Source organism: Oncorhynchus mykiss, chromosome 4 (genome assembly GCF_057628025.1).
Source record: "Oncorhynchus mykiss isolate SJ-2025 chromosome 4, ASM5762802v1, whole genome shotgun sequence".
Taxonomy (NCBI): domain Eukaryota; kingdom Metazoa; phylum Chordata; class Actinopteri; order Salmoniformes; family Salmonidae; genus Oncorhynchus; species Oncorhynchus mykiss.
Window position 1 is genome coordinate 64,559,863 of NC_143025.1, and position 288,358 is coordinate 64,848,220.

Here is a 288,358-nt window from a genome sequence, read left to right on the forward strand (position 1 = left end):
GTTCAATTCAGCATACCTTACCTCTCAGCCATGCAGATGGTGATGTATCACATGTAAACCCTTTTTCTCTGGTCGCAAAGTGATGCAAATGTGAACTTGACTCTTGTGCTTTTGTACCTGTAGTCTATTACCATAATGATGATCACAATATAACGTTGACCAATCAGACATTACTACATTCCACTCTACATACAAAATCTGTAGCAGAGCACTAAAGTTAATGATGTCAGAGTTGTAACCACTCCCTTCAAGAGGATATGATAGTCTCTTTCATCAGCCACAAGGCCATCCAATCAGTTAGTTCGTTACACATTTGACTGTTTATGCCAATTTGCTACAATAATTTGATTTAAGGGTCTGGATTCAATCCGTATTGCCGAAGTTCTGCATTGTAGCCCAATTGACATTTAAAAGCAGTGGTCTATTCACAGCATTATCAGGAATTACCTTTACATTTTAAGCGCACTACAGTGCAGAATTTCAGAGATAAGGCTTGAATCCAGCACTTACCCCACAAGACCAGACTTGTGAGAGAGTAAGAGAAATGACTGATAGGGTTATAATACCTACAGTAACCTCCTCATTCCAAATATTGGTGTTCCAAATGCACCTGGATCCTGAATGATTTGTTTGCTGATATGGTAGTAGGTTACACAGAATACACAGAACACAGAGCCATTTTAATGTGACATCATTGCTCAGCTCTTTCGAGTTACTAGGTACTCATCATGTTCAGGCAAGTGCACAGATAGGGCTCAACCAGCGCCCGAGCAACTGCTCTTTAAAAAAAAAAAAATTCTACCCAATTTCGTTGTTTACTAGCTACTATCTTGTCTCATCGCTACAACTCCCGTACGGGCTCGGGAGAGACAAAGGTTGAAAGTCATGCGTCCTCCGATACACAACCCAACCAAGCCGCACTGCTTCTTAACACAGTGTGCATCCAACCCGGAAGCCAGCCGCACCAATGTGTCGGAGGAAACACCGTGCACCTGGCAACCTTGATTAGCGCGCACTGTGCCCGGCGCACAAACCCTCCCTAACCCGGATGACGCTAGGCCAATTGTGCGTCGCCCCACGGATCTCCCGGTCGCGAACCCAGTGTCGCAGGTGGCACAGCTGGCGCCCTTAACCACTGCGCCACCCGGGAGGCCTGAGCAGCTGCTCTTTTGCCGCTTATGAAAATGTGTCCTTGCAGCTTGGTGGATTTTTTACAATTGTATGAATAATGCAAACATAATAAATTGTCTCTTTTCATTTTTAATGTAATAGATTGCACATCAAACTAGCTAATTTCATGAGCTCCCAAATCTCAGAAAATGTCCCCTTCACCTGCCCTAAGAGTGCACTTGTCTGACTTGCATGTAGTGGCCACTGGTTGAACCTGCCGGGTGGGGAGACTTGAATGCTGGAAGGAGGCTATTATCGAGTTGAATCTGTCATATGTGTCTCTCGCTGTTATGGACATAGAGTGAGCTATTTCTACTACTTGTTAGTAAGAGGCAGATGTCAGAAGCAGAACAAACTCAAATCAAGTACAGCGAGTTTGTTTCAACAGCATAGCTAACAGAAGTGTAAAGTAACTATACTGAACAAAAATATAAACGCAACGTGAAGTGTTGGTCCCATGTTTGATGAACTGAAATATAACATCCCAGAAATGTTCCATACGCACAAAAAGCTTATTTCTCTCAAATGTTGTGCACAAATTTGTTAACATCCCTGTTAGTGAGCATTTCTCAATTTCCAAGATTATCCATCCACCTGACAGGTGTGGCATATCAAGAAGCTGACAAGACAAAACAACATGATCATTTCCTGCCCTCCAGGACACCTACACCACCCGATGTCACAGGAAGGCCATAAAGATCATCAAGGACAACAACCACCCGAGCCACTGGCTGTTCACCCCGCTATAATCCAGAAGGCGAGGTCAGTACAGGTGCATCAAAGCTGGGACCAAGAGACTGAAAAACAGCTTCTATCTCAAGGCCATCAGACTGTTAAACAGCCACCACTAACATTGAGTGGCTGCTGCAAACACACTGACTCAACTCCAGCCACTTTAATAATGGGAATTGATGTAAAATAGATCAGTAGCCACTTTAAACAATGCTACTTAATATAATGTTTACATACCCTACATTATTCATCTCATATGTATACGTATATACTGTACTCTATATCATCTACTGCATCTTTATGTAATACATGTATCACTAGCCACTTTAAACTATGCCACTTTGTTTACATACCCTACATTACTCATCTCATATGTATATACTGTACTCGATACCATCTCCTGCATCTTGCCTATGCCGCTCTGTACCATCACTAATTCATATATCTTTATGTACATATTCTTTATCCCTTTATACTTGTGTGTATAAGGTAGTAGTTTTGGAATTGTTAGCAAGATTACTCGTTGGTTATTACTGCATTGTCAGAACTAGAAGCACAACCATTTCGCTACACTCGCATTAACATCTGCTAACCATGTGTATGTGACAAATACATTTGATTTGATTTGCTGGGGACAATAAAATGCCTCTCTAAAATGTGCATTTATGTCACACAACACAATGCCACAGATGTCTCAAGTTTAGAGGGAGGGTGAAATTTGAATTCTGACTGCAGGAATCTACACCAGAGCTGTTGCCAAAGAATGTAATGTTCATTACTCTACCATAAGCCACCTCCAACGTCGTTTGAAAGAATTTGGCGGTACGTCCAACTTCAGACCACGTGTAACTTGCCTGCCCAATACCTCCACATCTGGCATCTTCAGCTGCAGGATTGTCTGAGACCAGCCACCCAGACAGCTGATAAAACTGTGGGTTTGCACAAGCAAAGAATTTCTGCAGAAAACCGTCTCATGGAAGCTCATCTTCGTGCTCTTCACCAGGGTCTTGACCTGACTGCAGTTCGGCATCGTAACCAACTTCAGTGGACAAATGCTCACCTTTGATGGCCACTGGCACGCTGGAGAAGTGTGCTCTTCACCCATGAATCCCAGTTTCAACTGTACCTGGGTAGATGGCAGACAGTGTGCATGGCGTTGTGTGGGTGAGAGGTTTGCTGATATCAACATTGTGAACACAGTGCCCCATGGTGGCGGTGGGGTTATGGTATGGGCAGACATAAGCTACGGACAACAAACACAATTGCATTTTATCAATGGCAATTTTAATGCACAGAGCTATCGTGACGAGACCCATTGTCGTGCCATTAATCCACCGCCATCCCCTCATGTTTCAACATGGTAATGCAAGGATCTGTCGCAATGATCTGTACACAAATCCTGTAAGTTTAAAACGTCCCAGTTCTGTCATTGCCTGCATATTCACCAGACATGTCACCTATTGGATCATGTTTCAGGTGCTCTAGATTGACGTGTACGACAGAGTGTTCCAGTTCCCGCCAATGTCCAGCAACTTGCACAGCCATTGAAGAGGAGTAGGACAAAATTCCACAGGCCACAATCAACAGCCTGATCAACTTTATGTGATGGAGATGTGTCTCGCTGCATGAGGCAATATGGTGGTCACACCAGATACTGACTGGTTTTCTGATCCACTCCCCTACCTTTTTCTTTAAGGTATTGTGACCAACAGATGAATATCTTTATTTCCAGTAATTTCCTTGTGAGCTGTTACGCTGTAAAAAATATTTGAAATTGTTTCATTTTACATGTATATTTTTGTTCAGTGGAATTACAACTACTCTCGCTACTGTAATTGAGTAGGTTTTCTGAGTACTTGTGCATTTTTTTTTGTATTTTTAAAAGTCAGTCATTTTTCTCTTACTTGAGTAAAACTGTATTAAAGTAACAATATTTCTACTTGAGTAGGATATTTCAATACTCTTTCCACACATGGTGAGTGAAAGAGGTGGTTTGTGAGTAAGGGAGTGAGTGAATGAGGGAGTGAGTGAAAGAGTGTGAATGGGTGAGCGAATGTCAGTCGGTCCCATGGACAAGTAACTTTTGGTTAAGGTATGTAACCCCGGTTCTCTGTAGCAGATGGGACATGCCCTCTCTAGCGTGTCATAAGTTGAATCCTTATTCAATCATGGCTAACAGACCAATCATAGCTTTGTGGATGTACCCCACGTGTCTATATAGAACCACGCAATGCTCTGATCACCTCATTCTAAGAAATTCCTCTTACAAGAGTCTTGCAAGAGGGGCAATCTAGTGAGATGTCTCCCTCCTCTCCTTCAGAGAACCGGGGTTACATTCCGTTAACCAAAGTTCTCTTCTAGTTGACCCGGTTCGACATCTCACTACGGCACGCCCCGATTGCCAATAGCCCATTTCTTGAGAAGTCTGTTGTGGTACATGGTAATATGCCCAATCCATCATACACAGCTCTAGTGCCGAGGACTGTGTGCGCCACAGAATGCAAAGTGACACCCAAACGATAGAACCTCACAAAGGTGTGAGGGGAAACCCAACTAGCTGCCGCACAAATCTCCAAGATGGAGATGGCCCTGAACAGTGAGATGTCGAACCGGGTCAACTAGAAGAGAACTTTGGTTATATCCTTCCCGTTTGGCCCTGTCCGGGGGTATCGTCGGATGGGGCCACAGTGTCTCCTGACCCCTCCTGTCTCAGCCTCCAGTATTTATGCTGCAGTAGTTTATGTGTCGGGGGGCTAGGGTCAGTTTGTTATATCTGGAGTACTTCTCCTGTCCTATCCGGTGTCCTGTGTGAATTTAAGTATGCTCTCTGTAATTCTCTCTTTCTCTCTTTCTTTCTCTCTCTCAGAGGACCTGAGCCCTAGGACCATGCCTCAGGACTACCTGGCATGATGATTCCTTGCTGTCCCCAGTCCACGTGGCGGCGCTGCTGCTCCAGTTTCAACTATTCTGCCTGTGATTATTATTATTTGACCATGCTGGTCATTTATGAACATTTTAACATCTTGGCCATGTTCTGTTATAATTTACACCCAGCACAGCCAGAAGAGGACTGGCCACCCCACATAGCCTGGTTCCTCTATAGATTTCTTCCTAGGTTTTGGCCTTTCTATGGAGTTTTTTCCTAGCCACCGTGCTTCTACACTTGCATTGCTTGCTGTTTGGGGTTTTAGGCTGGGTTTCTGTACAGCACTTTGAGATATCAGCTGATGTACGAAGGGCTATAAAAATAAATTTGATTTGATTTGAACAGTGACCATGACGTAGCAATTCCTCTAGTGGAATGCGTCCGGACACCCAGGGGAGACTGCAACCTCCTAAAACTGTATGCCTTGACAAATCCCTACCCCGAGCAGGGTTGGAAAAGCAAACAGTTGGTCACACCCCCGGAAAGGCCTAGTCCTGTCCATGTAGATGTGCAGGGCGCATACTAGTCACAACGTGTTCAGGCGCAGCTTCTCTGGGGAAGAGAACTGCAGAGGGTGGAAATGGAAGAGGTCAGTAGCTAGACCACTAAGTCTTAGGAAGGACTTTAGGAACTAGCGCTGGGTCAGGACATATCATAACCTTGGAGTAGTTGGGGGCAAACTGAGTACATGAAGGATGAACTGAGAGTTCATAAAGGTCACCAATGCAGTTGACCTTGGCAACAAGGCCGTCTTATAAGACAGAATCTTAAGCTCCACCTTCTCCAGGGGTTCAAAGCAAGGCTATTATAGTTTTGGGATTTCATTTTTTTCAGCATAACCTTTCAAAAAACATTTTACACACATCATATGTGTCCATTACAATCTATGGAAGAACTTTTACATGTGAATAAAACAGTAAATACAATATGCTCCAAACATACATACGAAATGCTACAGTAGAAACAACAACATGATAAACAGAAAATAAGGCACGTACTTTGATAGGAACACACACACGTCCAAAGTTATTATTTGTAAGGAAAACAACAATGAAGGCAATGCGGGCGCCAGCCAGAAAATGTGCCAGGGGGAATAAGTTTATGCAAGGCCTGTTCTGACTAGAGATGCGCTATTGTCTTCAAACTTGATCTGGGGAAACACTGGGGAAGTGCTTAGGCTCCCGTCGAAGAGAGAAGTTTGTCAGGCTCAGTAAAGCCTCAAAGATAAACTGTTTGCAAAAGTTAAATGGGCTACTTCTTATGTGAATTAATGAGGAGGCGGAACACATCTCAATTCAAACAGTTGTTAGAAAATTAAACTTGTTAGAAAATAATTTGAAATTTAGTTGAATAAGTTGAAATATAGCCTATAGATCATTTGCAGCCAGCGTACCTTGGTTTGAGTACAGAGCGGGTTAACTGTCCTGTTGCATAACAATCACATGCAACTCACATGTGAAAAGGTTCATTCAGTTTCGGTTTGTTTTCAGATTTAACGACCTCTGCCTGCCCTTGACCTGTCGTTTGCCTGCCCCCTGTTTTATTAATAAATATATATTTTTCGAACTGTCTGCATCTCGGTCCTATCCTAGTCGTGATATGTAAACTCAGCAAGAAAAGAAACGTCTCTTTTTCAGGACACTGTCTTTCAAAGATATTTTGTAAAAATCCAAATAACTCCACAAATCTTCATTGTAAAGGGATTAAATACTCTTTTCCTGGCTTGTTCAATGAACCATAAACAATTAATGAACATGGAACTGTCATTAAGACACTAACTGCTTACAGACGGTAGGCAATTAAGTTCAGAGTTATGAAAACTTAGGACACTAAAGAGGCCTTTCTACTGACTCTGAAAAACACCAAAAGAAAGGTGCCCAGGGTCCCTGCTCATCTGCGTGAATGTGCCATAGGCATGCTGCAAGGAGGAATGAGGACTGCAGATGTGGCCAGGGCAGTAAATTGCATTTTCCGTACTGTGAGACGCCTAAGACAGTGCTACAGGGAGACAGGATGGACAGCTAATCATCCTTGCAGTGACAGACCACGTTTAACAACATCTGCACAGGATCGGTACATCTGAGCATCACACCTGCAGGACAGGTACAGGATGGCAACAACAACTGCCCCAGTTACACCAGGAACGCACAATCCCTCCATCAGTGCTCAGACTGTCCGCAATAGGCTGAGAGAGGCCGCAATAGGCTGAGAGAGGCTGGACTGAGGGCTTGTAGGCCTGTTGTAAGGCAGGTCCTCACCAGACATCACCGGCAACAACATCGCCTATAGGCACAAAGCCACCGTTGCTGGGCCAGACAGGACTGGCAAAAAGTGCTCTTCACTGACGAGTCGCGGTTTTGTCTCACTAGGGGTGATGGTCGGATTCGCGTTTATCGTCGAAGGAATGAGCATTACACCGAGGCCTGTACTCTGGAGCGGGATCGATTTGGTGGTGGAGGGTCCGTCATGGTCTGGGGCGGTGTGTCACAGCATCATCGGACTGAGCTTGTTGTCAATGCAGGCAATCTCAACGCTGTGCTGTACAGGGAAGACATCATCCTCCCTCATGTGATACCCTTCCTGCAGGCTCATCCTCACATGACCCTCCAGCATGACAATGTCACCAGCTATACTGCTCATTCTGTGCATGATTTCCTGCAAGACAGGAATGTCAATGTTCTGCCATGGCCAGCGAAGTGCCCGGATCTCAATCCCATTGAGCACGTCTGGGACCTGTTGGATCGGAGGGTGAGGGCTAGGGCCATTCCTCCCCGAAATGTCCGTGAACTTGCAGGTGCCTTGGTGGAAGAGTGGAGTAACATCTCACAAATCAAATCAAATCAAATTGTATTTGTCACATACACATGGTTAGCAGATGTTAATGTGAGTGTAGCGAAATGCTTGTGCTTCTAGTTCCGACAATGCAGTAATAACCAACGAGTAATCTAACTAACAATTCCAAAACTACTACCTTATACACACAAGTGTAAAGGGATAAAGAATATGTACATAAAGATATGTGAATGAGTGATGGTACAGAACGGCATAGGCAAGATGCAGTAGATGGTATCGAGTACAGTATATACATATGAGATGAGTAATGTAGGGTATGTAAACAAAGTGGCATAGTTTAAAGTGGCTAGTGATACATGTATTACATAAAGATGCAGTAGATGGTATCAAGTACAGTATATACATATGAGATGAGTATGTAAACAAAGTGGCATAGTTTAAAGTGGCTAGTGATACATGTATTACATAAAGATGCAGTAGATGATATAGAGTACAGTATATACGTAGACATATGAAATGAATAATGTAGGGTATGTAAACATTATATTAAGTAGCAAGAGAACTGGCAAAGCTGGCGCAGTCCATGAGGAGAAGATGCACTTCAGTACTTAACGCAGCTGTGGGCCACACCACATACTGACGGTTACATTTGATTTTGACCCCCCCCCCCCCCCTTTGTTCAGGGACACATTATTCCATTTCTGTTCGTCACTTGTCTGTGGAACTTTTATGTCTCAGTTTATGTCTCAGTTGTTGAATCTTGTTAAGTTGGGGCGGCAGGGTAGCCTAGTGGTTAGAGTGTTGGACTAGTAACCGGAAGGTTGCGAGTTCAAACCCCCGAGCTGACAAGGTACAAATCTGTCGTTCTGCCCCTGAACAGGCAGTTAACCCACTGTTCCCAGGCCGTCATTGAAAATAGGAATTTGTTCTTAACTGACTTGCCTGGTTAAATAAAAAAATAAAAAAAAGTTCATACAACTATTTACACATGTTAGGTTTGCTGAAAATAAACACAGTTGACAGTGAGAGGACGTTTATTTTTTTTGCCAAGTTTATATATTTTTGGGGGATGTCACTTCTTGCCACTGGGGGGAAGTAATACATAAGGTGATAGATAGGCCAGGATCATAGACTTGGATATGCATAACACCTCTGTAGCTGTGTCATAGTGACGTCTGTGAGAGCATGGGCAGCGCCATTGACGCCATCTCATCTCATGGGGATCCGTTTCAGGAAGCTAGGTGTACGTCAGTGCCAATTGTGGAGGTATGGCTGTTTATATTCAGAACCACATTCCTGTAAAGCTTAGAGAGGATCTCATGTTAAATACTGTTGAAGTAATATGGCTACAGGTTCATCTGCCTCACCTGAAGCCCATTCTTGTGGGAAGCTGCTATAGACCAACAAGTGCTAACAGTCATTATCTGAATAAAATGTGTGAAATGATTGATAATGTATTTAATATCAACAGAGAGGTATATTTTCTGGGTGATTTAAATATTGACTGGCTTCCATCAAGCTGCCCACTCAAGAAAAAGGTTCAAACTGTAACCAATACCTGCAACCTGGTTCAGGTTATCTGTCAACCTACCAGGGTAGTTACAACAGCATGTATTGTGCTTTAAAACCTCTTAGGGCTATTGCGTGGCTATTGCAATCCATGTTTATTTAATAATAAAGAAACACAAACTTTACAAAAAAACAATAAACGTAATGTGAAAACCGAAACAGCCTAAACTGGTGCAAACTGACACTAAGGACAATCACCCACGAAACACTCAAAGAATATGGCTGCCTAAATATGGTTCCCAATCAGAGACAACGATAAACACCTGCCTCTGATTGAGAACCACTCCAGACAGCCATAGACCTTGCTAGATCACCCCACTAGCTACAATCCCAATACATACACACCAAAACCCCAAGACAAAACACACCACAATACAAAAACCCCATGCCACACCCTGGCCTGACCCAATACATGAAGATAAACACAAAATACTTTGACCAGGGCGTGACAGGGACCCATGGGATCTTCAAAGGTAAGGTATTTATTTTATCGCTATTTCTGATTTTTGTGACGCCTCTGCCGGTTTGGAAAATGTTTTTAATACTGGTGTATGCGGGGCGCTGTCCTCAGATATTCGCATGATATGCTTTCGCCTTTTTGAAATCTGACAACGAATTTTGAGTGCTCCAGCTTCACCGGATGTTGTCTATTTTGATCCCGGTAACGGGATCTGTGACTATTAAGTATGCACCCATTAAGAAAATGACTGTAAAAATGTTTATATCCCTGTGGCTTGATGAGGAATTTAAACATTGTATGGTTGAGAGGAATTAGGCAAAAGGAATGGCAAATAAGTCCGGCTGCACAACCGATTGGCAAACATACTGCAAATTAAGAAATCAATTGACTAAACGGAATAAAAAGAACAAGAAACTATACTATGAAACAAAGATAAATTATATAAAAACTGATAGTGAAAAGCTTTGGAGCACCTTAAATAAAAAATTTGGGCAAAAAGGCAAACTCAGCTTCATTCATTCATCCAATCAGATGGCTTACTCATCACAAAACACACTGATATTGCCATTTACTTTAAGGATTTTCGTGGGCAAGATTAGCAAAGTTAGGAATGACATGCCAGCAACAAACGCTGATGCTACACATCCAAGTATAACTGATCGAATTCTGATAGACAAGCATTATAATTTCGAATTACGAAAAGTGAGTGTGGAAGAGGTGAAAAAATCTCTTCGCCATATCTTCAATCTAAGCCTACTAGAAAGTGTGTGCCCTCAGGCCTGGAGGGAAGAAAAAGTAATTCCACTACCCAAGAATAGGAAAGCCTCTTTTACTGGCTCAAATAGCCAACCAATCAGGCTGTTACCAACCCTTAGTAAACTTTTGGAAAAAATTGTCAGATACAATGCTATTTTACTGAAAAGAAATTGACAACAGACCTTTAGCACGCTTATAGAGGACTTTCAACAAGCATGTCACTTACACAAATGACTGATGATTGGCTGAGAGAAATTTATGATAAAAATATTGTGGGCACTGTCTTCTGATGGTGGTGATGGGGAAGAAACGGCGATCAACAGTGTTATTGTCAAGGAAGACGTTGACCACGTTTTGAAGTCTGTGGAATGCCCGGTGGAAGCAGAGTATGATTGCAAATGTGGATTAAGTCGAAAAGAGAACACAGGAGCCTGTTGTATAAAACACATGTCTATGAATTATTCAAAATAAGGGCAACCAAGGTATTTTTCATTGCAAGTGAAAGCTTACGGTTAGCTAGCTAACTAACATTAGCTGGCTGCTCGCTATGATCTGTGCATGACCTGTGTAGTAATATTATTTGTATCTCAGAAAGCCATTTGCATTGCTAGTTACAATACACAATTTAGCTAGTTAAAAACATGCTAGTTAAAAACACAATTTCAAATTTTGCCACATAAGACCGAATCGAGGCAGTCAGTAAAACATGCGATAAACAATGTTAGTTTCAGTTTTCATTTACTATAATATACTTTGTTCAAAGTGATGGCCTATGAGCGTGCCAAATCAAAACCAGTGCCAAATCCCATGATGGGGCAAGTGACTTGGAGATCGGACTGAGACAGTGCGGTGCGCTGCCTTCATCAGACCCCGAAAGGGAATGCGTACAGAAGCACGTCTGGCCATGCCCACTGGTGATGCACGGGTTGACTCATAACCTGCAGTTGAGCAGGTTTATGGTCATTAAAAATTGTGAACATCTTTGCTGCATGAGAGAAGCAGAGATAAAAGCAGAGATTTTTGCTGGTGAGTAAGGGTTTATTCAGTCTTGTAGGCAACAAGTAATGACAGAAGAGAAGCTGCATGCATCTAATTATAGAGAAGTTGACTAACAAATATCCTACCAAAATGGCGGAAATTATAAGCAGAAACATAGGCCTATCTAAATTAGGCTTTAAAAAAGCCTAGAGGGTTGTTGTGATCTCTCATCACGATGAACAGGCGACACTATGCATTGTCCTTGGATGTACAGTACCAGTCCAAAGTTTGGACACACCTACTCATTCCAGGGTTTTCATTATTTTTACTATTTTCTACATTGTAGAATAATAGTGAAGATATCAATAGTGAAGCCGTTCAGATGTTCTAAAAGAGCTGCAAAACCTGGACCCATACAAATCAGCTGGGCTTGACAATCTGCTGGGCTTGACAATCTGGACCCTCTATTTCTGAACAGCCTGTTCAACCCCTCCTTCGTATCATCTGAGATCCCCAAGGATTGGAAAGCTGCCGCGGTCATCCCCCTCTTCAAAGGGGGAGACACACTGGGCCCAAACTGTTACAGACCTATATCCATCCTGCCCTGCCTATCTAAGGTCTTCGAAAGCCAAGTCAACAAACAGATCACTGACCCTCTCATACCTACTGTACCTTCTCCGCTGTGCAATCCGGTTTCCGAGCCGGTCACGGGTGCACCTCAGCCACACTCAAGGTACTAAACGATATCATAACCGCCATCGATAAAAGACAGTACTGTGCAGCTGTCTTCATCGACCTGGCCAAGGCTTTCGACTCTGTCAATCACCATATTCTTATCGGCAGACTCAGTAGCCTCGGTTTTTCTAATGACTGCCTTGCCTGGTTCACCAACTACTTTGCAGACAGAGTTCAGTGTGTCAAATCGGAGGGCATGTTGTCCGGTCCTCTGGCAGTCTATGGGGGTACCACAAGGTTCAATTCTCGGGCTGACTCTTTTCTCTGTATATATCAATGATGTTGCTCTTGCTGCGGGCGATTCCCTGATCCACCTCTACGCAGACGACACCATTCTGTATACTTCTGGCCCTTCCTTGGACACTGTGCTATCTAACTTGCCAACAAGCTTCAATGCCATACAACACTCCTTCCGTGGCCTCCAACTGCTCTTAAATGCTAGTAAAACCAACGGATGCCGAAAGGAAGACAGAGAGATCCGCTGCCTTTCATCTTTCAACATGTCCCATTCATTTGTCCCATTCAAAGTAATGGGATAGACAAAGTAATGGGATAGGCAGAGCGATAGAGTTTGCTTCTGAGATTGAACATCCGCATGTACAATGCCAAGGTAAAGAGAACTGTGAGATTTTGAAAGACCTAGCTAATAAATGCTACATCATGCTACCTAGGTTAACAAGAGTTGACATTTCGTGGCAATGATGAGAGTGCTAGCTCATCAAAGTCCCAGGGGAAAATATGTGGAACTATTACATGCCTTTGCTAAAATAAATGAACAGTTATCAACCCATTTAGAGACTGTCGCTGTGTTTGCTCTTTGCTCATGGCCTATGATGGAATTTTCAATGAAACTTTCAAGCTTTTTCATGTTCTGCTGAACAAAGTGATGGATATGGGTTTCTGCCATATCTGTATCAGCGACACAATGAAAGCACTGGAAGTTTCGACAAGTTTCTATGAGTGATTGGAGCAGAAATGCAATGAACTGGGCCTGGCAGAAAGCGAAACTCGTTTTAAACAGCTGATCAGAGTAGAGAGGGGGTGAATCTACTACAACATACGGGACAATATCAATGTTCAGATGACAGCCAGCTTTGACCGTTGTGGTGAACTTCATTTCCTTGGCTTAGTGGACTGCAAACAATTTGAAACAATGTCACAAAAGTTCAACACCAGCAAATGAGAGGCTGTCAAAATATGCCAAGTACTTCAATTTTGTTAGACTTAAGGCTGATCTTGTCGGATTGTACAGTTCAGAAATGGTACGAGACAATGTACGAGTGCTGATAGACACTTCAACAACAGAAGCACGCTTCTGTGCCGGTGGAGGGATGGGCCCAAGCGGAGTGAGGCCACCCAATGCTGGAAGTCCCTTATGAGGAGAAGTACAAGCGGAACTACCCCTATCATGGAGGCCATGAGCCCAAGAAGCCTCAGACACATTCAGTACGTGATTGATGTTGCCGGGCAAAACACTGAGAGGCAGTGACAAAAAGCCGTCATTCTTTCCACGATGAGGGCTACTCGACAGACCCAGAGGCAAACCCAAACATATGTTCTGTTGGGTCAGCAAGAATTAGTTTTTGGCACAATTTATCCTGAAGCTAGAGTGAGCAGGTGCGACAACAGCTGGGCTGTGTGCTCCGCTGCCAACCAGGTAGCCTACTGGGTAAGAGCATTAGGCCAGTAACCGAAAGGTCGCTGGTTCGTATTCCCGAGAGGACTGTATGTCGCTTTGGATAAATGAAACATTTTTGATTTTATATTATATTGATCTAAAACATTTCTAAGATGGCCCAACCTCTTTCCATCTTAGGTGCATAGTTAATCATTGACCTGACCTCAACTTTCCCCAAAACGGCTGTGCTGCAGGATGACACATGCTCTAAACTGCAGTCATGAACAGCAAAAAAAACATTGGTAGGGCCTTTTAAAAATCAGTTTATATTTTTTGCCTGAATCATTTCCCCCCCCAAATTTCATTTTAAAAAAATGTAGTTGCCCTTTTATTCAGTACGCATGACCTGCACTGTTGTTTGATTAGCAGTATTTCTATAGCACCGGTCCCAGTTTTGGGACTGGTGCAGCAGATAATAGTTCCTGTAACACAGGACAAATTATGAAACAGGAGAACGTGGCTTCTCTTTGAAAGGTTCTCTCAATTATTTTATTCAACATTCTCTCAAGTCCAAATCGTCTTTTTCTGTCTTCTCATTGTATTTCAATGTTTTCTTTAAAGTGTATATGTCTCATAAATCCCTGACTGTAACGGTTCTCTTGTTGTGGAGTAGAGGCGGACCAAAGCGCAGCGTGGTGGTTGTTCATTGTACTTTATTTACGACACTATACAAGAACAAACTAACGAAAAAACAAGAAACGTGAGAACTCAAAACAGTCCTATCCTGTGACACCAAACACAGTGACAGGAACAATCACCCACAAACACACAGTGAAACCCAGGCTACCTAAATATGGTTCCCAATCAGAGACAATGACGAACACCTGCCTCTGATTGAGAACCATATCAGGCCGAACATAGAACTAGACCAAAACATAGAAAAACAAACATAGACTGCCCACCCAACTCACGCCCTGACCATACTAAATAAATACAAAAACAAAGGAAATAGAGGTCAGAACGTGACAGTACCCCCCCCCAAAGGTGCGGACTCCGGCCGCAAAACCTTGACCTATAGGGGAGGGTCTGGGTGGGCGTCTGTCCGCGGTGGCGGCTCTGGCGCGGGACGCGGACCCCACTTCGCCATTGTCTCAGTCCGCCTTATTGTCCGCCTCCGTGGCTTACTCACCATGCCCACCCCTCTCAATGACCCCACTGGACAGAGGGGCTGCTTGGGACAGAGGGGCAGCTTCTCGGGACAGAGGGACAGCTGCTCGGGACAGAGGGACAGCTGCTCGGGACAGAGGGACAGCTGCTCGGGACAGAGGGACAGCTGCTCGGGACAGAGGGACAGCTGCTCGGGACAGAGGGACAGCTGCTCGGGACAGAGGGACAGCTGCTCCGGGCGGAGGGGCTCTAGCGGCCCCTGGCTGACTGGCGGCACTGGCGGCCCCTGGCTGACTGGCGGCCCCTGGCTGACTGGCGGCACTGGCGGCCCCTGGCTGACTGGCGGCGCTGGCGCTGGGCTGACTGGCGGCACTGGCGGCCCCTGGTTGACTGGCGGCACTGGCGGCCCCTGGCTGACTGGCGGCACTGGCGGCCCCTGGCTGACTGGCGGCACTGGCGGCCCCTGGCTGACTGGCGGCACTGGCGGCCCCTGGCTGACTGGCGGCACTGGCGGCCCCTGGCTGACTGGCGGCACTGGCGGCCCCTGGCTGACGGGCGGCATTGGCGGCTCCTGGCAGACGGGCGGCACTGGCGGCGCTGGGCAGACGGGCGGCACTGGCGGCGCTGGGCAGACGGGCGGCACTGGCGGCGCTGGGCAGACGGGCGGCACTGGCGGCGCTGGGCAGACGGGCGGCGCTGGGCAGACGGGCGGCGCTGGCGGCGCTGGGCAGACGGGAAGCTCCGATGGCGCCGGGCAGACGCGAAGCTCTGGCAGAGGCGCCGGGCAGACGGGAAGCTCCGGCAGAGGCGCCGGACAGGCGGGAGGCTCCGGCAGAGGCGCCGGACAGGCGGGAGGCTCCGGCAGAGGCGCCGGACAGGCGGGAGGCTCCGGCAGAGGCGCCGGACAGGCGGGAGGCTCCGGCAGAGGCGCCGGACAGGCGGGAGGCTCCGGCAGAGGCGCCGGACAGGCGGGAGGCTCCGGCAGAGGCGCCGGACAGGCGGGAGGCTCCGGCAGAGCTGGAGAGGAGGAAGGCTCTGGACGGATGGGCCGGAGAGACAGCCTGGTACGGGGAGCTGCCACCGGAGGGCTGGGGTGTGGAGGTGGTGACGGATAGACCGGGCCGTGCAGGCGCACTGGAGCTCTTGAGCACCGAGCCTGCCCAACCTTACCCGGTTGAATGGTCCCGGTCGCCCTGCCAGTGCGGCGAGGTGGAATAGCCCGCACTGGGCTATGCAGGCGAACCGGGGACACCGTGCGCAAGGCTGGTGCCATGTAAGCCGGCCCAAGGAGACGCACTGGAGACCAGATGCGTAGAGCCGGCTTCATGGCACTTGGCTCGATGCCCACTCTAGCCCGGCCGATACGCGGAGCTGGAATGTACCGCACCGGGCTGTGCACCCGCACTGGGGACACCGTGCGCTCCACAGCATAACACGGTGCCTGCCCGGTCTCTCCAGCCCCCCGGTAACCACAGGAAGTTGGCTCAGGTCTCCTACCTGGCGTAGCCATACTCCCTGTTAGCCCCCCCCCAAGAAATTTTTGGGGCTGACTCCCGGGCCTCCATCCACGACGCCGCGCTGCCTCCTCATACCAGCGCCTCTCCGCTTTCGCCGCCTCCAGTTCTTCTTTGGGACGGCGATATTCTCCTGGCTGAGCCCAGGGTCCTCTTCCGTCTAATTCCTCCTCCCATGTCCATACCTCCTCGCGCTGCTCCTGCTGCTGCTTTTTCCGTTGCCCATTACCACACCGCTTGGTCCTGTTGTGGTGGGTGATTCTGTAACGGTTCTCTTGTTGTGGAGTAGAGGCGGACCAAAGCGCAGCGTGGTGGTTGTTCATTGTACTTTATTTACGACACTATACAAGAACAAACTAACGAAAAAACAAGAAACGTGAGAACTCAAAACAGTCCTATCCTGTGACACCAAACACAGTGACAGGAACAATCACCCACAAACACACAGTGAAACCCAGGCTACCTAAATATGGTTCCCAATCAGAGACAATGACGAACACCTGCCTCTGATTGAGAACCATATCAGGCCGAACATAGAACTAGACCAAAACATAGAAAAACAAACATAGACTGCCCACCCAACTCACGCCCTGACCATACTAAATAAATACAAAAACAAAGGAAATAGAGGTCAGAACGTGACACTGACATATTAGTTCATACACATATCAAACAATCATCAATTTACACATCAAAAACATTAAATTCCAATCCAATTTAATCTTAACTTGAATTCACCTGTTTAGGTTATAATTATGTAGTTGACTGTTGCCCGCTATAGCCCCACAGGAGACTCTAAAACATCAAAGCCTTTAAAGACTGTTATCTCATTAGTTATTTTATACACATGCTCAAAATACATCCGGCCAGTATAAGAAGGGCTAATAGAAAGATAAGACTATTGCAAATGACGTTAATGCTAATTATTGGGAAACGACTGAACAAGCTAGCATATTGCTAACCGAAGCTAGCAACCAACTGACCGGAGCAAGCAAACAGCTAACCTGAGCTAGCCAAAAGCTAACCGCTTTTCTGACATTTACAGTACAACAATTACAAAGTTCTTAAACATCACAGGTACAACATTCAATTCTCTTAACCCTTAGGATGTTGTCAGGGGTGTCTTTTTCAAAAATAAAAATGTTAACAATTCGTTTTTTTCTAGATCAAAGAAATGCATCACCATTTATTTTAACACTCAACATGCGTTTTCCGTCTAGTACGAAGTTACGCAATTACTATGTCGTTCAAAACCATTACATTCACCTCAACAGGCAAGATATAAAACTATATTGTGGTATTCAGTGTATTTTTGCACTTTACTGACCTGTAACACGGGATAAATGATGAAACGGGAGAACGTGGCTTCTCTTATAAAAGCTTCTCTCAATTATGAGAACCCATACAGTGGGGCAAAAAAGTATTTAGTCAGCCACCAATTGTGCAATTTCTCCCACTTAAAAAGATGAGAGAGGCCTGTAATTTTCATCATAGGTACACTTCAACTATCACAGACAAAATGAGAAAAAAAATCCAGAACATCACATTGTAGGATTTTTAATGAATTTATTTGCAAATTATGGTGGAAAATAAGTATTTGGTCACCTACAAACAAGCAAGATTTCTGGCTCTAGGCAGGATACAGTAGATGGTATCGAGTACAGTATATACATGAGGTGAGTATGTAAACAAAGTGGCATAGTTAAAGTGGCTAGTGATACATGTATTACATAAGGATGCAGTCGATGATATAGAGTACAGTATATACGTATACATATGAGATGAATAATGTAGGTTAAGTAACATTATATAAGGTAGCATTGTTTAAAGTGGCTAGTGATATATTTACATCATTTCCCATCAATTCCCATTATTAAAGTGGCTGGAGTTGAGTCAGTGTCAGTGTCAGTGTGTTGGCAGCAGCCACTCAATGTTAGTGGTGGCTGTTTAACAGTCTGATGGCCTTGAGATAGAAGCTGTTTTTCAGTCTCTCGGTCCCAGCTTTGATGCACCTGTACTGACCTCGCCTTCTGGATGATAGCAGCCTTACGAGGGTTAACACGTTTAAATGTCTTACTCACCTTGGCTGCAGTGAAGGAGAGTCCGCATGTTTTCGTTGCAGGCCGTGTCAGTGGAACTGTATTGTCCTCAAAGCAGGCAAAAAAGTTATTTAGTCTGCCTGGGAGCAGGACATCCTGGTCCGTGACTGGGCTGGATTTCTTCTTGTAGTCCGTGATTGACTGTAGACCCTGCCACATGCCTCTTGTGTCTGAGCCGTTGAATAGAGATTCTACTTTGTCTCTGTACTGACGCTTAGCTTGTTTGATAGCCTTGCGGAGGGAATAGCTGCACTGTTTGTATTCGGTCATGTTACCAGTCACCTTGCCCTGATTAAAAGCAGTGGTTCGCGCTTTCAGTTTCACGCGAATGCTGCCATCAATCCACGGTTTCTGGTTAGGGAATGTTTTAATCGTTGCCATGGGAACGACATCTTCAACGCACGTTCTAATGAACTCGTACACCAAATCAGCGTATTCGTCAATATTGTTATCTGACGCAATACGAAACATGTCCCAGTCCACGTGATGGAAGCAGTCTTGGAGTGTGGAGTCAGCTTGGTCGGACCAGCGTTGGACAGACCTCAGCGTGGGAGCCTCTTGTTTTAGTTTCTGTCTGTAGGCAGGGATCAACAAAATGGAGTCGTGGTCAGCTTTTCCGAAAGGAGGGCGGGGCAGGGCCTTATATGCGTCGCGGAAGTTAGAGTAACAATGATCCAAGGTTTTTCCACCCCCGGTTACTGGTTTCGAATTCAGTGTACCAGCCACAATAATATACCGACCATTAGGATCTGAAATCGAGGATGAGCAAACAAAATGAATGTTTTTCCTTATCAGGATTGCTACCCCTCTCGCTTTTGCATCAAAGTTAGATATCTAACTGGTATATCTGACCGATCCAGCCGACTCGTAGCTTGGCCTGAGCGGAGCATTTAATATGAGTTTCTTGAAGAAGCACTATGTCAGCACCCAGTGATTTAAGATTAGAAAAAACCTTAGCTCGTTTCACCACATGCCCTAAGCCATTATAGTTCCACTTCACTATCTTTGTTCCACCTGGTCTACTCTGTGCTCTGTCACTGTGGCATTTCTTATTTTAGAGCAAATTGTTGCTGTCATACAAAACTCAGAAGAAAAACGTCCCGCCGTGCGGGAGCTTGTCATGCCAACTGTACTAATAATAAACGTGAACATAAAACACAGACCCCATCCCCCCTCCCGTTCCTTTACTGAGTGACTTCCCCAAACAAAGCACTCCTTGGCTAACACACAAACCTTAGGGTGTCTAGACATACAGCTTGAACTAACTCGTCGTCTACAGATTGTCAGGTGCGTGAATGAGGACCCAAAAGCGAATTAACAAAACAGAGTTTCTTTAATGACGAAACACACGTAGGCTCAGATGGACAGGCAGATTCCGACAGGACAGGACAAGGTTAGATGAACATGCAGATTCCGACAGGACAGGACAAGGTTGCAGCAAACACGACGATAGTCTGGTTCAGGCATGAGTAACACAAACGAGAATCCGACAAAGACAGAAGCAGAAACAGAGAGAGATATAGAGACCTAATCAGAGGGAAAAAGGGAACAGGTGGGAAAAGGGGTGAACGAGGTAGTCAGAGAAGACAAGGAACAGCTGGGGGAAAGAGGGGAAGAAAAGGTAACCTAGTACGACCAGCAGAGGGAGACAGGGTGAAGAGAAAGGACAGAAACAAGACACAACATGACAATACATGACAGTACCCCCCCACTCACCGAGCGCCTCCTGGCGCACTCGAGGAGGAAACCTGGCGGCAACGGAGGAAATCATCGATCAGCGAACGGTCCAGCACGTCCCGAGAGGGAACCCAACTCCTCTCCTCAGGACCGTACCCCTCCCAATCCACTAGGTACTGATGACCACGGCCCCGAGGACGCATGTCCAAAATCTTACGGACCCTGTAGATAGGTGCGCCCTCGATAAGGATGGGGGGGGGGGGGGGGAGACGAGCGGGGGCGCGAAGAACGGGCTTAACACAGGAGACATGGAAGACCGGGTGGACGCGACGAAGATATCGCGGAAGAAGAAGTCGCACTGCGACAGGATTAATGATCTGAGAAATACGGAACGGACCAATGAACCGCGGGGTCAACTTGCGAGAAGCTGTCTTAAGGGGAAGGTTCTGAGTGGAGAGCCAAACTCTCTGACCGCGACAATATCTAGGACTCTTAGTTCTACGCTTATTAGCAGCTCTCACAGTCTGCGCCCTATAACGGCAAAGTGCAGACCTGACCCTCTTCCAGGTGCGCTCGCAACGTTGGACAAAAGCCTGAGCGGAGGGGACGCTGGACTCGGCGAACTGAGATGAGAACAGCGGAGGCTGGTACCCGAGGCTACTCTGAAAAGGAGATAGCCCGGTCGCAGACGAAGGAAGCGAGTTGTGGGCGTATTCTGCCCAGGGGAGCTGTTCTGACCAAGACGCAGGGTTGCGAAAAGAAAGACTGCGTAAGATGCGACCAATAGTCTGATTGGCCCGTTCTGCTTGACCGTTAGACTGGGGGTGAAAGCCGGAAGAGAGACTGACGGAAGCCCCAATCAAACGGCAAAACTCCCTCCAAAATTGAGACGTGAATTGCGGACCTCTGTCCGAAACGACGTCTGACGGAAGGCCATGAATTCTGAAAACATTCTCGATGATGATTTGTGCCGTCTCTTTAGCAGAAGGAAGCTTAGCAAGGGGAATAAAATGAGCCGCCTTAGAGAACCTATCGACAACCGTAAGAATAACAGTCTTCCCCGCTGACGAAGGCAGTCCGGTGACAAAATCTAAGGCGATGTGAGACCACGGTCGAGAGGGAATGGGAAGCGGCCTGAGACGGCCGGCAGGAGGGGAGATACCGGACTTAGTCTGCGCGCAGACCGAACAAGCAGCCACGAAACGACGCGTGTCATGCTCCCGGGTGGGCCACCAAAAACGCTGGCGAATGGAAGCAAGCGTACCCCGAACGCCAGGGTGGCCGGCTAACTTGGCAGAGTGAGCCCACTGAAGAACGGCCAGACGAGTAGGAACGGGAACGAAAAGAAGGTTCCTAGGACAAGCGCGCGGTGACGGAGTGTGAGTGAGTGCTTGCTTTACCTGCCTCTCAATTCCCCAGACAGTCAACCCGACAACACGCCCCTCAGGGAGAATCCCCTCGGGGTCAGTGGAGGCTACTGAAGAACTGAAGAGACGAGATAAAGCATCAGGCTTGGTGTTCTTAGAGCCCGGACGATAAGAAATCACGAACTCGAAACGAGCGAAAAACAGCGCCCAGCGCGCCTGACGCGCATTAAGTCGTTTGGCAGAACGGATGTACTCAAGGTTCCTATGGTCGGTCCAAACGACAAAAGGAACGGTCGCCCCCTCCAACCACTGTCGCCATTCGCCTAGGGCTAAGCGGATGGCGAGCAGTTCGCGGTTTCCCACATCATAGTTACGTTCCGACGGCGACAGGCGATGAGAAAAATACGCGCAAGGGTGGACCTTGTCGTCAGAGAGGGAGCGCTGAGAAAGAATGGCTCCCACGCCCACCTCTGACGCGTCAACCTCGACAACGAACTGTCTAGAGACGTCAGGTGTAACAAGGATAGGTGCGGATGTAAAACGATTCTTGAGGAGATCAAAAGCTCCCTGGGCGGAAACGGACCACTTAAAGCACGTCTTGACAGAAGTAAGGGCTGTGAGAGGAGCTGCCACCTGACCGAAATTACGGATGAAACGACGATAGAAGTTCGCGAAGCCGAGAAAGCGCTGCAGCTCGACGCGTGACTTAGGGACGGGCCAATCAATGACAGCTTGGACCTTAGCGGGATCCATCTTAATGCCTTCAGCGGAAATAACAGAACCGAGAAATGTGACGGAGGAGGCATGAAAAGTGCACTTCTCAGCCTTCACAAAAAGACAATTCTCTAAAAGGCGCTGGAGGACACGTCGAACGTGCTGAACATGAATCTGGAGTGACGGTGAAAAAATCAGGATATCGTCAAGGTAAACGAAAACAAAGATGTTCAGCATGTCTCTCAGGACATCATTGACTAATGCCTGAAAGACAGCTGGAGCGTTAGCGAGGCCGAAAGGAAGAACCCGGTATTCAAAGTGCCCTAACGGAGTGTTAAACGCCGTCTTCCACTCGTCCCCCTCCCTGATGCGCACGAGATGGTAAGCGTTACGAAGGTCCAACTTAGTGAAAAACCTGGCTCCCTGCAGGATCTCGAAGGCTGAAGACATAAGAGGAAGCGGATAACGATTCTTCACTGTTATGTCATTCAGCCCTCGATAATCTATGCAGGGGCGCAGGGACCCGTCCTTCTTCTTAACAAAAAAACCCCCCGCTCCGGCGGGAGAGGAGGAGGGGACTATGGTACCGGCGGCAAGAGCTACAGACAAATAATCTTCGAGAGCCTTACGTTCGGGAGCCGACAGAGAGTATAGTCTACCCCGGGGGGGAGTGGTTCCCGGAAGGAGATCAATACTACAATCATACGACCGGTGTGGAGGAAGAGAATTCCTCCGGCACCCCTGTCAAATCACCAGGCTCCTCCTGTGAAGAAGAGACAGAGGAAACAGGAGGGATAGCAGACATTAAACATTTCACATGACAAGAGACGTTCCAGGAGAGGATAGAATTACTAGACCAATTAATAGAAGGATTATGACAAACTAGCCAGGGATGGCCCAAAACAACAGGTGTAAAAGGTGAACGAAAAATTAAAAAAGAAATGGTTTCGCTATGATTACCAGAGACAGTGAGGGTTAAAGGTAGCGTCTCACGCTGAATCCTGGGGAGAGGACTACCATCCAAGGCGAACAAGGCCGTGGACTCCCTTAACTGTCTGAGAGGAATGTCATGTTCCCGAGCCCAGGTCTCGTCCATAAAACAGCCCTCCGCCCCAGAGTCTATCAAGGCACTGCAGGAAGCTGACGAACCGGTCCAGCGTAGATGGACCGACAAGGTAGTGCAGGATCTTGAAGGAGAGACAGGAGTAGTAGCGCTCACCAGTAGCCCTCCGCTTACTGATGAGCTCTGGCTTTTACTGGACATGAAGTGACAAAATGACCAGCGGAACCGCAATAGAGACAGAGGCGGTTGGTGATTCTCCGTTCCCTCTCTTTAGTCGAGATGCGGATACCTCCCAGCTGCATAGGCTCAGCACCCGAGCCGGCAGAGGAAGATGGTAGTGATGCGGAGAGGGGGGCAACGGAGAACGCGAGCTCCTTTCAACGAGCTCGGTGACGAAGATCAACCCGTCGCTCAATGCGAATAGCGAGTTCAATCAAGGAATCCACGCTGGAAGGAACCTCCCGGGAGAGAATCTCATCCTTTACCTCTGCGCGGAGACCCTCCAGAAAACGAGCGAGCAAAGCCGGCTCGTTCCAGCCACTGGAGGCAGCAAGAGTGCGAAACTCAATAGAGTAGTCGGTTATGGATCGATTACCTTGACATAGGGAAGACAGGACCCTGGAAGCCTCCTCCCCAAAAACAGATCGATCAAAAACCCGTATCATCTCCTCCTTAAAGTCCTGATACTGGTTAGTACACTCAGCCCTTGCCTCCCAGATTGCCGTGCCCCACTCACGAGCCCGTCCAGTAAGGAGAGATATGACGTAGGCGATACGAGCAGTGCTCCTGGAGTAAGTGTTGGGCTGGAGAGAAAACACAATATCACACTGGGTGAGGAACGAGCGGCATTCAGTGGGCTCCCCAGAGTAACACGGCGGGTTATTGATTCTGGGCTCCGGAGATTCGAAAGCCCTGGAAGTGGCCGGTGGATCGAGGCGGAGATGGTGAACCTGTTCTGTGAGGTTGGAGACTTGGGTGGCCAGGGTCTCAACGGCATGTCGAGCAGCAGACAATTCCTGCTCGTGTCTGCCTAGCATCGCTCCCCGGATCTCGACGGCTGAGTGGAGAGGATCCGAAGTCGCTGGGTCCATTCTTGGTCGGATTCTTCTGTCAGGTGCGTGAATGAGGACCCAAAAGCGAATTAACAAAACAGAGTTTCTTTAATGACGAAACACACGTAGGCTCAGATGGACAGGCAGATTCCGACAGGACAAGGTTAGATGAACATGCAGATTCCGACAGGACAGGACAAGGTTGCAGCAAACACGACGATAGTCTGGTTCAGGCATGAGTAACACAAACGAGAATCCGACAAAGACAGAAGCAGAAACAGAGAGAGATATAGAGACCTAATCAGAGGGAAAAAGGGAACAGGTGGGAAAAGGGGTGAACGAGGTAGTCAGAGAAGACAAGGAACAGCTGGGGGAAAGAGGGGAAGAAAAGGCAACCTAGTACGACCAGCAGAGGGAGACAGGGTGAAGAGAAAGGACAGAAACAAGACACAACATGACAATACATGACACAGATGCTCCGCATATACGCTAATATTAAATAACACTTAACACTTAGCTCTCACGTTAGGGGGTGAGTGGCGCTAAAACATGACATGCCAAACAATGCTATATTAGCCACAACATCTCACCTATCATATAAGTCCCAATTTCTGATCTTCTAATCGAAAAGACATAGGCCGGAAATCCAAACACATTCCTGGCCTGCATTTGGTCATTTAGCCGGCTGACACAGCCGTTCTGTATCCTCAGCCAGGGAGCTTGCTTGTCAAGAACAGTTCAGCCTCTTTTGGGTTGTCAAACGTACGTGTTGATCCTTCGACTGTCACCTTAAACCGGGCTGGGAAGAGGAATCCATATCGGATGTTGGCCGCCCTGCATTTGTTGCGTACCTCATCAAACTCTTTCCGTTGGTTCCTCACTTCCAAGGTAAGATCTGGGTAGAAAGCCACCCTGGCTCCGTTGAAGTTAAGGGGGAACTTTTGACTAGCCAGCTTGAGGATGAGGTCCCTGGTCTGGGGATAGTGCAGACGTACAATGAATGGCCTTGGTGGCCCGCCCTTGGCCGGCTCCGTTGCCTGAGATCTGTGTGTGCGGTCGATCAGGATGGCCGTTTTGAAGTGTTCACTCCCCAGCAATGCCTATATCAGCCCGAGACAAATTCAGTGGGTTTCCCTTTCTCAGTGTCCTCCTGGATCCCACATATTCGGATGTTCTGGCGTCTTGAATGCGACTCGAGCATTTCCAGTCGGGCTTTCAGGGTTTTGTTGTCATTTTTGAACGTTGCGCACTGTTTCTCTATGTCCTGTAGCCTGGCCTCGTGATCGACTGTCGTCTGCTCAACCTCATGCACCCTTCTCTGAGTTGCCTTCACAGTTTCGGCCAAAGTCCCAATACTCTTTGAGATATCAGCCAGCCTTGTGTCCACCTTCTTGCTTAGCGAGTTTATGGCAGCCAGTATGTCACTTTACGTAGGCTCTGTGGGGATCTCTTGGAAGCTAGCCTCTTCAGCTAACTCCTCGTGGGTCGGCGACGTTGAAATTGGTTCGTTGTCTATCTCATTCAAATTATCTTGTTTAGCGCTCCCTTTTTTGGTGCCTTTTCCCTTTGTCATATTTGTTTGAAGTTATATGTCGTGAGAGGTTAAGATAAATACTAATTTGTAGTAGCCACCAAGGGAATCTGTCAGGTCTTGGATTCTGGGTAATGGGTTCCTGTCAGGTACCGTCTTCTGGTTTAACAGATGGTAGTCAATACAGAGGCACAACATACCATCCTTTTTACGGACGCACACAACAGGAGCGGAGTAAGGATACTTAGATTTCACGATTCACCCCTTCATCAGAAGATCTTGAATATATCCCTTAACTTCTTGGAACAATGGCTTCGGGACTGACGACTACGCTCTCCGCACAGGAATGTCATCTTTGAGGTTGAGTGACATTTGCAGGCTTGGAATACACCCAAGGCCATCGCTGTCTTGTGCAAGCGCTGCTGATTCTTCATATAACATCTCCTTGGCTGTTTCTTGCTGCTTCTCGTCTAGGTGACTGATGCTAACTGGCAGGTGCGACAGTGACGGGTTTCCATCAGCTGGCGGGGGTGTTAACACTGTTGACCTTCACATTGAACTCTGATTTGCTTGATAAGTCTGTTTCAAGCACCTTCTGAACGGGCTGAATATTGCCCAGAGCTGTCTTTCGTGGCAGGATGATGTGTATTGTGTTGTTGCACTGCTAAATATGGCCTCCTTGGGTCCTGGATTTCTAGCAAGCCTGCACCCATATCCAGTTGCTGTAGCAGCGTCCTTTTTTATCTGGCTCAAACACCGGGGCATCGGATTGGTCCATAGTGAGCGGAACTGTTCACTTAACCCATGCTACCTGGCCAGCAGTAATGACAATGCCCTGATGGCCAACTCTCAGGCGTCCTTGCTGCACATTGGGTGTTATGGTCTGCATACAGCTCACAATGGTATTTGCTTTGTCAATCAGGACAGAGATGACCCCACAGAGTAGGGTCATGAGGGTAGGTCTGAGTCTCTGGTGTTCCTTGGACCAGTTCTTGAAGTACGTTGAACCCAAGCAATGGCCTCTCCAGTCGTAGACTACTCACTAGGAAAGTGACATTGATTAACAGGCTGGGGTCCTCATTCTCAGGTAAGTTTACTGTTATGGCAAACCCAACCGTCGAAAGGGATAAGGTCTCCATTTACTGCATACACCTCCAACTCGTTTCAATGAGCGGTCTGATATCCAGATCAGGTAGGTATTTGTCTTTCCAAATATGATCTATCATGCTGTCTTGAGCTCCCTTGTCAAGCAAAGCACTCACTGCTAAGCCATTCAAGTTACACTGGGTCAGGGCTCTTCTCCCTATGAGTCTTGCAACATGTTCATTTTCAGCAGCTGGTGGGTCTGGTGAGGGTAAAGTAGAGGTCTTTCTCAGTCTTTGTTGTATGCTGACTTCTTCTGGCGTGATACAGGGAGGAGTATTGGTATTACTACATGACTCTGTATTAAGTTCAGTTCTTTGGACGCTGGTTAGCCTGGGATGGTTGTCGAGGACCCCAGTGACTGGCTCCAGCTTCCCTGGCACTGCAGAAGAAGCAATGGCTACAATTAGATAGACCCTGTTCGACACATTTTGAACAGCCATAAGGTTTCTCTCATCTAGGCTGCGTTGTTTTACTCGGCACATATGATCTGATTGCCGTTGCGGTATTGACTGTTTCATTGAATCAATTATGCTGATGAGTGTATCTATTTTGGCTGAAAGATGTTGTATGGTCGCAATCTTGGTTTTACACCCAGATGCCTCTGGATTGGCACTGGAGTCTGGTACAACTCCTAAGTGCGCGCATATGACGTGTGTTGACAAGGCATGGGGCCTAGCCTTCATTGTCTCTCACTTTCCTCACTCGTTATTCTCATCACACGTCTCAATATTGTCTCGTCACTGACATCATTACCTGAGGGTAGGGGTTTTAGTTCTCGGCGAATGTCGGTGTATTTACGCCGAAGCCCCTGGTGCACAGTGTGTAGGAAAACATCTTGAACAGTGACACTGTATTTTATGCCTGCATCAGGTAATTTAGATGAGAACAGGACTCGTTGTTTTAGAGCTATCACACTGTAGAGTAACTGTTGTGGTGTCTCTTGCTCATCTTGTCTAGTGCACATTAGCTCCTGGAATAGTTCAGTACTGTTATTTTCTCGAGCCAGCAAAAATCTGTTATAAGTCCCAGTTTTGGGACTGGTGCAGCAGATAATAGTTCCTGTAACACAGGATAAATGATGAAACAGGAGAACAATACTAAATGTAGTATTTCTGTTTTTGCAAAAATGTCTAAAAAACTAATTTTGCTTTGGCATTAGGGGGTGTTGTGTGCAGATTGATGAGGCAACGTAACGTAACAAAATATGAAAAAATGTCAAGGGGTCTGAATAGTTTCTGAATGCACTGTATATGATTGATATGTACAGTATACTCCTTCATGTGATATTTTGAAATAAACATGTCATGTATTCTTTCTTGTCTATCCATGTAGTCTTAATATGTCTTTGTTATTCAGAGACTAATGTAATGGTCTGATGCAGAGGAAAGTGTCAAATTAGACAGACTGTAACTTGAGCCCACTCATTATCACTGCTTTTTCTGTCAGTCCCTGTGTGCAGTTCCTCCAATGGTAAACTCTACCTCTGGCCCTTGCCAGTCATGCTGTTCACACCTTCCCAACCAGGGGACTCATTAGCTCCTAACACAGCCTGATGTCTACCTGGCTGTTTTGACAACCTGGTGCATTAGCCATGTTTTATACAACACAATTAAATGCGTTCTGTGCACTACGGAAGCTTAATGAACAAACATCTAGTCTCGCTCCTGAGGCTGATGCTTCCCACAGGCTTTTTGAAAGTTGTTTGGACAACTTTGTGTTTGTTGCATCACTGAATAAATAAAGTGATATGTGTTCTATGGTTAATCAAAAACTTTATCTACCCTCGATTCCTCTTATACAACAGTGATTTTCCCTGTTAAATAAGTGTTCAAGGGTTAAGCAGCACATCATGCATGATTAAATAAACTAAGTTTATGCTGCACACACATATAACAGCAGAACCGTCAGTAAACTCTGGGAACCCCGAGCCCACATGCAGGACAGAGTTTGATTCAGGAAAACATTGTAAAGTAAACATAGATATCAAATCAAATTGTATTTGTCACATGCGCCGAATACAACAGGTGAAATATAAAGAGCAGCAGTAAATGACAATAGCGGGGCTATGTACAGGGGGCACCGGTATTGAAGTAATTGAGGTAATTATGTACATGTAGGTAGAGTTATTAAAGTGGCTTTGCATAGATAACAGAGAATAGCAGCAGCGTGGGGGTAGCCATTTGATTAGTTGTTCAGGAGTCCTGGCTTGGGGGTAGAAGCTGTATAGAAGCCTCTTGGACCTAGACTTGGTGCTCCGGTACCACTTGCCGTGCTGTAGCAGAGAGAACAGTCTATGACTAGGGTGGCTGGAGTCTAAGACAATTTTTAGGGCCTTCCTCTGATACGTCCTGATATAGAGGTCCTGAATGGCAGGGAGCTTGGCCCAGGTGGTGTACTGGGCTGTACGCACTACCTGTAGTAGTAGTGCCTTGCGGTCGGAGGCCGAGCAGTTGCCATACCAGGCAGTGATGCAACCCATCAGAATGCTCTCGATGCTGCAGCTGTAAAACCTTCTGAGGACCCATGTCAAATCTTTTTAAACTCCTGAGGGGGAGTAGGTTTTGTCGTGCCCTCTTCACAATTGTCTTGGTGTGCTTGGACCATGTTAGCTTGTTGGTGATGTGGACGCCAAGGAACTTGGAGCTCTCAATCTGCTCCACTACAGCCCCGTTGATGAGAATGGGGGCATGCTCGGTCCTCCTTTTCCTGTAGTCCACAATAATCTAATTTGTCTTGATCACATTGAGGGAGAGGTTGTTGTCCTTGCACCACATGCTCAGGTCTCTGAGCTCCTCCCTATAGGCTGTCTCATCGTTGTCAGTGATCAGGCCTACCACTGTTGTGTCATCAGCAAACTTGATGTTGTTGGAGTTGTGCCTGGCCGTGCAGTCATGAGTGAACTGGGAGTACAGGAGGGGACTGAGCACACACCACTGAGGTACCCCAGTGTTGAGGATCAGTGTGGCGGATGTGTTGTTACCTATCCTTACCACCTGGGAGCGACCCGTCAGAAAGTCCAGGATCTATGAGGGCACTATGGTGTTGAACGCTGAACTGTAGTCAATGAATAGCATTCTCACATAGGTGTTCCTTTTTTCCAGGTGGGGAAAGGGCAGTGTGGAGTGCAATAGAGATTGCATCATCTGTGGATCTGTTGGTGCAATATGCAAATTGGAGTGGGTCTAGGGTTTCTGGGATAATGGTGTTGATGTGAGCCATGACCAGCCTTTCAAAGCATTTCATAGCTACAGACGTGAGTGCTACGGGTCGGTAGTCATTTAGGCAGGTTACCTTAGTGTTCTTGGGCACAGGGACTATGGTGGTCTGCTTGAAACATGTTGGTTTTACTGACTCAGACAGGGAGAGGTTGAACATGTCAGTGTAGATACTTGCCAGTTGGTCAGCACATCCTCGCAGTACATGTCCTGGTAATCCGTCTGGCCCAGAGGCCTTGTGACTGTTGACCTGTTTAAAGGTCTTACTCACATTGGTTGCGGAGAGGGTGATCACACAGTCGTCCGGAACAGCTGATGCTCTCATGCATGTTTGTTACTTTCCTCAAAGTTATTTAGTTTACAAGGCCTGCCACAGCCAATGAGCGTCGGAAACGGTATAGTACGATTCGATCTTAGTCCTGTGTTGACTCTTTTTCTGTTTGATGGTTCGTCGGAGGACATGGCGGGATTTCTTATAAGCGTCCGGGTTCTTATAAGAGTCCCGCTCCTTGAAAGTGGCAGCTCTACCCTTTAGCTCAGTGCAAATGTTGCCTGTAATCCATGGCTTCTGGTTGGGCTATGTACAGTGCCTTGCGAAAGTATTCGGCCCCCTTGAACTTTGCGACATTTTGCCACATTTCAGGCTTCAAACATAAAGATATAAAACTGTATTTTATTGTGAAGAATCAACAACAAGTGGGACACAATCATGAAGTGGAACGACATTTATTGGATATTTCAAACTTTTTTAACAAATCAAAAACTGAAAAATTGGGCGTGCAAAATTATTCAGCCCCTTTACTTTCAGTGCAGCAAACTCTCTCCAGAAGTTCAGTGAGGATCTCTGAATGATCCAATGTTGACCTAAATGACTAATGATGATAAATACAATCCACCTGTGTGTAATCAAGACTCCGTATAAATGTACCTGCACTGTGATAGTCTCAGAGGTCCGTTAAAAGCGCAGAGAGCATCATGAAGCACAAGGAACACACCAGACAGGTCCAAGATACTGTTGTGAAGAAGTTTAAAGCCGGATTTGGATACAAAAAGATTTCCCAAGCTTTAAACATCCCAAGGAGCACTGTGCAAGCGATAATATTGAAATGGAAGGAGTATCAGACCACTGCAAATCTACCAAGACCTGGCCGTCCCTCTAAACTTTCAGCTCATACAAGGAGAAGACTGATCAGAGATGGAGCCAAGAGGCCCATGATCACTCTGGATGAACTGCAGAGATCTACAGCTGAGGTGGGAGACTCTGTCCATAGGACAACAATCAGTCGTATATTGCACAAATCTGGCCTTTATGGAAGAGTGGAAAGAAAGCCATTTCTTAAAGATATCCATAAAAAGTGTCGTTTAAAGTTTGCCACAAGCCACCTGGGAGACACACCAAACATGTGTAAGAAGGTGCACTGGTCAGATGAAACCAAAATTGAACTTTTTGGCAACAATGCAAAACGTTATGTTTGGCGTAAAAGCAACACAGCTGAACACACCATCCCCACTGTCAAACATGGTGGTGGCAGCATCATGGTTTGGGCCTGCTTTTCTTCAGCAGGGACAGGGAAGATGGTTAAAATTGATGGGAAGATGGATGGAGCCAAATACAGGACCATTCTGGAAGAAAACCTGATGGAGTCTGCAAAAGACCTGAGACTGGGACGGAGATTTGTCTTCCAACAAGACAATGATCCAAAACATAAAGCAAAATCTACAATGGAATGGTTCAATAATAAACATATCCAGGTGTTAGAATGGCCAAGTCAAAGTCCAGACCTGAATCCAATCGAGAATCTGTGGAAAGAACTGAAAACTGCTGTTTACAAACGCTCTCCATCCAACCTCACTGAGCTCGAGCTGTTTTGCAAGGAGGAATGGGAAAAAATGTCAGTCTCTCGATGTGCAAAACTGATAGAGACATACCCCAAGCGATTTACAGCTGTAATCGCAGGAAAAGGTGGTGCTACAAAGTATTAACTTAAGGGGGCTGAATAATTTTGCACGCCCAATTTTTCAGTTTTTGATTTGTTAAAAAAGTTTGAAATATCCAATAAATGTCGTTCCACTTCATGATTGTGTCCCACTTGTTGTTGATTCTTCACAATAAAATACAGTTTTATATCTTTATGTTTGAAGCCTGAAATGTGGCAAAAGGTCGCAAAGTTCAAGGGGGCCGAATACTTTCGCAAGGCACTGTACTTACAGTCACTGTGGGGACGGCGTCCTCAATGCACTTATTGATGAAGCCAATGACTGATGTGGTGTACTCCTCAATGCCATCTGTGCTGGCAAAACAGTCCTGTAGCTTCGTCTGACCAATTTTTAATAGACCGAGTCACTGGTTCTTCCTGCTTAAATCTTTGCTTTTAAGCGGGAATCAGGAGGATAGAATTATGGTCAGATTTACCAAATGGAGGGCGAGGGCGAGCTTTGTACGCGTCTCTGTGTGTGGAGTAAAGGTGGTCTAGAATGTTTTTCCCTCTGGTCGCACATTTAACATGCTGATAGAAATTTGGTAAAACTGATTTAAGTTTCCCTGCATTAAAGTCCCTGGCCAGTAGGAGCGCCGCCTCTGGACGAGCGTTTTCCTGTTTGCTTATGGTCAGAATACAGCTCATTGAGTGCAATTTTAGTACCAGCCTCGGTCTGTTGTGGTATGTAGACAGCTACGAAAAATACAGATGAAAACTCTCTAGGTAAATAGTGTTGTCTACAGCTTATCATGAGATACTCTACCTCAGGTGAGAAAAACCTTGAGACTTCCTTAGATATCGTACACCAGCTATTGTTTACAAATATGCATAGGCCCCCGCCCCGTGTCTTACCAGAGGCTGCTGTTCTGTCCTGCCTATAGAGTTTGTAACCCGCCAGCTGAACTGTATGTTCTTAATGTCGTCGTTCAGCCACGACTCGGTGAAACATAAGATATTACAGTTTTTAATGTCCCGTTGGTAGGCTATACATGCTTTCAGTTCGTCCCATTCTTAACCCTTGTGTGGTGTTCCGGTCTGTGCAACCCATTTTCAGTGTTTACTAAAATAAAAATGATACAATGAATTATTCTTTCAACCTGAGACTCATTGGCCTTGGCTCATTTTCTGTGATGAACATGTAAAAGAACACATTTTCATTGAGTGCACACTGTGCACCCCCTACACATTTATATTACATCTGGTGTTTGGGTCCACTGGACCCGTGGGTAAAAGTGTGGGAAAGTGTGTGTGTAGGTGAAAACAAATAAAACTGAAAGAAAAAGATTTTGTGTGTTCCTTCACTCTGTCTTCTTCTGCCCTGCGCCTACTGCTTCAACATAGCACCAAGAACCTGTCTGTCTCCCTGCCTGGCTCCCACTTTTCTAGCGCTCTTTGCCCTTTTTAGTGTGTGAAACTACACACATACATACATGTGTGTAGTTTACATACATGTTTTGCCGGAACCTGCACAATGTTATAACAATACATCATTTCTATACATTATTTCGATATATTGTAAAAAAAGAAAATGCAGTATTTTCCCACACTCTACCTCGGCCAGGTGCTAATTGGAGGAAAGACACAACAAATAAATAGCTTTGCATGTGTGGCTACTTATCACAATTAACCAGTATGACAAAAATAATCTCTGCTCAGGGGGCCTTAGAAATCATTTTTGCAGAGAGAGAAGCTAGTGTGGAAGGAGCGTCTTCCACTTTGGAAGATGAAGAATTTTCCAAATATGAGGATCATGTGTCTGTCAATTCGGAGTCTGACAGTGAGTTGGAAGAAGAGGATGAGATTGACCCTCAGCCAGCCCGAGATTAGCCAGCCCCAGGACCAGCCCATCAGCAACCAGCTCATCAGTAGTTTGCAGGAGGAAGAATATGGATGTCAAAAAATTGTGAAATTGAATGGTCTTCTTGCTCAAAGAATGAGCCACCCCGCACGGCTGCCAATGTAATAAGGATGCAAACAGGCCTGACTCGGATGGCGGTTACTCATTGTCACAGATCCCTCTGGAACTTTCATTGCGCACACCTGGACCCTATTCGCACTGATTGTATTTGTATATATGTGCCCTTTGTTCACCATGATGCTGTCGAGTCTTGTTACAATGTCCGTTGGTGCGTGTGAGTACCTGTGCTGTGTGTTTTGGGCTTTCGTGCCCTTGTGGATTGCACAGATGATTACGGGACTCGTCCCGTGTGTAAATCATTGTGCGCTTGTGTTATTTATGCAAGGTACTCCTCGCACTTTTGTTTGGGTTTCAACCCTGTGTTTTGTTACGTGTTTGTTTGGTCTTCATCCACGTGCCTTTACACGGCACGCCTTAATTTGGGTTGAGTAAAAAAAACTTTTACGCATTCCTGTGCCTGTCTCCCGAATCAATCATACCAATGTGACACTCATATGCAGGACATAAAGTCTTATTTTGAACTGTTCATCCCAGACACCATCCAGAAAATCATTCTGGACTGAAGTACTGTGGAGGAAAGGTGTGTTTTTGGAGAGAGATGGAAGGAGATGGACCAAACTCATTTTTGTGTAACTATGTCTCTGGAAAACGTTCACATTATTTCCAGGGTTATCCGCTTCGATAACCGAGACACCAGACCAGCTCGGCGGCAGAGAGACAAGCTAGCTGCAAATCAAATTTTATTTGTCACATACACATGGTTAGCAGATGTTAATGCGAGTGTAGCGATATGCTTGTGCTTCTAGTTCCGACAATGCAGTAATAACCAACAAGTAATCTAGCTAACAATTCCAAAACTACTACCTTATAGACACAAGTGTAAGGGGATAAAGAATATGTACATAAAGATATATGAATGAGTGATGGTACAGAGCGGCATAGGCAAGATACAGTAGATGGTATTGAGTGCAGTATATACATATGAGATGAGTATGTAAACAAAGTGGCATTGTTAAAGTGGCTAGTGATACATGTATTACATAAAGATGCAGTAGATGATATAGAGTACAGTATATACATATACATATGAGATGAATAATGTAGGGTATGTAAACATTATATTAGGTAGCATTGTTTAAAGTGGCTAGATGAGTATGAGTATGTAAACAAAGTGGCATTGTTAAAGTGGCTAGTGATACATGTATTACATAAAGATGCAGTAGATGATATAGAGTACAGTATATACATATACATATGAGATGAATAATGTAGGGTATGTAAACATTATATTAGGTAGCATTGTTTAAAGTGGCTAGTGATATATTTTACATAATTTCCCATCAATTCCCATTATTAAAGTGGCTGGAGTTGAGTCAGTGTGTTGGCAGCAGCCACTCAATGTTAGTGGTGGCTGTTTAACAGTCTGATGGCCTTGAGATAGAAGCTGTTTTTCAGTCTCTCGGTCCCAGCTTTGATGCACCTGTACTGACCTCGCCTTCTGGATGATAGCGGGGTGAACAGGCAGTGGCTCGGGTGGTTGTTGTCCTTGATGATCTTTATGGCCTTCCTGTGACATCGGGTGGTGTAGGTGTCCTGGAGGGCAGGTAGTTTGCCCCCGGTGATGCGTTGTGCAGAACTCACTACCCTCTGGAGAGCCTTACGGTTGTGGGCGGAGCAGTTGCCGTACCAGGCGGTGATACAGCCCGACAGGATGCTCTCGATTGTGCATCTGTAGAAGTTTGTGAGTGCTTTTGGTGACAAGCCGAATTTCTTCAACCTCCTGAGGTTGAAGAGGCGCTGCTGCGCCTTCTTCGCGATGCTGTCTGTGTGGGTGGACCAATTCAGTTTGTCTGTGATGTGTACGCCGAGGAACTTAAAACTTACTACCCTCTCCACTACTGTTCCATCGATGTGGATAGGGGGGTGTTCCCTCTGCTGTTTCCTGAAGTCCACAATCATCTCCTTAGTTTTGTTGACGTTGAGTGTGAGGTTATTTTCCTGACACCACACTCCGAGGGCCCTCACCTCCTCCCTGTAGGCCGTCTCGTTGTTGTTGGTAATCAAGCCTACCACTGTTGTGTCGTCCGCAAACTTGATGATTGAGTTGGCCACGCAGTCGTGGGTGAACAGGGAGTACAGGAGAGGGCTCAGAATGCACCCTTGTGGGGCCCCAGTGTTGAGGATCAGCGGGGTGGAAATGTTGTTGCCTACCCTCACCACCTGGGGGCGGCCCGTCAGGAAGTCCAGTACCCAGTTGCACAGGGCGGGGTCGAGACCCAGGGTCTCGAGCTTGATGACGAGCTTGGAGGGCACTATGGTGTTAAATGCCGAGCTGTAGTCGATGAACAGCATTCTCACATAGGTATTACTCTTGTCCAGATGGGTTAGGGCAGTGTGCAGTGTGGTTGAGATTGCATCGTCTGTGGACCTATTTGGGCGGTAAGCAAATTGGAGTAGGTCTAGGGTGTCAGGTAGGGTGGAGGTGATATGGTCCTTGACTAGTCTCTCAAAGCACTTCATGATGACGGAAGTGAGTGCTACGGGGCGGTAGTCGTTTAGCTCAGTTACCTTAGCTTTCTTGGGAACAGGAACAATGGTGGCCCTCTTGAAGCATGTGGGAACAACAGACTGGGATAGGGATTGATTGAATATGTCCGTAAACACACCAGCCAGCTGGTCTGTGCATGCTCTGAGGGCGCGGCTGGGGATGCCGTCTGGGCCTGCAGCCTTGCGAGGGTTGACACGTTTAAATGTTTTCCTCACGTCGGCTGCAGTGAAGGAGAGTCTGCATGTTTTAGTTGCGGGCCGTGTCAGTGGCACTGTATTGTCCTCAAAGCGGGCAAAAAAAGTTATTTAGTCTGCCTGGGAGCAAGACATCCTGGTCCGTCAGGGACAAGTGGGTGGACCGCCTTCCCCTGTTTTACAACGTTACTGTTGATGACCAGCTTATGCCATGTAGGGGCCGCTGCCCCTTCAGGCAGTACATACGGTCTAAACTCGCAAAATATGGAATCAAGATCTGCGCTGCCTGTGAAGCTGCTTCATCATATGCATGGAACTTGCAATTGTATACGGGGAAGCCAGATGAAGGAGCCTCTGAGAAGAACCAAGAGATGTGGGTTGTCCTGGACGTGTCACAGCATCTCATGCGATAACTTTTTTACATCACACAAGCTTGGACAGGAGCTCCTCAAGAGGAAGCTGACGATGGTAGGAACAGTATGAAAAAACAAGCCAGAGCTCCCACCTCAGCTGTTGAATACAGGGAGCAGGCCTATCAATTCCTCTAAGTTTGTGTTCACGGCAGACACGTCCCTAGTGTCCTACGTGCCAACGACAGGTCAAAATCTGGTACTCATGAGTACGTTGCATAGGGATGGGAGAATCTGTGGCCAGGAACATCAAAAAACAGAAATCATAATGGATTTCAATGTCACAAAAGGAGGAGTGGACAATTTAGACAAGCTGGTGACTGGCTACAGCTGCAGAAGAAGAACCCTTCGCTGGCCACTTGTGATATTCTTCCATATCTTGGACATCTCAGTGTAAAACGCGTTTGCCATCTGGATGGTGTTAAATCCAGATTGGAACAGAGGGAAGCTCCAGAAGAGAGAGTTCTTTCTCGGCATTGGTAAGACCTCAAATCCAGAGGAAGACGCATATCCCAAGGACCCCAGCTTCTGCAGCCATCGTGAGGAAGATTCAGGAGGAGGATGCTGGTGCCCCATCCACCTGACCCACAGAACCAATAACCCCAATACCGGAAGTAAGTGTGAGTGATGTTGTTGCATGTGTGTGTGTCTGACTCACCTACTTTTTGGCCTGCTGTAACTATACATGTGAGTGAGATTTTGGTCAAATTCCTGAACTAAGTGTTTTCATCATTCTAGATTGCAGCTGGTAGCTACAAGAAAAAGTGCCGCAATGTGTGTGGACCCATGAAGGACAGGAACACAGTGCACATGCATCATGTGCAAGAAATACATTTGCAACACACACACACACAGTAAAACTACCTCTAAACACCATCCATATTGGATTTCTATTTGCCATACATTTTTGAACTGTGCTGTAATGTTTCACACAAGTTCTGAACCTATCAATTCTCATTGTTTCTACAGATTGAAAATACAATTTTTGCTAAAAGTAATATTATACTATTGATCAATTGACTATGACTTACGTGTCAGTTCATAAACCATGTGCCATGGAATCGGTACATCAAAAATCTCTTCCCAACTATTTTGCACAGCTGTCAATTTTTTGGTCCTTAAATGAAACTGGTATACTTTTTTATTTATCACAATGTTCTTTAACCAATTATGGTCTTTAATGCAGGGCCGACAGACAAGTTCCTCACTTTCTCCCCCTTCCACTTTCCTCTTCCATTTTTGCGGTAACACTGTGATTAGTTGGTTGTAATTTTGAGTAGAGCAGACACTTCCATATGTTTTTGTTAGCTGCATGTGTGACATAACAACACAAGTTCAAAAAAAGAAATCTCCAAAAATATGTTTTCAATTCATATTAGTTATCAATTAGTATATTTGAGTTCAACAACAATATTTGTTGTATTGTTACCCATGTCTTGATTATAATAGATTTTTGTTAACAAAAATAACATTTTATCAAAAAAATGAATACAGCTTTTATTGACAAATAGGATCTTGCAGGGGTAAAAAGCAAATATTAACCATGTATGATGTCTATGTTGCTTGTAATTTATTTCAGTCAACATCTAAGTATTAAGTATTTTCAAGTAAATTGTTATGGCTGTATTGTTTTAAAAACCCAACAATGTTGTGGGTCCATCAGACCCGCATACATTGGGTGAATAACAAAAACATGAACACCACACAAGGGTTAAATGGAAGAAGTTTGGAACCGCCAAGATGCTTCGTAGAGCTGGCCACCCGGCCAAACTGAGCAATCGGTGGAGAAGGGTCTTGGTCAGTGAGGTGAGGTGACCAAGAAACCGATGGGCACTCTGACAGAGCTCCAGAGTTCTCTTGTGGAGAGTATAGACATGCTATTCTAGAATGATGACATCACTGATCAATGCCTGAAGCCATCTCTATAGACCATGTTTGCTGATGGCTGATGTAACTGTCCGTCTATGAGTATTGGTTATTTCCCTCTATTCTGTCCAATGGCTCTTCAAAAGTGTTGAATGGACAAAAAAACTGCATTGTAAGAGGTAATTTTTACAGTGGATTTACCACCACCCCCCCTGATACCCCTTCTCTATCACATGACATTGTGATGCCAGTGCACTGGCCACTCCAGTATGAAAAGGGGGAACTGTTACTTATCCAGGTGTGGTCAGCATGCAGTGTGTCTGGACCCTCTCCCTGCTACAGCTAGTTGCCCTGTGGGCCAATGCAGCAGTGCTCACTGAAAATGGCCTCCCCAACATCTGGGAGCAGGCACCCAGCCAGCTGCCAGACCTGCCTCAGTTGGACAACAATTTGGTTTATTGCGTCACTGAATAAATAAAGTTATACAGTGGGGCAAAAAAGTATTTAGTCAGTCAGTATTTAGTGGAAAATAAGTATTTGGTCAATAACAAAAGTTTATCTCAATACTTTATTATATACCCTTTGTTGGCAATGACAGAGGTCAAACGTTTTCTGTAAGTCTTCACAAGATTTTCACACACTGTTGCTGGTATTTTGGCTCATTCCTCCATGCAGATCTCCTCTAGAGCAGTGATGTTTTGGGGCTGTTGCTGGGCAACACAGACGTTCAACTCCCTCCAAAGATTTTCTATGGGGTTGAGATCTGGAGACTGGCTAGGCCACTCCAGGACCTTGAAATGCTTCTTACGAAGCCACTCCTTCGTTGCCTGGGCGGTGTGTTTGGGATCATTGTCATGCTGAAAGACCCAGCCACATTTCATCTTCAATGCCCTTGCTGATGGAAGGAGGTTTTCACTCAAAATCTCACGATACATGGCCCCCATTCATTCTTTCCTTTACACGGATCAGTCGTCAAAGCATGCCCCAAAGCATGATGTTTCCAACCCCATGCTTCACAGTAGGTATGGTGTTCTTTGGATGCAACTCAGCATCCTCCAAACACGACGAGTTGAGTTTTTACCAAAAAGTTATATTTTGGTTTCATCTGACCATATGACATTATCCCAATCTTCTTCTGGATCATCCAAATGCTCTCTTGCAAACTTCAGACGGGCCTGGACATGTACTGGCTTAAGCAGGGGGACACGTCTGGCACTGCAGGATTTGAGTCCCTGGCGGCGTAGTGTGTTACTGATGGTAGGCTTTGTTACTTTGGTCCCAGCTCTCTGCAGGTCATTCACTAGGTCCCCCTGTGTGGTTCTAGGATTTTTGCTCACCGTTCTTGTGATCATTTTGACCCCACGGGATGAGATCTTGCGTGGAGCCCCAGATCGAGGGAGATTATCAGTGGTCTTGTATGTCTTCCCTTTCCTAATAATTGCTCCTACAGTTGATTTCTTCAAACCAAGCTGCTTACCTATTGCAGATTCAGTCTTCCCAGCCTGGTGCAGGTCTACAATTTTGTTTCTGGTGTCCTTTGACAGCTCTTTGGTCTTGGCCATAGTGGAGTTTGGAGTGTGACTGTTTGAGGTTGTGGACAGGTGACTTTTATACTGATAACAAGTTCAAACAGGTGCCATTAATACAGGTAACGAGTGGAGGACAGAGGAGCCTCTTAAAGAAGAAGTTACAGGTCTGTGAGAGCCAGAAATCTTGCTTGTTTGTAGGTGACCAAATACTTATTTTCCACCATAATTTGCAAATAAATTCATTAAAATTCCTACAATGTGATTTTCTGGATTTTTTTTTCTAATTTTGTCTATCATAGTTGAAGTGTACCGGCCTCTCTACAGGCCTCTCTCATCTTTTTAATTTGGAGAACTTGCACAATTGGTGGCTGACTAAATACTTTTTTGCCCCACTGTATGTGTTCGATGGTTAATCCAAAACTTGATCAATCTACACCGATTTGCTTTATATAACCGTTAGTTTCCCTTTTAAGTTAAGTTTTCTCTGCCAATGTTTAAGGGTCATGCAAGTAAGTTTATGCTGCACACACATATAACAGCAGCAAACTCTGGGAACCCCGAGCCCACATGCAGGACAGAGTTTGACTCAGGAAAACATTGTAAAGTAAACATAGACAATCATCAACAAACAGGAATGACGGGAGAGTAGACATGCTCTTTTCGATGCTGAAATCACTGATCAATGTCTGAAGCCTTTGCCTTCCCTATGGATCATGTTTGCTGAGGGCTGACATAACTGTTTTGGTTGTTTCTATGACCCTTGTCCAATGGCTCTTCAAAAGTGCTGAGTGGACAAAAAACGGGATGATAAGTACTGTTCACAGTGGATTTACCCCCGATACCCCCTCTCTATCATGCGATGTTGTGAGGCCAAAGTGCACTGACCACTCCAGTACAAAAAGGGGGAACTGTTACTTACCCAGGTGTAGTCAGCATGCAGTGTGTCTGGACCCTCTCCCTGCTTCAGCTAGTAGCCCTGTGGGCCAACGCAGCAGTGCTCACTGAAAATGGCCTCCCCATCCTCTGGGACCAGGCACCCAGCCAGCTGTCGGACCTGCCTCAGGCGGACAACGTGGTCACGATCAACCCCTGGAACTCCCTGCAGAGGATGAGTCTGTATAGGATACTGGTTGGCTCCACTGACAAGTATATGGCCTCCATGGGAACCAATGACAGTGCCAGCCCGTTGTGGGGCCTGCCTCTGCAGCTGGCCTGGAAAGTCAGATCAGGTATGTCGGGCCTTCATTAGGTAGGTTTGGGGAGTCTAATATATGCACATTGTTTTTGCGATAACTGTAATACACAATAATGTTGACTACGTTTCTCAGTTGTCTCGATCAGATGGTTTATCAAAGGCTGTCATGGGGGAAGAGATGTGACTGAATGCGCTTCTGTTCCCTTAGGGCGTTTGGTTGACCCCACTGGTGCTACAACATGTGGACAGGAAGGAGATCCCATGTGCATTTCCACTAATAGCTGGTGGGCATGTAAGCACTGTGACACATATTCAACCATGCAGGCCATGTGTGTAGCCCAACACTTCAATAACAGACCATTAGTAAACTCGCTCTCTCGCTCCTTCTCTCCCTCCCCAGGTGTGAACTACTACCTCTCAGTGATCCCGTTCCTGGCTGCTGTGCAGAAAGGCCTGATTGGAGATGGTCTCATTCAGGTCCAGGTACAGGCACCAGCTGAGGCAGCTGAAGACTCCTGCACCTCTTACACAGACTGCTCTGCTAAGTACCCAGACCTCATGGCCAAATGGGAAGAATTCTTCCAGGTAAGCTATTCAATGAACCTCCTTCCCCATGGGAAGCATTTTCCTTCTTGCCCTAGGAGATAAAACCGGCTTGTTAATTTAGTTGAGTGAGGCCTAGACTCAATCAGATCAATAGCAGACACCCGTATAGTGGATGTTATGGCAGTTGTCAGAAGTGGAAATATGTTGGAGCCGTCAGATTGGTGAGCAGCTGCTCTTGTGATCGTGAAGCCACACCCGTCCAACTGGCTTTCAGAACGCCAAGGTGTAGGCCGTATAGAAACAATTACGCTTAAATTGAACAATCATTCAACGAAATAATGACTTCGATCACTCTAATCAAGGTGTAGATTAGGTCTCACATTCCAGTGTTCAAACTAGTTATACTTAAGGAGGACATTGCTATTTACAAGGCGCCACTTGGGGATCTGACAGCTGCACCGCAGTTCCATCACTGGTGAATGCATAGAATTATTTGTTGTTCTTGGTTTATAATATGCTACCTTTCCATTCTAGACCCTGAAAGATGTTAGCGCATCTGAGATTTCTGACTTTGAGAAAAGGGACCAGATTCTAGGTGCCTTTTGGGCAGGTGAAACGCTCTCTTTGAATACTGCCTCATCCAGCTGCAAGGCAAAGTGAGTAGAAACATTAAGTGATACAGGTCATCACCATTTGACTTCATTTTTGGTACTCTGGTACTCTTGACACAATGTTGAGTTTCAATTAAATATAGGACTCTGTCCTTCAATCAGCTTTTACCTTGATTATTGATTATTGTTTACGAAAACAATTATTAATTCAGTCTTTTGAGTCCCAATTTAGTCCTTGTAATCACACCTTTGACCTTTGTTACAGGATGAGCTACTATTCCAGCCCAGAGGTTGCATTCGCCAAAAGCTGGATGAACGCTGCAGATTACGTGGCAGCCGCATACTTCCAGTCCAGCCTGAATAACTCTGTGCTTTTCATGGGACCTCTGCCCAGCAGAGTGCTTCAGGAGGGGGATAGTGCTCCTAACATAGCTGACCTAAGCACAGAGGAGAACCACACCCTCTATATCTTTGGTTGGATGAACAGGATGAACACGATTCTCTGTGAGTACTTTTACTTTTAGTCCCCCGAGATGGATGTTAAAAAAATATATTTGATCATTCTTTGTATGAAAAGTAAGAGGAACATTTCAGAGTGAAATTGAGATGACAGACACCAGTCAGTGAGAAAATGAAGTCTATAGTCTCCCTCTAGTGGTGACATGCATGAAGTGTATTGAAATTGAGAGATCTACAGTACCAATTCGGTTGCATCAGGTTACTTGATCACATTTTCTTAACCAGTTGTTGTTCACCTTGTGACAGTGGGCTCTCCGGTTAAGATGTGGCGCTCAGCCATGTGCTCTGACAAGGCTCGGGAGAAGGGCCGAGAGCTCCTACAGAACCTGATCCTGGACCCTAAATTCGCTGTTTCCACCTTCGTCTCCATTCTGACAGAGATGACCCGCAGCTGCACGGGCCTCAGCACATAAGTCCAATGAATAAAACTCACACAGTGCTATTTACACTTCCTGTGTTTGCCATCATTCCTTTTCCACAGTAGACAAAGTCCTTGTTGATTAATGCACAAACAATGTATTTATTGTATGACTATAATAATACATTTACATGGAAGAGTGGCTCAGTGCAAAGTGCATAATAACAAAGATAAATAAATGTTGCTTGAAATTTGAACATTATATCTCACATGCCAAAATGTTCATTGATCTTCACACTCAAACTTTAAGCTTGGATATGTATCAGATATTCATCACATCCATTGATTCTATTCCATCCTAAAGATATCCATTGATTCTCTTATTTCCTAAACCTGTTTCGCAGTCTGCATGGCATATGTGTTTATTGTTTTTCTCTTGCCGTGAATACTTTGGTCATTCAATTTTCTCCTGATGCTGGCAAGTTCATCCTCGTCAATGTGTTCATTATCTTTAGTGTCATCATCATCCTGTTTAATTGTCTTGTGCCGAGGACTGTTTTCTTCACCGGTGGCTGAGGAGTGGACACAAACACAACAAGGCAATGAGAATCAAAGTCAAGCTTTAGACATAGAGATTGATTAAGCAATAAGGTCAGAGGAGGTGTGGTATATGGCTAATATACCATGGATGAGGGCTGTTTCTTAGGCACGACGTGCCGTACTGCTATTACAAACTGGTTACCAATGTAATTAGACCAGTCAAAATGATTTTTTTGGTCATACCTACAGTATATGGTCTGATATGCCATGGCTGTTAGCCAATCAGCATTCAGGGCTCGAACCACCCAGTTTATAATATTAGTTATCGGTTGCTTTCCAAAATCTAGAATGTATTTATATTGTCAGCTGACAATTAAGTTAAGTAGCAAAATGAGTCTGCTGCAATTTTGCTCACAACTATCCTTCAAGCATGTTGAATATTCAACAAAAGTATTCTGATAGAATATAGAAACAGACAAACCTTTTTGTGGGCCTGAATCAGTCACTGTGGCCAGACTTGTTTTGGAAGTTTCATTTCTTGGTGGAGGGGTGTTCTGTTCTGCACAGCTTGATGTTCTAGAGGTAGGCACTGCTTGTTCGGCTTTATTGGCTGCATTTGGGCTCTTCAATATGATAACACAGACCACACAAAGAATTAGTACTGTAATCGATTGAATATAACTTTTCGCTAAAATACATCTGATAGCTATTGTTGTTGTTATTGTTTATTAAGGTATAAAATACAACGGATGATCGACTCACCTTTGGAGAGGGGGGATCTGGCTTCTTCGGCCTGGGAGGCGGCAGTTTCACTGTATCTTCCGAGTGCTTTTGGTGTCTCTTGGGTGGTCGAGGGGGAGGCAGCACGCTGGCATTGACATACCTCCTCAGGGTGAAGTAGCAGTCCTCTCCTATCTCCTCTACAGCTGAGCGGACGGCCTCGCCCTGGGTCAGCTTTGGGCCATTCCACGGCTCCAGAAGCTGCAGGGCCATGTTGGTGCGGTTGACAGGCACCTCCCAGCACTGGGCCAGGTCCAGGGTGGAGACAATAAGGTAGGGGTCAGTGATCTCCTCCTCCAGCTGCAGCCCCGCGGCCCCAGCCAAGAGGTCCTCCTTCACTGAGAGGTCCCTCATGGACACCTTGGCGTTGAAGGGCAGGGCGAACCTGTGGCAGAGGTCTGAGAGCATGTACTGCTTCTTGTCGTGGACCACCTCCACAAAACCCCCGTCCAGACACATGGGGATCAGCACGGCCTCGTACTTCTTCCCCACCATCTTCTCACAGGCCAGGGCCTCCACCGTCTTCCTCTCGTCTCCGTAGATCACCTCGCTTGTCTCCATCTTGTGTACCAGGTACTGGTCTCCCACCAGCACCGAGGACAGCCCCTCGTAGTGGGTCTCAAAGGCCCTGGTGGCCACTACGTGCAGCTGCTCCATGTTACTCTTGGCCACCTCCAGATCATACGCTGTGGGAAATGTCCGGGGCCTGCGCTTGAATCTGCCATTGTAAGACACTGGGATGAGGAAGCGTCTCTGGGCCTCGCTGCGAATCTCAGATGTTAGGATTCTCTTCGCCTGGTAGGCACTGTGGACAATGACCTGCTTAGAGGATTTCAGGAAACCCAATTCCTCCTGAACTTGTGATGGTGGCTCGATGACTTCTGCTTTGAAGGGGAAGAACTCGCTGGGCTTGGCAAAGACATCACGGAAGGACAGAGGCTGCATGAAACAGGCAACGTCACACTCCTCTGTAACGTCCAAAACCTCAACATCCAGGGTGGATGGCATGAAAACAACATTCTTCCCAACTGTGAACAAAAATATGTATTATTTTTGTTTAGTATGCAAGCACAAGCTATGATAGGCAGGCTACTTTTCTGTAAGAAATGTTTCAACAAGATTCCTGATTCAAATGTTTTTCCAACAATATATACAGTGGGGCAAAAAAAGTATTTAGTCAGCCACCAATTGTGCAAGTTCTCCCACTTAAAAAGATGAGAGAGGCCTGTCATTTTCATCATAGGTACACTTCAACTATGATAGACAAAATGAAAGAAAAAAAATCCAGAAAATCACATTGTAGGATTTTTAATGAATTTATTTGCAAATTATGGTGGAAAATAAGTATTTGGTCACCTACAAACAAGCAAGATTTCTGGCTCTCACAGACCTGTAACTTCTTCTTTAAAAGGCTCCTCTGTCCTCCACTCGTTACCTGTATTAATGGCACCTGTTTGAACTTGTTATCAGTATAAAATACACCTGTCCACAACCTCAAACAGTCACACTCCAAACTCCACTATGGCCAAGACCAAAGAGCTGTCAAAGGACACCAGAAACAAAATTGTAGACCTGCACCAGGCTGGGAAGACTGAATCTGCAATAGGTAAGCAGCTTGGTTTGAAGAAATCAACTGTGGGAGCAATTATTAGGAAATGGAAGACATACAAGACCACTGATAATCTCCCTCGATGTGGGGCTCCACGCAAGATCTCACCCCGTGGGGTCAAAATGATCACAAGAACGGTGAGCAAAAATCCCCAAAATCCCAGAACCACACGGGGGGACCTAGTGAATGACCTGCAGAGAGCTGGGACCAAAGTAACAAAGCCTACCATCAGTAACACACTACGCCGCCAGGGACTCAAATCCTGCAGTGACAGACGTGTCCCCCTGCTTAAGCCAGTACATGTCCAGGCCCGTCTGAAGTTTGCTAGAGAGCATTTGGTTGATCCAGAAGAAGATTGGGAGAATGTCATATGGTCAGATGAAACCAAAATATAAGTTTTTGGTAAAAACTCAACTCGTCGTGTTTGGAGGACATAGAATGCTGAATTGCATCCAAAGAACACCATACCTACTGTGAAGCATGGGGGTTGAAACATCATGCTTTGGGGCTGTTTTTCTGCAAAGGGACCAGGACGACTGATCCGTGTAAAGGAAATAATTAATGGGGCCATGTATCGTGAGATTTTGAGTGAAAACCTCCTTCCATCAGCAAGGGCATTGAAGATGAAATGTGGCTGGGTCTTTCAGCATGACAATGATCCCAAACACACCGCCTGGGCAACGAAGGAGTGGCTTCGTATGAAGCATTTCAAGGTCCTGGAGTGGCTTAGCCAGTCTCCAGATCTCAACCCCATAGAAAATATTTGGAGGGAGTTGAAAGTCCGTGTTGTCCAGCAACAGCCCCAAAACATCACTGCTCTAGAGGAGATATGCATGGAGGAATGAGCCAAAATACCAGCAACAGTGTGTGAAAATCTTGTGAAGACTTACAGAAAACGTTTGACCTCTGTCATTGCCAACAAAGGGTATATAACAAAGTATTGAGATAAACTTTTGTTATTGACCAAATACTTATTTTCCACCATAATTTGCAAATAAATTCATTAAAAATCCTACAATGTGATTTTCTGGATTTATTTTCTCATTTTGCCTGTCATAGTTGAAGTGTACCTATGATGAAAATTACAGGCCTCTCATATTTTTAAGTGGGAGAACTTGCACAATTGGTGGCTGACTCAATACTTTTTTTGCCCCACTGTACATAATGCAGCATATATACATATTTTGCAAGTCATTGAATTGATCGCCAAAGGTTTGACATTAGTAAATCCGTTTAACTGCAGCTTTGAATAAAGTTTTCTGTTGTGTTTTTTCTAAAAAAGTAGAAATGCATCGTGATTGCCTGAACAGCATGATGACTACACATCAAAACATTGGCGACTTTTGTGTCTGTGCTTCTGAAAAAACCTAAGACCAGTGTAGCTTTCATGAACGTTAGTTGTCAAGATTGCAGTGTGTCCCCTTTAACTTGAAAACCAACATTGAGATGAGAAAAACGCAATTAAAACATGAAAAACATTTTGCGATTTGTTATTTATTTTTTAAATCAGGAGATTAAAGACTTTTTCATTCAACATAACTTTGATGTAAAGTGAAAATATTATTGGTACGTTTGAGACTCACACTTGGATACCGTCTGAAGCTCGTAGACAGGTGTGAGAACCAACTCTCCACTGTAGTCCTCTGGCAACTCAGACACGCACTTCTCTTTTGACGGCAAAGACTTGGCCCAAGTCACTGTCCTTTTCCTTCCTTTGCGCATTTTCCATTCCACCAGCTCCCCGAGGGTGTAGAACTGGTCGTCGGCACACTCATAGAACTCCCCAGTGTGCGAGAGCTTCACAGTGAAGATGTGCTTGGAGTCTTTCCGCGTGACCTCACAGTCAACATGGCTGTCTCCGTGCTCTGTCCTAATAGCAGTGAGTCTGAAGCTCTCCTCTGCCTGGATGGTCCCCTCAGGAAGCTGTAGCTTCTCAGGGCAGTAGAACTCTGGTTGGCCCAGGCACTCAGGGCTGATACGCACCGAGTCAACAATCTCCTGTATACTGATGTATGGCCTCTTGTCGGCCACGATCCTGAAAAGGCCTGACAGTACAGGCAAGCAAAGCAATATATGAAATTATATTTATTGGTACAATGCACAAAACCACATGTTGGTAAGGTCCCTTTCTTACCTGAGAGAGGGGTTTGGACATTGACATACTGTAAAGTGCAATACATGGTAAAGGCCAATAAAAAGCCATTTATTAAGAAATTTAAATCAGAATATATTAATCTATATTACAATGCTTTATAAAGGTACACATTTGATGACAAAACAATTAGATTTCATATTCAAGGTACAGTTTGGATGTTTCGGGCCCACCTGGGTAGTCAAGCGATAGATCGACTGTTATGGATTTGGATCCCTCAGACTGAAGCTCCACGATGAGTCTGGTGACACTGATCCCAATGATCTTCAGGAGCTCTCCGCAGGAGAAACTCCCCTCTCTTCCATACAGCTCATACACAGAACCTGGTAGAAAGTCATTTCAATGGATCTAGTGTAGTGGCACTGGTTGGCTCTAAGAACAGTCGATTGTCTATTCTCCTTGTGGTGTAATGGATCCAAGTAAGTCAGAAAATAAGTAAAGAGCAGTAACATTTAATAACGATCATAAATAAGCATTAATAATTCATGCATACACATTTATAAAGGCTTATTCATGAAAGTTAGCACAAAGTGTTACCACACAATTTGCCCAATAATCTCGTCAACAGTTTTATGTTGAATTTTGTAACGTGAAATACCTTTTGTTTATATCATTTGCATGTTAAAATACTTCATACACTGTGAGCCGTTAATCTTAACTTCACACGACATAATTTGTTATTCCAAAATGCCAGTCCAGTGAGTAAAGTTGGGGCTAATATGATGTCTTCAGTCTTACCTTGGAAATAATATCCAGATTGCATCTGCAGTACTCTAGGGAGAGACTTGGCATCCACCGAGCGGGTGAACTCATCCAGTGTCATAGCCATCCTTTTCATTTGATCTCTGGGTGACCCGGACAAGTGTACCGAAGGAAACCTAGAGAGGAGACGCCACCTTCAACATGGGTCAGTCAACAAGTTGACCAGCGGTGTATTAATACCAAGTAACCCGTGTGCCAGGGCTCATTCTTGAGTATTAAGGCTCTCTTTCTGTGGCATAGTCAGGCACAGTGAACAACGCGAATCAGTGACACAGAAAGAAAAAGCATCCACGTATGAGTCACTCGTGCAACAGCAGAGGTTACAGGAGCCCTCACTCTGCCTCCGGAAACCAGAGGCAGCTAACTAACCACAACTCACTAAGTAGCTAGGTTGTATCACTGGGAATCCAGCCGGAGACCAATGCCACAGAACAACAATATGTTAGTCACAATAACGATGATTAACATAAAATCAGAAAAAGGCCACTTGTAAGTCTGTAGTGACTTGCACTTCTGCAGGCACTGGATTAAAGGGGAACTGACCCAAACAACAACAAAAAAAACAGCACGTCTCCAGACAAAAACATCTGTTTTTATCTAATATTTAGTGACCAGATTAAAATAATCATTAGGTGCGTAGTTTCTGAACAGTTGTGGGCCAATGTATGATACATATGACTAAACCAAACATACTCCCCTGTGATGACACTAATGATGTCTTACACAATGACATTTTATTCAAATATTTAAATGTTTTATTACAGCCAATAAGCCAACAGTTACAGACAAAAATAATAATAATAATATATGAAACATGACTAAACTCCACACGATAATGACTTGTTTCCTTTTCTCCAGGAGGTCCACTCATGTCCCAAATCAGTATGGCTGCCCCAACACATGCCTCTGCTGTGTTGGCTTACATCTTAGCAAGCTGTATATAATACTGATTTATAATTCATTTTATTTCTCTTTTGTTTTTCCAAAATACCAATACAGGTTAGGAGATCAGGAAAAAAATAGAGCTCTTTCGTAGGTTGTCACTTGCCCTTCTGATATTCTATCTGCATGGGTAGAATTCACAAGCATGTTTTACACAAATTAACCCACTGTAACATCACACAGAAGATAAGAAAACATTGAAAATAAGATACTACTACTGAAATTTACCTTAATACTTTTAAAAAAAACGACATTAAATGTTTACAGTTTAAAGGCATAGGTAAACATGGAATGAAGATGATTGTTTTGAGCCTTCAAAAAGGAATGTAAAGTAAACGATCGATACAAACAATGTGCTTTATCCATATAGACATATTTACATAAGTCTTTGGCTTATGATTTAAGATTTGCTACAAAATAAAAACAAGATGAGTCAGCCATCAGTCCACGATACAAACATTACCAAGCCAATGTCACGCGTCAGCACTTATAGAGCGCTGTATTTTCTCCTTTCACATTTGTGATCGACTTCTATATATAGATATCTATTGTTCGTTGACAATAACGCTGCTAATATAAAAAAATGAAAATAAAAAGAACGTTTTTTGCATGCAACACCATGGCATTAGTGTTACCCTTTTTGTTTCTTTTTTTTTTTTTACAATGGCTGCACGTAAAAAATAACTAAATCTGCAAAAGACATTGTAGCAAATGTGGCCTAGTGGCCGACACGTGTCTCTCTGGCACTGAACACGGCGAAGTACAATGGAGACATTTACAAACCACTCACATCATACTCCCAGTACAATTAGAAACATTAAAGAGTTTTCAACAACGACAACAAAAAAATAAATCAAAAAAACCATCAACAGCAGTCTGTATAGGCTTAGTCAACGATGCCCACCTCCAAAGGATCTGTAGCGTTGGAATGGTTACCAAGTTCCGGATGTTCTGTTTCGTCCCGTCTTCTTGGCTAAGATGTCTCGATGAACTCCAGAGCCAGGTCGTAGCAGAAACGATACTGCTCCTGTTCAGATGAAAACACATCCTGTGTGAACCGTTGTGGTGCTAAAACACGATAAACACAATGCTATAGTACAACCGTATACGATGAACAATACACTAATAACATGGTGATAACAAGATGAATGACTACTGAATGAAGTATTCAATTCTTAACATAAAAATATGTTATTTCTAACTATTCTCTGGCAGTGAATTGAGGAGCTAACAGGTAACTTTGACACAGGGCTGCAGACATATGCATAGGCATCCTTTACATCTTCCTGTAAAGGATGTGGCGAGGTTTCTCTCATGTTTACCCACAACAGTTTATTTCATCATCTCGACAGACTCTTTTGTTCATTTGTCCATGGTCCATAACATGATCATTGTTTTATATTTTTGTCAATATCACCTGGTTATAATTTGTTCCCAAACCATCTGCAAAACAAATCTAACATGAGGTGTTCCTATCTGTTCTCTAATACCTTCCTATTATTGGCCGGCTTCGTTCCAAATTTCTCCAGAAAATATCAGAAGTGAATATCACCAGAAATGAGAGGTGGCGTAGGCCTACGCTAATATACTGGCACTATATGAGTCAGAGATGCGTCTGTTGGGGAAACTCAGATTGACTGAACTGGAGTCAGCTGCTGGCCTGTCTTACCGGGCTGTCCACCATGTTGGGCTTGCTGTTCCTCAGGCTCTTGACGGCGTGGAACACGTCCACCACATTCTGCCTCTTGATCATCTCACACACGATGCTGATAGCACAGAACATGCCGCTGCGGCCGCCTCCGTTCCTACAGCACAGGAACACAAAGGTGGTAACGGGAGGTTGGTTGGGTGACTAATGCTATTCTACACAACTGCTAAAGTTGGCAAATACAAGAGGTGGGTGCAGATAGGAGAGAGATGATGGGATTTTTATTTGTATACATGTCGGAGGTGTGAGTGTGTGGGTGGTAGTGGCGGTAGTGGAGGGTGTGTGTGTTTGTGTATACACTCACAGGCAGTGGATGATGGTGCGTCCCTCTCCCTCCTCACACTCCTCCTGCCACTTGTCCACCTGCAGTATGAGCTTAAGGAAGGAGCGCTTGGACGCTGGCACTTCTCTGTGGGCGGCCCAGCCCAGGTACTGGAACTGCCTCACCATCAGGTAGCCCTCTTGAGGCTGTGCGGAACACAGAAACATACATAATCAACGGCAGCCATTTTGCCTCTGACTCTGAACGTCATAACATTATAAGAATCAAACCATCAACCTCGATGGCAGCGACTAAAAAAACAAGACAGTGGAGCACTTACTCTGGTGAGGTTACATATTCTGAAGAGACGGCTGATGACGTCACAATCCATGGAGCAGGACATACATTCAACTTGGACAGGACCGTAGCGAAGCATCCCCTCTTCAGGCCAGTACTGAGGACAGCCCTGATTGACAACAACAACAACCTTAGCAATGACGTGTAACCTACCTTCGCTCAATGCACAATAATGCGATTTGAAACCAGGGTCCACGGCAGTGAACGCAGGAGGGGGAAGTGGTCAGGTATTACCTGCGCTAGGTCAATCTCATTGAGCATGACCAGGGACGTGCAGCCGTAGTCGTACACCAGCCTCCAGAAGTCTTTGACCGTGTTGGGCAGAGGGTGCTGGGTCACGATGAAGGCTGCTGGCTGTCTGTAGCTCTGCGGTGGAGGAAGTCAACAAGGAACCATGTAACATCTCACAGCACTGAGTCTGCAGACATTTACAGAGAACACATACTGAAGATATGATCCCTGTCAGAGTGAACAATGTGTGCATATATGAACATGCAAGGAATGTGGAGACATTTCTGATGTTTGAATGACAAGTGTTTGTTTTTTTTTCAAACCAGGGCAATCCATGTGGTGGGCATGCTTCTAGCAATAGTAACATTAAATGAAGTTCTGCTGACATACGCCTTAATTAAGCCATGAAACAAATCCAGTATAGTTAGAAGCATTTGAATTATTCAGAAGTGAAAAGTTCAAAAATTACCTGGTATTCTTCTGACGGCTTGGTTAGAAAAAGTCCAGAAGTTTGTGAAGCGTACGAGGAAGTGATTTAACATTACCCTCCAAATGAAAAAGATCATAATCTAGCAAAGTTCTGCTTCTCTGTGCACATGAAATACCATCTCCCAGGATCTATGTCAATACTCCCAGGATCTAGGTCATCTCCCAGGATCTATGTCAATACTCCCAGGATCTATGTCATCTCCCAGGATCTATGTGTCAAATACATAGTTTTATTATTTATTCACCCCGGTTTCTCTCATTCAGAGTATTTAGCGAGAGTCTCTTTTGAGAGTTCTGTTTCAGGGTCTATTGGAATTCTAGCAAGGACTGAGAAGAGGATTTGAATTCAACCTCTTTGTATAAAATACACTGTATTGTATACAAAGAGCAGGGTCATGTTTAGTACGGTCACCAACCACATTCTCTTTGCTATATGCAATTTATTGCCCCCCAAAAAAGGCTACAGCTACGCGTTGGCTTCTGACCCTTTTCTCAATTACGCAGCTATGACAAGATGACTCCCAGGAGATGGATTCACTTTCGGGCACAGATCCTGAGATCAACCTTAGAGAATCCTGATCCAAGAGGTCAAATAGTGAGGCAGTCTGTTGTATTATGTGGATACTGTAGTAGTAGTAGTTACCAACTGGATTATTGGTAGAACTAATAATAAAATAACGTGGTTATTATACACTGCACCTGTTTCTCTTACCTCGCCCTTTTATCAAACGGGTCAAACTTTTTGGGGGGCTTTTTTGGGGGGGGGACCCAAAATGTTTAAAAGCTCAAGTGTAATTTAGGACCACTTCAATAGCCATCTTGAAGAATAACGTCAACAAATGACATTGTTGAAAAGATAGATGACCAAAACTTTCTACCCAAAAAATGCAATTAATTTGAGCAATTTTTTTCATTTTCGTCGACATCACTACTTGCTCTATGAGAAAATAAATGAAGGATTGCCCAAAAAGAACAGAAACTGTTGAGCACACGTTAAAAATACAATGAATATCAGTCCTCTACATTTTCCAAAAGAGTACACAAAACAGAAGTATACACCTGGATTTGTCTCTAGCTTTCTGTCTCTACTACACATTCAGATAACGTCCAGTGCACTTAGTAAAGCCGAGGGAGTGTGTATGTGTGCGTGTCTGTGTATTTGTGCGTGCTTGCATATGTGTTTGCGTGCGTACGTGCATGTGTGTACTGTTTGTATTGTGTGTGTGTGTGTGTGTTTACGTGTGCACGAGGGGAGAGGACACTTACATCCATGAGGGCAGCGTTGATGTAGTTGCTGCTCTCCCCGTCGATGGTGATCAGGAAGGGCAGACAGCGGTCTGGAGGCAGCATGTCCATGAAGCGGTTCTTCTCGTGGTTCCTGGGCAGCAGGGCGATGCTGCAGTCCTCTGGCTGTGGCTGAGGGGTCACCGAGTTCAGGGTCTGCAAACAACACAAATAACATGAAAGCCCAAAAATGACAGGGAACATCGTTTGTTAGAAGACGTGGGATGTATCTCAAATGGCACCCTATTCCAAGTAGTGCATTCAAAGGGAATAGAGTGCCGTTTGAGATGCACCCATGATCTATTTCCATATTTTTATTGTTGTCTTTTAGTGTTGTACGACACACGATTAACGTCAGGCTATAAAAGACTGAGGATTGAAACACGGATCGTGCCACCATAAATATGAAAGGGCTCCAGAAGGGCTTCCAGTACCTGGAATTCGTCTTTGAGGTGTGAGGAGTTGCTCTGTGAGTCTATCCTGATCATGTCATAGTGAGCTGCTTTGTACTCGCAGGCGGGGATGGCCGTCTCGCCACACAGACAGGCCTCTAGGATGGCGTCATGGATAAAGATGTACTGCTCCTGTGGCCGGACCACAGACACACACTCAGCAAAGGGAAGGCACTGCGTCTCCAGACAGTCCATGCATACAGTAGCATGAAATGAACAGACGGACAGAAATGGCGAATGGTGTTAATGTTAATTGGCGAGGTGTGTGGCGGTGGGGGTGGATCTAGTAGTCACCTCAGTCTGTACCATGTTGATGCGTCTGGAGCGCAGGGCCTTCACGCAGTTGTAGATGTCCACCACGCCCTCCCTCTCCGCCATGTCCAGCATGATGTCGATGACGATGTAGCAGCCTGTGCGTCCGGCTCCGGCGCTGACCAAGGTGAGAGGGCAGCGAGAGGACAGGGAGGTGAGCACGGGGCTGCGTAGCACCGCTCTGCAACGGCCTACATATCCAGCCGTTGTGCAGTATACACAACAATGTGATACCTTGTGCATGAGATTACATTTACAAGTGTGTGCATCAAAATCCACAACAACCACATCCTGCCAAGGGTATATCTTAGCTAGCTTAGCAGTGGCTGACATTGAAGCGTGCTAGATAGTTCAGGTGCACTCATTTCGTAGTCACATGACAGTGTCGCATGAGAGATCAAAGAAAAGTCAATCGAATGCACCTGTTTTCTCAGGCGGTCTGGCATAGAGGAAGTGTCGTGTTAGGGGCTTACCTGCAGTGCACCACGATGGGCCCAGCGCTGGGGGGGTTTGACATTTTGACCCGGCGGATGAAGGAGAGGAGGCCTGTAGCGTGGTAGGGCACTCCGTGGTCAGGCCAGCCGGTGAAATGAAACTGCTTCACCTCCCGCAGCTCGTTAAAGCCTCTCTGATGACAGAGAGCATACGGGTTATTAGGTAACAACTGGTCTGGGTTCAGTCTGACTTCCACATTTGCAACGTGTGTTGATTTTAAGGGGCAATCTTGGATTCAAGCAATAACAAAGCGGTGAATCCCAGATTGCCCCTTTAGCTGTTAACAACCAAACTGTTGAATACGGAATTGAGGGGTGGATAAAGGACTGACTCACCCTCTCCAAGGTGAACGTTCTGACCACATATTCAGCAAGGGGCTCCACCTCCACAAATGTCACTTTGAAATCACCATAGACCTCAGCATCATCGGGCCAGTACTTGTAACACTTAACCTACAAGAACATAGGCATTTCATTCATTTAAAGAAACAGACAGTCTTTAAAGTACTACACATACTTGCACACAATAGGTGCCCAGGTATACAGTATGCCAGATCAATATCTGAAGACTGATCCGACGACTACATCGTCTGACAGCAATATGATATTATGGGGGTCTGGCAGCAATATGACCTACCCGTCCAACTTCCACTAGGTTGGTGACCATGACGATACAGGCAGACTGCTCTTGCCAGACCATCCTCCAGAAATCATAGACTGTCTCATGGACAGGCCCTGTAGAGGACAACACATATCAATCAATCTCTGAACTGAATACAACACAATCTGATCATCCTTTATAAGATCAATTGCTCAATGCTGAAATAACAACATGAGCATCAGACCTTCTCTAGAGGTTAAGGCAGAACTTTGTCTTACCTTGGGTTGCAATGTAGTGACTTGGCCTCTGGTAACCCTGAAAATTGCAACAAACACAATATGTTAAGATCATTCGGTTAAGACTTTCATTTTGGTGTTGCAACAACAGCAGACTACTACACAGCACACCGTGCCTCGACCCCAGCTTGGTGTGCATGTGATATATCTTCACGGGAGTCAATGGCTTTATGCACTAATATGCACAGAGCTGTTCTCGTGCATTAATTCATTCACTGAAATACACTTTCAATAAGAGCACGTTTCCTACTTGTGCTTTGAGTATCTGCCAACTAAACGGACATTCATTCTCTGTGAAGCTCAACTCGTGTGTTTCAATTGCCAAGAATTTCACATTAGTGATTACTTCGTAGGAATAATCAATTATTGTAGTTGGCTACTTATTAGCAAGTTGCTTCATAGAGTCAGCAGGTTTAACACCTTAAAGGATCCCCATCAGATTGGATCTGGCTGGGCACAGGCACAGGTGGGGAGGCAACAAAGGAAAACAAATGGTGGCCACCATCTTGTAAATATTCCTATCGAGAACAGTCGCACACGGATCAGGGATGTACACGTCGGGCATGAGGACATGTGAAATGGGAGAAGCGGATGAACAACAGCATGGTAGGATCAAATCAAAAAGGAGGGGGGGGGGGGGACAAAAGGAGGTCTAACATCTCGTACAGCTGCCATGCAGATGTTATTAGAGGTAACCAGAGGTGAACAAGGGAGGAGGGAGAGTGGGAAACATGAGGTGTGGTGAGGTCCCCTACAGTGATACTTACATCCCTGTACAGCCATATCTACAGCCCAAAATCATAGGCAAGAGTGAAAGAAAGCACAACAATGTCAGTGAGTACAAGCACTTTGACTGAAGGAGGGAAATAAGAGCTGTATTCATATTGTTGACAAAGACATGCATAGAAGGCCTCACATACGAGAGAAGGACGGTCGTGTCGCACACGGTCGCCAATGGAGGAGGCTGCGCCACTTACGTCAATGTAGTTGGCGTTGATGTAGTCAGAGGAAGGGTCGTCTTCCATTGGTTGCAGGATCACTCTAGAATGATCGTCTGCAACACACCATGGGTTTGTAGGCTGACTAGTTGCATTTCATTAACAGGAAGTCAAATCAAAACGATTCTTCTATGTTTCCTGGGATTAAAAGACCGCTAGGTACATGATAACCGATGTTGCGGTTAGCCATATCTAAAACGAGCTCATTCCTAAAAACACGCTAGGCAAAAGGAGGCGTCAACATCTAGCAACTTTATTAGAAGTTCAATACAAGACTTACATGCAATGATGTTTCCATAGCGGTTCTTGGTTCTGTTAGTGTCTTTCTTTGCCACGTCCCAGGAAGCGGACTGGCCTTCAAAAAAACTCTGCATACCAAACAGAATGAAACAGAGTGAGTGAGGCTGAAAATAAAAACACATTTCGCCACATTACTGTCTAGACTGTGGTTTCTATGGACTTTTCGATTGTACTGTATGTCAAGGACCATCACTTCAAAGCTTCAATGTCTGGCCTGGTGCATCGCAGAGAACAATTGAGATACAGGGTAACCATATTTCCTGACGTGGCCAATTTAAAACGTGAAATTACTTCAATTGTCCATTGAAGAGGCATTGCAGCATGTGTTTCGATGCTTAAAACCTTAAAGTTTGGTCTTCACCACAGAGATCATTGTTACAATATTACAATAGGAACTGGACATCACTGAAACTGAAACTTCCTAGAGCTGCATATACGTACATTCAGTCGAATGAACAACAGCATAGTTGTGAAATAATCTATGGGGAGATGACTGTCGGAGCTGAGCCATACTCACACAAGACAATTTTACTTTGCCTGTAGCATTTGCCTGTTTCATTGAACTTTCAAAGGCTGCAGAGCAAGTAACTGAACGTCTCTAAACCCCTGCAGCAGTGCAAACCTCTAACCTGACAGGCAAACTCCTCGCTGACAGGAAACTCTCTTTCTGCAGGGCTGTGGTTGCCTCATCAAGTCAACACAGTGAGCAACACAGAACCTCAACAGGATGTGACATTTAGTGGGTATTCTGCTTGTTCTTCACTGTTGGGGTATTCTCTCTTTGAAGAACCTCCCAAAAAAATGGAGTTAAATGCTTGATTTGAAGCAGATTGTATTTGAATGAACTTGAAGTTGGGTTGACTGTTTGAACAGTGAGAGCTGACGACCTCATAAACTTAGCTAATATGCGTGTGAGCTGTCGCTTCATTTTAAAAGCTACTTGCCCCATTAGGGCCATCGTAAATACGCTATTTTATACATATAGACCAGAGTCTTAGGGCCTGTGTTATCTGTGTTATGCTACCATGGCCTATGTATTGCCTTACCTCCCTTATCTTACCTAATTTGCACACACTGTATATAGATATATATAGATTTAGATTTTTTCAACTGTATTATTGACTGTATGTTTGTTTATTCCATGTGTAACTCAGCGTTGTTGTATGTGTCGAACTGCTTTGCTTTATCTTGGCCAGGTCGCAGTTGTAAATGAGAACTTGCTCTCAACTAGTATACCTGGTTAAATAAAGGTGAATTTCTTAAAATGTTTTATTTAAATTTAAAAATGTTATGAGTGTACTGTCAACTAGAGTCTTAGGGCCTGTGTTACGGATGTACTGTAGACTAGAGTCTTTTGGTTCTGACCTCATATTCCTCCTTGAAGCCGTAGCTGTCGGAGGTCTTCATCAGGTTTATGTGTTGGAGCAGGTCAGCCACCCTGATGGCTGGGTGCAGCTGACCGGTCTGGTAGGGCGACTCTGTCCCCTCACAGTGGTACCGAGGCACGTCCAGCAGCCGGCTGGACTCTGCAGCAGCAGCCGCAGTGTGGTTCTCATCTGTCCAAGGAAATCACATGCTGGTGAGGATTACACAGGCTTGTGAAGGATCATCATCACCATCACTCACAGAATACATAGCTGGCCTTAGCCAAGTTAAACTAAACTCCACGGTGTACTTCACATCAATGGCACATTGTCTCATGTAATTGCGTGCTGAAATCCGTCATTTTTTTTTTTTTTTTACAAATAAAAACGTAATTTTATGTAACGTTGGAGTTCCAGTCCGTCCACTCTCATCTCCACTCAACTCTGTGAAGAACATGGTGGAGCGGCGTTGTCCTTGGCTAATCTGGCCTGGGGTCAAATCACGATTAATTACCCTATTATAACCAAACTGGGTTACTTTCTCTTACAGAATTACGTTTACAAAACTTTGTTTTTCTTGCAAAAAAAAGAACATGGCTCCTGCCTTCACAAAGCAGCTAAGCTCTGAGGAGGATGTAAGTCACAAGGCACCTGGCAGTAACTGACATGTTGTGTCAGCTTGGTGAGTGGGCAAGACAGGGCTTGATAAAGCTGAGGAGTGGTGCCTGTCTTTCCCAGCAGACGGACAGGCAAACGCAGGGGCCTCTCAGTTACGACAGTGTGAGGGCAGGAGCCTCTCAGGGGAGAGACACTGGGCTCACAGGACTGACAGGCACCATATGCTCCGTTTAATGTCTTATCTGAGCCGTGTCAACCCCTGAGAAACATAGCCATTTCGCCTGTGGAGATGTGTGCGTGTGTAAGTGTGTGTGTCTGCGTGTGTGAGTGTGGTTGTGTGTGTGTGTGTGTGTGTGTGGGGGGGGGGGGGATGGGGGGTGGCTGCTGAGACCTAGGTTATCTGCAGCCAGGATTTTCACCCCTCTAAAGCCCAGACTGACCTGCTGGCAATCACATTACCTACTGAGCCGTGAGCTCTATATCTTTTCTGCTTGGCTAGCCCCTGAGCTACTGCTAGCCTCTATATCAGGTTACGAGAATGTTAAGTTACAGTTTTAAGAACCCTGCACAATTTACTGTCAGCGGAGGGGAAGCCGGCTACTGTTACTGACACCCACACTCTGCACACACTTTTAATGGCTCAATCAACGACACGACTGCATTGAGATCCAGTATTTGCGATCTGGTATTCAATTTCTTTTCATTAACCACTTTGGGACACTTTGGAATTTCCACACACACTTACCGGTAATTGGCACTTCACAATTAGGGCAGCAAGAAAGGAAAACAACATGAGCTTTTCACTAGATCAACAGTAAGCACACAGAGGTTGTAGTACATATATAATATGATGAAGTGACATGACTTCAAGCACACTACTGGAAGATGAGGGTGATGGAGGTGATCACCTAACAAGGACGAGGGATTCACAGTTGACTGACAACTGACCCAAGGACCTACTTTACCACACGTACACAACACTGACTTTCTTACACATCTGAACACGGCTTTCTAGAAAGCTATGGGGAGACTGACAGACACACTAATGCAGTGGGTGGGATCTAAGAGGAGTGACACTAAGCTGGCGAGAGAACTGCTGCACTCTAGTGTAGAGACTATCTAAGCTGACATTTCTACTCATTTGCAAATTTGTACTACTTAATTCGGCCCTAACATACTAGACTGAGTCATGGCTTGAACTGCACCCTTCACTTCCTATTACCAAGCCCAGCGAGAACACAGAGCTAAAATAACACATTTTCACAGCAAATACTGTGGCCTGAGGGGGCATTTTAATTCCCTATCAAACTTAGGTTTTCAGTGAGCCGTAAAGACCCTCCGCGGTGGCTTGCTTGTTCTGTCAGTGTGGACTACACTGCTCGTGTCGAGTGTCTAACACTCTCCATCCTGATGTCACGAGTGAACGTTGAACTCCATTACATAGAAACTGTCAGATGTCTTTTTTTAAAACTCTACACAGACAAGTCCCAGAGGGGCTGAGGGTGATTTAAAATGGCACCCGCACACAAAGCCTGTACGACTTACACACAGTGACAGGATGGCTGGTGTCATTCTATAAAAGTGTCATGTCATGCAGGAAGTTGATCTTCAGGTAAGGACTCAGGTGAATGTAGCCATCGTGTATCTTCACTTGTGTTTGAATTAGTTTTCCCTCCTCAACTCCTAAACCAACGTCCTGAGCAGGATTTGGAGCGTGCAGACAGTTGTAATGCATACAGAAGTGAGTGTGAGTCTCTGAATGTGGTTTGGACCTTTAGCTCCATTCTAACGGCTCATAGGTGGGTCCTAAACGCTGGAGGATTGTTCATCGGTTCACTGGAGGACTGCCATGTCTCCACTCTACCATGGCTAAGGGCCAAGTTTGTTTTACAGCAGCCAGGGGAAATCCAAAATCTGGAAACAATTCCTATTTTATTCCCCTTACTGGATAAGTGAATGTGGAGGCTAGTCATTCTGACTGTGGTACTGTATATTTTCAGGGCTAGAGTGAGTTGTACGTGGATAAACAGACTCAACACAGAGACAATCAATGGACGGCTACAGGTTTACAATGGACGACTACGGGACTGTGACAACGACATGCATGAGGAACACAACAAGCCATGGCAAGGCAGATGATATAGCACCGGGGCCTCACCTAACACTGCCGTTGGCACAAGTGGATCATTAGGCACTGTAGGGAAAAAAGTGTATGAAATACATTCCAGAAGCTGCATCACACAACTGAATTATACAATTCCAGGGGCAAGATGAACAGAGCATAAGATTAGAAGAAATTCTACCAAAATATCCTGTGCCAACAGTTCAAATCATTAAAGGCATTCATTCATATCTTGGGATGTTCCTATTATGCATTTTAACTTAACACCTCTCTTCAGAGCCCGTCTCATGGACCCTTCTTGGTGTTAGGGTCTTTCCCATCGTAAGGCATTAGATTATCTAACTGTCAGGAGCCTTTCTCACATGTACCATGTATCTGTGGAGGGTGGTGTTCCCCAGGGAACTGTCTTAGGACCATTATGCTTACATCTGTTGCTGAAGTTGTGGGAGTCCATAAAGGTGACGGCCATGGGATCCTCAGCATGGAGCGTGCTCTGATCAGCATAACTGCGGTCCATGGCGTTCACCATGTGGGTCATCTCCTGCCGAGTGTTCCCGATGGCGTCTTTGCGCTTCTTGGCCAGTTTCCTGAAGGATCGGACGAGCAGGTTAAAATATCACAAAAACACATTGCCATTGATTATTCATTCACAACAGGAAAGACTAAAGGGACAGAGATGAAAGAGAAAAGCTCATCTCCATGACAACAGACCATTGGTTTGGCTTCCACATACGGCCTTTAAAAAAAATATTTTTCATCCAATAATAGGTGCAAACCTCACAAATACTCTATTATTACGGTCAAGTATCATTCAGTACACTGTAGGAAACAAATAGGGGAAACCCAAAAGGAATCAAAATCATGCAGGAGTAACTTCTGCTTCGAGGGGGACAAGTAGATGCTTCATGCTAAGGTGAGAGGTTGCTGCATGTCATCCCCAGTCTGGGCTCTGACATACACATTCTGAGAAATGGGGACTCCCTGATTGGTTGATGATCTATTGATCATTTCACCTGGACAGGAGTTGATTGGGTTAATACAGTATATTAGCAAGATTAATATGCCAAATCGGTTGATATATGCCAAATCGATTGTGTACGGACTTACTCATTGGCCCCTAACTGAGAAAAGCCGATTGAACGCCTACAAGACTGGGAGGTTTCCATTTTAAGGGCAATTACGAGTTTCACTACGTTTGAATTGTAAAAAGGAGCACTGCGATGAAAACACAGACCCACTCTGTTCTAATCCTAGTTCCTTATTCCACTTTGCGAGCACCCTGAAAAAGGTGTTGCAGTATAAACTGTCCTCTGATTGGAGTTTTCAGATTGCAGTTAGATGAAAGCACTGAGACAGGGTTTTAAGGAGCCACTCTAGTGAAATTGAAGGGAGGACTCTTTGTACTAGAGAAGAGACAGATGGGACAGCAGGAGAAAGAGACCAAATACTATAATTTCATACTGTTCTAGTAAAATGACAATTACAGACAGAATATACTAATTTCTGCCCATCATAAATTGGAAGTGAATTGAAAATAGGCAAGCACAGCATGGGGTCAATTATATCAAGAGCCATGAGAAAATTATCCGGCTTCCATTTTGAGCCTTTTAATTACCTTTGATAGAGGCAAACTGTAGGATACCTCACTTTCCCGTCGGGAAAAACTGATTTAACATTTGAGGTAATTATTGGTAACTTTCTGTTTTTCAATTATTCCAAACTTAACAGGATATAATTGTCAAAATGTCTCCCAGCGCTAACAAATTTGGTGTCCTAAAATCGCTTGAAGGGACTATCCGAAGCCAGCAAAAATATGTTCTCTGTGAAAATCTCTTTCATTTTCATGGAGAGAAAAAAAAAATCATTAATAAAAACATAATTTTTTTTAATCCTGTGTCGGGGGGAATCATCTCTGAAATGCTGAAAAGGCTCATTCACCTGAATTCACTTGAGGTTGGGTGTCACTTCTTGGCGTGAAATGAAAAATGATTGTGAGAAATACAAAAATGAGAGGAGTTGGAAGGTAAATGCAAGGCCTGTGTAGCTTAAACACACTCTCACAGAGGTGAGGATAAAATGGCAAGCATGTCGAATGGTAGACCATGTGAGTGCATTGGGCAGATCAGGACGACAGATCGGGGAGTTTCTCGCTCTCTCGTTGCAGCCCTTGTGGAAAGCACCGCAGCATGGAGATGGCCGTCTACGGTCTACTGTACAACAGGAGAAGAACCTACACCAACCCAAAGAGGAAACCCTCTGCACCAACAATCAGAGCAACCAATTGGAAAGGGCTTATGACATATAGATGACATTCAACACAAGCAGTGTGCATGTGTAGAGGCACACAGATTACCCCATATATCCTTTCAATGGACAAAGGAGGTCCAGGAGATGAAGAAGATGAATGAAATACATGAGTTATTGACATACAACCACATGCACTCAGATTGAACACAGGACACAGAGTGCAGCATTCTTTTTTCAAATAACACCGCTTTTGGGTCATGACGACTTTGGTTTGGAGAGCGTTTCGAAAGCATGTTGGAGCTGGTCAATGGCAATGGGAATTGGATCTGAGCGATATGCGTTTTCACTTGAAAAAAGGATACTGCATCTTTAAAACACTACATAACTAACCAAGGACATGTGCAGTCATTGTATTTTTGGGGGGTTTGATTGTTTCTGTTTTGTTGTTGCTTGTCTGTTTACTTACAGGTAATATGAGTAAGAATAGTAGCTCCTCCTGGCACGCAAATCAGAGACAGCAGGATAAAGAGATATTGGTGAATGCAAAGTGGGAATCAGTCGGATCAACAAAAGCAGAAAAAAAAAGTACAAAACAACATTTTATCTCTAAGAATTAACTTCCTTGATGTTAGAATTTCATTTTGTACATGCATTCCTTCAAATTGAGCTTCATGCAGTTTTATGTTCCAGTGTAATTGAAGATAGGGTGCAAGAAAATGATTTTCGTTACAAACATGTTAACAGTTCATCTTTTTGGTTCTGGTTGAATTTTGGGTGTAGTCATTATTGTCGTGCATTAAAATACGGTCTCATTCACTTGGACAGTCAGACCGTCTTAAGACTGACTGTTGGTGTTATGGACTCGTTGTTAGATTTAGGCTACAGTGTTACATATGAAAAGGTAATGTCTTGATCACCGTAATGGAGATACACAGCGGGGAAAACAAAAATTGCAGCAAACTAAAGAACAAGCTGCTTGCTACCTGGAAAACAAGCAACGTTCTGGACCACCATTTTAAAGATGCAGTATCTTCTTTAAGTTGATTTCAGTAAGGGAACCCCATTTTCATTATTGTATTAGATCAATGAATTGTGTCTTGCCCATAAGTGTTCATCTCCCCAGCAACTAGTGTTTGTAATGGAATCATCAAATATCAATTCACAACTTCCCTTCACACATAGCATGACCATTCAAGAAATACAACATGAAAACAAAAGCATACAAATCTTGCCACAGCCTTTACGTTTTGGCTCTAACCTTGATTGTTTCTGCGCAAAGCAATTACAAGATTCCAATATCCACTTCATTAACTTCTATTGCTTTGTATATCATTGAGTTCTACTCTACTGGTCACCTGATTTTGGAAGAAAAAAAAAAATCAAGCCATTGCAACTGACAAGAGGAAGAGAGATTCAGACATACAGGCTCACTGGGTGTGTGAAAAAGACACCTATCTTATATCTGACAGACTGAGAGGATGTCAGCACCAACCATCAACTACACTGAACAAAAATATAAACGCATCAAGCAACAATTTCAAATATTTGACTGAGTTAGTTCAGAAAAAGAAATCAGCCAATTGATTGAAATTAACTTGGCCCTAATCTATGATTTTGTATCTGTTGGTCACACATACCTTTATTTGATTTTTTTTTAAAGTAGGGAGGTAGATCAGAAAACCAGTCAGTATCTGGTGACCACAATTTGCCTCATGCAGCGTGACACATCACCTTCGTATAGAGTTGATCATGCTGTTGATTGTGGCCTGTGGAATATTGCCCCATTCTTCAATCGCTGTTCGAAGTTGCTGGATATTGGCAGGAACTGGAACAACGCTGTCGCACACGTCGATTCGGAGCATCCCAAACATGCTCGATGGGTGACATATCTGGTGAGTATGCAGGCCATGGAAAAACTGGGACATTTTCAACTTCCAGGAATTGTGTTCAGATCCTTGCAACATGGGGCCATGCATTTTCATGCTGAAGGCACTGTGTTCCCAACATTGACGTCAGCAAACGGTTCGCCCACACGACGCCATACATATGGGTCTGCGTTTGTGAGGCCGCTTGGACATACTGACAAATTCTCTAAAACAACGTTGGAGGCGGCTTCTGGCACCAGCTCTGGTGGACATTTCTGCAGTCAGTATGCCAATTGCACGCTCCTTCAAAACTTGCAACGTCTGTGTAATTGTGTTGTGACAAAACTGCACATTTTATTAGTGGCCTTTTGTCCCCAGCACAAGGTGCACCTGTGTAATGATCATGCTGTTTAATCAGCTTCTTGATATGCCGCACCTGTCAGGTGGATGGATTATCTTGGCAAAGGAGGGATGTAAACAAATTTGTGCACACAATTTGAGAGAAATAAGCTATTTGTGCGTATGGAAACCTTCTGGAATTCATCTCATGAAACAAACACTTTACATGTTGCTTTTTATTTTTGCTCAGTGTACATTCAAGACATCCACAACAGGTTAAGCTAACTAGTTCCAAAACAAATGCATTTCTCTCTTTATATGGATTTTCACAGGAGTTCTTTACTTTGGGGACAAAGGGACATTAGTCATACTTCAGAATTCAATTACCATCAGTACTTTTAATCCATTCCAATGGGATTAGGAGCTTATGGCTCATTAGCACTCAATGTACCCCCGTTGCTCTTAACACCAGTCCTTTAAGGCTGAAATTACAAACCAGGAAGCCGTCCAAAAACTGAAAAGCAGGCGCTGCAATTAATGCCAATGACTTATATGAAAACTATTCAATGAAATGAACCCCTTCCCATCGCTCTGAAAAAGATTCTAAACCACAGGGAATAGATTAGCTAGATCTATTACAAAACATTGAACTACTATGCAACCACAACAAAAGTACACCAACATCAAACCAACACAATCCAATTGTTTGTAATACAGAACAAAGACGTGTGTATATGCCAGACTTACTGTAGCATAATTCAAAAGTCACTCTTGACCCAGAAGAGCAATGACGAAGTCACTTTCTTTTAATATCAAAGAAAAGGAAATGTTATTGTCACTCAACCCACGTCTGTCACTCACGACCAAGGAGGGGGAAAAAAAAGACACTGGTCGTGACCTTCTCTTATCTCCACAAAGTAAGCCTGGACCAGCTTCACTAAATCTTAAACACCCAGTGAAGAAAATGGAGGAGAAAAAGAGTGAGGGGAGAAGGAAGGGAAAGGGGGGAATAAATAATGAAGCTAAAGGAACGACCTGTGGTGCAGGAGGGTGTGGCAGAATGAGATTTCTCTGAAGTTGAAAGGTTATAGAGGGGGGTGGCAGGGGAAATTAGGAGGGAGACAGCTGTAAATGAGCATAGGTCGTTAGGAACGAGGCCCTAATTGGCAGAACATCTAGAGAGACGCAGAGGCTGCTCTGCCAATTACGATTCATTTGGAAGGCTCACTCATCAGTAGTCACAGGCACTGCTTGACTGTCCAACACTTTAAACAAAGATACACTGTACACTCAGTGTTCAAAACATTATGAACACCTGCTCGTTCCATGACAGACTGAACAGGTGAATCCAGTTGAAAGCTATGGTCCCTTATTGATTGTCACCTGTTAAATCCACGTCAAATCAGTGTAGATGAAGGGGAGGAGACAGGTTAAATAAGGATTTTTAAGCCTTGAGACAATTGAGACATGGATTGTGTATGTGTGCCAATTTAAGTGCCTTTGAACGGGGTATGGTAGTTGGTGCCAGGTGCACAGATTTGTGTCTAGAACTGCAAAGCTGCTGGGTTTTTCACGCTCAACAGTTTCCCGTGTGTATCAAGAATGGTCCACCACCCAAAGGACATTGAGCCAACTTGACACAACTGTTGGAAGCATTGGAGTCAACATGGGCCAGCATCCCTGTGGCACGCGTTCGACACCTTGTAGAGTCCATCGAACAGCCTCAATTCGTTGGGGTGAGGGGAAAATCGGGGGGCAAAACATGTTCTTAATGTTTTGTACACTCAGTGTATCAACCTCATTTGCTTTCTCCAGTACCCTCTGGATTATCGGCACTAAAATCATTCCAGTTCATTGTGATGTTCATGTGTTTGTTAAACTGGATGATTAGATACTGTGTCGGTCAACCTGGAAAAAAACACGAGTTGAAAAATCATTCATCAACCACCCAGGAACTATACGGGTGTCATCCTCTGTGTTAATTATGTGAGATATCAATATGTATACTCTTACATGGCAATTGACTTCTAAGAGGAGAGTGGGAAAAACTGTCCTTCTGTTAAATGTCCACATGATGGTGCCATATGTCATGGAAAAAGAGAGAAAGAGAGAGACAGGGTGTGCAGGGTAACAGCACCTCTGCGCATATCGTTCCTGCTAAACCTGTTCAGCATGTAGAGATGTGCTCCGACTTGGGAATCGGCGCGTGTAATCGATATTTTCCCTTTTAAAACAATCTAAATTTCTTTGGAGAATAATAGAACATGTGGGCTTTCCAAAAGCATTCATCACAGGTGCTGGGGACAGTTCAGTTTGCCAGTGTTCATTACAAAACCTTTTCTGGAAAAACTGAACGAAATCAATAGGATGTTCACAAAGTAATTACAGCACAACATCATTTACTCTCTCAAGGCCCCAGATCCTTCCTGATCTCTGCAACCTGCCTCCTCCAACATGACCCCAACTGTGTGTGTGTGCGTGTGTGTATGTGTGTACATATATGTATCAACAAATAAAAACACACACCTGACTGACCAATTCTTCGTAGTAAAGCCTCCATGACTAAAAAGAAAAGTAGCATTTAGACAACAACAGAAGTTTTGGCTTGTATATCAGCCCATGACCTTTCAAAATACGGTCTATTCCTCCATAACTTGTCTAAGTAGGAAAATACTAACACAAAAGTATAGTAAAAGCATGTTGAGTTTGGACTTAAATCAATTCCACTAACAGTCAATACTAGATTGCACAGGAGTTCATATAGGCTCAACCCACTCTCTGCATCAGTGGCTGTCTATTGGTGATGACTGGGGGCTGTTAGTTTGCCAATTAATGACATTAACACAGTTAGATGGTCAACATAGTCAAACACCACAGAATAAAGGCCAGGAAATGTAAATAAATCTAGTGTGATAACCATGCAATAAACAGTGTTCTGAATTAGTTGAATGAAGCAGCGCCAGAATTACTGAGTGGGATGAGGAGGTAAAGCAGGTGACAAAATGATTGACCTTGAGGCTAGTAGAAACTGAGCACAGCTCAATATCGTTGTTACAGTATGCATCCTGAATGCAACCCTCAACAAAAAGCTGTCCACCTTATTGTAAATGACAGCAAAAAAGCAGAAACCCTTGAACAACCTGCAGTGGAGTGCTAACGACCCACAGTAAATCACATCTGAATACTACCTCTTCATTGGAAGTGTTGTCTGTTCGCATTGTACACCACTGGTATGCACTTGTGTGAGTACACATCCACTTCAAAACTCATGGCTTTTCAGACCAGCCACTTCAGATATAAAATCTCAGAAGATGTTAAGAGAACCTGGGGAAATCTATATGCTCATAAATTCACTGTGCTGCTCTGAGCCTTATGGGTCCTCGTCTAAATCAGCTGCATGTACAGTACTCTGCCTGCTACCCCTTGAAACTCAATCCAACTCTCTACCAAACCCTGGTAAAACAGTATTACACCTAGTCTTGGCACTACAAAAACAATAACATACAGTACTGTACGTGTCTTCCCCCCCTCTCCTCCCTCCTAGTGTACTGTAGGCTTACTGATAGTCATGACCCAGCCTCACGGTTATGCTGATGGCATGGGATGGAGTAGAGGATGAGCTCATGGTGTCGCATAGAGCCAAGTAACACAGCGTTTCCTGTGTACGATGCTCCACTCACCTCTTCTTGACCAGAAGGATGGCTACCAGCACCAGCAGGATGAACACCAGCACCCCAGCACTGATGCCAGCGATCTTCACCACCCTGTCTGTCTGCTTAGCCGGGTCCGGGATCACCTCTGGTTCCTCTGTAGCTCCTAGGTAACAGGAGAAACAAAGAGAAATGAACAACAAACAACAAAAAAAAAGGGAGATTGTTGTAGTTTTGACCAGGAAACACACGACTTGAAACGGCGTAGTGAGTCTCTCCCAGCGGAACCATGCTTTCTACGACCACTTTAGTTGACCAGATGGTGGTCCACTCCGCGCCACACACATTCTGTTCCATCACACGCGAAGGCATACACTTCAAGATTTACTGTGGACGTCTTCCAGATTGAGCCACGTCACAGCAATGATTAGAGCACAAACACATTCAAAGAGACATCTGAAGACACAGCTACTCGTATTTCAATTCACCGATATTCCAATTACTGTATAACATCTATGTGCACTGGTTCTACACACACTGATATCATGATTAGGTTGGGTTTTCTACTAAATGCCATCAGAATTGAATTTCTAATTATGTTCCATACCCCCTATGGTCCCACGAGATTTTCCAAGCGCAAATTCATCTGCGGTCTTTCAATACTTTCGAAATCTTCAGAGCCATTAACTTCTGTAAAGCATTGGGTGTGGATCCTCATTATAAAACAAAGAAACAACTATTATATCTCAGTACCCAACGGGTTATTTGCTAAACAAATGACAAAATAGGGACATACGCAAATACTGTCGAATGTGAACAGCAAACTCTTTTTTTAAATTTTTTTACGATGTACCAAACAATAAAAAGTGAAAACAATCTAAATATCTACACTGATACGGTTCCCTCTTTGATATATTGTAATATTTTGCTATTGATAAATACAAATGCAATAATCGTCTTTCTAATGCAAAACACACACAAAAATCAAAGCCTAATACTTCCCTCTACTTCTCTGGTCTCCCAGTACTTAGTAAAATGTGTTTCCTACAGTAGTGGTACACTGTAATGCTATTGTACAATTTCAACAACATAATTATTCTCTTGCCCCAAGTCCTACATCTCCTATAACCTTCAGGGCAAATATGAGGTACAAAGGATATTTATCTCCCGACGCAACACTGAACCTAGTACATTCATTCATACAATAACATAGCCCTTTTATGTCAACAGCTGAAAGATAACCAACCGTTTCCTATCAGCGAAAGGAATGACAAATGCGACAGCTCCCATCTTATACCCATCCTCAGATTCAAACGGAAGGTGTTTACGGAGAATGATACAATGGGCCGACTGGCACAGACCTGAAAACATGGGCAAAGGCCAGCTTCAACCAGCACTCAAGCCATTATTCCTCGGGATCAATTCATTGGCCTAGTTTCTGCCATGGGAGAGAAGACCAACACGCTGGCATCTGTGTCACTAGAGGGGCCACTCTTGTGTATTTCACTAACTCACCACCCTGAGGCAAGAGGACAACTAAAATCTTCCAAAGACAGACCACCCCCCCCCCCCCCCCCCCCCGCCTCCTCCTTTAGAAAGCTTTCAGGAGCACAGCAGGTTTTAAATAAGTGCTGATTTCTATGACCCTCAAATCCTTTTTTTATATCAAGGAAGGGAAATCAATGGTCAGTGTATTTCAGAGAGCAGGTTGTCATAATCATAGATATTTAGATATTTTCACTGAAAATTGTACGTAGAACATCATCTGTGATCGGAGAGATCGCTAACAAGTTGTGGATGGATGACACTACCCTAGAGATCATGTCCAACAGCCACTAAAACACATCTAGGAACAGAAAGCTGGATGTATGTAGCAGGAAGGAAGTGGTCTCTGGGGCTAAAACTAATCTCTGTCAGTGTAGGGGGTGCTTTAGGGGCATACCCTTTGGGACTGCCTGTTGTACTTGACAGTGGGCCCCCTACCTCACACACCCCTCCCCATGTGCCTCTGCAAATCTCTCCCTTTTTCTATCAGGTTGGAGGGAAACGGAACGTCTACAGAAAGTGTCCCAGCGGAGCAGGACAAACTGTCCTTGTCTCTCACGTTGTCACCCACTGGCCATGCCGCCGGCTTTAACACTTCAAACACTCCTACAGCTCCCCTCTCTCTGTTTGACAGCTCTTTCACCCTCACTTTAGCCATGCTATCGTACCCAGGAAAATTACTGTACAGAAACAATTTTCTGGTATTTAAGTCCGGTTCAAACGCATTTAGAAATCAAATCTGCTAAATTAACTGAAGCAGAATAGTTTGGTTCTGCTGGGAGTATTCCTAAACTTAGCCACACGGTGATAAACAAGGCTGGACATTACTAGGATAGAACTGTGAGTTGTTCTGTCAAAGGTTGCTTATCATTCATTGCGGCAAATATTATGGAACAAAGGAATGGAAGAGTCAGTCACAGAAAAATGTCACCTTTTCACCAGTTGTTTTCGTCTTCCATATGGTAAAACAGCAGCCATCTAGCAGCCATCAACAGCCATCTTGCCTCAAGAATACTTACGTTTCTGTTCGAGCTTATGAGATACGTTCATGAAAAAAAAGTACAGGAGGAAATTCAAATGGAATTGGATTACAACTATTTTGCAGATAAAATTCCCGGTTTAAAATGAAAATCAATTTTCATTCCTGACGGTGGGCCACATGGCAGAGCCCTTATCAAATTCTATCTGGATTCGTTTGACAACCTTCAGGCCAATGCGCTTCGGAGACATTTGTACACGGAAAACAATTAATGACAACAGTTATTTTTTTATTTTTTTTAAAGTTAAAAAACAAAGCTTTCATATCCAATTAAGTTAGGGCAATTAAGGTGGTTCTCAATTCAGAGAATGAGAGCACTTCTAGCATTTAATCTATCACAAATGGAAAGCGTGAGTGATTGAGTGTGACAGGCACAAGTGGCCAAAGCCTACACATACTCCAAGTGGATACTGCATGGACACACACATAGCTACTTGAAATTCTGAGCAGGACACAGTTCTGGGAAACGGATCGTTTATTGTTCAGACTAAACAACATTGTTAAGGGAGGATGTAACACTTACATTTGTTGTATCTTACTCTCCTATAGGCTTATTTCGTTATTATGACTGGATTCATAAATCAATAAACTACGTCTGGTATTCTCCTTTTGCAGTCATGAAACCACCCACCCCTAATTGAAGTGACACTGACGACACGGGCACACATAATTGTGACACTAATAAAAATCATCCACAGTTCAGTCACTTCATAAGAGTGTGTTGATGTGGCCAATGGATTCTCTCTACCAAAGCCATGATGAAAGATGCTACACTATTTTTTCCCCCCTGTCCGATCTTTGAAATGAACAACAAGTCCAACCCCTGTTGTGTCAATGCATAGACAGCTGTTTACGGATTATAGATACAGCGCTTTCCACGTCTGATAATCTAATAGCATTTGTGGGCTGATTTCTAAGCTTGGCCTTATAAATACACAGCACTTACTATATAAATCTGCATCTTAACTGATTAATAAGAACTGCATTACGGGGATACTCGTCCGAATCAAGGAGAAAAACACACAAACACTCAAACACATAAATATGAGTCCAATTGATAAGCATAGAGATAAAGCTGAATGAATCTACGTTAATAATACACCACTGTGGGCGACAACATAATCACTGACGATGAGTTCCATGTTGGAACTTATCCTATTCTATCCGTGACGTAATGTAAGGCGAAGCAAGCTTGTCATTCCTAGCAAGAACGGCGTCAGTGATGTCAACCTTCGCTGAGAGCTGATGCAGCTACACTGATGAGTTTTAGCTGCCACCTTAGGCCGATATCAGGGATCAGATGTTTTGATCAGGAATATGTTTTGCCTGTAGCAATATCATCATATAGCTCTCTACTGAAGGACATTCGGGTTTTACTAGTTTCATACCTCCTAGTTTTCATACCTCCTAGTGGAATTAAAGTTGCTGCTGGGGTACATTCATCTGTTTTTACACTCGAGTCATTTAGCAGATGCTCTTATCCAGACCGACTTACAGTTGGTGCATTCGTGTTAAGATAGCTAGGTGCGCCGTATGCAAGTACCATGGTCTTGTAGTGGATGCAAGCTTTGACTGGAAGCCAGTGGAGTGTGCGGAGGAGCGGGATGAAATGAGAGAACTTGGGAAGGTTGAAAACCAGGCGGACTGCTGGATAAGTTGCAGGGGTTTGATGGCACAAGCGGGGAGCCCAGCCAACAGCGAGTTGCAGTAGTCCGGACAGGACAAGTGCCTGATTGGGACCTGCGCAGCTTCCTCTGTGAGGAAGTGTCATACTCTACGGATGCTTTGATGTTTGCAGAGAACGACAGGTTGTTGTCCAGGGTCACGCCAAGGTTCTTTGCACTCTGGGAGGGCAACACTGTGGAGTTGTCAACCGTGATGGAGAGGTCTTTGAGCGGGCAGAAAGAGCAGTTCCGTCTTGTCGAGGTTGCGCTTGAGGTGGTGGGCCGACATCCAAGTTGAGATATCTGCCAGACACACAGACATGCATGTCGCCACCTGGGTGTCAGAAGGGGAGAAGGAGAAAAGTAGTTGAGTGTTATCCGCATAGCAATGATAGAAGAGACCACGTGAGGATATGATAGAGCTGAGTGACTTGGTGTATAGAGAGAAGAGGAGAGGGCCTAGAATCGAGCCCTGGGGGACACTTGGTGTATAGAGAGAAGAGGAGAGGGCCTAGAATCGAGCCCTGGAGGACACCAGTAGTGAGAGTATGTGGTGCAGACACAAATCCTCTCCACGTCCCTGGTAGGAGCGGCCTGCCAGGTAGGATACAATCCAAGAGTGTGAATAGCTTGCGACGCCCAGCCCTGAGAGGGTGGAGAGGAGGATCTGATGGTTCACGGTGTTGAAGGCAGAGGATAGATCTAAGAGGATGAGAACAGAGGAGAGAGAGTAGCTTTGGTGGTGTGGAGAGCCTCCGTGACACAGAGAGCAGTCTTGGTTGAGTGACCCGTCTTGAAGCCTGACTGGTAAGGGTCAAGAAGATAATTCTGAGAAAGATAGCGAGAAAGTTGATCAGAGACAGCACGCTCAAGTGTTTTGGAAAGAATAGCAAGAAGGGATACAGGTCTATAGTTTTTGACGTCAGATGAGTCGAGTTCTGGTTTCTTGAGGAGGGGAGCAACTCGGGACATTTTGAAGTCAGAGCAGACACAGCCAGTGTTCAGGGATGAGTTCATGAGGGAAGTGAGGAATGGGAGAAGGTCTCCAGAGATGGTCTGGAGAAGGTAGGAGGGGATGGGTTTGAGCAGGCAGGTTGTCGGGGGGCCAGACCTCACTAGTTGCAGGATGTAATCTGGCGAGAGAGGGGAAATAGAGGTCAAGGCGTAGGGTAGTTCTGTGTGATTGAGACCAGTCAATAGGCTGAGTCAATGAGTAGTGGATGTCGTCACCCTTTTTTTCAAAGTGGTTGACAAAGTCGTCCGCAGAGAGGGAGGAGTGGGGGGGGGGGGGGGGGGGGGGGGGGGGGGGGTGGAGGATTAAGGATGCAGGAGACGGTGGAAAATAGTTTCCTAGGGTTAGAGGCAGAAGCTTGAAATTTAGAGTGGTAGAAAGTGGCTTTAGCAGCGGATACAGAGGAAGAGAAGGTAGAGAGGAGGGAAAGGATGTCCTCCGAAAATGTTGTTTTCCTCAATTTTTTTTACTCAGCTGCCCGCAGCCCTGTTCTGTAAGCTCGCAATGAGTCACTCCGCCATGGAGCAGGAGGGGAGGGCCATGCCGGCCGGGAGGAAAGGCGACCATGCGAGTCATGGGATGCGGAAAGGGAGGAGAGTAGGGTCGAAGAGACAGAATCAGGAGACAGGAGGGAAAAGGATTTAGCAGAAGGGAGAGATGATAGGCTAGAAGAGGAGAGTAGTGGGAGAGAGAGAAGTAGGGTGGAACTCAATTACCTGTCGACTTGATGGGACTATTGCTTCTATGTCGCCTAGCCTAGTGCCTTTTGAATGCGATGCTGAAGCTAAACTGACTGGCCCTTTAATTGTAGTAAGAGACATAGTCATAAGTACTTGAAATACTTGGCCAGTTAAATCCAATGCACTTGCAAAAATGCATATTCAGCATAAATGTTGTCCATAATCTATAGTGCAGATCATTTCAATAGTGCAAGAGGACAGAGTCCATAAATCGGCAACCTATTTCCCTTTGATTTACATCACGGATGAGCTGGCACTGTATGAATTGTAACAATTGAATGACCACTCCCTCTTAATCACCAAAAACCAACAGCATGGCTTTATTATGAAAACCAGTGAGCTTTCTCTCTCTCTATCTGTGAAATCCAAAGGGTTGGCACTGCTAGCCCCCACAGAAACAAGCTGTTCACCAGAGAAGGTGCTTTACAAGCGCGAATGTTACAAATAAATAAGCTTTCCTTAATTCTGCTTCAATCCAGATCCTCGCTGCACGACAATTCTCTTGGAAGAGTGACAGAAAATAAAGTGGCACACACATTATTACGTAACAGTTCTTCGTCGGAGCACGAGAGAGGGCATTCATTGGCTACTGGGAAAAGTGAAATCCAACTGTACTGTACGGTCAATGCATTAATATTGGGCAAGAAGGACTTTTATTGTTGTACAAATAAGCAAAAATGTAAGTCTTACCTTTCGTTGCAAGTCTCAGACATTGTGTTTTTGTTTCCTGTGGAAAAATATAAAAATACAAATAAAATACAATACAACATAAGGATTTTAATTCATTCAAAAAGGGTGGGGTGGCAAACAATGCTCCTCGATGTAAAACTCAGTTTTAAGACAGACTTAAAACCCCAATAACCCAATGGGGTAACATTAGAGAATCCTATTGGCTGATAGAGCGTGGTGCATATTCACCTTCTCCACGCTGCTGACGGCCTGGAAGTAGATGTTATAGTTCTTCCTGGGAGCGAGCGGAGGGTTCCAGAAGCCGTGGTATGTCTTGTTGTCGCCCACCGTGAACGGAGAAGGCTCCGGAAGGTTCCCAGGCGGGAGTTCTGCCGCAAAGTAATACGGTGAACCGCCACTGGAGGCGTGGAAGGAGACTGGGACCTGGTAGCAGTCCACGGAGCTGGCCTCCCTGCGTGTGCGATGAGGATTCAGCTCCTCCACTACGATCTGATAAGCACTGCGGAGAGGAACAGGACATCACAGGCAATCAGTCCTCACAAAACAGCACAAGCAAACAAAGTCAGCTAGCCAAACAAAAGCAGGCTAATCTTAAAGCAATCTCTCACTTCACGGAGCACAGAGAGGGCATGCCAAATGAGTTGAACTGCTGGAATTAGCCCTGGCTTGGTAACATCGTACACGCTGCAGGCCATGATATCTCTACCTGAGCCCATTTATCTGCACATAGCCTTTAACTAATAACAGTCCATTCTCTCAGACTGGGAGGCTGTAGACTAAAGAGAAAGGGCTCATGAAACTCCGGTGGGAGTAAACAGGTCGTGTCTCTCATTAGTATTACAAAGTCACACTGACGTGCTTCGTCTCTCCCCCTAAGGGTCTTAACGTGGCAAAACACGCACTAACCACAGTGCCAGGGCAACTTATAAACACAGTGCAGAGCGAGGAGAGGAGGAGCGCCCCTCGCACACCCATGGAGCTGTAAACCTAGCAGAACCTCCTTCCTTCCACCCTTGGTAATGACTGCCCGGGGGGCGCATCTCTCTCTCCCCCCCGTCTGCCCTTCCCTCACCATTAGCGCCCAGCGGCATGACAGCCTTCGCCACCTCCCTGACCTTCCATAGCTCCTATTTTAGCTCAAAGCGCCGCAGATCTAAAATGCAAGTGACACTCCATAATGCCGGGCGCAGATGGACACAAAATGTGCCCCCTTCCACCGAAATAGAGTGAGTGCTCTGGCTCGTTTCCTCTTCCTTGTATCGCTTGTCAAACTGTTACAAATTACCTGAGCAGATGGCCTGAAGGCTCATTATAGCTCAATCCCTAATACACACCTTAACCAAACCTCTCTAAATTACCCCTGCACAGAGTTGCTGCGTGATTAGCCAATCAGCTTTCATCAGAGCTTGGCCAGTTTTACGGTGCACAGCCAAAACTGGTCAAATTAAACTATCCTTTTGATAATGCACTCAGGCCACAATCTGTCCAATTCCGAATCACTGTCTATTTTAAAAACACACATCTTTGTTTCATTGGTACTCCAAAATCCTTTAAAGGCCCATGCCTTTACCACGTCATGTAACTATGACATGTAACGCCCTGAAAAATGTCATATTGCATATAATTGTTTTGCATTTCGTAGGATATGTTACGAGTCCATTTCGTACAATGTGTTACGAATTTGTTACGCTTAAGATCCTGGACTATATCTTTAATTGCTACACAGAAATGATTTGATATTGAGATAAAAATGGCTGCATTGGACCTTTAAGCGGGTGAAAACGTGACATAATCCTAGTGGCAGTGTATTTCCCAATCCTAATACCCACCCTCCATTGCATATTTGGTATCTGATTATGCGATTCATCTTTATGATATTTGTAACAATACTCTACACAACGTCTGTATCCCAGACAAAAAACAGCCACATTTAGAGGGGTGTGTGACATATTAGCAACAACTGCCACATCTACTGAGTGAGTGCCTGTGAGGAAGAAATGTGGTCAGCTGGTTTTGTATTCAGGGCTGTTGTCCTTCCCCTCCCCATCTGCGGCCCCTCCAATTTCACAATCGAAGCCCAGGCCTGGCCGCATAATAGCTGATTTACTGAATCTGAGAGCAAAGAGTTATCTTCAAATTCCCTTTATGACAAGTACCTTCAAACTCCATATCCCTGCCGATTGTGATAGGGGAGGGGAAATGAAAAGGCACAGGCCAACAATGGCCAAATCAAATAGAGATCGGCGGGGCCATGGACCTGAATATCTAAATTCCCTGCAGAGTCTCTGCAAACATTACCCAGCACTGCTCTCTCTATTTGTGGGCTGTGCTGCATTAAGGGACAGGGAGGGACCGGGAACAACACGACACAAACGTCCTGACAGAGAGGTCAGGCAAGCGGACGGAGGAGCTTCATTAAAATTATTGGATGGAACCTTTGGACTAGAACAAAGCCAGGCATTAGTTATCTTACCTGATAGGGGCACCTTTGGCCTGAGCTGGCTTCAGTAGGACCGTGATGGTGGTGGCCGTCTCATTCAGAAACGCCTCGGATCCATCATACTCCTCCAGAGTTGGGGCTAGGGGGGGGGGGGGGGGGACAAGAATTAAATGCAAAATCACAGATGGGGGAAAAATGCAAGAGTGGGGGGTAATCGACGCCAATGGGGTGTACTATGTTGAAGGCTTGGGGAAAGCATGCTCCGCCAAGACACATTATGTTTCATTTTGAACTTGGCTGAACTTGGTTTATTATAGTACTGCAAAGTGCATAGTAAACAGCCCCTCTCCTGCTTGGAACATGTTTTCTAATGCATTTCTGAGAATTGCAACCCAACAGTTTTGCCAAAAAAAGCATGAAATGATGTTTCCTGTGTGATTACAACTAAATTGTGTACATTACATCTCTTAAAGATTGAACTAGGTGTTTAGTGCAAAAAGCACAAGTCCTCTCTTACTTAAGAAAGGCTACTGGCCTTATTTGCCAATATATCAAGAAGCTTTTAGCTTCCATTCACCTGCTTAATTTGATTGCTTTAAATTCTGTCTGTGGTTCGCATTATTATCTAATGAGGTCCTAGGCTGTCACTTCAACAGATTTAAAATACATCCCTGTCTAGTGCATGTTGAGTGCTGCCAAGATTAGAGTTGGGAAAATAGTGTGCTGAAGAAAATGACTCCAACAGGTATGGAGAATCCATATATTCCATTAAGCAACCTAGTCTGACACAGTAACCATTACAGACAGATATCTCAGCGCTGTGCTTAGTATTATGGGAGAAATTGCTCTGAAAATCAAAACCCATAACCCAACCACATTATGCATTAAAATGCACTATTTTCACCCCATTTTGGTTACTTTGCTTCCTAGATGCTACTTGCAGCTGAGGTGCTAACAGACCCTTTTTAACGTAACAACAACAACGATAACAGTTACATTATACATCAATTTAACACAACTACGATAGCTACTTATTATATACAATAAACCATATTTCCTCTGGTAGCACTCCTTATAGCCTAGCAGCTGCAACACCACTGCCATTGTATATGTAATCTACCATACTAGGGAGGATCCTCTCGGTCAGGTTTCCCTTGTAAAAGAGGTCTTCTGACCTCAATGGGACTTCCTGGATAAATAAAGGTTAAAGGTCCAATGCAGTTGTCTCAATATTACATCCTTTCCGGGTAACAATTAAATGTACCTTACGGTGATTGTTTTCAATCCAAATGGTCCAAAATAGACAAAAATAGCTTCTTAGCAAAGAGCTATTTTTCAAGCAATAATTTTTCTAGGACTCTCTGAGTGGGGAAGGGAGAACTGACAACTAGCAGTTATTAGCAGGGAGGTTTGGAACTCTCTTATTAGTCTATTAACTTGTTTACCGCCTGGTGTTGTCACCGGGCAGGCCAAAACTCCATCCTACCAAAACAGGCTGAAATTTCAGGGGGTCTTTTCAAACAGCTCTTACACTAAAAGGGCATTATCATAGTATTCACAATTTCACAGTATTATTCCAACCTCATTTGAAAATATATACAGAATGTACAAAACATTAAGAACCATGACATAGACTGATCGGGTGAAAGCTATGGCACCTTATTGATGTCACCACTTCAATCAGTGTAGATAAAGGGGAGGAGACAGGTTAGAGAAGGATTTTTAAGCCTTGAGATAATTGAGACATAGATTGTGTATGTGTGCCATTCAGAGGGTGAACAGGCAAGACAAAAGATTTAAGTGCCATTGAACGGGGTATGGTAGTAGGTGCCAGGTGCACCAGTTTGTGCCAAGAACAGCAAAGCTGCTGGGTTTTTCATGCTCAACTGTTTCTGTATCTGTAACTGTGTGTATCAAGAATGGTCCACCACCAAAAGGACATCCAGTCAACTCGACACAACTGTGGGAAGCATTGGAGTCAACATGGGCCAGCATCCCTGTCGAACGCATTCGACACCTGGCAGAGTCCATGACCCCGACAAATTGAGGCTGTTCTGAGGGGAAAAAGGGCGGGGGGGGGGGGGGGGGGGGGGGGGAATAAACGTACCAGAGATGTTGGTGGTGATGTTGAGTGTGGTTGGGGGCCCGAAGCCCTTGACGGTGCTGGCTCGTATGATGAACTGGTAGGTGGTGCCAGGGTGCAGCTGGTTGAAGACGTGGTGAGAAGTGTTCCAGGGCAGAGACACGATCAGAGGAGGCCGCAGTAACGGCACCGAGGGGTCAAAGGACCGAATACCATTGTAGCTGATCTGTCAGGGGAGGGAGAGGTGAGGGAAATATAATATTTACCTAATGAGCTGTCGAAAAAGTGTTCAAGCAAATGGTAATGAGGTTTCTGTTACATTATGCCGTGATGGAAACTTTTTTATTCGTCTTTAAGTAAGCGGAATGCACATACATAGCAAAGTACATAGTAAAGTTTAAAAAAATGAAATTCGTTTTTCAGTGATTTTTCTGCATTGTGTTTACAGCATGCATACAATCTCATAAACCTGGACTAAAATGTGTGATAAAGATTTTGATCATGTGACTTCCCATGTCATTATGTCGTAAGTGTCATGTGACTTCCCATGTCATTATGTAGTAAGTGTCATGTTACATTCCCATGTATTATGTGGGCCAGTGTTCTCATACTCTCACAGCTTGATGACGTTTGAGAATGAGGAAATGTTTCTTCCATACACCCCATTGCACACAAGCTATGAAACACTGTTGTTTTTACCTTAAATAATACAATACAGTTAATTATGGATCAGAACACCTTCTTTTCATGCTGTATCTAAGCAGTACTCAAAAAAGTATTTTCAACAGTAACATACAATGAGATCCCCTTCGAACCCACTGTCCACTGTTTGAGTTACAGTTTTTGCACCATAGTCCTGTATGAAAAAGGAGCAGGATGTTTCCAGAGGGACAGTAAAGGTTCATAAAACCTGTGAAACATGGTTTAGATATACAAACCACATGTGGATCCTGGACAGACCTGTCTACCCTCACACCTCCACTCCCAATCCCCCCCACTCTCTCACTCCCTTCCCCACCTCTCTCCATACTCCCACCTCTCCCTCCCCTCTCCCCCCTCCTTCCCTCCCTCCCACATGTGGATCCTGGACAGACCTGTCTACCCTCACACCACCCCCAATCCCCCCCACTCTCTCCCTCCCTTCCCCACCTCTCTCCATACTCCCACCTCTCCCTCCCCTCCCTCCCTCCCTCCCTTGCCCACCCCCGTCACTCCCTTCCCCACCTCTCTCCATATCTCTCCTCTCCTCCCCTCTCCTCCCTCGCCCACCCCCGTCACTCCCTTCCCCACCCCCACCTCTCTCCATACCCCTACCTCTCCCGCCCCTGCCCTCCCTCCCCCCACATCCTTCTGACCATAATGCTTCATTACCTCATACTGGGTGATGATCCCATTGGGCTCCAGTGGTTCCTTCCAGTAGAGGAAGATCCGATCCTCAAACGGTGTGGCTTTCATGGACTGGCTGGGAACGGGGCCAGGCACTGCATTAGGACAGAAGACAGGAGGAGTAGGTCCTAGTGCAATCAAAGGAAGGCCACTGTGCTGTAATGAATTCTATTCTCACAGAGAGAGCCACTCCTGAGCCTCTGCGCCCGTAACAAGACCACTGATTGGATTTACTTACCGTAAAGCAACATGTTGAAAATGGCATAATAATGTAGAGCTCTGTGCTAGCACTGAATGGCAGACACTCGAATCCCTGGTGTTTTTTTTTTTTTATTGAATTTTGATAATGTATTTACACGAGATGAGATCAAGGTGCAATGTCTTTTCAAGAGCATCCTCTCTCTCTGTCTGCATGTTTTATGATCAAATTAGTCTCCTTTAATTTGTAACTTTCACTATTAGAGTACATCCATCAGCAAGAGAAACCAGCATGCCAGACCACTGTGACATGAGTACTGATCAGTGGAAAACTAAATGTATTGACTAGAATCTCCAATCCAAAATGTTAATGTATTGGAACTCTCTACGAAGATACTTCCTAGTGTTTCGTCTAACATTTTAGCAGTACAATAGCTGAGATAGCAGGGCTGTCAATGGGTAACAGTAGTAGCCTAATATTCTGAGGACCTTCGTAATACATCCTGGATTGGTGAACACTACTGACTGACAGCCTCATCACTACTGATGAAACCTGGCAGTCCCATGGGTCTCTATGGCTGCCACAGGACTGGTCTGCCATGGGGCTGTGTCTGCCTGCATGCCTGTCTCCCTGGGCTGTGTTCTAGTCTAGTCAGGCTGGGTCGGGGATGTCCAAAGCCCTCTCCTTCACAGCAGACAGACAGAGAGCAGTAGCGTGACCAGGTCACATGGTTGGGTGCTTGTCAGGCCTGTCTGTCCGAAGAGAGGAGCAGGGCCCGGGGGCGGCGCGCACGTGCATGTCTGCTGTCTCCAGATCAGTGTTAGAGGAACTGTTTACGTGGGCCTCTCTTCTCCTCTCCCCCAAGTCAGACAAACTTAAATTTATCAAATCTGCTGGATGGATGTCACTGAGACATCAGCTTTTTACACGCAAAAAAAACAAAATGCATGCATTCCTTTTTCCTGACTGATGCTACTGAAAATGGGCTTGGTTTGACATGTTAAAAACAATCAGACAGATTTCTCTTCTGCTGTTGGAATACCACTGAAAAGTTATACACCCCAATCTATTCAAAAACGAAACAAATTGTAGAAATAGGTAATAACATGTTTTTATTTATTTAGAATTTTTTATTTAACCTTTATTTAACTGGGCACGTCAGTTAAGAAGAAAAATCTTATTTAAATGACGGCCTAACCCGGCCAAACCCAGACGACGCTGGGCCAATTGTGCGCCACCCTATGGGACTCCCAATCCCGGCCGGATGTGATACAGCCCGGATTTGAACCGGGGACTGTAGTGATGCCTCTTGCACAGAGATGCAGTGCCTTAGACTGCTGCGCCACTCGGGAGCCTCGCAGGACCGGAATATAACCCCAAAAACAAATCTCTAGCTACATGCAGAATCAGGGAAAAGTTCAAATAAGTTCTGGTGGAACAATTACAGAGGGCTCAGTCATTTCTCTAACATTATCTCCTGGGCTTGTGCGAACGTGAAGTGAGATTTAAACAGGTTCTCTTCAAGGGACAACATGTCTGCCGGTAGCCACAGGATAGAGCTGGTCACCTGGCTGCATGATTATAATACTGAAGCGTTTAATGTGAGTTACAAATTCCGGGCTGCCGCCAGTGCTGTTATCTCAGCCCTTGGTTAGCTACCCAGCTAGTGTCTATTCAGAGAGCAACAGTGAGAAAACGTGCCCTGCTTTGAAATGAGTAACTCAGCCCAGAGGTAGGAATCACAGGGGGGCAGCAAAGAGCATGAGTCAATTTCAACTGGTTACAAACAGAGCTAGATACATCTACCTTTTCAAAATAAATGAGAATTATAGAGATAGAAAAACACACGCAATGTATGTGGGTGAGCTTGATTCGTTAACACTGACGAATAAGTGTGAATTCTACATCTGAAATCTGAGCATTAAAAAAAGCCTCCCTGTCCCCTGACACCTATCTGTTATGTAGAGTGCACATACCATCTTCATCTGTCTGGATGATGGTCTCGTCGCTCTCCTTGCGTCCCTCGGGGTTGGTGAGGATCATCTTGAGGCTGACGTTGGTGTTGGGGGGCAGGTTGCCCACCACGTGGCGTGGGGCCTTGGGGTCCATGTCCAGACAGTCGGCCTTGGTCTGATTGTTGGCGTTGTAGTAATGGTAGCAGATGGTGACGTTGAAGGTGTGGCAGCGGGTGATGTTGTAGCCCAGAGACTCCCAGTCCACAGCGATGAACCTGGCCTGGGTCTCGGCAATCTTCAGCTTCTTCGGGGTCCGCATCGGCTCTGGAGGAGAAAAAGAAACCCATGACTACAACTATGGCCAACATAAAATCACTGGAGAGACCCGTTTGTGTACAGTGTCATCTGATGTGGGGACAACATATACTGCCACTAACATGTCTGTCACAGAAGAATGTGCACGGTTAGCCAGTATTAACACATCAGTTCCACATGGATGCTCTGTGAAAGCGCGGTGTTGATGATGGTGCCTGACAATTGTCCTTCATCAGCACGGCGGCCAGTCTACACAAAGCTCCACTTTTCTTTTCCTCATCCCCGGATCAGAACATATCCACAGACAAATAATGAGGCCGTTATGAGGATTAAATGTCCATGTGAGAGAAGGGGAGGGGGGGGGGGGGCCTAATGAGCAACGTAAACTGTGTGGATTGTGTTGAGCCAGCGCTGGTGACCAGGAGGACACTCACACAGCCTCTTAAGGGCTTCTGAATTAGCCAATATATCACCCTGGGAGAAAGTCAATATAATCCAGCCCGCAATCCATCAAGCAATCGCGCCATGCTGGATACTAATGACTCTAATAGTCCAATTTACCTGCGCGATTAAGGCAATGATGCAAGTAGCGCCTTTTGTCTCACCGTGACTGTTTGCTATGTGGAGATGCAGCCAACACTGCAGCAACCAGCAAGGGTAGGACTTCAATAGGAGAATGACTTTAAACACTTTTAACACTGTATTTGTGTACTGTGCTGATTTCCTCATTTACAATGCAGTGGTTTGGACTTTCTGCACATTCATATTTGGATTATCACATAAGAGTATTAACATGTTAGGCTTTATATTCAAAACACTACGCATTTCCTGTCCGTGCATAAACATGAGTTAGGGGCCAGGTTTGAGGGTTAAGGGGCTTTCAATTTGTCCTTTATTGATGCTTTTCAGACACCGGCCTAGTCGTGGCTAAAGTGCAGGACCTGACATGTAGAGGTCGTGGGGGTTCAGTCTCAGCTAAGTCTTTCACTGCAGTGAGCACTGGTGCCCCTTCCCACTCTGCAACACTCATTCATTGAGTAATGGGGTAAGGATTCTGCCATGGCCGGCCTGGGGGGGGGGTGTACGTGTGCACCGTGCAGGCTCTTGGCGTGGCAGGCCATCCTCACACAAAAGCCTCTCTCTCTCTCAAATGTCCTCTGTGGAAACAGACCTGCCCTTATTCTGTGCAGTCTCATCTCTACGACCACTGCTCTGAGCCACAGAAAGAGAGATTGACAAAAAGGTCAGACGTTCTATGTATGTTAATTATGTATGTTAATAATATGTTCTTTTTAGGCCAAACTGACAAGAAGAGAAGAGGAGAAAGGTTAACTCGTGGTGCTAAATCACAGATTGTCCATTTTTAAAGGCAGGGCCCTCAGCTGGGTGTAATCACCTGCTCTTTGATGAGCGTCGCCCAGGAGAGTCCTTCCTTTCTAGCCTAATTAAAATGAAAAGCTCTGAATAAAGACTGGGGACTTGTTAACATGAATCTTAGATCGACTGTTGGCTCTGGGGGTTATTATGGATAAAGCTCTCTACAACTCCATACACTGTTAGAGAGATAGTGGGCCATCTCCAACATTCATCTACACCACTTGTCATTACTCGCACTCATTTGTTTGAGCCATTTATATTGATGTGGCGTATTGTCTCAAATCAATGGCATGGATGTTGGCGCTAACTTGGGAAAAACATGTCAATAGATACCAAAATGTAATTAAATCCCTCTTTTCCTCGGCGAAGAGTGGGGGGGGGTGGGGGACAAATGTTCACACTCCTCTACCACCGTTCACCGCTGCCCTGCAGTGTTTCATTTGAAGTGGCGCCACCGGTGATGATAAAATGTTTGTCGTGACTTATTCAGTGGCCAGTGTTCCTGAGGGTGAGCAGTGCTCAGAGGGGAATTGGTCCAGGAGTGGCCACAGGTTGTCTGTAATAGAGCGGAAGCCGTCGGGAGCAACCTGTTGACCTTCTCTCTCTTCTCTTCACAGTACAAGCATTTATTAAATACCCAGAGAACCGGGAAACTAAAATTCAATTTCTCCCCTTTTTTGCTTCCTGAGCCGGCGACATGATAGTTCAATACGAGACCATTTCTGTGTAGAGCCAATGTACACTTAGTCAGAGATAATTGTGGAAATAAAAGCAAGGGAGAGAAAAGAATGAAGAGGAAAAAGAACACGAGGGTAGAGACACACATCTCCCATAGGTCCGTTTTACCTATAACAAGTCATTATCTGGTTGTCACTCACTGGGAAACGCACACAAAATTCAGTTGAGCCAGTGACAGCATGCAATTTCTGCACATTTTCACATGGCACATTTTTTTTTCTTTCTTAAATCTGGACAGGTTCTTTGGAGGCACGTCATAAATGAATGGAACGAATAAGTCAGTGCATTTTCCCCCACATAATAATACTCTTTGTAAGTTTGGTCAAGGGCAAAATCATTTCAAAAGCTGATTTCCCTGACAATAGAGAGTGAGGTCAACAGTGACAAATAGCGAAAGAAAGAGCGAGAGAAGGCCATTCTAACAGAAGAATCTGAGAATTCAGTCATAATGACATGTTATGATCAGGGACACGTTTCATCTGCCAAGTGGAACACATGAAAAAGCCAGGGTAAAACTATTCCTATAATCTTTACCACACTTGATCCACTCCACAACGTGAACTCAGTAACGGCCAAATGATTTAGGATCAGCCTGAAATGGGCCTTGACTGGGAGATAGAGGCAAAGCCAAAGCTTTACATTATCAACCTATTAGTAAGTGCCCAACCCATATGATGACCCGAAATTCAGCTATTCAGTTTGGGGGTGAAAAGATAAAAGAGTAGACAAAATAAATGAAAGTACCAGGGACGAATAGATTCCTGACATCCTCCATCATTTAAATGTCAACCAGGCAATAATAAGTTGGGGTTAGAAATGAATTGCTTACGACTTCCAATGCCCCATCAACTTTCACCACATGCGTACACACAAAGAAGCAATAACATTTGCATAGCAGACAATTACCTGTCCCCCTCTCTCTCTTGCCCCCCCCCCCCCCCATTCCCTCTTCTTTATTCTGTGTATTCTATCACCCAGGGCCATGATTAACAACGCGTGTACCCTTCAGAGCTGATCAATAGCCGTGAAGTCCTGCATTAACTTTACAGATTAGGCAAGCCCCCTATAATAAATTCCATCGATTCCGGCAGCCTCAGATGCTAAAATCCCAGAGTATTTTTCAAGCCTTAAATTAAAAGGAGATATACGGTCCTGGGAGAGGCAAGGTGCCAGAGCGATTAGGAAAGCGTGCCCACTTTCCTAACTCCCCTTTTTCAGGATGGATGCAGGCTGCAGCCCGGTGGCTCACCATACTAAACAGGACAGGGCCCTCCTTTGGCCCCTCAATTCAAACACACATTTCCCCTCTGACCCTCCTTGCACTAGGCTTCCTTTATCTACAGTGCAGTGGGTGGGTGAGGAGGGGTGAGGGAAAGAGGGGTCGGGGGGGGAAGTCTGGAACGTGGCCATTTGGGATGAGGACACCGTGGCGTCGTCCCTGGATCTTTAATTAACCATTGATGTCGAAAACAAAACCCATTGTTCGTACCGCCCACTCTTCGTGGCGAGCGACAATGTATTCTTTGTCTCCACGGCGTTCAGCAGAGAGAAAAAGTAACATTTGCATATATGGAGGTAAATATATACGGAGGTAAATATATACGGAGGTAAATATATACGGAGGTAAATATATACGGAGGTAAATATATACGGAGGTAAATATTTCTCTACAGAGTGCTTACATGATTTAAAGGCATGTCTGAAGCACCTGATTAAGTGCACAAGCAATCAATCATAATCAAATAAGCAGTCACCAGACTCCTTAATGGCAAAGAAACCACATTGAATATCCTGTATTGATTTCAGATCTTCCCTCCTTATTTTGCAGCTTGATTCCATTATTTGTTTGCTAATCCGATTAGCAAGGCCCATGATTGCATTATAAGAGAGTTTAAGAATCTGTCACCCGTTGGGCTAAATGACCAATGAGGATGCGTCATGGCATTGCTGACGTGCTGCTGGTCCAAACAAATTACACACAGGGGGCTGGGAATGTGACAGGACGGTCACTGTCCTTCCTGCTGGATGGCAATCAGCGACGCTGCCAACCAGGCTCCACGGACCATGATTGATGTTGATTGGATGGAAAGGCCTGAAGTAATGCACCAACGTTCGCTAGCTTGGCATAGCCGGACTAAGAGAATTTAAGACACTTTATATTGTTGCTATGTGCATTTCTGCATGTAGTTGGTGTATACACGTCCAAGAAAGGTGATAAGTGCTGTCAATCAAATCTCTAATTGTCGCACAACAGACACCAGGTGCAGGGAGAAAAAAACCTTTTAAATTATCGGATGCAAATTTATTTGAGTTGTTCAAAAATGCAAATATTGTTGTGAGTCTAGGAATGCACACCAAAGACGCTTCGCCTCCACGTGGATCCCACAACAGGTGCTGTCATTGTCACACAGGAAAACAAAGCCCCAATTTCTCCTGTTTGTGGGCAGAACAGGGGGATTAGATCTTTAATTGCACCAGGAGTCTCCTGTTTGCTCACAGATTGCTTCTTCTCTGCTTCCCAACTTTCTTAACGTCAATCACAGTCGCCCGGTCTTCCACACTGCTCCACCACTATCTCTCCCAGGCTCCACCGGCTTTCATATGAAATCGACAGCTAAACCTTTTGGAGCAGAACAGCTCCTTTATCTCCTAGAATGGCAATAATGTCAGCCAGGAAGGCGGCTGCGGCTTGCACTGAGTTGCTCTGCAACATGTCTTGTCTGTCACTCTTTTATCATGACAAGAAAGGGAAAAAGTTAATGAAACACCCCAAAAAGAATGTAATTGAGGATTAAGGCAGACAAATTGTAGCTTGTGTAAATCAAATGGAGTTGCTAAACTTTGTAGAAGGTTCTGCTCTTTGACCACCCTGGCAGAGACAGGGATCGCGGATGACCAGGCATAATGGGTGTTTTCCAGAAATGGTGTGATTTGATGGTGATGGTGACAGCATACGGAGATAGGGTCACTATGGGAAGGGGAAACAGCACAACAGGGTCTGGAGCAAACACACTTCAATTCCCCATAGGCCTTGCTGCCTGAGATTGCATGGTCAACAACAGGCCACTGTGACAAGCAGTGGGCCGTCAAGAATTGCACGAAGGACAGTATTTGTATTCCGACCTGACCCGCAAAAAACGCCTGCATAGGATAAAGGGGCCCATTTCGAAGGACACAAGATTTCAATAGAGATTTTACACAGAATAAGACCTTCAGACTACATGAGCTATATGATTCCATAGTCAAGCAGGCTGACGCACTCTCCCCACCGTCACATGTGCAGCTATCGCCCCTTCTCAAGGAGACATGGGAGAACAAAGCCTAAGGACGGCCAGCAGAGGGAACAGAGCATTTGCAAGGAGACTTCCTCAACAAAGCAATCTGAGAGTCACTGTAATTGTGTTCACCCTATTGTGGTTGATCTTTTGCGCCTCCATTGTGATTTGTTTTCTATCTCTCAGACCGCAGACGCCTGCCTAGCAGAGTGTTTTCCACTTCTTAAACCTGAGAGACGTTTTAAAAGGAAGCGCAGTCATTTCTTTTTTTAAATGAAGATCTGACAGCCACCATCAGGCACACACTATGTCTCTGGCCAGTCGGGAGGACGGCGAGACGTTTCTATATGAATAAAATCCAGTGGAAACGCTCCATTACTAGTCTGTCCATCTCTCTGCTCTTGTGAGTCAATACAAAACAAGTGGGGTGAGTAATAGGAGGCATTTCACCTAATTGATTAGAATTGTCAGGTCAGAAAGCTAAATGCAATTTTGAAGTGGCACTCGCCACTTGTCGGTGCAGCAGTTTCTTCACTCGTGGCGAGAGAGTGAGAGGGGGAGAGAGAGAGGTCTTACTGAGGAGCACTCCCTCTCTCTCGCTTTCTCTCCCTCTTTCTGGTCTTCTTGACATAACTGTGATAAGTGGAGGGATTGAAAATGGATGGCTAGTGGTGAAATCAACTTGGGTCTAAGCTGGCCTTTGCAATAGAGGTATTAATAAGGGTGGCTGTTTTCTCCATTTACCTCTCCATTAGCCTGGGAACCATTTGGGTGGTCTCTGGGGGTGACCCAATTGATGTAGACCTTCCAATGACGAGGCGGCGGCGAAATCAACAGCCAGCTGCCCACACATTTCCCATTATTCCACTTCCCATCGAACCACCACAGAACATCCACTCTGCAATAAAGCTTGGCCAACATAGCTTTCCTACCACACATCACTTACATGGTTATGGGGAGAATGTAAATCCAATATCATTTATTTTTAATTGTGTTTTTAGCTGCTCCTGTAGGTCCCTGTGGACCAGTGAATGTTGAGGCGAACACTGGGATGCACTAGACGCTAGGGCTGTCTAATGTGCTTTGCTCCATTAACCTCTGCTGGCTAAGACATTGTATCTAGCTAATGGCGTGTACATTACTTAACGGGTAGAAATATACAGACCCCCCAAAAAACATCAATATCAACCCGGGGGAGAGGAGAAAGGGAAACTGCAAACTCTTTAGAGGATACAGGTTTATCACACTTTTCTCGCTGGCTGAAGAACGAACATTTAAAAGAGATAGCGGCAGCTTGCCACGCAGAGCCAGTGTGTGTGTGTGTGTGTGTGTGCGTGCGTGCGTGCATGTGCAGTGCCTTCAGAAACTATTCATAGCCCCTGACTTATTCCATATTTGGTTGTTTTACAGCCTGAATTCAAAATGGATTAAATACATTTTTCCAAAATCACACCCATCTACACACAATACCCCATAATGGACAAAGTGAAAATAATGTTTTTAGACATTTTTACAAATACAGAAATCTCTCATTTACATAAGCTATGAGTCTTTCTGGGTAAGTATCTAAGAGCTTTACACGCCTGGATTGTACAATATTATTCTTTAAAACATTCTTCAAGTACTGTGAAGTTGGTGTTGATCATTGGGGGCGGCAGCGTAGCCTAGTGGTTAGAGCGTTGGACTAGTAACTGGAAGGTTGCGAGTTCAAACCCCCGAGCTGACAAGGTACAAATCTGTCGTTCTGCCCCTGAACAGGCAGTTAGCCCACTGTTCCCAGGCCGTCATTGAAAATAAGAATGTGTTCTTAACTAACTTGCCTGGTTAAAAAAAAAATAATAATAATAATTGCTAGAAAGCCATTTTCAAGTCTTGCTGTAGATTTTCAAGCCGATTTAAGGCAAAACAGTAAAAAGGCCACTCAGGAACATTCAATGCCAACTTGGTAAGCAACTCCAGTGTATATTTGGACTTGTGTTTAAGGTTAGTGTTCTGCTGAAAGGTGAATTTGTCTCCCAGTGTCTGTCGGAAAGCAGACTGAACCAGGTTTTCCTCTAGGATTTTACCTGTGCTCACCGCTATTCTGTTTCTTTTTATCGTAAAAAACTCCCTAGTCCTTGCCGATGACAAGAATACTCATAACATGATGTAGCCACCATGCCTGTAAATATGAAGATTGGTACTCAGTTGGATTTACCCTCAAAGATAACATTTTGTATTCAGGACATGCTCAAAGGAATATTCAGTGTCTTTTTTTTGTTTTACCCATCTACCAATAGGTGCCCTTCTTTGTGAGGCATTGGAAAACCTTCCTGGTCTTTGTGGTTGAGTCTGTGTTTGAAATTCACTGCTCGACTGAGAGACTTTACAGATCATTTTATGTGTGCGGTACAGAGGCGAGGTAGTCTTTCAAAAATCATGTTAAACACTATTATTGCACACATTGCGTCCATCCAACTTTTTATGTGATTTGTTCTTGCCACAACAAAGGGACTGAATACTTATTGACTGAAGACATTTCAGCTTTTCAGATTTAATTCTTTTAAAAAAAATGGTTTTATCTAAAAACATAATTCCATTTTGACATTATGGGGTATTGTGTGTAGGCCAGTGACGTGTTAAATCCATTTTAAATTCAGGCTGTAACACAACAAAATGTGGAAAAAGTCAAGGGGTGTGAATACTTTCTGAAGGCACTGTATGCCTGCGTGTGTATGTTAACCAGTATTGGGGGCAAAGTGTTACAAAGTAACGTGTTCGTACCCAGACTACTATTTTGTGATAACGAGTAACCTAACGCGTTACTTTTTACTTTACTTTTACAATATTATTTCATATTTTACTTTGTTGGTGCAAACAAACAACGAAAATCCCTCCCCCTAAGCTACGTTCACCGTGGTTCCTGTTTCTGCATGAATGTTGTGGCGGGTAGCTGGCATGGTAGCTGTTAGCTTGATAGCTAGCGAGATGGCAGAAATAGCGTAGCTAGGTGATCAAGTTAGGCTCAGTTGATAAGAATGGACATTTCTCCAGCTCCATCTTCTCCATAAACATAAATGAAAGGACACTACAATTACACATTGTGATCATATGATTTTACATAGAATATCTCTGCCCAGTTCGTATCTGTGGGTTAAATATATTGGCTGCCAATTGTCCATGTTGGTTTTTATAGATGTAATAGCTTATGTGTAAATACAGTAATTCAACAAAATATTTTATTTTGAGTATTGTAAAGGAGATATTGCGTCTGTCATTATTCCTTGAGTTGGTATAGCCCAGAGTTATAGATTAGGCTATGGATGGTAGGCTTATTCAAGCCATTCAAAGATTGTGTGCGCCCTGTACTGGGCATAAGAAGGAATTTACATTTTAGTAATTTAGCAGACACTCTAATCCAGAGCGATTTATAGGAGCAATTATAGTTAAGTGCCTTGCTCAAGATGTTTTACCTACTGGGTTCTGGGATTCAAACCAGCAACCTTTTGGCTACAGGCCCAACGCTGTTAACCGCTAGGCTAATATCTCACATAGCAAAGACAGTTTTGTTTACAAAGCTAGGTATGCTCAGGTTTGAACTCCTCCAAGGTGCTCAGTCTGTCTGTACGTACCTGAGGCTAAATATAAACTCTTGAGTTCTCGTTCCTCCTCAACCTGAAACAACTGTCATCCACTCCGCTTTGTACACAAATACTGCTCCAAGATGTCTGATGTCATAGCAGGTACACCGTAAACACCTGAAAACCAGTTACAGCTGCCAAATGAGCTTGGCTTCACTGATGAATTCATAATGGGAGCTGCCATCTGTTAATTACCCAACTGAAATTAGCCAATCATTTAGACCCCTCTTTCCCAGACATAATAGGAAATGTATTCATTTGCATGAGTTTAAAACACCCTATCAAAGCAGTGCTGTTTGTTTTCACAGTCTCTTTAGAAGTCGGAGGCATTGAAACTCAAACCATCATTTACACTCTTGGTTCTTTGCTCTCAAATGTATTTGCTCTTATTTACTCTCTATAGTGCCTAGCGGTGCACTACAGGAAGTCGGAGCAGTTGGAAAATATTTAACCATCTTCAGATTACTGCCTGGCATCTCTATCTGAATATATCCATTAAAATATTAACCACAGAAAAAAATGAAAATAAATGAAGGCTGAGAGTGTGAAGGGGTGTGTGTGCGTGTGGGTGGCTAGGGCCATCTACTTTAAGTGGTGTCTGTCTTCCCGGTAGCGTACTCGGTGTGTGAACTGCCGACAACTTGCAGCTGATTGTTGACACATCATCCAGGATTAAGGGGCAGGACAATTTGTGACTGTTGTTGTTTTGGTAATCAGTGGCTGTATTGGAGGGGGAGTGGTTTCTCCTCTCCTAGGCAATCAGCAATTAGTACCGGGAGGTGTGCTCTTCACCTCTGCTAGGCAATTAGCAATTAGTGATAGTACTTCAGTCTCCCCTGTTTTCTCAGCGGCAGCTGTAAGCTGTGGTCGTATCAGCGGCGGTGTCGTCGCCAAAACGAACTTCTGCCGAGCTGTTCAATGAAGGAAAGAGAGGAAGGCTCCACACCACTCTCTCTCTTGAGTTTTTTACCCAGTTATTTTCAGATTCTCATTTTGCTCTTTTGTAGCTTTGTCAACTATGTGTGTTTCTATACCTGTTCGCTTCTCTCCCTGTGGGCCTCTCCCTTCTAATTTAGTGTACCCTCAGCGCATAACCCATGCAGAATTCCTGGTCTATGGCAGCGTTCAGAACTGCCAATCTGAGGTCAAGAATGCAGAGTTAATCCCAGCCTATGCTGCCCTTCAGTCCCTAGGGTTTTTGGCCCTGACGGAGACATGAATCACCCCAGAGAACACTGCTCCCCCAGCTGCGCTCTCTTCATCTGACTACGTTTTCACTCATAGTTGGGGCACTGGGCTAACAATTTCTCCCTCGCTCACCTGTCCATCTCATTTGAATTTGATGCTGTCACTTTTCCGCTCAAGGTTAACATTGTTGTCATCTATCACCCACCAGGTGCCCTTAGATAGTATCTCAATGAGCTTGACACCTTGATAAGCTAATTTCCTGAAGATGGCTCTTGGCTCATCGCACTGGGCGACTTCAACCTCCTGACGTCTGCCTTTGATTCATTTATTTTCACCTTTCTTCCCCTCCTTACCTCATCCTTTCCCAGTCCACTCCTACTTACAACGCAGGCAATACGCTTGACCTCATTACTAGAGGCTACTAATCTCTCTGCAACCCCCCTCCAGGTCTCTGATCACTACTTTGTTCCTCTTCATCTCCTTCAACCCTAACCAGATGGTCATGGCCCGTTGCAATCTTTGCTCTTTCTCTCCCACTACTCTCTCCTATCCTAACATCGCTCCCTTCTGTTAAATCATTTTCCTTCCTGCCTCTTCGGCCCTACTCTCCTCCCTTTCCGCATCCTATGACACACTGTCCCCGGCTGGCTCGGCCCTCCCTTCCTGCTGAGTGACTCACAGCAAACTAACAGAACAGGACTGCGTTCTGCTGAGAAAAAATGGAAGCACTCATCATTTCACTCCCTCTACCTTCCCTTCCTCTGTATTAACTGCTTAACGTCTTGTACCTAGGGGGCAGTATTTTCATTTTTGGAAAAATAACATTCCCAAAGTAAACGGGCTATTTTGTCAGGACAAGATGCTAGAATATGCATATAATTGACAGCTTAGGATAGAAAACACTAAAGTTTCCAAAACTGTAAAAATATTGTCTGAGTATAACAGAACTGATATTGCAGGCGAAAGCCTGAGAAAAATCCAATACGGATTCTCCCTCTCTGCGGACGACTTTGTCAACCTCTTTGAAAAGAAGGTTGACATCTGCTCCTCATTCACTCAGCCTTTTCATCTTTCTCCCCTCTCTCTCCAGATGAAATCCTGCGACTAGTGAGGTCCGGCCGCCCAACAACCTGCTCACTATACCCCATCCCCTCCTCCCTTCTCTAGACCATCTCTGGAGACCTTCTCCCACTCCTCACTTCCCTTGTCAACTCATTCCTGACCACTGGCTGTGTCCCCTCTGACTTCAAAATAATCAGTCGCTACCTTGCTCAAGATACCAATACTCAACCCCTCTGATGTAAAACTACAGACGGATATCCTTTTCTTTCCAAAAGACTAATCTGATGTCAAACTATAGACCTGTGTCCCTTGCTGTTCTTTCCAAAACATTTGAGCGTGCTGTCTCTGACCAACTCTCTCGCTATCTCAGAACGATCTTGACCATAACCAGTCAGGCTTCAAGACGGGTCATTCAACCGAGTAGTCTCCTGGTTGAGGCTTTCCGCACTGCTAAAGCTGACTCTCTCTCCTCTCTTCACATCCTCCTTGATCTATCCGCTGCCTTGGACACCGTGAACCATCAGATCATCCTTTCTACTCTCTCGGGGCTGGGTGTCTCAGGTTCTGCACATCCTTGATTGCATCCTACCTGGCAGACAGCTCCTACCAATTCACATGGAGAGGATCTGTCTGCACCACATACTTTGACTACTGGGGAACCCCAGGGCTCGGTTCTAGGCCCTCTACACACCAAGTCACTCAGCTCCATCATATCCTCACATGGTCTCTCCTATCATTGCTTTTCTCCTTCTACCCCCTCTTCTGACACCCAGGTGGCGACACAGATCTCTGCATGCCTGGCAGATACTGTATCTCAGCCTACCACCTCAAGCTCAACCTCAACAAGATGGAGCTGCTCTTCCTCCCGGGGAAGGCCTGACCGCTCAATCACAGTTGACAACTCCATGGTGTCCCCTTCCCAGAGTGGAAAGACCCTTGGTGTGACCCTGGACAACACCATGTCATTCTCTGTAAACATCAAAGCAGTGACTCGCTTCTGCAGGTTAATGCACTACAACATCCATAGAGGTAAACGTTACCTCACACAGGAAGCAGCGCAGGTCCAAATCCATGCACTTATTTCCCATCTGGACTACTGTAACTCGCTGTTGGCTGGGCTCCCCGCTTGTGCCATCAAAAGCCTGCAACCTATCCATAACGCTGTAGCTTGCCTGGTGTTCAACCTTCCCATGCCACCCTGCTACTCTGCACACTCCACTAGCTTCCAGTCGAAGCTCATATCCACTACAAGGCCACTCAACTTTTTAGTGATGGGGCAGTACTTGGAAATTCGGATGAATGACGTGCCCAAAGTCTGTTACTCAGGCCCAGAAGCTAGGATATGCATACAGTGCCTTGCGAAAGTATTCGGCCCCCTTGAACTTTGCGACCTTTGCCACATTTCAGGCTTCAAACATAAAGATATAAAACTATTTTTTTGTGAAAAATCAACAAGTGGGACACAATCATGAAGTGGTACGACATTTATTGGGCGTGCAAAATTATTCAGCCCCTTTACTTTCAGTGCAGCAAACTCTCTCCAGAAGTTCAGTGAGGATCTCTGAATGATCCAATGTTGACCTAAACGACTAATGATAAATACAATCCACCTGTGTGTAATCAAGTCTCCGTATAAATGCACCTGCACTGTGATAGTCTCAGAGGTCCTTCAAAAGCGCAGAGAGCATCATGAAGAACAAGGAACACACCAGGCAGGTCCGAGATACTGCTGTGAAGAAGTTTAAAGCCGGATTTGGATACAAAAAGATTTCCCAAGCTTTAAACATCCCAAGGAGCACTGTGCAAGCGATAATATTGAAATGGAAGGAGTATCAGACCACTGCAAATCTACCAAGACCTGGCCGTCCCTCTAAACTTTCAGCTCATACAAGGAGAAGACTGATCAGAGATTCAGCCAAGAGGCCCATGATCACTCTGGATGAACTGCAGAGATCTACAGCTGAGGTGGGAGACTCTGTCCATAGGACAACAATCAGTCGTATATTGCACAAATCTGGCCTTTATGGAAGAGTGGCAAGAAGAAAGCCATTTCTTAAATATATCCATAAAAAGTGTCGTTTAAAGTTTGCCACAAGCCACCTGGGAGACACACCAAACATGTGGAAGAAGGTGCTCTGGTCAGATGAAACCAAAATTGAACTTTTTGGCAACAATGCAAAACGTTATGTTTGGCGTAAAAGCAACACAGCTCATCACACTGAACACACTGTCCCCACTGTCAAACATGGTGGTGGCAGCATCATGGTTTGGACCTGCTTTTCTTCAGCAGGGACAGGGAAGATGGTTAAAATTGATGGAAAGATGGATGTAGCCAAATACAGGACCATTCTGGAAGAAAACCTGATGGAGTCTGCAAAAGACCTGAGACTGGGACGGAGATTTGTCTTCCAACAAGACAATGATCCAAAACATAAAGCAAAATCTACAATGGAATGGTTCAAAAATAAACATATCCAGGTGTTAGAATGGCCAAGTCAAAGTCCAGACCTGAATCCAATCGAGAATCTGTGGAAAGAACTGAAAACTGCTGTTCACAAATGCTCTCCATCCAACCTCACTGAGCTCGAGCTGTTTTGCAAGGAGGAATGGGAAAAAAATTCAGTCTCTCGATGTGCAAAACTGATAGAGACATACCCCAAGCGACTTACAGCTGTAATCGCAGCAAAAGGTGGCGCTACAAAGTATTAACTTAAGGGGGCTGAATAATTTTGCACGCCCAATTTTTCAGTTTTTGATTTGTTAAAAAAGTTTGAAATATCCAATAAATGTCGTTCCACTTCATGATTGTGTCCCACTTGTTGTTGATTCTTCACAAAAAAATAGTTTTATATCTTTATGTTTGAAGCCTGAAATGTGGCAAAAGGTCGCAAAGTTCAAGGGAGCCGAATACTTTCGCAAGGCACTGTATGTCCGAGAAGACACTCTAAAGTTTCCAAAACTGTTCAAATAATGTCTGAGTATAACAGAACTGATATGGCAGGCGAAAACCAGAGGAAAATCCATTCAGGAAGTGGGATTTTTTGGGGGGTGAGTTTTCCATTGAATACATATTGACTATGTAATGGGTTAGGGTCCAGATTGCAGTTCCTATGGCTTCCACTAGATATCAACAGTCTTTAGACATTGTCAGGCTTGTTTTCTGAAAAATGAAGAAGAATTAGACCTTTCTGTCAGGGGACTTATTATTACTATTATTACTATTTCTGCAATTTGAATTTGGCGCTCTGCAATTTCACCGGATGTTGCCGAGGTGGGTCGCTAGCGGCACGCCTGCGCCAAAGAGGTTATTAACTACGGAGCAGCGAGAGGAACTGCCCCTCCCTACCTTCAGGCTATGCTTACACCATGACCAAAGTACTCCGTTCTGCCACCTCAGGTCTCTTGGCCCCTGAAACTAGGACCGCAGAGTGCCTTGACCATCTACCGAAAACATCTGAAACCCAACCTCTTCAAAGTATTTTTATATAATACCACCGCACTAACTTGCTCTGGATAAGAGTGTCTGCTAAATGACTCAAATGTAAATGTAACAGAAATTGATGCAATGCTGAGGCATTGAATAGAGTGAATAGCATTGTGCCTTTTTTCAACCCAGTTGGATCACATTCACAGGTTTGGAAGAGCTAGCCTGCCCTGCCTAAGTCTGTCAATTTACCGGATTATGGTAAGCCGTCGCCATCTTCATATGTTTTCTGCTGTTAGGCCTCAAATCTTCCCTTCGTTGACAGGAAGTTCTTAATAATGGGTTTCCAAGAAACTGAGGGAACAGCCAAAAAATCTTTGGTTTCCACAAATAAACCCCATACAGTCAGTGAGAATATAATGCACCGGATTTAAGGCGGCTCGGGGTAAGAGCTGAAATGTGAAGTTCTTTGTGTAACACCTCACCTGCTGTAACTAGCTACTGTGCTATGCTGTTGTGACTATTTGTGTAAAGGTTGAACTACCGCAGCTCGTCTGTGCAAATATCAACTAGTTTCTATAATCGATAATGTCCACTAACACAGGCTGGCATTCTCTGAATCACTTGTCAGCCCCTCTGTGTGAAGTCCACCTCGAACATAGTCAATGACGATCCGTCAGCCATATCCCACTTCGATGGAGAATGTCTGTTCCTGACCTCCACAAGCCTTTCTCCATTCCACTCCTCTCTGTCCATAAGCCTGTTGACTGACAGTATCGCTGCTGAAATATGGCCCGATGGCTGTTTCTCATAATCAACCACACAGCCTATACTGGGTGTTAAATATCCCACCCTTCACTAACCATTAACTATTTCACCCACAAGATGCGATCATGGTTTCAGATTTTAGTCTGCATGGTGTTTAAGATGTGGACTGCTTTTAAAACAGACGTGTTTATCCCAAACTTGAGAAGTAGAGGAGACTAATAATTTTGTTGCCGCTCTGAGTGATCAATATTTTTTCCTTTTCCTGCAATCAACCAATTTGCGATCCATTTCCTGTGTCAGTCATTTCCAGCCCGGGCTTGCCACCATTCAGACTAACCTCCCAGTCCTTCCCAAACTTGATTATATTTCACCTTTTATTCTCCTCAGACAAGTACCAATAAATCACTACTTCAGGAGGAGGAGAGAAACTCCTCATAGAAAATATAACAAAGGAATGGCGAGCATTGCCTGCGTCTGCCTCCCCCTGAGACAGCTGGGAAAAACTAATTCTCACTATTCCCAACGGGGAAATGAAACGCTGTGTGTCACTCCAGTATCATATCAATTACCCACACAGTTACCACTAGCACTAGAGAAATTGTATTCGGGGAGAGGGACGGATGTGATTTTCCTCCTTGTGATGTACCGAACAACGATTTTCAATTAAGAGTCAGCAGGGTTGACTCTGGATGGAGCTGGCAATAAGAGCACTATCTGCTGCTACACTTTCCAACATGGAAACTATTATGAGAGATCTAATGGCGTACATGCCACAAGCGAGGCTTGTAGTAGCTTGATACACTAGAGGAAAAAGTGCTACTTAATTTTAGCATTTAAAAAATTATTTTAAATTTCACAATACTATGTAGATTTCCAGCAGTGAGGAATTAACTGTTTTTGAAATCACAAAAATACACTGAAACATTCAGCAAGATTGCACAACTTTCACATTCTGAATTGCCACACATCGAAAAGCTGAGATTTCAGTGAACTACGGCTGTTGTGTGTGTGTATGTTTGGAGGGGGTATTCGGCGTGCCACTGTGAAGTCATGGCCACATGTGTTTTGAATACACGCACATCCCTTTTAGCTTGCGTCAGGCACACGACCTGACAAACTACACTACTGTGGATGTGAAATGTTTGTACATATCAAGTCACAGTGCCCAGCCATTCAGAACACAGCAGTCGCTAGACTCTCTACTTCCTAGTCACTGACAATTAATCTGACGGCTTCTGAGGAGGTTTACAGCCCCGGGACGAGCAGGAAGCTGCTCCACTGCTGCTGTCACTTTCCATACACATTCCTCCTTCCACCCATTACGGAGAACAGGTTCCTCTTTGACCGTCGCTGATAATGGGTGTAGTAGAACAATAGCAGGTACAGTATGATCGTTAGCGGTGAAATATGAGGTCTATTCCTGAGCGAGGCCATGCCATTTCCACGGGAGGCTGCGTGATCCATACATCCCTATATAAAAGAGTAGCACCACAAATCACAGGGAGGAAGGAGCCAGATAAATCTGTAAAACAAGCCCGGGCACAGATTACTTAACTTTGGCACGAGCAAAATGTCAAGGAGGCATCTTTTTCTTCTTCTCTTTTGCCATCTTTTATTCATCTCAGCCCTGATAGCAATCCATCACATTTAAGTACTACTGTACAAGGTGCAGGGAGAAGTAGTGTCGACTCACACTGTGCACTGTTGGGACTTCCACTTAGCAATCTTACCTCAGGACAACCAAGTTCCAAGCAAGTAGTTAGTGCCTTATCTTACAGAGCTTATTGATGTGGTAGGATATTGACCACTGCAGAATAGTAGATGTGAAGAGGATCATACACACTAGAATGGAAAGTCTCTTCCTGTGATCTTTAATTGTATTGAAATTGCAGCCGGTGCAGTCTGAGGAACACCGATTGGGAGTGAGAAATGGCCAGGTAGTAGAGTTAAAAAAAAGCCACATTTGTCCAATTGCCTCGTTTTGAAATTTAAATTGCAGAGCCTGTAAGGAAGCTGATAAGCAGTCTAAAGGAGTAGTCGACACACACCCTAAGATATAGTACAGGTGGAGTACATGTAATGATGGAAAGGGGAAAAATATATATCATTAAGGATTAATGCAGAGTAATGGTTTATTAGGAAGGTCTAGGTAGTAAGGTTTTAGCATACATGGGTTCTAAACACCAGTAGGAGAAGATGTTCAACTGGTTCAGTAAAAAGGCTAGTAAAATGGGAGAATCCATTGTGAGAATTGACTATATAAAATGTAAAGTATGGCTGAGAACTCATTCAGTAATACACTATTCTGGCACCTGGTGTATGACGCACATGTTTGCACAACATCATGGAGGTATTTTTCCTTTTCCATGTGATTTATTGCTTTATGGTTCAAATGGAAAGCGACATTGTTCATCACATCCAGAGTAATGCGAAGGATCATGTTTTTTGCCTCGACATAATGAGCAAAAGATGGGTGGATGGACTACAAAAAAAATCTACCAGAACCGAGCAAAAAAATAAATAAAAATGAATTTACATTTAAATAACATTTCCCCTCACATACAGATAATGTGAGCAACTTCATGTTTGTTGAAAGGATCTGTGGTCCCACTGACGCTTCGTTGTGCATTCTGCAGAAGAAGCCCGGGCTAACTGTTGAACAAACATTAATCACCATCTCTTTTATCTGCTCTGCCTGGCCCAGCCTCCACAACACCGCCAAGCGTTCTGCTGTTAGGGAGGCCTCGGCACGCCGCGGGGTGCGCCACAGAGCCAAAGCCATCCCTTGCATTTCATTACTACCGCCTCTTTAAAAGGCTTTAGCCTGGGAAGATGAGATAGTCGGGAAGGCTGCCGCAGGGCATTCCGGAAAATTGCTCAGAGTTTTATATATTTGTGGACGGCCACTCGTTGGTGGAATGACTTATTTCACAAGAATGAGTGATAACTCGCAGACATGCTATGTCAGGGAGAAAGAATAGCGCTGCCTTGTAGTTTAACTATTCAAAAAGAGGCTTTCTGAGGATAATGGCCTGTTATAATGGGCTTCCAAGGAAGAGTCTGTATAACCTATAATACAATTATTATATTGGCTGAGATATGAAAATATGTACGTGGTGAAAGTATAAGTAATAAAACCACAGTTTCTTATTGTTGGAAAAGACACATTTTCAATGAAATGTTAAATGTTTTTCTCTGGCAACCTGATCAATACCAAACAATTGTCTCATGAGAACTGCTATTCACTAGCTCCTTTTGTGTGAATTGTTTGGTACAGCATGTGAATAACATGGCATAGTAGGCGTTCAACAAAATAACTAAAGCCTTTAATAGTATACTGTTACTTTAAGGCAAAGCAGACCCTGTTTCAGCACAAAGACAAACCCCATTTTCAATTAATTGCTTTCATTTAACTTACTCCTCAGAATTGATTTCAGTTATCCAAGTGCGTGTGTGTGTGCGCACTCTTACTGATCTATGTTTTAAATGAATGCTGGGACCATACCGAGGCCACGGTTTATTTTACAGATGAGCCCTGAATAACACAGTAAAACTGCGGGAGATTTGACCGTTATTCTGTTTCCAAACTTTGCATCTGTACAGTTTTGCCAGTAAATGCGTTTGAACAATTTCCACTGAAAATTAGACAAAGTAGTTATTGTCCATAGAGTTGTATGGTTTGATAACCACTTACACTCATGGAAATTGGTCTATATGGATAGAAACATTTAAAATGTGGGCCTAACAGAAGAACTATAAAAAGCATGTGGTAGAGCTAAGCGATTAGTTCTTTTTGAGGTCGGTTTGGTCATTAAAAAGGTAATCACGGTTTTCGGTTTTGATTTATATAAATGCTGTAACACAGAATAAAACAAAATCCCGTGATGGTAGTGACTGCTCATTACTGCATTCTTTGCCTCTTCCGTAGTGGGCACAAGAGAGACCAGACAAGTAGATGCGCAATGGATTATGGTCATTGTAGTTAATTACCACATTTTATGCGCTAAACTAAGAATATTGGCCTGTATGAAACTACAACGCACAGTTCAAACTGGATCAGATTTATCTCTGGAAAAACTGTGCAGCGTGTGCATTGAGCTCCCAGAAAAAAACTAACTAAATGGAATTCAAATAATTGAACCGACGTGGGTGAAAATATATACAGTGCCTTGCGAAAGTATTCGGCCCCCTTGAACTTTGCGACCTTTTGCCACATTTCAGGCTTCAAACATAAAGATATAAAACTGTATTTTTTTGTGAAGAATCAACAACAAGTGGGACACAATGATGAAGTGGAACGACATTTATTGGATATTTCAAACTTTTTTAACAAATCAAAAACTGAAAAATTGGGTGTGCAAAATTATTCAGCCCCTTTACTTTCAGTGCAGCAAACTCTCTCCAGAAGTTCAGTGAGGATCTCTGAATGATCCAATGTTGACCTAAATGACTAATGATGATAAATACAATCCACCTGTGTGTAATCAAGTCTCCGTATAAATGCACCTGCACTGTGATAGTCTCAGAGGTCCGTCAAAAGCGCAGAGAGCATCATGAAGAACAAGGAACACACCAGGCAGGTCCGAGATACTGTTGTGAAGAAGTTTAAAGCCGGATTTGGATACAAAAAGATTTCCCATGCTTTAAAACATCCCAAGGAGCACTGTGCAAGCGATAATATTGAAATGGAAGGAGTATCAGACCACTGCAAATCTACCAAGACCTGGCCGTCCCTCTAAACTTTCAGCTCATACAAGGAGAAGACTGATCAGAGATGCAGCCAAGAGGCCCATGATCACTCTGGATGAACTGCAGAGATCTACAGCTGAGGTGGGAGACTCTGTCCATAGGACAACAATCAGTCGTATATTGCACAAATCTGGCCTTTATGGAAGAGTGGCAAGAAGAAAGCCATTTCTTAAATATATCCATAAAAAGTGTAGTTTAAAGTTTGCCACAAGCCACCTGGGAGACACACCAAACATGTGGAAGAAGGTGCTCTGGTCAGATGAAACAAAAATTGAACTTTTTGGCAACAATGCAAAACGTTATGTTTGGCGTAAAAGCAACACAGCTCATCACACTGAATACACCATCCCCACTGTCAAACATGGTAGCATCATGGTTTGGGCCTGCTTTTCTTCAGCAGGGACAGGGAAGATGGTTAAAATTGATGGGAAGATGGATGGAGCCAAATACAGGACCATTCTGGAAGAAAACCTGATGGAGTCTGCAAAAGACCTGAGACTGGGACGGAGATTTGTCTTCCAACAAGACAATGATCCAAAACATAAAGCAAAATCTACAATGGAATGGTTCAAAAATAAACATATCCAGGTGTTAGAATGGCCAAGTCAAAGTCCAGACCTGAATCCAATCGAGAATCTGTGGAAAGAACTGAAAACTGCTGTTCACAAATGCTCTCCATCCAACCTCACTGAGCTCGAGCTGTTTTGCAAGGAGGAATGGGAAAAAATTTCAGTCTCTCGATGTGCAAAACTGATAGAGACATACCCCAAGCGACTTACAGCTGTAATCGCAGCAAAAGGTGGCGCTACAAAGTATTAACTTAAGGGGGCTGAATAATTTTGCACGCCCAATTTTTCAGTTTTTGATTTGTTAAAAAAGTTTGAAATATCCAATAAATGTCGTTCCACTTCATGATTGTGTCCCACTTGTTGTTGATTCTTCACAAAAAAACACAGTTTTATATCTTTATGTTTGAAGCCTGAAATGTGGCAAAAGGTCGCAAAGTTCAAGGGAGCCGAATACTTTCGCAGGGCACTGTATTTTAAATCGCTCAGCACTATGCATGAACATGGTAGCAATTTAAAGACAACACTGGAGATTCAGGCCAAAGGTGAGGACAAAAACAAGACTGAATCCAAACATTACAGATTTTTCTGTGCATTTTCCATTTACTGTACTTTTTAAAGGATTTGTAAATAATCTGAAAATACTCTGGATACATTCAGTAACATAATATGAATTAACATTTTGGAGTAGGTGCAAGATGAGAAAAAACAAGCTATTACAAGGGTTTGAGTGAGAGGTCTAACTGGTGTCTCCAAGTGGCCACAACCTCTCTAAACAGTGTACAGTTCCTAAGTAAAATCAATGCACTTTTATGCATAAAGGAAAGAGCATTGTGGTTTTTCTGGGGGGGTTTTTTGCCATTGAGGATTTTTATTTTTTTTCACCCATGTAACTGTGGCTCAAACATAGCGATCCGTAAACGTTGATAGTGTAAATTACATTTAGTTTTCAATTATGGAAATGTGAAGTGCACATTTGGACTCACGGGTGTGGGGTTAGCTTGCATGAGTTCAAAGCAATACTTATTATAATCCTCAACCTTTCATCTGTCAGAATACATCGACTCCTCTCGATTTACAGCGTTTCCCTCCACTCGGACAACAAATGTGCAAACGTTGCCCAATTAGCAGGAGGATTGGGAGGATCTTATTGTCGTGCGCGGTGCTCAAGTTTATAACGGCTGTCAGTCAAAACCCATACTGCGCTGTGAATTGGAGAACCTGAGCTCTGATATGTATAGCATGTTACTCTACAGCCACTGCGTTGCAATTTAGGCAAGTATCAATGGCAATCTGCCATTTAACCCATAATAATAACAACAACATATTGAGCAGGTGCTAATCCAAAGTGACTTAGTCATGTGCATATACTTTAAGTACGGGTAGTCCCAGGAATCGAACCCACTATCTATTCGTAGCGAGCACTATGCTCTACCAACTGAGCTACAGAGGACTGGACAGTATAGAGGGGCAGTGAGTGGAAAGAGCTACACTTTGAAAGCAATGGTTTTTGTTTGACATGTTTAAAATGGGCAATTCCGTTACCATGGAATTGCCCATTAGCTTCCTTTCGGAACAGGGAAGGTCAAGTGTGGGTCAAGTGTTGACCGTGGCCTGCAGTCGAGGAGGCCTCTTCTCTGGACAGAAATCATTGAGAGGGCACACACTTTAATCTAAAGAGGGCTACAGGTAAGGCCTTTGTGGGAATTAATGAATTGAATGTAGCCCTGCTCTCCGGGTAAAAACAAACAATCATTGGGAGGGAGAGTCAAGGCAGGTCAAAAGACGGAGAGCAAAACAGACATCCTGTCAAATAGACATATATCCCACTGGGCTTCTAGCCTGACTAACTCAATACTATATAGACTTTTTTTTTTGTTCAGCTCAGTCCCCGTGTTCTTGCAGCTGTTGCATTATTTACCATTATCAATATGCACTATAATGGAGTTAGTCCTTCAATGTCGTCTAAAAGGCTGCTGGCCAGCTCTCAAAGACAGAGCAAAGTGTCTCCCTTACTCCCCTGTGTTTTTCTCCCTGCACTTTGTTTATAATGAGAGTTCTCTGATTTACTGAAGCATTACACACCATCGGGCTCAGCCCACATTCTGGCCAAATGGACGTGCTGCCCCTACTGGTGCTTAGGAGGACACCTTCCACTGGCTCCTACACTCATTAGTTCCATTTTCAAAAGACCCATCGCCCTCAGTGTCCCACTCTTCTGCTGTGGCACGGAATCATATAGGGCCAACTACGGAAAGACGCAGCTTTAGATTCACGTAGTAGCATGCACTATCGTCAATGGATGGGAAAGAGGGTAAAAGATCCCAGAGGTTGAGTGAGGAGTTGAAGAAAAGAGAATGAAATGGATAAAAAGTTTGCTTGGGGTTCTCTGCAAAAAGAGTTTAATAAAAGTGACACATTCAATTACTGGGCTGTGGGACTGGAGGGTAAATAACACGTGACCCACAGATTTGAACAATCTCACTCACTTATAGAGGCAAAAGGACACAAAAGAAATTAACTAGATTTTTATTCATTCAGAACATTACCCCTAAGATAGAGCGTGGTCAAGTCAAATAATGTTTTTTAATGCCCTGCACTATTACAGTTAATTATTTCTCGAGTCGGCAGAAATTGTGTCATGACACATTAAATCGATCTTAATTGATATGAATTGTTCCCCCTCCTAATCCCTTTTGCAATGCACATTGTGGAATGAGACAGGACAAATTGCTTTGCTTTGTAAATATCCTCATTTATCATGATGAAATAAAAGCCGGCCTCCTTCCTATTGTAGAGTAAGCCTTCCTGTGTTTGCATCATTACTGAGAAGCACTGAGCAGCCACACAATTAATAATAATCCACATAAAGTCAAAATGGTTTGTGAGGCAGTGGTAAAAAACACAAATACCAAACAATCCCTTCCAGTCACAAGGCAGGATTTCTCAGAGGCGCTCGTGATTAAAAATGGAGCAGACAAACAAACGAGAGGATTTATAGAGAGAAGATTCCCCAGCAGTGTAGCCTTAATTGAGAACACTGGCCAGGGGACTTGGTAGAGAAAGGCTTGAGAGGAAGAGCGGTGCCTGGGAGCAAAAAACATTACCATCCACCGCCTCTGCTCTGACAGTGAGTTCTACTGACAAAAAGCTGGACTTGTTTTTGTGCCAAGCCTAGGTATGAAATATTAGCTGTAACACGAGAGGAACAACACAGAAGGTAAACTCGATTTACCACCCATGCCAAACAGGGTGCATTTAAATAATACATCAGAGTCCATGCTTCAGCAGTCCTGTGTGGATTGTCAGTGTCTGGAACACCATTCCTTATGATTCATCTTCATCCCGCGCAGCTTCCCATTTCTCTGACTCCCACGAAAGAGTAATGCCAGGCCTAGCGCGGGAGACTCTTGAAGCGCCTGAGGTAACGAAAGTAATATACCAACTCCATGTCCCCTGCCATTCACTGCTTGACAGTCATTTATGTTATCAACCATTCAAACTCATTTGGCAGTGGAATGCATTTCTGCTCCCCCTTGAATCCATCAAAATATGATATTCCAGTAGGGAGTCATACAAATAGATGCTGTGCTCCAACACGTCTTTCAGAGCAGGGGTTCCCAAACTTTTTCACTCAAGCACCCCCGTGCCACATCTATTTCTATGGGCACAAGCACTGTTGATGACACAAACTGTTCACACCCCTCTTATTGGCTGAGAGAATGTTTTGCAGGTTTAAAGCTTATTTCCTGAAATTCTACAGATTTTGTCATTGGGTACAGAGAAAGTTTTGCCGTTTTTAAAGCACATTTTCTCGCAATTCTAGACATTTTACCATGTTTATTGTGTATTCATGTGATATTTGAGTGACTCGGAAATTGCTACAAAAACTATGGACTAAAAAAAATCTAGCTAGAAAACATTAGCTGACATGGGCTAGTTGATCGGGACATTTTTGACCAGTTATAAATGGCTCTCGAAGTTATGCAACGACTGACATCACAAGAGGAAAACTGATACCACTACCCAATTTCGAAATTGCACCTTGTGCATTCTACTACTACGTCTTTCAAGAGTAAGTTGACGCCGGACTGCGTTCCCTACGGGGCCCGCCCCACAGTTTGGGAACCACTGCTCTAGAGGACGATCACAACTGTGGCTGCTACCAGCACTACTAATATAACGACTACTGCTACTATTACTAGTGTAGTACAACAGCTAACGTTTTTTGTTCATTCCACACACAATGGGTCTCACTCTTTCTCTCCCTCACATTCTGATAGTGTGCATGTATTATCAAAATCTCAGCTTTTCATGTCTTTCAGTACTTATGGGGTATTTTTGGAGGATAATACTGTTTGAAAGTTCTCCCTGACCCATGGACAACCCCACCACAACTGGTGTCAGTCTCACTACAGGCAAAGTCATGGGCAACAGATTAGCAAATGTCACAGGAATTCATCCTTGAAGAAACACTAGTCCCTCTGAGGTAGGTCAGTAGTAGCATATACAGTTGGGTGTGTGTGTGTGTGTGTGTGTGTGTGTGGTTATTTTCAAATGTGTCAAGTGGAGAGTACAGACTGAGTACCCAAATCAATAATATTAATCCCAGTGTACTAGGATGTTAATAACATCAATGGGGGCCATAATCACCATGATCGTTTACCACTTTCCTACGCAGGAGGAAGAAACAATCATCCGTACAGGGGGGAAAAACAAATCTCTAGTGCTTTAAGGGTCTTTGAAATGAATGCAGAACTCAAAGAATTAGACCCCTAAATAGTATTTCTGGCTGCAGGGCCCAATCAAAATCAATATGTAAGACTGAGCATTGATCATGTGTGGAAAGTCAATGTGCATATGAGAGTGGTGGGGTGGAGACCTGTGTGTTTTGCACCTGAGAGGAAATAGTCCTCACCGCATCACTAAACACGCCCGTTGTGTTCGGAAGGTTTGTCTTGAGACTCCTAATCGCCGGTCCCTTCGGCGTTCAGCAAATAGATGGCGACAATTAGTGATCGCATACACCAAATCAAACACCTTGGCAACACATTAGTGAAAGGTGGAAAAAATCCTGACCGAATGCATTCCTTTCAGTACCACAGGACAGGTTGAACTGTTGACCTTGGCTCTACTTAGGCTGTTATTGGATCGACTGTTCATCTGAAGGGCCGCCGGTGATTTCATTGAAATTGCCTCCTATAAAAAGGCCTGCCACTGCAAATGTCAGCCCAGAGAGGTCATTCAGTAGTAATCAGTATACCCTTTTTCTGTGTAATCAGCAATGTGATGGTCAGCCGCTCGTGGTTCTCTATTACCTTTACTAATTGGAATGGTGTCTTGTCACGAGTACGACGTCCCGACTCTCACACCGACTGAGGTCCTTGGAGAAAACACTGACAGAGTGGTCCTGAAACATCGCCCTGATAGATTAGGCCTCTGTTGTGTTTGTCAGTCAAAGGAAACCTGACACTCCATCACTGGACAGTGGATACATCAGCCTCAACACAACCTAGACATGGGATTCTTCCCAAATGACACCCTATTCCCTTTTTTTTTTTTTTGTGCAATTACCTTTGAACAGGGCCCACAGAACCGTAATAGGTTGCCATTTGGCACACATATGGCTACTTTTGCTCCATCCCAATGCTCTTCAACATTTTAAGGGGGATATTACTAAAGCCCATGCAGGACTACTCTGTCTGGAGGAGCGAGGATAAAGTATACGGCTGAGGACCAAGTGCAGTGCTAGCTAGTTCGGCAGAGTTAATTGCTTTTTCAACTGGCTTCAAGAGCTTATCCTAGCCTGTGACGCTCTGAACGCACAACATGCTCAGACATGTAGAACTATTAAAACCAATCAGGTTGGTTACAGATGGCAAAAGGCGTTTTTAGCGTGACTTGAGGTGCTCGTAGAAATGCATGAGTACAGGCGAATCAAAGCCGTACGGTGCACTAAGAGCATTAATTTCCCCTGCCTGTCTGTCAGGCAGGAAACTGTTCTAGTGCAAGTGTCAGCTTAACAACTCTACTATTTCCTCTCCAGTCAATACGGTGTTTCCTGTTTGAATTTAAAAGGCGACAACATTTCAACACTCTCCGGTAAAACCCCTACTGGGCATTAGGAACCGAGTGGTCTGTTCATTTCATTATACCCAATCTAATTTCCAGCCGAGGAGTTTTGAGCAGGCAGTGGTATGGAAAACACTTTAGGTTCTTGGAGCATAGAGTGCAGAGGACTGCTGAATCTATACTTTCAATAAGAAACCGGTCCAAATGAAGCCTCTGCTCGTTCTACCAGACATGGGACACTTATTGAGTAATGATGATGATGAAGCTACATCTTTAATATTTGAAATCTCCAGTTGAATGTAGCCGTTTAATGATGTTTTACTCATCGATTCTGCTTGCAGGAGGTGTTGCTTGGCTAGCTGAAGAGAGAGGTCTTGATGAGACCAACAGTCCTCCATGTTGTCTCACTATTGTGTGGGTGAGTGGTTTGTCTCGACGGTGATGAAAGAAAACCCTTCCCGTGGGAAAGCAGACCTGCTCCGTCTCTCGTTCACTATATTTTCCCTCCTTTCTAACCCTCAGTCCCAGTCTGCTGTCTGCTGGTAGGTAACCAGTCCAATAGGGCTCAGGTGGCTATTCCAGCAGCACCGTGTCATGTGCTTCCCTCAGGAAATCTGAGACACTTACACAATAGTACAGTTCTTCCACAATCGTGCCACACCTATTCACACACACATACATACATCCAACTTAAAGGCAACAGCAAAGAAGATCGTTTCTTATGCTTTCTTTTCTCTTCTTGGCAGTGTTTATGGCAGGAAATGGGGGACTTACGGCGGAGTCTACGTGGTCTGAAGCAGTCGGGGGAAATGAAGCACAGCCGGGAACCATGGTGGTGCATGATATCTGTTTAATGTGCTGGGACAGACGACAAAGTGACAACGTGGTAGGAATGCCACCACCGTAATATAAACCAGACACTAATGGACCCACCCATTTTCCCAGTACAACAATACTATTACACAAAATGGTGGGGAAAGAGAAATATATGGAACGTGAATTCTATGCAGCAATAAATGGTGGCAGTAACATGCACCGGCAATTATTAGATTTCATTCCCCGGCCTTCGAAATCGTTTTTTTCTTTGTTATTTAACAGTGAGGCATGGGGAAATGATCAATACGTTATTTTGCTGAAATGGCATGACATTTGTAAGAAGTAAATTACATAGGGAGCATGCAAAAAATATATATAAATACAAATACAAACTCTCTGGAGAGAGGCGCCCTGAGGATTTTCATAATGTGTTCGCTCACCCTGCAAATCAGGAAACGTGACATTGACTAGTCTGTCGAGCCACCCCGCCTCTCTGCTACCCAGGAGCCCTTGTCCTAATAGTAATGTACTGCTAGTGAAAATAACCTGAAGTTCACAGGAAAAAGGTTAAACAATGCGAGAGGAAGTTGATTTTGTTTGTGTAGGAGAACACGTACATAAGAAATCTCTGAGCACTGTTTGCCATTCTTGGCCTGCACTTGCTCATGGCACCCGTTCCGGGATGGGGAGGAAGATGCTCAGATGCTTAATATTTGCATTTTAGATACAAAGCAAGGATATCCCGCTTCTTCTGTCCCCTGTCACGTAAGACACACACTATCTGATTGTGACCCGTGATGCTACTGTGGGAGAACATCCCTAATGACTTCTTGCAATTATTTGATGTTGTCATTCAACTTGATTCCAGGTATAGAAGCTGGGAAACCCATTAGTGGAAATGATCCATGCTACGATGCCATAAAATTCTTACTACCGATAAACTAATAATCTCAAAAGGAATCTAGGGGAAGTGTAGTCTAGTATAAAAGCGTCTGTCATACATACAGGATATACTTAAACAAACTAATATCAAAGATTTGAATTTAGGCTGCCTCTTTAAGCCCAGTTATCAAAAATGTGTCTGCTGAGACCATAGCCATATCACAACTTCTATTTACACAGATGCCTGGTGCCTACATCTCTCAAATAGACTTCCTAATCACCAAGGATTCCTTTTGCTGTGGATGTGTCAGGGTCTGAACACCAAAATATGAAACTAGAAAAAAATCCTCATGCATTCTGCTAGGTGGGAGCGTGCAGTGAGATGTAGGACAAACTAAGGAAGAGGAAGATATTGGCAGCACATAATTCAATGATATGATTGGCTGTGATGGACGAAAGCAGTGACATGGAGTAGGCATCTCCTCCCGAGCAGACTACAGGGCTGTACCTGGACTATGTCCCCTGGGAAACCTCACTCCACAACCGGACAGTAGCCAAGAGGAAACACAAAACGACAGAGAGTCCCCACTCTGAATGTCAATCTGGGAATACAGCTGGTCTATTCACATCTGAGGGTGAGGCATGGGAATAGATGGATAGTGTCTCAGGCTGATGGAAAGGCAATGCCCAGAGTAATGAAACACTGCATACATTCCGCATTATTCTTAATAACCACTTTCCATCTTCAGATTCCTTCTCCGTACACAAACGCTCCACTACGTGCTCCCCCATATAACGTCTGTATATAGTCTCCGCCTTGTTGATGTGCTGTTTAAATGCAGATGCCATGGCAACCCGGGACTGTGTATCACGCCGCCCGACAGAAATGAATGAGAATTCCTGCCTCAGGTTTGTCATCCATGGACCTCGGGGTAAATACTGGCAAGGTTCGTTCTGAAAAGCATGCTAGTTTATTTCCTTAGAAACACCCCCACCCCCGACATCTGAAAGGAACTCTTAGTGAGTGACGGCCATGACACTACCTCTACCAGGAACCTTGTTTATTTTCCCTGGCTTTTCCAATTATGTTTTCTAAAAGCACCCAAGGCAATTATCTGTATGCAAATATCAGAGCAGTGGATTGCAGAGAGAGGCAACAGGGAGCAAAAAAGAGAAAATTAAAAACAACGGAGAGAAAGGAATGAAGGATGAAGATGGAGACTTACCGGCACACTTGGTCCTGGTGATGAGAGGTGGTCCAGACTGGCCGGTGCCACCCTCCCCTGGTCTGGTGAGCAGGACACGGATCTCGTACTCTGTGTCTGGGTCCAGGTGCCACAGCTTGTAGTTAGGGGAGTTGACAGCATGGGTCTCTATCCAGCTCCCTGAAGTCATACGATACTCCACCTCCTTCAGAATGATAGGGCCGTCCCCGAATATAGAGTTGGCATTGAGCTGGATCAGAAGGTAGGTGGGACCAACACCCAGCAGCTGAGGGGGTGCGATAGGCCGCGGGGGTTCTGGGGGAGACAGGAGGGAAACAGAGAATATGGTTTAGCACAGCTAAACTACATACTGCAAGGCATTTCAATTGGGGACATTATCCATTTTTGGCAAAAGCTTTCCATGTCTGTATTTTATTGCAGACGACATAGTATCTATTCAAATCAGAAGTATCCAACTAAAAAGGTCTGGATAACTCTTTTTTTTGAATGACCCATTTGGACTCTCCTTTCAAAATCGATAATCAATCTAATGAGATTTGTGTCATACACCCAATGAATTCAACAGCAAGAAGTTCAAGTTAGAATGGGGTCCGGGGGCACCAAACTATCAAACAATCTCAGACCAACCAGATGGTTCCACTTCCAGTCATCTCTGCTTCTAGCTCCTAAGCAACTTTGCAGTATTTTTTTTTTTTGTGTGTGTTATTTCTTACAAGCATTTTGCTACACCAACAATAACATCTGCTAAATATGTGTATGTGACCAATAAGATTTGATAAGGAGACATAAGGGCAGAGCGTTGTTTAACGTACTCGGATTAAGCTGGTCTCCGGCTCTGCACATCATGCAGGCCTCTTCTTTTCCCTCTTCTCTTCTCCCAGGCCAGATGGCTGTCGGCCGACTCATTTGTTGAAGCTAATTCAACAGCAGTGGCAATACTCAGAGATCACATTAAGTCCAATCTGATAGTCACTGTACTGGTGCTAGCCCATCCTGCCCATATCATCTTCGTGAACACACATTACCATCACAACGTCTGCCATTCCACATTCTGCTTGCAGTACATTTTATTCATGTCCACCTGTTTACCTTCCACTTAATCATATGTTTATCAAAAACTGTGGTACATGTACACTGAGTATACCAAACATTAGGAACACCTTTTTAATGTTGAGTTGCACTCCCCACAGCATGACGCTGCCACCACCATGCTTCAATGTAGGGATGGTGGCAGGTTTCCTCCAGACATGTAAGCTTGTCATTCAGGCCAAAGAGTTCAATCTTGGTTTCATCAGACCAGAGAATCTTGTTTCTCATGTCCTGAGAGTCCTTAGGTTCCTTTTGGCAAACTCCAAGCTGTCTGTCATGTGCCTTTTTACTGAAGAGTGGCTTCTGTCTGGCCACTCTACCATAAAGGCCTGATTGGTGGAGTGCTGCAGAGATGGTTGTCCTTCTGAAAGTTTCTCCCATCTCTACAGTGGAACTCTGTCCAGTACAGCCAGCTCTAGGAAGAGTCAGGGTGGTTCCAGACGTCTTCCATTTAAGAATGATGGAGACCACTGTGTTCTTGGGGACCTTCAATGATGCAGACATTTTTGGTAACCTTCCCCAGATCTGTGCCTTGACACAATCCTGTCTCAGAGCTCTACGGACAATTCCTTCAACCTCATGGCTTGGTTTTTGCTCTGACATGCACTGTCAACTGTGGGACCTTATATAATATAGACAGGTGTGTGCCTTTCCAAATCATGTCCAATCAATTGAATTTATCACAGGTGGACTCCAATCAAGTTATAGAAACATCAAGGATGATCAATGGAAACAGGATGCACCTGAGCTCAATTTCAAGTCTCATTGCAAAGGGTCTGAATACTTATTTACATAAGGTATGTTTTTTATTTTTAATACATTTGCAAACACTTTGTAAAATTATAGTTTTCCCTTTGTCATTATGGGGTATTGTGTGTAGATTGATGAGGGAAAAAAATCACCTAACAAAAATGTGGGAAAAGTCAAGGGGTTTGAATACTTTCCGAATGCACTGTATATTAATCTGTCTGTCTGCATATTTCAATACATGGCATATGAGGGTGAAGTGAGATGCTTTTCACATCAATCATCTTGAAAAACTGTAGACTTAAAAACTGGAAATCAACCAATCCTCCATCGATAACACAATGGAAAGGTAAAATGTTGAAAGTGTGTGGGCGACGGAGAGAAACAAAATGGTGCAGTTTGAGGCCATGTGGCAGAGAGTGATGTGCGCGCTGGAGATGGGGGTGTGAGCAGGTGTGATGTTGATGTTTGTGTGCATTTGTATGCTGTCATTTGCATGTGTATGTTTTGTATTGTTTAAAAAATATATATACAGTACCAGTCAAAAGGTTGGACACCTACTCATTCAAGGTTTTTATTAAAAAACTAAAATTATTATTTTCTACATTGTAGAATAACAGTGAAGTCATCAAAACTAGGAAATAACACATATGGAATCATGTAGTAACCAAAAAAGTGCTAAACAAATCAAATATATTTTAGATTCTTCAAAGTAGCCAACCTTTGTGTTGATGACAGCTTTGCACACTCTTGTCATTCTCTCAACCAGCTTCACCTGGAATGCTTTTCCAACAATCTTGAAGGAGTTCCCACATATGTTGAGCACTTGTTGGCTGCTTTTCCTTCACTCTGCGGTCCAACTCATCCCAAACCATCTCAATTGGGTTGAGGTCGGGTGATTGTGGAGGTGGAGTGGGATGGAGTATTGCTGCAGAATGCTGTGGTAGCCATACTGGTTAAGTGTGCCTTGAATTATAAATAAATCATTGACAGTGTCAGCAGCAAAACACCCCCACACCATCACTCCTCCTTCTCCATGCTTCAGGGTGGGAACCACACATGCAAAGATAATCTGTTCACCTACTCTGCGTCTCACAAATACATGGAACCAAAAACCTCAAATTTGGACTCATCAGACCAAAGGACAGATTTCCACTGGTCTAACGTCCATTTCTCGTGTTTCTTAGCCCAAGCAAGTCTCTTCTTATTATTGGTGTCCTTTTGTAGTAGTTTCTTTGCAGAAATTTGACCATGAATGCCTGATTCACACAGTCTCCTCTGAATAGTTGATGTTGAGATGTGACTGTTACTTGAACTCTGAAGCATTTACAGTGGGGCAAAAAAGTATTTAGTCAGCCACCAATTGTGCAAGTTCTCCCACTTAAAGATGAGGCCTGTAATTTTCATCATAGGTACACTTCAACTATGACAGACAAAATGAGAGAAAAAAATCCAGAAAATCACATTGTAGAATTTTTAATGAATTTATTTGCAAATTATGGTGGAAAATAAGTATTTGGTCAACTAACAAAAGTGTATCTCAATACTTTGTTATATACCCTTTGTTGGCAATGAGAGGTCAAACGTTTTCTGTAAGTCTTCACAAGGTTTTCACACACTGTTGCTGGTATTTTGGCCCATTCCTCCATACAGATCTCCTCTAGAGCAGTGATTTTTACAATGTGATTTTCTGGATTTTTTATTTTTAAGTTGGAGAACTTGCACAATTGGTGGCTGATTAAATACTTTTTTTGCCCCACTGTATTTGGTTTGCAATCTGAGGTGCAGTTAACTAATGAATTTATCCTGTGCAGCAGAGGTACCTCTGGGTCTTCCTTTCCTGTGGAGGTCCTCATGAGAGCCAGTTTCATCATAGCGCTTGATGGTTTTTGCGACTGCACATGAAGAAACTTTCAAAGTTCTTTAAATGTTCCGCATTGACTGACCTTCATGTCTTAAAGTAATGATGGACTGTCATTTCTCTTACCTTATTTGAGCTGTTCTTGCCATTATATGGACTTGGTCTTTTACCAAATCGGGCCATCTTCTGTATACCACCCCTACCTTAACAACACAACTGATTGACTCAAAAGCATTAAGAAAGAAAGAAATTAACTTTTAACAAGGCACACCTGTTAATTTAAATGCATTCCAGGTGACTACCTCATGAAGCTGATTGAGAGAATGCAATGTAAAAAAATAGTAAAAATAAAGTATAACCCTGGAATGAGTAGGTGTCCAAACTTTTGAATGGTACTGTATATAGAATATATATATTTTAATATATTTTCCTTTATTATTTTCCTCTAACCCTACCACCCCTCCCCTAGTTGGAGTAAACTAATGAACAATAACACTTAGGCTTTTACATACTATATACAATTTACGGACACAGCATATTTTACAATAGTTATCTTTTGTTCGTTTTTAGTCCAAGCCTTCAGCTACCCTCAACCCCTCCCATTGACCTCTGACCCGAAGACCATCCAGATTTCTATTTGCCATCTTTTTCAACTGTGCTGTGAAGTTTCACAAAGGTTCTGAACCTTTCTATTATCATAGTTTCAACAGATTGTAAATTAAAGAAACATTTTTGCTAAGTGCATTATTATGTTATTAATCGATTGACTGACTTTCTAAAGCACACAGCAGAGCTATTTGCAGAGTTAGCTCCAGTTAAATCTTGCAATTCTTCAGCCATTCCTGAACTTGTGACCAAAAACAAGCTACATATGGACAGTAACATAACAGATGATCGAATGTTGGCCCATGTTGACTCCAACGCTTCCCACAGTTGTGTCAAATTGTTTGGCTGTCCTTTGCGTTGTGGACCATTCTTGAATCACACAGGAAACTGTTTAGCACGAAAAACCAAGCAGCGTTGCAGTTCTGGACCCAAGCCTCTGAATGGCACGCGTACACATTCCATGTCTTAAAAATCCTTCTTTAACCCGTCTCCTCCCCTTCATCTACACTGATTGAAGTGGATTTAACAAGTGACATCAAGGGATCATATCTTTCACCTGGAATCACCTGGTCAGTCTATGTAATGGAAAGTGTTTGTGTACCCAGTGTATAAATAGCGCTTACACTGAGTCATAAACATGGAATCCAGTCCTTAATTCAGCCTGAAATGTGGATCAAATTTGGCTCATAGGGCCCCCATCTGACGTGACCCATGCTTTTGTCTGTTGGACCTAACAATTATCTACAAAAAAGGACCTGTTTAGTGTTTAGCCCTGCAGGGCATACAAATATACATTGTGTTCTTGAGACAAATTGTTATTTGCTTGAATTAAGCCCCAACAGAAGACCATAAATTAGAAAGTCATTGTTTAGCTCTTTTGCATTGGACGTAGCTCTATAATAAGCTAGTGAATCGTGTATGGTGGTGATGGTGGATAGCGTCCCAGAAGTGCTCTCTTTGTGGAACACACAATACCTGAACCCAGGACACTCCCCTGTAGAGAGTTCCCAGGAGTTTTTAATTGTGTTTGCTTCCTGGTTTTCTACGCCAATTCATCTCTCTCTGTCTCATTAGTTGTGCATGAGACGTGTGCTGTAAAAATGATTGGGCTGCTCTGACAAATCTAATTTCTCATAATTCAATAAGATAAGAGCATTTGAAACGGACACAACTACTGTGGACCTACCGTACTAGAGCCAGAAATCATATACGAAAAAGCAGAAAGAATATATGAAAATGCATGTTACATGTATATTTTTACTTTTCCCTTAAAAAGGGCACCAGAAATGTGTCTGTGTATTTTCTTTATTTTTGAGTTCCTGAAATCCTTTTTTTCCCGGGTAAATACATTGGGTCAAAATACTGGATTGCTTATAGACTCCAACTAAAACAAACCAGAAGCATCTTCACAATTGATTTAATCAAAACAATTCATTATTGAAACCGCTGATCGTGTATGGTGGTGATGGTGGATAACGTCCCAGAAGTGCTCTCTTTGTGGAACACAAAGTAGTTTTCCTGGAAAACGAACCAACGCCATCAACGGAAAAAAAATAGAACGAGGAAAAAAAGCCATTTAAATGCAGAGGCAATTGCCAACCTAATTTGTACTTGTACCTGTAGGCGAGGACCGTTCTCATTTCATTAAGACGTTTGGAGGAAACGGCATAAACATAACAGAGAAGGTCTGGAGTAAATGACACCCAAAATGGCTTCTTTCAACTGAAAAACTATAAATGCGCTTGCAATAAAATGCACAGTAGCATGCATGCAGAAGGCTTTAGCAAGCAGGCGTTTTAACAGCCTTCCATGACAGGTACTAGGCAGGCAGGCTGACTGACTCTCCCCATTTAGGGCTTCATAACAGTGGCAGGATGATAGTAACAGTAGGACTGAGCAGGTAGATAGTGGCGGGCGGGCAGAGGGGGGAGGGGAGGGAGATGATGATGAATCTTTCATCATCTAATATTGCTTCTTCCCCAGCAGCCCATCCATCACATGTGGGGTGACAGTGTGGAATGATATCGCAGAGCCCTCGCATTACTGCTCCTTGAACCTTGTCTCATCCATCTCTCATCCTTCAGCAGGCCGCGCCGCTAAACATCAGCCGTGCCGTCGCACAACTTAGGCTACTGACTGGCCAGCCTGCAGCTCTGCTCTGACTGCTCTGACCCAGCCCCAAGCATCCATAGCCCCGGAGCCATTCTAATAGTAATTGATTTTCATTTATTGCCGATGCAGTCGACAATCTCCAAGGCAGTAGCTTGATCAAAAAAAAATGGGGTGGCCGGGGGGGGGAGAAGGAGGAGCGGGTTAGGGGGAGGAAGGGGAGTGAGAAAAGAAATGAGAGATGTATAGAGAGAGAAAAAAAGAGTGTGCTGCAGCAACTTCATTTTGTGCAGGAGGAAACGTTCAGGTCCGCTCTGGTTTATTTTGAAGTTAATGATAAGCTCCGAGGCAAAAGATGACAGCGACTAGGCAGGCCTTGAAACAGCAAAGTGCACGCAGCAATCTACAGCTGACTGATGGCATTACAAGACGCAGCGGAGTGATCCCTTCCTCCACCTGTCTCCCCCACTTTACTTCCTGCATGTAGACACTGTTTGGGCTGATGGTATTAGACTATCATCTACAAGGTGACACAATCATTCTGCCTCTTAAAACCCTGTGGTTAAGAAGCAAACAGTCCACAGACTGCTTGGAGTTCATTTCAGGTTAAATTTGCACACCACAAAAATACATTCTAAACCAATATTTTTTACATTTGTTCCCCCGTGCATTGGAATCAACCCAGTTCCATATTCATATCATTAGAATATTTTCCTTTGTTGACGAGTTTCTCTTTTCTTGTGTGCCTTCCAAGTTCTTCCTTTGGCATCATTATGAGGCTTCATCAGAGTTTAACAATCTCTCTTTGAGCCGGGGATTGTCAAGCAGGAGCCTTTCTTCAGTGGGGAAAGAGCTGGCAGGTACTGAGTTTGAATCTACTTTTAAGCAGAAAATATCTCCCAGCCTGCTCCTCAGCTGACAGTCGTGTCTGCCACCAATCAGCCAGTTTGTTTACGGCAGGGTGGCACACTGGCCCCCACACGCACACCCCGGTGGGAGATGACAGCACACACCATCTACACAACAGTCAGTGTACACACACAATTGTGCATACATTCACATGCACAAGACAACATACTAGAACCTTTAAGATGAAGCACATTTTTTCCCATGGATTCCTAATCATAAAGCCTTGGATAAGAAATACAATTGAAATACCATGTTGAGAATTGCACCTAAGGTCAACCACGAAGCCTTTCAATAAGCCGTAAGAAACATCTCACCGTTAACGGGCTGCTTTTCCTTTGATTTGTTAAAGTGGAGCGCGCCAGGCATGTTTGTTGTAGGCCCTGTTCCAATGAGCAGTATTGTCAATAAAGTTTTGTTTCTACTAGCAAGGGGGCAACATCATTACTCAAAGAACTCTGGGAGCTGCGCGAACCTCATGACAAAGTGAATTGTGTTCCGCTTGGTGTTGTTTCCCTCACCGCTGGGGGACACATAGATCAATAGTTCTTCGGTGAAAGGAATTTGCCACTTAAATTTTCATTTGTTACAAAGCGGACCAAAATTGCCGGCAGCATCCTCTGTCACTTCGGTTTTGGCAGAGGACCCACTAATAAACTGTTACCCTTAGGCCATAATCGACAACGGGCAACTCCTTGCCAGCTCTCATTATGGGCTGCCTGTATCAATGGCCCCAAAATTTCCTTTAAAATTACCATCTTTCGGATTGCTGTAGCAGGATGTCAGTTTTCTAGCGCCAGTGAGATATCGGACCTGTCAGTGCAGTTAATGTTCAACTCTCTTCTAACACCAGGGTTCTGGGGCCCTCTGGCCTGCGCTAACAATAGGATTTGCTTTACTGATGCAAGAACACTTTCCCTCCCTTCCTCTGGGTTGGGAGCGGAGGTAGGAGCTGGGAAGATGCTACGATTGTCTGTATTAATTCTCTGTGTGGCTGGAGATATGCAGAGCAGCTCAGAGAGAGAAGTCTGCTGATTTGCGAGGTGTCTGTTGAAGCAGGGCCCGTCGCCAAGCCTCTCTGCGCTCTCCACTGACCCCATCTGAGAAGCATTCCCACAAGCAGACTTCACACATCATGACATGAGAACTTGTGTATTTATTTTCCCTTTGGTGATTCTCATTTGAATATCCTAATAATATTCAAACTCCTCCATCTGAATAAACATATGCTAGTTGTGTTTTCCCTCACATATTTATCTTTGATTCATGCATAATGTTTACGAAGAAATTTGGGGAATTTTTGCAACTGAGTCCAAAACCACAATTAACAGCTCTTAGACTTGAATAAGAGCTGCTACCAATCATTTATAAGGTAGTAAACAGATGTGCATGGATGTTCATCTGAAGAGGGCACATACCTCTGACGATGAGCCCGGCAAAATTGGACACACCAGATCCTCTCTCTGATTGGGTGACACATCGATAAAGGTCTTGGTCCAGATTAGTCACTTCCTTCAGTCTGAACGAGGCAGCGAACCGCCTGTGGTTGATGTTCTTAGTCGACGCCACGGGAATGTCCTCCCCATTTCGCCTCTGCGCGATAAAAACAAGGAAAAAAACATATCCGTTTGCACTCATTGGAAGGTCGTTACACTATCAGGAAGATGATGGCAGACATATCAAATCTGGAGTAATTTCTCAAAAACAAACATGGCATCAAGGACACATCAAGCTAGTAACACATACTGTAAAAGTGTATCTCAGAGGGATAAATGGGTTTGTTAAGCTGCCACTTCCTCTAAGGGCTTATCGCGGCGAACGTTATCAGACAAGTTTGGTGTCGACAGCACTGTCTCTTTTACAGTTTCACCTCCACGACCGCCGGCACCGAAATGGTCACATCGCCTCTCACACTTTCCCACCCAGTCATCCATGAGAGGAGTTATCCCTTATTCCCTCCCTACCTCCTCCTCCTCCTCTCCCTCCATCCATCCCACTCTCCCTTCAACTCTGTGGGCCTTATCAGTTCACCCTAGGCATGGGGGGGGGGGGGGGCTTCGACAATGCAGTCACCTGAACAGTGATTTTCCTGCAGCCCTAGCTGACAAAATAGATTTTCCATTCTTTCATAATAGACATTTCCCCAAAGAGATGTGGCATTGCCTTGAGTAGCGTATCATATCTGAGATGGTGTAGAGAGGTGTTTGAGTTTTGAGGACACAATGCCAAGTGATATACCAAGTGATAGATTATAATTTGGTTGAATTTTGAACTCAGTTTTTGTCTTTTGGTATGATACATGAACAACAGTATGACCCCACCATTTAATAACGAGTCCTGGTGTTCAGTGGTTATCCTGCCCTGCCCGCTCCCAGTCCCTACCTGCAGCCACAGTTTGTTGTTGTTGGCATCCCGGCCAGTAGCGATGCACTGGAAGGTAGCGTTCTGCCCCGCGTTGACCTCCACATCTCCCAGGCGCAGGAAGTGAGGCGATTTATCTACGGGGGGAAGAAAACAATTACAGCAGTCATAAATGCAACGTACACAACATGATCAATGCAGCACCTCCCTCTCCTCGCCATGTCAGACAGCCAAGTCCTAATTACTAGTTTCTACCTCATCTGTCACACGGACACAGCCAGAGCTGAGAGGGTGAAATGGTACAGGTAAACACACACCACTGCTACGAACAGCCTGGATTATGACAATACGCACACTAGCACCTCTGATCAAAAGATACTAGTGTCCCAAGAGGGCAGAGACATATCAAAGAAAAGGAAACCTAGGTGCACCGACATGAGGAGAAGGATGGAAGGAAGAAGAGACATTTGGAAGGAAGAATATTAACGAGAAAAGTTTTGATCTGGACAGCTAAATTATTCATGGTGATTTGGCTGGTTGGCAGTCCAGATGCCGTGTGGTAGTCTGGAGCACTGCCGGAGGTAACTGAGCACACATGACTAGGAGGAACGTTTTACGAAAAGGAGCTAAACTCTATCTGAACGCAACAGGACCACATGGTCAAAACGGTTGTCTGGCTCCCCACTGTTGTTAACATCCAGGGATCCTCATTACATATTATCTAACGAGGCAAACGATGGCTTGGCTGTTCATACTTTCGAATACATTAACTATGTCAATGTACAGAGGCACCAAGTGTTCTCTCGGTAAGTTTAAAGATGCTGCATTTAACATTCCTTCAATTATCTTTCTTCAATTTGACTTTGAGGACAAAAACTCACTGCCTGTAGATGTTTTCTTTTAATTAATGTTTTGGAGTGATTGTGAATTTAATTGTGTTCTATAATCCAGCTGCGAATTCAAAAACACAGCCTAAGGGTACTCCCCCAAATTAGCCTGTATACTACAGCGGGAAAACGGATTAGGCATATTTTATGCACAACCCATACATACAAAGAGACAGAATCTTAGACTGAGAGAGCACTACCAAGTGTGAGATCTAGAGGCGGCCGAGAAGTGAGGAAGAGGAGATCGAACAGTGAGATGATCCAATGAGCTAGTGCCATTCAAAATAAAGTCCCAACCATAGTGATTTAACTAGCTATGAGACGACGGCGAAAATAGAGACTGAGAATCCCAGTGTCAGCTAGGGCGTGTGCTTAGTTGGTTCATTATGATCAGTGCAATGGGTGGTTAAGGAGGTGGGTGGTTCAGCACACCCTCGTTTCACACAGAGCTTAGTCGGGGATCCATTCTAGCCTCTCGGCCGCTGAAGAGCTACAAGCTCCTCGAGACAGGGATCAGAGCCAGTGGCCACTGATAACCAGGAGGATATGGTCACGTCAGACGCTTTGAACCAAGTGGTTTCATCGAAAGTGCAAAAGAAAACGACACTTGCTGATTAACCGGTTGGTCCAAATCGGCAGCATTTGTTATTGAAGAGCGATCACGCACTTACTAGGAATATGATTGTTTTCCTATAGTGCTCACTAAATACTTAACACTCCTTAAAAAAACTAAAATGTGTTTCTCCAAAGTAATAAATGGGTAAATGTTTGAGACTGAGGGATAATTATTATTGTTAAATCCAACTGAAATTACCCTCTGGAGCGACAGCATTAGCAGATTAGCTCCAAATTAGCCTGGGATGTATCGGTCCCCTGAATCAATCCACTTACCACGCTGCCAAATGAGGGGTGGCTAGTGCTCAGTACTGAGCATTTCTCTGGATGCAGCTGTCAATTTAAATGAATGCTGCTACTGTGGAGGCTAGGGCTGTATCTCAAATGGCACCCTATTCGCTACATTGGGCCCTGGTCAAAAGTAGTGCACTACGTCGGGGATAGGGTGCCGTTTGGGATGCAACCTAGGAGGAGGTAGCCGGAGAAGACGCATGGCTGGACACACTGGACTGCACCAGTCTAGTCCTCAAAGGGTCCAGTGTCCCTAAACCAGCCATTTTACCCACCCTTTATAATTAACTGTCACAAAAGGTTGACTACACTGTTCAAAAGGATTACATTCCTAGTTAGTAGACCTCATCAGTGAAGGTGAAATCACTACCCCCTGTGGTTGCTGGTGCTCCTAATTGGGATGCCTTTCCATTATTTAATCTAATCCTTTATCATCCTGGATAGACTAATCCAAATGATTCTAGACAAAACGGAAGTGAGGGAAAAAATCAAAATATTACAATTTTCCGTTTGGGCCCTTTTGATGTGTACGAGTGAGTACAGCGCAAACAACTGTGGACACACTCACAACATTTTCTTAATAACACTTCAATTAATGAAACGTCGATTTCCAATGACGTCTCAGAATGTTGGCGTCTGTGGGAGCTGTCGGAAACATGCTTTCACTGTGTCTTTGTGAAATGGTCTCTGGGTAAAAACATACCATTTTTTTTAACACTACTACGGTATATTTAATAGTCAGGTCATCGGGAAGCCAGGGATTTTTGAAAGTTAAAGTACTTCATTGTGCTGAAGTGGGTGGAAGTCAGCTATTACAACCCAGAAAGCCATGCTGAGAGCGCACAATTATCCTTTATCACACGGCTGATTCATCTATTAATGTATTTATTTATTCCATCCTCTGCCGACAGTCACTGATGTTTTCAAATGCAGGTCAGCCCACTCTATTGTCTTCCAGCAGCAAAACTTACTCACTTCACCTTTCCCCTCAACCACAGTGTCACCTTACGTATCTTCATTTGCAGAGCAACAAAAAAAAATCCATCAGCAGCAATGCAGGAGTGTCTGGTAATTACTGCCTGTGTAATGACTTACCACATGGATAGCTCAGAACCTGGATGTCATCAATCGCAATGAAGCCTGTCTTCCCGTCAGAGACCTCCGCCTCAAATATGACCTGCCAGAGAGAGAGGGGGGGCGGGGGGGCAGGATGTTTACAACACTCATTTCCATCAAATGTTCACAGATCGATCCCTAATGCGCCATCATTCTGCCCAAGACACTTGCAGGTTCCGACAGGCAGCCGTTTGGTATATCCGCTGCGGGCACTTTTTGGTGCCATGGGATGTGATCGTAAACTGGGACAGAAATCATATTCTCCAGATAAAAAGTTGAAGGGGAATGTAAATAAATCAACAGTCGATATAATTCTGTAACAAATCAAAATGGGTGGCTTGTGATTGCCACAGCAGCGTGATGTCAATGTGAGGTGGAATATTTCTTCCCCCTTTTCACTTCTTTTAAAAGTAGGTCAAGTCACTTATTTTGTGCCGCGAGGCAAACAATGTTGAGGTTGAATTCTAACACAAAGCTAAATGCAAGTGAAAGCTTTTAGAAGAAAAGTACTTATATAAACATTGATGTCATTAAGTAAAAAAAAAAAAATTGGACTGAACCGTGTAACACTGAGAAAGAAATCACACTCTTCACAAAAATGTGAAATTTCCTCCGGGCTGTTATTGAATTAGCACATAGCATACTGTACCCACGGAAAACGTTTCAACTAAAATTCCACACGGTGGGAAATAATGACCATCTAAAAATACTTTCCTGTTAAGTGTTTGTCCTTAACCTCAGTCAGAGTCTTGCACACAAAGAGGGGGGAAAAAAACGAACCAATTGTGTGGGCAGAACATACGGTTCAGCCTTAATAGGTTGACATACAATGTCAACCCCAGTCTAACGTTTATACCTTTGTGTGGGGATAGCAGGCTATATGGTTACATGGCTACAGTACATTGCAGTTGTCCATAGCTGCCCCCACATCCGGCTGTCAGAGAGGTGATTACAGTACTGAGGATGTCATGCTAATCAGAGTACTTACAGGGCCTGCTGTGGAGACTGGGGCTCAATGGCCCTCTGCTTTCATCCATCAATACAACATTGATGGTTGGGCCTCTGGCAAATTATGGACAGTTGCCCACTCACAGAAAATCGGGGTACTTTTTGGAACATACCCAGCTTCTTACTAAAAAATGTTGTCCATCGACCGCACTATACATCCAACTGCACTATACATCCAACTGCACTATACATCCAACTGCACTATACATCCAACTGCACTATACATCCAACTGGCTTACATGGTTTTTACTACTCTGGGCACATTCAACCTTCATTGAACTAGGCAAGTCAGTTAAGAACACGTTCTTATTTACAACGACAGCCTACCAGGGAACAGTGGATTAACTGCCTTGTTCAGGGGCAGAATGACAGATTTGTACCTTGTCCGGTCGGGGTTTTGATCCAGCAACCTTTCGGTTACTGGCTTGACGCTCTAACCACTAGGCAACCTGCAGCCCTTAAACTGCAATGCACTCTAGCCATGTAACCACATACAGTGCCTTCAGAAAGTATTCACACCTTTTGGAATTTTCAATTCACACCTGAATTGAACATGGATTACATTTAGATTTAGTACACACAATACCCCATAATGTCAAAGTGAAATGATGTTCTTAGAATTCTTTTGAAATTAATACAAGATGAAAAGCTGAAATGTCTTGAGTCAATAAGTATTCAACCCCATTCTTATGGCAAACCAAAATAAATTCAGGAGTAAAGATTTGCTTAACAAGTCACATAGTAAGTTGCATTGACTCACTCTGTGTACAATAATTGTGTTTAACATGATTTTTAAATGACAACCTCATCTCTGTACCCCACACATACGATTGATTATCTGTAAGGTCCCTCAGTCGATCAGTGAACTTCAAACACAGATTCAACCACAAAGGCCAGGGATATTTCACAATGCCCTGCAAAGAAAAGGCACTGATTGGTAGATGGGTGGAAAAAAAACAAAAGCAGACATTGAATATCACTTTGAGCATGGTGAAGTTATTAACTACACTTTGGATGATGTATCAATGCACCCAGTCACTAAAAATACTTCCTAACTCAGTTGCCAGAGAGGAAGGAAACCACTCAGGGATTTCACCATGAGGACAATGGTGACTTTAAAACAGTTACAGAGTTGAATGGCTGTGATAGGAGACTACAACAACATTGTAGTTACTCCACAATACTAACGTAAATGACAGAGTGAAAAGAAGAAAGCCTTACAAAATATATATATATATTTTTTAAATGCATTCTGTTTGCAATAAGGCATTAAAGTAAAACTGCAAATAATTTGCTAAATAAATGTAATTTATGTCCTGAATACAAAGTGTTATGTTTGGGGCAAATCCAACACAACACTGAATACCACTCTTCATATTTTCAACCATGGTGGTAGCTGCTTGTCATCGGGTATGGTTGTCATTGGCAATGACTAGGGAGTTAAAAAAAATATAAATACATGGAATAGAGCTAAGCACAGGCAAAATACTAGAGGAAAACCTGCTTTCCAACAGACACTGGGAGACCTTTCAGCAGGACAATACCCTAAAACACAGTAGCCTAATTACAGTTGACTTAAAATCATCTTGAAAATCTATGTCAAGACTTGAAAATGGCTGTCTAGCAATGATCAACAACCAACTTGACAGAGCTTGAAGAATTTAAAAAAAATTTGCAAATATTATTCAATCCAGGTGTGCAAAGCTCTTAGAGACTTATCCAGAAAAACTAACAGATAGAATCACCTTTGGCAGCGATTACAACATGTATTGACTGATGGGCGTTAATACTTATGTACATTTGATATTTATGGGGTATTGTGTGTAGATGAGAGAGAAAGAAAAAGCTATTTAATACATTTTGAATTCAGGTCGTAACAACAAAATGTGGAATAAATCAAGGGGTATGAATTCTTTCTGAAGGCACTGTAAGTGTGTCACAGTGTTGGAAGGGCAACGGGAGAACAGATTTACATGTAAGTGGTCAATTTAAAAGGATGTGCCTCCCCTTGAAGCTGATTATAGAAAATAACCCTCAAACCTCATGCACTTTGTTTTCCACTGAACACAACCTTTAATTCACCTTTCACAGACTTCACAATTTGCTAAATCTACTGTGGGATCTAAGGACATTTTACGGCTGAATCCTGATCCCCAGAATTGCATTCTAAACATGCCTTTCAGCGGGAAAAGAGAGAGACCGAATAAACATTTACAATAATAGTTTGTTCCAGCTGCTGCCGAGCTCTAGCTTAATGATGGTATTTTGCTTTTAGCTGAGATTCATATCCTTTTAAGTGATCTCTCTCTTAATGCATACGACATTTGCTAAACAAATCTTAAGCCAGCACTTGCGATAACTCCAATGAGAGGATTATGGTATAAATCTTTAAGCGAGCAGCGCATTCAGGGCAGTCACAGGAATCCTGCCATGCTCTCAACCCCCCCCCCCCCCCCCCATTCTATATCGCTTTTCCACAACGAGTGAAAATGGACAGATGTACTGTATTCGATTACCAGCTTTTCCCCGCAATAACGTAATAACATGATCTTATTAGAGCCTGGTCGTACAACATAGATGAACAACTCATAATACTCTTGGAGGGGAAAGGTGAGAGAGTGGCCCTTCCGGAACTACCAATTGCAATTTTCAGTAGTGACAGTAAAGAGGTCGGCTATCATTGGAAATTGAACAAACAAGTTGAGATAAAAGAAAAAACTCAGCTGTGACACCCTGTGCTGGTGCAATTATCTTAACCGAGCTAGCTGCGACAGACTAGCCCTGATGTCACCAAGCCACAAGCCAGTCGGCTCACAGAGTGAACACAGCATCAGCCCCCTGACAGCTCTTTAAAAATAATACACTGCTCTCCTCCGGGTGAGGAGAAAATACTGACATGTTCACAGCACAGGCTGAGGATGACAGCCAATGGAATAAAAAACACTCACAGCGGATATATCCAAATTGTTGGTTCATCTTTGTTTACTCCATTTTGATTTGAGGAACTGAGGAGCTTCATCAGAAATCCAAGTCATACTGAGATAAAGTTAACTGGAAGTTAATTTATCCAAAATGTCTCCATAAACAGTACATAGAGTACTAAATGTCTCTGAAATCTGAAATACAACGAACCCAACTCAATGACTAGAGCACTGAGGTTACCTTTCAGAGGCTGAATGCTGGGTAGCGCTTTGGACCAGCAGGTCTTGGCTAGAGGAGGAGAGGGAAGGAGAGGAGCTCTGTGGTCTAGGAGGGGGTGGCAGATGGACCTAGAGAAGGGTTTCCTGTCTGCTGGAGCCTCACATGGAGACATGCAGGGACAGAATCAGGGACGGACGGCCAGGCAGAGACTGCAGCTGGGCTGGAGCCTGCATTAAGCCTGCATGAGCTGCTCAAATGACCATGATGTCAGCAACTCCTGCCCTACCAGCTGGTATAGGTTGTGTGTGTGTGTGTGTGAGTGAGGAATCATAAAGCATTTGTTCTACCCCTTCCTCTAAAAAACAGAAAAATACAATCCATTGATTGTAATTTCAACATACACGCAACCAATGCAGATATGTCTCAGGAACATCAAAACACGCGGCCCAATCATCGACCGTGACTTGGAAATATACAGAAAACACTGTCAGAGATGCAAACATTCCTCTCTCTCTCTCTCTCATCACATCACCCACCATATGGGGGGGGGGGGGGGGGGGGTGTATTTGCTGTTCTCTTATCACTTCACCTGTCACAGAGAGGCCTGGCTAGGAGAGGAGGAGAGGCATTCTGCAGAGGATCTACACCCCCCTCCCATCTCCCATCTGCATTTATTCCGCTGATCATTACTACAGCAGTCACAGAGTAAACACTGTCAGAAAAAAATACCACAATTGATACAAATGTGACGAGAGAAAAGCCTTTTATTTCCTTGGGAGCAGCCCGGGAGACGTCGTTCATCATGTCTATGGGGGGAGATGTGTGCCGAAATGTTTGCCTTTAAAGAAAGATGCAGTAACCTGTTTTCATGGGCTCCGATGTGATGTGCAGTGCTGCGAAGGCTCTCGCTCTCTTCCAGGATGGCCCATTAGAAGCAATATATTCTGGCTTCAGACTCCCTCCCATGATTCCTCACAGGGCGGTTCATAGGAGGTGCATCCCTCTCAGTTGAAGAGTAATCTCTCAGCTTTGAGCGATCAATTTCAATCTATCATTTCACCCGCTGCATGCCGGCAGAGGAGCAATCTCCATAAACGGCCATTACGCCATACTTTACTTTAATACGGCAGAGAGCCCCGACAATACTGAGGTAAGGGGCTTCGGGAAAATGGAAACGTGTTTTGAGGTAGATACTGACACTCTCCCTTATTAACGCTGATTGTTTCCGTATTCAGATCAATGGCCGGGGCCAAATCAGAGCAATTGCACTTGGAGAGGTCGAGCCTGAAGCATGATGAGAGGGAGGGTAGATGTTCACCCTGGTAGGAACGGGAAGAAAATTCCTGACCGAGTCATCAAACCGCCAAACCAGGGGTAGAATATCACCCCGGATAAGGCACCAACACCGACCACAACGGAAGAGCAAACAAGTCTTTCAAAAAGGGCCCAGGCTCAATTTTACTTCAATAACAATTAGACTCTAAAATCCATTGCGAGTGTGGCTCTAATCACGTTAATCATCTTAAGACTGTGTCATTAACACTGATTAAATGACTCTAATGGATGTATTGCATAGCTCCGCTACGGCTGGAAAAGCCCTCTGTGCAAGAATTCAATTTAACTCAACGTAGCATAGTCAGCACCTTCCAACAGGTCAAATACGGACCATTAATGATAATACCTGTTATTTCTACTCGACAGGAGGGCTGTATTCACGCACAAACACAGTCAAAGCTCTGAACAAAGGAGAGACATTCTAGCTCTTTGTCAGGCTGTGCCTTAGAAGAGCCTCCCTGTCATTTGTTTCCTTCATTGCAGAGAAGTGCTGAGAGCCGCGCCGGGGTCATTCCTCTGGATCGCACACGCAGGGGTCATAATCACCACACCTCATGACGCAGATGGAAGTATTCAGGGCTAAACAAAGACCCCGGTGCTTGATTTGCCCCCCATTCCGATCTTCTGCAGGCCATCTATAGGTTCAGAAGTAGTCAGAGCGTCAGGAATGGGTCTGCGTTGGGCCAAAATATGTGCGGGGGGGGGGGGGGGGGCAGTGTTGACGAGAGGAAATGGAACGACCTTGACAAGAAATGCCAGCCCTCAGCCTTCAGACCTCCACCCTCCCCCACAACTCCTCCCTTCCCTATATACACACACACACACATTTGAACAAACCAACCCCCACCCACACCAAGTGTACACAACAAGGAGTGCGACAGGAACTGGCTTGCCCTCTCTCACACTCCGAGTGACTTTATTCCTTTAAGTCCTCAGTTGTCACTCCATTAATTAAACGAGGCTCACACACAGACACACATCTCTAGCGTGGAAAAGCCTACCAGTCTGAGCCCTAATTGTTTCAACAGTCTTGATTGGTTAAATCCACACACACCAATTCGGTCTTGAGCTAAAGAGTAAACACCTGGCTTGTGAATAAATCACTTGGGTCCCTACAGGCCCCTCAGTTCCATTCCAGCCCAGACCCCCTCCATGACACCATAGTTCCTCTAAGATCCCCCTTAAAGACAAGTAGAGTTGACGGCTGAGGGTTCTGGACAGCAGCTAAGACCATGTCGATCAGTGCCCTTACCCCAGGACAAAGAGGAGCCCGCATGTTGACTTTCAAATTGTCAGCTGCAGCAATACAAAACAGTGTCTACGGGAGTAAAACGTTGTATATCCATGGCAACTCGTCTGAACTGTCTGAAGAGACACACAAATAAATAGTCTATTGACACATGTAAATAATGCATGTATGACTGCTTCACCAATGTGTGCTCAGCTGCTACATTCTGTTCAACGTTTAACAATCCCCAGAGAGTATGTCATCTCATCTCTAACATTTCATTAAACATTCATTCTGACACGTTTAATCAGTCCTAATTCATTTATTTCAATGCACATGCCAGAAGTGAAGAACTATCATAAATGCGAAATCACATGATTCAAATATAGTAAGACACCAATATTTACACACCATGACCAGGTGTCTGGGGTCATCCCTCCAATCAAAGGTGACAAATACACCAATCCTGGGCTTCACGGTGATGTGGGTTTGTAGAAATGCGGACAAAGGTCAAATGAGCAGCAGCCTCAGAGAGAGAGAGAGGATAGAGAAACAGGCAGAGAGAAAGAGACAGAGAGAGAGAGAGAGAGAGAGAGGGGGGGGGGATAGAGAAACAGACAGAGAAAAACAGACAGAGAGAGAAAGAGACAGAGAGAGCGAGAGAGAGAGAGAGCACGAGAGAGAGAGAGCGCGAGAGAGAGAGCGAAGGACGAAGAGACATGCCGGCACTGGTCCTAGCGCTTCATTAGCTTCTCCCCTCTGATATCAGAGGCTATTAATTATAACGCTCTGCTCTCTCAAATGATGCCTAATCCCCTGCGTGTACAGACTTATTTACAGGCTAAGATGTCTAAGCTTGCTCCGGCCTCTGCAGGGGATCGGGGATGGGGCTGCCAGGTCTCTATGAAGGGATCTATTCAGACAAGGCCTTTCCCAGCACACCTTTTGGGAGACAACAGCTCAGTGGGAGACCCAAAATGTCGTTCAGCAGGGGAGGAACAATGGGATGATGATCTCTGGCCTACGATTAAACATTTGTTTTACCTGAATGTGGTCAACTTTGAGTAGGCTGGCATTGCAAATATTGGCAATAAGAGTTATGACTCATCACTGAAACATATACACAACTGATGGGCGAATGAGTTGATGATGAATGCATTCTGATGCCTTTTACTAAACCGTATTGATGGAATAAATGGAAAATCTACATGTTTGCAGTTCTGTAACTACAGTTTGAAGAGACTACACGTGTAATGACTACTCGTGACCAGCAGAGGCAGCCCACTATAATGAAACAAAGAAAAGCGCACACCTGTGGCCAAACCTTTTTCATCTCACTCATTCGTCATGAGCTAGCGTCATTCACTCACGTCAGTCACGTCACCGATAGCTCACGCCAGTGTAAGTACACCTACTTCACAACAACAAAAATACTTTTGCAAAAATAAAACCATTTCATAAACGTTACACAGTGATGCTTATGTTTCTATTTCATCTCTCACTAATACTACCGTTCTGGTATTACAGCGAAGTGTCCTCGCCGAGGCATGCGGAAACACAGGTGTCCAATTACACTAGCCACCGTCAGCGTGACAGCGTGTCAGAAGGCCTTGACGACTCTAGCTCTGGCACCACTGGCAAAGGAGACTACGAAACCAAATTATCGGATTAGAATAATAAGCATCGCCCACTTAAAAATTCCCTATCACTCCAAGAGGACACGTGTTGACAAGAGTACTGAATCATTCATTCCTTCCAATTAGTGACATGACGGGCCACGGGTTTCATTAGCCATACAGAGAGAAAAGGAGGCGGCAAGAAAGAAATGCAAACGAAATACTTACAAATACGGCATTGGCAGGGAAAGAAAGGGAGGCGAGCTTATTGAATCAAATCCCATTGCAAAAAGGCAGATAAATAAAGTATCTGAAGAGCGAAAGGAAGGAGAGAGAGGGAGAGAGGCGGCGAGGGGAGAGAGAGTACACAGAGGCAACACTAGCTACTACATGGCAATTTGATATCCACAAAGTATCTGGCACAGATTCTAGTCCGGCGTCTTTAGCTTTCAAAGTCTCCGCTCTCATCAATCAACATGCATTCGGAATATTTCACATCCGTTTTCAGTCATTTACAGCCAATGTAGCCATCTCGCATGGTGGACCTGGCGTGCCTCCAGGGTTGTGAAAAAAACAACAACTCTGAACATTGCTGGGGAAATAAAAACCTGCCTCCACTTATGTTACAGGCTGCAGCAACGACAGCAGCAGCTATTAGCAGGACTCTGAGGATAAAGAACCAGGCGATCACCCTTGTTCCTGTGTTTCAGCCTTTCAGAGGTATAGCTCGGGGCAGTTTGGGTTGTCACCCAGAAATTCCCTCACCGAGAACCCATACTTAGGGGTGGGAGGATTGGGTTGTCAGGCCAGCTTTAGATGGCGCAGAGTGATATGCTGCTATCCTACTGGGCCCCTCTGGCGTACACAGCCACACACATTGCATTTGTGCCCCAGTCTCCACTCCTGAGTCCCGGTCAAGACCGATAAATCAGTGGCCTAGCCTAGCCGCCTTCCCCAAAGTCTTAGACAAAGATCCACGGTCCAGCTCCACTCGACCCCATTGCTAAGACAAGGCCTCATTACCAGTGCACAAACGACCACTGTCTCGCGTGTGTATGTGCGTAAGTGTGTGCGTGCGTGCGTGCCAGCATGTGTGAGTTTTAAGACCCCATCCCAGGTTGGGGGAACACAAGGGCAGAGCGGGGCTGTAGGTCTTCCTGCCCATCTCCTCCTTAACCATCCGTTCTCATTACAGAACTGGCTACTTGAGAGCCTTTCTTATCAGCTGTAAATCTGACTGTGAGGAAGGTGTAATGATCTTTAGTGACTTGCTATCACTCCATAATTTACACTGGGGGAAAAAAAGTATTGACCTGTGAAATGAACCACCATTTTCTCGTCATGTTGCATGACCATGCATGATGACATTATACAATACAATTAGCTTAGCAGTTTTATTGTCCAAAACGGAGCAAAATGAATTGGCCGTAAAGAAGGAAAACATAATAAACAAGAAATAAATTCAATGATCCAGCTGACATTTGGAGAACTATGCATTTGCCTACTTTCACAATTGGACGCATCACAATCAACATGGCATTTGAAAAATGTGAATATGCACAAATTAATCCCTATTTATATGGAATCAGTTCATTGCCCATGCCCTCTCAATAATAATTATTTTAATAATTAAACTTCTATAATTTATAGTCTTTAATATCCTTTTCTGGACCCTGACTAATTTGAGAATCTAATTGCAAGCGGGGAAGAAAATTACAATTCCTTCTTGGCTTAAAGACCATCAAGCCCCAACAGTCCAGTGAACAAGAGACATACAGCCAATAGGTCCATCTCCATATCAGTGCTACAGAGGCCTTGGTCCATATGTATCAAATGTAGGAGAGCTGATCTAGGATCAACCCCCCCACTCTCCATGTAATCTTTTTTATTGTGATCTAAAAGTCCAAACTGATCCTAAATCAGCACCCCTACTCTGAGACGGTTCATACAAACGGACCCAGATGGATAGGTAATGGAGCGATGTAGTGGCTCTGTGTACCTGATACTCATTGGGCCAGAAGGTACTGACGGCCAGCTCAGCGCGGAGCCATTCCTTCCCGGTGTAGCTGGTCACATTCCAGATGGGATTAGCCATGGGACCTTTGTTGACCTTCACCAGGATGTTCAGCGTCCCGGGGCTGGAGCCATCTTGGGTGTACAATAAGTAGTTGAAGTCAATACAGTGGGTGTCGTTTTCCTTCATTACTGGCAGCTGAATGCGGGCCTTCTCTCCGGCGTCGTGCTGGGAGGAGTCCACCATCATGTAGGAACCTGAGCAGGGATAGAAGAGAAGGAGAAGAGAATAGAAGAGGAGAGGAGAAGAAGAGAGGAGAAGAGGAGCATTAGAGGACATGGAGATAAGAGGGGCCTAGAGTCAGACTCTCGGCAGCTAAGGTTCTCCACTCCACTGTAAGTGCTCCAATGTTTCTTAGCAACACATTTTTGGGTAAAGACCAAACAAATAGAAATGCTTCAATTAAAGGACATGTTAATTGATTAACTACAGTTAGATCCAATAAATGAAAAATAATATGATCATTTTGGGGAAATTGCCATGTAGAGTTCAGTGCAGGTCATTTAGTATTGGTTTAACAAACAAATATCAAATTAATTTCCTATTTGAATCTTTATTATGCATGATTTAAATCCATTTTGCTCATGTGTTATTCCCTTAAGCAAGACATCAGGCCTAGCCAAAGCCTCACTTCACAACCATTTGTCACAAAATCAGTACATCTGTTCACCATTTTCAGGCCTGCCAAAACAATGACTCAAATTTAACTAGAGTTCTGATGATTCATATTGTACAAGAACTCTGAACCATCGTTGTGTACTCAGCTCCAAGCAAAGAAGAAGTTCTAAGAAATCTTTTAGGAACCCATCTGGCCGTGTTTATGTGTGCTGGGTTTTTAATGGAGAGGATTCGCTGTGAAGTGGGGGATATTTTCAAGGTGGTCAAATTCAAAGAAACCTTTGGAGTGCAACAGTATACATTTTCTTGACTTGTGGTACAACAGCTTTTTGGAAAATTGCATTTACGAATAGCTAATTGTTGAAATGTATATATTTCCAGACCTTTGAAATGGCCTGTGTTCAAAGGCGAGTCTTTGTCCTTGGGAACAAAGGGAGTTTGTCTGTTGGAGGTTTGTTTCAGGGAAAAAGGTACAAAAAAAAGCCTTCCTCCCCAAAACTAGGCAGTTCACCCTTCCCAATGTCCTGCTCCCTCCCCCACCTGACAGACCGTTCCAGCAGGGCCAGGCAGTGTATTTTTCACCCTCCCCCGCTAACCCCTCCTCCCACCTCCCTGACGAACCCTTCCAAGCCAGGCAGTGTGTTTCTCATCAAGGTACAAAATAAACATGAGGCCTCAAAAAAAAAAAAAACGTGTCTGTTTCCCTCTCATGCATTACTTCTTTACGAGAGCAAGATCATCAAGCTTTCACACAAAAAACTAGAGAAACGGAAAAAGAGCTAGAGCCAAAAGCTGTTGGCAGTTCTATTACACACATCTATGATTTTATTTATTTATTTCACTTCCCCACTAAAGCTCAAACAAAGGACGTCCAAAGATGAACAAAATCCAGACTTATTTTTTCCCTATTAAAAATCCTTTGACTTTTTTTCCAGAGAGGGAAATAATCGTACAGCAACAATAAAAATGGGAGAGATGGGAATTGTTTGCTTAACAGTACTGGAAATCAGCCTTGATTCATGTGGACTGAAAACAAACAAATTCACCACCTTTCTTCTGTTTATGCCTCCAAATTCCAACGTTACCATGATAGCCTCTCTCTCTGAATCACACAGCCAGCCTCAAAGCATGATCCTCCTTTCAGACAAGGACAGGTTTGAAAACTGCCCATCATATTAACAACATACTGTATGTACATGTGCACTCCTTACATTCTGCATGTGCTCAATTACGTGCATTTAATATATGAACTCAGTTAGCCTGCAAGTATTTATTTCACAACCCCGCACTCTCAATTAGGTGTGTTTAGAGCAACAGTGTTGAAAACCATTTCTGAGGTAGGCCTCGAAGCTATTTTAAAAAACAATACTAATTTAACTAGGCAAGTTAGTTAAGAACATACTCGTATTTCTAATGACAGCCTTCCCCGGCCAAACTCCCCCTAAACCGGACGACACTGTGCCAATTGTGCTCCGCCTTATGGGACTCCCGATCACAGCTGGTTGTGATACGGCCCAGGATCGAACCAGGGTCTGTAGTGACGCCTCTAGCACTGAGATGCAGTGTCTTAGACCCCTGCGCCACTTGAGAATCACCTCAGGAAAAACCTCAGGGAACTAATTTCTGCCCATTTCATAGCCACTGGTCTCCAATCTGCATCACAAAGACTATTTCCCAGAGAATGTGAGCAGCTTTTTACCCCTATGGCCCTTCCTCGTTGTGATAATTGTTGGTTAAACACCTGTTTATCAAACCAGGTCCTAAACGACCTGGCGATCGGGGTCAGGGATAATGAGGCTATGTGAAATGACCAGATGGGGATTCACTGTATCATATTACTCATGAATGGCCTCGTGTCTAGGTCTTGTAAATATGTTGTCTGTTTTATAGTTGATTCCATATTCGATGTCGGGAGAACCATGATATCCATGACAAACCAAGATCAAGCAAGGGTTAGTTTTTCTCCAATGTGTCTCAAAGGCTAAATCTGTTAAATCCATCAATGACATCAAGGCCAGAACCCTTCTCAGATTCATAAGCAGTGTTTTAGGATGCAGCTGGGTCCACTCTTAAACCACAGCTGAAAACACCAGAAACCAGGCCTCGCCTCAACTACCGCTTTACGACAGATTACAAATTTCTCCCCAAAAACAACAACCTGCAATTAAGGTCGGGCCAAACCCTGGTGTTAAGTTGAGTACAGTGGTGCACTGCCACAAAACACTGGCTTCTCTACAGTGTTTGGGGAGCAAGTGCCACAGACTAGTGCTGTGGTGGTATTCCTCTGCATAGCTCCAGAACATTGGATCTGATAAAGCCCTTGGCCTGGGGAACAGGGGAAGGCCTAAGCCTGTTATCTCACTCAGAGCTCCAATCCTTAGGGCTCTCCCTTTCTCTCACGAACCCAGCCTGCTATCAGTCTACATCAACATGGGCCAAATAAACTAGGCTGAAATATGAGATTCTCAAAAGGCAGGGGGGGGGGGCATTGACAGCTGTGATGATTTCCCTCTCTGGACCAGTGGCTGATTACATTCTTGATCATAATTCAACATTACACAAATAATTAATTTATGTAAATTCAATTTACTTTGAAAGTATTTTAAGAAGTGTGAGCCAACGGGTTTATAAAATTGTGTTTTAATGCATCACATTAAGACTTAAGCAAACAAGCACATCATCACTCGTATCCGACCCGACACAGACTTTTCAGAATTGAGCTGCAGATCAAAAGCAGATGCCTGGTGATGTTTGTAGTGAAACCCGATAGCCATGCAAAAGCAGAGCCACTTTGTTCGAGCGAAACGAACACAATCTCCTCTCCTCTTTCTATCAATGTATACAGTTGATCACGAGTCGTAGAAGCAGTGCGAGAGGGGAGATAAAAAAAAAAAAGACATGTTTGTCTGGAACAAAGGGAAAGCAAGCTAGAAGTCTCTCTGTTAATGCCAGAGCGATCAGATTGCAAGGAAGACCCAACTAAGCTCCTAATAGGCCATATCGCCTGATTCAGACAGGCTTTTTAACACCAGGGAGAGGGAGCTGTGTTTATTTTATGCATCTGGGTTATTCTAATATGGTGATTGGCAGTGTTTGGGAAGCTGCTCTGAAAATGTAGTTTATAGTTACCAACTACTTCACACTGGAAGAAGTTAATCTACCCTTAAGAAAAATACAGCTTACTTAATAGAAATGACGATTATCATATCTTAATCTGAAATGTCAGACTACAAATTGCTCTGGAGTCAGATGTTAACAGAATGTGTCATTTATCCTATTCAACACAAAAGGAGAGAACTAGGCACACAAGTGAAAATTAGGCAGGTCTGATGTCGAAAAAGAAAGGCCTACTTCACCCATAGCAACAAAACAGAGTGTGTAGTTTCAGTAGTTAGTAGTTAGCTGCACCGCTATATGGCAGAAAAGTAACTATTAAGATTTGAATTTAGTTCAACTAGCACCAAGCTACAGCAAAATGTTATTAAATGACTAGTTCAACTAAATGTAGTTCACTACTTCCCAACACTGGTGATTGGCAACGGTGTTTAATTAAGAGCTGAAACTACTGACGCTGGAGCCGGAGCTGGAACCGAGCTGGAGCCGAGCTGAACTGCAGTGCTGGCTGAGGCTGAGAAGCACATGAGAGAAGCATGGAGCAGTATAGGAGAGACAATGACGGATCACCACATCACTCCTCCACAACCAACCAACCTATCAACCTATCACACACACACACACACACACACACACACACACACAGAGAGGTTTCACAGATCTCTACAATCCACTCCTGTCATACATCGATCCCTTAGACAAACAACCGATGATCCCAGCCAAAAACAACCCAAGCAAACCATTCTGAAACAAGAGGAAAACTCTAACCCGTTTCTTTTGGTGAGCTTGGTACATTTGTAAGGATCTGAGTTTGAAAGTAGCAGGGAAGTGTAATTTTAATTGACCATATGGAATAAGTTCATTGGGTGACTAGAGCCTACAGAAAATGTAAATACAATCTTTCAAGGAACTCCAAGATGATGACTACACACAACAACTAGATGCCAGACCACAAACATAAATCCTGAATGGGCATCTCCCAAAGGCTTATTAACAGGCACAACCACAGAGTTGGGCTGGGAAGTTACAATGACGAAAGCAGGCGTTAAACAGACGATAGTACTTTACCAACACAACTACACACAAACCCTCTAAAACTGCAGACTCCTTACATCTCTACGACTTATTTTCTATCCTTCTATCCAATGTTTCGAAAAGCTTAGAAAAACAACAATTTGAGAAAGACTAAAAAGGGTGAGAACATTGTTGCTAGATTTAGGCGTACAATACATGTACAATAAATTAATGTAACAAGCAATTTCCCCTGCCGTTAAGCAACTGTGCAGGGGGGGTGGTGAAAAACATAATGCCAACATTCTGGATAATTTCCTTTCCTATTACTTTACAATTACTCATCCAAAGGCAGAACATTTAAAAAAAAAAATATATATATATATATATATATATATATATATATATATATATATATATATATATATATATATATATATATATATATATATATATATATTATTTTTATTTTAAATATGGCTTTTAGAGTGGATGTGTTTCCTTCACATCAACGTCAGGTATCCAAAGGATGAATGCAGTCCACAAGATGGCTGTCATCAGATTCATGCCAGTGCACAAGATGGCTGTCACCCATCATGGCCTCAACCGCTGACAGAACAGTCTTGTGAGTTACAAAGGAAACAGAGAGAGAGCCTGATATGCCAAACAACAACTCTTGCTCTTGCATGGCATAAAAATCATGGCAATTCAAACCCTGCTATTCCCTATTAGGACTCTCTAATCTAACAGTGAAAAGAAGAAAAAAAAAAAATCAGGCTTCACCTTGTTATACACTGCCCTGCCCCACATTAGTGATCAGCCTCTACTGATTGGCAGGAGAGGTGTAGGCCTAACCAAGAGCGCTGGTACTCAGAGAGAGAGGCGTGAGGTTTGACACACTGGTGCAGTCAGTGCCGTACACCCACTCAGCCTTTCCAATGGGAGGCTTAATAGACCAACAGGGCCTGACACTGGCACTGGGCCAAGCAAGCCTGAGCCAAGCCTAACCCCACCAGGACCAAATTATAAGCACAGCTCCAAATGAATATTGATCGAGGGAGTCTCAAGCATTTGTTCTTCAGTGTTGAGAATGCCGTTTAGGAAAGTGTTCTTGGACTCAACCTTTCCCAAAATGTCAATCAAACATGGTTTCAGAGATAAGGAACGGGAGGTTTCTGCAGGGTAAATAGCACTTGTTATCTTGTCATGGAAACTCCCTGATGTGTCTGCTTTTCATCCTCCCTGGCTGAGAAAGTATGTTAAGCTGCTTTATGATGAAGCTTATTCCATTTGCGGGATCTGGTTGCTAGCTGGGAAACATTGGAGGCTGATCAAATCATGCTGGAGCTCTATTTGTTTTGTTATGGGATGGGGGGGTAGAGAGTGGTCCTGCAGTCAACCCCATGTCCTTTCACCCATTAAAATGGAGGATCTCAGCTATATTGTACTTAGTCAGTACACGGGTCCCTCCTAACCTTTCCAAGATGAGATTTATAGAAAGGCTTTATTTCCACTCACAAGACAATCATTCCATCTGCTTTCATTCACTTTTGAAGTCATGATCAATGAAGCAATCACTTTATTTCATTATCACTGCCGTTGCGTGTTTTCAAACAATAGCGAGGCCCGTTAATGGAGCTAATTCCCATTGGAATGGAAACTCATCCCTCCTCTTTAGATTAAAAGGAACATCTGCTATACTGTTCGCCGTTCCATCTCTACCTGAAAAACTCGGTAATTCATCATAACTGACATACAGTAAACTGGCACCAAGGAACAAATGAAAACAATAACAAAAAACATTGTTGGAGGATGACACAGTAAAGACAAAATCTCCTCAGCGCCAGAACTATCAGTGTTTGACATGTGGCTATGCTATTGTGATTTTCTCATGCCATCTTAAAACCTCTCTAGGGTATGTGGGACGTTAGCGTCCCATCTGGCCAACATCCAGTGAGATTGCAGAGCGCCATATTCAAATACAGAAATGATCATTCTAAAAATTCAGAAAACAAAACATATTTTACATAGGTTTAAAGATTAACTTCTTGTTAATCCAACCACGGTGTCAGATTTATAAAATGTTTTTCGGCGAAAGCATACCTAGTCCAGAACATAGCCCAGTTGACAAATTATTACAAACAGTAAACAGCCAAGCAGAAGCATTACAAAACTCAGAAATAGAGATAAAATGAATCCCTTACCTTTGATGATCTTCACATGGTGGCACTCAGACATTCATTTACTCAATAAAATGTTCCTTTTGTTCAATGAAGTCTCTTTATATCCAAAAACCTCTGTTTTGTTTGCGTGTTTTCTTCAGTAATCCACAGGCTCAAACGCAGTCAAAACAGGCAGACACAAAATCCAAATTGTATCCGTAAAGTTCACAGAAACATGTCAAACTATGTCTATATTCAATCCTCAGGTTGTTTTTAGCCTAAATTATCTATAATATTTCAACCAGACAATAACGTCACCAATATAAATGGTAAACAAGAAATGCACTCTCTCGGGATTGCGCATGAAAAAGCTCTGTGACACGTCAGCGTCCACTCATTCAACTAGTCTTACTCCCTCATTTATAAGAATACAAGCCTAAAACAATTTCTAAAGACTGTTGACATCTAGTGGAAGGCATAGAAACTGCAAACTGAGTCCTAAGTCAATGGATACTGTAATGGCATTGAATAGAAAACTACAACAAAAAAATCAAAAATACTTCCTGAATGGATTTTTCTTAGGTTTTCAACCGTCAAATCAGTTCTGTTATACTTACAGACACAATTTTAACAGTTTTGTCAACTTTATAGTGTTTTCTACCAGTTATATGCATATCATATCTTCTGGGTCCGAGGAACAGGCCGTTTAATTTGGGCATGTTTTTCATCCAAAATTCCGAATGCTGCCCCCTACCCTAAAGAGGTTAAACACTACAAGTGCAATGTAGTTCTAGCACATAATAATCCTCCTCTAATTTCTTACCTCACAAAAGACAAAGTAAATATTTCAAAATAAGTTTAAACCAGATACCTCGGGTTTCCGGTCAAGTCGTGTCATAAAAAGTGCCACCCTGAAGAAGGCAGAGTGATGCCGAAACGATGGTGGTTTACCCGTTAAATAACAGGGAGTTTATATACAGAGGGAGAGTGCGACTCTCTTTATTGTTATAGCTTACAGTAAAAAACAAAGTACCCAGCCATCCTTTTTGGGCCAGACAAATGCCGCCTCATTGTGTAACATTGTAATGGGACACAACCTTTTTCAGACAATCTGCTGATGACCTTTTCTGTTCCCTTGCATGATTAATTACCTAATTTCTTACTAAATTGGGAAATTTTGCTGAAAGTGAAATGCTTTAAATTCCTACCCATATCAATCCTGTCTAAAAAAAACAAGTGATTAAGCTGTGTAGAGGTGAATGGACAAGGTCACAGGGCCCACGTCTCCACTTACCACGCTGCTTTCCCTGATCTTAGTTAAAAACCTTTGTTGTGTTGGACAGTCTTCAAACCTAAATATACATTTTTTTCGCTGCCGAGCACAAAGCTTTTTCTCTCTCCTCAGGAAATTAAATTACTTATTTCTTTCTTATAATTTGCGAAACGTTGGAACTAAGACTGTATTTTGGGGTAGTAACAAAGATGGAGAATAAGACACAAGGCCCTGAAATTAATTTCCTTCTACCTATTGTCATGACGTTGGCCTGGGGGTAGGTTTATGACAGTCATAAATACCTCTTCCCCCTCCTTTTCCTCTCTCTCTACCCTACTGATGTTACATTTGCAAAACCCTTGGTTAACATAGACATTCTGGGAACATCAGAAGGTGGGGGGAAATGAACAATATTCTGGTTATCCGACCAATACGGTGGTACTTAACTTAAGGTATAGGGGGCAGCATTTTCACTTTTGGATAAATAGCGTGCCCAATTTCAACTTCCTGCTACTCATGCCAGGAATATAAGATATGCATATTATTCGTAGATTTGGATAGAAAACACTCTGAAGGTTCTAAAACTGTTTGAATCATGTCTGTGAGTATAACATAACTTATGTAGCAGGCAAAACCCCGAGGACTAACCGTTCAGAATTATTATTTTTTGGTCTCTGTCTGTTCACTGGGTTCTCATTGGCAAATTTATTTCTTAGGAACCTGTTTACAGTTCCTACCGCTTCCACTGGATGTCACCAGTCTTTGGAATTTGGTTGAGGTTATTCATTTGCGCAATGAAGAAGTAGGCCATCTAGGAACTGGGTAACACTGTTGAGAGTGCGCAAGACATGAAAAGTAGCATGGTTTGTTGTCTTCCTTTATTGAACACAGATAGACCAGTCTACAATTTTATCGATTATTAACGTTTAAAAATACCTAAAGTTGTATTACAAAAGTAGTTTGAAATATTTTGACAAAGTTTATAGGCAACTTTTGAAATATTCTGTAGTGACGTTGCGTTTTTTGGAAGCTGTTTTTTTGTTGATCAAACGCGTCAAATAAATGGACATTTGGATATATATGGACGGACTTAATCGAACAAAAGGACCAATTGTGATGTTTATGGGACATATTGGAGTGCCAACAAAATAAGCTTGTCAAAGGTAATGCATGTTTTATATTTTATTTCTGCGTTTTGTGTAGCGCCTGCAGGGTTGAAATATGCTACCCTTTTTGTTTACTATTGTGCTATCATCAGATAATAGCTTCTTATGCTTTCACCGAAAAGCTTTTTAAAAATTGTTGGCTGGATTCACAACGAGTGTAGCTTTAATTGAGTATCTTACATGTGTGATTTAATGAAAGTTTGAATTATATAATTTTTTTTGAATTTGCCGCGCTGCATTTTCCATTTTTTTGCACAAGTGGGACGCAACCGTCCCCTGTCCTAAAGAGGTTAATGAATATGATGTCAGTTCGGTTGTCATCTGAGACATTCTCATCAATGATAAGATGACATAAACTCTACAGTGGAAAGTCTACACAGAGTTATCGGATTCACATGGAATTGCTGTTCAATTTAAATGTTTGAAAATGAAATTATTCGTGATGGGATGAAATGTGATTTTAGCTTCTAAAATGTGAGATTTGGGTTTTCATAAGATTCGGGCTGCTCAATCAGTGGCCCGCCCCTGTGAAGGGACATGGGGTATACAACTTTTCAAACACGCCCTCCTCTCCCTTCCTATATAAAGCCTTGACGACAATATAACCATCTGTTCCGAGGACGTGAGGACGACGGTCCGATGTCAGAATGGTTCAGATAATAACGACAGAACGAAGCCAACATCAGCGTGAGCTTTGGTTGAGAATGGTATGAACTTTGAACTCTTATTCACTACAGAAGTGATACCTCCTAGCCGTTGAATTAGCAACAGCCGCTGCAAACGAGGGTTAGGAAGGAACAGACAGAGTATCCCGTCTACCACACAACGACGTTACTACAACGTACTCAATTTACCAGCAGAGACATTCTTCATAGGACAAAGGACTTGGTTGGGCAACACGGCCTTCCATCTACCACCAACCTACCGAAGCGCAGCTCAGAGTAAATATTTATTGCATTTTCCTTTTCCAAATGGGCGGTAATTTAGAATGCATAAGATACTGTATTTACGATAGCACAGCCTCGCCCTTTGTTCCTCAGTCTTCCCACTCTTTCACTCACACCCAGCCCCTTTTCTTTTGTGTAACCAGCTGTCATATGTGTTCCGCCCGCTAGGAACGTTTTCTTTTATGACGTAATTTGTAATCAAGTTATGATTTAAATATGTGTATGTGTAATTCTGTGTGATTAGTTAGGTATTTAGTAAATAAATAATTAAACCCAATTTTGTATTACTGATTCAACTTGTTAGCCAGGGTTTGTGCAGATAACCAAGAATTTACAACTTTCAGATGAGACTGAATTAAGATGACGATTAATATTGACTGCTATTGATGTAAAATATTACTAGGTCTTTAAGAGTTTATTCGGAAGATAACAGCTCTATAAATATTATTCCGTGGTGCCCGACTCTCTAGTTAATTACATTTACATGATTAGCTCAATCAGGTAATATTAATTACGGAGAAATTGTTTTATAGAATAGCATGTCATATCACTTAATCCGGCATAGCCAAAGACACGACACTATCCATCGTTTCACCTTCCTTCCTTGTCTCCGAAACGAGCAGCTGTCTGCAGTTCCCTCATTGGCTCCTCCACTTACTCTGGTGAGTTTACACATTAGCCCAATATTCTTTGTTGCTGGTTTTTACGATGGAGGCACTAAATAGATTACATTTGTGGCCAAATGTGCAGGGCAAAGTTAACTGTGTTGCTTTTGTTTCAGCTGTTGGCATTTACACTGGAGGGGAGAAAAATGAGTCTAAAAAAAAGTTATGTTAGTTTTTCTACATAGCAGTTGTTGGAAACCTGGTGTAGTGGCCTTGGTCATGTTTGCTAACACATTGCAGGGAGGGGACAGCGTCCATTAGGTTCGTGGACATGGTGGCAGAGAGTCTCACCTTGAGGTAGTTCAGACGATAAGTATGGCACTTCCTGTGCGCTGACATGGGTCCAGTCAAAGTCATCGTAGGGATCCTGCTGGTAGTCACACTGGGCTGGGCCATCGTCAAACGTACAGCCACCTGGAAGGACAAAGAGAAAAACATGAGGTCATTTTTTCAGCTAATTCCATATTGCCGGTTAATAACATTGTGCCCTTTATTAATTTACTAATGAATTACCACCAATTGCAACAGGTGAGCCCAGTGGTACCTCTGATCACCAGCCAGGGCAGTATAGGCCTTCTATCCCCCTTCCTTCCTACCGAGATAGTCTCCTGCATTGGGTAATGCAGCATGTGCTAAGATATGACAACTGAGTAGGCAAGAGGAGGCCATGCCACCAGACAGCTCAGTCACACAGCGCTCTCCTTTTTCAGTTTCAGGCTTAACTCAGAGCCAGTCACTTGTGAGATGGTGTGCATAAACAAAGGCCCTCCTGAAGGCCCTACCTGGAAGTCGACATGTCACAGGGCCTGACCGGAGCAGAGAGGAGAGACAGGCCTCTAATGACTTTGACATGGGTGCCTAATACGTGTAGCCAATTCCACCTGGGGTCACTGGTGACTTATGGGAGGAGATACTCATTCCAAGTCCTCTGGATGAATTATCGGTTGTTGAGAAAGAGCTTCTCAGTTTTAGGAGAAAAGGGATTGTGTTCGGCAGTATTCTTCCTCTTGAGTTTTCTAGCAAGCTATGTATATGAAATGCCAGGTCTATATTTAATGGTCAAATTTGAACACGGTTAATTGTAGGTTAAAATCCCAATGACCGGAAAGGCGCATATAAATGACCTGTACCTCTCTGCTCATTACCAAGAGAGAGTTCTTCACAAATGGAAAAAGGTCACCCTATCTGGGTACAACTGCTGATCTTTCAAACCTCTGAGTGATGGCACACAGAAATATCATAATTTGCATTTTAATTCCAGGACAAAGGTAGATGCTAATTAACACTGGCTACCAGAGGGTTGTAGCTAAAATAAATAATATTCAAATCCCCCACAGGATGATACACTGTGTTTTCTAAGATAGCATAACCTCGAAAGCATCTACATTGAACACAAACACCAGTCATTACAGAGGAAACATCAAGTGGGCACTCTGTATTGCAGTTGACTCATATTTCCAATGGTTAATTAAAACGCGGTGGAATAAGCCCAAAACATAGACTAGGCTACATCTTAGAATTGAGAACAAATCAAACTACAGTCACTTCCAGACAGGGTGTCCATGGACAACATATCCTGAGTAATACAGGAATTTAACATTGACAGAGAGCAAAATCACATTACTGACTGAGTGATTCAGAAATAAAGGGATTCTTCGGGATTTTGGCAATGAATCCCTTTATCTACTTCCCCAGAGACACATGAACTCGTGGATACCATTTTTATGTCTCTGTGTCCAGTATGGTAGTTTCGTAATAGCGTAATGGTAATGACTGGAAGTCTATGGTAATAATTAGCATGCTAGTTAGCAATTGCGCTAATACTAGTTAGCATCTTCCTCAAACTGAACGCAGAGACATAAAAATGTTATCCACGAGTTCATCTGACTCTGGAGGAGTAGATAGATAAAGGGCTTAATTGCCAAAATCCCAAAATATGCCTTTACTAACTTTGTCAACTTAGAGCTGTTTAATCCCCAGTTTTGAAGGTGATGACTCAACACAGCCCGTGCTTGTTTTGTGACTGGACAGCTACCGTAGATCAAATACATGCAAATGCGAACGCCTTGCAGCACCGAAAACCATTTATCACTTGTAAGAATATCCTTCCATTTCTACCAATCTTGCTCAGCTTCAATATGCAAATCTGAATAGCTGCAACTGACAAAATAAAAGCCCTTGTTGCACCAGGGCTTCCTTTACTACATCAAAAACATGCGAGTCCCTCTTCTTGCCGTGAATGTGAATGTGACAGAGGCCTTGGTATGGTCTAGATTACTCCCAGCAACTGGAGAAGGCTTACCACAAGGAGTTACATTAATGGGATGCTTACTTCTCTTAACAGAAACGCCATTTACATTGCCATATCTACATCTTTCCCTGAATGTAGTTGTTAAATCACTTCACCCAGTCACTGCAGCCTAATGTCACCAATAGTGAGATTAACACAATTCTCCCAAATACAGTACAACCCAAAAACGGCTGCAGGCCATATAAACTCAGCAAACACTGCAGTGTAACGCATGAGTGCCCATGAACAAACTGGTTCAGTCATGAACATGGAATGTGCAGTTTTGCTATAACATTTCAGAGAAATACCTCCACTCAACATCTGTATATAAACCCATGTTACATTTTCCGTTACTGACAATCATTTCGTCCCTCTTCTGGATGAGTTTACATTTCCCGCGCATTAATCTACTTTATGAGAGTACTATAGGTTGTAGTGAGTTTGACTTCTCCATGAAAAGGGAGAAGGGAGCCTGTTGGATGCATGGCACTGAGGGACTAATGTGTGTGAAACTGTCTGCCCACACACACAGGCAGAGGCAGCAGAGCCACCCTCCAGCCCACGTCTTAGCAAACACCTTCTCCTCTCTCCTTTGTTCTGCCAGGAAAACCAGTCTGCCACCCCATAACACAATCTGCACGCACGCACACAGACAGTCTGGCAGTCCCTGGCACCTGTGCATCTCTGACCTGGGTATTCTGGTAGACTTTCAAGCATTTATCATCTTTGTCTCGAGAAGTGTTGTTTTTCTCCGTTTAATTCAGTGACACTTAACTAAAAACTCCAAGAGCACAAAATAAAGCCCAACCATGTCAAATCAAGGTTTATTTGTCACGTGCGCCGAATACAACAGGAAAAGGTAGACCTTACAGTGAAATACTTATTTACAAGCCCTTAAAAAAAAAAGAAAAAAAGTATTAGGTAAATAATAGATAAGTCTAGAAAATGACGTAAACAGTAATAAAGTAATGGTAGCGAGGCTATATACAGGTTGTACCGGTACGGTGTCAATGTGCGGGTGCACCGGTTAGTCGGGCTATTTGAGGTAATATGTACGTGTAGGATTAGTGAAAGTGACTATGCATAGATGACAAAACTGAGTTTGGACCGTCGGCAGTGGCGAACAAAGCTCAGGTAGAAAACACGTTAGTCACGGATGAGGGTAAAACAAAGCCTTTCAATGATAGTCACCTAGCCACTCGGCATTGCTTATGCAAGCACACATAACAGGTCAGTGGTGTTATAATTGCATTATTAGCGAGATAACAACTAGCCGCTGAAGAAATGAGTTGTAAAAATCCCCTCTGCCTGCAAGGACCCCGACGAGATGATTTGCATACTAATCTGAGGACTCAAATTTGGAAGTCTGCTAATGAAACAATAGTTTGTGCTTCATTTACATAATAAAATAATTATTGTGGCTGATAGACCTCGCGGGCGAACATTGTTCATATCCCTGATAAAAAGTGGGTTAACAGCTCTATCACAACGCATACATGAACTATAGCCGCTCAGCGCAGTTTGTGTGAGGGATATAGGAACAAACTGCTTGCAATTATTGGACAATGTAATACAAGCCTCATTATTGGGAATACATATTTTGGACCTATTAAAAGGGACTAAGTAAATGCAGGGTTCAGCCAAACTGGGAAACATTCAGTGAAACCGTCAACCATCTTGTAATTATTTCCCATTAACATAGGGACGAGATATATAGCTCTCCCACTCAGACGTGCTTTTCATTGCTTTTGGAGATAAATGACTATTGATCTGCATTATAGCTCTTGAGAAGGAAATAAGTGGCATAGCGTCTTTTCCGCAAGCAAGTGCACTTTAAATAATAGATCTCAAAAGGTATGCCCACGTGTACAATGGAATACACACCTTTCACAACTGTCTAGACCAGAGAGAGACAGTGGGAAAACACACACTAGGAGTCGGTTTCTTGTGGTCAAGGATTATTCAACCATGGCTAGAACACAAGAAATCCAAGTCATTGTACCGAAAGTGCAGAAACCAATACATTTTGGCGAAGCCAAGAACGCTCACGAAGCTTACTAAAAAAGTTACAAAATAATTGTTTAAGAAAGCCAACTAAGTGTAGAAAACGCAAACAGAAAATCAATCAAATCATAAAAATCTGTTGAACTAAATTGAAAAATATGAATAATGATCTAATTTAGATAGAGGAGAACAAATCAGCTCTGAAGTGTTCTTCTGAATAATTATGACACAGAGATTCAACTGAGGGTTAGTCATGGTAGAATGTTTTGACAGATCCAACTACGATCAAAGCCCTTACAATCACATGGAGTTCACTAAATATGGATACTGAAAATTATACTAATGTGATGGTATCACAAAGTGGGGTCAATATGCTGTCAACTGGACAATTGCAACATTCCAAAAACAATGTTGACCTCAAAAAAACAGAAGTTCACTGCTGTTTTGAACAAAACATACCTCAGTACTGCGCCATGAAAACAGTGAAAAGGCTTAGTCAACCTAACAAAAAGTTGAAAACTGGACACGAATCAATCTTCATTTAAAACACTCTCCAAAGACCAGTGCCTGACTTTGAAAACACCAAAAGGGCAGTATTTTTTTTTATTTTATCAAATCCTGATTGCTGCCCCTGTTTTACATGAGAAAAGGTGAAATTGCTTAGAAATTATACAAGTCCTCATTTTTCTTCCATCCACAATATGCTTACTCTATATGCACTATATGGTCATTGAGCCTCGGCGCACTACGAGTGCAGAGCTGACATCATCAAAAGGATGGCCCAGATAAAGGCAGGGAAAGCAGAGCACACCTCACCTCGCTTCTGTTAAACAAGAGCATGACATTGGCAGTAATTCATTATGCAGGGGATGAGATGAAGAAGGAATTCTACGCCACTGCCAAAGAAAAGGCCAATTAAAACCCATGAATGAAACCCTATTAAAGATTTTGTCCCCAAAAAAAACCCTGTTTCTCTTTTGGCCTTTCGTCCTCTATAGCCCTGTAGCATTAGCTGCAAGACAGGCCACAGTGCTTCACCCTCCGTTTCAGCTGAATCGGGAGATTTAATTCACTGTTAACATGATGCCTGTTTGCATCCTAACTAATGAGCACCTATTTTTTTCTCATTTTTGACCGCTTTCAGCTCCTCAGCTCTCCCCCTCTGATTCACCTTGTGTTGGCAGGATGATTGTGAAGTCCAAAATCCACTAAATCCATCCCTGTTTGCAATGCCACGCATTTAATACATATATGCTTCCACTTATCCTGCTGGCAGAGAGCGTACGGCTTCTCCCGGTTAATAAGGCAGAGTGCTGGCCAGGCCTGTTCAGACACCACACACCATCACTGAGGAGGAGGAGTGGGATATGGCCTTCATGGCCACCACAGAGTGAAACTCACTTTTATCTGACAGTGACAGGGCCAATGAAGGCTCACAGCTGTAGTCAACTCCGAACCCCACAGTGCCCACTCTGCAGGGAGGCAATGAGAACAGCCATGAAACCAACCTCGCCATGGGTTGATAGGCTCCAAAGGAAGTGACATCCCCAGAGTGGTGGGATGGCAGAGAAAGTCACAAATCACACGAGAGAGAGAGAGAGCTTTCTGACTATATTATAGTGAGAGAAAAAAAGGTTATTGTCTCAGGGGTTAGAAATGTGAACATATTCACAGCGGACATTGAGGGGGAACAGCTCACTTCCTCAGCACCCCCAAGCCAACTGGCTCCAAGCAGAATACTATAACAGTACAATAAGCAGCTGTAACTGGAAACCAACAGGCCCTCTGGAAGTGCCTGGGTTAAGCTGTGACTGGAGACCAACAGGCCCTCTGGAAGTGCCTGGGTTCATGAGTGCTTTACACGGAATGTTCTGCTGGACCATCTTTAACAGCCCATTTGTGTGCATTAGTCTTCCAATTAAACATGAGGTGTTTCTTGTGGGAGACATTTTAAAACTAAATTAAGCCAGATAGGATGACAGCGAGTGTAGGGTTGCCGTTATCCTCTCTCACAAAGTACAACCTTGTGACAGAACACACGCTTCTATTGGAGAAAGCCCACTCCTTATTAATACCAGGGAAATTCAACCGCAGCCACATCTTCGGGAAATGACGGCATCGAGATGGCAACTTGATGAAGAGATGATAACGGTCCCAATCAGTCACCTCGCATCTTTTAAAACAAAGCACTCGTCTCCCATAGCCCTTGTTTATCCCTTCAGATCCTGCAAAGTTGCTTTGTGCATGTTTCTGCAGGATGTCTCTTCCTTCGGTTAACCTGTCCCTCCCAACACCTCCACCCCTATTACGCAGCCTGTTATGAAGAACAAAGGAGAGTGAACCGGCAGCAGCGTATAATTATAGAGAAAGTGTGGGCTTCACTGTTCTCGTGTTCTTGGACACATATTGTGTGGATCCTGCTCTCCTCCTGGTTTGAAATGCTCTGTAGCTTTATCTAACAGCGAGGGCTGCACATTTTCTTTCTGTTTTTTCCCCCCACGGGGAGACAATAAGGCAGACGTTTTCGAGAAACGGGAAAATGTCAAGATTTGAATAGTAATAAAGATCCATGATATGGAGAAAAGAACCTTTCCATAAGCATTTGTCTGATGGCATAACCCCAGCACGTCTCCAGCCCTGTCTTGCTCTTTGCAAATGCTGGCTGAAGCCTCAGCGCAAACAAATCCAAAACGCTCACTTGGAAAGGCTGAGGGGGCCAGTAAGGTCGCTCACATTGTGTATAAGACATTTAACTTCATTTCAGAGAGGTGTTTACATTAGAGAAAAATCTTTCTGGGGGGGGGGGGGGCAAAAATGATGGAGCGTGATTTGGACTGGGGTTGGCCATGATTCACCTTTGCACAGCATTTCAAAGCTTTCGGGTGAGGAGTGTCTAGAGGTCTTCACCAATGGTGTAAAGTACTTAAGTAAAAATACGGCTTTCCGTAAATTAAAAACGGTGCCATCTAGTTTGCTTAATATAAGGAATTTGAAATGATTTATACTTTAACTTTTGATACTTAAGTACATTTTAAACCAAATACTTTTACTCAAGTAGAATTTTACTGGGTGACTTTTACTTGAGTCATTTTCTATTAAGGTATCTTTACTTTTACGGAAGTCTGATAATTGGGTACCTTTTCCACCACTGGTGGAACGACCCAAGATCGGATCAAGCTTGGTGGCCACATGTCTCGGATCTGTGTGACAAGATGTGAAATACCAACGGTATCCAAAATTATATTTGAATAGTTTAGCTCCTTAACAACAATTGCAAGTTTCATACATTTAAATGAATGTCAGTGGGTCCGCTTTCATCAAACCAAATGTGTCAATTTCATTTTGTGACAAAACGGCATATTCACTTTATGAAAACGAGCCACTGCATGTGACGTGGGGTAAAATAGGCTACTTGTGGGAGAGGAGGGGGACGCAGCGGAGAGAAAAAGTGATAGCCCGTAGTCTATACACGGAGTGTATAAAACATCAGGAACAGCTTCCTCGTATTGAGTTGCAGCCCTTTTGCCCTCAGAACAGCCTCAATTCGACGGGACATGGACTCACTACGGTTTCGAAAGCGTTCCACAGGATTGCTGGCCCATGTTGACTCGAATGCTTCCTACAGTTGAGTCGAGTTGGCTGGATGTCCTTTGGGTGGTGAACCATTCTTGATACACACCGGAAACTGTTCAAGTGAGTTTCAGAAACATTAAGTTGTTCTTTGTTGATGTGAAGAAGAAACTGAATGAGAGAGATTACAGGGAGGAAAAACCGACAGGCAAATCATTTGTATTCGCCTCATTTATGCACATTGTGGATACAGAGGGGTAAAAGGTCACCCATATTTTTAAGAACTGAGCTATTTTATTCAATTTGCTAGTTTATTTAGGCTCTAATCTAATTTATTAATTTACGCTTGGCCTATTTAGTAGGCTGTTTTTCTATTTTATTTTGAGTATTTTCTTTGTTAAAAATAACAGTTTGTTAATGTTTAATGACTCGAGACAAGCGTGATATTTGTCAGCATAAAGATGAGTGACTCATTTATGCTCTAGTTTTGTGGCTTTCGTTGAAAATAAATAAGTTATACTATAATGCAGAGTTACCGACACATTCTTTCTGATCGTCTATAATAGATAATGTTTGACCAAGTTAATCTGCTCATGTTGTGTGTGAGGTAGACTAATAGCCATGGGCTTATCTACAGAAAATATTATAGCAGAAAATATAGAATTATTACAGAAAATATTAATATTATATTACAAGCTTCCCACAATAAGTTGGGGGAATTTTGGCCCATTCCTCCTGACTGAGCTGGTGTAACTGAGTCAGGTTTGTAGGCCTCCTTGCTCACACATGCTTTTTCAGTTCCGCCCACAAATTTCTATAGGCCTGAGGTCAGGGCTTTGTGATGGCCACATACCTTGGATTTGTTGTCCTTCAGCCATTTTGCCACAACTTTGGAAGTATGCTTGGTGTCATTGTCCATTTTGAAGACCCATTTGCGACCAAGCTTTAACTTCATGACTGATGTCTTGAGATTGAGATTGCTTCAAATTATCCACATCTTTTTCCTGCCTCATGATGTCATCTAGTTTGTGAAGTGCACCGGTCTGTCTTGCAGCAAAGCACCCCCACAACATGATGCTGCCACCACCATGCTTCACGGTTGGCATGGTGTTCTGCGGTTTGCAAGCCTCCCCCTTTTTCCTCCAAACATAACGATGGTCATTATGGCCAAACAGTTATATTTTTGTTTCATCAGACCAGAGGACATTTCTCCAAAAAGTAAGATCTTTGTCCCCATGTGCAGTTGCAAACCGTAGTCTAGCTATTTTCTGGCTATTCTATTTACAGGTTATGTCGATATAGGACTCGTTTTTCTGTGGATATAGATACTTTTGAACCGGTTTCCTCCAGCACCTGGGATTGATTTTCACTTTTAGCAACAAAGTACGTTCATCTCTAGGAGACTTAACGTGTCTCCTTCCTGAGAGGTATGACAGCTGCGTTGGTCCCATGGTGTTGATACTTGCGTACTATTGTTTGTACAGATGAATGTGGTACCTTCAGGCATTTGGAAATTGCTCCCAAGGATGAACCAGACTTTTGGAGGTCTACAATTTGAGGTCTTGGCGGATTTCTTTTGATTTTCCCATGATGTCAAGCAAAGAGGCACTGAGTTTGAAGGTAGGCCTTGAAATACATCCACAAGTACACCTCCAATTGACTCAATGATGTCAATTAGCCCATCAGAAGCTTTTAAAGCCATGACATAATTTTCTGGAATTTTCAAAGCTGTTTAAAGGCACAGTCAACTTAGTGTATGTAAAGTTCTGACCCAATGGAATTGTGATACAGTGAATTATTAAACGTGTGCAAAGCTGTCATCAAGGCAGGGTGGCTACTTTGAAGAATATCAAATATAAAATATATTTTGATTTGTTGAACACTTTTTTGGTTACTACATAATTCCATGTGTTATTTCAGAGTTTTGATGTCTTCACTAATATGCTACAATGTAGAAAATAGTTAAAAAAATATATTAAAAAACCTTTGAATGAGTAGGTGTCGCCAAACCTTTGACTGGTACTGTAGATATTTAAAATGACCGGATCGGGTAGGAAATTATCGGATCTCAATTTTGGGATCCGAGAAGACTTCTAGGAGTGTCTTCTTCACCAGGCCATTTTAACCAACACTGTGTTCGAAATAGCTCAGATAGATGGGGGAAATAGCAAACCATCTAGCGTGATCCAAATGTGCCGAGTTAAACAGCCGTCCACTGTTGTGAGGCCCAATATCTGTCACAACTGTAATCCCTGCCCTGCCTGGCAGCCTGTTTGATAATAATACTGGTTTGGGATATAAGCATGAACACCTAGCTTCACAACAACCACAGTTTGAAAATGTCAATGGTTTCCTGGGTTGGGTATTAGGATTAAAACGGCACAATAAATAGCCAAGAGGGTGAAATTAGGCTGGCTGATTTGAGGCCATTCCAAGTGGAGTGAAGAGCCTTTTAACCTCTGACCAACCCTGTTGCTCCCTCAAGCTATTGTCGAGTAGATAATTACTGTGCCACTGCATGCACCATATTTGAATACTTAGAGAACTCAAATATAGTTGTTGTTGGTTTTTGGTATTTTGGTTTCCGTGCTTCAAATCGAATCAAATTGCATTGGTTGCATACACATTTTTATCAGATGTTATTGCGGGTGTCGTGAAATGCTTGTTTTCCTAACTCCAACAGTGCAGTATTATCTAACAATACACACAAATGTAAAAAGTTAAATAACGTAATTAAGTAACACAGAAATATTACAACTACATGTTTAACATGTTTTGTAGCGTTAAGAGCCACTCAATCTCATTGAGAAAAGCCAATATCCATTTCAAACAAAGTGAACTAATTCATAAGTCCAATTAGTGTTGGGATCTCCGATATCCTCAACCAACCGTGAGGCTTCAAGACAAGTTACCGTTCAACCCTTTTGTTGACATTTGAGGTAGCAGTTGAACACAAAAATGTTTTAACATTCTTGGAACGAAAGCATGCAGAACAGCAAACATTTAATATGCCTAGACTGTCTGAGAACATCATTTACAATAAGGAGTTTGTTTATTTTGGAACTAAAAGTAGCAGATCTTAGCAGATATTAGAGGCTTTGGTTAACTTTGTGGGAGAGGTCAAAATATCTAGGTCAGTTGTTTTTTTGTACATAGGGATGTTAAGCCAAAAGAATACTTAGGTTCGGCTGAATAGACATTTTTTCGGTGGTTTGTTTGGATGTTTAAATATTTGTGTTGGAAAAATCCTCTGTTTTTAGCTCTCCAAACAAATTACTTATTAAGTAATTGTTACTGAGTTGAACCTCGACACAGTACAAGCAAGTCAAAACTCGCTTGGCACCACTCCCATTTAACAAAAAGATGGAGGCCCACAATAAATGCAGCAAATAAACAGTGCTGCGAGAGACAGGGTTTGCATTGTCCCCGCCAAGGCCAGACCAGATGTTTTCCCGGGCAGGCAGCAGTTTTACAGCCTCGTCTGCAGGAGGTGATAAGCCTTTAAAATGTCCAGAGCTCGGCAGGGGTCCTAGACACTCACACCGGGGACCGCACTGCCAAAGCCCCTTTCACCACAAACCTCCGTTCTAAAATCACACACCCATTCTAAACATGAGCAGGCAAGGCTTAATGACACCTTCCGTCAACTTAAGCACAGCCTAGAGTTCACCTGTCTAGATGAAGGTCAGGTGGGGATAGTGGGATAGTGGGAACAGACAGTGGGATGAGAGGAATTCAATCCGAGCGCAGCAGAAAATAAGTACGGCAAACGCTCGCATTGCAGGTTAATAACACGTCTGAGGTTGACATACTGCCCCCCCCCCCCCGACTGCAGCTTGTGAGCGTTCTTTCCTCCAGCACAGCAGTTTTGTTGTCGACCTGCTGCCGTCATGGCTTTCATTCACGTTGACGGTGACTGACAACTCCAGAAAGAACCCCCCCTGTAACATTACAAACTTGTTAGTGAGGCCTGCCTTTCATGCTTCCGAGAGCCTAGCCAAGCATCCCATTAACTATTCCCAGCGTAAAACACAGAGCGACAGCGGATAGAGCGATCTACTGGCTGGCTCCTCTCCTCTGCAGTGAAGTATCTATCAATCCCCAAAAATATGGATATTTAGCTTATGAACATGCTTATGCTTTATTTCCTTTGCTCTAGATATTTGTTTTCCCCCAGCCACAATGTGTGAACCTATGATCTTCCTGCAAAAGGGAATTAATACACTCCCTCCACAGTATCAATTGAGTCTCCACACTCTGTTGATTAATTGAAAGTGTCTGATAGATGTGCAGCCTTTCTCATGAGGCTGTCTCTCCTCGCACAGTGGTTATCTCCCAGACACAGTCCACGTGGCGAGGAAACTCATCTAAATTCATCTGATATCGCCCATAACTTCATTTCCCGATTCATCCCTTTAATTGCAGCCCAACAGACCAGTCATAGCATCGACGCTATACTCGCTCATCCTGTTTAGACGGCCCGCTAGTGGAGTGCACGAGTATAAAGTCCGAACATATGTCCTGAGTCATGAGCATATTTTAAGGGGCTCAACTACTTTGAGTTTAGTGATGTCATGGGAGCGGAGGGACGGAGTCGGTGCCAGGTCGCACCATAGCCATTAAGCTGGAGACGATTTCAGGCTGGCTGAGGATTTTAGGGCTTACACTCCAGGATCCACCAGGCCAGGTTGACACTATCTCCACCACACAAACACCTGGCAGCTCCGCCACCAGAGCTGCTGAGCTGGGTTGATAACGTCCGGGCCGAGCAAACTGCTGGTGCTCCGCGGTGCGAAGTTATTTATTCGAGGTTTGACAAGAGCAGCTACAGTGCACTCGTTTGTGGTCCGAGGACAGGAAGTCCATTAAGGCAGCCTCATTTAAACAATGATCAGCAACCTCTGATAACACAAGGGGTTTTAAAACAAGTGGACACTGATGTAACAGACCACAGGCTAGTGGTTTTGTTCCCATTCAAAGACACACATAAAGCTCCATGGCAATGGCTGAGCAAGTTGGGCCATTCCATAATTATGGACAATTCAGAAAAAAAAATATGTTCATATTTGAGAGGGCGGGTTATGAATGCAAAGGAACATCATAAATGATAGTAAATCTTTACAGCAACCATGAACATGACCCAGTCATATAAACCATTAATGACCTCTTGGATGGATTCAGTAATAAATAATATAAAAGACAATAGAGGTTGGAGTGAGAAGGGGAGGGGTTGGTTCCCCTTCAGTTGAAACTTTGGTCAAACGCCACTTAGGGGCAGAGAAAAAAGGAAAAAAAAGTTGCTTTCAAAACCATCCGAGGCCACCAGGCATTCCTGGTTAAATTAGGTTTGCGAGTTGGAAGGAACTTTATGACGGTCATTAAAAAGGACTGGAAATAGTTTACTTTTACACTTAACATACAAGAATCGCCAGGAGGAGAGGACGCTAGAAAGTCAGCCCTCCCTCATCTGTGACTGGCTGAGGGCGTGTGCAGCACTGTGCCGCCGCGCACGGGAGTGGCTCAGGGAGTTTGCAGTGTCGTCTGGGGTCTATTGTGCAATGACAATGTGAGACTAGGAAATGAGTCCAACCGGTCTGACTCATTCAGTGTGTGTGAGACATTCAGGTAAGGGCAGACAGCCTCTGGGCCGAAAAACACAATACCTCTCCTGTAAAGTTTCTCCTCTTCGTCTGAGGAGTAGGAAGGATCGGACCAATATGCAGCGTGGTAAGTGTCCATGTTAATTTATTAGAACTGAACACACAATACAAAATAACAAAGTGAATGAAAGAAATGAAACAGTCCTGTCAGGTGAAACAACACACTAAAGAGAAAATAACTACCCACAAATCATAATGGGAAAACAGGCTACCTAAGTATGCTTCTCAATGAGACAACAATCGACAGCTGCCTCTGATTGGGAAGCATACCAGGCCAAACACAGAAATACAAAACCTGGAACAAAAACATAGAATGCCCACCCCAACTCACGCCCTGACCAAACTAAAACAGAGACATGAAAAAGGAACTAAGGTCAGGACGTGACATCTCTGTTTAGTCACCAGAGGCACTGTTGTTCTGTGACTCCCTCCCCCTCCCAACCCGTCCGCCTCGCATGTCCATGTCCAAAGGGAGGGGTACTATTACTGTGCTATTAAGAGTCTGGTTCAGGCCCAAAACCCCTTGAGAAGTTAGCTGCACCACGGCTCTCTTTAAAGCGCTGTCCCTCCACATCATAATAGCCTGTGGAGGCACTGAGGCAACACGCCTCTCCTCAATAGCCTCACCCTGACCTTGAGTCCAAAAACATTAGTAGCTGATAAGCAATTTAGAACAAGCGATTCATAAGTAAAGGGAAGAAAATAATTTAGGATCATTACTATGAATTTGCTACATGTTTTGTAACATTTTCTACTGGCTTTCCATGGCTCCTGTTCGGGAGAATGCATTTTGTTGGATGTTTGTTCACGCATCCATACGTAAATACTATAGGCCACAGCTAGAGGGATGCACACTTTGTGGAGGCATTGGTGTAAAAAAAATCCTCCACGTACAGCCTCTGCTGCCTCCAATACCTTTCATGTGTTTCCAGGCATGAAGCAACCCCATCGCCCAGTTGCCTGAGGAAAGCCACAGAGGCTTGACGGACAACCCAGATATAAGAGGAAACCACCCGAGGGCTAGACATTCAGTCCAAAAAGCTGTTTACACTTAGCCATTATTGGAAAGGATTTACCCTCCTCCTGGCATTACACACACACACACACACACACACACACACACACACACACAGTATATCGCCTCAAATGCAACCCGCAGTGATAGCCGAATGAGTTCTGCTGTTCTTATACAGTGTAGCCCAGTGAACGGTCTTTGTTCATTTTTCAAGCAGCACACTTTAGATTCCAGCTCGTGCTCCAGGAGAATTCTGCAAATCTCTTTCCCTACAGGACACTGGCAATGACCAGGTCTAAAAACAAAGCCAAAAGGAATTCCTTCCATCCGTTGCGAATGTGGAAGAAAAATATTCAATCAGTCATATTTTTCAAATCATTTGACTTCAAATACATACAGCGGCAGCACCCAAGAGAGTCACGCACGCAATATGAAATTATAGCAAGTCAAACGTTATCAGCACAACTCTGATTACATCAACAAACTGCAAACTATAGAGCTTCTCCTTGCTACTACCAATCATAGTGCATCCAGAATAAGGAAAAAAAATAACCCGCTTGGTTTTTTTTTGGAGGTTGAGGAAGACAAACCCCATGCCTCTTGGCAGCACAAAGGCAAATGTCCAGTTTCATTAGTTACATTAAACTGGACAACTACAGAGGGCCCTGTATCTGTATAAGAAAGACAATCCACCTCCCGGTAGATGGGAGCAAGGGGCATGATGCCCTAGTTGGCCTGCGTTCGATTGAACAGTGGTGACAAGCCCCTGGTCACATGACGACAAAACAATGTCCCGAATTGTCCATTCCATAATTGTCCACGCCACAGAGGAGGAAATGTGTCCAGGCTTGGCCATGCGTGAAGTCTCTCTCCTCTGGAGAACTGGAGAGCTCAGAGTGAAGAGCATGTGGGTGCTTGTTTTCTATGCACAGGATGAACAATTCAGTTGTTCAAAGTACACACTTGGTTAATTGCCTGGCACTGTGTTAATTTCAGCGGGAACAAACACACACCGTGGAATGTTGTCGAAGATAAGGAGACAGTGTATGTCTACCCTTGTTCTGAACATGCCTCTCAGACAGTGTGCATGCACACCACTACAGTACTGGTTAATATTCACTTGCATGGGTGATATTGAAAATGTACGTCTCAATACTATGGAGAAAGGAAAAATGCCCCCAGATTACTAATTGGCATTTGAATAAAAGGTGAGGAAGAACAATGGGCTGAATAAAATATATGTCTTTATAAAAAAAAAAGTGAAGCCCGATTTCATTATAGATAACAAAATGTATTTTACTTTCCTCTCACTGTAAAAGCATAGAAATAGGCATTTTAACACAAGGCCAGTGGAGTGTTTGACATTCAGTGTTCATAGACTGATTCTCAGTGAAAATTCTCACTTAGAAATGTCATTAAATAGCACGTCCACCTGTTCCAATTTGATCATTTACTGGAGGCGCTTCGAATCAGAAAGAGGTGACGGCTGCGGACACAGGGAGAGAATGCTTATGTAGCTTAACTGTTGGAGCACAGGGTATTGTAAACGAGGAAGTAGCTGTAGGGTTTTATGTAGACTCTGGAGTGGCCTTAATAAAACTTCTTTCTTTTTTTTTTTAAAGCGTCGTATTATGAAGTGGGAATGTCAAGAAGTGAAACAATCCCGTAATGTGTAGTAGCCCCTGTGGTTGGTACAGTCTATGCAACATTCTATATATATATATATATATATATATATATAAAAAAGGAAAGCACTCTCCCCAAAAAAATTATAATTATTGAAAGTTTGAGGAGAAGACTGCTGACCACGTCGAAAACGCAGCCCAATGTGAAACAGCTGAGCGTTGCTAGTGCAGTCACATAAGATTCATCTCTAGGTCTGGCTTTGCCCGGCACAACTAGCCTACTGTATATTGTTTTTCCCTCAGTGACAAAATAAGAGCTCTGGTTTCACTGTGAGGACCACGGCTGGATATCCGTAAAGCTTATATGAGGAGAAATGAAGTCAAACTGCACCCATCAACCTCTTATCCCCATCTCATCATCGCTGGGCCAGTGGTGGTGATGGTTTCTCAGTGCGCTGGATATCAATACATCAAGCTGTCACAGGGCTGAACCAGCAGTCGAGCCTGCAGGATGTACTCTATAACGGCTGGTCAAAGTCACCACCAGCATTTCTACAGAAACCCCCAAAAGGTTGAGACCTCAATTTCTCCTTATTCAGTGATGCACTAATAACCACAGAGATGTTCCCTTTCTCCCAGACTATGCCTGCACCCTCACCTGGCTACGCTATGCTTAATAAGCTGTATTCAGACTCACTCCTCCTTACTCCATTCACACGCACTCCTCCTTGCTCTATCCAATGGGCTGAGCATGCATTCCAATAGAGCTCAGTGGGGGGGGGGGGGGGGGACGACCCTTCCTCCTTCGTTTTCTGTTCCTATTGAAATGTAATAATGTCATTGAGATTATGCCCCTGTACTTAGCATGTGAATGGAATACGTTCTGATGAGCATAATGAGCGTAGGATCTGAATACATTTAGCCTGCATGGGCACCTGGAGGAATGGTCCTGGGGCAGAGAAAGTGCCTCTGGTGAAGTGAAGCCATCCGAGCCATTGGAGTGGACAGTGCCATTTGCTGTCTGCCAGCTTGGAGTTGGGGAGGGGACTGAGAGTGGAGGGGAGGCTGTGGGCCATCTGGAGAGACCCCCTGTTCACCGTCTCCAGCTCCATATGGCCGCCCCCACGCCACGCATCACCCACTGGACAGTACCAGGTTGGGCAGGCAGGCAGGCATGCCGGGGTTCAGGACCAGCGTTTGGAGCAGGGCACGGAGACTGTCTCCTGCCCTCAAATAATGTTGATATAAAATATACAATTATAGGAATAAATGGCTGCGCTTCAGTTCAGGGATCAGTGACTGTGCTTTACTGATAAAAGTCTGCAAATGGTTACGTTCTGTAAAACGTTCTATTGGCATAACCAATGGACTAAAATGGTAAATCAAAATGGCTGAGGGTCTTCAAATGGCAGGGATCTAAGTGACGGTGACCAATGCACAGAGGGTCCTATCCATCTGCATTTAAACACGTGACCCCAGGCCTCATAAGAAGCCTCCTCTGCAGTACGGCTCTATAATCACGGAGGGGGAGCATGGTATCTCCACTGTACTCTGCACAGGAGCGGTTAGCCCCAAACCCCCCCCTCCCCTCCCCTCCCCTGCTCTCCTCTGGTGCCACCTTGCCAGTAGAGTTACAGCCATGGGAGGTAGCCTTAATGAGGGCATCCATCAAACCCAACTAATCGGTTTGTTATCCCCAGAACTTCACCTGTTCAGTTCAGCCACTGGCTACATCCGTAAAACAACGGGAAAAACTACGACTGCACGGGAGGGACTAAAACATCTCAACAACACAAAAAAAAAACTACAGCAAAGTCCAAGCACGAGGTAGACTGACCATAGTGATGTAACGGTGGCTTTACAGAGAGGAGGTCTCACAGAATGAATGCTCTCTCCCAGTTGAGTCACAGACCATCTACCACGGCATCACTGTAACTACATCTCAGAGTAGCAAGGCAGCTGACGCTATAGGGCAGAGGGGCGAAGACAATCATGCCCACTACACTTCCTGACAGATCCAGTTCACAGAGCATCATGGGAAGGCTAATACTCCCAGACAGTCGAGTGATGCTCCTCCCCCAGTTCTGCATCAGCGCCGTACCAGGCCGACCCATACACTGTACCACTCCATCATATGGCCTTAGTTCTCAGCAGGACTTTCCAACTCAAAGTGGGGGAGTCAGTACTTACTTGTGGTATTGTGTAGAAAGACATGACCTTACAATTAAAATGACTGAAAATGTATTAATTCAGTTTATTATTAGTTGTTTTGGATATTGTCTAGGCCTATATGATCAGGACTATTTTCTAAGAGTGATAATGTACTTTTCTTAAAAACATGTAACCTTAATCATCTCTTGAGATTAACAGAGATTAGTGGATGAATGGAGATATCCGTACAATGTTGAGAGCCCGTACTGAGAGCCCGTCAGCAGAATGAACCCGATGACTCGGTGGTGGGCAAATCCATTAGGGATGCAAAAAGACAATACAAAACTCAAACTTGAAATGAACAGACTCACATCGCATGTGGCAAGGACTACAAATCATCCCAGACTACAAAGGAAAATCCAGCTGTGCGGTGCCCACCGAAGCCTCCCTCTCAGACGAGCTTAACACATTCTATGCTTTCTTCGAGGCAGACAATACTGAGCCATTCAGAAGACTCTCGCTGCTCCGGACGACCAGATGCTCAAACAGATCCAAGGAAGGACACTATTTCCATCGCTATTCACACGGTCGTAACACATCTGGACAAGAGGAACACCTATGTGAGAATGCCAGTGGTGTAAATTACTTAAGTAAAAATACTTTAAAGTACTACTTGGGTATCTGTACTTCTGTACTACTTTTTGGGTATCTGTACTTCACTCTTTATATTTTTGACAACTCTTGCTCCACTACATTTCTAAAGAAAATAATGTACTTTTTTACCTTTTCTTTGACACTCAAAAGTACTTGTTCAGTTTTGAATACTCAACAGGACAGGGAAATGGTCTAATTCACACACTTATGAAGAGAACATACCTGGTCATCCCTACGTCCTCTGATCTGGAGGACTCACTAAACACAAATGTTTTGTTTGTAAATTATGTCTGAGTGTTAGTGTGCCCCTGGCTATCTGTAAATAAAAAAAAAAACAAGAAAATCGTGCTGCCTGGTTTGCTTAGGAATTTGAAATTATTTATACGTTTGATACTTAAGTATATTTTAGCAATTATATTTACCAAATACTTTTACTCAAGTAGTATACTCAAGACTTTCACTTGAGTCATTTTCATATTAAGGTATCTTTACTTTTACTCATATGACAATTGGGTACTTTTCCACCATTGGAGAATGCTGTTCATTGACAACAGTTTAGCGTTCAACACTATTGTTCCCTCCAAGCTCGACACCAAGCTTAGAGCTCTGGATCTGAACACCACCCTCTGCAAATGGATCCTGGACTTCCTGATGGGCAGAGCACAGGCTGTGAGAATTGGCAACAACCCCTCCTCCACACTGACTCTTTACACAGGGGACCCCCAGGGGTGTGTCCTCATTCCTTTGCTGTACTCCCTGTTCACCCACGACCGCGTGGCTTTGGACGATACCAACTCCATCATCAAGTTTGACGACACCACAGTTGTAACCAACAACAACGAGCCAGCCTACAGGGAGGAGGTAAGTGAACTGGCATTGTGGTGTCATGACAACAACCTCTCCCTCAACATCAGCAAAACAAGTTGAATGAGGAGGGAACATGCCCCGATCCACATCAGTGGGACTGTAGTAGAGAGTCACGAGATTTAAGTTCCTCGGCGTCCACATCACTGCAGACTTGACATGGACCAACAACACCACCACTCTTGTCAAGAGGGTGCAACAGCGTCTCTACTTCCTAAGGCGGCTGAAGAAATTTGGCATATCGCCTGGCCTGGTACGGTTATTGCTCCATCCATGACCGCAAGGCCCTCCAGCGGGTGGTGAAGACGGCCCAGTACATTACTGGGACCGTGCTTCCAGCCTTCCAGGGAATCTACTACAGGGCATCTAGCCACAGGTTGTTCTCTCCCTTACCGTCGGGCAGATAGAAACTATCAGACCTCATTCTCCGATTCTGTCTCAGCCTGTTGGTGTCTACAATCCATCAGACTGCTGAACACTTGAACTGGACTGACCAACTGCTCAGGATTCCGTGCACCTTCGCACATATCACAACTGCTGCTACCAGACTCTTATTATACTGCTCAATTTATACACTTGCACCCCATTCCGATACACATGTAAATATTGTACTATAAATTGTTCCTTCCTGTATTATACTTATGCTAATATATTTATTCTATTCTACTGCCATTTACTTTATGTTGGTATTCTTATTTTTTACTATTTCTTATTGTTGTTGCATTGTGCATTGTCGAGAAGGAACCTGCAAGTAAGCATAAATAGCCCACATTATCTTGAAAAATGTATTAAAGGTTTTGTATTTCCAGGTGTCAGTTTTTCAAATTTTCATTCTCCAAACCACACCTTTTTTATATATATAGAAAAACCCCCTACAAAACTGGACACAACAATACTTAAACCACCTCAGGAGACCACTTTTAAAGTGTAGGTAAAATCTAAGAATGTTTTTTGGTTGTACTGTAGTTACCCTTTAATTCAAGTGCACAGCAAGAGCCTGCCGTGTTTTTGTAGCACACGTGATGGTAGAGTTTGTAAAACAAAAACTTACTGGATGGATGAAAATAATCATATGATATCATTCTGCCAGGTAAGCATAGGCTACTTTGTAGTTAGCATTTCATCAAGAAGGTTTTTGGGAAAGACTGTTTTCATTAGCATCATCGCTAACGGCTACACAAAGCGCACCGCACACACACAGACAGGGACGTTCTCATTGCCTCTTGCAGGAAATACATACCACTGATGCCTTCTGTTCTTGTCTTATGATAAACTTGGTGAAATTAATACATGTTCAATACATTTAGTTGATTCCCTACTAAAGGTCAAAACATGTTTTAATATTGCTGAATTCGGTTTTAATGCCTGGATTCCGTGTGGCCATTAATTATCATATTTGGACCAGAATGAGGTTCTCTGTTTTCATAATGAATCTGCAGATAATCACCAAAAACTCTAGGCCCACCAGTTGCCTATGCAAATTAGTTAGCTAAATGAACGGCTCTTTCACCGATGTGATTCGGCAACCAGAGATCTGTAGGCTATATAATGACGAGATGCCCATGTCTCTGCCCTGGGAGTCGTTGTTCTAAAGGCGGGAAGGCAGGCGACAACTTTAGGTCCAAAATAAACCCATTTGACTCATTTTGGACAGATTTTGGCGAGAGTGAAACCTCTCGCTTCGCCTCTTCCTCTCTGCTGCATTTCCCTGTCGTGGCTCACATTGTGACTGACTGCCGCCTATCCGATCAACAGATCGGTAAAAGATGCATATCATTCATTCTAGTGGGAGAGTGCTCACGTACTAGAGAGGTGACATTTTTAAATGAAAAGTAGCCTGGTTAATATGAAGTGGAAAATGTAGCCGGCTGAAATTGAGTCTGTAACCGGTTGATCAGCCGACACTAATAAAAAACACTGTTTTAAGATCTTATCTTACCGTTTTTTTTGCGTAGCAACACTTGAAGCCAAGGCGGTGGTGCCCAATAGAAACAGTGTGGGCCTGTCTTCAGTCAACAGGAGGGGTAGAGCACTGTATGGAACAGACATTACTGCCATCTGTCTCCTTGTGAGCAATAACACATCCAGCCCTGAGCACTCCCACGTGCTACATCCAAACTCCCTTGTGCTGACCCCAAGCCCTTCGCTCCAGAAAGTGCCACTCTGTGCATTCTCTCTCACACGATGAGAATTGGCCATCCAATGTCACGAGAAAGACAAACGTGAGCTACAAAAAGGTTTTAAAGGGAAGGTTTGAACCGAGGATGAGATTAGTAGCAATTACTATTTTAACGCAGATATAAACAATACACTAATGTGGTGAATGACTGCCCTATATTCTGTGATGCTAATCACAGCAACATCATGAAAGAGTACATGATCTTAATTGGTTCATTAAATATTCAAGAACATATTTCATTGTGAATCAGCATGAGTGACCAACGTCATCAATTAATCTTCATTTCCACGCGGCTGTTGACTGCTGTCAGCCATAGGTTCAGCCATGTCACGGCTAACAAGAGCTTTTGACAGCACATAGCAAGGAAGGGTAAAGGCATCACGAAGTCAGAGATCATCCAATCAGAGATCATCGAGATCATCCAATTACTATGACCAAGGATGGTCGACTGACCACTATAACAAAGTAAATACATGTCCAAACAGACGGGAGGAGGCGAGATCAGGTGGGAACATTCTAGCCAATGATCTTTTGTAAAAAACATATCAATACACTCGTAACAACATAAGAATTATGAAACTTCTATTTGATCAAATATGCCTCACCTATCAAAGTAGTAATTCACTTTTATCTTGGCCAAATTCAACACTCTTATTGCCCCCCATACAAAAAAAATGCTCCCTTGGTCTGCTTAACACTATTAGCAATCAAAGTCTGCTTAATCTACGCGAACAGATTTTGGGCGGAGTCGACCCTAACGTTTCACCTCTCCCTCTGCTATAACTACACAGGTCTGATTCCTGACTGCTGCTGATGATGAAAAATGTAAAATTAAAACATTTTCAAAGTCCACCCAACTATGTTTTCTACATCACTGACACCATGGAGAAACCATGCATGTCAAAGTTGAAGTTATTCACCGGTCACAATTACTGGAAATGGCAGGGATGTTGTGTATAACGTCCAAGATACAGGTAACTGCCCAAATAAATGAAACAAACTAAATGTCTTAATAGGGCGTTGGGCCACCATAAGCTGCCAGAACAGCTTCAATGCACCTTAGCATAGATTCTACACGTGTCTGGAAGTCTATTGGAGGGATGCAGGGATCCATTATTCAACGAGAAATTCCATAAGTTGGTGTTTGCTGATGGTGGTGGAAAACGATGTCTGAGGCGCCGCTCCAGAATCTCCCATAAGTGTTCAATTGGGTTGAGATCTGGTGACTGACAGGGGGTTTAAAGGGTGTGTGTGTCTATGTTCCTGAGACCACTCTTTCAAAGTCACTGAGACTTCATCTTCTAGCCATGGTAGTCAAAATAATGTAAAAATAAATACATTAAAAAGCCTAGTTGCACATGACCCTAAGCATGCTGGGATGTTAATTGCTTAATTAACTCAAAAAACTCAATTTTGTGAAAGCACCTGCTTTCAATATACTTTGTATCCCTCATTTACTCAAGTGTTTCCTTTATTTTGGCAGTTACCTGTAGTTATGGCTATTAAGCCGATCTCTAACGTCACACTTCTGCTTCACAGAAGAGTCAAATCAACCTCACTTTCAACAGGAAACTCTGACAGACATTACTGACAGAGCATGCACCTCCATAACATAATAAACTACACTGAACAAAAATATAAAACACAACATGTAAAGTGTTGCTCCAATGTTTCACAAGCTGAAATAAAATATCCCAGAAATGTTCCATATGCACACAAAAGGTTATTTCTCTCCCTGTTAGTGATAATTTCTCATTTGCCAAGATAATCCAAATACCTGAAGCTGATTAAACAGCATGATCATTACACAGGTGCACCTTGTGCTGGGGACAATAGGCCACTCTAAAATGTGCACAACACACCACAGATGTCTCAAGTTAAGGGAGTGCAATTGGCATGCTGACTGCAGGAATGTCCACCAGAGCTGTTGCCAGATAATTGAAAGTCAATTTCTCTACCAATATCCGCCTCCAATGTCATTTTAGAGAATGTGGCAGTACATTTAACCAGCCTCACAACTGCAGACCACATGTAACCACGACGCTAGTCCAGGACCACCACACCCACCAGCTTCTTTACCTGCGGGATTGTCTGAAACCAGCCACCCAGGCAGCTGATGAAACTTTAGGTTTGCACAAATGAAGAATTTCTGCACAAACTGTCAGAAACAGTCTCAGTAAAGCTCATCTGCGTGACCGTCATCCTGACCAGGGTCTTGACCTCACTGCAGTTCGGAGTCGTATCGACTTCAGTGGGCAAATACTCATATTCGATGGCCACTGACATGCTGGAAAAGTGTGTTCATCACGGATAAATCCTGATTTCAACTGTACTGGACAGATGGCGTTGGGTGGGTGAGCGGTTTGCTGATGTCAAAGTTGTGAACAGAGTGCCCCCCATGGTGGTGGTGGGGTTATGGTACGGGCAGGCATAAGCTACGGACAACAAACACAATTGTATTTTATTTGAATGCACAGAGATACCAAGAACAGATCTTGGGGCCCATTGTCGTGACATTCATCCGCCGCCATCACCTTGTGTTTCAGCATGATAATGCACGGCCCCAGGTCGCAAGGATATGTACACAATTTCTGGAAGCTGAAATGTCCCAGTTCTTTCACGGCCTGCATACTCACTAGACATATCACTCATTGAGTATGTTTGAGATGCTCTGGATTGACGTGTACAACAGCGTGTTCCATTTCCCGCAACTTCACATAGCCATTGAAGGAGTGGGACAACATTCCACAATCACAGCCTGATCAACTCTATGTGAAAGAGATGTGTCGTGCTGCATGAGGCAAATAGTGTTCACACCAGATACTGACTGGTTTTCTGATCCACTCCAGTACCTTTTATTTATCGATATTTATGACAGATGTATATCCGTATTCCCAGTCATGTGAAATCCATAGATTTGGGCCTAATAAATTTATTTCAATTGACTGATTTCCTTATATGTGTCATGGCCGTTGAATGAAGTGGACCAACGTGCAGCGTGGTGAGCATACATGTTCTCTTTATGAGAAAAAGACACGAAACAAAACAATAAAACACTTCAAAACCAACCGTTAAGCTTAAGGCTATGTGCCATAAACGAAATCAACTTCCCACAAAGACAGGTGGGAAAAAGGGCTACCTAAATATGGTTCTCAATCAGAGACAACGATAGACAGCTGTCCCTGATTGAGAACAACACCCGGCCAAAACATAGAAATAGAACATAGAATACCCACACCAAATCACACCCTGACCAAACCAAATAGACATAAAAAGGATGTCTACGGTCAGGGCGTGACAATATGAACTGTAACTCTGTAAAAGCTTAGAAATTGTTGCATGTTGTGTTTATATTTTGGTTCAGTGTACAACACAGAAGTCTAGAACATCATTGCTATAAAAACGTACAGTATATATTTTTTTTATCGACACGTTAGGGAAAATATACCAAAACAACACTTGAGTTGCAAAATGACTTGAGGTTTGGGTTTGTCTTTTTTTGAGTGCAAATCTACATCTCCCAAAATATTCTTAGGTCACAGAGCAATTCAACTAGTCGTTTTTCACGAAGCAAGGTGTGGTATTTTGTGGATTCTGTGGATGTTTCAGGACATTAGAGGTTAAACTGCTGGTAATTAAGATTCATTGTAGGCTTCGTCTTGTCAAAATATGCGAATACACAGAAGAGGCAGAAACACTAGCAGACTTACACAGAGTCATCACTGTCTATTAGATTAGCCTTTAAATTCAGGGCCACACTGGTTGGCTGGGGGATTTACACAAGGGTGTCTTGTGTATACTGAAGCATCACTACACCATCTCTGCCTGCATACATACAGAACCAGGGAGATCTTCGGCCTCACAGTCATAGAATTACATATAAAATAAATATTAAAGTCCCAATGCAGCTGTTTTATATCCATATCAAATCATGCCTGGGTAACAATTAATAAGTACCTTACTGTAATAGTTTTCATTCAAAATGGTCAACAATAAACTACATTTACTTTTTAGCAGAACAAATTACTAGGACTGTTTGGGAGTGGTCTGATTGTGGAGGCAAAAACTAAAAACCATCTGTTATTGGCAGAGAGGTGTGGAACTCTTTATTATTGGTCTATTAAATAATGTCATCAGGTAAGCCAAAACACCATTTACATTTTAGTCATTTAGCAGAAGCTCCTGTCCAGAGGGACTTGCAGTTAGTGCATTTCGCTTAGGTGGGACAACCACATATCTCAGTCATAGTAGGTACAGTTTTACTCAATTAAGTAGCAAAGTCAGTGCTAATATGGGGGAAAAGAGTCCAGAGCGAGTGTTAGTTCAGGAAAGGCACATTTCTTTGAAGAGGTAGGGTTTGATGTTTTCCGAAGATGTGCAGGGACTCTGCTGACCTAGCTTCAGGGGGAAGCTGGTTCCACCATTGGGGTGTCAGGACAGAGAAGAGCTTGACATTGCTAAAACAGGAGCTTCCCTCCTGTAGGGGTGGGGTATAGGGTTTGAGCATAGCCTGGCGGAAGTGAGGGGCAGTTCCTCTTGCTGCTCCACAGGCAATAACCATAATCTTGTAGTGGATGTGAGCTTCAATTGGAAGCCAGTGAAGTGTGCAGAGGAGCATGGTGACATGGGAGAACTTGGGAAGGTTAAACAGGCAGGCTGCGGCCTTCTGAATAAGTTATTATACGGTTGTTGTAGAGCATGAACCTGCAGGAGCGAGTCACTGCTTTGATGTTTGCAGAGAGCGACAGGTTGTTGTCCAGGTTCACGCCAAGGTTCTTCGCACTCTGGGAAGGGAGAGCATGGAGTTGTCAACCATGATAGAAAGGTCTTGGAGGGGGCAGACGTTCCCCGGAGGAAGAGCAGCTCCATCTTGACGAGATTGAGCTTGAGGTGGTGGACTGACATCCAAACCGAGATACATATCTGCCAGGTACGCAGAGATGGGTGCCGTCACCTGGGTGTCAGAAGGGGGAAGGAACAAAGTACTTGAGTGTCATCCCTATAGCAATGATAGGAGAGACCATGTGAGGATATGACGGAGCCGAGTGACTTTGTGTATGGAGAGAAGAGGAGGCCGAGCCCTGGGAGACACCAGTAGTGAGAGTACGTGGGGCAGACACAGATCCTCTCCACGTCACTTGGTAGGAGCGGCCTCCCCGGTAGGATGCAATTCAAGAGTGTGCAGTGCCATGAGACGCCCAGTCCTGGAGGGTGGAGAGGAGGATCTGATGGTTCACGGTGTTGAAGGCAGAGGATAGATCTAAGAGGATGAGAACAGAGGAGAGAGAGTAGCTTTGGCAGTGCGGAGAGCCTCCGTGACACAGAGAGCAGTCTTGGTTGAGTGACATGTCTTGAAGTTAGGGTCAATAAGATCATTCTGAGAAAGATAGCGAGAGAGTTGTTCAGAGACACAATGCTCAAGTGTTTTGGAAAGAAAATAAAGAAGGGATACCGATCTATAGTTTGTGACAGAGGGGTTGAGTGTTGGTTTCTTGAGGAGTGGAGTGACTCTGGCCATTTTGGGATGTGCTGATGAGGGAAATGAGGAATGGGAAAGGTCTCCAGAGATGACCTGGAGAAGGGAGGAGCGGATGGGGGTTGAGTGGGCAGGTGGTCGGCAGCGCAGGATTTAATCTGGAGAGAGAGGGGAGAAAGAGGTCAAGGCAAAGGGTAGTTCTGTGAGAGTGGGACAAGTGGACTCAATAGGCTGAGTGAATGAGTAGCGGATGTCGTCAACCTTTTTTCAAAGTGGTTGACAAAGTCGTCCACAGAGAGGGAGGAGTGGGGGGGATTAAGGAGGCAGGAAACGGTGGAAAAGAGTTTCCTAGGGTTAGAGGCAGAAGCTTGAAATTTAGAGTGATAGAAAGTGGCTTTAGCAGTTGATACAGAGGAAGAGAAGGTAGAGAGGAGGGAGTGAAAGGATGATAGGTCCTCCGGAAGTTTTCCTCCATTTTCTCTCAGCTGCCCACAGACCCTCCCCTCCAGCCACAGAGCAGGAGGGGAGGGTCGAGCCATAGGAAGCGGAAAGGGAGGAGAGTTGGGTCGAAGAGGCAGAAGCAGGAGAGGAGGGAGAAGGATTTAGCAGAAGGGAGAGATGATAGGATAGAAGAGGAGACAACCACTGTGATTATTATTATTTGACCCTGCTGGTCATCTATGAACATTTGAACCTCTTTGCCATGTTCCACCCGGCACAGCCAGAAGAGGACTGGTTACCTCTCATAGCCTGGTTCCTCTCTAGGTTTCTTCCTAGTTTCTGTCCTTTCTAGGGAGTTTTTCATAGCCACCATGCTTCTACACCTCCATTGCTTGCTGTTTGGGGTTTCAGGCTGGGTTTCTGTACAGCACTTTGTGACATCAGCCGAAGGGCTTTATAAAAAAAATTGATTGATTGATAGATAGATAGATAGGAGAGAGAGAGAGAAGTGGGAAAGAGAAAGGGGCTGGCGGAGAGGGAGACAGAAAAGGAAACAAAGTAGTGATCAGAGACCTGGAGGGGGTTTCAGTGAGATTACTAAGCGAACAGCTTCTAGTAAAGATGAGGTCAAGCGTATTGTCTCCCTTGTGAGTGGGAGGGGACTGTGTAAGGGTAGGGTCAAGAGGCAAGAAAGGGAAGAAAGTGGTGGAAAGTAATGAATCAAAAGCAGACGTCAGGAGGTTGAAATCTCCCAGTACGATGAGCGGTGAGACATCTTCAGGAAATTAGCTTAACAAGGTCTCAAGGTCATTGAGGAACTCTCTAAGGGCACCCGAGGGATATCCTACAATTCAAGCCAAATCTATTCAGGGTTTTCTAAACTAACCAGCTTCAGTTAGCTTCATATTCCAGATCATGCTTCATCCGTACTTTGACGGTGGATATTGCTTGTCTGCCTGACTCTAGCAGGTTTGTAACTGTGCATGCATGTTGCACATGGCTAATTGAATGGCAAACTTTTCATTGAGACAATGCTGAAACATCAATCAGTGGGGAGTCAATGCCACATTTTCATTTGTGAAAATGAGGACTGCAGATGTGGCCAGGGCAATAAATTACAATGTCCGTAATGTGAGAAGCCAAAGACAGCACTACAGGGAGACAAGACAGCTGATCATCCTCGCAGTGACAGACCACCTGTAACAACACCTGCACAGGATCAGTACATCCGAACATCACACCTGCGGGACAGGTACAGGATGGCAACAACAAGTTACACCAGGAACGCACAATCCCTCCATCAGTGCTCAGACTGTCCGCAATAGGATGAGAGAGGCTGGACTGAGGGCTTGTAGGCCTGTTGTAAGGCAGGTCCTCACCAGACATCACCGGCAAAAACGTTGCCTATGGGCACAAACCCACCGTCGCTGGACCAGACAGGACTGACAAAAAGTGCTCTTCACTGACGAGTCGCGGTTGTCTCACCGGGATGAGCGTGTCTATCATTGTAGGAACCTCAACTCACGGCATATTTCATTCAGGGTAAGTGGAGTTCGCCTGCCTCAGAGCACGTTAGTTCTGAAGAATTCGTTGCCATAGAAATTTACCTGGCTGAAAAGGTGAGCCACTTTCATATGACCGGTTATCCTGAGTTGAACTACGAGTTGACCCAAGTTACCTCGCTTAACTCCTCATACCTGCTTCATAAGATACCCCTCTGGTTGGCGATAGATGACAACAATGTTAAGCTTGAGTGGACAGGTACAAAACATGCTGATTAGAAGGTGCTGTGTTGGTTGTCTTTTAAACCAGCAACTATCAGGGAAATTACAATGATCACATTTTTCCCACTCTTTTACAGTGTTAGTTTCATCAGCTGTTGTGCAATATGATACAAAACAAAAGGAAAAAAACACATTGACCACACTGGGCCTAGTATTGTCACGCTAAATCAAATCAAATAAATAAAACAATAATAACAATATACACATTTACAACTGTAGCAATGATAGATTTACATTGAGGGGTGGGGACAGGGTAAGTGCCCGTTAGGGGGGAGGGGGGTATCCATAAGGGGAGCAGCAGGGGACTAGGTAGCTTCCAAGTGCTATTCAGCAGCCTAATGGGAGTAGAAGCTATTGGCCAGTCAGAGTTTTTCCCCATGATACTCCTACACTGCCCGCGTCTGAGTGATGGAAGCGGGGATAACAGGCCGTGGGTCAGATGCCTGAGGTCCTTGGTGATCTTCTTGGCCTTCCTGTGACACCTGGTGTTGTAGGTGCCCTAGAGGACAGGCAGTGAGCACCCAATGATGTGTTCGGGCTAAGCGTACCACCTTCTGTAAAGCCTTGTGGTCAGCAGTGGTGGAGTTGCCGTACCAGGCTGTGATGCAGCCCGTTGTTGTTTTTTTCACGAGGCCATTTTTCATGGATTTAAAATTGCAACTGTAATTCCACACCTATTGCCCTACTTTGCCCTAGCATATATAAATGTCATGTTTTAGCAAAGGTAACGCATTGACAATGACCAAACCAAAGTATAAAGTCAGACATTCTTTTGAGATATTTCAATATGCTTCAAATCACTTTCTTTTCCACATTGACATTTCATGGTCTATAATAGCTGAACCACTTTAGCAAAAAGCAATGTCGTGCTGAAAACTGCCATCCTCACTCCCTGGAATTTGTCTCTGGCTCTGTGTTGGCAATCACCAAAACAATTTCTTTGAGCAAACTGTGTCCCGCAGTGTGCAACCGTTAAAAAAAGAATGGAACACCTGGGGGTCAAATGTCACAATACAAAGATAATTGTAAAAACGTATTGCAGCCAAGGTGGCACTCAAATATTAATAGAGTCCTGGAAATATGTGAGGAAGTCAGGTTTTAGCTCTGTCTACCACTTCCTCCGCCTACAGGAAGGTGACAAGAAGGCCTTCTCCATCACACTAGTTAAAACAATTTGGTGATACATCAAGCAGGAGAAAAGGGGAGGAAATCAATCAAGAGATCTGGGCTAACCGCCATCGACAGAGTTTCTGACGGCGGAGATGACGGATCACAGACACAGGGGCTGCGAGAATGGACCTCTGACTTCCCTGCATGAATTCTGGTTCCATGCTGGAAGACTCTGTCACCCCGGATCATCCCCACAGTTCAGACAGCATCCTCATTAAGACAGCCTGTCAGGCCTGGGAGTCCACAGTCTTACAATTAAATACCTGCCAAGACGCATCACTGTAAACAACATGGCACAAACTACTCATAACAAGCCTGCTATGACATAGACTTGGGTAAATTAATGGGTGGGGGGGGTCTATTAATGAAGCAATGTTTCCTTCCAGTGATAAAACCCCCACACATAAGAACAGCATTTGGGCAAATGAGCTGGTAAGAATAATAATATAAGTAGTAGAATGAACTCTACACACAAAACAAAACATTTAAATTTGCCCATTGTTCAACATTTGTCAGTGTTCAATGGAGTCCTTCCCGCAAACCCCTCTCTATCAAATGAGAGATTAGTGTTCATGAGGCTGTGCTCCTTTGATTGGCATGGGGTGACATTGGCCCACAAAACACAGAAGTGAACAGGAGCCAAGGCGGCACACAGACACTTTGGGAAGACCTGCTAAATTGCATGGCTAGGGAACAGAGAGGTGTTTTAAACCACCCTCCCCCCTAAATCAACTTGCCTTGGCATGCTCATACAGGTCAAAAGTGTTTTCTTAGCAGGAAAGAGCCCTCTCTTTCATGAGGCCAAGACTGTTTTGGCAATTGGGGGAAAAACACTGAAATCTGAGGGCTTCCTAGCTTGGACAAAGAGGCATTGAGGAGCAGATTACAGAGTGAAGATCCTCAGCTGAAGACGATAGATCATAATTCTCCATCACTTCTCCTAATCTTATTCGCTGAGAAGACAATTGTGGTCTTGTGTCTTGACCCATGTCCTGTTCTGAGGAGAGACTATGACTAAACTATATGATCACATCAAAGACCCAAGACCATCATGGAACTGGCAGGTCCAGGTGTTGTCCAAAACCAAGCTACTTGCAAAGGATCTGAGAAAGAGTTTAGTCTGCCGCCAAAGTACGCTGCTGCAACCACTTACATTTTTTATGTTTAGAAGCCCAGCATGCATAGTGGTTGTCAGTTGAAAGACCCGTGACAAGTAAATATTTATAACCCAAGATTACATTAGAAAAGCAATGGTTCACTTTGGACTTTTCCTGGTATTTGTGTGTTTGATACAAATCAAACCAGCACAAACAATACAAACAGTACACGCAACAAACAAACAAACTTCAAGAACGAAAAGGAAGAAGCCAAATTTCAGATTAATGTAGTGTAAAAGTAATCTGAGGAGGGTGAGTCAGTGAATGATTTTCCTAATGATGAAAAAAAGTGCAGGTGAAATGTGGGCCAATGTTTATAGACTTATCATGAGGTGACTCAGTGGCTCTGCGGTTGTGGTTCTGCGTACCCACATCCAGAACCAAACATGCAGTCAGAGCCGGCCCTAGCCTCTTGGCTAGCAGTTGCACAAGCAAATTCAGAAATTGCACCTCGTGTATTCGACTATTCTAACTCTCAACAGTAAGTTGAGATGCCAACTGAGTTATTGAGACCCCAGTTGAGTTCCATCACCGGGTTGATTGAAACAATATGGATGAAATTTGGTTTCCTCATTTATCTTCTCTGATTCCCAACCTCTGTTGTCTATCGTCACCCTTTCGGAGGGGTAGGAGAAACAACAGTCCAATGTTATCCATGGAGTAGAAACAACCCATTGGAAAAGGGTTTTAGGAATTAACATAATAAGAGAGCTAGAAATAGCATGCTGCTTTCAGGTTTGTATTTCAAATAGAGCTGTAAAATTGTATTTTTTTATTCCATCATCAATACACACAGTACGAGCTACCTTTGAAATATTGCATTAAGCATGACAGAGACAAGCGACAGAATTCTGATTGGGTAATCAGATTGGGTTTTTCCCAAGCAGCAGAATCACAGCTATTTAACCTTCATCTCTAAGCTGCCGTAGATGTGCACATTTCTTCATTAGAGATTGGCTGCCATGAAATAATGTTAGCCTACTGGGATAACTTGACCCTATCAAAGTTCTTAGCTTGTAAATGATGTCACTGACAAACAAGGGATGAACTCCCAGGACCCGCACCTCCATTAAGAATACCAATGAGTCTCGAAGCCAAGACGCGTCTGACAGCTCCAAATTCAGCCCATTGTTCATGGCTCTAAAGTGCTACCAATTTTTTTGCCAATTAAAACTCCAGGTCGCACAGAAGACCCAATATCTCAATACCCCATAATTACAAAGCAAAAAAGGTTAAGAATTATTTGCAAATTTATTAAAAAGAAGAAAATGAAATATCACATTTACATAAGAATTCAGGCCCTTTACTCAGTACTTTGTTGAAGCACCATTGGCAGCGATTACAGCCTTGAATCTTCTTGGGTATTACGCTACAAGCTTGGCTCACCTGTGTTTGGGGAGTTTCTCCCATTCTTCTCTGCAGATCCCCTCAAGCTCTATCAGGTTGGATGGGGAGCGTCGCTGCACAGCTACTTTCAGGTCTTTCCAGAGATTAATGAAGCAAAACACGATCGAACATCTTTCCCTCGATCCTGACTAGTCTTCCAGTCCATGAGAAAAACCCACAGCATGATGCTGCCATCACCATGCTTCACTGTAGGGATAGTGCCAGTATTCCTCCAGACGTGACGCTTGGCATTCAGGCCAAAGAGTTCAATCTTGGGTTCATCAGACCATGAGAATCTTGTTTCTCAGGGTCTGAGAGTCCTTTAGGTGCCTTTTGGAAAAGCGGGCTGTCATGTTCCTTTTACTGAGGAGTGGCTTCTGTCTGGCCACTCTACCATAAAGGCCTGATTGGTGGAGTGCTGCAGAGATGGCTGTCCTTCTGAAAGGTTCTCCCATCTCTACAGTGGAACTCTGTCCAGTACTGCCAGCTCTAGGAAGAGTCAGGGTGGTTCCAAACTTCTTCCATTTAAGAATGATGGAGACCACTGTTTTTTTGGGGACCTTCAATGATGCAGACATTTTTGGTAACCTTCCCCAGATCTGTGCCTTGACACAATCCTGTCTCAGAGCTCTACGGACAATTCCTTCAACCTCATGGCTTGGTTTTTGCTCTGACATGCACTGTCAACTGTAGGGCTGTAACGTAACAAAATGTGGAAAAAGTCAAGGGGTCTGAATACTTTCCGAATGCACTGCATATATCTATGCATGCATGCATGTATGTATATATAAAATAACACACATGGAATCATGTAGTAACCAAAAAAGTGTTAAACAAATCAAAAACTATTTTAGATTTTAGATTCTTCAAAGTAGCCACCCTTTGCATTGATGACAGCTTTGCACACTATTGGTACTGTTTCAACCAGCTTCATGAGGAATACTTTTCCAACAGTCTTGAAGGAGTTCCCACATGCTGAGCACTTGTTGGCCGCTTTTCCTTCACTCTGCGGTCCAACTCATCCCAAACCATCTCAATTGGGTGATTGCGGAGGTCAGGTCATCTGATGCAGCACTCCATCACTCTCCTTCTTGATCAAATAGCCCTCACACAGCCTGGAGGTGTGTTGGGTCATTGGACTATAATTTGTTTTATAACAGGACAACGACACGCAAACCAGATGGGAAAGTGTATCGCTGCAGAATGCTGTGGCAGCCATGCTGGTTAAGTTTGCCTTGAACTCTAAATAAATCACTGATAGTGTCACCAGCAAAGCACCCCACACCATCACACCTCCTCCTCCATGCTTCACGGTGGGAACCACACATGCGGAGATCATCCGTTCACCTACTCTGCGTCTCACAAAGACACGGCGGTTGGAACCAAAAATCTCACAATTGGACTCATCAGACCAAATGACAGATTTCCACTGGTCTAATGTCCATTGGTCGTGTTTCTTGGCCCAAGCAAGTCTCTTCTTATTATTGGTGTCCTTTAGTAGCCGTTTCTTTGCAGCAATTCAACCATGAAGGCCTGATTCACGCAGTCTCTGAACAGTTGATGTTAAGATGTGACCGTTACTTGAACTCTGAAGCATTTATTTAGGCTGCCATTTCTGAGGCTGGTAACTCTAATAAATCTTATCCTCTCCAGCAGAGGTAACTGTGGGTCTTCCTTTCCTGTGGCGGTCCTTATGAGAGCCAGTTTCATCATAGCGCTTGATGGTTTTTGCGACTGCACAATTTTCCCCATTGACTGACCTTCGTGTCTCCAAGTAATGATGGACTGTCGTTTCTCTTTGCTTATTTGAGCTGTTCTTTCCATAATACGGACTTGGTCTTTTACCAAATAGGGCTGTCTTCTGTATACCACCCCTACCTTGTCACAACACAACTGACTGGCTCAAAAGCATTTAGGAAAGAAATTCCACAAATTAACTTTTAACAAGGCACACCTGTTAATTGAAAAGTATTCCAGGTAAATACCTCACAAAGCTGGTTGAGAGAATGCCAAGAGTGTGCAAAGCTGTCAAGGCAAAGGGTGGCTACTGAAGAATCTCAAATATAAAATATATTTTGATTTGTTTAACACTTTTTTGGTTCCTACATGATTCCATGCGTTATTTCACAGTTTTGATGTCTTCACTACTATTCTACAATGTAGACAATAGAAAAAAAATATTTAAAAAATAAATAAATAAATAAATAAATAGAATGAGTAGGTGTGTCCAGACTTTTGACTGGTGGTGTTTATGATATCTCTATTTTTTAGTCTTTGAGTGCCTACAATCATCTTGTCATGTTTCCAGGGCAAGGGTTAGTCTAGCCCAGAAATATACAGTGTTCTTTACTTCAAAATGACTGACTTTACCCAAATGACCCTGTTAATTTCAGTTCAAACTCACAGAGATGTGGTTAACCTAAACCACGTGGGGGAAAGTCACGAGTGGACCATAAATACTGGAGTCAGTTGGGGGGCCTTTTAGTAGAGTCACAGGGAGGGGAGTCTGGGGGGGCACTACTTTTCTAGAGAATGGTCAAGTATACCACACAGGATGGGAAAATAACCAAACAAAGGCCTAGGACAGAAACATCCCACGGGCTCTGGTATTCATACAGTAAGCACATCTCTTATGGACATAACTTGCCAAGACAACGTCTGTCATACAAAGGCAGACTCTAGCTTAACTTAATCTACGCTAAGCACATTTTTCCATCTCCAGTTTAATGCTTCTCACGAGAACATTTTTAGGAATTTACCTTAAAATAAACTGTGCACATAATTCACCAAAACCTACTGTATCATAACATATACCTTAACTTGAGTCAAAACCTTGAACAAGTACCTAAAACACACCTTTCAGAACACACTAGGAGTGTGATGATCTAGGTTATGCTCCATAGGTAAGTGGTGGATGAGGAGAGTGCTGGGGGTGCCCTGAGAAGTCCTTTGCTCCTTTGTTTGAGTAAGGGGCAATACATTCCAAGTTGAGTGGGGACGTGAGGACTTGGCTCTTTGTGCCTTTAATGTACCAGTGGGCGACAGCCCAGCTTTCTCTGCAACCTGCAGGGGGATCTGCTTATTAACATCAATGCAGAAAACGGACTGGGGGAGGTGGGGCATGATCAAATGTATATCATTAACATTCATTTGTGCCGACTTAACAAGCAAATCCTCTTTTTGAAAGCCTCCCTACTAAAATTCAACAAATAACACAACAACAGTGATCATGAGGATCATGTGTAGTTTTAAGCTTTGTTGTCTGCTTTTCCACAGGAAAGTAAGCAGCTTAAGTTTATTAAGCAATGCTATACATTTTTTTTGCTTGAAAATATTTATTTTGATTTATTTCACGTTTATTTAACCAGGTAGGCTAGTTGAGAACAAGTTCTCATTTACAATTGCGACCTGGCCAAGATAAAGCAAAGCAGTTCGACACATACAAAAACAGAGTTACACATGGAGTAAAACAAACATACAGTCAATACTACAGTAGAAAAATAAGTCTATATACAATGTGAGCAAATGAGGTGAGGTAAGGGAGGTAAAGGCAAAAAAAGGCCATGGTGGCAAAGTAAATACAATATAGCAAGTAAAACACTGGAATGGTAGATTTGCAGTGGAAGAATGTGCAAAGTAGAAATAAAAATAATGTGGTGCAAAGGAGCAAAATAAATAAATACAGTAGGGGAAGAGGTAGTTATTTGGGCTATGTACATAATACAATAATACAATTTATAATACAATTTTACATTGAGGAAATAAACATGGAGTACTGTAACATTTCAAATGCTACATCATGAACTACCTAAATGAGGATTGATCTGCACTTAACGTTTCTGTTGTACAAACAATCCAGACAATAGTGCCGGACAGACATGTATTGATAGGAAAACATAAAGCCTCCCAGACAGAAAAGGAAACTTAAACTTTCTTATCTGTTTCAGCCCTGAGCTCGTGTGTCTGTGTGAGAATTCCACTTTAATATGATGTTGAGACTTCAGCCCTCAGGAGGTTTTCAGAAGCAGGTGTACAGCAGCTAAAAGCACATGGTATCCAGGTTGCTACAAACATGATGACGAGGTAAACCACCCGTGGGGAGAAACCCACTCCACCTGGAAGACAGACAGGACGATGACGATGATGGTGGTGGTGGGGCAGTTCACTGTGAGTCAGTCACACAACAGCTCCACGCTGTAGCAACATGTCGACTATGCACACTCAACCATTAACTACAGACATATCTACAGAATCTGCAGACAAATCTACAGAAAGTCATTCATGAGGGGCAGACAGGCCTACACGTGGCATGTCATTCAATTGGAATGAGCATTTGCTCTCTGAGGTACTGAACTTGTAGGTCATTTTTGGTAGTTCATCGTCTATAAAGAAATCTGATCACAGTCAATTGTTATACATTCGTTTCCACACTACAACAAAAATATGGTCTCATCCAATTTAGCTATTAGCAGTTTATTCAACTATTCATCTGCAAAGAATATTGTTGTTCGCCACTGAATGCCAACTTTTAGACCATACGTTGGCTGCATGTATATTGGAGTCGTGATTCGAAGTTAAAGTATGAGGAAGGACAGGCTGAAAGTCTATTTTAAATCACCAGACACTGGCTGTGGAACAGTTTTTTCTCCAGCATGTCTGTGAAACCTGTCAATAGCTAGATTTCCATCTGATTTGTGACAGATTTACATGCAAATATTCTCAAATTTGCATAAAGAAAATATGATAGACGGGCTGTGCTGTACTTGTTTGCGCATTCCACCGAGCGCCATGAGCCAATTGGGAGACACAGATCCATATGCAGGATGTTTGCCACTTCCTCTGTCCTCTTAGACCTTAGTTACTCTTCACAATGAGGGATTCAAAACATTTTCCTACCAGTGGTGTTTCCGCAAAACTGACTTATTTCAGATAGAAATCCGTGCGTGATGGTGTGCACACAGAATGTGCTTTTCCGTTTAAGCGAACCGAATAACAATCTAATGTTCGATGTGTTTCTATCGCATTTTCAACTCTACCAATAGTTTTGTTACAAAAACTGTTGAGTTAAATTGTTATATCAATATTTTCACATGTTTCAAGCAGACCACCATAGTCCCTGTGCCCAAGAACACTAAGGTAACCTGCAAAATTACTCGTAGCACTCACTTCCGTAGCCATGAAGTGCTTTGAAAGGCTGGTCATGGCTCACATTAACACCATTATCCCAGAAAACGTATACCCACTCCAATTTGCATACTGCCCAAACAGATCCACAGATGATGCAATCTCTACTGCACTCCACACTGCCCTTTCCCACCTGGACCCTTTCCCACTAGGAACACCTACGTGAGAATGCTATTGATTGACTATAGTTCAGTGTTCAACACCATAGTGCCCTCGAAGCTCATCACTAAGCTATGGACCCTGGGACTAAACACCTACCTTTGCAACTGGATCCTGGACTTCCTGAAGGGTAGGTAGCAACACATCTGCCACGCTGATCCTCAACACTGGAGCCCCTCAGGGGTGCGTGCTCAGTCCCCTCCTGTACTCCCTGTTCACCCACGACTGTGTGGCCAGGCATGACTCCAACACCATTATTAAGTTTGCAGACGACACAATAATGGTAGGCCTGATCACCAACAACGACGAGACAGCCTATAGGGAGAAGGTCAGAGACCTGGCCGGGTGGTGCCAGAATAACAACCTATCCCTCAATGTAATCAAGACAAAGGAGATGATTGTAAACTACACGCCCTCATTCTCATTGATGGGGCTGTAGTGGAGCAGGTCGAGAGCTTCAAGTTCCTTGGTGTCCACATCACCAACAAACTAGAATAGTCCAAACACACTAAGACAGTCATGAAGAGGGCACGACAAAGCCTATTCCCCCTCAGGAAACTAAAGATTTGGCATGGGTCCTCAGATGCTCAAAAGGTTCTACAGCTGCAACATCGAGAGCATCACTGCCTGGTACGGCAACTGTTCGGCCTCCGACCGCAAGGCACTACAGAGGGTAGTGCTTACATCCCAGTACAACACTGGGACTAAGCTGCCTGCCATCCAGGACCTCTACACCAGGCGGTGTCAGAGGAAGGCCCTAAAAATTGTCGAAGACCCCAGCCACCCCAGTCAGGGACTGTTCTCTCTGCTACCGCATGGCAAGCGATACCGGAGTGCCAAGTCTAGGACCAAAAGGCTTCTCAACAGCTTTTACCCCCAAGCCATAAGACTCCTGAACAGGTAATCAAATGGCAACCTAGTCATTTTAACTATACATTCATGTACATATTAGCTCAATTAGCCCGACTAACCAGTGCCCCCGCACGTTGGCTACCCGGACTATCTGCATTGTTTACCGCCACCCCCCACCCACTCTGTTTATCATTTATGCATTGTCACCGGTGCTTGTATCTAGCCTTGCTACTGTTATTTTCACTGTTGTTTTTATTTCTTTATCTAATTATCTATTGTTCACCTAATACTTATTTTTTACTTAAAATTGCACTGTTGTTTAGGGCCTGTAAGTAAGCATTTCACTGTAAGGTCTACCTACACCTGTCGTATCCGGCGCACGTGACAAATACACTTTAATTTGACTTGATTTGATAAAGGCGTTTCCACCGCCATTTCCAGCAGAATTAATTTTACCAACACAAAGCTATCCCACCATGTCAAACTAACAAATTATCCGTTGGCATTTGTGACCTGATTAGGCGTATGTCCCAAGTCACGACTTCACAGGAGAGCCGTTTGAATGCCGTTTTTTTTGGCAGAAAGCCTTCTCAAACATGTGAACTTTCATGTGCCTTAATAACAAACTTGTATGCCATCGGTAAATACGAATAAAATTGTTATATTACGAGCCTTGTTGGTTAAGCCACAGAAAAAGGTTGCAACCTTCCCACTAGACATGATTGGCTGAGATAATGAGTGGGCTGGTCATTGGTCTGCCATATAGAAGGCTTGTGTCTATTTGAGCTTGTCAGTCTGTGTTGGTAATCCTGTCAAACACAGCTTTTAAAAAATGTATTGTGTAATAGAGTTGCATAAGTATTGGTCTCCACTTTCTGGTGGATCACGCTTTGAAATCAGTGGAATTAGAGTATGATAGCTAAAGAGATGGAGAAAACACCTATCTCCGGATTACATCTTCAAACTAAGGGCAACTGTGGTTTGGCATTTCTGACAGGGAGATGCATCCATCATGCATGATTATGTATACAGGGAAGATAGCTAGCTACATTTTCAGATATTACACATTTCTAATTTTGTTCATTGTTGTTTAACTAGCCAATGTTAGCTGGCTGCCTCGTTAGCTAAATTTACGTGACGTGAGTGACATTAAACATGGTTTACATAACTAGGTTCATTGTTTACCTAGCTAGCTAGCTAGCTACATGTCTTAAGCTAAAGTGTACTGGTAGCTAGCTAACGTTAGCTGGCTGGCTCCCTAGCTGACGTTATTATTTGTTTCCCTGTGCCGTTTGCTATTCTAGTTAGAGCCTAATGTTAGCTAGCTAACATTGAACCTGGTTGGTTACCTCTCAGCACTGTGGCATTGTTGGCACGGTGTTCATTGTTGTTTAACTAGCTAATGTTAGCCGGCTGGCTCGTTAGCTAACATTACATGACGTGTGTACAACACCCATTGAATATGGCTGGTGTCAGTAAACGTCTGCAAAAAAGTGTAATGAAATTGTTGCCAGCAGAGCTGGTTAGGCTGTTTTCATGTTATCCATAGGTAAACAAATCATCGGCCAGAGCATGAACTGTGCGCTCAGAGAGCGAAAGAAGATGGGTGGGGCTAAAGCTTAAGAGGGTGTGAATGAATCTGAATGGGTGTAGATAAAGAAGAGCTCTTCACTAGATACCAAAACATTCAAAGGCCATTTTCTCAAAAGTGAGTTTACAAGTTGATCAACTTTCAAAGCAGAATTACTTTCCCATTGTTCCTCAAATGGAGTGTATGATATACCATTTTTGTAGCTCTGAGTCTCTACTTTTATCCAATGTAAAAAAAAACGATTTCAAATGTTGCTACATAAGACCGAATCCAAGTGGTGAGTCACATTTAGAAAATTGTACCAAAAGGTCCTGTTTCCATCACAGATGTCTTGATTTAAAAAAAAATACTATATGGCTTTATGCGGATAAAAACTGCAGATGGAAATGTGAGATAACATGATTTTCTTTAGCTGCACATACTAAGTGATTTAAAGTTTCCCCTAACAAACGTTGAGCAGGGGAGTTTGGCCAGGCCTCAAATTTTCTAATTTGTACAATGCAACCATTTGACAGAATTTAGACCATGTTGAATTGAAGTCAACCTCAATGGAGAGTACTGTTGCACGGTAAGCCTATACCAAAACTATATTAGAACATGAAAAAATGGTTCGGTACTAGAGTTTGTGTTACTTTTGATACTTCTGTCAAATGTTTCTCACTGATCAAAGCCTGTCGATCAGCGCAGCTGACCCCTTATTATAGAGCACCGTGCCTGCTCCACGTAACATTGTGCAGGCTAGCAATGATTAAATCCCCACTCATGACGCACAGAAATTAACACACTTCAATAATTCGACACGGCATGTAGAAATGTTGAAGAACACTTTACAATGGAAGAAGATGCCGGTAGCATCCAGCTTTGTAGGCTAACTTTCCTTGCTAGCAGACAGCTAAAGCTAACATAAATTCACTACCCAGGTACTCTGTGATAATATTCAAACAATAACACTAAATATCCTGATTTCAAAGCTGATTGCCACCAAAAGCTTATATCATTCACTTATAGAGAGTAATCGTAATGTCGTCTTTCTGTAGGCACTTACTCCGCCATGGTTCATTGGACAAATCCTTAAATGAATGGGGTTTTTGGATAAACGCAGAAAATAAGGACTGAGGTAAACACAGGCTTAGGAGATCTTATATATTTTATTGAGATAATCTTCATCAGCTAACATCACTTTTTGTGAATTTTGAAGCATTTATGAAAAAATATAAAAGCTTCATAATTCATAAAGGTCATGTTTACTGATTGATATTATCTGTGTCAACCTCAGACCTATTTTCGCCGTTTATCCCAAAACCCTATTCTTTTCCCATTCATTTTCGAATTAGAGGCAACTCATTTCCGAGTGTTATGACTACAAGCTGGCGAGCACTATTCAGTCTCTCTCACACATCTCTCCCAAAGATGATCTATTGCCTCAGCAAACTGCCTCGTGAATGACGTCATTACTGGTTAAAAAAAAAAACAGCTCACATTTTTATAGAAGAAGCTACTTCTATGCAAATGTTGTTGACCAGTACAATCAAGTAAGTCCCAAATGGAATCTGTATCCCCATGACATCAGCCAAAACAAGCTCAATAACTCAATGCATGCACACTCCTTTTGAATATGCATTCACCTGTATTGTGGATAGGCTTAGGCTATACATTTACCCAGTTTATTTATAGAGATTTACTTTAATTATTACCATTATGTAGTTAGACTGATTCAAATAATTCATTAATGCATACATGGCTGTCTCAGATGTAAAAAAATATATATATATTTAAAAAATGCAACTGTAATGATATTGAACTCAAAAGATGCCAAACGATTGAACAGAGCAGTAGCTGAGTTTATCTGTCTGGATCAAGTGCCATTCTGTGACTTCTGCTAATAAATATGCCTTCTTTTTTTTTTGCAGTGGTATTGTTTTGGTATCAAGAATTGTGATACTAAACCTGGTATCGAAGTCAAAATTTTGGTATTGTGACAAGACTAATGGAGAGTTGTTTTTCTGTCAAATCAAGGACATGAGAGCTACACTTTCCAGAACAGGGTGTTGAATGTATGATGACGTATGATCATCTTAATTGAGTCAATGCAGTGATACTTCGATCTCCTTAAACCCTCCAACCAGAACAAAATGCCAAAAATCTAATCCGTCAGACTTTTTTCTCTCTCCCAGTCTCCCTTAGGAAAAGTCCAGTCAGCCTTCAAAAGAAGCTTAAGGGCAGGCATCAGAATAGACCACCAAAAACACCATTACAGCTTTAATCTCCAAAGTGCTGTGATGACAAAGACTGGGGATAACTGGGGTCTGAGACATTCACCAGGGCACTGAACACGAACAATTGCAGAGCATCTCTCCCTGTCCCAAATACCCAGCAGACAGGAGCATGATGCATGCTGAGAGCTGAAACACACTAACACTGTCCTCTCCCATGCAGAGCTTCAAGTGCAACTCCACAAGGCTTTTGTTGCCTTGCGTGTTACAATAGGCCCATGGCCCGTGTTACTGTGGGCATGAAGAGGAATGAAATTCTCCTTTAAGTCCAGTTCAGAATACATCTGTCTGAGCGGGCACCAAATCAACAACAAGAGCACAGGGCCTTGGAAACACTGCAGACATTTAATACTGTACAGTAAAAGGGTCATTGGGATGGATTATTCAAGGCAGTGGGCCTATGTTTAACATGTCTGTTGGGTTTATAACAAGAAGAAACTTGCTTATTCATTCGTAATCCCGAGAAAAACTGGCAGATGGGTAAGATGCTGACAAAACCCTTACAGGTGAAGTTCTGAATAAATAAAGGGGAGAAATAACACAAAAGCTGCTGATTTTGAGGAAAACCAAAATTAAAAATCCATACTGTTGCAAAATCACTTGACACATTCTGTCAGGTATTGATTCACCATGCATAATCTAAAACTTCAGAAAACTAAGGGAACAATAAGTGGCTGCATGCTGCAAATAGATTTTGTTGAGGCCATGCATAAAAAACATACAATTCCCTCACAGGTGCTGAGACAAGCAACTTCTCTCACTGTCACCTAACCTGTAATAAAACGAAGATATACGAGTGCAAGTGCTGCACTGAGTGGTCAGCAACTTCCAATCTTAGAAGAGTCTTATTGGTATTGAATAGCGGGGTGAGGGGGGTGTCTTTCTCTCTGTATTGCCTCACACACTAGACAAGACCATTGTCTACCACGGCCTATGTTTTAATGGGGGGACATAGTAGTTTATGGCACCAAGTTGCCTTTTTTTAAAAGAAGTGGTTAAACCAGACCAGGATGTAGACATTGGACAAAGCATGCCGTAACTAACCATACTCTAGGGGAAAATTGCGTGCGTAAAAAAAAAACCTGAAGCTGAGATGTAGTGAAGGATATCCTATTAGGCCTTGGAGAAACTCACTCTCCTGTGCCAAATTCACAAACATAGCAAAGTAAAAACATACAAATGTACTGGAAATGCAAGTGCTATGATGAATTGTTTGTCAGAACAACCAATGAGAGTAAGGTTAGGCTAGTTATTTCTAGTGCTGACTCGCCATATGAAAGCATCAATAGTGTTCTTCTCATTAGGGGTCCATTTTGAATACACCTCACCCAGTAACAGCTGTTCATCTCCAGCAGTGTCTACCTTTTGGTTAATGGCCATCTCTCCCGAGAGTCATTCACACTTGATTCTCAGATAGGTGGGCAACTAAATGAGTTTGCTTCTCTGTAATTACTTAGGCAACCACAATGATTTTACAAAGCAAACACTAAAGGGTAACTGCAGATGAATGTCGTTTAAAAATAATCCATTTATTCCATGCAATGTGATGAAGGAAACCGTGTTGCTTATCTGCAACAACAGCTGTTATTTCATGTTATCGCCCATGGACGTCACAATCAAATGAATGTGTGGTATTCGGCTAAACTCACATGATCTGTAGCCCGCAAAAGTTTTGAAAATGGTTTGTTTTATATATATATACACGAGAAAGAATCAGATCATGTGAGAGCGTCACTAGCCATTCCCGAAGAGAGAGCCATTAACCGGGAGATGCAGTGACACATCTGCACAGAGACCATATTGAGCATTCAAGGTGGCATAGTCCAACAGCCAAGGAGTCATCAGGTCACAATTAATCAGGACAGGGGCTCCTGTCGAATGATAGCACAGCTCTGTAACTCACCCTTCACCGGTTGTCCCATTTGCGCTGCGGCCAGATGCAAGCAAACAGCAAATAAATCAGAAGTGGATTAGCACACCGATTTGTATATTTTCATCGCAGAGCATTGCTTTATGAAATTGACATTGTACATTTATGTAAAGTGATCTTCCAGATCATTTCCATAATACCGCCAGCATAATCACATCATTTACGAATCAATCTCGAAAATGCGTAATTTGCCTTTTGTCATTGTGTGTTTTTGATTACTCTAATGTAATTAATCCATGGTTAAGACTTTCTGATTAATTAATCTGCAATTATATAGACAGCTGTATTTTCTATTTCCAACCCCCAACCAGTGGTGAATTAATCTGATGATGCAGGTTACACTCAAACAGATATGTGAGAACGTGTGTGTGTGTGTGTGCGCTTTGAAGAGCAAAGACTTATTGTGGCCCTTAGTTAATCAGCAATTTTTTTTAAAAGAGACTAAGGCCAAAAGGTTATAGAGGCAGAGGCTAAAGTAACAATTATGGGCTACATATCTGACTACATAGTGTGGGGTCTGAAATTATTGACACCCTTGATAAAGGTGAGCAATAATGACTTTAAAATAAATCATTCAAAAACAGAACTATATTGTATGCTCATTTTTTTTAAATGTATATTATACTAATACATTTGCTCAGAGAAAGATTGTATAACATTTTTTTTCCCCCAACAACACAAAAGGTAGGGGTCAAAATGATTGCCTCCCCTAAAGATTCTTGTAAATACTGTAGTTTTGTATTTGGTAAAAAAACATTTTTAAAGTGTCGTATTTGGTCCCATATTTCTAGCACACAATGACTACATCAAGCTTGTGACTCTACAAACTTGTTGGATGCATTTGCAGTTCTACATTACTGTAAATGCTACCATGATTACAGATAATCCTGAATGAATCATGAATAATGATGGGTGAGAAAGTAACAAAACGGTCAAAGATCATACCCCCAAGATATGTAAACCTCCCCTGTTATTGGTAATGGTGAGAGGTTAGCATGTCTTGGGGGTATGATGCTTGACCCTCTGTAATTTCTCACTCATCATTATTCACGATTCATTCGGGGTTATCCTTAATCATGGTAGCGTCCACAGTCATGTAGAAGTGTTTAGAAACATATTCTATTCTTATTAACAATAAAAGTGACACCAAAAGGACACAATACATTATTTACCATTCATTTTCTATTGGGCACTAAATAATCCAAAACACAACCAAGATGAACTGCAAATGCATCCAACAAGTTTGTAGAGTCTAGGGCAGTCCCCGACTAAATAAATCTTGGCTGACCAAGAGTCGTCTGTTCTTTCAACCAATCAAATTGTTTAAACTTGTATTTTTCTATATATATATATACATATACACACACACACATATATACATACATACATACATATATATATACATACACACACCCTTTGTGTTTTAATAAAATAAATTATATGTAGGCTACTGAGCTTGTATGATGCTTCAAGCACACTGTGACTAAATAATTAAGACACAAATGACTCAAGAGGGAGCCAGAGATCAAGACAACTTTAGCATAAGAAAAAAACCTGTTCCTGAACCTCCTCCTCCCGCCGCTGCTATGCCTTCGCAGATTCTGCTATTACGCTCCCGAAGTTGTCAGTAATATGCCACACCAGGGGTCGCCATTTGGAGTGCCAAATGGAAAAAGAACAGGTAGCCTAGTCCTACTTATATGCGTAATCAGGTGTGCGTCCTTAGTCAATATTGACAGGAGCGCTCCAAACAAAACACAATTAATAAATTGACAACTCGTAAATGGAATGAAATAAACCAAAACTTGTTTCTCACAAGTGTAGCATAGGTTGTGCGCTATACAAACAATGTTTCCACTCCTACAATCACAACAGTAAGACTGTAATAATAATATATTAACAGAAATTACCGTAACCAAATAAACATTGTAAATTAGAAATTATGGGAATTAACAGTAAATGTACTACTGGTGATACTGGTGTGCCACCCCCACGGCCTCTGCAATGGATTAGTCCACTGAGACAGGTGTCAATCAAGACATGTGCCATACATTTATTAATCAACCAAACAATCTAAATAGGATCAGCCCTAGCAGGGAGACAAGCTTGATGTAGTCATTGCGTGCTAGGAGTATGGGACCAAATACTACACTTTTGACAACTTTATTTATAAGAATCTTTAGGGGTGTAAATAATTCTGACCCCTATCTTTTTGTGAAAATAATGTATTACTTGTTAAACAAAATCTCTTTCTCTGAGCAATTGTATTAGTATGAAATTATATAATTTCCCAATTTTTTGGACCATACAATATAGCTCAGTATTTGAATTATTTATTTTATCCAGTCATTACTGCTCATCTTTATCAAGGGTGTCAATCATTTCAGACCCCACTATATCTGAACACATCAGATTCTCAATAAGAATTCCAAAAATGGAAAATTGTTTCAAAAGAGATCATATCGATTGCAATACAAATATAAAAGATACATTAAACATCAATCTTAAATGATTGGGAATTAATAAATATCTATTTAAAATGGCAAACAGCATTTATCAGGTTTCTTTAGAATTAACATTTTGAATGGTTTATAGAAAACAGGACTCCCCCCCCCCCCCCCCCCTCCTGCTGTTTTGCAAGTCCCCTGGGACACAGTGTGAGATGTATTGGATTTCATTTACACAACAGAAAAAGCTAATAATATGTTTTACCATTCCAAATAGAGTAGTAGAGCCTAAACATTCGGTTACAAAAATATAGAAGCCGTTTAAATGAGTGACTGAGCCATTAAAACTGGTGGTTTATTTTTGGTTGTATCTTTATAGCACTTATGAAGAACTACAGTTTTGTCAATTTAGATGAAATTTAGTTGCAACTGAAGGTGAAACACATTGGACCCTCAAGAGTTGAGACATACTAAAAAAAAAGTATATATTTTTTACGCTGAGAGTAACTTGTGACGCTTTATTGTATGGTTCCACGATCTGCTTGTTTATTTAAAGGTCACTTCGAAAGTTCAAAAGGGCAAAAGCTTTCATCTGTAATCACAATGTTGCATTGTATTCATTCATGTTTCTAAACAAACGGACTTTTACCTTTGGTTCCATGTAATAAGGAAGAATTAGGCTATCATACATTATATACCCCTAGTTGAATCAGTGTAGCCTATTCGTATAAGGACCAGTCTTTCTCGTGTCCAAAAAGTTGTCAATTAGGCCTATTGTACAACCATATCATGCCATATTTAAGGTAACAGTAGAGACAGCAGGCTCCTACTTTCAGTCTCACCTTTAGCCAGCCATTTCTTGGCGTAAAGTTCCTAAATGGCTAGTTGGTGTTTATTCAATGACTTCAGGTTTGCACAACATCTTCATTAGGCTACAGTATGCAACATAATGCGAAATTACAACAAGCAGTTTACTGCTATGTTTGCCTGTTATGATCAAATTGACCATTTCAATGTTGTGATCATGCAGAAATCATGGATCCGATAACTTTTTTTCAAATTGGCGACATAGTCTATGGGTGCATGCAGCGACGTCAGGACAGACTCAAATACTTTCGTTCTAGGTGGCAACATTTTGGGACGTAACCGTATATTCTGAACAGTAACTTGCTCGCTATACCTACAGTAAAGCCACCGCAGAAATCAGACCCGATTTTGGAGCAATGATTCGGAACAATCTCAAACATTAGGCTATCAGACTTGGCAAAGACATAGGCTAGTTGTGCTTTTGTATCAAGTTTTTCCGGATCAACGAAATGCAACAGTCCACACCTTAATTTAAATTACTCCAACTAAAAACATTCACCACCAACTTTCCTCTGCGCTCGGCTCGTACAGTCTCTCTCACATAAAGGTTTAAAGATCCTTACCTGTCGTGAATTGAGCCCCGATGCTTAGAATTGAAGAGTAGAGTAGTATGAAGCGAAGTCTAAATGTATCCATGTTTGTTTATAGAGTTGTTCAAGTTTTAAAGCAGTTTGAGACGCTTATTATTCCTGTGGATTCACGGGCTCCATTCTCACCCCTTCACTCTTGCGGATACTTTGTTTCTCCGTGAGTGGAGTGAACGTCCATGACGTCAGCATTGTCACCTATTCAAACGGCTCCTCTCGGAGAGATTTGGCTGCTCGGCAGGCTCTGAGACCGACAGCAGGCTCCCCCTAATGTTGGCAAAGTGCTACAACTGCTTCGTTTTCATGCGTCTTTTTCTATCCAAACGGAACAGAAAGTGTATCCAGTTGAATTTGTGTTGCATTAAATTGTTGATTAACTTGAATCAGATGAATATGTATAGACTAGATCCATGAAATGCATTAATTTTTTAAAATCGCATAGCCTTTGAGACCATTCACAATGACAGTGCCACTTATCACTATCATTCATAGAAAGTGGTACACTGGTGCCGCTATACTCCCGGTTTACCGGAGGGAGGGATTATAGATGTCTCATGAAAAGGAAAGGTAATTCTTCACAGTTGCAAAGTGAGCTGTTTGGTGATTGGACAGGGTAGGCTACTCGTAATAACTCAGTAGAACCCTTCTGCAAACACTATAGGGACTTGAATTGAACTGGAAATATGAGTTGTAGATTAATTAGGTATAAAATCTTGAAATCCCTGGTTACTGTAGCATACCAATCAATCAACAGAGGCAATTTGCTGTACTTTCCCATTAATTCATTGGGAGTACTGATCTCCATGTATTGGTCCCTTTAGGCAGACTTGAATATGACTGCTGGCAATTTGCTGCCTCCATGCCATCTTGGGTGTCAAGTCAGTCTGATCAATGACACAATAGAGAGATGTAAGAAGAGAGGGAATGTAACATGATTGTATTTGTTGTGGGCTTGTCATTACACACCGTAGCACGCGAGTCTGTAAGTCTGTCAGACTAAAGGCTTATCATACTTGACCCTCAGCTCTTCTCCAATGAGACACACTGACCCTTCGGTGAGGGACTGTGAAGCAGGCCTGGCTGCCATGTAAACAGATGAAAACAAAGACTGCTTTTTACATCTCTCTGCAAAGGAAGGGTGGGCTGAAGAGCCTTTGAAAGGTGCCAAATTCAGGAGTAAAAAATGTTTGGACAGCATATAGTCAGCTCTGCTCTTGCAACACTTACCAAATAACCCTGATTTGCTCTCTCTGAAACACATTTGACATTTTTGTCATTCAGAGCAACTAGGGTTAATTGCCTTGCTCAAGGGCGCATCGGCAGATTTCTGACTTAGTTGCCTCAGGGATTCAAACCAGCAACCTTTCGGGTTACTGGCCCAACGCTCTTAACCATTAGGTTACCCGCCTACAAACAGGGTAAACATCACTGGAAGGTGATACAAGACTGACGAATCAAGACAAGGTTTGAAATGGAGATAGCAGGGGAAAGAAAGTAGACAACAAAGTGAATGTTTTAAAGGTGCTCACAGCCAACAGGCCAGGCCTCAGTATACATGAAATAAAAGGGAAAGAAACATACACACACTCTTCAAACATCCCTTTTGATAACCAGGACTAGATAAATAGCATTCCAGAGGGCTGTAGCTTGGCCTGGCTCATTAAAAAAAAGCTATTTTCCTTGCTAGGAAAATACATAGTGGTCATGAATCTAATTAATTCACAGCTAGTCAGCGAGCACATTTAGGATCATGTTTGACTTTTCAATCAGAATTTTTTTGGAACATGAAATCATTAGTACTACATTGGCATTAAGGTTACAGGTACTTCATATGTACAGTAGCCTCAAGACTAGCTAAATAACAGCAAATATTGGCAGGCTTTTTTTTCTCTCTTTCTGTGAAGATATTCATGAGATTTTGAGAGTTACTGCTTTGTTTGACATCACATGGTGCACTTCAATGGGCTTGTTTCATTTCCCAGACTCATGGCTTTGTGAACCATTGTTTTCAAGCCTGATGTGTAAACAATGCATGACTGGGTGAGCACACCAGACCACACCCTTTAGAATGACACAATATTTAAGACACAAAACAATACAGTGTTATCATTTCCCCCCTGAAATACAAGGCATTTCAACAGTGAGTTGAATTTATACCCGTTGTATTTTATTTACGATAATTCGGAGACTGCTTCGGTGAGACTCAAGACTGTTTTTTGATTACTTCAGTCACAATGTTGTTTTCTGGTTATATAAAGGGAATTTTTCTTTACTCCAAATCATAAAACACAAGAATGGTACAGACAAGCAAACAAAAATACTCCCAGCTCACATTACGCAGCAGCAATAAAAGTGTTGGTGAAGAAAAGACATGTAAAATGCCAACCAGTTAGCAAACTTCAGTCTTAGAATCATATTCATTTCCTGTTTGCATTTGGTTTGTTTGAACTCTAAAATAATCTGGTCTTCTTAATCCCAGTTTGTGAAATTCTGATGCGCTCACATTCAAGCCTTATAATAAGGTGACATAACACACACTTTACAATGAATGTATGAACATGCACATGTCAACTGGCCTTCACAGGTTTACACATGTACACAGCCTAGTGATGATTACATACTCCCTACGTTCTACAGTGACTGACTGGTGTGTTCAGAAAACCAATGAGAGGTGACAGCAGTCGAAACACGTGATTTAAATGAGGTGTCTGTTAAACACATCTACCCTGAAACATACTGTATATCTACACTATCATGTTTGGAGACATTTCAACGCGCACCAATATATCACGGAAATACGTTACAAATTTGTCAGATATACTGTATGTTTTCACAGCAACACAAGGTCAAGTTGAGGCAACAAAAAGGTACAGTAGTCAAAGTACCGAGACGTTTGTCTTAACAACATTGTCACGCTCGTCTGACGAAGAGGACCAAAGCGCAGCGTGGTACGCGTTCATGATTATTTATTCAAACTGAACACTGAAACAAAATAACAAAGTGGAATAAAACGAAACAGTTCTGTCTGGTGCAAACACAAAACAGAAAACTACCCCCAAAACACAGGTGGGAAAAAGCTGCCTAAGTATGATTATCAATCAGAGACAACGATAGACAGCTGCCTCTGATTGAGAACCACACCCGGCCAAACACAAAGAAATAGAAAACATAGAAATAAGAAACTAGACTGCCCGCCCTAGTCACACCCTGGCCTAACCAAAATAGAGAATAAAGACGACTATGGCCAGGGCGTAACAGTACAGGTAGGTAGCGCACACACTGGAGACACCGTGCTCTCCACCGCATAACACGGTGCCTGACCAGTACAACACTCCTTCTGGCAAGCACGGGGAGTTGGCTCTGGTCTCCAACCTGGCTCACCCAATCTCCCCATGTGCCCCCCAACTTTTTTTGTAGTGGCCTCCCGGTCTTTAGTGCCAGCCTTGTCCCTGTGTAATCTTTGGCCCTTTTACCAGCTGCCTCCGCCTTCCTGGCTGCTTCGACCTGCTCCCATGGCAGGCGATCTTTTCCGGCCAGGATCTCCTCCCACGTGTAGGATCCGTTACCGTCCAGGACGTCCTCCCATGTCCAGTGCTCCTTACCACGCTGCTTGGTCCTTTGGTGGTGGGTAGTTCTGTCACGCTCGTCTGAAGAAGAGGACCAAAGCGCAGCGTGGTACATGTTCATGATTATTTATTCAAACTGAACACTGAAACAAAATAACAAAGTGGAACAAAACAAAACTGTTCTGTCTGGTGCAAACACAAAACAGAAAACAACTACCCACAAAGGGGCGGCAGGGTAGCCTAGTGGTTAGAGCGTTGGACTAGTAACCGGAAAGTTGCAAGATCAAATTCCGGAGCTGACAAGGTACAAATCTGTCGTTCTGTCCCTGAACAGGCAGTTAACCCACTGTTCCTAGGCTGTCATTGAAAATAAGAATTTGTTCTTAACTGACTTGCCTAGTTAAATAAAGGTTAAATAAATAAAAACACAGGTGGGAAAAAGCTGCCTAAGTATGATTCTCAATCAGAGACAACGATAGACTCTGATTGAGAACCACACCCGGCCAAAGAAATAGAAAAACATAGAAATAAAGAAACTAGACTGCCCACCCTAGTCACACCCGGCCTAACCAAAATAGAGAGAGAAAAAACATACTGTTGTTGGTGCTGTTTAATTTCTAAGGATTTCTACACTTAAGTCTTACCAAGTGTTTATAGTGCATTTCCTCATCCAGGGGAATGGAAAAAACATCCACCCTGCTGTGATGGATCGCTCAGAGTTCTGTGTGTCTCATACCCCCTGAAATATTGGAGGTGTAGTCAAGGCCCTTGGTATTGGCTGTGTGGTGTGCACAGCCGTGACCACAGCCAGGAGACATGGCGGCGAACCTGGACCAGGAACAGAGATATATCCCCCACAACCGAGCCATGAAGAGAATAACACAGGCCCAGAAACTGGGAATCAACCACTGTGGGAGTGTGAGAGGAGAGGATATGGCATACTGGAAGGTAGCCAAGTGCTACTGCAAAAACCAAGCACTCTCAGTCAAATCAGTAGCTGGTTACTACAGATAAGTAGAAGTCGATTGTCTTAGAATGCATTTTTCTGATTGTTACTCAGTGCTATTAAGTGAGTAATTAGTTAGAATGATTATGATTTAGTTAAATAGGTTATCAATGGTTATTATCAAACAGGGATACTGTTAAATTCAGCCAAATATTTTTCTAAAGCCTCTCTCCTTTACTCTCTAGCGCTGTAGTTTGAGTGGACTTGACCTCAAGTCCTCAATGGTAGGTCCCCTGAAAATACTTCATCCACCTCTCGGTCTCGTAATGAAAACCAAGCCACTGTTTCTATCATCAATCACACTTGATCCAAGTCTCTGAGAACCCCCAGGAGAAGACCTGACAGGTAGACATAGGAGTAATAAAGAAGACAAACAGTGTCACAGTGAAACAGAGAATAAAAACACAAAGGCCTGTTGTGTCCCCTTGTGTGTCTCTGTGTCAAGCTTTCCCTTATCAATGTAATTCACGGAGCCGTGGTTTCTATGCTGTAATTGCAACCCTGGATCAGATCTAAATGCATTTGTATCTCTTTGCATTATTTGTATTTGCATTATCTAACATTCTCAGAAATTATTGTGGCGGCATAAATGTGCTAAAAAATGAAATAAAATGGGGGTTATTAAAAACAGGCTTAATTGCTCTCGCCTGCAGCGGCACCAAACTTTATGACGGCAACTATACTTGCAGAAATATATGATCTTATTAGGCCTATATACCATTGACTTTATTGTAAACAATTTATCACACTAAAAAGTATGCTCAGCTCTACCCTTGATATATTGGCGTGTGTAATATGTTTTTCTGTCTTTAATACACCTTTTAATCAGGGGCTCACAGCTAAGCTGTGAAACCTGTAGTTATTCTTAGATATTTTTTCCCTCTTAACATTGTCAAAAAGCTCAATAACTTTTCTAATTTGGCACACAGAAACCAGAAGCCATGAGTAACTTGGTCAAGAATAATGGCACCAATTGGCCTATAGGTGGCGTTGTTACAAGCAGTCTCACTTAAACCCTCATATCCACCTCCCTGTTTTACCTAAAAACTTAAAGACTTGAAACTTTGTATGTAGGTGTCTTTCTTCATACTGAACAAATTTGCCTCAAGGACACACAAGGTTCATTAGGATAGATTTTCCTCCATCTTGGACATTTTGGAAAACCTTTGAAAAACGTATTTTCATGAACCACAAGTCCAAATAACACTAGCTTCGGTATGTAGACCCATGGTACATATCTTAAGTTTGAGAAAAGCTAAGGGATTGGGTAAGAGAGTGCTGAGCTATACACTGGAGCGACGAACCACCCTTGATTTCTCTGACTGGCTGGTTCCCCTCAATCCACTGGGATTCTCTGCCTCTAACTCTATTATGGGGGCTGAGTCACTGGCTTACTGGTGCTCTTCCATGCCATCCCTGGGAGGGGTGCATCACTTGAGTGGGTTGAGTCACTGATGTGATCTTCCTGTCTGGGTTGGCGCCCCCTCTGGTTCGTGCTGTGGGGGAGATCTTCGTGGACTATACTCGGCCTTGTCTCAGGGTAGGAAGTTGGTGGCGGTTTAAAGATATCCCTCTAGTGGTGTGGGGGCTGTGCTTCGGAAAAGTGGGTGGGATTATATCCTGCCTGGTTGGCCCTGTCCAGACGTATTGTCGGAAATCAGATTTTACATGTCCATTTAAATCCTTTGTAAATCCACTTCACCATGTCCTATCAACTTGAAGCTTTTTAGGGCCATCAAAGACATTATCATGTTGAACCATGTTAAACTGAGGCATCAATAACTTGAAAAATTAACTATTAACAATTTCCTTTTTTAACTATGTAATGCTAATGCTTAAAATAACCATATGACATTTTCTCATGGACTAAAAGTCAGACTCACTCCAAATTTGGTATTTTTTAAATTTGATCTTGTTGTAGAAAATAACATTGATGGATTCAAAGATAGCTGCCCTAGCAGGTCCACAGACGATGCAATCGCCATCATACTGCACACTGCCGTGTTCCATCTGGACAAGAGGAATACCTATGTAAGAATGCTGTTCATTGACTACAGCTCAGCATTCAACACCATAGTACCCTCAAAGCTCATTATCAAGCTGGAGGTCCTGGGCCTCAACCCTGCCCTGTGCAATTGGGTCCTGGACTTTCCGATGAGCCGCCCCCAGGTGGTCAAGGTAAGAAACAACATCTCCACCTCGCTGACCCTCAACACTGGGGCCCCACAAGGGTGCGTGCTCAGCCCCCTCCTGTACTCCCTGTTCACCAACGACTGTGTGACCATGAACGCCTCCAACTAAATCATAAAGTTTGCAGATGACACAACAGTAGTGGGCTTGATTACCAACAACAACGAGTCAGCCTACAGGGAGAAGGTGAGGGCACTCGGAGTGTGGTGTCAGGAAAACAACCTCTCACTCAATGTCAACAAAACAAAGGAGTTGATCGTGGATTTCATGAAACAGCAGAGGGAGCACCCCCTTATCCACATCAAAATTGACAACAGTGGAGAAAGTGGAAAGTTTTAAGTTCCTCAGCATACACAACAAACGACAAACTGAAATGGTCCAAATCAAATCAAATCAAATTTTATTTGTCACATACACATGGTTAGCAGATGTTAATGCGAGTGTAGCGAAATGCTTGTGCTTCTAGTTCCGACAATGCAGTAATAACAAGTAATCTAACTAACAATTCCAAAACTACTGTCTTGTACACAGTGTAAGGGGATAAAGAATATGTACATAAGGATATATGAATGAGTGATGGTACAGAGCAGCATAGGCAAGATACAGTAGATGGTATCGAGTACAGTATGTACAAATGAGATGAGTATGTAAACAAAGTGGCATAGTTTAAAGTGGCTAGTGATACATGTATTACATAAGGATACAGTCGATGATATAGAGTACAGTATATACGTATGCATATGAGATGAATAATGTAGGGTAAGTAACATTATATAAGGTAGCATTGTTTAAAGTGGCTAGTGATATATTTACATCATTTCCCATCAATTCCCATTATTAAAGTGGCTGGAGTTGAGTCAGTGTCAGTGTGTTGGCAGCAGCCACTCAGTGTTAGTGGTGGCTGTTTAACAGTCTGATGGCCTTGAGATAGAAGCTGTTTTTCAGTCTCTCGGTCCCAGCTTTGATGCACCTGTACTGACCTCGCCTTCTGGATGATAGCGGGGTGAACAGGCAGTGGCTCGGGTGGTTGATGTCCTTGATGATCTTTATGGCCTTCCTGTGACATCGGGTGGTGTAGGTGACCTCACTACCCTCTGGAGAGCCTTACGGTTGAGGGCGGTGCAGTTGCCATACCAGGCGGTGATACAGCCCGCCAGGATGCTCTCGATTGTGCATCTGTAGAAGTTTGTGAGTGCTTTTGGTGACAAGTCGAATTTCTTCAGCCTCCTGAGGTTGAAGAGGCGCTGCTGCGCCTTCTTCACGATGCTGTCTGTGTGAGTGGACCAATTCAGTTTGTCTGTGATGTGTATGCCGAGGAACTTAAAACTTGCTACCCTCTCCACTACTGTTCCATCGATGTGGATAGGGGGGTGTTCCCTCTGCTGTTTCCTGAAGTCCACAATCATCTCCTTAGTTTTGTTGACGTTGAGTGTGAGGTTATTTTCCTGACACCACACTCCGAGGGCCCTCACCTCCTCCCTGTAGGCCGTCTCGTCGTTGTTGGTAATCAAGCCTACCACTGTTGTGTCGTCCGCAAACTTGATGATTGAGTTGGAGGCGTGCGTGGCCACGCAGTCGTGGGTGAACAGGGAGTACAGGAGAGGGCTCAGAACGCACCCTTGTGGGGCCCCAGTGTTGAGGATCAGCGGGGAGGAGATGTTGTTGCCTACCCTCACCACCTGGGGGCGGCCCGTCAGGAAGTCCAGTACCCAGTTGCACAGGGCGGGGTCGAGACCCAGGGTCTCGAGCTTGATGACGAGCTTGGAGGGTACTATGGTGTTGAATGCCGAGCTGTAGTCGATGAACAGCATTCTCACATAGGTATTCCTCTTGTCCAGATGGGTTAGGGCAGTGTGCAGTGTGGTTGAGATTGCATCGTCTGTGGACCTATTTGGGCGGTAAGCAAATTGGAGTGGGTCTAGGGTGTCAGGTAGGGTGGAGGTGATATGGTCCTTGACTAGTCTCTCAAAGCACTTCATGATGACGGATGTGAGTGCTACGGGGCGGTAGTCGTTTAGCTCAGTTACCTTAGCTTTCTTGGGAACAGGAACAATGGTGGCCCTCTTGAAGCATGTGGGAACAGCAGACTGGTATAGGGATTGATTGAATATGTCCGTAAACACACCGGCCAGCTGGTCTGCGCATGCTCTGAGGGCGCGGCTGGGGATGCCGTCTGGGCCTGCAGCCTTGCGAGGGTTAACACGTTTAAATGTCTTACTCACCTCGGCTGCAGTGAAGGAGAGACCGCATGTTTTCGTAGCAGGCCGTGTCAGTGGCACTGTATTGTCCTCAAAGCGGGCAAAAAAGTCATTTAGTATGCCTGGGAGCAAGACATCCTGGTCCGTGACTGGGCTGGATTTCTTCCTGTAGTCCGTGATTGACTGTAGACCCTGCCACATGCCTCTTGTGTCTGAGCCGTTGAATTGAGATTCTACTTTGTCTCTGTACTGGCGCTTAGCTTGTTTGATAGCCTTGCGGAGGGAATAGCTGCACTGTTTGTATTCGGTCATGTTACCAGACACCTTGCCCTGATTAAAAGCAGTGGTTCGCGCTTTCAGTTTCACACGAATGCTGCCATCAATCCACGGTTTCTGGTTAGGGAATGTTTTAATCGTTGCTATGGGAACGACATCTTCAACGCACGTTCTAATGAACTCGCACACTGAATCAGCGTATTCGTCAATGTTATCTGACGCAATACGAAACATCTCCCAGTCCACGTGATGGAAGCAATCTTGGAGTGTGGAGTCAGCTTGGTCGGACCAGCGTTGGACAGACCTCAGCGTGGGAGCCTCTTGTTTTAGTTTCTGTCTGTAGGCAGGGATCAACAAAATGGAGTCGTGGTCAGCTTTTCCGAAAGGGGGGCGGGGCAGGGCCTTATATGCGTCGCGGAAGTTAGAGTAACAATGATCCAAGGTCTTTCCACCCCTGGTTGCGCAATCGATATGCTGATAAAATTTAGGGAGTCTTGTTTTCAGATTAGCCTTGTTAAAATCCCCAGCTACAATGAATGCAGCCTCCGGATAAATCGTTTCCAGTTTGTGTCTGCTTGGGGGGGGATATATACGGCTGTGATTATAATCGAAGAGAATTCTCTTGGTAGATAATGCGGTCTACATTTGATTGTGAGGAATTCTAAATCAGGTGAACAGAAGGATTTGAGTTCCTGTATGTTTCTTTCATCACACCATGTCACGTTAGTCATAAGGCATACGCCCCCGCCCCTCTTCTTACCAGAAAGTTGTTTGTTTCACACAGACAGTGTGGTGAAGATGGCGCAACAGCGCTTCTTCAACCTCAGGAGGTTGAAGAAATGTGGCTTGTCACTCAAAACCCTGACTAACTTCTACAGATCCACAATCGAGAGCATCCTATCGGGCTGTATCACAGCCTGGTACGGCAACTGCTCCGCCCTCAACCGCAAGGCTCTCCAGAGGGTGGTGTGGTCTGCACAACGCATTACAAGGGGCAAACTATCTGCCCTCCATGACACCTATACCACCAGATGTCACAGGAAGGAAGGCAAAAAGGCAAAAAAATATCATCAAAGACAACAACCACCCGAGCCACTGCCTGTTCACACTGCTACCTTCCAGAAGGCGAGGTCAGAACAGATGCATCAAAGCTGGGACTGAGAGACTGAAGAATAGCTTCTATCTCAAGGCCATCAGACTGCTAAACAGCAATCACTAACTCAGAGAGGCTGCTGCCTACATGGAGAACCAATCACTGACCACTGTAACAAGTGGATTACAAGTCACTTTAAACCATGCCACTTTAAATAATGCCACTTTAATAATGTTTACATAGCTTACATTACTCATATCATATGTATATACTGTATTTTATACCACCTAATTGCACCGTGCCTATGCCGCTCGCCCTCGGCCATCACTAATCCATATATTCTTATGTACATATTCTCATTCACCCCTTTTAGATTTGTGTGTATTAGGTAGTTGTTGGGGAATTGCTAGTTTACTTGTTAGATATTGCTGCACTGACAGAACCAGAAGCACAAGCATTTCGCGACACTCGCATTAACATCTGCTAACCATGTGTATGTGGCCAATAGAATTTGATTTGATTTGATTAGATGCATATTAGCACATCCGCTAATATGCTAAAATATGCACAAAAATATTCTAATGTTCCATGGGAGCAAATTACACCACATTTAGAATGTAGACCCATGGTACATGTCTTAACTTAGCTAAGGGATTGGTCAAAAAATTTATGAGTTATTGACCAATCAAAAAAGCAGATTTTACATGTCCATTTAAAGCACTCTAAATCCACTCCACGGTGGCCTGTCAACTTGAAACTTGTCATCGCTATCACAGATGTTCCTAAGATGAACACATTGTTATTTATATCTTGAAAAACAAGGAAACTATTACAGTGCCTTTCAAAAATATTAATCCCCTTTTGCGTATTTCCTATTTTGTTGCACTACAACCTATAATTTGAATACATTTTTATTTGGATTTCATGTAATGGACAAACACAAAATAGTCAAAATTTCTGAAGTGAAATGAAAAAAAAATACTGGTTTCAAAATATAAAAAATATGGAAAAGTGGTGCGTGCGTATCTATTCACCCCCTTTGCTATGAAGTCCCTAAATAAGATCTGGTGCAACCAATTACCTTCAGAAGTCACATAATTAGTTAAATAAAGTCCACCTGTGTGCAAACTGAGTGTCACATGATATGTCACATGATCTCAGTATATATTCACATGTTCTGAAAGGCCCCAGAGTCTGCAACACCACTAAACAAGCTGCACCATGAAGACCATGGAGCTCTCCAAACAGGTCAGGGACAAAGTTGTGGAGAAGTACAGATGAGGGTTGGGTTATAAAAAAATATCAGAAAATTTGAACATCCCACAGAGCATCATTAAATCCATTATTAAAAAATTGAAAGAACATGGCACCACAACAAACCTGCCAAGAGAGGGCCGCCCACCAAAACTCACAGACCAGGCAAGGAGGGCATTAATCAGAGAGGCAACAAAGAGACCAAGATAACCCTGAAGGAGCTGCAAAGCTCCACAGCGGAGATAGGAGTATCTGTCCATGGGACCACTTTAAGCCGAACACTCCACAGAGCTGGGCTTTACAGAAGAATGGCCAGAAAAAAGCCATTGCTTAAAGAAAAAAATAAGCAAACACGTTTGGTGTTCGCCAAAAGGTATGTGAGCGACTCCCCAAACATATGGAAGAAGCTACTCTGGTCAGATGAGACTAAAATTGAGCTTTTTGGCCATCAAGGAAAATGTCTGGCACAAACCCAACCCCTCTCATTGACCCGAGAACACCAAGCATGGTGGTGGCAGAATCACGCTGTGTGGATGTTTTTTTATCGGCAGGGTCAGAATTGAAGGAATGATGGATGTCGCTAAATACAGGGAAATTCTTGAGGGAAACCTGTTTCAGTCTTCCAGACATTTGAGACTGGGACGGCGGTTCACCTTCCAGCATGACAATGACCCAAAGCACACTGCTAATGCAACACATGAGTGGTTTAAGGGGACACATTTAAATGTCTTGGAATGGCCTAGTCAAAGCCCAGACCTCAATCCAATTGAGAATCTTTGGTATGACTTAAAGATTGCTGTACACCAGCGGAACCCATCCAACTTGAAGGAGCTGGAACAGTTTTGCCATGAAGAATGGGCAAAAATCCCAGTGGCTAGATGTGCCAAGCTTATAGAGACATACCCCAAGAGACTTGCAGCTGTAATTACTGCGAAAGGTGGCTCTACAAAGTATTGACTTTGGGGGGGTGAATAGTTATGCACGCTCAAGTTTTCTGTTTTTTTGTCTAATTTCTTGTTTGTTTCATGATAAAAAAAATATGTAGCATCTTCAAAGTGGTAGGCATGTTGTGTAGATCAAATGATACAAACCCCCAAAAAATTGTTGTAAGGCAACAAAATAGGAAAAATGCCAAGGGGGGTGAATGTTTTTGCAAGCCACTGTAGCAACTCATTCTTTGCATATTTAACGCTAATGCTCAAAATCATCTTCTCCTCATGAACCATACTTCAGATTCACTCCAGATTTTGGATTTTGACTCATGAATGAACATACAGGAAGGTAGTTCCTACATGATAGAGTGCTTGCTTTGTTATCCAACTGATCTTGTGTCCATTCTGTCATCCTGTGAACCCCGTTCCTTGCTGCTCGTAGCTATATTCGCATGTTATGTTGATCTAGTTTTCCAAAAGTTGGAAAAGTTCACTTGCCCTTAGTTCTCTTCCTGTAATCCTTGAGTAGTCACTATACAGTAGGCGAGGTGTTGGCAGTGTTAGTCACTCCAATGAGGAATGGTGTCATAAGAGAAATCAAGCTTCCTTAAATATCCTATCTGGCAACTGACACAGCTGATGGTGAATAACAATGACCAGCTGATCTTGGAATATATGTGTCTGTGATGATAATGCTGAGTGAGAATTGCCCCAATCCACAGCACGCAGGGCTGAAGGAATTGCCCAAGACAGGCCTAGAGACCCACAGCATTGGTAGGTAATTGGATGCTGAGATAAGTTGTTAGCTCTCTGCACTTTATTGATTTCAGCAACAGTGCAAAGCGTCACAGATAGCACAATTCATGGCCAAACCTTTCATCACACATAATTGATTAAACAGCATTGCTTTACAGGGAATATAAATGCTGACCAGATAATCAAACTGTGTGAGTGAGTCACACTGGAATTGCTTTTGCATCTACAAACCTGACCATAGCCTCAGCTAACACTCATTACCCCAGTCCAGTGCATCAACCATAAAGATTGTATTTTTGCAGAAGAAATCCACACACTATGCTCAAAGAGTCTATGGTTGCCTCCAATGCCTCCCTATAAGGAGCAGTTCAATTGTCCACAATCCTCATGTCCCCATTGTTGACGATCTCAACCTGTCCTTCCATGAGCTGTAGCTGGTTATCTTTTGAGGGTAGCTCCCAGTTTCTGATATCCAATAATATACAGTATATCACAAAAGTGAGTACACCCCTCACATTTTTGTAAATATTTGAGTATATCTTTTCATGTGACAACACTGAAGAAATGACACTTTGCTACAATGTAAAGTAGTGAGTGTACAGCTTGTATAACAGTGTAAATTTGCTGTCCCCTCAAAATAACTCAACACACAGCCATTAATATCTAAACCGCTGGCAACAAAAGTGAGTACACCCCTAAGTGAAAATGTCCAAATTGGGCCCAATTAGCCATTTTCCCTCCCCGGTGTCATGTGACTCATTAGTGTTACAAGGTCTCAGGTGTGAATGGGGAGCAGGTGTGTTAAATTTGGTGTCATCGCTCTCACACTCCCTCATACTGACTGGTCACTGGAAGTTCAACATGGAACCTCATGGCAAAGAACTCTCTGAGGATCTGAAAAAAATAATTGTTGCTCTACATAAAGATGGCCTGGGCTATAAGAAGATTGCCAAGACCCTGAAACTGAGCTGCAGCACGGTGGCCAAGACCATACAGCGGTTTAACTGGACAGGTTCCACTCAGAACAGGCCTCGCCATGGTCGACCAAAGAAGTTGAGTGCACGTGCTCAGTGTCATATCCAGAGGTTGTCTTTGGGAAATAGACATATGAGTGCTGACAGCATTGCTGCAGAGGTTGAAGGGGTGGGGGGTCAGCCTGTCAGTGCTCAGACCATACGCCGTACACTGCATCAAATTGGTCTGCATGGCTGTCGTCCCGGAAGGAAGCATCTTCTAAAGATGATGCACAAGAAAGCCCGCAAACATTTAGCTGAAGACAAGCAGACTAAGGACATGGATTACTGGAACCATGTCCTGTGGTCTAATGAGACCAAGATAAACTTATTTGGTTCAGACGGTGTCAAGCGTGTGTGGCGGCAACCAGGTGAGGAGTACAAAGACAAGTGTGTCTTGCCTACAGTCAAGCATGGTGGTGGGAGTGTCATGGTCTGGGGCTGCATGAGTGCTGCCGGCACTGGGGAGCTACAGTTCATTGAGGGAACCATGAATGCCAACATGTACTGTGACATACTGAAGCAGAGCATGATCCCCTCCCTTCGGAGACTGGGCCGCAGGGCAGTATTCCAACATGATAACGACCCCAAACACACCTCCAAGACGACCACTGCCTTGCTAAAGAAGCTGAGGGTAAAGGTGATGGACTGGCCAAGCATGTCTCCAGACCTAAACCATATTGAGCATTTGTGGGGCATCCTCAAACAGAAGGTGGAGGAGTGCAAGTTCTCTAACATCCACCAGCTCCGTGATGTCGTCATGGAGGAGTGGAAGAGGACTCCGGTGGCAACCTGTGAAGCTCTGGTGAACTTCATGCCCAAGAGGGTTAAGGCAGTGCTGGAAAATGATGGTGGCCACACAAAATATTGACATTTTGGGCCCAATTTGGACATTTTCACTTAGGGGTGAACTCACATTTGTTGCCAGCGGTTTAGATATTAATGGCTGTGTGTTGAGTTATTTTGAGGGGACAGCAAATTTACACTGTTATACAAGCTGTACACTCACTACTTTACATTGTAGCAAAGTGTCATTTCTTCAGTGTTGTCACATGAAAAGATATACTCAAATATTTACAAAAATGTGAGGGGTGTACTCACTTTTGTGATGTACTGTAACTGTTTCTAGATCCCAGTTTCATCATCATGACCACTTAACATGATTGAGACCATTGACATGGAATTGATGGAGTGTGTCTTTTGAAATGAATACTGAAATACATATATATATATATATATACACTGCTCAAAAAAATAAAGGGAACACTTAAACAACACAATGTAACTCCAAGTCAATCACACTTCTGTGAAATCAAACTGTCCACTTAGGAAGCAACACTGATTGACAATACATTTCACATGCTGTTGTGCAAATGGAATAGACAACAGGTGGAAGTATAGGCAATTAGCAAGACACCCCCAATAAAGGAGTGGTTCTGCAGATGGGGACCACAGACCACTTCTCAGTTCCTATGCTTCCTAGCTGATGTTTTGGTCACTTTTGAATGCTGGAGGTGCTTTCACTCTAGTGGTAGCATGAGACGGAGTCTACAACCCACACAAGTGGCTCAGGTAGTGCAGCTCATCCAGGATGGCACATCAATGCGAGCTGTGGCAAGAAGGTTTGCTGTGTCTGTCAGCGTAGTGTCCAGTGCATGGAGGCGCTACCAGGAGACAGGCCAGTACATCAGGAGACGTGGAGGAGGCCGTAGGAGGGCAACAACCCAGCAGCAGGACCGCTAACTCCGCCTTTGTGCAAGTAGTAGCAGGAGGAGCACTGCCAGAGCCCTGCAAAATGACCTCCAGCAGGCCACAAATGTGCATGTGTCTGCTCAAACGGTCAGAAACAGACTCCATGAGGGTGGTATGAGGGCCCAACGTCCACAGGTGGGGGTTGTGCTTACAGCCCAACACCGTCCAGGACGTTTTTCATTTGCCAGAGAACACCAAGATTGGCAAATTCGCCACTGGCGCCCTGTGCTCTTCACAGATGAAAGCAGGTTCACACTGAGCACATGTGACAGACGTGACAGTCTGGAGACGCCGTGGAGAACGTTCTGCTGCCTGCAACATCCTCCAGCATGACCGGTTTGGTGGAGGGTCAGTTATGGTGTGGGGTGCCATTTCTTTGGGGGGCCGCACAGCCCTCAATGTGCTCGCCAGAGGTAGCCTGACTGCCATTAGGTACCGAGATGAGATCCTCAGACCCCTTGTGAGACCATATGCTGGTGCGGTTGGCCCTGGGTTCCTCCTAATGCAATACAATGCTAGACCTCATGTGGCTGGAGTGTGTCAGCAGTTCCTGCAAGAGGAAGGCATTGATGCTATGGACTGGCCCGCCCGTTCCCCAGACCTGAATCCAATTGAGCACATCTGGGACATCATGTCTCGCTCCATCCACCAACGCCACGTTACACCACAGACTGTCCAGGAGTTGGCGGATGCTTTAGTCCAGGTCTGGGAGGAGATCCCTCAGGAGACCATCCGCCACCTCATCAGGAGCATGCCCAGGCGTTGTAGGGAGGTCATACAGGCAAGTGGAGGCCACACACACTACTGAGCCTCATTTTGACTTGTTTTAAGGACATTACATCAAAGTTGGATCAGCCTGTATTGTGGTTTTCCACTTTAATAAATGTCAAGTGTGACTCCAAATCCAGACCTCCATGGGTTGATAAATTTGATTTCCATTTATCATTTTTGTGTGATTTTGTTGTCAGCACATTCAACTATGTCAAGAAAAAAGTATTTAATAAGAATATTTCATTCATTCAGATCTAGGATGTGTTATTTTAGTGTTCCCTTTATTTTTTTGAGCAGTGTATATTGAGCAATAGTAGTGAGATTCATCTTACGTAAAAAATGGCTAGCTTTATTTCCTATCATATCCTGCAGAACTGGAATACAAATCCCTCCAATTGTCTGGGTTTTAAGTATTTAAGAGTGTAAGAAATACTACAAGACATCCTCCATGACGTTCATTAGACTAAGTGAGAACCACAACACTGCACATATCTAGTTTACACTTAGAATCTCACTATGATAATGTAAATACAGAATGCATCCTGCGTATTCCCTATTCCCCCTGTGCATGTGAATATAAATTGAATCAAAGGCATTTCGCTACACTCGCATTAACATCTGCTAACCATGTGTATGTGACAAATAAAATTTGATTTGATTTGAAATACATGACCCTGGTAGATGTGTATGTCTACTGTAACATTGTCAGTGAAAGGAACTGCTGGCATTTCATAGGCTGATTATTTATGAATTATTTTCATGAACATTTTGTCTCTGTTGACAGTATAGTAGCCTAATTTTATGGGATCCCCATTTCAATGAATTGTGATGAAATGTCAGCTCGCTTATTGATTAAAAGGTTGGCAACTGCTTTAGACTCCAGAAAATGGAAATCACAATCCAATTATATAGACCTTTTAACTCTGCTAATTCCATTTGTGAGTATGACTGGTTTGGCTGTATTCATAACTTGATTACGATAAAGCTACACAGTCATGTTAATAAGATCTTCACTTATTGCTGCCTTCCTTTATCAGATTGCTTCTTCAGTCAATTAAAAATGGTGCTTAGTTATTCCTGAACACAGCAGTGCTGACAAATATGATCAAACTGAACTTCAATGAAAAAAAGCAGGAGAATGTCTCCCACGCTTGGCAAATCATTAACTAGAAATGCCATGGGGAATATATAAGGGCTGAGAGGACACTGGAGAAAATACCCAATACCCACATAACCCTTGTGCCAACTTTATTCTCAAGGCTGAAACCAGGAGCAGGTTTCTTGTTTAAATCATAGTTTGAAATGCCAATTGCCCTCTTCGCTTTTTTTATTCCGTAATAATTAACTAGGCAGACAATTATCTTCCCAGGTACCAGAACGATGACAAAATGAGTGTGTCTTATGAAAGGTGATAATAAAAAGCCCTTTAACGTGACAAATTAAAGTGTCATTAACATGTCCTCTTCTTCTTTTTCAGTCTCTCATCTGAAGCTAATGAGCAGAGAGGGAGGAGAAAAAAAACGAACATATTACTGTCGGCATGTAACCTTTTAATGTCCGATTATCATCCAGTGGCAGGTTGGGTTTGCTTTTGGTGACTTGTTCTTCAACATATAGAAAGGTCATGCTAAAAGCCATGCTACTGTGCCTATTTTCTCTTTATAAAACCTACAGGCCCTAGAGTTCAAGCCAACACCACACCAAGTGTGTGATCAAATTCAAGTTGAAACCCCACAAGGTGATCGGTATTCAATAATTTTTAGTATGTCTGTTACTGTAACACAAAGACTACATGACAGCGTAGCAGGACAAAATATCCAGGGAATAGCTAGAGTAGCACAATAAACAGGGAATGCACCTTCCCAGCATGAAGCACAGTAGTTTCATGGACTAGCTTGCATATTTAACTAGGCAAGTCAGTTAAGAACAAATTCTTATGTACAATGACCACCTACCAAAAGGCAAAAGGCCTCCTGTGTGGACTGGGATAAAAAATAAATAATAATAAACATATAAAAATATTAAATAATAATAAACATATACAAATAAAATATAATAATAAACATGGAGCACAATAGAAAAAAAGTGTCTATGGTCCACCAATGTGTATTTACAAACCAAGAAGAGGCCAGCAGACAGCCTCTACCATCATAACGGAATTAATCACAATAAGAAATGTCCCGTTAATTATACCCACACACACTGAAAGGCCTTAGTTAAGAGATTGAATAGCAGTGAAACCTGCTCCATGCCTAGCGATTTTCCTCTGGCGAAATGAACGATGCTGCGCATACATACTGGAGGTTTACAGCTGAGAGACTTTTGTTTTCAACATCACAATGCGTCCATTGTTTATGTTCTACTTAACACACTGGAATAACTCAGAAATCCCAAACACTGGCAAAACTGTAACGTCACATAACTTCAATCTCTTGTGTCCCCACCCCTCCATTGAATAATTGTTTGTTTTTTATTCTCATCAAACATTACAGAGATTCATCTTGGCATCGTTAATGTTTCTCCACCTTTGGATTGTTTGTATTTTATCTTCTGTTTCACACAATAAGCCTATTCAGGTTTGATCGTGACAACAGCTCAAACTGCCATGTCTCTCAGCGGAGGGCATTATGGGACTGAATACAGGGCCTGTTTTCCTGGTTGGCATTTCAGTTAGTCAAATGCTGTGGTTAATCTTGTAGGTGTGAACTGCAAATGACATTTGGATAGGAGAGTTACTTTTTTTTAATGGCTCAATGAGTGGAGGGCCCTGTAATATGCATGTGTGCTTTTAAGAGATTATACAGTTTGGACAGACTTTTTTTGCTGTTATAATAGTGAAAATGCTAAATCAGGAAAATTTGAATACCATTAGAACATTATAAAGAGAAAATAGATACCTAGTCAGTTGCACAACTGAATGCATTCAACCAAAATGTCTTTCCCATTTAACCCAACCCCTCTGAATCAGAGAGGTGCGGGGGGGGGGGGGGGGCTGCCTTAATCGACGTCTACATCATCCGGACCCAGGGATTTGTTGATGTTGGGGGTTAATTGCCTTGCTCAAGGGCAGAACGGCAGATTTTTCCACCTTGCCGGATTTGAACCAGCGAACTTTCGGTTATTGACCCAACACTCTTAACTGCTAGGCTACCTGACGCCTTTATTATCCATTATTATCCATCCTTTTGAATGTTATATTGGATATGAAATTCTAATATCCGTGAGTAAGCCCTCTTACCAATAATGGCATGGACATTACATCACAGTACTACTTTTGCTTTATTAAAATCTATGCCAATATACAGTAAGTATCATCATCACCGCTGTGAGGTATTACTAGGATGGCATGTTATGAGTGTAGGCAGAGCTGGTACAGCAGCAGCCCGTGTCTGACCGTGCCAACATAGAAAACTCCTGGCAGCGTTAGAGCCACCCAGTCTATCCTCCTGGCTGGCACAGAGAGAGGATAATCACCTTGGGGTCACTGAGCTGCAGTGAGACCTGGTATGCGTCCCAAATGGCACCCTATTCCCTATATAGTGCACTTCTTTTGACCAGAAGGGATGCAGACCCGCTGCAGCCTGCAGACAACAAACAGGCCACATGTGTCCCTCCTGGTCCTGCTGTGTCACCTGGGGGTTAGGCTCCACTATGCTCCAGGGGGTTAGGATTCACCATCCTCTGACATCTGCTGCTACCAATATCTCTAATTGCAGAATTGGCTCAAATATAGACAGACCCTGAAAAATATGTGTCCCATATTTTTAATCTCATGAAAGGAGAGCATCATTGTCAGATCTGGGACAAATACATTTTGTGATGTTTTTTGATGGTATCAAACATGTTGTTCATGTATCAATATTTCCCAATATATGCATTATTCTTGACTTCCTTTTTCACTCTTACTTAGATTGTCATCTGTGAGACTACATTGGTGAAGGTCAGTCACCAGGCATGCTTCCTGTCAGAGATCCTCTGTGTATTCATGGGGATTGGGTGTTCAGGGGAAAGACCGACCGGCTGGATTCAGACATGCCAGACCGACAGATGTTGATGATGTCACCTTTGCCTTTTGCATGCTCTTTTTATTACATACCAAATTTAAAATAAAATCAAAAATAATAATAATTATATATATATATATATATATATATATATATATATATATACACTGCTCAAAAAAATAAAGGGAACACTTAAACAACACAATGTAACTCCAAGTCAATCACACTTCTGTGAAATCAAACTGTCCACTTAGGAAGCAACACTGATTGACATAAATTTCACATGCTGTTGTGCAAATGGAATAGACAACAGGTGGAAATTATAGGCAATTAGCAAGACACCCCCAATAAAGGAGTGGTTCTGCAGGTAGTGACCACAGACCACTTCTCAGTTCCTATGCTTCCTGGCTGATGTTTTGGTCACTTTTGAATGCTGGCGGTGCTTTTCTAGTGGTAGCATGAGACGGAGTCTACAACCCACACAAGTGGCTCAGGTAGTGCAGCTCATCCAGGATGGCACATCAATGCGAGCTGTGGCAAGAAGGTTTGCTGTGTCTGTCAGCGTAGTGTCCAGAGCATGGAGGCGCTACCAGGAGACAGGGCAGTACATCAGGAGATGTGGAGGAGGCCGTAGGAGGGCAACAACCCAGCAGCAGGACCGCTACCTCCGCCTTTTTGCAAGGAGGAGCACTGCCAGAGCCCTGCAAAATGACCTCCAGCAGGCCACAAATGTGCATGTGTCTGCTCAAACGGTCAGAAACAGACTCCATGAGGGTGGTATGAGGGCCCGACGTCCACAGGTGGGGGTTGTGCTTACAGCCCAACACCGTGCATGACGTTTGGCATTTGCCAGAGAACACCAAGATTGGCAAATTCGCCACTGGCGCCCTGTGTTCTTCACAGATGAAAGCAGGTTCACACTGAGCACATGTGACAGACATGACAGTCTGGAGACGCCGTGGAGAACGTTCTGCTGCCTGCAAAATCCTCCAGCATGACCGGTTTGGTGGAGGGTCAGTCATGGTGTGGGGTGGAATTTCTTTGGGGGGCCGCACCGCCCTCCATGTGCTCGCCAGAGGTATCCTGACTGCCATTAAGTACCGAGATGAGATCCTCAGACCCCTTGTGAGACCATATGCTGGTGAGGTTGGCCCTGGGTTCCTCCTAATGCAAGACAATGCTAGACCTCATGTGGCTGGAGTGTGTCAGCAGTTCCTGCAAGAGGAAGGCATTGATGATAAGGACTGGCCCGCCCGTTCCCCAGACCTGAATCCAATTGAGCACATCTGGGACATCATGTCTCGCTCCATCCACCAACGCCACGTTGCACCACAGACTGTCCAGGAGTTGGTGGATGCTTTAGTCCAGGTCTGGGAGGAGATCCCTCAGGAGACCATCCGCCACCTCATCAGGAGCATGCCCAGGCGTTGTAGAGAGGTCATACAGGCACGTGGAGGCCACACACACTACTGAGCCTCATTTTGACTTGTTTTAAGGACATTAGATCAAAGTTGGATCAGCCTGTAGTGTCGTTTTCCACTTTCATTTTGAGTGTGACTCCAAATCCAGACCTCCATGGGTTGATAAATTTGATTTCCATTGATCATTTTTGTGTGATTTTGTTGTCAGCACATTCAACTATGTAAAGAAAAAAGTATTTAATAAAAATATTTAAGTCATTCAGATCTAGGATGTGTTATTTTAGTGTTCCCTTTATTTTTTTGAGCAGTGTGTATATATATATATATATATATATATATATATATATATGGTTCAGAACAGACAGGGCTTCCAAAAGTTCAGGGCCCAACTGAAAGACATCCTGCTCTAAAAGTATTGTCCAAAGAGAAAACAATAGTAAGGGCTGCAGGGTTGAAGACTCTTAATGGCCTCATTATGACTGCAGATTGTAGAGGAATGGAAAGAGATGCAGCCAAGAGGGGATGAATTGAAAACAGTGATCACCTGCTCTCCCCTTTCTTTGGTTAGGGACCCCAATCAATACCTTACAATTGGGTTAATGCAGTCTCTTAAAAACACACTATTCATTCACTCTAAACTGCACAGATAATTGGTTCCCAGTGTCTGCATAGTGAGGGGTAGTGGACTGGAGTTAGAATGAGGCCTGGTGCCCTCTGTTTGAGCTATCTCACACAGTGTTCACTTGGTCAACAACGATATTGACTAAAATATTCGTCAAACACCTATTATTCAGTGTCAATTGATGAGACTATAACTGACTAAATAAACCCAGAAAGAACAAAGACTAAAAAACAATAAATTATTTTTCATTTCAGTTGACTAAAACGAGACTTTATCTTTGTGACTGAAATCTGACAACTAAGTGCACAAGACAAGAGTTTTTGGAGAGATTGAGAGCTTGTCAGCGATAAGCACTATTAATATTACCAGCACAGACGCGCATCGTAGGTCTGTTTAACAGTGGGAAGGACGACGCACACCCGGTACACACAGCCTATATCAACTGGTGAGCTGTGGGGGAGCAAGGGATGAGTGTGGGCAGACAGGCAGACAGGCTCCGCTCCGACTCCACCTCCGCCTACGATTATACACCTCACGTAGGCGACTCTTGCTTCCCGGTAGCTAACCAGACACCACCAGCCTTATACTTAGCTACCCTTTGCCTGGTTATTAGAAACACAAGCTGCCTTACGAAAAAAATACTATATCAGCATTGAGTTTAATAGTAAAACAACAGTGTAGCTCTGTGTTTCTCTCGTTGAGTATAGAAAAGTAGGCTGTCTTTTAATTTGTAGTCTCGCTCAACCCTCCTACTTTCCCCACTGCATTTCATAGCCAAATTGTTTTTTCTTTCTATCATGCATTGGCGGGACGTATTTGAAAATTATAAAGCATATATCGGGTTGCTCTAAAACTAGGCTACTTGTGGACCGGACCAGCAACCATATGTTTAGGCTACGTGTTGTTCAGTCGTGTTACCTCATTAGGAGCTATATCTAACAACCCGGGGGGCATTCAGCAGGATGCAACGTTTTGGAACGTTCAGATAGAAAATTGCTATGTAAAACAAATGTGACTTGGACTAGGACTCGAGCACGGGGTAGTTGGGATGCAATTCAGACTCGAGGTTGTTTGGGCTAGGTGTCCCGCTAACTGGAAGGCACGCAATTCAAATAAATAATCATAAAAAATATGTATATTAAACATTTAGGTACATATAAGTGTCTTGTATCGGTTGAAAGCTTAAATTCTTGTTAATCTAACTGCACATCATGATTTACAGTAGCTATTACAGCGAAAACATGCCATGCGATTGTTTGAGGACGGCGCCCCACATCAAAATATTTTTCCACCGGCACAGGTTTCATAAATTCACAAATAGCGATTAAATATTCACTTACTTTTTGAAAATCATCCTGTGATTTGTCATCCAAAGGGTCCCAGCTATAACATGTAGTGTCGTTTTGTTAAATAAAATCCTTCTTTTATATTCCAAAAAGTCTGTTTATTTGGCGCCATCGATTTATGTAATCCACTCATTCAACATGCAGAGAAAGGAATGCAAAAATCTACCCCTAAACTTTGTTTCAACAAGTCAAAATACATTTCTATTTACTCCTCAGATACCCTAAAATGTAATCAAACTATAATATTTATTACGGAAAGAAGTATGTTCAATAGGAAACCAATTTTAGCAGGTGCATCCTGTCTTCATGGCACGCGCAAACACGAATATCCAAGACTGTGTCCCTGTACTAAAATTGATATTTCTTATTTTGTTTTTGAAATTACAAGCCTGAAACCTTGAACATAGACTACTGACAACCCGTGGAAGCCATATGAATTGCATCCAGGGAGCTAATCTTCAGTATGACCTTATATTTGCCATTCTAAGAGGATGGTCCCTAAAAAAAGAATATTCTGGTTGTTTTTTCTTTGGATTTTCTCCTACCATATCTATTTTGTTATATTCTCCTACATTATTTTAACATTTCCGCAAACATAAAGGTGTTTGCTTTCCAATGGCACCAATTATATGCATATCCTGGCTTCAGGGCCTGAGCAACAGGCAGTTTACTTTGCGCACATCATTCAGGCGGAAATTGAGAAAAAAGGGGCCTAGCCCTGAGAAGTTTTTAAGTGACTCGACTACATCACTGGGTGAAACAATAATTTGCTCCCGTTCAAAGTCATTAGCCCCACTTTTGGACATCAATGAGGTTGCTGCGTCTCTGGAACGTTGATAACCGAGTGACAGAAGTACAACCCATACTACTTTGCTAATCACCATCTGGTGATTGTGCTACTCTCTCTCTCACACACTCTCTCTTAATATGCAATATCTACACTGAACAAAAATATAAAAGCAACATGCAACAATTTCAAGATTTTACTGAGTTACAGTTCATAAAAGGAAATCAGTCAATGGAAATAAATCTAATCTATGGATTTCACATGACTGGGAACACAGATATGCATCTGTTGGTCACAGATACTTTAATAAAAGGTAGGGGCTTGGATCAGAAAAGCAGCCAGTATCTGGTCTGACAACCATTTGCCTTATGCAACTCTTCGCATTGAGTTGATCAGGCTGTTGATTGTGACCTGTGGAATGTTGTCCCTCTCGTCGTACGCGTCGATCCGGAGCATGTTGAATGGATGACATGTCTGGTGAGTATGCAGGCTATGGAAGAACTGGGACATTTTCAGCTTCCAGAAATTGTGTACAGAGCCTTGCGACAGATCCTTGTGACATGTGGCCGTGCGGCGGATGAATGGCACGACAATGGGCCGCAGGATCTCATCACGGTATCTCTGTGCATTCAAATTGCCATAGATAAAATGCAATTGTTTTTGTTGTCTGTAGCTTATGCCTGCCCATACCATAACCCCACCACCACCATGGGGCACTCTGTTCACAACTGTGACATCAGCAAACCATCTGCCATCTGCCTGGTACAGCTAAAACCGGGATTTATCCGTGAAGAGCACACTTCTCCAGCATGGCAGTGGCGATGGCCGGTTGGATATACTGCCAAATTCTCTAAAACGGCGTTGGAAGTGGCTTCTGGTAGAGAAATTAACATTCAATTATCTGGCAACAGCTCTGTTGGACATTCCTGCAGTCAGCATGCCAATTGCACGTTCCCTCAAAACTTGAGACATCTGTGGCATTGTGTTGTGTGACAAAACTGCACATTTTAGAGTGACCTTTTATTGTCCTGTGTAATGATCATGCTGTTTAATCAGCTTCTTGATCATCCACACCTGTCAGGTGAATGGATTATCTTGGCAAAGAAGAAATGCTCACTAACAGGGATGTAAACTAAATTGGGCATAACATTTGAGAGAAATAAGCTTTTTGAAACATGAGACCCACACTTTACATGTGATTATATTTTTGTTCAGTATATGTAGGCTAAATTACGAATTTACTTATATATTCTTATACACAAGTAGGTTTGTCAAATGTCTGCTGTTGGGAAGAGAATAGAATGTTATGCAGAGAAATATGTTGTTTGGACAAGGATATGTATGTTTGTGCATATGGAAGTCAGTGATTTATGTTTACCATAAATTAATGAGGCTATACAAATGTGATGTTGGTAAAATGTGACAAAAAGGGCATTTAGTTGACTAGACTACATTTTAAAAAGAGTTCCAAAATGAACACTGATCTCACAGCACAGAGCAAGCCCCTGAAACAATCCCAAAATGTAATGTCTACGCCTCTTGTCAAGGATCCATGTTCAGAAGCACTTGGTGAATTCTCATGTTTCGGAAAACAAGATGAGCTGTTTTCCACAGTTGCTGTTATGCCAGCTGTACCAACTGTTTCGGAAAGGCCAATGTATCAGGACATAACAATGCCAGCCCACACAAGCCTGTCATCATTTCCAGTCCTCCGGGAGCGTCAGGGACCTTTCCAGGTTATACAGAAGCCAAGGCCTAACTAATTGATTAATGACGATGCTCATTGTTCAGTTTTTTACATGGCAAGATGCATAATGTTGATGGAAACCCATTACGTGATGGGAAAAACATTGTTTACAACATATCCTACATTGCTCTGTTATATGGACATATTCTAAAAGCTACATTACATGACCAAAAGAATGTGGACACCTGCTTGTCGAACATCTCATTCCAAAATCATGGGCATTAATATGGAGTTGCTGTCATAACAGCTTCCAATCTTCTGGGAAGGCTTTCCACTAGATGTTGGAAACTAGATGTTGGAACATTGGTTCGGGGACTTGCTTCCATTCCGCCACAAGAACATTAGTGAGGTCGAGCACTGATGTTGGGCAATTAGGCCTGGCTCGCAGTCGGCATTACAAATCACGCCAAAGGTGTTCCATGGGGTTGAGGTCAGGGCTCTATGCATGCCAGTCAAGTTTTTCCACACCAATCTCAAAAAAATATTTCTGTATGGATCTCGCTTTGTGCACGGGGGCAATGTCAAGCAGAAACAGGAAAAGGCCTTCCCCAAACTTTTGCCACAAAGTTGGAAGCACAGAATCGTCTAAAAAGTCATTTTATGCTGTAGCGTAAAGATTTCCCTTCACTGGAATTAAGGAGCCTGAACCATGAAAAACAACTTTACATCAACTTTACAGTTGGTACTATGCATTCGGGCAGGTAGCGTTCTCCTAGCATCCGCTAAACCCAGATTCGTCCGTCGGATTGCCAGATGGTGAAGCATGATTAATTACTCCAGAAAACGCATTTCCACTGCTCCAAAATCCAATGGCGGTGAGCTTTACACCACTCCAGCCGACGCTTGGCATTGCGCATTGTGATCTTAGGCTTGTGTGAGGCCGCTCTGCCGCACCAAAGCCATTTCATGAAGCTCCCGATGAACAGTTATTGTGCTGATGTTGCTTACAGAGGCAGTTTGGAACTCGGTAGTGAGTGTTGCGACTGAGGACAGATTATTTTTATGTGCTACGTGCTTCAGCACTGAGCGGTCCCGTTCTGTGAGCTTGTGTGGCCTACCACTTCGCAGCTGAGCCGCTGTTGCTCCTAGACGTTTACACTTCACAATAACAGCACTTACAGTTGACCGGTGCAGCTGTAGCAGGGCAGAAATTTGATCAACTGACTTGTTGGAAAATTGGCATCCTATGATGGTGCCATGTTGAAAGTCACGGAGCTCTTCAGTAAGGCCATTCTACTGCCAATGTTTGTCTATGGAGATTGCATAGCTGTGTGCTCGATTTTATACTCCTGTCAGCAACGGGTGTGGCTGAAATAGCCTAATCCACTAATTTGAAGGGGTGTCCACGTACTTTTGTATATATAGTGTATTTTCACATCATCAGAATGTGTTGCCTTCACTCAGTAATCATAAAATGGTTTAACAAATATTTGACCATATCTTTGAATTATTTTGATATTGTTCAGGAACATTTTAGAAGGCACAGCTGCAGATCCCTGCTTCTCAGATAAACATTGGTCTTGGAGTCATATGTTTAGTGTGTCATAATTCATGCTTCCAGTAAGGTAGTTTGCGCAGTAATTATAATACTAACAGCCTAATCCAAAGTCTCTTTGTACAGACTGAAGCATCTTTGACTGGAAATAGATTGAATTGGTGGTCCACTCTGTTGTCACAGCAACAAGAAAACAAACATGTTATTCTGATAAGTATTCCAATTGCCTTTACCCAAATAGCAACCAAATAACCATAAATGCATTCATTTTGTGCATTTTGTTTCCATGCTTTTGGTTTTCAGTACTATTTTCTTTTTAAAGGAGATTAAAGTTGAAGTAGGTAGTAGAAATTAAAAACCTCTACTACCTCAATATTATTGTCTTGTATCCTCCAGAAAACCTATATAATTACTGGTTCCTCTTGCCTTTGTGCCCTCTACTGTGGACTGAAGTGGAGTGCCCAGAGCCCAAGCCACGCTGCGTGAGGGGGCCTTTCAGACAGCTTTAGGAATAAATCTCAGCTCTGAGAGCAGCTGAGACGTGGCAGCTCCAACAAGCCGATTCTTGACATTTCTTGCTGCTTCACAGGTCCCCTAATCTCCCTCTGCAGAGCCCTGCACAACCGGGTGTCTCCCCTATCACACCACATCACATGGACGCGAGGATAATTTGGTAACCCGTCTGGCATTTAATGGTACCAACACGTGGGTAGCCCGATTAGAGGTACTGTGGTAGGAGGGGAAAAAAACTCTAATCTAATGTATTGGAGGTAGGCCTACAGGCACTTTGCCATGTAAACCAAAGCGCATTGAATTTTATGCTGTGGATTTGTCTCCAGCAAGAGCCCTGGTGCTGTCTGCCAATGATGCAAATCAGTTGACGCATTTGTCTGAATATTTGTGCACATATTGGTGGCTGTGTGTTTATACAATAAAATGAACAGTAAAGTACTGTATTAAATATTTACAGTAAATTGCTGTAAATAGCTATGCACTCCGGGTGATTTTAGGCGTAAACAGTAAATTACCCTGTAAATTCTAAATAAACTTTGGTTTAACAGTACATTACTTTAACCGCACAGCATTGTAGGATTGCAACTGGCAACTTTTTAAAAACATCTCTCAGTGATAGGATAGAGATACATCAAATCAGATCAACTTTTATTTGTCACATGCGGCGAAGATGCTTACTTACAAGCCCTTAACCAAAAATGAAGTTAAGAAAATAGAGTTAAGAAAATATTCACTAAATAAACTAAAGTAAAAAAATACCGGTACCAAGTCAATGTGCGGGGGTACAGGTTAGTCGAGGTAATTTGTACATGTAGGTAGGGGTAAAGGGACTATGCATAGATAATAAACAGCAAGTAGCAGCAGTGTAAAAACAAAGAGGGGTGGTGTCAATGCAAATAGTCCGGGTAGTGTAACGGTTGTCTTGGGTGGAAGAAGGAGAGGACTAAAGCGCAGCGTGGTTAGTGTTCATCTTATTTAATAATAATCAAAACTGAACACTGAATAACAAAAACAACAAAGAAACAACCGAAACAGTTCTGTCTGGTGCAGACACACAAAGACTGAAAATAACCACCCACAAAACACAATTGAAAAAAGGCTACCTAAATATGGTTCTCAATCAGGGACAATGATAGACAGCTGCCTCTGAACCATATCATGCCAAACATAGAAATAGAAATTCATAGAAATCTAACATAGACAACCTACCCAACTCACACCCTGACCATACTAAAACAAAGACAAAACAAAGGAACTAAGGTCAGAACATGAAATGTATCCATTTCATTAATTGTTCAACAGTCATGGCTTGGGGGTAGAAGCTGCTAAGGAGCCTTTTGGACCTAGACTTGGCGCTCCAGTACCGCTTGCTGTGCGGTAGCAGAGAAAACAGTCTATGACTTCGGTGACTGAAGTCTTTGACAATTTTTTTGGCCTTATTATGACACCACCTAGTATATAGGTCATGGATGGCAGGAAGCTTGGCCCCTGTGATGTACTGGGCTGTATGCACTACCCTCTGTAGAGTCTTACAGTCGGATGCCGAGCAGTTACCACACCATGTGGTGATGCAACCAGTCAGGATGCTCTCAATGGTGCAGGTGTAGAACTTTTTGAGGATCTATATTTCCAAATCTTTTCAGTAAAAAGACGACTGTCTTGGTGTGTTTGGACCATGATAGTTTGTTGGTGATGTGGACACCAAGGAACTTGAAGCTCTCAATCTGCTACACTACAGCCCTGTCGATGTGAATGGGGGCGTGTTCGGCCCTCCTTTTCCTGTAGTCCACGATCATCTCCTTTGTCTTGCTCATGTTGAGGGAGAGGTTGTTGTCCTGGCACTGCCAGGTCTCTGACCTCCTCCCTATAGGCTCATTGTTAGGCTCATTGTTGTCGGTGATCAGGCCTACCACCGTTGTGTAGTCAGCAAACTTAATGATGGTGTTGGAGTCGTGGGTGAACAAGGAATACAGGAGGGAACTAAGCACGCATCCCTGAGGGAAACCGGTGTTGAGTATCAGCGCGGAAGATGTGTTCAGGTGCCATGAAGCCCTTACCATCTGGGGGCGGCCATCAGGAAGTCCAGGATACAGTAGCAGAGGGAGGTGTTTAGTCCCAGGGTCCTTAGCTTAGGGATGAGCTTTGTGGGCACTATGGTATTGAACATTGAGCTAACGCGGACAACACTAGGCCAATTGTGCGTCGCCCCACGGACCTCCCGGTCGCGGCCGGTTACGACAGAACCTGGGCGCGAACCCAGAGTCTCTGCTGGCGCTGCAGTACAGCGCCCTTAACCACTGCGCCACCCGGGAGGCCTGTTATTTATTGTTTTGTTTTGTTCAGTGGTCTAGTACATCATTAAAAGTGATGAACACTTACCACGCTGCGCATGGGTCCTCCTCTATTTCTCCCAAAGACGAACGTTACAGAAGCACCCACCACCAAAGGGCCAAGCAGCGTGGTAACAGGCAGCAGCAGCGATCTCAGGACTCCTGGACATGGGAGGAGATTCTGGACAGCAAGGGACCCTGGGCACAGGCTGGAGAGTATCGCCGCCCCAAGGCAGAGCTGGAGGCAGTGAAAGCCGAGAGGCGGTGATATGAGGAGGCAGCACGGCAGCGCGGTTGGAAGCCCGAGAGGCAGCCCCAAAAATGTATTGGGAGGGGCACACGGGGAGTGTGGCTAAGTCAGGTAGGAGACCTGAGCCAACTCCCCGTGCTTACCGTGGAGAGAGAGGGACCGGGCAGGCCGTGAGGCGCACGCAGGCATAGCCCGGTGCGGTACATAGCAGCGCCTCGTATCGGCCGGGATAGAGTGGGCATCGAGCCAGGTGCCATGAAGCCGGCTCAGCGCATCTGGTCTCCAGTGCGTCTCCTCGGGCCGGGGTACATGGCACCAGCCCTACGCATGGTGTCCCCGGTTCGCCAGCACAGCCCAGTGCGGGCTATTCCACCTCGCCACACTGGCCAAGCTACGGGGAGCATTCAGCCAGGTAAGGTTGGGCAGGCTCGGTGCTTGAGACCTCCAGTGCGCCTTCACGGTCCGGTCTATCCGGTGCCACCTCCACGCACCAGCCCTACGGTGGCAGCCCCCCGCACCAGGCTGTCTCTCCGTCTCCTCCCTACAGGTGCTCCCGCCTGTCCAGCGCTGCCAGAGTCTTCAGAGTCTCCCGTCTGTCCTGAGCTGCCAGAGTCTCCCGTCTGTCCTGAGCTGCCAGAGTCTCCCGTTTGTCCTGAGCTTCCAGAGTCTCCCGTCTGTCCTGAGCTGCCAGTCTCCCATCTGTCCTGAGCTGCCAGAGTCTCCCGTCTGTCCTGAGCTGCCAGAGTCACCCGTCTGTCCTGAGCTGCCAGAGTCGCCCGTCTGTCCTGAGCTGCCAGAGTCGCCCGTCTGTCCTGAGCTGCCAGAGCTGCCCGTCAGTCAGGAGCTGCCAGAGCCGCCGGTCAGTCAGGAGCTGCCAGAGCTGCCGGTCATTCAGGAGCTGCCAGAGCCGCCTGTTAGTCAGGAGCTGCCAGAGCTGCCGGTCAGTCAGGAGCTGCCAGAGCCGCCTGTCAGTCAGGAGCTGACAGAGCCGTCCGTTACTCCGGCGCTGCAGGAATCGCCCTTCACTACGGAGCTGCCGGAGTCTCCTGCCTGTCCGATGCTGCCAGAGTCTTCAGAGTCTCCCGTCTGTCCTGAGCTGCCAGAGTCTCCCGTCTGTCCTGAGCTGCCAGAGTCTCCCGTTTGTCCTGAGCTGCCAGAGTCTCCCGTCTGTCCTGAGCTTCCAGAGTCTCCCGTCTGTCATGAGCTGCCAGTCTCCCATCTGTCCTGAGCTGCCAGAGTCTCCCGTCTGTCCTGAGCTGCCAGAGTCACCCGTCTGTCCTGAGCTGCCAGAGTCGCCCGTCTGTCCTGAGCTGCCAGAGTCGCCCGTCTGTCCTGAGCTGCCAGAGCTGCCCGTCAGTCAGGAGCTGCCAGAGCCGCCGGTCAGTCAGGAGCTGCCAGAGCTGCCGGTCATTCAGGAGCTGCCAGAGACGCCTGTTAGTCAGGAGCTGCCAGAGCTGCCGGTCAGTCAGGAGCTGACAGAGCCGTCCGTTACTCCGGCGCTGCAGGAATCGCCCTTCACTACGGAGTTGCCGGAGTCTCCCGCCTGTCCGGTGCTGCCGGAATCTCCCGTCTATTCGGGACCCGTGGCTAGGGTCCCCAGTCCGAGGTGGCGGTCGCTCTAAAGAGGCCATGGATGCGGTTAAAGAGGTGGAGAAAGACTATGGTGGAGTGGGGTCTACGTCCCGCGCCAGAGCCGCCACCGCGGACAGACACCCACCAAGACCCTCCCCTATAGGTTCAGGTTTTGCGGCCGGAGTCCGCACCTTTGGGGGGGGGGGGGGGGGAGTACTGTCACATTCTGACCTTAGTTCTTTTGTTATGTCTTTGTTTTAGTATGGTCAGGGCGTGAATTGGGTGGGTTGTCTGTGTTCTTTTTCTATGATTTGGGTTTATGTGTTTGGCCTGGTATGGTTCTCAATTAGAGGCAGCTGTCAATCGTTGTCCCTGATTGAGAACCATACTTAGGTAGCCGGGTTTCACTTTTGAGTTGTGGGTGCTTATTTCCTGTTTAGTGTTTTTGTCTTTTGCCTTACAGGACTGTTAATTTGTTATTTATGATTTGGAAAGTCACACAACTGTCTATATAAGGTCCCACAGTTGACAGTGCATGTCAGAGCAAAAACCAAGCCATCAGGGCGAAGGAATTGTCCGTAAAGTTCCGAGACAGGATTGTGCCGAGGCACAGATCTGGGGAAGTGTACCAAAACATGTCTGCAGCATTGAAGGTCCCCAAGAACACAGTGGCCTCCATCATTCTTAAACGGTAAGAAGTTTGGAACTGTCACGCCCTGGCCGTAGAGAGGTTTTTATTCTCAATTTTGGTTAGGCCAGGGTGTGACTAGGGTGGGCGTTCTAGTTTCTTTATTTCTATGTTGGTGTGGTTCCCTATCAGAGGCAGCTGTCTATCGTTGTCTCTGATTGGGAATTATATATAAGTTGTCCTTTTTCGTTTGGATTTTGTGGGTAGTTGTTTTCTGTTTAGTGTCTTCACCTGACAGGAGTGTTTCGGTTTTCCCTCTTTGTTATTTTGTTCAAGTGTTTTGAGTATTAAATTTATCATGAACACTTACCATGCTGTGTTTTGGTCCACTCCTTCATACGACGATTGTTACAGAACTACTCACCAAAAAAGGACCATGCAGTGTGTTCAAGAGGAGCAGGGATCCTGGGCCCCGGAGAAAAGAGTGTGGAGGACATCCTGGACCTGGGAGGAGGTTATGGCAGGGGACAAGACCCTGCCATGGAAACAGATGGAAACATCGAAAGAGGAACGGCGACGATACAAGGGGACACGGCTAGCACAGAAACCCGAGAGGCAGCTCCAAAAAGATTTGGGGAGGGGGCACACAAGGAGAGTGGCAGAGTCAGGGTTCAGACCTGAGCCAACTCCTCGTGCTTACCGTGGGGAGCGTGTGACTGGTCAGGCACTGTGTTATGCAGTGATGTGCACTGTGTCTCCAGTGCGCATTCATAGCCCAGCTCTATTCCAGCTCCCCGCATTTGCCGGGCTAGAATGGGCATCCAGCCAGGATGGATGGTGCTGGCTCTGCGCTCCTGGTCTCAAGTACACCTCCTTGGACCAGATTATCCTGCGCCGGCTCTGCGCACTGTGTCTCCGGTGCGTCTGCACAGGCCAGTGCGTCCTGTGCCAGCGCCCCGCATTTGCAGGGTGAAAATAAACATCCAGCCAGGACGGGTTGTGTCAGCTCTACGCTGCAGACCTCCAGTGCGCCTTAACATTCCAGTACGTCCAGTGCCTCCTCCTCGCACTCGCCCTGAGGTGAGTGACTTCAGCCCGGTGCCACCTGTACCGGTCCCACGCATCAGGCCTCCAGTGTGCCTCCACAGTCCATTTCGTCCTGTGCCTCCTCCCCGCACTCGCCTTGAGGTGCGTGTCTTCAGCCCGGTGCCACCTGTACTGGTCCCATGCATCAGGGCGAGTGCGCCTTCACAGGCCAGAGCTTACGGCGACAGTTCCCAGTCCAGAGCTTCCGGCGACAGTTCCCAGTCCAGAGCTTCTGGCGACGTTTCACAGTCCGGAACCTCCAACGACAGGCCACAGTCCGGAACCTCCAACGACGGGCCACAGTCCGGAACCCCCAATGACGGGCCACAGTCCGGAACCTCCAATGACGGGACACAGTCCGGAACCTCCAACGACGGACCACAGTCCGGAACCTCCAACGACGGGCCACACTCCGGAACCTCCAACGACGGTCTACAGTCCGGAACCTCCAGCGACGGTCCCCAGTCCGGAGCCTCCATCGACAGTCCCCAGTCCTGAGCCTCAAGCGACGGTCCCCAGTCCGGGGCCTGCAGCGACGGTCCCCAGTACGGGGCCTGCAGCGACGGTCCCCAGTCCGGAGCCTCCGACGATGATCGGTGGTCTGGTTCCTCCGGCGATGATCTGTGGCCCGGTTCCTCCAGTGAAGGTCCATGCACTAGGTCCGCCACCAAAGCAGAGGGATCTGCGGGCGGAGGGGGGGTCTACGTCCCGCACCAGAGCCGCCACCTTGAAGGGATGTCCACCCGGACCCTCCCCTTTAGAGTCAGGTTTTGCGGCCGGAATACGCACCTTTGGGGAGGGGGTACTGTCACGCCCTGGCCATAGAGAGGTTTTTATTCTCTATTTTGGTTAGGCCAGGGTGTGACTAGGGTGGGCATTCTAGTTTCTTTATTTCTATGTTGGTGTGGTTCCCAATCAGAGGCAGCTGTCTACTTTTGTCTCTGATTGGGGATCATATATAAGTTGGGACTGGGAGAATAGTCCGGATCGAGGGAAAGATTAATGGAGCAATGTACAGAAATATCCTTGATGAAAACCTGCTCCAGAGTGCTCAGGACCTCAGACTGGGCTGAAGGTTCACCTTCCAACAGGACAACGACCCTAAGCACACAGCCAGGACTACGCAGGAGTGGCTTTGGGACAAGTCTATGAATGTCCTTGTGTGGCCCAGCCAGAGCCCTGCCAGAAAATCTCTGGAGAGACCTGATAATAGCTGTGCAGCGACGCTCCCCATCCAACCCGACAGAGCTTGAGAGGATCTGCAGAGAAGTATGGAAAAAACTTCCCCAATACAGGTGTGGCAAGCTTGTAGATTCATACCCCAAAATACTTAAGGCTGTACTCGCTGCCAAAGGTGCTTCAACAAAGTACTGAGTAAAAGGTCTGAAAACTTACGGAAATGTGATATTTCCGTTTTTTTTAAATCAATGTAGAAACATTATTGGGTATTGTGTGTAGAACAATTTAATACATTTTAGAATAAGGCTGTAACGTAACAAAATGTGGAAAAAGTCAAGAGTTCTGAATACTTTCTGAATGCACTGTATATGGTAAATTTTTACATTTATTAACAGTAAAATACTGTGATGCATTATCCTACAGGGTACTGTAAATTATGGTGCATTGTGGGACAATGTTATGGGCAGGGAAAAAATGGTTGTATTTCAAATGGTACTGTAATTCCACCCCACAGAATACAGCACCATGACATCGTTTTGGAGCCACAAAAACACTTTGACCACAAGTGGTTTCATGGTATTGTTGTTTCTGGCTCATTAACATGTTTTGAGGCGTGCCTTGTAAGAGCCTACATTTATGCCACCTGTTAGTGAGAGTGCTGTCAGTATATATCAACCGATAGTGGGTGCAATGACAACACCTCAGATTATGTCCAATAGGATCTAAGCTATATCAGAAAATGAAAAGGTTTTGGGGAGTTTACACGTTTTTAGATAATTAAAGATAAAGGTTCAAAAATAATAACAAATAAATATTATTGTATATTTTTTTGAATTAAACTGTTTGAAAGCCGTATGTTTAAGCTGTTAAATGATATCAAACTCAACTGTTCATCTTTTCCAGCGATGAAGACATGGATGTCTCATGGTATGGTGGGGTATGCAAAACTTTGAGCACCTCTATCTCCTGAATGTTTTGGCATCCAGGTCCAAAAAGTCACTTTCTGACCAGTTCTACCATGGGCATGTATGTATGGAAAGTTTGGTTTAAAACAAAAGGGGTGCAGATAAAAAAGGATTTTCAGGTATTTTTAGCAAGCTGGACGCAGTCAAGAAACTGTATGAATGTAGTTTTTCGATTTTCTTTTCGTCATTTTAAAGTATACAACTCTACAAATGCATTTTCTTTTTTTTCAGCATACCAGAATACTTCTGTCTCCTCTCCTTTCTCTAGAAAAGGAAGTGACTGGGTGACAGACTAAGCGGAGGATGGGAAGAGATGGTGGGTGGAAGCGAGGGAGGTGAGGAACAAAGCATGCAGATGGAAAAAAACATGATTGTATACACAGATGTTATAAATTGTCCATCCAATCTTGAGTATCCCTTTGTTCCAAGTCATGTTATTGAGTGGCAGCACTCGCTCACGTTCATGCGAATAAGCTGAGATAAAATTGCACGGATCAAAAGGTCACCTACAGAAATCTGAAGAAAGGAAATAAGCAGTATGAAGGTGAAAATACCACCACAGCTCTAAGCAACAACACAGCAAGTATAGTGTTCTATCTATCGCATTTCTGCATTTTCCATCACTTTTGAGGTTCACAGAGACTCAGCAAGACAAAGTAAATGTAGGTTAAATCTGCCTTTCAGCTCATTGAATTTAGTGCCCGGTCAAGGATCTCTCAATAGCCTAAGGGTAGGTATTAGATTTCAAATGAAAGCTTGGCCTACCTCACATATACTGTATCGCACATTAAACGTTGTTCATTTTAATGTAGAAAAAAGTATATGGTATGTTTTAATTAAGCATATGGCTAGCTAACTGGTTAACAAGAAATGTGTAAACATACAATACAAAACTAATTGGTAGTTAGTTAACTACACACACACACACTCCAAAACTGTAAATATGATTCAGAAAACCAAACATGCATATTTAAAACAGATATTTTTTGTTGCTTGCGCCTTTGTTGATTCTGCTGTTTGGATTGGTTGGCCGCAACTGACATTGAAGAGCTGTCCTTTTGACAGCCAACAATACCCTATGAAAGTGCCGCCTACTTCCTGGTTCCAGTACCTCAGTTTTTGAATGGGCTTCAAGCTTATATCATAAAATGTATGTAATATAAGATACTGTATATAAAATTATATTCCTATATGTGTATTGATTTGCTCATACCCGATGCCTTTTATCAAAATATTTGACGCTCAAGAAGTAAGACACATAGGCGAATGTTAGAAAAGTCTCATTTGAACTACAATTCCTGCAGCCTTGTTAGAATTCCTGGAAGAGTTGAGGAATCACAGGATGCTAAAAATCTGTTGGTTACAGTCTGTTTGATGGGTTTTATATTAGATTACACTGGGGATTTTAAAACATTTAAATAAAAAATGTAGAACGGCAAGCTGTGGAAAGTAAGACATATGCAGCTGGTGAGAGTTGTAGTTCTAATAAAACTGTTAGAACGTTTTGGCTGTCAAATACGTTGAAACCCAGCATGTGGTAAATAAATTCACTCAGAAACACAACATTTTAATATATATCTTATATGACAACATTTTCATGAATTTGACGATGTATTTTAGAAGCCAATTCTTAGCCTACAAAAGGAGGAACCAGGAAGAACCACTTTCATGACTAATAGGCACCAATAAGAACTGGAGACTGCTTCCAAGATGTCCAACCTCTGTTTTCAAGGTAATCTGCTCAGGCTTGCATACGCCAATTCATGGACAAACATCACATGCTCACTACCACGCAGTGCCCACAGGGAGAAACGCGAGCAGTGACGATGTCATCACGTCATCCAAAAACATGGCAGACATTGGATGAATATAAAATGTTAATACACTATTATATAAAAGTATGTGGACACCCCTTCAAATGAGTGGATTCGGCTATTTCAGCCACACCCGTTGCCGACAGGTGTATAAAATTGAGCACACAGCCATGCAATCTCCATAGACAAACACAGCTTACAGAACGGGACCGCCGAGAGCTGAAGCATGTAGCGTGTAAAAATTGTCTGTCCTCGGTTGCAACACTTACTACCGGGTTTCAAACTGCCTCTGGAAGCAATGCCAGCACAATAACTATTTGTCGGGAGCTTCATGAAATGGGTTTCCATGGCCGAGCAGCCACACACAAACCAAGATCACCATGCACAATACCAAGCATCGGCTGGAGTTGTGTAAAGCTTGCCGCCATTGGACTCAGTGGAGCAGTGGAAACGCTTCACCATCTGGCAGTCCGACAGACATATCTGGGTTTGGCGGATGCCAAGAGAACGCTACCTGCCCCAATGCATAGTGCCAACTCTAAAGTTTGGTGGAGGAGGAATAATGGTCTGGGGCTGTTTTTCATAGTTCGGACTAGACCCCTTAGTTCTGATGAAGGGAAATCTTAATGCTACAGCATACAATGACATTCTAGATAATTCTGTGCTTCCAACTTTGTGGCAACAGTTTGGGGAAGGCCCTTTCCTGTTTCAGAATGACAATGCCTCCTGCACAAAGCGAGGTACTTACAGAAATGGCTTGTTGAGATCGGTGTGGAAGAACTTGATTGTCCTGCACAGAGCCCTGACCTCAACCCCAATTGAACACCTTTGGGATGAATTGGAATGCCAACTGTGAGCCAGGCCTAATCGCCCAACATCAGTGGCCTACCTCACTAATGCTATTGTGGCTGAATGGAAGCAAGTCCCCACAGCAATGTTCCAACATGTAGTGGAAAGCCTTCCCATAAGGCTGTTATAGCAGCAAAGGGGGACCAACTCCATATTAATGCCCATGATTTTGGAATGAGATGTTCTACGAGAAAGTGTCCAAATACTTTAGGTCATGTAGTGTATCTTCGGCTGAGAGTGCTGAAAATAAATTGGCCTCAGCGACCATTATTGGAACAATTCGACAGATGCTTTGTGCACAAAGGTGATGACTAAAGTGGCTTATTGGGAATTTTCTAATCTGACTTCTCTCTGTGGCTGTGTATGGAAATTGTCTTTCTGGGCTTCAGTACCGAAGCATAAATGTAGGAGCAATCAAAAACGTGCTTCTAGACCGGAACCCTGGACCCTTGATAGGCACAGGTTATCCAGTATATTGACCACGTACTCTAATGCCGGCCCTAACAATGAAAATAAATGTCTTCAATAATGGAAGGCAGTTGGGAAGAGGCAAGAAGACGTGGGACCATTCTAGCCAATGAGAGGGCAGATACGCGTGTGAACAACAGGCACAACGGTTTCCACTAGTTAACACAGCCACAAACAAATGGCTATTGGCTTTTGGTTTTAATTTAAGGTTAGGGTTATGCATAAGGTTAGCAGTGTGGTTAGGGTTAGGTTTAAAATCACATTTTAAGATATGTAGAAATAGGCGGGTTTATAACTTTGTGGCTGTTGTAACTAAAGTGTTTTTTCTCAAAGTTACCGCCGATATGTCATGTGTCCTACTTATATCAGTACACTCGTAACAGCTTAATCATTACGAAACTTATATTTGATCAAATAAGCCACATGTAGAAAATAAGCCACTCAATTCTTTGTTAACCAAATTTGACGCTCGTTCATTGACCTCTATACAAAATAAACAGGGGAAACCGCCACCTGCTGGAGAAGACATATTTTGGGCCCAGTTGTCTCTCTTGCTTCACCTCTTCTTCTCTGGTATAGGCCTACATTTGTGCCCACCATTTTTAATTACTTTGATTTCCACATGCTGGTCTCTTGAACTAGAGGCTTAGACGACATTTTACATCCTTTAAAATGTTTTGTTTTTTATTTCAGCAAATCTTTGCACAAACGGTTACATTTAATATACTATCAATTTGAAATGTTTCTTTAAAATGCAATTATGTTCCATATTGTCTGCAAAACAGATAAACAAGAATGTTTCTCATGCTGAAATACTGTTGTAAAGCTATATTTTCCTACATAGGTATATTTATTGCCATACTTTTCATTTTCAAGTGTAATAGTAATTAACAACAGATTCCAGTTCATGCTATAGACAACAAAACCAGTAAGGAATCATAGTGACTTTGCCATGATAAGTAGCAAAGCAAACATCTGGTCACACTATATTGTTTACCACAATTTCCAAACACGTCTATTTTACAAGCTGCCTTTGTGTTAATCACTCAAATCAACTCAATTAAAATCAAACACACAAACAATAGCTTGGTTGATCATACTATCATACAACATGTTATATCTATGCTTTAGCTGTAGGCAACTTACAGGTTCCAGAACATTGACATAGGGAACTTAAATAGAGGACCATCACTAAGTCTTGAAGTCTTCATGCAGAGCTTGAGCTTATCAACGCCCAAAAGCCTGAATCATTCCCTTGATGGAGCAAACCAACCCCGATAAACTACACAGAGATCCCAGAGTTAAGATTAGAAGGTCCAGGGCCTTGAGCCTGCTGCTCATGGTGGTCCACTTGAGCTGCAGGTGGAAGAGGGAGGGCAGGATGAAGGTCATGGCCGCCCCCGTCACGCTGCCCGTCAGCCCCATGAGCAGGGAGAAGTGGGGCATGTAGAGTGCCATGAGGAAGGTCATCAACAGGAGACAGCCCCGCAGAACCAGAGTCCCCATGTCCACACCCACCTGCGCCCCCTCCAGCCTTAGAACACTGCTCTGGAGGACCTCAGCCACAGCGTAGAAGGGCAGGGGGTAGGAGAGGAGGGCCTTAGCCAGGAGACACAGGTTGACCACCATGCGTAGGCCAATGGGAAGGTTATCAGTGATCACCTCTTTAGTATCCTCGCCCCAGGTGAGGAAGGCCAGCACAGAGAAGGTGGTTTTCAACACACAAGCCAGGGAGTGTGTCCAGCTCATCATGTCGGAGAAGTCCCCCCTGTCCTCCATGCTTCCCTCCAGGGTGGGCAGGAAGATCTGGGAGGTGTAGCTGAAGATGATGACCCCCACGGACACCAGGAACCTCTCAAAGTCCACCAAGAGGACCATCCTCCTCCAGGACCAGCGGTGGGCTTGGTGCAGGCAGTAGGCCACCACGATGAAGGTGATGAGGAACTGGGCCAGGGAGCAGAGCAGGCTGAGTCTGGAGACCACCCTCAGGTCCTGGATCAGCATGCAGGGCACTAGGGTCAGGAAGGTCATCACGGACCAGGCGGCGGGGGGGAGCGGGAGGAAGGAGAAGCTGTGACACATTAGGTTGGTGCTGACCACCAGGTAGAGGATACAGGTCATCATCAGCTCTATCACCTGTGCTGCGTTCACCACCCGCCCGCCCAGGAGGGGGCACAGGCGCTTACAGCAGGCATTGGCGATGTCCTCGTAGGTGTCCCGCACTCGTATGGGCTGGCCTTCCTCATTGTCCTCGTACAGGCAGGATACAAGGATCTTACCTGTATAGTTGCAGATGGCAGCAGCCAGAATGAGCAGTAGCAATCCTAGGTAGCCACTCTGAAGGAGAGCGTAAGGCAACCCCAGAACAAAGATACCCTAGGAGAAAGAAGAAAACAAGTGAACGACACGTGGAGTGTGAACACACAGTGTTTCCTCAAACTAAGTACAAGTCTTCACCAAGGAGAGTGTAAATTACTGCTCTTTGCCTGAGACTTGATTGTTTGAAAACTGCCACACATTAGAGGATGTTAAACTTAATCATTCAAGATAACGTTCTGCTTCAATCTTAACAAATGCGCAAGTGAATTTCTTCCCGTGCTGTAAACTATTCAGTAGACCACACAACATTAATACAACAATCTTATCTCACAAAAAATTCCTAAATGGATAGTCTGAGCAACGTCGGGCTTTAAGTCAAATTGCAATGCAAAACAATGTAAATAAACAAACTCTGTTTATAATGTGATTCTGAGTTCATATGTAGATGCTCTACATAGATAGAGTCAGTCCAGACAATAGGACACTGGGTATTTAGTGTTGCTGGAAAAGTACATGGTGTTGAGGATTATGATGATGCAATGACAAGGTAATAACTGAACAGATGTAGTTGTTTACAATTAATCATACTAATAATACTCTGGCGTAGAAAACACAAATGAAAGTTAGTAGCCTGATTATCTTATAAAAAAAGGCTGGGACACTGTTGATTTGAAAATGAATGGGGGGGAACAACTGCTGAAGTGTATATTTACTTACATACTAATAACATGCTGTAGTTATTGAAATGGCCTTGTTTATAAAGGACTATTCTCAGCTCTTCCATTCCTTCTATTAAATATACTGTAATTACAATGCATCCTCTAAGCACAACAACAACAATGCAATATCGATAATGCTCACCTAGTGCACTATCTAACATTCATTTTCATCCATAACCATAATCATTTCTTGAGAATGGCAAAAAACACATAAAAGCTAAACATAGAGAAGCATCTTTCCTAAGGTCTGAAGTAAAACATTTTTATCTTGGTTACCTGAATAGCATTGGTCACGTTCCATCCTGCCTCCCAGGTGGTGATTTTAAGACAGGTCCTGCTGGAGGGACTGGTAGGTGTCTCATTTCCCCCATCTGGGCTGGAGGTGGTGGGTGACTCCCTGGTCTCCTCTTGGTCCTCTCCATAGGTCCTGCTCAACTCATCCCTCTGGGCGAACCCTAGGCTCTCCTCATCCCCATGGAGGAACCTGGAGGTCCACAGCAGCTCTGCCTGCGTCCCCAACCAGTCTAGTCTTAGAAATGACATTTTAGTGTGTGTTTAGAGGGCTCTGTCTTCAGCAAATGATACTGTAAACAGCCACTCAGGTCAGACGAGAGAGGCTACCTGTTGAGGTGATGGTTCCCTCCCCATCACAAACTCTAACCGCCAGCAGACAGCAGTGTCAATCTTAAGGGGGCTCAACCCCATACACACTTATTGACCACTGCGCACAACATGAACCCGAGAGGCTAAATTGGCTCTCCCTGACATTTAAATGGTCTAACAGGTGAGACACAATGAGGGCGATTGACAGGCTGTTGAACTGTGACAAAGGATAATAGCTTCCGGCTTTTAAGATGAAGAATGAGTCCATCATGCAAGAATAATCAGATATAATTGAATGTCTTGCCTCTGCAAAGGCCCTGAGAGGGGCCCATTTGAATTTGTAAGTTGTCATTTCTATTTTGAAACAACAAGATATGATAACAGCTGAAGGCTTTTGTGCAGATAACTTATATTTAAATAGTTGCCCTTAGTTCAACTATGGCAGTTAGATTTAACACCAGAGGGAGCAATAGAGGACCAAAAGCATGGGTGCCTACATGTTTGCACTGGTCTCAGCATCAATGACAAACCTACATTGTAACGCTTGGAAAGTTACATTTTGTTTTCAGCACTTAGGTTAGTTTGTTTCTTACTATTTATTATAAGACCATTATCATCGTAAAGTTTAGTAAAAGTATTATTCTTCCCTGAATCCCATTACATATGATCCCTTAACTTCTGTTCTGTGACGCCCCCTCCCATTGGGCGCGGGGGAGTGGGAGAGTTTCTTGAACTTGCAAAAGTCACTCTTTGACATTCCCCTCAATTTCAGGCGCCGAGTCCGTCGCACGTAAAGCGACTCTTCCAGACTGCACGCTGATGAAGAGATTTGAAAATGAAAGGTCTATCGTTTTTTACACTCATAGCGTTGCTATGGCAATGCAGCCGAGCGCAGCAAAGGGGTGAGTGGATCGTTTGCCAAGAAATCGCTTTACTCACAATCTGAAATATTTCGTTCTGATTTGTGAATTAGTCACAGGTTTGACCAATCCTTTTTTTAAATAATAATATACTAATTTTCCTTGGCAAGATTACCCTTTTATTTTTTAGCTTACTCTATTATTTTCATTAAACAGACACATTAATATATATTTTTTAATTACGTTAGAATATTGGTTTGGGTGACAAAAGTAGAGAAAATATAATTTATGTTCTAATTAGTCTTCTCTGAACCATATCTTTAGAATATCAGTTTAAAGAAGAATTCTAGACTCTTTCTAGAATTTTCATGTTTGGACAGCTGTAAACCAACAGAAATTGTTTAGCCATCCAACTTTGTTCTGCCACCACTGTATGGGGTACCCACATCATTACATTCAGTGTCAAAACAGAAAGGGATTCTATCAGAAATATCAGTTGGAATCATCAACTGTGTTTTGATGTCTATCTAAGCTTAGATATGAATTGTAAAGATCCACTTTGATTTAAGTTAGAGCTTTTCCCTCATTTTAACTGCTGATTCCAGCTTCGATAGGACATTGATGCTATCTATACAAACCATGTTCTTTTTTAATCTGAGTTAAATTTGTTGAAATGTAATCATTGGCTGTCACTGTAGGTGTGTGCCTTGTGTCAGTGTATGACTGAGACATATCCCTCTTCTTTGTCACATAGAGCTTCGTTCAGTGTCTGTTTTCTAGGTTAGTGATAGGCAGGATCTGTGTCCTCTCCTGTCAAAGGCAAGGGACACGTGTCCATTAACAGGTGTCACTGTGTTTGTTAATGGAATCCAAGGCAGGGGGGGCGGGGACTCTAAATTTAGCCAGGTGTTAAGCAAAAATAGTGCTATCTCATCCTGTCTTCTAAAGATGCACAGGAAGGAGGCACAGGAAGGAGAGACATTATGTGTGTCATCATCATGATAATCCCCTTTGGATCAGTTATCAGGAGTGTTTTATAACAGAGCTGAGCGGACTGAGGTCAGCGTGTATCTCTTCCAATGCTGGTTATTTTGTGGTCATTTAGAGCATCACCAAATCAGCCCAACAGATGTTTAGTGGGCGCTCCAAGTATGTCCAGATGGTGATGCTGGATGAATTTGGGATGGATGATCATACGCAAAAGCAACAACACAAGCCCACTCAACATGAGAGAGGAGAGGAAGCTACTGTAACAGGCATGTAAGGTTTCTCAGGCCTGCGATATTCCTCTGTGATACTGTAGCTACTTCTGTATCATCCCTGTTTGGCAGGCCACCAACAGTATTATAATGCCACATGGACTACTTTTCACTTTCTCTGGGGTTTTTTCTGTTTGTTTGTGCGTGAAAGACGTAACGCGTCTTTTTTGTGGTCGTACCTTTCACTGCAGAGTTGTTGGCAGACTGCTTTTGTGGGAGAAATGAAGCATAGAGAAGAAAAATCAATACTCCATTCTGTCACAGTGACAATGAAAACTGGGTCCCAACTGTAGTCTGAATTAATCTTAGTCAATACTGATGAAAAGATGCCAAGAGTATGATTTGATCAATTGTGGGTGCTTTGGCAATCATTTGAAATGGCTGTGTTTGTCAAAAACATGAATGGCTGACTGTACCTATTTGTTTGAAGACAAAAATGTGGGAGCATAATAGCAAAAGAAGAAATACCTACAGTCAAAAGAAGGGCCTTGTTCATTAAACAGCACTGAGTATTTTTGATTGTCAAAGAAAAGATCATTGTAAGTGTAGATTTCCTGGTAATGAGGCTATAAAATATGTTTATCATGTATTTACAATAGTCTGACTGTTTGAATGGCTGTTTTTGTTTAGCATATTTGCATGAGGTTGAGTATAGAACTTCATGCGTGCTAAAACTGTTTGTTATGTGTCCCCGAGCTGCATCCGATACTACAGTAAACAAGTCTGAGTATTGACCTTACAGAAGGACACTGTAGTTAAATATCAGAAAATCGAATCATTCAGTCGACGTTCAGTGTAAATGTTTTATTACGTTGGAATTGGAAATATTGTGAACTTGTATGTGTGCAGGGCTCCCTTGTAAATGAGGCCTTGGTCTCAATGGGATTTCCCTGTTTAAATACATTTCTGTGTATTTAAATAAATATAAACAACTAAACACAGCACAGGGCCTGCAGCCAGGACTTGAACCGATAACCTTTTGACTACTATTGCCTCACATATGGGCCCCATATGCAGTCCTTCAGAGAGCTGTGGGATTTCTCCTCTGACCCTCATGGCATACTCCCCACTCAGCAGCTGCACTGAGACACTGCTCTCATGTGATGTGGGCCTGTCTGTCCTGACTAAGTGATGTAAGACTGACCTCTCACTGTACCCTTTGGTCTCTGCAGGAGGCCTCTCTCTCTCTCTCTCTCTCTCTCTCTCTCTCTCTCTCTCTCTCTCTCTCTCTCTCTCTCTACCCCATGGTCACTTCACCACAGCCTTGTAGCACAGGGATGGGCCTGTGGTAACGCATGGTGTCAATTTCACCTCACCCATGCTGCCCTGATCCTGGACTGGAATCTGACTTGACATCTGGCAGTTTTGAGTAGTGCATTGCTACAGTGTTCTTCAGATCAGTGTCAACAAAACAGAGATGAAGTTAGCGTGTTACTATTAGGTAGAAGGATCCATGGTTGAAATTGTAACTGAGATCATAGAGGATGCTTAGTGATTTCTTCTTGTTGTGTCATTGTGACAAGGCTTAGAGAGATGAGAAGTTTAGTCATAGTCACTGTATTTTGTAATTTCCCTGACCCTTTCAACAGGGAGTGTAAAAATATATGAGATTCATTGTATCCTAGATTGAAATTGCGGCAGAAATAAGAGATTCAGTGAGGTTTTGGGATAGAAAGTCATTTAGCAGTGGTGCACCACTTGGCATTCTCTCAACCAGCTTCACCTGGAATGCTTTTTCAACAGTCTTGAAGGAGTTCCCACATATGCTGAGCACCTGTTGGCTGCTTTTCCTTCACTCTGCGATCCAACTCATCCCAAACCATCTCAATTGAGTTGAGGTTGGGTGATTGTGGAGGCCAGGTCATCTGATCCAGCACTCCATGGCTTACCTTCTTGGTCAAATAGCCCTAACACAGCCTGTAGGTGTGTTTTGGGTCATTGGGGCAGCAGGTAGCCTAGAGGTTAGAGTGTTGGGCTAGTAACCGGAAGGTTGCAAGATCGAATCCCTGAGCTGACAAGGTAAAAATCTGTCGTTCTGCCCCTGAAGAAGGCAGTTAATCCACTGTTCCTAGGCCATCATTGAAAATAGGAATTTGTTCTTAACTGATTTGCCTAGTTAAATAAAGGTACAATAAATAAATAAATAAAATTGTCATGTTGAAAAACAAATGATAGTCCCACTAAGTGCAAACCAGATGGGATGGAGTATTGCTGTGGTAGCCATGCTGGTTAAGTGTGCCTTGAATTCCAAATAAATCACAGACAGTGTCACAGGCAAAGCACCATCACATCTCCTCCTCTGTGCTTCAGTGTGGGAACAACACATGCGGAGATAATCTGTTCACCTACTCTGCGTCTCACAAAGACACGGCAGTTGCAAAAGTCTCAAATTTGGACCGATTTCCACCTGTCCGTTTCTCATGTTTCTTGGCCAAAGCAAGTCTCTTTTTCTTATTGGTGTCCTTTAGTAGTTTTTTTTCAACAATTCAACCATAAAGGCATGATTCCGTCTCCTCTGAACAGTCGATGTTGACATGTATCTGTTACTCTGTGAAGCATTTATTTGGGCTGCAATTTTTTAGGCTGGTAACTCTAATGAACTTACCCTCTTCAGCAGGGATCTTCCTTTCCCGTGATGGTCCTCATGAGAGCCAGTTTCACCATAGCGTTTTATGGTTTTTGCGACAGCACTTGAAGAAACTTTCAAAGTTCTTGAAATTTTCCGCATTGACTGACCTTCGTGTCTTAATGTAATGATGGACTGTCGTTTCTCTTTGCTTATTTGAGCTGTTCTTGTCATAATATGGACTTGGTCTTTTACCAAATAGGGCTATATTTTGTATACCACCCCTACCTTGTCACAACACAACAGATTGGCTCAAACACATTAAGAAGGAAGGAAATTCCACAAATTAACTTTTAAGAAGGCACATCTGTTAATTGAAATCCATTCCAGGTGACTACCTCATGAAGCTGGTCGTGAGAATGCCAAGAGTGTGCAAAGCTGTCATCAAGGCAAAGGGTGGTTACTTTGAAGAATCTCAAATATAAAATATATTTTGATTTGTTTAACACTTTTTTGGTTACTAAATGTTTCCATTTGTGTTATTTCATAGTTTTGATGTATTCACTATTATTCTACAATGTACAAAATAGTAAAAATAAAGAAAAACCCTTGAATGCGTAGGTGTGTCCAAACTTTTGACTGGTACTGTATATACATTTTGAAATTATATAATCTTAGAGAACTAGTATTTTTGGATTACTGACGGGGGCACGCAGGATACATGCCCAGGGACCCCCGTTTGGGATCCCCATTGGTTTTGTAATCATGTTTGAGCATAAGAACACAAAAATAGCCCTTTCCACGATCATGGGATGCGCCCTGTTTATGTTCTTTTATTGCCTTCAGTGTTCAGCTGACCTCTCAGGGTCATGGCCCCTGACCTCAGTGCAGTCCAGTGCCTCTCCTCTCTAGTGCACACTGTGTGGCTCGGAGAAAACACCACAAAACTCTGCACTTCAGACCAGCCAGGCAGCCACATTCACAGCACCTCTAAGATTACTACATTACAAACAAAGCCACAGCCAACCGAGAGAAAAAATAAATGTGATTGAATTCATAATGCATCAAAAGACAGATGGGACAGAAGACATTTTTGGAAAAAAATTAAATGCTTATTATGTTGGGTGACATATTTCCCATTACAGATTTTCTGGGTGAACCACACTGGAGCAGGCTACAGAGTAAATGTTAGCAGGCAGGGGCACATGAAATATGAATGTTGTCTGTGCTGAGCCGATATGTTATTTTGGTGAAGGGGTCTGACCATTCACACCCCCTGAAATAGACACATAACCTCTGAGGATTCTGGGGGTCTAGAATATGATTGAACGATGTCTTGGAAGTAAATTATTCACAGGTGACATTCTCAGGCCTGGCTGTGACCGGTAGGTCAGTAGGTAAATAGGAAGAATACTAATCAAAAGGGTAGTGTCCCCTATGACTTAGCAGAACAGAAACCTGGGGTCAACTACCTGAGACATTACACTCAACATCCTTTTGAATCCTGCATTAGTAGGGCCTACTTTTCCTGAACTGATCCATTCTAATAAAATGGCTTCTGTAATGACAGCATCCTAGTCTTATATTGGACTATTGGATGTAATAGCTATGTTTTTTTGCTCTCAGAAGCAACAGAATAGAGGTGTTGGTTTGTTATCGGCAAGGCTACCAATTTAGCCTGGAATTCCTAATTTCCTTCTAGATCATGCCACCTAATAAAGAAGAAAATGGGTATTCCTTTCTAAGTGTGTATGAAAGACAAAGTCAGTTCTTTCTCCTTTCTAGGGAGCGTGAATGACAGGAGATTCCTTGGATGTTTTCTCAGCTTCCAAGTACTTGACCATTGTATCGCACTAAATGGATTCTCTTGTCACATTTGAAACCCGTGGGCAGCTTGTTTGGAGAGCAACTTCACAAAGTATTGCCAACAGTCACCCGCTAACTCTTAACTCTGCTCTGCAGAAGGGACTTGGATTTTTAGAGCCGTCTGTACTCGTTTGCCTCAAGTCACTCGTTCAAAAAAACATCTTCAAGCTAGGTTCATTGTGACTTTGCTAAAGCCCATATTCTCAATCTATAGCGAGTCTAAATAATGTTATAGTCTGTATTTCAGTTCACATTTCTCCACATATCTTGCGTGAAAAGTGGATAATTACACAGGCTGCGATATCGGGTATTTTCCGTTATCTGTCAATAGGTGCGCTATACAGACATATTAGAATCATGTTGTGGTCATTGCCTTCTTCCTTGTGCATTGGCACCGTGGAACATGCACCGTACTATTTGTCCGACCCATAGTTCCCATGCATCAGCCTAACCCCATAGCCAGAAGTGTCTCAGGGGAGACATTACACACGGTATTACACCATCAGGTTTGGCTTGCATTGCTAATGTATGCATTCCATCCAGTTGTCCCCACTGCAACCAACAAGGGATCTCCGTCACGCCTCCTTTCAATTGGCTGAAAGAAGACTGTGGTACATTCGCGAGTTGAACCCACAACATATGGCACAGATAAAGTAATGAGGATCAACTCAACGTGCTGAAGCGTCACAGAGATCCTTCAAGTAGCCACAGGTCTGTATGTAGTCTCTTCCCTTTCCTTGTGTTTGTATTTGTTCCCACACTGGCCTGCCTGAGATTGCTCTGTGCAGAGGAGATTAAGTCCCACGTAAGCCTCCCAAGCTAATGGCTATTTGGCTTCCCTGTGCCTGTCGTCTGAGAGGCGTGAATCCCATTTCCCGTGCTTGAATCCCATTTCCATTTGTTTCCTGTTACACATATTGCTGTACCAGCAAATAAGGTGTTATTGAGATGTCTGTTGGAGGTGCTTAGCTGTGATTCATTGGAAACAAATAGCACCTTGACAAGTGGAATGGGCTTTTAACATATGTATAACATGCATTGCACCGTGGGGCCCCATTCTCACTCTGCCTTCATTTCAATAGGAGGAAGGGCTTCGGTAGGATTCTTTCCCTGCCAGCCAATGAATTATAAAAATGTCTTCCTATATTTCGAATGAGCGCTGAAATTAGGTAAAGCATCGCACTGAATCATGACCATTCCTTTTTGCCGTCACATTCCTGTGATTTAGATCTTTGGAATATCACCGGTTTTATTTATTTTGGCAAAGCTATAAATATCACAGTTACATGATTGCCAGGAAGAAATAAGCATCTGAGAAACAAGCTAACTTTACACATTTACTAAAGGGATGCCTTACAGTATATTAAGTCATTGCCTTATTGCTCTCTCTGCTACCTACCAACTGTCCCACATATTGTCGGACTTCAGACTATTTAGCCTGACTACCATTTAAACCGGTTAATTGATTAATCACTTTAGAGTTTTGATATTCTAACCTAAATAACATCCATTGCTGCTGTAATTAATAGATGAGTTGTTATTTGATATTACAGAGCTGTGAGCCGAAAATGAAACTGTCCTTGATCTAAAGGAAGTCTGAACACTGTCCTTCGCGTGTGTTTATCTCTCTAGTTTGGACTTAATTTAATCTAGGCTTGACAAGAGGATGAAATACAGTAGCACCACCACCATGACAGCAGGCAGTCTGTCTTTTACTCACTGTCATACTCTTAACTTATTCTATGGGCTATTTCTACTCTAAAACTCATCTAAGAAATTACATTGTCTTGTTTGAGGTCCCTTCAATGGAAACGGTAGGCTAATTCAGCTTTAGATGCCTTTACCTATCAACAGCATTCATACTGCACACATTTATGATGCACAGAAAACACCACTGACTTGTCAACTTCACGCTAATGCTTGATTATTGAATAAAAAAATTATCCAATTAACTAGTAGATTCATCAACTAATGGTATACTATGACTAAATTAGAATGTATTTTTGATTGGCAGACCTGGCCATGAAGATGAAGATCAGAGCATAAAGTGGGGCAAAAAAGTATTTAGTCAGCCACCAATTGTGCATGTTCTCCCATTTAAAAAGATGAGAGAGGCCTGTAATTTTCATCATAGGTACACTTCAACTATGACAGACAAAATGAGAAGAAAAAAAATCCAGAAAATCACATTTTTATTAATTTATTTGCAAATTATGGTGGAAAATAAGTATTTGGTCACCTACAAACAAGCAAGATTTCTGGCTCTCACAGACCTGTAACTTCTTCTTTAAGAGGCTCCTCTGTCCTCCACTCGTTACCTGTATTAATGGCACCTGTTTGAACTTGTTATCAGTATAAAAGACACCTGTCCACAACCTCAAACAGTCACACTCCAAACTCCACTATGGCCAAGACCAAAGAGCTGTCAAAGGACACCAGAAACAAAATTGTAGACCTGCACCAGGCTGGGAAGACTGAATCTGCAATAGGTAAGCAGCTTGGTTTGAATAAATCAACTGTGGGAGCAATTATTAGGAAATGGAAGACATACAAGACCACTGATAATCTCCCTCGAACTGGGGCTCCACGCAAGATCTCACCCCGTGGGGTCAAAATTATCACAAGAACGGTGAGCAAAAATCCCAGAACCACACGGGGGGACCTAGTGAATGACCTACAGAGAGGTGGGACCAAAGTAACAAAGCCTACCATCAGTAACACACTACACCGCCAGGGACTCAAATCCTGCTCCCCCTCCTCCCCCTCCTCCCCCTGCTTAAGCAAGTACATGTCCAGGCCCGTCTGAAGTTTGCTAGAGAGCATTTGGATGATCCAGAAGAAGATTGGGAGAATGTCATATGGTCAGATGAAACCAAAATGTAACTTTTTGGTAAAAACTCAACTTGTCAAGGGCCTCCCGGGTGGCGCAGTGGTTAAGGGCGCTGTACTGCAGCGCCAGCTGTGCCATCAGAGTCCCTGGGTTTGCGCCCAGGCTCTGTCGTAACCGGCCGCGACCGGGAGGTCCGTGGGGCGATGCACAATTGGCCCAGCGTCGTCCGGGTTAGGGAGGGCTTGGTCGGTAGGGATGTCCTTGTCTCATCGCGAACCAGCGACTCCTGTGGCGGGCACAGTGCGCGCTAACCAAGGTTGCCAGGTGCACGGTGTAGCCTCCGACACATTGGTGCGGCTGGCTTCCGGGTTGGATGCGCGCTGTGTTAACAAGCAGTACGGCTGGCTGAGTTGTGTATCGGAGGACGCATGACTTTCAACCTTCGTCTCTCCCGAGCCCGTACGGGAGTTGTAGCGATGAGACAAGATAGTAGCTACTACAACAATTGGATACCATGAAAAAGGGCTAAAAATAAATTTTTTTTTTTTTTTTTAACTCAACTTGTCATGTTTGGAGGACAAAGAATGCTAAGTTGCATCCAAAGAACACCAGACCTACTGTGAAGCATGGGGGTGGAAACATCATGCTTTGGGGCTGTTTTTCTGCAAAGGGACCAGGACGACTGATCCGTGTAAAGGAAAGAATGAATGGGGCCATGTATCGTGAGAATTTGAGTGAAAACCTCCTTCCATCAGCAAGGGCATTGAAGATGAAACGTGGCTGGGTCTTTCAGCATGACAATGATCCCAAACACACCGCCCGGGCAACGAAGGAGTGGCTTCGTAAGAAGCATTTCAAGGTCCTGGAGTGGCCTAGCCAGTCTCCAGATCTCAACCCCATAGAAAATCTTTGGAGGGAGTTGAAAGTCTGTGTTGCCAAGTAACAGCCCAAAAACATCACTGCTCTAGAGGAGATCTGTATGGAGGAATGGGCCAAAATACCAGCAACAGTGTGTGAAAACCTTGTGAAGACTTACAGAAAACGTTTGACCTCTGTCATTGCCAACAAAGGGTATATAACAAAGTATTGAGATAAACTTTTGTTATTGACCAAATACTTATTTTCCACCATAATTTGCAAATAAATTCATTAAAAATCCTACAATGTGATTCTCTCATTTTGTCTGTCATAGTTGAAGTGTACCTATGATGAAAATTACAGGCCTCTCTCATCTTTTTAAGTGGGAGAACTTGCACAATTGGTGGCTGACTAAATAATTTTTTGCCCCACTGTATTTTTGTAACTCACTCGAATTGAGTTTGATTCAGATGGCTGAGATTGTTCAGTGGATTTGCTGTACTGTCTGAGGGCCGTAGTACAGAGGAGATTCTGGTAAAGTGAGATGATCAGTACTTTTTTCCACTGAGGTCTACTAAGGGGAAGGTAGAAAGTGAATATTTTCTGGGATACACTGTTTAAAAGCTTTCTGGCCATAATCAAAGGAAATAACAACATTCTCCAGGCTGGGAACTCTATAGTGTAATTGAAAATACAGATGTGAGTGCATGCTGTTCTTGGAAGAGAAACTTTACTGTAGGGGAAAGTAGAGAGTACACAGCGTCCACGATGCTGCTGAGATTGAGAGAAACGGGGGGCGGGGGGGACTAAATAGTTTTACCATTTTTCATTTGTGTCCTGTAAATGTTGTGGTAAATAGATGTCTTGTTTGATTGATGACTGGAACAGAATACTTGGAATGTAAAACTGGAAAAATGCATGTGGCCTTTGGACTGACCCATGCAGAGATAGGAAGGGTGTGGGAGGTGGAGAAACAGTGAGGCCCCTCCCAGGCCAGAGCCCAGACTTGAGTAGAGTAACAGGAACAGAACTTCTGGAAGGCACACCGCCAAATGTTCTCTCCCCTCCACTGTGGTACTGCTGTTCTGTTCCCACTACCTGTTGTGCATCCTATGTCTGGGAACATAACTATCCAATACACAAGACACAACACGCACGCACATGCACACACGCAGACACACTTTTTCTCCTGGTCTTGTCCTTTCAGACAGTCTGAGTCACCTTCTTCTTCCATGGCATTATTTATTTAGCCAAACAGAAGCCCCCTGACCACATTCTGTTTACCGTTTAGACAGCTGGACTTTCACTGGGCCAGAGCTGGAGGTGGGGCTGAGGCCAGAGCTGGAGGTGGGGCTGAGGCCAGAGCTGGAGGTGGGGCTGAGGCCAGAGCTGGAGGTGGGGCTGAGGCCAGAGCTGGAGGTGGGGCTGAGGCCAGAACTGGAGGTGGGGCTGAGGCCAGAACTGGAGGTGGGGCTGGAGGTGGGGCTGAGGCCAGAACTGGAGGTGGGGCTGGAAGCAGAGCTGGAGGTGGGGTTGGGACCAGAGCTGGAGGTGGGGCTGGGAGCAGAGCTTGAGGTGGGGTTGGGAGCAGAGCTTGATGTGGGGTTGGGACCAGAGCTGGAGGTGAGGCTGGGGCCAGAGATAGAAGTTGGGCTGGGACCAGAGCTGGAGGTGGGGTTGGGACCAGAGCTGGAGGTGGGGCTAAGGCCAGAACTGGAGGTGGGGCTGGAAGCAGAGCTGGAGGTGGGGTTGGGACCAGAGCTGGAGGTGGGGCTGGGGCCAGAGTTAGAAGTTGGGCTGGGAGCAGAGCTGGAGGTGGGGTTGGGGCCAGAGCTGGAGGTGGGGTTGGGACCAGAGCTGGAGGTGGGGCTGGGGCCAGAGATAGAAGTTGGGCTGGGACCAGAGCTGGAGGTGGGGTTGGGACCAGAGCTGGAGGTGGGGCTGAGGCCAGAACTGGAGGTGGGGCTGGAGGTGGGGCTGAGGCCAGAACTGGAGGTGGGGCTGAGGCCAGAACTGGAGGTGGGGCTGGAAGCAGAGCTGGAGGTGGGGTTGGGACCAGAGCTGCATATTTAGTTAAAATAAATTCAAGTTAGCAGGCAATATTAACTAGGGAAATTGTGTCACTTCTCTTGCGTTCAGTGCAAGCAGAGTCAGGGTATATGCAGCAGTTTGGGCAGCCTGGCTCGTTCCGAACTGTGTGAAGACCATTCCTTCCTAACAATGACCGTAATTAATTTGCAAGAATTTGACATAATTATGACATAACATTGAAGGTTGTGCAATGTAACAGCAATATTTAGATGTAGGGTTACCACCCGTTAGATAAAATACGTAACGGTTCCGTATTTCACTGAAAGAATAAACGTTTTGTTTTCGAAATGATAGTTTCCGGAGGATTTGACCATATTAATGACCTAAGGCTCATATTTCTGTGTGTTTATTATAATTAAGTCTATGATTTGATATTTTATAGAGCAGTCTGACTGAGCTGTGGTAGGCAGCAGCAGGCTCGTAAGCATTTATTCAAACAGCACTTTCCTGCGCTTGCAGCTCTTCGCAATGCTTGAAGCACAGCGCTGTTTACTTCATGCCTATCAACTCCCGAGATTAGGCTGGCAATACTATAGTGCCAATAAGAATATCTAATAGTCAAAGGTATATGACATACAAATGGTATAGAGAGAAATAGTCTTATAATTCCTATAACAACTACAACCTAAAACTTCTTAACTGGGAATATTGAAGACTCATGAAGGAACCACCAGCTTTCATATGTTCTCATGTTCTGAGAAAGGAACTTAAACGTTAGTTTTTATACATGGCACATATTGCACATTTACTTTCTTCTCCAACACAGTGTTTTTGCATTATTTAAACCAAATTGAACATGTTTCATTATTTATTTGAGACTAAATTGATTGTATTTATGTATTATTAAGTTAAAATAAAAGTGTTCATTCAGTATTGTTGTAATTGTCATTATTTCAAATATATATATAAAAACTGTCCGATTAATCGGTATCGGCTTTTTTTGGTCCTCCAATAATCGGTATCGGTTTCGGCATTGAAAAATCATAATCGGACGACCTCTACTGGGACCAGAGCTGGAGGTGGGGCTGGGACCAGAGCTGGAGGTGGGGCTGGGACCAGAGCTGGAGGTGGGGTTGGGACAAGAGCTGGAGGTGGGGCTGGGACCAGAGCTGGAGGTGGGGCTGGGACCAGAGCTGGAGGTGGGGTTGGGACCAGAGCTGGAGGTGGGGTTGGGACCAGAGCTGGAGGTGGGGTTGGGACCAGAGCTGGAGGTGGGGCTGGGACCAGAGCTGGAGGTGGGGTTGGGACCAGAGCTGGAGGTGGGGTTGGGACCAGAGCTGGAGGTGGGGCTGGGACCAGAGCTGGAGGTGGGGTTGGGACCAGAGCTGGAGGTGGGGCTGGGACCAGAGCTGGAGGTGGGGTTGGGACCAGAGCTGGAGGTGGGGCTGGGACTAGAGATAGAGGTGGGGCTGGGACCAGAGCTGGAGGCGGGGCTGGGACCAGAGCTGGAGGTGGGTCTGGAACCAGAGATAGAGGTGGGGCTGGGACCAGAGCTGGAGGTGGGGCTGGGACCAGAGCTGGAGGTGGGGCTGGGGCTCCTCCTCACTTAAAGGCACTTTGACAGGTGTTTCTTCCAGGGGCCCAAACCATCCACCTCAGAGCACCAGGATGGGCCCCTACAGGGCCATGCGCACCGCTTTAGAAGCAATAAAGTAAAGTATCTAGAAGTCAGACCTTTAACTGCAGTGTTCAACGCTTTAAACAAAATGGTCTTTAGAGCGAACAGATGTTCTATTCTAATTATATTTTCTTACATTTTCTCATTTGACGAAAGGACTCGCCATAAAGGCAGTCTGGTCGCTTTTATGAACTATAGCATTTTATGGGCAGAAATCTGCTAAAAAGCTGTCAAACGGAATATGTGAATTACGACTCGCAGCATCTTTACTTGCAGTAAAACCTGCAATTTATAGCAGTTTACTACATATTGTTAATCTCCATCAGGAAAACACAGTAACCTGCAGTGGGAAACAAGCTCGCCAGAACAGGGCAGGGAATACTGCAGGTTGTGTGGCCTAGGAATTTACTGCACAATTTATACTGTATATCTTTATCTTTCTCATTTGGCTTGTAGGGCTACTGTAGTGTAGAAACCTGTTTGCTTTGCCATACATCATTCATGCTGTCATCATTCATGTTGAAATTGAGGGTTTCATCACTAGCCCATCTATCTTGCTCTTAATAGGACATCAAATAAAACTACAAATACAAATGTTGCCCTATGTGTCATTGATCATGTATTACAGTATATTCTATTAGCATTTGAACCAAACTACAATCCCTCTCATTTGAATTGAAGAAGAACCAAACAACTAACATCCGTTGGAATTAATGAAGTTGTTTGAGTCATAGCTATATGCTCGTAACATTGTAAATCAGCAGAGGGAGAGATATCCACTACTTCCTTTTATAAACATGTAAGGAGCATTGGCTTGTTTGCTTTGGCCTTGGCTGGGTTTGTCATGAGGAAGTGCTTCAGCCCTGTAAGAGGTCGAGTCCTAATGAAACTGGGATGGTTACCATGTTAAATCACCCTGGGGATCCTACTGCCGGACACAGGCTGCTTCACGGGAGATTTACCGATGACTGGGCCGCAACGCGTTAAATCACAGTTACCACTTACTGTGGAGGGGACGGGAGAGGAGAGGAGCAGCTAGGGTAAGGTGAGGGAGGGAGGAGAGTGACCTGCCTGGCTAATATCGTCCATTAATAGAAGAAGAGAAGGCATTCAGATGATTTTACGATTGTGCTGTCACTGACGGACGAGGACGGTGGGTAGTGTTGTCTCAGAGCTGTTGGGAAAGACACACTTGTTGTCATAGGACATTCCAGTGGGCCCCAGTCTTGAGGGGCGGTGGGGAGTAGGGGGGGACTGGGGAAATCACTTTCAGACTTGAATTCTGAGAGAAGATCTATTGTCATAGAAAAGTGTACGTGTGAATTTGATGAAGTAACGAAGTCTCAAGAGTTTTCTCTCTCTCAGTCAGAGAGGTAGCTCCTGATGGCAGTTGCGATAGAATCACATTTGGTGGAACGTCACATCGGCACCATTACGAGCTCATATCAAATCATTTTGTTGCACTGGTTGATCTTCAAATCTGTTTCTATCCAGTTGACTTGTGGAAATGCCTGTCACTATGTATAGAATACGACTACAGTAGAGGGACTATATCTTGTAAACTTTCCGCAGGAGCTTGACTAATATGTTTTGTTTTAGAACCATAGGAGGGAGAGAACATTTGAGGAATGAGCGTATGATCTAGCGCTTTCTTAAGATTCCTATTAAAGGGATACTACTCCCCAGTGTCAGATGAACTTGTGGATACCATTTTTATGTCTCTGTGTCCAGTATGAAGGAAGTTAGAGGTAGTTTCGTGAGCCAAGGCTTACTAGCGTTACCGCAATGACTGGATGTCTATGGGTATCTACTAGCATGCTAGTTAGAACTGGTGCTAATGCTGGTTAGCAACTTCCTTCAAACTGCACGCAGAGACACAAAATGGTATCCACGAGTTTATCTGACTCTGGGGAAGTTCATTGCCAAATTCCAGAAGTATCCCTTTAAGATCGTTGAAATGTCATGAATTTCAAATATATATATTTAGCAGTGTGGTATGCACTTGGGTCTGACACATCCTTTTTACTATCATTTTCGATATGAATTTCAAATGAAATTCTTACATTTTTAGCCCTGAACACACCCTGGGTTTCTCTGACTGAATGATTACTTAGTAATGGCAGCTAATCAGTGCCAATTTAACTGAAATTACTCTGTGCTTCTGTCAATGTCGAGTGAAATGACTTTTCAGATTGACTGCACCTCTTTATTTGACATAAAATGAAATAGAATGCAACCTCATTTTGGTGGTATGTAATTGAAGAGAATTGTGTTTTCGATAGTGAAAGAGCAGATTAAACAACCCAAGTGGAGCTTCTCAATTATTCCCTCTCCGATACTGTACATTGGAATCCTACTAAACTGAAATTGTTGCATGCACTGTGTGTTTATGTGTGTATCATAGGCGTCTGGTGGTACCTTATACGGGAAGGACTGGGGTCATTGTAATGATATCAGCCATTATTATGAGCTGTTCACCTCTCACCAGCCTCCTGTGGTGTGTATGTGTGTTCACGTTCAATCAAACTCGACCTGAGTGATCGCTGAGGATGTACAAGAGCTATGGGTGTGTGTGTGTGTGTGTGTGTGTGTTGTCCATTTGCCATCAGGGTCTTTTGCGGCCTCATGAATAGTCTTGACCTGCATGAGGAACCCAGTGAACTTCGCCATGTCTAGACAGCTTGTATTGCTTCCAAGATTAAGGTCTAAACTGGGTGCTTTCCTGTTTACAAGTCTGAGGTTAGCTTTCAGGAAAACATTTGGTCTGGGTCTGTATTTATCACGAACATAAACACTCACACACTTCCAATCAACATTTGTTATATTTGAAATAGGTTCTAATGATCAATTGATGGTCTTACGTGAACTTGTAAATGTTTCTAGACTGAAGAAAAGTAGCCTGAATAAGGACAGGATAATGTACCGTTTCATACAATAGTTAGTTATAACTTTAGGAGGACTTTGTGAGAGTAAAAAGTACACAACACCTGTAAAGGAATGTAGCTTAGGTTAAATTCACACACAACAGCATTTTGCTACGCTCATGATTACAATGACTCCATTTAGAGAGAGAAAAATGAATCTAAAACAGTCAAATAACTGTTCAATAAAGACACTTCATTTCTTAAGTGTTGTGTAATAACCTGAGATTGTGCGCTCTAAGAGCTCTATCCTTTTGTATTTGTGTTCTAGGAAGACGACTGGGTTTAGTTATGGTTTGTTTCTGTTATGGTGCAACCTTGAACATGATGAATCTTACATCTGGTGACAGTGTATTGTTCAAGGCAGTAAATCAAACATTGATTGAAGGCACCATGAGTGGATTTCTTCTTGAAGTGCAGCAAGCATTTGAAAGGCTCTCAGATGCTGCTCACAGTTCAGGCGTCTCACCTTCATTGATCCCATGTTGGATTCATGTTGTCTTTAAAAACATTTTTTTGTTGCTTTTATTCATTTTTAGAATCAAACAGGGAATTCAGATGATATAATGTCTCGTGAACTGAAAAAAAATGCCCGTGTTTACAGCTGCTCTATGCTGAAATGGCGATAATTGAAATAGGGCCTAATTGGGATGATCATGATGGTGGTCATGATGATGATGGTGTTGATTATGATGAAGAATGCAATGACAATGCCGTATAGGACTACGACTACAGAGAAAATGTACATCAATGATGTGGATGTATTCCAACTTGATGCGAACGGTCAGTTTTTTATTGATTCATCCGTTGGGATATTTTTTATGGCTATTTGTGGAAGGAGTGAGATAGCTGTTTAAGTTCTGTTTTTGTAGCTTGCAGAATATTTGCCTGCTGCTCAAAGACATCAGACTGGTCTTTATTCGGCCTTGATCCCATCCATGTTACTTATCCATGCATGTTTTAATTTCTGTTTTTCACTCGTTGATAGTCTAGGAAGTCAGGATCTGTGTTTTCAGTGTAATCCTAGAGCACTTCAGGACATGGATGTGGCCTTTAGAGTATAACATCCTGCTTCCTGTCTGTCTGTCTGTCTGCCTCATATTTTCTTTCCCTCCCTGGACGTCTCTGTCTGAATCCAGGTCCAAAGGAAAGAAACCAAAGAACATTCATCCTGCCTTTTAACATGCTAATGAATGACTGATTGCTAAAACAAAAAAAACAACAAAAAAAAAAAAAAAACTTGTCCAATTGCAAATTACAAGTGTCATTATCCTCTATTAAGGAAGTCATTCATTTCTTAGCGGATGTCCACAGATGTAGTTACTAGGGAAACGGCATGTTGTTTCATCAAAGCCTGCTAGTCAGTGGTGGGGGCTCCAACCCCCTCTCCTCCCTCTCAAGATTGCATTACAGAGGTCTTAACTGTTCCATAATTGTCTGGTGGGACTCTCAATCCCTCATCACCCAGTGTGGGATGTGATCACACTAACAGCCCTTGAGAAAGAAGAAAGGGTATAAACAATAGCTAATGGATTTTTTTTTTTTTTTTGGAATAGAATGTTGCTATCAGCAAGAAAAGCAGCGGCCACTTTGCATTACATTAATCCATATGTCATAGTGAGCTTTGCTAGCCATCACAATTTATGCCAAAATGTATATTTCATCTTATGGATGGATTTTTTAGTTGGATTTCTATTTGAGAATATGTATCCGTCTTTGTGGCTGTCGTGGGGATGCTGTCCTTGTGTCAGACCTGTATCGATCCCCTGCAGTACGTGTGCAGTGTGAGACTGATGTGTGTTGGAGAGTGCACACAAACACACGAGCGCACAAACACACGTCTGAGGCGAAGGCTGATGACTAGACAGGTGACCCATCTAGAGGAGTGATTGAGTGCTACACCACTGGGCTTTGGCATTGAGCAGATATAATGTAGCGTGTTAAAGGTGCACCCTGCCACGATGATGAATACAGGCAAGTTGAAAAATAAATACTGCCATATCAATCAATGGGCAGCTGCGTGACCCCTTTAAGATGTACTCATTTTTTACCAGACACATTAAGCATCAGGATTAAACTGTCTAATGTGGACACGGATCTCAAGGACAACCAAACAGTCTGCTGGCATATGTCAGAGCAGGGCCTTCTTCACTGTTCAATATGTTTCAACTACTATCACAAATTAAGTTAAGACCCAGATGCAGACATGTCATATTGACAATGGTTTAATATTCGAACCGGGGCAATCAGTAGACAGGTCAATGTAGGCAGGGGCCAGTAAACCAGAGGTGGGGCAGCGGTACCGGACGGCAGGCAGGCTCAGGGTCAGTTTAGGCAGAGGTTAACAATCAAGAGGTGGGGCAAAGTTACAGGTCGGCAGGCAGGCTCAGGGTCAGTTTTGGCAGAGGTCAACAATCAAGAGGTGGGGCAAAGTTACAGGTCGGCAGGCAGGCTCAGGGTCAGTGTAGGCCGAGGTCAACAATCCAGAAGTGGGGCAAAGGTAGAGGTCGGCAGGCAGGCTCAGCGGCAGAGGCAGGCAGAGTGGTCAGGCAGGCAGGCTCAGAGTCAGGAAAGGCAAGGGTCAAAACCAGGAGTGCTAGAAAAAGAGAGACTGGGAAAAGCAGGAGCTGAGAACAAAAACGCTGGTTGACCTAACAAACAAAATGAATTGGCAACAGACAAACAGAGCACACAGGGATAAATACACAGGAGATGATGGGGAAGATGGGTGACACCTGGAGGGGGGTGGAGACAATCACAAGACAGGTAAAACTGATCAGGGTGTGAAATCTGGGCGAGCAGGGAGTCCGGAAGTAGCCTATTGTCCCGAGCCTATATGTTGTTGTACACTGTAAAAATATCTACTTGTTTCAACCAAATATTATTAAGTAACTGGTTCCACAGGTTTTTTTTTATTTACTCAACTTTTCAGTCAAAGTGTTAGCTGAACGTAGCATTTTTAGTTAGCCCAAACTTAGCTCCAACATGAGAAAACGTAGGCAAGAATTCAGTCAACTTAAAATGATGTGTTTGCTCAAATTGTCTCATGTGTTCATTTAACTAGAAATTATTATTTGGGCATCTAACCTTATAAAAAGGCTGTGGAACTAGTTACACAGAGTGCTTTTAACATACAATGTTTTCAACTTACATATTTGACATACGATTACATTGTGCATCTTAATTTATAGAGTAAAAATTATTCAACCTCTCATCTGTGATTTGTACTCACAACCTCTTGGTTCACAGCATTCCAATCTTCCTGCTACGCCCCCATGTCTGTATCAATAACTGATTTCACCTGTATTGCTACACTTTGCACTTCAAAGTAAATCTCAGCTCTGTTAAAGGTATACTCAAGAAAAATATTTTACTGATCATAGTGATTAAGGAGTAACATTAAAAGTAATATGCCACACCAACATTAGAAAAACATAGAATGTTTAAATAAGTCAATCAAACCAATGATGAGAGAATAGTCTGATTAACTACATCGACACAGACATGGTGGTGTAGCAGGAAACTCGGAATGCCATGAACCAAGAGGTTGTGAGTTCAAATCCCCGGTGAGGACATGATTGAATAATAATTGCTGTATAAATGAACATGCACAATGTAATCATGTATGTCAAATATATAAGTTGAAAATAATAGATGTTAAACAGCCTTCTGTAGTTAAGATGCCCAAATAATAATTTATATATTGAACAAAAATATAAACCCAACATGTAAAGTGTTGGTCCCATGTGTCATGAGCTGAAATAAAAGATCCCATAAATGTTCCATATGCACAAAAATTATTTCCCTAATTTTTGAGGCACATATTTGTTTACATCCCTGTTATTGAGCATATGTCCTTTGTCAAGATAATCCACCCACCTGAAAGGTGTGGCAAATCAAGAATCTGATTAAACAGCATGATAATTACACAGGTGCACCTTGTGCGTGGGAAATAAAAGGCCACCCTAAAATGTGCAGTTTTGACAAACAACACAATGCCTCTGAAGTTTTGAGGGAGCGTGCAATTGGCATGCTGACTGCAGGAATGTCCACCAGAGCTGTTGCCAGATAATTGAATGTTAATTTCTCTACCATAAGCCATCATTTTAAAGAATGTCATTTTAAAGAATTTGGCAGTACGTCCAACCAGCCTCACAACTGCAGACCACATGTAACCATGCCAGCCCAAGACCTCCACATCCAGCTTCTTCACCTGCGAGATCGTCTGAGAGCAGCCACCCAGACACCTGATGATACTGAGAAGTATTTATGCCTGTAATAAAGCCCTGGTGTGTGGAATAACTCCTTTTGATTGGCAGGTCCTGGCTTCCCAGTGGGTGGTCCTATGCCCTTCCAGGTCCACCCATGCCTGCGCCGCTGCTCAGTCAAGTGAAATCCAAAGATTAGGGCCTAATTTTTTGGATTTGGATTGACTGATTTCCTTATATAAACTGCAACTCAGTAACATCATTGAAATTGTTGCATTTTGCTTCTATATTTTTGTTAAGTTTAGTTAAAAGAACATATGAGATAAATTGAGCAAACACATCGTTTTAAATTCAGTGAATTTTTGTCAATGTTTCCTCAAGTCGGACCTGTTTTGGCTAATTATTTTTTGTTGTTGTTATTCAGGTAACTCTTGGACCAAAAAGTTGAGTAAACAAAATAAAATGCTGTGGAACTAGTTACTTAATAATAATCTGTTGAAACAACTACGTTTTTGGTTGCTTTTCTTTTTACAGTAATACTGTGTATGTTTATTCCTGGATGAAGTTTTACTACAATGCATTACGCAACAAGCAAGTAGTGTTGCATATTAACTGAGTATTCTAAATGTGAAGCAGATGTTTCATGACAAACTAGAAATCTTTCAAGTAGATCTACAGTACTGTATATCTTCTTATTCCTGACATTGAGCCGGTCAGACTTTGTAGGCCAGGCATTCATTTTGAATGAAGGGAAAAGAACCACACTTGGAAAACTGTCAGATGTTAGGCGAGAAAGATCCATCTCTTTCTAAGAATCTGGCAGACAACTCTAGCGGGAGAGTCAGCATGAAACAATCATTTGTTTTATCAACTTGAATGAAGAATCAGCAGAAGCATGATGTGAATGGGAGCTGCATCCACAGTAGTATTGATCCGAGGCTGGAGAGAGCACGGAGAGATAGACTCAGCCCAGCCTTGTCATCCATACTTCATATATCAAACACAGGCCCACGATCAGAAACCCACCCTCTCCTTATTCAATAAAATACTAACGTACAATAGCAGTAGCAGGTCCCCTAGCAGCATACATACTGTAGCCTGTTTGGCTTATCACTGTTGGAAATCAATAGAGCAACAGTATATGGGACACAACTGTCTGTATGTGAACATCAATGCCTAAAAATACACCTTGTGTCAGTTAAAAGGCCAGTGTAATTTAGTACCCGTATGAGGTACTTCGCCATAACCATTGACATTTAGATTATACAGTAATAATGTAAAGTATGATAATAGCTGATGATAGTCCTTTCTTATTCCGTGACTATTCCTCCCTCTGTTGCCTCTGATGAGAATTTGAAATCTTGACCTCGGTACAAGCGAAGAGAAATTGCCGTCCGTCCGTTGAGAAAAACTCTAATAGAACGTAGTGGGATCTTTCTGGATGAACCGTCCTCATTCAGAGCTCTGTTGCGTCTTCTAAGGTCCCTTTGTAAGTATCAGCCTCCTGACACAGTGATTTCATGTCTCTTCAAACCTAGTCAAATGCCTTGCTCCAGTACTGATATTCACCCCTATGCTTTCAGGCAACTGCTCCGCTCACAGTCCCTGCTGTGTTAAATGTGGTGCTGCAAATGGAGCTAGACACTGTTTTATTAATCAGCCTGTGATAGTGGCTGGGTGAGTGAGGGGAAAACACCTATAGGTGGTATGAAGATTCGGACGGACTTTAACCAAGTAGTGCTTCGAGTTCCAGAGCGTAGGGCACAGTGTATTTTAGAGGTTGTACTTTTAACAGTTAGGCCAGTGTTCTTAGACCTTCATCAACTGGTGAATGTCAGTGCTATAGCGCCACAGAGTTCCTCATAGGCATCCGTAAAACTTAATTTTCTGCAGTTTTCAGATGTTCTTCACAGTTCATTTGGCCTGGACATCTGGAGGAACAGCTGGGAGCCATTTCAGAGCAATGGGCCCAGTCTTTGATACACTCAGTCAGTGTTTCCTTCCCATACAGAGCCATAACAGAACAAGGGGGCAACATTGGCTCAGCACGTGATGAGATCCCCTCCCTCTCCCTCTCTCTCTCTCTCTCTCTCTCTCTCTCTCTCTCTCTCTCTCTCTCTCTCTCTCTCTCTCTCTCAATCTCTCAGAACTAAGGACACATACAGTTCCTTTTTATCGGATCCCCCATGGACACTTGTTATTTACGTTCCCATTGAAGCTCTTCTGAACCAACAGCTCTGTACAGTATTTCATTTTAAACCAGAAACTGTTGTCTGTTTACGTTTTCTGATGGAGGGGCAGAGAGAGATCAAACACCAGCCCTGATTGTGAAGTCTCAGCTATTCCTACCATTGCCAGATATGTACCATTGGGGTCATATTTCTGCCATTGCTTGAAATCAACAGTTCTGTATGTATGAAGGATGCTGTCCCTCCCTCCTCTACAGGACCGTGAGCTAGGGGGAGACTGCGGGTATAAACCTGACGGACCGTGGCTCTACTCTACAATCTCATACCTGCGGAGGCTCACTCTCCTCTCTGTGAACTCTGAGTCAGACCTGTCACACTGGCCTGGGACACATCCCTCTCTTTCTCTGGGGCCTATTCACCGTAGGACTCCACTCGTAGTACAGCAACGGCAGTGAAGGAAGTGACAAAAATGTTACAGAATTGGTCAGACAACCTTGTATTGTTTGTATATCAGCTAGAGGTACCGCATGTGAAGTGTATAGTATTAAGTACCTTATGTTTCCCGATCCTCTCCCCTCAGGTCTGTTCCCAGCGGTGCTGAACCTGGCCTCTATGGCAGATATCAGCACCAACGCTACCTGTGGAGAGACAGGACCAGAGATGTACTGCAAACTGGTGGAGCACGTCCCCGGACAGCAAGTCAGGAACACCCAGTGCCGTATCTGTAACGACAACAGCGAGAGGCAATTTGGTAACTATCAATATTATACCGTACCTACTGCATATTACAGTACACCTCTACTTTGTATTGTATCAGCATGCTTCACACGGTTGGACTAGGAGTGTGGAGGGCTGTATACCACATTCAGCAAGGATTTAGAGAAACCACCTGCACGTTGCTCTCATCAAAGTGCATCACTGCTCCTCATCATTTATCCATTCCAAAATCAATGGGCTCAGCCTATGAAATATACATGGCCTGGGATTGCTGAGGAGGGACTTTTGAAGAGTTCTGACTTGTGGGTCTGTAAACACAGCCTGCGTTTGTGAGCATATCTCACTATCTAACAGAGGACACATCTTCCTGTGTGTACACAGAGAGGAGCCATGCTTCATCTTCTGACAGGCACTTTTGCTGGTAATTAAAACTCACAGCCTATCTGACTGGGAGATTCACCTAAGACAAACTGGTGTGGGTGTAAACTGTGCAAAGATACATTAAATTATAAACGGGGTGGTTCGAGCCCTGAATGCTGATTGGATGAAAGTATGACAAACATACCAAGGCTAAGGGCTGTATTCAGGCACTCCGCATGGCGTCGTGCATAAGAACAGTCCTTAGGCGTGGTATATTGGCCATAACCACACCCCCTTGGGCCTTATTGTTTAAATATACACTCAGAGGCGTTCACAAATATTTTGTATTCCTACAGACAGTGAGTCACGTAGTAATGGCTTGCTATGTAAAGTAGGCAGACAGGCATTGAGGCATTCAGTTACTCTTCAATTGAATGTTAGAATGGGCAAAACGGGTGACCTAAGCGACTTTGAGCGTGGTATGATTGTCTGTGCCAGGCACACCGGTTCCAGTATCTCAGAAACAGACGGCCTCCTGGGCTTAACACGCACAACAGTGTCTAGGGTTTATTGAGAATGGTGTTACAAACAAAACACATCCAGTCAGCAGCAGTCCTGTGGGCGAAAACAGCTTGTTGATGAGAGGTCAAAGGAGAATGGCAAGAATCATGCAAGCGAACAGGCGGGCCACAAACTGCAGGCGCGGCACAACAATGGTGTGTAGAACGGCATCTCGGAACCACAACTCTTCGGTCCTTGTCACTGATGGGCTATTGCAGCAGTCGACCACACTGGATTCCACTCCTATCAGCTAAAAACAAGAAGAAGCGGCAACAGTGGACACACGATCACCAACACTGGACAGCTCAGGAGTGGAAAAACATTGCCTGGTTAGACAAATCCCGGTTCTTGTTGTGTCATGCTGATGGCAGATTCAGGATTTGGCATTAGCAGCATGAGTCCATGGTCCCATCCTGCCTGGTGTCAACGGTACAGGCTGGTGGCAGGGGTGTAATGGTGTGAGCAATGTTTCTATGCCCCAAAGAATTCAGGCTGTTCTGGAGGCACGGGGGAGGGGGGCGACCCAGTACTAGATGAACTGGCCACTGAGTGTAATCCTGACACAGCCTTAAAGGGCCCATAGCTAATGCACTATGTAGGGAAATTTGGGGCGCATCCCAGAGCTCCATGTACCAACTGAGCAGCATATGTTAGAGTCCAGGGAGCAGGCAGCACAGATATCAGAGAGACTGATCGGCCTGAGAGACAGACAGACAAACACAGGCCGACCTTGTTCAGTAATTAGACAAGTCTCTCAGAGAGGTCATTACTATTCCCTCCCAGTAATTTGAATCAAAGCGGGAGGGTACTGTAAATGCTTTTAGCAGACAATTACCAGCAAAGAGGACTTCCTGCCTTGACGGTAAAGAGAAGAAGAAATGGACTCGTCATCATTTATCTTGTCTCATCGTTCAATAATGAGTCTTTCACATTTCTGGTAATTTCAGGTCTGACTAGAACGGTCTTTTTTGTTCATTCACATTTCGCCTGTCATGGCAGGCACTCATGATATGAAATACTGTACATTCCCACCATATTAGTATGCCATTAGTTTCTTTGTTTTACCACGAGAGAGAGACAATGTTTGAGTCCACATTTGACCCATCCACATCTTACAGCTGTGTGCCTGGTGAGCAACTAGCCATGCAACAAAAAAAATACACATTTTAGAAGGAGACTCACAAGCCTTATAATAACATCTGTGCTTTCCACCTGTTGCAAGTCTTCTGGTGATGACTGTTACAAATGTCTTGCCATTTCTGCCACTAGCCTGTACAGCAGCCAATGAATCACTTGACTTGTTCTTTAATTCCCATTGAAACCAAACCATTGTGTGGCTCCTAATCTTTGCTGAAATGTCATAGAAATGCCCTTCAACGCGTACATGTAAGAATTAAGGTGACAGTGATTAGCATAACTTCTAATTAGAGACAACTCTTTTGAAAGGGAAACTGTTATGGTGCGTGAATGAGGACCCAAAAGCGAATTAACAAACAGAGTACTTTAATGACGAACATACGTGGGCTCAGATGGACAGGTAGATTCCGACAGGACAGGACAAGGTTGCAGCACACACGATGATAGTCTGGTTCAGGCATGAGACACATAAACAAACAAACAAGAATCCGACAAGGACAGGAGCAGAAACAGAGACAGATATAGGGACCTAATCAGAGGGAAAAAGGGAACAGGTGGGGAACGGGGTGAATGGGTAATTAGGAGGAGACAAGGCACAGCTGGGGAAAAGAGGGGGAGAAAAGGTAACATAACAACGACCAGCAGAGGGAGACAGGGTGAAGGGAAAGGACAGAGACAAGACAACATGACAGTACCCCCCCACTCACCGAGCGCCTCCTGGCGCACTCGAGGAGGAAGCCTGGCGGCAACGGAGGAAATCATCGATCAGCGCACGGTCCAGCACGTCCCGAGAGGGAACCCAACTCCTCTCCTCAGGACCGTACCCCTCCCAATCTACTAGGTACTGATGACCACGGCCCCGAGGACGCATGTCCAAAATCCTACGGACCCTGTAGATGGGTGCGCCCTCGACAAGGATGGGGGGGGGGGGGGGAAGACGAGCGGGGGCGCGAAGAACGGGCTTGACACAGGAGACATGGAAGACCGGGTGGACGCGACGAAGATATCGCGGCAGAAGAAGGCGCACTGCGACAGGGTTAATGATTTGAGAGATACGGAATGGACCAATGAACCGCGGGGTCAACTTGCGAGAAGCCGTCTTAAGGGGAAGGTTCTGAGTGGAGAGCCAAACTCTCTGACCGCGACAATATCTAGGGCTCTTCGTTCTACGCTTATTAGCAGCTCTCACAGTCTGCGCCCTATAACGGCAAAGTGCAGACCTGACCCTCTTCCAGGTGCGCTCGCAACGTTGGACAAAAGCCTGAGCGGAGGGGACGCTGGACTCGGCGAACTGAGATGAGAACAACGGAGGCTGGTACCCGAGGCTACTCTGAAAAGGAGATAGCCCGGTCGCAGACGAAGGAAGCGAGTTGTGGGCGTATTCTGCCCAGGGGAGCTGTTCTGACCAAGACGCAGGGTTGCGAAAAGAAAGACTGCGTAAGATGCGACCAATAGTCTGATTGGCCCGTTCTGCTTGACCGTTAGACTGGGGGTGAAAGCCGGAAGAGAGACTGACGGAAGCCCCAATCAAACGGCAAAACTCCCTCCAAAATTGAGACGTGAATTGCGGACCTCTGTCCGAAACGACGTCTGACGGAAGGCCATGAATTCTGAAAACATTCTCGATGATGATTTGTGCCGTCTCTTTAGCAGAAGGAAGCTTAGCAAGGGGAATGAAATGAGCCGCCTTAGAGAACCTATCGACAACCGTAAGAATAACAGTCTTCCCCGCTGACGAAGGCAGTCCGGTGACAAAATCTAAGGCGATGTGAGACCACGGTCGAGAGGGAATAGGAAGCGGCCTGAGACGGCCGGCAGGAGGAGAGTTACCGGACTTAGTCTGCGCGCAGACCGAACAAGCAGCCACGAAACGACGCGTGTCATGCTCCCGGGTGGGCCACCAGAAACGCTGGCGAATGGAAGCAAGCGTACCCCGAACGCCAGGGTGACCGGCTAACTTGGCAGAGTGAGCCCACTGAAGAACGGCCAGACGAGTAGGAACGGGAACGAAAAGAAGGTTCCTAGGACAAGCGCGCGGCGACGGAGTTTGAGTGAGTGCTTGCTTTACCTGCCTCTCAATTCCCCAGACAGTCAACCCGACAACACGCCCCTCAGGGAGAATCCCCTCGGGGTCAGTGGAGGCTACTGAAGAACTGAAGAGACGAGACAAAGCATCAGGCTTGGTGTTCTTAGAGCCCGGACGATAAGAAATCACGAACTCGAAACGAGCGAAAAACAGCGCCCAACGCGCCTGACGCGCATTAAGTCGTTTGGCAGAACGGATGTACTCAAGGTTCCTATGGTCAGTCCAAACGACAAAAGGAACGGTCGCCCCCTCCAACCACTGTCGCCATTCGCCTAGGGCTAACCGGATGGCGAGCAGTTCGCGGTTACCCACATCATAGTTACGTTCCGACGGCGACAGGCGATGAGAAAAATACGCGCATGGGTGGACCTTGTCGTCAGAGAGGGAGCGCTGAGAAAGGATGGCTCCCACTCCCACCTCTGACGCGTCAACCTCGACAACGAACTGTCTAGAGACGTCAGGTGTAACAAGGATAGGAGCGGATGTAAAACGATTCTTGAGGAGATCAAAAGCTCCCTGGGCGGAAACGGACCACTTAAAGCACGTCTTGACAGAAGTAAGGGCTGTGAGAGGAGCTGCCACCTGACCGAAATTACGGATGAAACGACGATAGAAGTTCGCGAAGCCGAGAAAGCGCTGCAGCTCGACACGTGACTTAGGGACGGGCCAATCAATGACAGCTTGGACCTTAGCGGGATCCATCTTAATGCCTTCAGCGGAAATAACAGAACCGAGAAATGTGACGGAGGAGGCATGAAAAGTGCACTTCTCAGCCTTCACGAAAAGACAATTCTCTAAAAGGCGCTGGAGGACACGTCGAACGTGCTGAACATGAATCTGGAGTGACGGTGAAAAAATCAGGATATCGTCAAGGTAAACGAAAACAAAGATGTTCAGCATGTCTCTCAGGACATCATTGACTAATGCCTGAAAGACAGCTGGAGCGTTAGCGAGGCCGAAAGGAAGAACCCGGTATTCAAAGTGCCCTAACGGAGTGTTAAACGCCGTCTTCCACTCGTCCCCCTCCCTGATGCGCACGAGATGGTAAGCGTTACGAAGGTCCAACTTAGTGAAAAACCTGGCTCCCTGCAGGATCTCGAAGGCTGAAGACATAAGAGGAAGCGGATAACGATTCTTCACTGTTATGTCATTCAGCCCTCGATAATCTATGCAGGGGCGCAGAGACCCGTCCTTCTTCTTGACAAAAAAAAACCCCGCTCCGGCGGGAGAGGAGGAGGGGACTATGGTACCGGCGTCAAGAGCTACAGACAAATAATCTTCGAGAGCCTTACGTTCGGGAGCCGACAGAGAGTATAGTCTACCCCGGGGGGGGGTGGTTCCCGGAAGGAGATCAATACTACAATCATACGACCGGTGTGGAGGAAGAGAGGTGGCCCTGGACCGACTGAACACCGTGCGCAGATCGTGATATTCCTCCGGCACCCCTGTCAAATCACCAGGCTCCTCCTGTGAAGAAGAGACAGAGGAAACAGGAGGGATAGCAGACATTAAACATTTCACATGACAAGAGACGTTCCAGGAGAGGATAGAATTACTAGACCAATTAATGGAAGGATTATGACAAACTAGCCAGGGATGGCCCAAAACAACAGGTGTAAAAGGTGAACGAAAAATTAAAAAAGAAATGGTTTCACTATGATTACCAGAAACAGTGAGGGTTAAAGGTAGCGTCTCACGCTGAATCCTGGGGAGAGGACTACCATCCAGGGCGAACAAGGCCGTGGGCTCCTTTAACTGTCTGAGAGGAATGTCATGTTCCCGAGCCCAGGTCTCGTCCATAAAACAGCCCTCCGCCCCAGAGTCTATTAAGGCACTGCAGGAAGCTGACGAACCGGTCCAGCGTAGATGGACCGACAAGGTAGTGCAGGATCTTGAAGGAGAGACAGGAGTAGTAGCGCTCACCAGTAGCCCTCCGCTTACTGACGAGCTCTGGCCTTTTACTGGACATGAAGTGGCAAAATGACCAGCGGAACCGCAATAGAGACAGAGGCGGTTGGTGATTCTCCGTTCCCTCTCCTTAGTCGAGATGCGGATACCTCCCAGCTGCATGGGCTCAGCACCCGAGCCGGCAGAGGAAGATGGTAGTGATGCGGAGAGGGAGGCGACGGAGAGCGCGAGCTCCTTTCCACGAGCTCGGTGACGAAGATCAACCCGTCGCTCAATGCGAATAGCGAGTTCAATCAAGGAATCCACGCTGGAAGGAACCTCCCGGGAGAGAATCTCATCCTTTACCTCTGCGCGGAAACCCTCCAGAAGACGAGCGAGCAAGGCCGGCTCGTTCCAGCCACTGGAGACAGCAAGAGTGCGAAACTCAATAGAGTAGTCTGTTATGGATCGATTGCCTTGACATAGGGAAGACAGGGCCCTGGAAGCCTCCTCCCCAAAAACAGATCGATCAAAAACCCGTATCATCTCCTCCTTAAAGTCTTGATACTGGTTAATACACTCAGCCCTTGCCTCCCAGATTGCCGTGCCCCACTCACGAGCCCGTCCAATAAGGAGAGATATGACGTAGGCGACACGAGCAGTGCTCCTGGAGTAAGTGTTGGGCTGGAGAGAAAACACAATATCACACTGGGTGAGGAACGAGCGGCATTCAGTGGGCTCCCCAGAGTAACACGGCGGGTTATTGATTCTGGGCTCCGGAGATTCGAAAGCCCTGGAAGTGGCCGGTGGATCGAGGCGGAGATGGTGAACCTGTTCTGTGAGGTTGGAGACTTGGGTGGCCAGGGTCTCAACGGCATGTCGAGCAGCAGACAATTCCTGCTTGTGTCTGCCTAGCATCGCTCCCTGGATCTCGACGGCTGAGTGGAGAGGATCCGAAGTCGCTGGGTCCATTCTTGGTCGGATTCTTCTGTTATGGTGCGTGAATGAGGACCCAAAAGCGAATTAACAAACAGAGTACTTTAATGACGAACATACGTGGGCTCAGATGGACAGGTAGATTCCGACAGGACAGGACAAGGTTGCAGCACACACGATGATAGTCTGGTTCAGGCATGAGACACATAAACAAACAAACAAGAATCCGACAAGGACAGGAGCAGAAACAGAGACAGATATAGGGACCTAATCAGAGGGAAAAAGGGAACAGGTGGGGAACGGGGTGAATGGGTAATTAGGAGGAGACAAGGCACAGCTGGGGAAAAGAGGGGGAGAAAAGGTAACATAACAACGACCAGCAGAGGGAGACAGGGTGAAGGGAAAGGACAGAGACAAGACAACATGACAGAAACTTGATTGTGAACCAATTGGGAATGATTTAAATGAATTATTTCTCTCGTAAATGGTAGGAAAACTATTAAACTGCTTAATCAAGAGGGCAACTTTAATTATCTTTTTCTGATTGGGAAATTATGCATACCGAATAGACTGATTTTCTGATGCGGTAAATCTTAAAGTACCTTAAGATGTGTACAGTTCCAGTCTTTTCTAAGCACCACATTTGAATGTTTTTACTGTTGCTTGAAAATCACTCTTGGTTGAGAGATCGTGAAAACACTATACGGAGGAGGACAACTCTTTGGAGGTCGATAAAGTGGTATTTTTAAAGCATTTAACATTTCATTTGCAAAGATAAAGAGGTTTTGAAAGGCTGTTTCTGTCCGTACATGATAATGAGTGGGGAGTAGTTCACAGAGACAGTGGGGGGCCTCCATAAGCAACGCTTATTCATTAGCAGGCTCCTTACTGTTGCCATGGTTTCTAACTAGCACGGAAATGTCCGGAAATAAGTAGCCTATGATTGACAGTGCTCAATCATCTGATATCCAGCAGTCACATGCAACTCATATCTCCTATTTTCAAACACTGCTTATCTCCTGAAGCATAATGCTTTCTTTCATTTCATTTTTATTCCTAGAGCGCCACCCGATTGAATATGCCATCGATGGAACTAACAGATGGTGGCAGAGCCCCAGCATTAAGAACGGCATGGACTACCATTACGTCACAGTCACTCTGGACTTACAGCAGGTAGGAGATGAGGGTGATACTAAACTAGCCTGGTCCCAGATCTGTTTGTGGTGTATAGCCAACTCCTGTGTTTGTTGCCTGGCATGACAATAATCATAAGAGATGGCAAGACAGCACAAACAGATCTGGGACCAGGCTAACTGTAAACCCCATTGGAACTGTAAAGCCACTCGCAGCCAAGCCCCGGTCAACAGTGTAATGCACTTGGCAGCCTGATGTGACACTTGTCTGGGGTTTCACATTCTCACACGTTTGTTTAGTCTGGTTTGGAAAGAGTGTGTGTAAATATGCTGGCTGAAGGCTTGCTATGAGATATAATGTGTAACTCGTCATGTGAGATGCACAGGTGGCCTGACTTGGAAGAGGGTTGTAGTTGACCTCTGTGAAACCCCCTGGCTTGAACTGTCTGAAAAGACTGTTATGGATTTCAATCTCTCAAAGGAGAGGAATTGTACTACTGCATCCTACCAGAGAAATTGTACTATTGCATCCTACCAGAGGAATTGTACTACTGCATTCTTCCAGAGGAATTGTACTACTGCATCATACCAGATGAATTGTACTACTGCATCCTACCAGATGAATTGTACTACTGCATCCTACCAGATGAATTGTACTACTGCATCCCACCAGATGAATTGTACTACTGCATCCTACCAGATGAATTGTACTACTGCATCCCACCAGATGAATTGTACTACTGCATCCCACCAGATGAATTGTACTACTGCATCCCACCAGATGAATTGTACTACTGCATCCTACCAGATGAATTGTACTACTGCATCCTACCAGATGAATTGTACTACTGCATCCTACCAGATGAATTGTACTACTGCTTCCTACCAGATGAATTGTACTACTGCATCCTACCAGATGAATTGTACTACTGCATCCCACCAGATGAATTGTACTACTGCATCCTACCAGATGAATTGTACTACTGCATCCTACCAGATGAATTGTACTACTGCATCCTACCAGATGAATTGTACTACTGCATCCTACCAGATGAATTGTACTACTGCTTCCTACCAGATGAATTGTACTACTGCATCCTACCAGATGAATTGTACTACTGCATCCCACCTGATGAATTGTACTACTGCATCCTACCAGATGAATTGTACTACTGCATCCCACCAGATGAATTGTACTACTGCTTCCCACCAACATCAGTTTTGTTCCCTCTGTCAATTTCTGAAAAATAAAAAGTTTCATACAAATCTTTTCTTGGGCACTGACACTGTAGCTATTACTTTCTAAAATTGATATTTTTTTCACTTTGCTCACTTGCTCAATATAATATCTCTGTTGCAGTGAGAAGAGTGCAGCCATCCTTAGAACAATTTGAGATTAACCCTAGAGGAACCGTAGCATGAAGGTAGTTGCATTTATGCCCACAAAGCACTATTTAAATTGGCCCATTTGAGAGGGTGTCTGGACTGCTGACTTCCTCCTTCAAGCATGTGTGTTCTGTAGGAGACTGTACTGCCTCGTATCAGCATGGTACACCTGATATCTCTGACTATCAGAGCGTCTGTAATGACTCCTCTACTATTGACCTACAACAGGAAATGATTCAACCCAATGGAGACTCGCCGTTAATAAAGTTCAGCAATGTGCTGGGTCTCTGTGGGTTCTGGGTTCAAGAGCTGGCGGCGTGTGTGTGTGAATGTGTGTGTGCGTGTGTGTGTGTGTATGTGAGGGTGGAAGAGGGAGAGAGGAATCAGGGAAGAGGGGATCCTGAGGCTAGATTGTGATTGGTTTCGTAGGTGGTACAGTAACTCAGCTTCCTCCCAAGGTCTTGGATATGATCAAGGGTGAGCGTGAAGACGTGGCTCCGCTCCTAAGGCCTCCGCGGCTGGTGATTCATGGGAGTTTGTCCCTGGCTGAGTTATTATGCTTAGGTTCAGAGGGTGGCTCTCTGTAGACCCAGGCGAAGGGTCCCAGTCTGTGTCGGTCTCTCCCTTCCAGGAAATAGAGATGCAAGCACATCTCATTCATTAATATCAGCCTGTCATATTACACAGGAGACCAGAGCAGGGTCAATCCGGAATTAATGACCATGTCACTCACACTGCTGAATTAAATATACAATGATACAAAGTTGGGACACTGGAATAAAAAAAAAATCCAAGAGGGATGAAGGGGATCAATATTTTACATTTTTTTTATCTCCTCGCTGGCTCCAGTAGAGTGAGCCCATCATTGGTTATTCAACCAGGAATACACTCTTAGAAAAAAAGGTGCTATCTAGAACCTAAAAGGGTTCTTTGGCTGTCCCCCTAGGAGAACCCTTTGAAGACCCCTTTATGGTTACAGGTAGAACCTATTTGGTTACAGAGGGTTCTACATGGAACCCACAAGGGTTCTACCTGGAACCAAAAGGTTTTTAACTGGAACTATAAATGGTTCTCCTATGGGGACAGCCAAAGAACTCTTTAGGAACCCTTTTTTTCTAAGACTGTAAGCATCAACCAAAGACTGAATTAGTAATAGGAGCTAAAAAAAAAAAAAGGTATAGCTTATATTTAATTTGTACTGTACATAATAAACATGTGAAAGTGACCCAAATACTGTATCTAAGTGGTAAGTATGCAGACAGAGTCTCACTGAGGTCATCAAGCGTTCATAAATCATACCTTCCTGTGTTTAATTAGCGTTTGAAATCTGACACCGAGAAGTGCCTAGGCAGCCATTTTTTCCATAATAATGTGAACTGGCCCATCACTCATCTCTATCCGGCCTGTCACCGTGGTGATGGAATTACTTTAGCTACACACATTGTCCCAGCTCAAACTGTTTGGCAGATTAGGGAGTTTGGTTTTAAGATTTTATTTTATTTTAATGTCTCTCTTACAACATGAACAGTAAACAATTCCCGAGATAACACATCTTGGAAATTGCTTCTTTTTTTTTTTCAGCAAAACCATCTGTTCGACTAATTAGATGTAATGGCATATTGAGGGTTATATACCAAGGTTATAATATTGCTATTTCACCATGAAGAACAATTAATCAGTAGTTGTATGCAGTAGAAATGTATTGAGAATAATTGAATTGATGTATACTGACGCTGACAGTGAACACCGAACAAACTACACTCTTTGTATTTAGCCTTTATGGTCTTTTTAACAACAACATTTGTCACAAAGTGCTACGCAGTAGCTTGGAAGCACAGTGGAAAGGAACAATGACCTATTAAGTTCTGTCACTCCCTCCCTCATGGTTGAGCTAGCTTTGCCCATGGCCCTGTATGCAAAGTGTTCTCGCTATCAGTGCCCTTTAAAATGGAATCCTGTTTGCGCTCCATTCAGGCGCTTTCCCCTGGCGGCCAGTCACCATGCTTGCTGTCGTCTCCTGCGATAAATGAGTCTGTGCTGTTGGCGCTGTCGATGATGTGTGTGAACGTATCGTTATTGCCCGTGACATCAGTGCTCTACTTTTCCCCTCTCGTTATCCAGGAGCCCCTAATGGAGTGGAAACCGGAATAATGACTGACACTGATGGGAAAGGGAAAGGGGGATACCTAGTCAGTTGTACAACTGAATGTATTCAACTGAAATGTGTCTTCCCCGCATTGAACCCAACCCCTCTGAATCAGAGAGGTGCCGGGGGCTGCCTTAATCGACATCCACATCCTCGGGCGCCTGGGAGAATAGAGGGTTAACTGCCTTGCTCAAGAGCAGAACGACAGATTTTTACCTTGTCAGCTCGGGGATTCAATCCAGCCACCTTTCAGTTACTGGCCCAACGCACTAACCAGTAGGCTACCTGCCGGAGGGGGCAGTGTGTGTGTGTGTGTGTGTGCGTGCGTGTGTGCGTGTGTGCGCGTGTGTGTGTGTGTGTGTGTGTCCGCGTGCATGTGTGTCTTGGCCACTTTTTGATGGGACCAAAAATTGTAAATCATTTTTTCCCAGTTTGACTGACGTGGTCCAATCAGTTATTAGTTCAATGCTCCCAAGACTTTAGCACAGACACAGAGGGGGATCTGAACAGGAGCATAAATACTATGGGAAATGAGACGCACCACATAGACTTCACTACTTTGATCATGCTACATGTCTAAGTCAGAGAAAAAAAACGTGTTGTTCACATACCAGGACATTTGAGCATGTTTGAATTAGATTCTATATGACAGCTGATGATTAATGACATACATGCCAGATACTTTAGCTTGGTATGCTATTCATAGACATGGAGGTGTTTGTCAGTGAGTGGCGCTCGACTTAGTGTGAAATATAATATGACACGGGTGTCAGTCGACATACCGCAAGGATTATTCTCAACACTTTAGGGCACACAAAACAAGCCCACACCATAGACCTCTGGCACCTCAGCCTCCAGTTGAGAAGGACAGTGATGTGACCTGGCTTTATCTATAGCTGGAGCTCAGAGAGTTAGCCTACATAGTTGTGGAATTAAAAAACAAAAATTGACCTATAGATATTGCCTCTCGAATTCTCTGGAGTCATAGGCCTTATTTCAAAGTAATTAAAGAGAGTGTTTGACGGACATTCTTTATCACGTCCTGTGATACGTGGAAAATAGATGATTGAGCGTAGGTAGGTAGGTTATCAAAGTTCTGTGCTTTAATTCGGCAGAGCAATTTAAATGGTTGATGTTTGCAGGTTATCTATCCCTGAACCCAGGCCCTGGCCATTCTATTTTGTTGTTTTCCAAGTTTAACTTTTCCTTTGCTACTATACACACTAGTGCTCTCACCTTGTCATGTACGACTTGTGCTCTACATTCATATTCTTTATAGCGACCGCAGATTTTTAGGAACAGCAAATCTCTTCTGACTTAACTTTGATCAAAACAAACACAAATAAATATGTGCAAACAAACAAATATATCCCAAATCTGCCCATTTTTATCCGTGTTTAAAATGACCCAGAACTTAGAGCTTAGCCAGTAGGAACAAAGAATCACAGCAGAGCAGGCGTTGACACTATTGCCACTGATGTCATTGGACTTCTAGCTCTAAACTGTCCCTGGCCTGGAATCCACATGGTCAGGTCGCGACTCCAACACTTGGGACTGTGGTTACCAGGTCACGCTCTGCCCTGCAAACACATGTCGAGCACTGAAGAGCTCTCTTTTCTCTTTCCCTCCAGACTCCACTCTACACTTTAATCATCATATTTAGGTAAACATCCCCCCTACATACCCCTTATGCTGTGTGAGGACAACATCCACCAGCCTTCCTTTCTTCCTGCTTCATCTGAATCAAGGAAACAAAGAGGCTTTGTGAGATTTCCCCTGCTACCTGGGCAGAATCCTATTGGGTTTCAGTGAAAGGGATGAATGCCGGGTTGAGTGGCGCTCTCTCTATTGTAAACGTTGAAACGTTACACCGTTATCTACTGTAGATGAAAGAGGCAAACTGTGAGTCATTTTTGATGTCGAGTCATTCTCCCAGGATGGGAGACATATTAACTTGAAGAAGTCAGCGACAAAATAGCTGGGTTTTTTGTTGTTGTTGTCAAGCAAGGTGGAATGTTGCCTTGCCCCTGTGCTCATTGTCTTTCTTGAGGAGCTGTCAAAGTGTTGCATTTACGGCTTGATGAAATTCAAATGTGGCCTTCGAGGGTATAGTACTGTAGATGCAACTTTATCTCTGTCCTGCTACATACAGAGACAGCCAAAGCTGATCTGCCCTCAGGTACTCCAATGCTGAATAGCTGAAAAGACTGAAGCATGGGAATACATGTGCTGTTTCATTGGAAACTTCAAAGAAGGGACTCCATATTGTAGTGAATCTTGTACAGGAGTGGAGATTTCATAATGACAAACACCTGAGGCACAATCTTGACCCTGCTCCCTGACAGGATTAGTTATTTTAGTGTCTCCGGTTTTCCCATCAAACCTCACCGATCTGACTTACCCTTGTCTATGAACGTGTCACGGTGTCTATCGAAAGTGTTTCCTTAACCTGAATATGAAACTTCTTATATTACTTCACAAGACCCAAAGGGAGGACTGTCAAGATTCAGTTCCTTATTGTAAGCTAAACTCCTGAGTTATATCTGAAATAGACTGCTGTAACACTCTTGTTTCTGCCCTACCAGGTGTTCCAGATAGCCTATATGATTCTGAAGGCTGCCAACTCCCCCAGGCCAGGTAACTGGGTGCTGGAGCGTTCCCTGGATGGGGTGACCTTTACCCCCTGGCAGTACTATGCCATCACAGACACAGAGTGCCTCACTCGCTTCAACATCCTTCCCCGCACCGGACCGCCATCCTACACACGCGACGACGAGGTCATCTGCACCTCTTTCTACTCCAAAATCCAACCCCTGGAGAATGGAGAGGTGAGGGGTCAGGCGCCAGGGGGTCCGAGTAGGGTCACTGAAAGGTCGTAGGGGTCCGCTGTGGCGCAACAGCTACAGGGACTTGTTTCTATGGTAGATGTGATTGTTTGTTGAACACTTCAAACTGAAATCCAATTTCAATTCAAATGCACAACGTAAATACGTGGATTCCATTTCACGATAATATATTAGATTCACCCATGGCCCACATGAAATAAGACCACCAGCACTTTCATTCACTTGCTTTAATGGGCAATGTATTGAAGCCATTTGCTGCTGACTTGATTGCCAGCTACAGTAGTATTTAAGTGCCCTGGTGGTTTAGTTCAATTACATGAGTCAGCTTTGAAATCACTCACCAGCTGCTCACAATCAAATGGGCCTAATTAAAGTTGTGGTGAGCACAGTTGCCCTAATAGTGGACATCTTGTTTAGGAGTTAGGCATACAGTCTAGGCACGTAGCACATTTTATTTCATGGTGTGCTTTGTTGATGTCAAGAAATGCTTTTTTCCATGTTTGTTTTCATTGAGGATTTGGAATAAAGAAAGTCTACTTCACACAAAGAAGAAACACACACACACACACACACACACACACACACACACACACACATACACACACACACAGAAATCAACCCACCCACACACACAAAGGACAGCGACGCTGCCTTGATCCGTTGTGGATCGGAGCAACTCCTTTTAATTGTGAGAGCCGATTGCAGTGTGCTCTCTCTGACGGTAATTAAGCAGTCCAGTCCACAGCACCACCGTCGAGCCAGTTCATACTGCATTATCACCTACATAACTCAGTTCTCTAGCACCCTCCCCCCTCCTCCTTCCTCCACCTACCCCCCAGAGCCCCCCGTCCTCCCCCCACCCACCCCGCCCAGGCCCCCCCTAGGAGCTCTTGTCAGCCGGCTCCTTTTAGGTTGTGACAGGAAGCGTGATCACAGCGAAATCCTAAGTGAGTCGTAGGCCGGTGTCAACACATCGCAGATCTCATATTGAAATGTCACTCTCTCTGACTTCTTCAAAAACAGCCAAGCTAACCACACCGCCTTAATTAGCAGGCAGACACAGTTAACCCTTCACAGCTGCAACCACATTTTTTTCTACCAGGTCCATTAATGTGTTGTCTTCTTACCTCAGCAGTGGTGTGCTCTGAATGTTGTAATGGTACTGTTTTTTAATGGATTTTCCGTGTAGAGATTGAATTGAGTCTTTGTTAAATACAGTATTGAACAGGGGTCATTAAAGATCTCCCTTTTCCTTTATAACAGACTTGGCGTCTTTTTGAATGTATCAATCAATTACTAAGAATCTGTACCATTCGGTGCTTTGTCTTAATTTGCACCCGGGGCATAGATCCACACCTCTCTGATCAATGGAAGGCCGAGCGCTGATGACCCCTCCCCGACTTTACTGAACTTCACCTCCGCACGCTACATCCGCCTGCAGTTCCAGCGAATCAGAACCCTCAACGCTGACCTCATGACGCTGGCCTTCAACGACCCCCGCGATGTTGACCCCATCGTGACCCGGCGGGTAAGAACGACCCAACATGTCGTAGGCTACGCATTACCATCGCCTTCATATAGCCTCATGTATTCCATCTGTGAGCCACTACCATATTCCTTTTCTTACCCACCACCGCTATCCGAATCAGTGAAATGGCCGTGCGGCACGTTGATTACATTGCGCTCCCCAGACAGATGGGTCTTAATTAAAAATGTCTATAATTAAGAAATCTGTTCCTTTCTGAGCAACGTCCACCTCATCATGTGTTGACATTGGCCTACCCTATCAGTCACCCAGCGAGCTTCTGTGTGACGCATAATTACCGGACAGATTGCATGGTTTATTTTGAGCGAGGAATTTTTCATTTATAAAATACTGCTCAATTTAGTCATACAAAAGGGACTTAAATGATGAAATTGTGGATGAAATTGGCTCTCACTCTCTGAGAAATAAGTGTCTTTGAATAAACTAGACTGTGATGTATTTTTTTTGTAGAAGTAGCCAGTGTCTGATGGTCGAAATATTCCTCTCCATTTCTCTCCACTTGTTGCTGTCTCCTATGTGTTTTTTTGTGTTTTTTTCCCCTCGCAGTATTACTACTCTATCAAAGACATCTCAGTTGGAGGGATGTGTATCTGCTATGGCCATGCTAAAGCCTGTCCTCTGAACAACCAGACCAAGGTATGTCAATCAACCTACAAGTCTCCCTCCATGACCCCTTCTCTACATTGTGAGATAGATTTTCTCTCCCTGGGTACAGTTCATTTTCGCATTTGATTGTAACTCCAGAAGGGAGACGTGATACTCTTTGACCCCGGGGCCCTCGTTTGAAGTGCGCTCCAGTTGTTTCTTGGGTGAAAAGATCTGAGTCGTCCCTTCAGCGACGATGACACTGTAACGTGGCGTAATTTCATCCCGTCAGAAATTCAGCTGTGAGTGTGAACACAACACGTGTGGGGAGAGCTGTGACCGCTGTTGCCCCGGATACAACCAGAAACCCTGGATGGCTGGGACCTTCCTCACTCGCCACGTCTGTGAGAGTAAGATCACACAGTGATACAACACAGCATTACATACTGCACATACGACTGCCAATGTTATATTGAATTGTTTAGTATGATCCTATGTTATGTGATTTGGTTGTATCTTGCTATCTTATTTTGATGTTATGTAAACTTGATAGGGGGAAAAAATGTCTGTTAAATTTTTCAAAAAAAACTTATGGACCTCAACTTGAGAGACACCTGGTAAACAGCGCTAAACAATGTTTTCATACAGTTCTTTTTTTCCCCCCTTGAGGTACTGTGATAATTCCATTTGTTTACTGGATCCTTTCTTTGATTTTATTTGATGCCGTCTACAGAGTGTAACTGCCATGGGAAATCGGAGGAGTGTTACTTCAACCAGACAGTGGCAGGCAACAAACAGAGCCTGAACTCCCAGGGGGAGTACGTCGGGGGAGGGGTGTGTGTAGGGTGCACCAGGAACACAGCCGGAGTCAACTGCCAGACCTGTGCTGATAGCTACTACAGAGCCACTGGGGTATGTACCGGTACTGTATAGTCCAGTTGACTAGGAGCCAAGCAGTGAATAATCAATAGCGACTCCGTATCTATAGCTTTGTATCGTGACTAGGGCCATGAGTTTTTCCTGGCCTGAGCAGGAAATACTCTGGGCCCTATCATGATATACTATGTTCCCAATATCAAAGACGGCTTGTCAGAGTCTCCATCTCTCCTCTTCCCTTCAGTTGAGTCCAGAGGACTCCGACCCGTGTCAGCCCTGCTCCTGTGACCCAGAAGGTTCTCTGTCCCCAGCATGCATTCCAGACCAGTCCCAGGCTGAAGGAGGTATGCTCCTCAACCTCTCTGTTCTCCCCCCTTCGCTGATCTAGCTGTCATATGCCCCCCCACAGGTCTCCCTGTTTAGTGCTAAAGCCTGCGTCTCTCCTCCTGTCTGGTCCTACAGACCTCACGGCTGGATCCTGCCACTGTAAGCAGGGTTATGGGGGACAGCAGTGTGACAGGTGTACCTTTGGCTACAGCGGCTACCCCAATTGTATCCGCTGTAACTGCAGTCTAGACGGAAGCCGAAACAAGGATCCGTGCCTGCTGCCCTGTGTCTGCAAGGTAGGTCACGCGCTCCTCCTTCTCCTCCTCCCTGTATCTCGATCCTCCCTTCTCCCTCTCCTCCCACACCACCAGAACCAATCCATTCAGTGTCAGGGGTGGACACATCAGCCGCGACGCTTCACGACCCTCGTAGGGCCAACCGCTCCGAGTGGCCTCGAGTTCTTCTCTCTTAATTGCTCCCGTAGAAAATGTGACTTGTCATTTGTTGTTCAAATTAGCCGGCTACTTCCGCCGCTGCTATTGTGCACACTCATGTCTCACATATGTCCTATCCTGGGCAAACTCACTCTTTCACTAGCCAATTACACTGTCTGACCGCAGGGATGTCAAGGAGAAGCGGGGAACTTTGCTCTCTTCGTCTAATTATTGAGCTGTGGGGATGATGTGCAGTCAAACATTGCATTTCCTTCTGTCTCTTAGTGAGTCAGACGCTACTGAAACTTTTCTCCAACTTAAGTGCACAGGCAGAGAAAGACAGTTGGTATCTAACGAACACATCATCACTTTCTCCAGTTAGAGAAATGGCCTCAGGAGAGCGCTGGTTCAATGTAACATTTAGGATAGCTAATCATTTCTCAAGTGCCTCATTTTGTTTCCCTTGATAGCGCCTTGAAAAAATTTCTCGTATACCTTATCATGCTTTTTTCTCGGTCATATACTGTAGAGGTTTAAACAAAGACACGCTAACCAGTTTCTTCCAATTAAATTATTGGAAATCCCTACCTCAGAAATCATGTAATTTGGGGTGTGCCTGTTCCCATTTGACAGTGCCCAAGCAGTGATAGCTTTGTGCAGGCAGCCAGCCAATGTAGGTGGAATATAACATTTGTAAATGACATTACAAGAGAAAGTGGCACAATTCCAGAATGGCAACGCAATTTCTATTAGTGGTTGACTATGAGACATGAAGTCACTATTTACAATACACAGACATGGTGAGAAACAACAGGGGAATTGAATTGGCCTTGTGAAGCATAATGCTTTCATGTCCTCTTTCTTTTCCCCAGGCGAGATAAAGTATCTAGCCACTCAGAACCACAGAAACCTAGCTTGGCTACGTGGGCATGCCAAATGAATGTGCATTGCGGTTCGTTAGCCGAAGCTCAGGGATGATGGCATATAAAATGTTGATTTTGCCAAGTGTTTATCTATCTGTGCATGTTTAATAGTCCAATATTCAACCAGACAATAATCGCTACCAGTTGTTACAGGTGATGTTTGTTCGAAGAGTTCCCCTCAATGTGTGGTCATACTTTGTAGAATGTTTCTGGCATCGCTTAGCTTATTGTTTTTCACATTCGTTATTGTTTAATGACTTTTGTCTACTTCTACTTGTAGTATGTGATCTTGGGAGAGAAGGAACGTCTGTCCCAGGGGTGTGTGGGCTGTCACAGTGTGTGAGTGCCTGTATAGCACATCCTTCTCATCCAGATGCTCTGTGTCTGTGTGTGTGTGTGTGTGTGTGTGTGTGTGTGTGTGTGTGTGTGTGTGTGTCTGTGTGTCTTTGTGTGTGTGTGTGTGTGTCTGTGTCTTTGTGTGTGTGTCTGGGTGTGTTTTTGTGTGTGTGTGTGTGTGTGTGTGTGTGTGTGTGTTTGTGTGTCTGGGTGTGTCTTTGTGTGTGTGTGTGTGTGTGTGTCTGTGTCTTTGTGTGTGTGTCTTTGTGTGTGTGTCTGGGTGTGTCTTTGTGTGTGTGTGTGTGTGTGTGTTTGTTCCAGGAAAACGTAGAGGGGGAGAACTGCGACCGCTGCAAACTGGGTTTCTATCATCTCCTGGGCGAGCGTCTCCACGGCTGTGAGAAGTGCTACTGTTCCGGCGTGGCGAGTGACTGCTCCGATTCCCACTGGACATACCATAATGTAAGAGACTACGCCAGGCCTCACTCTCTCATTTTCCCCCACAAACACAACTCATTAGTGCCTCTTGCCTGGCGCTGTGCTGCAGAGTTAACCCTCTACGGGCCGGCCTTATTAAAACAGGGTGCTGATGGCTGGGCTGATGACAGGGTGCAGTGGAGGAGGAGGCAGAGCCACACACACACACACACACACACACACACACAAACACACACACACAGACACACACACAGACACACATACACACACATACACAGACACACATACACAGCCATAAATACAGGCTGATTTATACCGCGCCACACACTCTGACATGTTGGCAGGATGAGGTTGGCGAGGGTCAGAGGTTAATGATCTGCAGAGGGTGATTGTGGGTAAACAGGGTGGTGGGTAGGGTGGCGATATAGACAGGCGGGGGAGGTAGAGAGGAGGGGGCAGTGGAGGCAGAGCGGTCACTGGATTATAGGGCCTGATCTACGGTGGGATACTGCATGTGACAGACAGCCACACATCTGTCTACGCAATTAACCTGACCTTGAGTTCTCCCTTCAAACCACCATTCTTTAACCACTATGTGTGGTGAGGGTGGTGTGTGGGGGGGGGGGGTGAGGACGTGCGTTTGTGTGTGTGTACTTGGCCGTGTGTGTGTGTGCAACCATGTGTCTGAGGGAAGATAGAGGACATGGTGTGTGCATGCGTGCGTGTGTGTGTGCGTGTGTGGTCTAATCGGTTTGTGGAGAAGACCATTTTCAACCTATATGACACAAAGGAATAAGTCATATTAAGACCAAATTGGGACATTATCAGAGGAAAGGTTAATCAGCCTGGGCCTTAATGAACCTGTACCTCTCTGTACCTCTCTCCATCCTAATGACCTGTACCTCTCTGTACCTCTCTCCATCCTAATGACCTGTACCTCTCTGTACCTCTCTCCATCCTAATGACCTGTACCTCTCTGTACCTCTCTGTACCTCTCTCCATCCTAATGACCTGTCCCTCTCTGTACCTCTCTCCATCCTAATGACCTGCACCTTTCTGTACCTCTCTGTACCTCTCTCCATCCTAATGACCTGTACCTCTCTGTACCTCTCTGTACCTCTCTCCGTCCTAATGACCTGTACCTCTCTGTACCTCTCTCCATCCTAATGACCTGTACCTCTCTGTACCTCTCTCCATCCTAATGACCTGCACCTCTCTGTACCCCTCTGTACCTCTCTCCATCCTAATGACCTGTACCTCTCCATACAGGTCATTAGGATGGAGAGAGGTACAAAGAGCTACAGGTCATTAGGATGGAGAGGGGTACAGAGAGGTACAGGTCATTAGGATGGAGAGAGGTACAGGTCATTAGGATAGAGAGAGGTACAGAGAGGTACAGATCATTAGGATAGAGAGAGGTACAGAGAGGTACAGGTCATTAGGATGGAGAGAGGTACAGGTCATTAGGATGGAGAGAGGTACAGGTCATTACACACACACACACACACACACACACACACACACACACACACACACACACACACACACACACACACACACACAAGGTTAATGTAAAAAACATGAGGAAAAGGCACTTTATTCCACATTTGAGGATATTCACTTGGCAGATCTATTGAAGAAAAAAATGAGAGCGACTAGAAAAAAAACAAACATGATCATAGCCTGGCAAGGGGAAGCGTCTGTCGTATAAATCGCAGGCTGCCAGACAAGAGTGTTCATTGTGATTTAAGGAAGAGGGAAGCCAAGTGGTGTCAAACCATGATGTATTTTCCTCTGCCTCGCACATAAAGAATATAAATCACCGAAAAATATCTCAACCAAAATCGGACTGTGGAATATGTTTTTCGATACTTATCTCGACCCAGGAAGAGTCGTCTCTGTGTTCATTGGAGGGGGAAAATAGCAAATGAGTGTTTTGGGATTGTCACAGTTTTAATGACAGTTGATGGCAATACGTAGGCAACACTGCATGGTAAAGCCAGAAGCAGAATATCTCAATATTTAAAGGGACAAATCACAAATCAAAGAAACATTTTATTTCGTAAACAACAGGTGTAGACTAACA

The 288,358-nt window shown here is 44.0% G+C and overlaps 5 protein-coding genes across 62 annotated transcripts in view; 2 read left to right on the top strand and 3 right to left on the bottom strand.

The window, feature by feature from the left end:
• Nucleotides 1-41,651: 41,651 nt before the first annotated feature.
• leg1 (protein LEG1 homolog) lies at nucleotides 41,652-44,217 on the top strand. The gene is given in 6 exon segments (NM_001124381.1): nucleotides 41,652-41,955; nucleotides 42,130-42,213; nucleotides 42,322-42,506; nucleotides 43,002-43,123; nucleotides 43,344-43,582; nucleotides 43,844-44,217. Coding segments are annotated over 6 exon segments (1,092 nt in total). The 5' UTR covers nucleotides 41,652-41,660; the 3' UTR covers nucleotides 44,011-44,217.
• themis (thymocyte selection associated) lies at nucleotides 44,094-50,377 on the bottom strand. The gene is made up of 6 exons (XM_021600319.3): nucleotides 49,775-50,377; nucleotides 49,210-49,359; nucleotides 48,468-48,929; nucleotides 45,258-46,303; nucleotides 44,977-45,118; nucleotides 44,094-44,527 (listed from the first exon to the last, which is right to left on the bottom strand). Exons 1-6 carry the CDS (start codon nucleotides 49,872-49,874, stop codon nucleotides 44,343-44,345), a joined length of 2,085 nt encoding a protein of 694 aa, XP_021455994.3. The 5' UTR covers nucleotides 49,875-50,377; the 3' UTR covers nucleotides 44,094-44,342.
• Nucleotides 50,378-50,530: 153 nt separating this feature from the next.
• Nucleotides 50,531-199,352, bottom strand: ptprk (protein tyrosine phosphatase receptor type K). Of its 44 annotated transcripts, none has more exons than XM_090232571.1 (36): nucleotides 198,799-199,349; nucleotides 194,895-194,918; nucleotides 149,798-149,920; nucleotides 138,476-138,747; nucleotides 128,128-128,209; nucleotides 125,261-125,376; nucleotides 124,297-124,471; nucleotides 115,561-115,854; nucleotides 85,504-85,806; nucleotides 83,314-83,423; nucleotides 81,967-82,168; nucleotides 79,893-79,998; nucleotides 77,648-77,918; nucleotides 77,420-77,456; nucleotides 70,760-70,895; nucleotides 69,606-69,641; nucleotides 65,342-65,371; nucleotides 63,055-63,215; nucleotides 62,665-62,700; nucleotides 61,252-61,263; nucleotides 59,890-60,080; nucleotides 58,505-58,592; nucleotides 58,204-58,280; nucleotides 57,994-58,011; nucleotides 57,209-57,245; nucleotides 56,967-57,064; nucleotides 56,666-56,782; nucleotides 56,309-56,463; nucleotides 55,818-55,953; nucleotides 55,506-55,655; nucleotides 55,054-55,227; nucleotides 53,302-53,433; nucleotides 53,051-53,176; nucleotides 52,753-52,916; nucleotides 52,410-52,545; nucleotides 50,531-51,767 (listed from the first exon to the last, which is right to left on the bottom strand). In XM_090232571.1, exons 1-36 carry the CDS (start codon nucleotides 198,869-198,871, stop codon nucleotides 51,714-51,716), a joined length of 4,452 nt encoding a protein of 1,483 aa, XP_090088697.1. In that variant the 5' UTR covers nucleotides 198,872-199,349; the 3' UTR covers nucleotides 50,531-51,713. The 44 variants fall into 44 exon arrangements, with proteins under 44 accessions (XP_090088697.1, XP_090088690.1, XP_036831595.2 ...); XM_090232564.1 differs by having other exon boundaries at nucleotides 58,147-58,280; XM_036975700.2 differs by lacking the exon at nucleotides 194,895-194,918 and having other exon boundaries at nucleotides 58,147-58,280; nucleotides 198,799-199,352.
• Nucleotides 199,353-239,392: 40,040 nt separating this feature from the next.
• Nucleotides 239,393-242,453, bottom strand: si:dkey-126h10.1 (vesicular inhibitory amino acid transporter). Its single transcript, XM_021600321.3, has 2 exons — nucleotides 242,020-242,453; nucleotides 239,393-241,081 (listed from the first exon to the last, which is right to left on the bottom strand). The coding sequence occupies exons 1-2, from the start codon at nucleotides 242,284-242,286 to the stop codon at nucleotides 239,933-239,935; spliced, it is 1,416 nt and encodes a 471-aa protein (XP_021455996.1). The 5' UTR covers nucleotides 242,287-242,453; the 3' UTR covers nucleotides 239,393-239,932.
• A 491-nt stretch (nucleotides 242,454-242,944) lies between these two features.
• Nucleotides 242,945-288,358, top strand: part of lama2 (laminin, alpha 2) — a 142,257-nt gene continuing 96,843 nt past the window's right edge. For 13 of the 15 annotated variants that reach the window (XM_090232607.1, XM_090232609.1, XM_036975728.2 and 10 more), the window contains exons 1-11: nucleotides 242,945-243,248; nucleotides 266,193-266,363; nucleotides 274,357-274,469; nucleotides 280,547-280,789; nucleotides 282,156-282,335; nucleotides 282,900-282,989; nucleotides 283,231-283,348; nucleotides 283,672-283,850; nucleotides 284,059-284,158; nucleotides 284,277-284,437; nucleotides 286,156-286,296. In XM_090232607.1, coding sequence (XP_090088733.1) covers nucleotides 243,182-243,248; nucleotides 266,193-266,363; nucleotides 274,357-274,469; nucleotides 280,547-280,789; nucleotides 282,156-282,335; nucleotides 282,900-282,989; nucleotides 283,231-283,348; nucleotides 283,672-283,850; nucleotides 284,059-284,158; nucleotides 284,277-284,437; nucleotides 286,156-286,296 — 1,563 coding nt within the window. In that variant the 5' untranslated portion in view covers nucleotides 242,945-243,181. Of the gene's footprint in view, nucleotides 243,249-265,869; nucleotides 266,096-266,192; nucleotides 266,364-274,356; nucleotides 274,470-280,546; nucleotides 280,790-282,155; nucleotides 282,336-282,899; nucleotides 282,990-283,230; nucleotides 283,349-283,671; nucleotides 283,851-284,058; nucleotides 284,159-284,276; nucleotides 284,438-286,155; nucleotides 286,297-288,358 lie in introns of all 15 variants that reach the window. The other 2 variants (XM_090232611.1, XM_090232617.1) reach the window with 1 other exon arrangement.

Excerpts from the sequence above, each read along its gene's own strand:
- themis (XM_021600319.3), bottom strand. The coding sequence starts at position 49,874 with ATGAAAAGGATGGCTATGACACTGGATGAGTTCACCCGCTCGGTGGAT. Across the intron at positions 48,930-49,209 it reads TCTATCGCTTGACTACCCAG|GCCTTTTCAGGATCGTGGCC; the intron begins GTGGGCCCGAAA and ends CTGTACTGTCAG. Across the intron at positions 46,304-48,467 it reads GCTTCAGACGGTATCCAAGT|TTGGGAAGAATGTTGTTTTC; the intron begins GTGAGTCTCAAA and ends TTTTGTTCACAG.
- ptprk (XM_090232564.1), bottom strand. The coding sequence starts at position 198,871 with ATGGATACATTTAGACTTCGCTTCATACTACTCTACTCTTCAATTCTA. Across the intron at positions 77,457-77,647 it reads CCGTCAGCAGCGTGGAGAAG|GAAACAAAAACACAATGTCT; the intron begins GTGAATATGCAC and ends ATTTTTCCACAG. Across the intron at positions 55,954-56,308 it reads CCCATCGTGGTGCACTGCAG|CGCCGGAGCCGGACGCACAG; the intron begins GTAAGCCCCTAA and ends CACCTTGGTCAG.
- si:dkey-126h10.1 (XM_021600321.3), bottom strand. The coding sequence starts at position 242,286 with ATGTCATTTCTAAGACTAGACTGGTTGGGGACGCAGGCAGAGCTGCTG. Across the intron at positions 241,082-242,019 it reads ACGTGACCAATGCTATTCAG|GGTATCTTTGTTCTGGGGTT; the intron begins GTAACCAAGATA and ends TCTTTCTCCTAG.